General features: G+C 39.4%; 2 protein-coding genes and 1 long non-coding RNA gene across 13 annotated transcripts in view; 1 reads left to right on the forward strand and 2 right to left on the reverse strand.

Moving 5' to 3' along the window:
- The window catches only part of LOC125384355 (extensin-like), a 1128-nt gene extending 189 nt beyond the window's left edge, over window positions 1-939 (reverse strand). Inside the window, exon 1 of the mRNA XM_048403371.1 lies at window positions 1-939. This exon is cut by the window's left edge and continues 189 nt beyond it. Coding sequence (XP_048259328.1) covers window positions 1-939 — 939 coding nt within the window.
- A 23380-nt stretch (window positions 940-24319) lies between these two features.
- LOC124137071 (delta-like protein D) lies at window positions 24320-218980 on the reverse strand. Of its 10 annotated transcripts, none has more exons than XM_046503212.2 (15): window positions 218844-218980; window positions 154443-154487; window positions 147270-147313; window positions 106259-106398; window positions 78408-78468; window positions 40606-40789; window positions 40150-40449; window positions 39607-39667; window positions 32611-32868; window positions 30309-30369; window positions 29310-29440; window positions 28434-28603; window positions 28057-28270; window positions 26903-27914; window positions 24320-26625 (listed from the first exon to the last, which is right to left on the reverse strand). In XM_046503212.2, the coding sequence occupies exons 6-15, from the start codon at window positions 40672-40674 to the stop codon at window positions 26490-26492; spliced, it is 2412 nt and encodes an 803-aa protein (XP_046359168.1). In that variant the 5' UTR covers window positions 40675-40789; window positions 78408-78468; window positions 106259-106398; window positions 147270-147313; window positions 154443-154487; window positions 218844-218980; the 3' UTR covers window positions 24320-26489. The 10 variants fall into 10 exon arrangements, with proteins under 10 accessions (XP_046359168.1, XP_046359165.1, XP_046359169.1 ...); XM_046503209.2 differs by lacking the exon at window positions 218844-218980 and adding an exon at window positions 174943-175741; XM_046503213.2 differs by lacking the exon at window positions 147270-147313.
- LOC124137072 lies at window positions 175734-191383 on the forward strand. 2 transcript variants are annotated; one of them, XR_006861476.2, is made up of 5 exons: window positions 175734-175875; window positions 185929-185992; window positions 186502-186609; window positions 189851-189925; window positions 191327-191383. It is a non-coding gene; the product is annotated as an uncharacterized LOC124137072 (long non-coding RNA). The 2 variants fall into 2 exon arrangements; XR_006861477.2 differs by lacking the exon at window positions 191327-191383 and having other exon boundaries at window positions 175734-176045; window positions 189851-190818.
- Window positions 218981-277722: the final 58742 nt, after the last annotated feature.

Here is a 277722-nt window from a genome sequence, read left to right on the forward strand (position 1 = left end):
GGAAGGTAGATGGAAGGTGGGGTTAGGGAGGTCGTGGGAAGGTTGATGGAAGGTGGGGTTAGGGAGGTCATGGGAAGGTAGATGGAAGGTGTGGTTAGGGAGGTCGTGGGAAGGTAGATGGAAGGTGTGGTAATGGAGGTTGTGGGAAGGTAGATGGAAGGTGTGGTAATGGAGGTTGTGGGAAGGTAGATGGAAGGTGTGGTAATGGAGGTTTTGGGAAGGTGTGGTAATGGAGGCCATGGGAAGGTAGATGGAAGGTGTGGTAATGGAGGTTGTGGTAATGGAGGTTGTGGGAAGGTGTGGTAATGGAGGCCATGGGAAGGTAGATGGAAGGTGTGGTAATGGAGGTTGTGGGAAGGTGTGGTAATGGAGGCCATGGGAAGGTAGATGGAAGGTGTGGTAATGGAGGTTGTGGTAATGGAGGTTGTGGGAGAGTGTGGTAATGGAGGTTGTGGGAAGGTAGAGGGAAGGTGTGGTAATGGAGGTCACAGGAAGGTAGATGGAAGGTGTGGTAATGGAGGTCACAGGAAGGTAGATGGAAGGTGTGGTAATGGAGGCCGTGGGAAGGTAGATGGAAGGTGGGGTTAGGGAGGTCGTGGGAAGGTAGATGGAAGGTGGGGTTAGGGAGGTCGTGGGAAGGTAGATGGAAGGTGTGGTTAGGGAGGTCGTGGGAAGGTAGATGGAAGGTGTGGTAATGGAGGTTGTGGGAAGGTAGATGGAAGGTGTGGTAATGGAGGTTGTGGGAAGGTAGATGGAAGGTGTGGTAATGGAGGTTTTGGGAAGGTGTGGTAATGGAGGCCATGGGAAGGTAGATGGAAGGTGTGGTAATGGAGGTTGTGGTAATGGAGGTTGTGGGAAGGTGTGGTAATGGAGGCCATGGGAAGGTAGATGGAAGGTGTGGTAATGGAGGTTGTGGGAAGGTGTGGTAATGGAGGCCATGGGAAGGTAGATGGAAGGTGTGGTAATGGAGGTTGTGGTAATGGAGGTTGTGGGAGAGTGTGGTAATGGAGGTTGTGGGAAGGTAGAGGGAAGGTGTGGTAATGGAGGTCACAGGAAGGTAGATGGAAGGTGTGGTAATGGAGGTCACAGGAAGGTAGATGGAAGGTGTGGTAATGGAGGCCGTGGGAAGGTAGATGGAAGGAGTGGTAATGGAGGTTGTGGGAAGGTGTGGTAATGGAGGCTGTGGGAAGGTAGATGGAAGGTGTGGTAATGGAGGTTTTGGGAAGGTGTGGTAATGGAGGCCGTGGGAAGGTAGATGGAAGGTGTGGTAATGGAGGTTGTGGGAAGGTGTGGTAATGGAGGTTGTGGGAAGGTGTGGTAATGGAGGTTGTGGGAAGGTAGAGGGAAGGTGTGGTAATGGAGGTTGTGGGAAGGTGTGGTAATGGAGGTTGTGGGAAGGTAGATGGAAGGTGTGGTAATGGAGGTTGTGGGAAGGTGTGGTAATGGAGGTTGTGGGAAGGTGTGGTAATGGAGGTTGTGGGAAGGTGTGGTAATGGAGGTCACAGGAAGGTAGATGGAAGGTGTGGTAATGGAGGTCGCAGGAAGGTAGATAGAAGGGGTGGTTAGGGTGGTCACAGGAAGGTACATGGAAGGTGTGGTTAGGGAGGTCTCATTGGGAGGCTGATGGAAGAGAATGTTTAGGGAGGGTATTGGGAGTAAATGGAATGTGGATGTGATCATAAGGACAAAAGCAATTGTGTGACAGTGAAAGTTTGCTTGGGTTGGGACATTAGAAAGAAAGTTTGAGAGGAAAGATCAACGGAATTTGGATGATTTGTGAAGATTGAGAAAAGGGGAAGTGGCAGTGGGAAAACAAGAAAGAGATGAAGCAGGGAGCAGGGAGCAGGGATTATCTTTGACAATATTACTAAAATAGCATGCCATCTATTCATTGAAGAACATCATATTGCATGTTGGTTATCCTGACTGATGTTAATTGACTGACATGATATACCTATCAACCTGGTATAATTTGTGATAATTGGTGCCAAAATTCTGAAAGTCAGCAAGATGTCAAAACTTGCCTGTTTACAAATATGTACTCTCCATTTTTAATTTGCATGTAAGTTATTTTGGCATCCCCCTTGTACTCTGTAGCATCTAACAAGATGCACGGTAGGCACTGTATTGGTGGGTGTATGCGGAACTGCAGCATGCTGTGCATGTTGGTGCATTCAAAAGGCCAGTGGTACACTCTCACAACATTTTACGTGCACATGGATAATGTTAGCTGGTGTAGCAGTACTATCCAGGTATCTGGGGTATGCTTTGATGACAAGCCCGCTGTCATCTGAAAACACAAGCATAAGGAAGAAATCGTAACACTGGTTATACATAGAAAAATTCTTTAAATGCAAACAGAAAAGTCACATTCTGTGATAATCAACATGTTTGATACAGAAATGTCAAGTATAAACCAGCTGGTGATTGATGCCAAAATCATTCTTCTTAGAAGTCCTTGTAGTCTGTTTAGTATCAGGTTCTTTATTCTCCAGTATTGAGATGGTGTTGTAGGTTATAGAGGTAAGCAGCCATAATACAAGCAGATAGAATGTCCTGTGTTTTCTATTCTCTAGCAGCACTGGGAGTGACTGCACCCATTGGCCTAGCTTCTCAGTTCCCCTGAAGACACCAGGAAGTGGAGCCAGCCTAGGAAGTAGAGCCAGTTTAACTAGGACCAGACAAACTAAATCCATGGGGAGAGATTGGGGGCAGCAATTGGGAGAAAAGAATATGGAAAGGGCAAGTAAGAAAAAAAGAGGTAGAAAAATTAGAGAGATAATGAGAAGAAAGTAAAGTCTTATGTATCACAGAGAGGCAGCAGAACCAACCGTGACATGATGAGGAATGAAGGAAGGGGATGTTAGTAAAAAAGTAACAATGTGGAATGAAAGAAGGGGATGTTAATAAAAAAGTAACAATGTGGAATGAAGGAAGGGGATGTTAAAAAAAGTAACAATGTGGAATGAAAGAAGGGGATGTTAAAAAAAGTAACAATGTGGAATGAAAGAAGGGGATGTTAATAAAAAAGTAACAATGTGGAATGAAAGAAGGGGATGTTAATAAAAAAGTAACAATGTGGAATGAAGGAAGGGGATGTTAATAAAAAAGTAACAATGAGGAATGAAGGAAGGGGATGTTCATAAAAAAGTAACAATGTGGAATGAAAGAAGGGGATGTTAAAAAAAGTAACAATGTGGAATGAAGGAAGGGGATGTTCATAAAAAAGTAACAATGTGGAATGAAGGAAGGGGATGTTAAAAAAAGTAACAATGTGGAATGAAAGAAGGGGATGTTAATAAAAAAAGTAACAATGTGGAATGAAGGAAGGGGATTTTAATTAAAAAAGTAACAATGTGGAATGAAAGAAGGGGATGTTAAAAAAAGTAACAATGCGGAATGAAGGAAGGGGATGTTAATGAAAAAAGTAACAATGTGGAATGAAGGAAGGGGATGTTAATAAAAAAGTAACAATGTGGAATGAAAGAAAGGAATGTTAATGAAAGACTAACAATGTGGAATGAACAAAAGGAAGGAAAGAACTTGGAATTCAGATGCTTACGCATTCAGTCTTCAGATGAAAGGGAGAGGAATAAGGCATATACTAGGAGGATTACAGTCTTGTGAACTTCTTCTCAAATCATTCTTGGAAGGTTTCAGTCTCTGGGAGGACTGTAGAAGAGGAAGGATGCAGATATGAAGATGGTTTCAGTCTCTGGGAGGACTGTAGAGGAGGAAGGCGACAGATACAAAGATGGTGTCAGTCTCTGGGAGGACTGGAGGGGAGGAAGGCGACAGATACAAAGATGGTGTCAGTCTCTGGGAGGCCTGGAGAGGAGGAAGGCGACAGATACGGAGATGGTTTCAGTCTCTGGGAGGACTGGAGAGGAGGAAAGCGACAGATACAAAGATGGTTTCAGTCTCTGGGAGGACTGTAGAGGAGGAAGGCGACAGATACAAAGATGGTGTCAGTCTCTGGGAGGACTGTAGAGGAGGAAGGATGCAGATAAAAAGATGGTTTCAGTCTCTGGGAGGACTGTAGAGGAGGAAGGAAGCAGATACAAAGATGTTTCAGTCTCTGGGAGGACTGGAGAGGAGGAAGGCGACAGATACAAAGATGGTTTCAGTCTCTGGGAGGACTGTAGAGGAGGAAGGAAGCAGATACAAAGATGTTTCAGTCTCTGGGAGGACTGGAGAGGAGGAAGGAAGCAGATACAAAGATGGTTTCAGTCTCTGGGAGGACTGTAGAGGAGGAAGGCGACAGATACAAAGATGGTTTCAGTCTCTGGGAGGACTGGAGAGGAGGATGGAAGCAGATAAGAAGATGGTTTCAGTCTCTGGAAGGACTCGAGAGGAGGAAAGAGGGAGATATGCAGATGGTTTAAGGATGAGGTTTTAGGAGAGGTGAAATGAATTGAGAGAAGTAAGATGGCAGGCAACAGGAAACTGTTCGTCCTGTAAAGGTTGATAGGGGAGAAGAAATAATGCAAATTCATGAAATCGGCAAAAGGATGGAAGAGAATGAGTCAACTTGAGGGTAGTGCCTGTGAAACAGTTGGAGATGAAGTAAATATAGGGGGAGTAAGTAGATGAATGAAACAAGAGGGTGTCTTTCAGGACAGAACAATAACAGTATGTCAGATAAAGGAAAGACAAGGACATGGAGAGAAGATCATTTTTAGTACATGTCACGTTAGTTATTTCATATGGAACTGATTAAGCACCAAAATGTGACTCTTCACAACATTTCTTCAAAGGAGAATGAAAGCTATTTTCTGGAAAAAAATTCTGTTTGTTACCATGTAGGTGTGAATCAGCACCAACAGCTTTGACTTGTATTAAACCAGCTGGTTGATATTCTATGTGTGATGTATATTTTATAACTGGCTAAATAATTACTGTGATGAAAAAAATATATTTAAAATAGCAGGAAAACACTTAAAACGGCTGTGAGACAAATATTTTGGTGGCTGTGTATTAATCATGGTGAAATAGGAGGCAATGTCAAGTTATATGTCTGCAATACAGATGGCATCAATTTACGTAATGATAAATAATTTTTTTACCGCACCAAAAAAAATGAGAGAAAAAATTGCCCTTGAAGAAGATAATGCAAAATGGTAGTAAGAGTGATGCTTCGTTAATTAACTTGCTGCGGTGATGTCATGAAAAAACTCACCCCTTTCATTAGCTACGCTGGTGTTTTTTCATCAAGGCCAGAATGAGCATAGGAGGTTGAAAGCAGTTAACAGGTATCGGTGAGGATTTATGTTGTGAAGATGGACGGGCGTACGTGAAAATACTGTCAGAAGGAGAAGCGTCTAAATGAACAGACTTGCAGGAATATTAGCGTGGGAAAGACAGGAAGATGGAAAGTTGTTTGTTTCATGATGGAGTTGGGTAACACGTTGATAAGGATCAAATAAGGCAATTGTGTTGGTCTGTTTGATCATCAGTCATGAGGCTGGCAGAGAGAGTTCGCTTGTAATGGCGAAGAAGATATCAACGTTGATTGGATTTCAAGGAGTGTTAATTTCTACTGAACATCATTATTAGTTCTTTTCTGGGAATCTTTTGTGTCAAAAGCTGGATCAAACGGTAATTAGTCAATTTGAATGTAATTAGTTGACAGTGTGATTTTGTGCCCTGTATTTCAGTTGTGGAACACTTTCCTTGTGGTATTGCAATCTGGAACAAGTTTATAGCAGCAATCAAGACTACAGATGATTAGATGAATGATTAAAGGTGACACGCATTGCTACACAGAGTTGTCTTCCTTGGGCATGCCAGGAGCCTATGATCATGAGTTCAAATCCCAGATTTATCCTGATCCTCATCCTTGGTTTGTCTGCACCACACCGTGCTCATGGGTTTCACCAAAGTTGTAAATGTCTAAGACCTTCTCACATTATGGTGACTGTCTTGATGTCAATGAAATACTGTCCAAAGCAGCGTTAAGGCCAACTGACTTTACTGACTGACTGACAGCTGTCAGATAGCTAGAATGTTTCTGAGTGTGACCTTAATCAACAAACAAACAATAAACAATATAAATTCTGCTGGAATGATACTAAACTGAACTAGACTTATTTTAACTTAATCAAAGTCAACAGTTAACAACAAAGTCAGTTACAAACACAGCTGATGTGAAAATGCTTTTAGATGAAAGTTGTTAACTGAATATTGAAATGGAAACTGGTACATTAATGAAATTAGGATAATGTTTCATGCCAAATTTATTTCAGAATAAGTTGGTCACTTTAGAAAAATGACAGTGTACTACTTCAGGCTGTACTGTTGAAACAGGGCAGAATGTATGTCCATCATGAAGTATATATATATGGCCAACAATAACTATTCCTGTATCTGACTTTTCTCATCCACATGAAACCCCTCGATTCAGCAGGAACAAGGACAACCACAGCAGAACATCACACTCACTCATCCACATAAAGCCCAATTCAGCAGGAACAAGGACAACCACAGTAGGAGACCACACTCACTCATCCACATAAAGCCCCGATTCAGCAGGAACAAGGACAACCACAGTAGGAGACCACACTCACTCATCCACATAAAGCCCCGATTCAGCAGGAACAAGGACAACCACAGTGGAAGACCACACTCACTCATCCACATAAAGCCCTGATTCAGTAGAAACAAGGACAACCACAGCAAAAGACCACACTCACTCATCCACATAAAGCCCGATTCAGCAGGAACAAGGACAACCACAACAGAACATCACACTCACTCATCCACATAAAGCCTGATTCAGCAGGAACAAGGACAACCACAGTAGGAGACCACACTCACTCATCCACATAAAGCCCCGATTCAGCAGGAACAAGGACAACCACAGTGGAAGACCACACTCACTCATCCACATAAAGCCCCGATTCAGCAGGAACAAGGACAGCCACAGTGAAAGACCACACTCACTCATCCACATAAAGCCTGATTCAGCAGGAACAAGGACAACCACAGTAGGAGACCACACTCACTCATCCACATAAAGCCCCAATTCAGCAGGAACAAGGACAACCACAGTGAAAGACCACACTCACTTATCCACATAAAGCCCCGATTCAGCAGGAACAAGGACAGCCACAGTGAAAGACCACACTCACTCATCCACATAAAGCCCCGATTCAGCAGGAACAAGGACAACCACAGCAGAACATCACACTCACTCATCCACATAAAGCCCAATTCAGCAGGAACAAGGACAACCACAGTAGGAGACCACACTCACTCATCCACATTACGCCCTGTTTCAGCAGGAACAAGGACAACCACAGTGGAAGACCACACTCACTCATCCACATGAAGCCCCCGATTTAGCAGGAGCACGGACAGCAACTGTGGAAGCTCTATTCACCCAACAATTAATGATGGTATTCTGCTTGGAGAAATTTTCGACAAAAAATTATCCTTCGAAGATGCTTTGGACCTGATGTGCCATGTAATTGTTTCAGACATGGTTAATTCTATGGGTCACTTTGCTATTTATTTTGTCAATCACATAAAATTATTTGAAGTTAAATGATGATACACTTCTTCTGCACTTCTTCATATTCAGACAAGTTTCATTGATATCTGTATGCAATTCATTCACGGTGACAGAGTAATTCAGTGCCATCAATATTGCAGAATTAGTTGTGACAGTTTATGCATTAAGCTCTCTCAGTGCACATTAACCAAAGCTTTCTTATCAGAAAAACGCCTTGTGATATGCAGCATTGTTGCACAGTGATGTATTAGCGATGGTTTCAGCCATGCCAGGTGACATTTGCAGTATAGCAACTAAAGAAGCCCTAACAGTTCTATTTATCCATTATTGTGAGATTTGAGATATTGAGTTGTGTTATTAATTGCCTTGATCGTTGATAAAAGCAGGATACAACTCAGGTCCCTGCTTCTGTTTAGCAGCGCTAGGACTGCAGTAAATCCTTTTTTCTGTTATAAAAAGATTTTATGATAAGGTTAGCCGTTTTGTGTGTGTGCTTCACATAATCCTGGTGATAAGTTCTTATGGACAGCTGAAATTTTCTTTTTTCCAACCAGCGCAAACTGAGACTGGAGAGCTAGAAGCACTTAGTATTGGTGTTTCTCATATACGGTATTAGGAATATATTGTGTTTACTTGTATATCCTATCACACTTAATTAGTAGATACAAGACCCTCTGCTACACCTGTGGGGATTCTGGTTAGAATTGGTCTTTCGACAGCCTATGCTCATGATATGAGTCAATATGATAAGGGGCGGTCGGGTAGCCTAGTGGTAAAGCGTTCGCTCGTCACGCCGAAGACCCGGGTTCGATTCCCGACATGGGTACAATGTGTGAAGCCCATTTCTGGTGTCCCCCGCCGTGATATTGCTGGAATATTGCTAAAATCGGCGTAAAACCATACTCACTCACTCACTCAATATGATAATGATTAGCTGTCAGACTCTGTCACTTGGTTGAATGTGTGTCATCATACCCCAACAGATAGGGACATTGCTCATGATATCAATCACTGGTTTGTCAAGCCCAAACTTGATTATTTAGTTGTATGTCATATAGCTGGAATATTGATGAGTTAAACAACAAACTTCACCAAATTATCTATCAAATGCACAATAAAGAGATGCTTGTAATAAGAGGTGACTAACAGGATTGGGTGATCAGGCTCACTGACTTGGTTGATGCTTGTCATAGTATCCAAACTGCGTGGATCGATGCTCATTATGTCAATCACTGGATTGTCTGAGCCAGACTCGATTTTATACAGACTGCCATCATATAGGTGGAATATTGCAGAGTGTGCCGTTAAACAACAAACAAAAAAACGTCCAACTCAGGTGCAGTGGTAAAGCACAGTGGTCACAGTGTTCACTTGTCACCCAACCATTCTGGGTTTGATGCCTCACATGACATATCGCGAGACTGATTTCTTGTGTCCTTGGAAGTTGCTGATTAGCACCAAGGTTAAACTTCAGTGTGAACCAAATCCTACCAACTGAATGTTTTAATTATGCTACTTTTCAAAGTAAACAGACACCTTGAACAGGAATTCATTTGTAAGAAAACCATTACGTAACAGGAATCTGAAGACAGAGCCCTGTTGTAGGCTGTCAGTGATGCAAGTGTGAAAGATGACAACTGATAGACAATGTAACAAACTGAGGAAATATGTGTATCTATATATACAAGCATCCCTGCCTTTTGACGTTTGTGAAGGCATGGCGGAGGTGTTTATTGTGTGATTATGTACATCGCACATGTATTTGAGAAGGAAAAAACTGGCATGTTTCTTGAAGGATTGCTGGTGTTGTGGGAGGGTGTATGTAGCAACCAGGTACATGAGGCTCACCAGGAGGGGCTGCAGATGCAGGCAAATACAGACACTTCTTCATTATGCTGGGTCTGTTTCCGAGTTCATCGACATGTTGTTGAACCTTCTGTTTTCACCTACAACAGCTTAAGATGTGCTTTGCCAGATACGAACATCTCAATGTAAAGTAAGCCTCCACAACAAAAAAGATTCTTGGCAGCATTGTCATGGCCTTGAAGTTCTTTATAGTGTATTGACCTCATTGCTAGTTTTGATATTGGCTGCCTTGTTCATCAACATCGGATGTTGGTCAAGCTTTTGTCTTCATTGTGTTCTTTGATTTGTTTGCAAAGCTGGTTTCATTGTTCTGAGTAAAAATGACTTCTGGAACATCAACCAATGAAGTCTATAGTTATGTACACATTATGATTGGTGTTTTTCAGTGATTTGGAACCTATTTGAGTTAAGAACATTTGATTTTCTACAAGGCCAGACTTGATATATAAGTATGAAGTATATGTGCATAAAGACCATGTTTTGTTTTCTTGGTCAGTTAATATCTCAGATACAGTTACCTCTAATTCCATGAAGTGCCATAGACGAACTGTGTAGAATGAGAGATGATGGTAGGAGACCTGTCTTCTATATACTGGTATTAAGGACACGAGGACCTAAACATTCACATGTAAATCTTTACCGTTATAAGAGTTGTTTCAGCATAGTTACATATAGTGTTCAAGAAGCAACAAAGACCACTAGTGTTCATGTTTCACAGGCAATACATTTTTGACATACATGAATCAGTGTGATAGATTTCAATATCTTCCACCTATGACAGTGCTCTGAGTGTGTGCGTGGAGATGATTCATGAAAACATCAATTTGGAGGAAAGGTGTTTATCAAGGAAGCCATGGTAGATGCATTGCAGTGAGTGAGTATTTTGTAAGGAGTTGTTTTCTTCCCGTTGGTAGACCAGGCTGCGTGGATGATGAGATTAACAGACTCTGGAGGAGGAGTAGGAGGAGGAGGAGGGTGTGCAGGAGGGGGAGAAAGTAGGGAAGGACATTTTACTTACTGCCTCTTCCTGACTAGGTGGGTGCAGCAAGTATCTTCGATATCTCTTTTTCTTCTGAGACAGATATCAGTTATACGTAGATTGGCCTTGACAGGGCTGAGACTTGAATATGAGTCCTAGCTATCTCACAGAGGCCTCAACAGGGGAGCTGTTAGACCATTCTGTACTGGATGAATAGTCCTGCGACATGACTGTGGAATATATCTAATTTCTCTTTACTAAAAGCTTAGGCAAGTCTAGATCAAACTAAACCAAGTCTAGTTTCCTTGATTCCACATGAAAACAGCAGAAGAGAAAAGGTTCTTTCAAAGAAAAGAAAAAAATATTTGAAAGAAATGTTTTCACTTTCTAAGTGTTAGTCTACTGGACGGAGTACTAGTTGAGATGTGTGTGACAAACATACACACAGGGTGAATCTTGGACAAGATGGAACTAGATGTCCCTGCAATATCTGAGAAATTCTGTAGGATATGTAGATTGTTAAATTGTAGATTTTGTTTAATGAGTTCATATTTATTCTAATAAATGCACTAACATAGTACATTCAAACACACAGAAACTCTTGCTAACCCTTGCATCGGTTTTCTTCTCTAAAACATTATGGTATACAAAATATATATTTGAAATGATTGAGTGGGTTAAGGTACAAAATTGGTACCAAGGTAGTAGGTTTTTTTGCTAGTCCTGGGTACCCAAGTGACAGATCCCATCCTAACCGAATGAACATCAGAGAGTCAGATAGTTAACAGACTGAGGCAGATAGTAAGTGAAAGAAAAGGATTCATAAACTGCTGTAATTCTGAACTAAAAGGGGGCACAGGCGCTGCAATTCTCTGTGCAGTGTTGCATCTTTTGGGCAAGCAAGAAACCTATGATTGTGGGTTCGAATCCCGATTCACCTCGATTACGTTTCTAGGTTTGTCATCACCATACCCGTGCTCGTGGGTTTCACTGAAGTGGTAAATGTTTGAGACCTGCATCACTTCGGGCTTTCCTCCCACATTAAGCTGACATGCCGCAATATAACTGGAATACTGTTACAAGTGGCGTTAAACCCAACTCACTCACTCACTCACTCTAAACTGTAAAGAAACCATTCATATACTGCTGTGTCCCTTGTTTGATTCAGATGGAATCTATAATGCTTGAACAGACCTAGACTTGTCTGGGAAACATGATCTAGTCTCCTGCTGACTCTGTGTTTGTGTTGGTTGATTCAGAAAGCGACCAGATAGGTTGGTGTGTAGCTGATTTAATGGCCATAATCAATAACAGCATCACATTCTCTAGGGATCATTTAGATCCCTATCTTGTGACAAAAGTAACCTGATTTCTAGGAGTGTTCATGAAGTTAGTTGCTTGCCTCAATCATTTGGTTTGAATCGTTGACCATTTAAGAATAAGAATTGTGTATATCCTGCCTATTATAGGCCGACCTGAGAGGACCAGGGTATATAGTTATAGCAAGGAATTTTGACTGTCCGTTCACCCATCTGAGGACATTTTTTGTGCGACCTCTAACTTAAAAACTACGGACTAGAATCTTTACAAACTTGGTGAACACTTTCTATACCAATAGTTAAAAACTTGTGCTTCTTACATTTTTGAAAATAATCCATAAATCAACCTTGCTTTGTTATATTTTGTTCTCTGCTATTTGGCATGTTGACCAAGAAAATAGGAAAACAGCATAAAATGGATGGAACACTGAAAATCAGTGACGACACCAGGTGTTCATGATAAGGGTAAGCATGTCCTGCTCTACAGGTAGCACCCGCCACTCACACAATTTGCATGAAAAAGTAAGGGTTTGTTTGCTTGTTGCCTAAGGCTGGGGATGTTATTGATGACGTCTTTACTTCAGAAGGTTTTTTTTCTCATTGTATGAGTAGTGATTTGTGCTTTATTAAAATAGTAGCTCAGTATAAATCTTATCAGTTAGATCACGTTAAAGAAATCAAGGCACCTGCATTATGTACTGGAGATTTCATGTATACAGATTGCCCTTGAAGCTGATTGACATGAAAATTGCAGTCTTGCAAAAAGCTTGAGTTCTTGTTTATTGATTGTGCTTCTATTGCCCCTAATGTCATGTCATTACTGTAGAGGCAATTAGTTCAACCCTGATAGGTTTCCAGAGAACCACACCCACATCATTTACAAGAGGTGCTAGCGTTCTGGGAAAATATTCATTCGGATCCATACAGTTTCATTAATGACATCAATGATAAACCGTGAGTTCTATGTTACTGGGGTATTTCTGTGTAAACAGAGCTTGAAAAACAATCAGTTGTCTTATAGGCTGGAAGCAAATATTTGTACATCCTGGGTGTCTATGACTTTAGATGATAAGGCCGGTTGGTGTATACGTGATTATAGTCCTCACAGACATGCCCGGTGAGGATCTCCTCCAGGAACAAGGAAGTCCTTTACAGGGCAGATCAGATGGTACAGACCCTGAACTGATAGACATATTAGCTAATAGAGCTTTAAAGATTCTATGAAAAAAGTTCATACCCTTAAATAACACCTTTGATGAGCCCTACTGGGAGTCCAGGTTAGTATTGTTGCCCAGCAACGTATGCTTGTTGTACCGTGAGTAAAGGGTGAGTTAGTTCACTGGTCTCATCGTACCCAGCGTTGTGGATCAGTGCTCATACTATCAATCACTGGTTTGTCTGGTCCAGACTTGATTATATTCAGGTCGCTGTCATATGGATGAAGTATTGAAGAAGGCGTTGTCAAAAACAACAAACAGCATCTTTGATGATGAGATCTCTACTGTTTTTATTTAATTAAAAGTGTGAAGTGGTTGTCATACTGGGATCCGCCTTCCCTATTCCCATATACAACATTAATAAAGCCTTTGACGCTGTGTGTTTGAAGCACTGGAACATCCATTAGTTAGAAACAACATGTTTACTGATCTATAGTGCAAATTAGATAGCACTTGAGGAAATGTATATCATGAGGTGTATGCTCGCTCAGAAATTGATTGCATACGAGTGTGGGAAATTCTTCTGTGACAGGACAAATAGCTTGCCAGTAATCATGTGGACTGGTGCTGGGAATGTTTTTCTGTGTACCTGACAACCTCTTCACATGAAATCATTCAATGTTCGCTTATGTAAGTGTTATTTAGGGATGATGAAGCTGTCTGGGAGGAATCTTTCCACAGTTTGTGTGTGCATGTTAGTTTTCTTCATAGTTGGTGCTTTAAGAGTTTATCACTAACACTATCAATCACTATTTTCACATATTTTCACATTTCAGGACAAGTAAGGGATGGTTGGTCATGTGGTTGGGTGGTCACATCAAAGTTCAAATCCACATGGACACAAACAGTGAAACCCTGTCTTAGTGTCCTCAGCAGTGATGTGACTATACTAATGCTAAACATGGGGTAAAATCTTAGTGTCCTCAGCAGTGATGTGACTATACTAATGCTAAACATGGGGTAAAATCTTAGTGTCCCCTGCAGTGATGTGACTATACTAATGCTAAACATGGGGTAAAATCTTAGTGTCCCCTGCAGTGATGTGGCTGTACTAATGCTAAACATGGGGTAAAATCTTAGTGTCCCCTGCAGTGATGTGGCTGTACTAATGCTAAACATGGGGTAAAATCTTAGTGTCCCTTGCAGTGTTGTGGCTTTACTAATGCTAAACATGGGGTAAAATCTTAGTGTCCCCTGCAGTGATGTGGCTGTACTAATGCTAAACATGGGGTAAAATCTTAGTGTCCCCTGCAGTGATGTGGCTGTACTAATGCTAAACATGGGGTAAAATCTTAGTGTCCCCTGCAGTGATGTGGCTATACTAACGCTAAACATGGGGTAAAATCTTAGTGTCCCCTGCAGTGATGTGGCTGTACTATGCTAAACATGGGGTAAAATCTTAGTGTCCCCTGCAGTGATGTGGCTATACTAATGCTCAACATGGGGTAAAATCTTAGTGTCCCCTGCAGTGATGTGGCTGTACTATACTAAACAAGGGGTAAAATCAAATACACTCACTCACTTAGGACATATTAACAGTAAATTAATGTGACATTGATACTATTTTTTATGTTGATTATACATGTTCTATACACCTGCTGCTGCATGTACTGGTAACTCAGACATCCTGAATCATTGTGTTCACATAAGTACTTGATGAGCCAGCTGTAAGTTTCATGAATATTGCAACTTTCAGAATCAAATATGCAGCACATTCTGTTACTGGGATGGCTGTGAGTGTTTCAGGGAGGGAAACAATTCCAAGTCCTGAACATGTCTCTTCTCAATACAATTATTATTCCATATATAACTCTGTGAGAGAAAAAACAATTTTGAGAATTACCAAAATAAAAGGAATGCGGCCAAGGCAATTATCATCTGAGTGATAGTATTACTTGTATAACAAAGGACTTGATTCAGTGACAGTGTGAGGACAACAGGAAAAACAATCCCCTTGAGGACTGTACATCTATACTCTTGCTTCATTATACAAGTACTTTGTGTGAAGCTTGTCTTGCGATGCAGTAGGACTGATTGTCTTGTAAAGTCTTTTAATTATGTATGTGGGAATGGTAAAGAAGTTGAGTTGATCAGGGTGTGTGAGAAACTGTTGGGGATGTTAAGAGGACGTCCTCCAGCCAGTCGTGACAGGTGGGTCTGGCGCCAAGGTTTTACCATTAAGCCTTCCTCCTCCTGGTTGGTCTAACTAGGAGGTATGCCAGCAATGGGTTTTTGAATTGGTATTATGACTATATTGTCATGTCACACCATGTCACACCAACTTTATGTAAAATAAAGTGTCTCGAATGAAAACGTTTCCTTGTTGTGAATCAGTAATACTTGAGTGTATTATTTTATCACCGTGACGCCTTATACTTCTTTGTACTCGGCATCAGTCAAAAGAAAGATAAACTTAGAGGTGTATTCAATTATTAAAGACACTATCTTTTATGAAGGGAGGAGTCCATGGGATGTGGCTGGATAGTTCCCCAGGCGTGAAGCACTGGTTTGGAGGATTCCAGGCCATGGTCCAGCAGTAACTGGCATGGTTGTGATGGTACATGTTTTAGTTATGCTTCTGCCATCTTTCTACCATGATCTCGTCTACTTGTACAATTGCTCCTGATACTTATTTTTCACATCGCCATCGCCGCCATCATTATCAATTAAGACTGCCTCCATTGTCTAGTGGATAGTCTTCGCTGACAAAGGAAGTTAGTAGTTCAGTTTCCAGCTGTATCATACCCAAAGATGTGAAAAGATGATACTTTTTGTTACTCTTGACACTCGACATTAAGGGGCTAAAACAAGGACTGGTCAGCTCGGAGTCAGTATACTGTGTCTGAGTGGGGTATCCATGTTAAACTGCAGCATAGTACCGTATGTCAGTAGACATGCACTATGAAACCAAAATTAGCCCACCAAGTCCACACACACCACACCCCACCGGACACCACCACACCGCACCGCACCACACCACACCACACCACACCACACCACACCACGCCACGCATGCAAGTGCAATAATCCTGATAAATCCCATCGTTCATCAACACTATGACCTCACCAAACACCACCACTATCATCATCATCCCCACCCTCATCCATTAGCAGCATGACGAGGTAGTGTGGTCTGGCTTGCTGACTTGGTCGATGCATGTCATGGTATCCCAATTGCAAGGATCAATGCTCATGATGTCGGTCACTTGATTGCCTGGTTCAGACTTGATTATTTACAACTGCAAGCATGTAGCTGGAATATTGTTGAGTTTGGCATTAAACAACAAACTAAAACATTGTCATAAACAATGTTCATCATCATCATTCAGTACGGGTCTGTAACCTATTAGGTAAGGAACAGGCTTGTCACTGCAGCGTCCTTACAGTCACTACTGTAGATAGATTACGGTAGAATATTTCTAATATCAGTGTAAAACCATGCTCCCTCCCTCCCTCACTCACTCACATTTGCATTTCTAAAATAAACAAACACTCACATTGTTTCATTACACATGTTTTACATTTAATCAAATATATATAAAACTTCAACAGCAGTCTCGATTATCAGACAAAATAGATTCCATTGGGCGTTAAAGGCAAAATAGCTGAAAAAATAAATTTCTGGAAATCAGTGATGACTCCAGTTGTTCACAAAAAGGGTAAGCATGTCCTGACCTACCGGTATTACCCACAGCTAATATACCATTGTCCAATAAAGTTTTTAGCTAGATTGAGAAAATGTTAGAACTCCACAAGCTGCGGATGAGGCTTCTCTTCAAGGGTGTTGACAACTCGGAAGATGTCAGTAGTCTGATACACATGATGAATAAGTTATACCCTAATCAATATCACTTTATATCATCCACAAATAAAATGGGCAGTAAACACCTGATGTGTTGCACGATAGACTAACTAGATACTAAGTGCTAGAATCCAACTGGAGATGTTATTTATAATGTATACGGGGCCAGTTCCCACATTGATTAAGGAAGCATTGTCACACTGTGTTTGATACAACTAGACTTATTAGTTCCAGGTTTCAAGGAGTGTTTTCTTCAAGGCAATATCTGAGATTACTTTCATTTGCATATTTGTAGTGGTTGACCCTGTGATGTGAATTAATTTCCTGATCACTTGCAATAAAACGTTGATATGAATATGTTTAATAATATGGAGAGTTGGGTGGTGATCATGTTTGGAAATGGGTGAAGAATATGTCAACAAAATCGGCTCATCAGAGTCACTTTTCAAAACATCGACATCGTCTGGTTTATTTTGTACCCTCTTAAAATGGTTATTATAAAACAATTAGAGATATACTACTCAACAGAAGATAAAGAACACCCAATTCTTTCATATCACTAATAATATGAAAGAATCATGGCATGACAGCTTAACTATAGTATCATGAAAGAATCGGGTGTTCTTTAACTTATTTTGAGTAGTATACGTTTAAGTAAACTTATATATTTGTATATCATCATTGTATATCAGATTAATATTTTTTCAGATAAATATGGTATTTAATGACTAAACACACAAAACTGTAATTAAACCTACAGAGAGACCACTTTTGTGTGTTAAAGATAAGAAAATCAAGTGAAGATTCAGCCACCATTTCCTTGTCACCGGCAGCCTGCGTCACTGTTTTCACTTGCTGAATTCACAACGTTTGTTCATTAACTGTGTGTTGTCAAACATGGCTGGCTAACTGCAGAAATTAGAAAGTATTCATTATTAATTTTCCACAGAAATAGTTTCTATTGATTACTGGTTTGCACAAACATGTTCTCTTGGAGTCACTCCACTGAGTTTGAAAATCACCTTGTGGAAATCATTATACCGGTAGTATTGATATAGTTTTTGTGTGTTTGCTTCAAGTCATGGAAACTTGTATGAGTATGTGTGTATGATAGGTAGTTGTGGAAGGGTGATCACAAGAGGGTCGCAAACACACTTGATACATGGGGAGGTCTTTTGGGTTGGGTGTTGAAGAGATATGGACAATCTGTAAAATGAAATTTTAAAAAAGGACCAAACTGACCCAAAACTGATGGGGTTGTGGAGTCATTAAGGAAGACAAACGAGACAGAGTCATGATTGTTGAGTACACCCCAGAAGGGGACACAGTTATCCTGGTTGTCTAGAACACCGACATTCACTGTGCATGGTTGCATGCCTTGACCCTATGACATGAGTTTGAATCCCCGATTTTTTCTGATTATGATCAATAGTTTATCAGCACACTTCTTATGTTTGTGGGTTTCACCAAAATGTAAACGTTTACGACCTGCATCACTTTGGCTTTCGTCACACCTTAAGCTGACATGGTGATGTAACTGAAATATTGTTGAAAGGTCACTCACTCACTCAAAGTACACTCTGGGGATAGGACATACTGCCATCTCCTAATCTGGTTCTGTGCCTGATCCTCCTCAGTTTATAAACATCCAGTCAGTTTGGTATATTCATCAAAATACTGCTTTTCTTAAGTTTTGATGGCACCCAGTACTAATATAAAGAGTACAGAGATCTGACCACCATCAACTAGTGATAAGGTGTGTTTGATGGGATAAGGACCCATGGTATATATTCAACACCCAAGATAAATTTGTAAACATGCAATCTAAGATGAACATTACTGCAAGTTGGCAACTAGTGCTACAACCCTTTGCTTGAAATTCTGACACACACACATCAAAGCTGTGATCATTATTGATGCAGGATATCTTGTGTTGTGACATGTTATGATAGGGTGGCTGAGTACCAAGGTTGAAGTAAGTGTTCCTGATCTACATGCTGCACCTACATCCTACTGCAGCAGGTAAATCAAGACTGTTGTTTCACGCAACATGCACAAGCGTGGGCTGACATCCACCACTGCTTCCTGGTAATCAAGCTGAACACATTACACTGGGGGCTTGTCTGGGAACCACAGAAAGATCCCCCGCAGAGGAGGCCATTGCTGTTGTGTTGATCTTGGAGGAACTAGGCTGGACTGTGCATACACAGAAACATCCGTCTTGTTGTACACAGTCTAGCAGAGGGGAGGCCATTGCTGTTGTGTTGATCTTGGAGGAACTAGGCTGGACCATGCACATATAGAAACATCCCTCTTGTTCTACACAGCCTAGCAGAGGGGAGGCCATTGCTGTTGTGTTGATCTTGGAGGAACTAGGCTGGACCATGCACATATAGAAACATTCCTCTTGTTCTACACAGCCTAGCAGAGGGGAGGCCATTGCTGTTGTGTTGATCTTGGTGAAACTAGGCTGGACCATGCATACACAGAAACATCCGTCTTGTTGTACACAGCCTAGCAGAGGGGAGGCCATTGCTGTTGTGTTGATCTTGGAGGAACTAGGCTGGACTGTGCATACACAGAAACATCCGTCTTGTTGTACACAGCCTAGCAGAGGGGAGGCCATTGCTGTTGTGTTGATCTTGGAGGAACTAGGCTGGACCATGCACATATAGAAACATCCCTCTTGTTGTACACAGCCTAGCAGAGGGGAGGCCATTGCTGTTGTGTTGATCTTGGTGGAACTAGGCTGGACTATGCACATATAGAAACATCCCTCTTGTTCTACACAGCCTAGCAGAGGGGAGCCCTTTGCTGTTGTGTTGATCTTTGTGAAACTAGGCTGGACCATGCATACACAGAAACATCCGTCTTGTTCTACACAGCCTAGCAGAGGGGAGGCCATTGCTGTTGTGTTGATCTTGGAGGAACTAGGCTGGACCATGCACATATAGAAACATCCCTCTTGTTGTACACAGCCTAGCAGAGGGGAGGCCATTGCTGTTGTGTTGATCTTGGTGGAACTAGGCTGGACCATGCATTCACAGAAACATCCGTCTTGTTCTACACAGCCTAGCAGAGGGGAGGCCATTGCTGTTGTGTTGATCTTGGAGGAACTAGGCTGGACCATGCACATATAGAAACATCCCTCTTGTTGTACACAGCCTAGCAGAGGGGAGGCCATTGCTGTTGTGTTGATCTTGGTGAAACAAGATTGGACTGTGCATACACAGAAACATCCGTCTTGTTGTACACAGCCTAGCAGGGGGGAGGCCATTGCTGTTGTGTTGATCTTGGTGAAACTAGGCTGGACCATGCATACACAGAAACATCCGTCTTGTTCTACACAGCCTAGCAGAGGGGAGGCCATTGCTGTTCTGTTGATCTTGGTGAAACTAGATTGGACTGTGCATACACAGAAACATCCGTCTTGTTGTACATAGCCTAGCAGAGGGGAGGCCATTGCTGTTGTGTTGATCTTGGTGAAACTAGGCTGGACCATGCATACACAGAAACATCCGTCTTGTTGTACACAGCCTAGCAGAGGGGAGGCCATTGCTGTTGTGTTGATCTTGGAGGAACTAGGCTGGACCATGCACATATAGAAACATCCGTCTTGTTCTACACAGCCTAGCAGAGGGGAGGCCATTGCTGTTGTGTTGATCTTGGTGAAACTAGATTGGACTGTGCATACACAGAAACATCCGTCTTGTTGTATACAGCCCAGCAGTGGGGAGGCCATTGTGGTGTACAACAAGAGGGATGTTTCTGTGTGTACATGGTCCAGCCTAGTTTCACCAAGATCCACAAACAGCATCAACACTACAGCGATAAGGTCTGCTGGCTTGTGTCTATTCCTTATTAGTTTCATCAACAGAATCAACACAACTGCAATGCACACACAGAAACAATCCTCCTTAGACACAACCTAAGTGTGGAGGCCATCACTGTTGTTGATATTGGGTGAAGCTAGGGTGGACTGGATCATACACACATCACCCAAAAAGTGCTGTTCCATTCCCATTGATGTCCATGCTGCCCATGGGTGGTGGGGTAGCACAGTGGTTAAAGTTGAAAACTTTGGTTCAAATCCCAACAGCGTTGTGAAAGCAGTGTAAACCTAGACCCACTTACTCCCTATACTTCCACATGATGTTACTGTGTAGAAGAGCAAGAACACTTTGCATACATACAAACATTGTACACCATCTATTCCATTGGGCAAGTAGTATTTTTGGTGGGTTTTATTTTTTTATAGATCTCTTGCACTCAGTCCTTAATAAAAAACTGAAATAATTGCTTCCTGAGAAAATAATTAAAGTTATGTTTAACTAATCCAATTTCATTACAAATTGTAAACTCAAAATCTTCATTGAAAACATTCTTATTACGAACATTTTGTTCGTGGTTTTTAAAAGAAATTGTGTCTCAAATCAAGATTTGATCCGGGGTAGAATAGGTCATCAGCAACCCATGCTTGCCGTAAAAGCCGACCATGCTTGTCGTAAGAGGCGACTAATGGGATCGGGTGGTCAGGTTTTGCTGACTTAGTTGATGCATGTCATTGTATCCCAGTTGTGTGGATTGATCCTGCTGATGTCAATCACTAGATTACTGGTCCAGACTCGATTATTTACAGACTGCCATCATATAGCTGGAATATTGCTGAGTGCGGCATTAAACAACAAACAAACCAAACCAATCAAATACCCTGACATCATTTGAATATAGTTTAAGTAGCCTCATGCATCTTAGCATCTTTACCAAAGAATCCATAAATTCATGTGGTAGAAAAATAGCATAACCTCGAGGAGATCACATTGTGAAAAAAGAATTTGAGAACTTTTGACAAATATTTGTTGGCCAAGAAGATGTGTCACTACAATGGGGCTGAGTGTTACTGGACAGGCACCATGTCTGGCCTTGCACTCTGTATGGCTGATGTATCTATGTTTGAAGTGATTATATACAAGGTGTTGTAGGACAACAGCATTTACTAGAAAATGGCTGTAGCCTTGAAGAATCATAAATGGCTTATTGAAGACGTCTGGCAAAGATGTAAAAGGATTGGCACCTATGGAGTCCTGAGGATAACATGAAAGTAGAGCAGAAGTAGGCCAAAGTGATCTGAAGCCAGGTTCACTTTCACCAGAGGCTGCTGAACTCCTTAGTGCATAGCCAGGGCCAACAAAAAACACCACCCAGGAAAAAAGCCCCAAGATGCCGACTACAACAAAAAAGATAATTGTTTATGCCTCATCCCTGCCTCATCCCCACTACATTGCCCTACCCTCCGCCTACTGAAATAGAAGTTTGGCGAATTTCCTAGACAGGAGCTTGTAATCATAAACTCTGAATTGCAGCAGCAGCCGAAGCAGATTGGTCTTCTCATTGATGCTACAGGCCAACCCATCAACTGAGACCTGCCATCAGACCAGGTACCCACACCTGAATCAGTGGGTTGATTTCAGTGTGGGCTTCATTTCAGGGTTATTTTGGGACTAAATGAGAAGTTGATTGTCTGATGAGTGCAAGCAACTGTTTGGATTTCAAGATGAACAACTTCATAATTTGCACATACAGATGACAGTAAGAATGTCAGTGCTACAATATGGATTACTTTGTTTAGCATCCTTGTTCATCGATGAGGAATGTTGTTTTATAACAACAGTGCATATAATTGTTCAAAATTTCTAACCGATATGAATTATTTTGATATTCTGTGAAATATTGTACTTAAAGAATAGAACATAACAGAATGACAATGTTCTGTTACTGAATATCACATTGAAAGTACTGTGAGCAGTTGGTCACTGCACTGATTACACTGGTTTAAATGATGTAAAGCTTCAAAGCCAATACCGGTGTTTGTAATGCACGGTTTCTACATCATCAATCAGGTTAGAGAATCTTATTTCAGTGATGAATTTGTGTTGGTGAAATATTCCCACTCCTTCAAGAAGCCGAAGCTAATCTGGTATCTTACTCATACTATATTCAGGCACCAGCTATTAGGAAGCACTAAAAAGATTTGACAAATGAAAATTTGACATTAGTCCATCAATGGTGATTTAGAGTGTTAGTTGCCTCTCTTTATCACTGCTGGGTTGGCAGAAGAAACCACCCAAGACATTAGAAAAGCACTTGACATTGCTTCTAGTTGATTGATTTTGGGAGAAGGGTCGAAAAGCTGGCACAAGTTGAAAGTTGGCCTATCTGCTATTGGATCATTGATTTGATCACTTGGATAATGTGTCACATGCAATACATCCTTGTTTGGATTGGTCAATCAATGACCACCAGTAACACCAATACTGCGGTCATTGTACACCCTCCGCTTCAATCTGTGCCCCATCGTGTCAACAGTTACGAGAACGTTCAAAAAGATTTAATTTTACTTCTAAGTCATTGCCAGTCACTTTGCTAATTGAAACTGTAAAATAACTGTCACTTTCCATTTGATTGAACTCTTTCAAGTGAAAATGTTAGGAAATTGGAATTGGTGTTCAGACATTTTTAAAGGCTAATTTGATTATCTGAAAGGCTTTCAGTGGATTGTCTTGCTGTTTTCAAGTCTGAATCAGTCTGGGGGAACATCCCTCAGTAGCAGTTGACAGTCGCAATTCCTTCATATTGCTTTCATTCAATTAACTTTATAGATTGCATGTTAAGTTTGCAAATACAGCTATGATTCATTCTGAAAGCATTAACCACTCTTGCATCCCAGCCTGCAACCAAATGCAAACAGCAGCTTAAAATTCATTACATATTAAATAATAACCAATAAGATCAGCCAGCATGAATAAGTCCCAAAAGGCTAACTCTTCTTTGACACTGTCAGTGAAATAAATGGTGAAACCACAACATGTATGACAATAAAGCACTAAGTGTTACATTATTGTGTTTCTCCTTTGTTTCCTAAAGGTCTGGGAAGAGACTGTGTATGTGTAAGAGGGAATATTATCCTACCCTATTTTTTTATCCCGGGGATGAAATTCTATAGCGTCAGGATGATTCTCCCAAGTGAATTTGAGCCCATACCAGTGTGGCAATAAGGAGGATACTATTCTCTAGAGTAAAACTTCCCCCGGGATAATATTTAGGTAGGTTATAATCCTTGCTTACATACGTTATCTGTTGTATGATGGTTGCTTGTATGCAAGCCTCATCAAATGGATCAAATATTAATGCACAACTTGTCTTTACTACACCTACTGCTGAGGTTCTATGGTAGGTCATGATACTGGACCAAATACAGAACTATCACCCATGGCTTTGACTAGTTATTGACCTGACCTAATATACAACCAATGTGTGATCTCTTGTTTTTTGAGTGATATTAATGCAATGCTAACGAGGACTGATGTTCATATAAAAAAAAAAAAAGTCAATCATGCTCAAGGCGATTTTTTAAAATGTATATGTTTCCTAACTGCCTCCGTTTAGGGTTGTACCATTCAAATTATTGCACCTTGTTAGACTGAGATGTAGGTGATTTTACAGTGCCGTCTTCAGGTAACCATAGAAACAAGACATGGCTATAGCCATTCCATTCTGAATACCTGTCACCCGAGGTATTGTAGACTCCATGTAGTGATGATATTGAAAACAGACAACATTGACTTCAAATTTGAAAAAATAAGTGATTGTGACCTCTTTATTTAATGATATCGAGAAATACCAATAGTATTAATAGTATAGAAGTAATAACAGTCATATATACAATTTCATTTTTGCTATAAATATACATATTATGTACATACAGACATCACAGGCATACAGGAAAGCTGTGCAGACACAATGTGTAGATGATGCATGGCGAAAACGAACAGTGATAGATGAGTGAGTGAAAGATGGTCACATGACTCGTGGTCACATGGCATACTAGAGACATGTCACAAGACGCCCTTTTTTTGCATGAAAACTGACATTGTTAAAGCTCACAGTGGTGATGCTCATGGGGAGATCAAAACTTCCATTGTAATTCTTTTTGAAGGCATAACAAGTTGGATGTTGTTTTTTTCAGAAAGTCATAACAAAACCATTAATAACAAACACACACCAAAATAACATACTTTTTTCTTCCTTGGTTAACAGATTTTACAACTGGGAAGTTTTGACATCGAAAATCGAAACATGCCATGAGCATACCAGGGATTTGCCACCAGATGAGTCAATGGAATGATGGGAAGAATAAATAACTGCATCTTGGTATTAAAGGTTGGGGGCACCTGTACACCCCTACCTCCCCTATCTTTGTTACAGTGTATTTGTTCAGCCTACTGTAAAACTGTGTGGGGTATGCTTTGATTTCCATCCAATAAAATTAAATAGTTTCTATTTTCTATAGCTTGTATCAAAATTTGTAAGCATCACAACATTTCAGATATTTCAAAAATAGATTCTAATCATTTCATATTATCTTATATATAAATATCTTATTACATGAATTATTTTAAGCTTTCAGTACACTCAGTGAGAAACTCACTGAACATATTGAAGTTGTCTTCTTAAAGCAAAAGCAGTTCACATGCATTTTCCACAACTGTTATACTAATCCAAACTTTGAGACAAACTATAGTTAATTTCACAGTCATAACTGATTGGAGAACAGCAACAACTGACTACCGTGGGTGAGCAGACCTCACCGGTAATTTGTCAATAACTTAATCAACTTGGTCAATTATTACAATCAACACATCAGTTTCCATGAGAATTCTATACAGTAGTTTTTACACAAGCGGGTTGCTGTCAAAGTGCCATACTTAACAATCTACAGTGGTATTTATAGTGTGGGTATTATGACAAGCAATCAACTAATGGTATTCAAAAAAAAAGATCAGAAAACATTTCTGAACGCTTATTTTGTCATCGCGTCACAGAATCGTAAATTGTACCAACGACACTTGGACAGCGACCCTGGCAACTATTATAATTATCATCATCGTCATCATCATGATGCAACAATCTGTACAGTTCTCTGTGTGTAACGCAATTTAACAAGACTAGAAAACCACATAGAGCCAGATAGATAGGTCCGTGAGCTGGGACAACTCTGCCTTATTGGGCCATGTTACAGGCAAATACTTTTTATATTGGTTTGAACAGATTGCACAAAAATGTACCAAGTACTGGAAATAGCACACAAGAAACTGCTGTGAAGGACACACGGAACAAATCCACTGTTTGGTAGTGTCCAGTACAAGTCCATGGAAATGATGAGTCCTCCCAAGATGGTGAAGCAGTAATGTCCTCATGAATAGTCACATGATCAGTGTCAACCAATCAGACTCACACCCAACAAGTCTTAACCAATCATCAGTTGGCATGAAGCAATGCATTGTGGGAAGGAACGTTGTCCATGGGAAGTGGAAATGGCAGTGGCCCACAAGGTGTCGATGTCCACCTGTCGGTATTGGTCTCGGTATTGTCCTCACTGCACTGGTTTTATGGAATTATATTCCGATGTATATTGAAACTCCCAGTCCAATGAGATAATTTCTCATAAATATGCCCTCATATTCAATCGCAGAATGCAAGCACATTGGCTTTGTCCACGTCATTGTTCCACAAAGCTTTGCATAATATTGTACAAGGCTCCGAAGCCGTCTGTTAAACAACACATTATAAATAATCTCGTATAAACAACAGCATCCAGGCAGCTTCTTCAACTGTACAACGTTCATATTGCATCTCTATACAAAACAAAGGCACTTAAATAACACTGACAAATCATGCGGTGTGTATTTTACAGCAATGCACTGATGTATGCTGGAGTCACTGTCTCACACTGTTAGACCTCCGTGGCCAACACTTCCTCACAATGTGAATGGCGATTGGGGGGCTCTAACACTAAAATAGAGTTTCTGTTTGTCTCTGAATAGGAAGGTTTTGCAATATTTTCTTCTAAGTCCCGCGGACTGTAGTCACTGAAAACAGAGAGAAGAAATAATCAGCATCTGGTAAAACCCACATAAAAAATATAAACATTCAATTGCCTGCTCACAAACAACATACAATACTTCAAATGATTGACAAGAATTCAACAAAACACATTTACAGTGAAACTTTGCCAGATCTTGAACAATTAACAAGATAATTATTATTTCACCATTCTTATCAGGCATTGTCAACTTCTTTGTTAAACCAGCATGAAAACACTAACAGATTATTAATACAGTAAAGTTTGTAAAATGTCCAACTTACCTAATGGAACTAGAATCCACCGGAGAAGATGCTCCCAGGTCCAACCTCCTGGTAGGTTTTTCATAATCATAATCTAAGTCTTTTGGTAAGTATGTTGGTGACTGATCATGTGTATTTAAGTCTTTCGTAAATTGTCTGCTATTGGATTTTTCTAAAAGATGTTTTGAATTTTTTCTATTTAAGTCTTGTTCCTCATTGCTATTTTTAATACTTGAACTATTTGAAGTGCTCTGAGGGATTGTTGTAAAAATGTGAGAGTCCACACACTTGACACTTGAGTTGTTGATGTTGTTGACAATATTTTGTTGCCGTTCTATCTCCATATTTTCATGCATCATGTGATGACGCTTGCGACACAAGCACACTGTCACCAGAACAATGATGAGCACGAGAGGGACTCCAGATCCGACACAGATGATGATGAGGAGCTGTGTGGTGGTCAGTCCATCCTCCTGATGACCAGTGTGATGAGCCGACTCGACTGCAGTATGGTTGCCTTCTGTAGTCTCCTTCACAACAACCATCTGTGTAGTTTCAGCAGGAGCAGTTGTCTGAGTAGTCTGTTCGACTCTTGGTGTGGTCTCGCCTTCTACATATTGGCAGTTGTTGCCCCAAAATCCCTCCGTACATTTACAGATGTAGTCGCCAACATGGTCCTCACAACTTGCTCCATTCTGGCAAGGTCTCGACTCACATTCATCAATATTTATCTCACATGTTTTTCCAGTAAATCCAATAGCACAGGTACATGAAAAATCATTGATCCTATCATGGCAGGAACCACCATTAGCACATGGGCGCACGATGCAGTCATCAACATTGCTCTGACATAAGGGTCCAACAAAGCCTGGCACACAGCGACAAGTGAAGTCATTGAAACCATCCACACAGGTTCCGTTGTTGAGACAAGGGTTCTGGACGCAGTTGTCCTCGTTCTCTTCACACGTCCGACCACTGTATCCAGTATTGCAAACACAGCGGAATCCATTTAGCTGGTCAATACACCGACCTTCTGCAAAATAAATTAACCACATTATTATCATATGCTGGAATGGAAACACTCTAAATGTAATCATGCGTACAATCATGTAATAAACGAATGGCATAGAAATCCATAGAATGACCTTCAAATATTTAAATTAAATTAAACGTACCATTTTTGCATGGGTTGCCTGCACACTCATTTTTCTCATTATCGCAGTTGAAGCCTTCATATCCGAGGGGGCAGATGCACTTGTAGGAGTCCTTGTCTTCAACACAAGTTCCACCATTACTGCATGGCTTGGTCTCACAGGAGTTAGCTGTGTTCTCGCACTGTCTGCCATAGAAGCCTTGAGTACAATCGCACAGGAACCCAGTGCCAAAGTCCTGTAACAAACCAACAGTCAGTAAATGTGACTACTCAAAAGAAAAGCGTTTTCCTGAACAGTTACATCATATGGTGTATTTATTGGAAGTAAAACAATATTTTCATAAATTTTAGATACATGCCGATTTTAACTTTATCAGAAACACGTTTTACCAAACTTACCCTGCATGTGCCTCCGTTCTTACATGGCTGGCGCTCGCAGTCGTCAATTTCTATCTCACAGTTGGTGCCTGTGTACCCTGTGGGACAAGCACAGGTGTAGCTGCCCTGTCCGGTATTGGTACATGTGCCGCCATTCTTGCACGGCTTGTGATGTGTGCAGTAGTTGAGATCTACAAGGAAACAGCCGTTTGTTACAAACGCTCATGCATAAACAAGTTTTATTGGAACATAAACAGGAACTTGGTTATCGACTAGTCCATAAGTAACCCTGATTCTTGAGCAAGGTAATACTTCTGTCATGACAACTAATACGGAAAAACTACAGCACGTTACGTCAGATAATACTGTGTGTTGATAGTCGCGGCTCTATCGATCATTGTAACACACAGTTTGTCAATATAGCAATATGGGCGCTATGACGTATGGCCATGTTTCATGTCATGTCAAACCGCCTTAGTCAGCCAATGAAATGCGTCACCTAACTGCCAGGAGTATTTGCCATATTCGAGGCTAGTTCTAGTCGTTGAAACGAAGCCGATCATCACATCAAATTGGCCAACCATTATGCAAACTGTGGATATTTGCCACAATTTTACATCAGATTACATAATAATTTGATAATGTTCCAGCAATGACTAAGGCTTAAAATCGTTAGCCTGTCACGTAACTTAATATTGCAATGTCAAAACACAACCAAATCATGATCTCTAGTCTCTTTGAAAAATAGTCATTTGATGAAAATCAATAAAAACACAACCAACTGGCCTTAGCTAGCAAAGTGCTACGGTATTGTTTCAGAAAACCAATAACATACAGCATTAGAAGGGATAATTATTGTGGGGAGATTGTTGTGGGGAGATTGCTGTAGAAACACACCTTGGTTGCAGAAGAGGCCGCCCCAGCCCTCCTCACAGTTGCATTCCCATGGTTTCTTGCAGGAGCCGTGTTGGCACCCCGGGTAGGGGATGCACTGGTCACAAAACGTACCCTGGTAGCCCATGCGGCATCTGAAAACGAACAAATATTAAACTACTTGTATCATACTAAGCCTCTAACACTAAACATGTTCAGCTAATCCCCTTTTAACTTCCAATTTCGGCTGACTTAGATAATATAATATTTTAACAGCAGAACACACAGCTATGTTATGATGCCTCTGGCTAAATATTCACCTGTTTACTTATTTCGGTAAGGGGGTTTACCGGTAATCGTGCTGACACGATTCAATTGTGTTGCACTGAAGGATTACTTTATTACCGAATATAACATGGTCGCCCCTGTACTGTTAACAGAATGTTGAGGAGAACCCCTGCTTGAATATTTCCGTTTAGTTGGTTCATTTCCGAAAGACATTAAACACAAGATGTGCTCGGCTGGCTGGTCAAGATCGCTGGCAGATCATATAAATCACCGTAAAACAACCCAGCGAGGATACCCAGCCAGACAAGTTGCGTTAATGTTTGCACACAATTAATTAGTATACGCCTTGAAACTGAAACGATGCTGATTGGAATTTCATGCCACGAGTCCCTAGCGCATTTGAGAAGATGGTACACGAATTTTACTGGGTACAGACAGAAGAGATTGGAACTTGACGATGCAACTTCACACGCGGAGGATGCGCAGGCATAACGTCAGAGAGGATCAGATAATCTGTACAGCAACACGCAACTTTCCCACGCTGCCCCAACTGTTCCCCGACTTCAAGTCGCGTGCCTCCGTCCTCGCCGGCTGTTTCCTTAACCATATGTGATGCAACTTTTAAGGCTGGTAATATCCAGGCATTTATTTCGGGAACGCGATCCCGTTTCGATAGACCCGATAGCCACCACGGCGAGATAGCTCTTTTGCAGACAAACGAAGAAGAATACTCACTCGCATTCATTGGGCTGGTCGCAGAACCCGTTATCCTTGTGACAATCCGGCAGGCAGATAGCTGCAACAAATAGATATGATGTTACATTTCTGTATCATATGCGTTTTATAATAAAACATGGCGCAATGTGAAAAAAATATATTGCCTAAAGACTACACCATTCTGCACTGATGTGCCTGCCCCTCTTTTAATGTTTAAATATATCAAAAATTGCATTGGCGGCAACTTGTAAACTGTTGCATCTGCCCCCGTTCAAATTAGCAAGCGGCTGACAGTAGACGCCTCAAGGTCTTTTATTGTAGCAAAGCTTCCAAATTTAACCCGACCATGGACTAATTACTAGACATTATTTAGTTGCAGAAAATTATCATCTGCTGCCGAGTGGACCCGGGGATTGAACGATTGGGTTATGGCGGGAAGTGAGAACAAAAGATCAGCGAGTAGGGCTTTGTTGAGGCCCTGCTCCTATCAATTAGCGGCACTGAAAGAGCCGAGATCATCAAGTGTCACTCCCCTGGTCGGAGCGGACTCGCCGATGCTATTGTGGTTGACCAGCTGCCCGGTCCAGGTGGATGACCAACATCTGCATACTGATGGAATGTCCCTACCCAACTAGCCTTTATCCACCCTACCTATAATTTTGTTTAACAACCATATGCAATATGGGTATAGGTAAACCAAAGAAAATATATGTATTGCCTTTGCACCATCGGTTGCTACTTTTTCCCCTGGGCTGGAGCCGGCCAGGTGTAAAATCCCCCCCTCCCCCTCCCCGATAGACACACCTATCAATTGTCCATACTGACAACACTACGTCAGCTGTCCTAGATGCCTGCACCAGAAGCTCACGTCTTATGGTGGAGTAGTGTTACCTGCCCTGAGAGTCTTATCTTAGATCGTTTGCACCCATATCATGTCTTGTTATCTCTGATTACCAGCCTACCAGCGTAAGAATACATGAGACCTGTACAACAAGGTTAATATGTCAGCTAAGAAAAAAACAACGTCTTTTACGCTTCAGCGCGCGTTGAATATGCAACAATCACGTTCAGTTGTGTTTGATCAGCTATGAAACTGGCCGACAAGTTTGCATTTTCGGGCACCCAACCCCAATACGTGTGTTACAACTGGTAATACACTCGGCGACCGAGCGTGCGATTTCCCGGGACTATTGCCAAGAGAACGCGCCAATTTTTGTTATGATAATTCGGTCGGCACGCGACTTTTCTTTTGAAAAATTATGCCTATATCGACCGCAAAGACTGCAATGCAAACACTGACGGGATCAATAAACCTGACCTAGATATGGTTTGGGACCCCTGTCCTTCCATGCATACTGGGGTGCGGAGGGGTAGGGCCCCAGGCAAGATGGGGAGACTGCGCATGAGGTAGGGAGCGAACCCTGCCATGGAGGGAGGTATGCATGCCTAGCAATGTGAATGACGCCCTCTTCAATGGCAGGCTTATTGAATGCTGAGCTACTTTCAATACTAAAGCCCTTACTCTCATGCTGAAGTGAGCGTGATGTTCATTTGGTGCAACAGATGGCTTGGCAAATTAATGCATACTCACTAAGTCTCCCAGTTACACACAGAGAAAATTGTTTCGCCATCCCTACACAGGCATTTTGTGAAGGAAACGCAAAGCGAGCCTGTATCAGAGGCTGTCCATTATAAACATCTGAAAATCTTGCATCTTGGTGAAGTGTTTTAGATCATATCGTCTGCCCGTCGGGCGCATGTATCACAGAGTGCGAACTGCTTCATAAATTTATCTTTATGGAACCTGAAGGCAGTTGTGTTTGGTCGTCCTGTTTATCATAAACAACCATATAAAGGGATTGATTTGTAAACACGCTGGCGCTATTAACTATGCACCTAATTAGTATCTGTCTGCAATCAAGTCAGTCAACGAAGAATCCGGCTTTTTATAGCTAGGGTGCTAGTCACCCTGGGGTGTCGGGTATTGACGCAGCCAAGTCGTAATTAACTCGAACTGCAATTAGGGACTCAATAGCTGTGAATTGGATCAGCAGTGTTTGATTCAAGTTGAGAGACAAGTCCTAGTATACGATTGTTCTATCGGAGCGTCCCTTCCAGACTTTGTAATCCGATTGTTGTCAATTCTGCAGACACTTTGACTGACCCAAATGTCACATATACCTTTCAACGAAACCTGAGAAATAGACCAACCTTCTGACCCCCTGTCATCCAAGCCCCGGGGGCATTTTTGTCTAGCTAGAATTCAAACAGTTTGAAATATACCCAGAACACTTCATTGATGGTGTTATCTCATGCCTACCTTCATCGCAGTAGTCCCCCTTCCAGCCGTTGAGACAAACTTTCTCGCCCTTGTCATTGCACGTGAAGTGACCAAATTTGTCATCCCTGGGACGGCACATCGTTGAACAACCAGAGCCGTAGTAGTAGTCGTCGCAGATCCAACGGTAGCCGTAGCCGAGCTGGGTGTAATTTGTGGTCCGGTTAAACCGCCGCCATGTTTCGCCGACAGGAGTGGATCTCTGTATAGCTAACCTGTCTATCAGTTCGCGTGGGCTATCTGGAATTCGAATAAAGGATATTTGTAAAAATTATTCATTCATAAACGACAATCAATGAAAACAAATGACATATACGGGTCATCTGGGTTAACAACATGTTGCAGGGACCTTTTTGTTTTGTCATAATGATTTGGCTGATTTCTCTAATTGGTTTCATTCGATCAATCCAATCTAAACACCGAGCTTTACGTCATAATACGATAAACACCACGTGACCTGTCTCTATTTGTGCAAAGCAGACGACCATACTACATGAAGCAGACGACAATACCGTCTGCTTCCAAATGTCAGAAGGGAACTACCTTTCACTGAACACAAACAATGTCTGGCTCCCAAACTCAACACTCACCAATTCATTATCTCAACCCATGCTGAACAATTCATTCATTCAACTAAAGTGTGTCTTATACACTTATTAACGAATTCTATGAATGTTAAAGTAAAGTGATTCATATCTAACAAGGGTTCTATGTTGTTTGCTAATCTCCGAATCCCTTCAGGACCAGTTGAGATTGTTAGACTGCCCATAGTCCTTGGTGTCTGTTTGTTTTAATAAAACATGTACAAGTAAAGATGACAATAGTTCTGATCAATGGTCATCTCCCCTTGGTCTCAAGATAACCTACTACAGAAATCAATACTTGGAAAGTCTTGCCGGTTAATTACAGGTGGCTAGTTCAAGTAGGCACCGACATCAACCAACAGGCGATGCTGTCATGGACAATGGTCCATGTTTGAACCTGGTTGAAAGTGGCTTTCTCCGGTATTCAACGGTTTATGTTCAACGAATAGGGTCAATTTAAGCTCACATTCATCAATAACAGGTTACCCTACGTCAATATAACGCCAATATAAGCTTAGGAGATAACCATGTTTAAATCGCGTGATGTTTTCAATAAGCTAGCGTTTATGTAGCTTCTGTGATGCTTGTGAGAAAGGGAGCTTGGTATAATGGCGTACTGGGATCATGACAAGAGACAGGTCAGCGAGGACTTACAGCTAAAGTCAGGACTTATCAATAACCTCACTGAAGAGCATTGCCACCAGAAACACATAAGACTTGTCAATGATACCTCTAAAACAATCTGTGTAAACTATACCTAATAAAACTAGTCTCTTGAGGCTTAGTCGCGTGTTTATGGCACCGATAATACCAAAATAATCCATCTTACATTGCGTAATGGTTTGTTTGTTGTTTAACACCGCACTCCGCAATATTCCAGCCATATGACGGCGGTCTGTAAATAATCGAGTCTGGACCAGACAATCATGTGATTGACATCATGAGTATCTATCCACGCAATTGGGATTCGATAACATGCAATTCAGCTAGCCTGACCACCCGATCCCGTTAGTAGATTCTTGCGACAAGCATAGTCGACTTTTACAGCAAGCATGGGTTGCTGAAGACCTATTCTACCCCGGATCTTCACGGGCCATGTTGCGTTATGGAAATATACCAACTGTTGCAGTACTGTCAACGTGTTGGATGTAGTCCTGCTGTAAGTCAGGTAGGCATCATGCGATAAAACTGTACTCAGTGACTCGTGCAGATAGCAGTCAATACTACATCGACGTTGTAGTAGGGTTTAATGTCTTGCGCTCGTCATCTTTCCGTTTCTATACTTGCAGCACCATCACCTATACCAGCGAGGTATTTGCGACTTAACCTAGATCGTCCACAGATAGGACAGTTCGTCTCCTCATAATCTTCCACGAGAGTAGGGATGACAAACTGCTGTTTTGCCCCCCACCCTCATCTGATAAAGTGTTATATACGCTTGATCTACCACAGGCATACAGAGCCTGGCTACCACATTGGCTGAAGAAGTAGCTGCTGGTGTTATTTAACATCTTGCCAGCAAAAGTATGGAGATCCGTTTGGGCTGGGTCTAAGAGTAAGTAATACGGAAGGCTCAATGGATGGTGCAACATATGGTTGAACTACTTTCGTGAAGCACTGCGCAATATTCACAACATATTTATCAATAATTCTCATCGACGAAATAGCATTGAGAAAGGCAATATTGTTTCTAGCTTGGAACTATATCAGGCTGTGATTGTGTTGTGGTTGTGTCTCCTATGGTCTGTTGTATATGGTAGTTTTAGTTCCGCTGACCCTGTAGATCTACTGTCTGTCTACCTGTGTACTCAGGCACGTGTGCTGATGCCAGCCATATCCTGTTATTTCAAATCTAACTTTATTTAGAGTTGTCAGTTGACCTTCCTTCACCTAAAGAGCTCGCGTGAAAAGTGTATATAGCTGTCAGGTCTTTGGGCATAATAGCAAGTGTTTACATGTAGTTAATATGCATGGGGATTTTAAGGCGGTAAAAATTCTCATGAAAACGAATCCACCGAATTTCATTTTCCCCCATCAACAGCTGTTTGTTTGAAACGCTGTCATGCTGTTGTTCTCGTGGGTTTAAATTACTCCTCTCGAGTCCTGTAAACAGCGTGGTTTAAGACATTTGCAAAACCACCGAACTGGGACAAAACCCAGGTAATTAATGGAATGGCATGGCGAAGCGAAATCACCATTGTACAGGTAAAGCCACGAGGGGGACAAGGGGGCAGTGACAGCGAGATGGGGATATCATACTCGCGTTGGAGGGGGCTGTGGGAAAATTCTAACAAACGCTGGGAATAAGAGGGTCAGCTGACTGTCCATTGAAGGGGAAAGGGGACTGACGAACCGGCGTGATAAAACCGAATGATCTCTCGGCAAGGTATGGGGTGAAGCTATTGTAAGGCCGGGTCACGGGCCGCGGGCTTTGGGGGGAAGCGTGAGAAAGGCGAGTGTGCTCGCTACACACCCCAGGTAAGGAGTATCAGGTGTAAGCGGAATCAGTGCCCAACGAGATTGACGTTGTCACCTGCCAGTCAGATGAAGTGCCCCTACGCAAAACATTATTATTATAGGGATAACTGAGGATGAGAGCCCCCCCAACCCCCACCCCACCCTTCCAGGAACTCTGTCCCAGTCTATGACAAGGAAAACCAAACTTATTTCGAAGTCTAGTTCTACTCCCTTATCTGAACACATGACCTGCTTAGCTATCAACATAACCTACATTACAAAAATACAACATTGCCAACAATGATTTTCCCACCAAAATACATACTCTTTACGCGTAATGCTAGTGAAGGAATGAATTAATACAAGCCCCTATTATCATATTGGGGTATGCAGTACTGCAACCTGGACAATGCCCCACACCTGAGCTTTGTGTGCAGCCGAGTCGAGCTGCACCAAGTGGATGTTTACAAGAACAGCTATCGCACCTGTCGCGTCTCACGGTCAGCGGTGAGCCCATTCCCTCAACTCGGCCGCACACCGGCCTACCGACCGCCCAACCACCCGTCTATCGACAATAACAAAAAAAACGAGAAGCCCCCCCGAACAAAGAAACGTGTTCTTTATGATAGCAGATCAGCGGGCCTTAAATTTAACTCAGGTGTAAATGTATTCAATGTTTATATGTAATGGGATTCATTCTGATACGGGGAGGCTACACATGCTAGAGTTGTAAAAACGATGATGATGGCGGCGACCGGCCCCATGTCCGTCATCTAACTATTACTGAAAATATCTTAAGTGTTTACGTTTTGAATTAAAGGTCAATGGTAACAGCAACATGGTGGCGTTCTGGCGTGGCAGTGACATGATGTAGTAGCTGGTGCTGTTGCAGCTGACGGGCCTACGGAACTAGGGATAGCGAAGGGAATAACATAGTCGACTTCAACCTGTAATGGCATACAACAATAATGTCGTGCAGCTTTGAAGTAGCTAATCGCCTCGAGTGTTGGGGGAGGTGGTGAGCATGATGGTCGGTGATGACAGATGGCGAATAAGCCGCTCTGCCCCCCCCCCCCCGGTAGATTGCCGACTCATACCGGGTGGATTGCTGAATTTTTGCATCGCCACTGGGGTGTAGCCATGAAACCCATGAAATTTGAACACAAATAGATAACACAATGTTACTTGTGTCATAACAAAAGCTACTTCCACAACCAGCTTCAACCATTTGTGGAGTGTCCACAGTTGCAGCGTTGTATATACCACATGTGCAGTGTGTAGCCATAGTACTGAATCCCGACACATGTTGAACAGCAATATAGATAAATAACACTATAGTATACGCGCGGTATACTGTTTATATGATGTATAAATATACACACTGCGCCCAAACAACCAGATGTTACATGTAATGATCCAGTGACACTGAAGCCAACAATGATCACAGTTCTTCTATGCAGGTAACATATTCAGACAAGGAACAGGTGAGTCAGTGCCGTGCATCTCCCCAGGTGTACCAGCTACACACAAGCCCCACGGGAGGTGGCAGGCAACAAGGTCATGGAATCAATGGGTTTGGTAAAATCTGGTGCAGAGGTGCAATATGTTCTGATTCAGTGTCAGAGCTACAGAATATTGGTGGCAGGAGGGGGTGATGGCGAGCGGTGTTAGGAATGGGCGTGGTGCCTGTAGCGGTGGTGTCTGGTAGGGTAGGGTGGGGTGTCGAAAGAGCGGTGTCTGGGAGAGAGGACGGGGCGCGTGAGTCCCTGCATACCTGAAGACCTACACGTTTCCCGCTCCGCAGCTGACATAGTGCTAGCTAGCAACATCTGCCGACAGCAACAATAAGAGAGATATTTTTTTTCTCAATGTCAACAGCTGTTCTAGCTAAATATTTTGCCCTTTTCACTTCTCCTGCCGTACTAAAACATCAAGGATGATGCATTAATGTTGTAAGGTGCGGTTGTGCTACGACCATAACGAATACGATCAAGGTATTTGATCAACCACATTTGGCTGTCAGGGAGGGAGCCAGTTTGAATGTAACTGAATTTGACCGACTCTTAGACGGGATATTTGAATAGGGTGGGTGATGAGACTTCGTTGGCTCTACTTTGTGGGCCTGCTCTGTGGGCTGTGCTCTCGCACGTCTTCCAAAGCGTGCTGTTCATTAGATGCGCCACACACCCTATCACCATCTATCTGTTAATTAAGATACGATCCTGGCCCAGGAGATAAGTTGTGGCGATAATTGACGGAGAAAACATGAGATAAGCAACGTTGCCTGGATCAAAGCACCTTGCGGTCCTACCTCTCGCTGTAGTACCCAAACCCATAATACTACCTACATCTTCTGGACCCATGATAAATCAAACGTTATCTACTAAGTTAGTAATTTGTAACACTGAAGATATATGAATGCTGAAATATGTGTCTACAAGCTTAGACGTCAAGTTGGCGAGTGACGGAACGTACTGAGTCAACCCTAACCTTGCTACACCAGGGACACTTAGCATGTGGGGTCAGTTACAGGAATATCGTTTATTGGTTTGAAAAAGAGGCAATGCTTAGCAAGGAAATACCAGTGAGCCAGTATCTTAGCCTCTTGTCCGCGTGTCAAAAAGTCATTCATATTTGGCGACTGGGGACCGACCGGGCAGTCGAGCTGGCGTGTTAAGCTGAGTGAAACGAGGAAGTGAAAGAGAAATGATGATGCATAGCAGATGGCAGACATCTGCAGCAGACAGCTACGAGGGGACGAGTGTTGGGATGTCCTGGATCCCCCTGAGCGGAGACTCCCCTCTCTCCCCACTTCCCCTCACCAGCTAGCCACGTGCCTCGGCTGTCTGTCACGAGAAAGGGCCCCTCCTATATCCGCCGGTCGTCTGCTGAAGCGTGGAGGTCGCGAGCTGTGATGACAACCACCAACCTCCAAAACCTATCCAGCACGCTGTCGCTACAGACGCATTAACTCTAACATTAACGATGAATAACAGTGGAACGTTACTTCCTAATATAATCTTGGACAGAATCGTGTTCTTAACCCCTGTCTCATGCTGTGCCTTAACGACTAATTAACACTGACGCATTACGTGACTGTGAAGTTACGATAGTAATTTGTTGACAGACGTTACCAAGGTGAATAGTTAACGACGTTGACAACAACAATCATCGTTGTCATAAAGTCAATGCGATTATTTGCAAATGTTTCAAAGTCGGCAACATCAAGAGATGTTCTTTCTTGCCATTTCTCAATTCATCCATTGCCATAGCCTCATCATTAGCAGTTCTGCCCGATTAGGTTTGAATTGAAGGCTATTGGAACATCAGCGCACCGAGTGGTCTGCTCTCTTTGTTCTAACGACAGCCTCCCGTGCAGCCCCAGGCTGCATCTATCAACAGCCCATAAAACGGGTCCCATATTTTTTAAAGATGGTCTGATAAAATTTCAGTTTGGGGAAAAAACGTATGAGGGCACGCGCCTGGCAGCACTCCTGCTCGGTGTCGATCACAGCCTGACAAAGAAGGTCCCCTACAGCTAGGACGGAGGAAAATAGACCACAACAGACGATACCTGCAATCCACCACAGCCCGACACCCTACACAACCCGACACCCTACACAACCCATTAGTATGAACACTAACAGGAATAGCCGAATACCACTTTCAATCACACTTTGTAACGAAGTAAGGCTATCCACATAGTTGGGTATGGGGAGCTATGTGATGACATTTGTGTCTTGAACCTAGTGTCATGTTGAATTTTCTATTAGCTGTGTGATAGAGTAGGGGCTTTTTTCATCCGATGGAGAGAGCCGACAATAGGAGATGACCCCGAGATAGACACTCGAGGTCTGCTAGGATGGAGAGACAGTCATCCCTAGTAGGTTAACTCTGATATGGGAAATATACTCCCTAACATGTAAACATGACTTACCGGTAGCAGGACCAGTGAGGGTTGCATCATGCCAAGCCTCCACGATAAGGGAAAATGAACCCTGCAAACAGAAGGAAAACCTTTATAATACCTTAGCTTCATTTGACTTAAGACTCTCATATGCCTAGTACAGAACTACATGTATAACCTGTCCCAAACAAGACTAAGACTAAGACCGGCAAGCTGTTGCATTCTCTTTGACTTTCAAGTACAGATCAATATTAAGCTACGACTAACGCGCAAAATATGTGACAGATTTATATGGTCTTCATACGTGTTCAAAACAATGTAGTAAAAGGTTAGAAGATGAAATGGAGGTAATATAAGGTAGACACGAAGACCCTAAAGCTAGATGTGGCGTACAGTTGATGTGGTTGAACCAACTCTCTATGGAGATGCTGGTCCGTGTTTCTAGGCAGCAGAAGTGGAACACCTCTGTTATATCACTGGTAGCAGGAGCCTGCTGTACAGGGATGCCGTAACGATTCCAGGTACTCCCAACTATAAATAGATGGAAATGTAGTGAAGATATTTTTAACTTACCGGCCATGAATACCCGATGTGAAAACTGATAGGGTTCTTGAGCTTCTCTGCTATATCCGTCCGTTTGAAATCAATGGTATTATCCCCAAGAACAGGAGTTTCCTTTGATGCGAATGTACACTTATGATCCAATTCAATATTGGCTTGATAATGTGTAAGGCAAATCCTAAAGAACGTTCTACAGCTGGAGGTGCACATCCCTTCCGATCTATATCCATTGCAACAATTTCCAACATTGTTAAGTCCGTGGTCATTGCGGAACAGTCCAAGTTCCAACTGAAATTTACCGCTGGACAGTACCTGAAAACAAGACAAAAAGCAGATCCATACATGAAAACGTGTTATCAAGAGACAAATCACACTATTAGAAATTGGAAAAAATTCTCAGCCACTGGCATTCAATGTAGGTGATGTTAAACGAAGTAAATCAACTTGTAGTAAAATGTATAATCTCACCTGGGACACTAATGACAACAATTGTAAAGTCCAGAGTACGGCAAAGCTTGCCGCTTTCCGTGCCCGCATCGTTCTTGTTTACTGACCGCGCTTGCTACTTCTGTGTTTCTGATTATTGCTCCAGAACCTAGTAGCCTCGTTGTCGCTGACTGGCTCCGCCCACTATGGTTGATTGACAGGAGCACTAGAAGATATAGAGAAACAACTGATTAGCGCTCGACCACGTGGACGCGCTAACAATGGAGCGTGGCCGGCTAACTATGACACCTAGGTCCGAAAACTGACCAATGACCCTACCTCCTACCCAGGCCGTGGCGCCTATGGAGATGAGACTGGCGGGGGATGCGAGTATTGTAGTCTAAGCGTTTACTACGTGAAATTACTATGGTTGTAGTATAGAGTAAAATGCCCGGCGCAGCCACGCGACTGCAGCACACTGATAGGTTGGCTGTCGAGGGATTGAATGACCAAACAGTTCTGCGGCTGGCTTATAGTATGAGGGGATAGAAAGAATTACTCTGACCAATTAGCACCCTATGTGAGTGGAGAAAGATAAGCAATTGGTCGCCTTTGGAACAAAGCAGCACACTCGGCCACATGGATCCCGTGTGTAATTTCAGTCTGAGAGCCACGAGTACTTCTCCCCCTCGCCTGATATTCCATGGGTACGAACCTTCACCCCTGCCCCTCTCCCTTTGTCTGTCCCTCAAAAGGCAGCACATCTGTCCCCCAACAGGTAAACATCCTTAACGGTTACCGGTTGAATCTGGATGACATCATACAGGACAGTAAAGAGTATATACTTTTTTCTCCCCAATGCCCCTATCGTATGGAACCAGCGTAGTCTATTAGTAATGAAACACTTACAAAGTGAAGTTTTAAAAATCTACTCGATGATTTAAAGCAGTGTTATCGGAATACTTTATTCAAATTTCGGCACTGGCGCGTGCCCTTATCAAACCGGGAGCAATCTCCATTGTGGTTGATGAATAGGTACCCATAAAGGTGTCTTTGTACTGTCAGCTGCCCGGCAGTCTTGCACCTGCCTGTATTGTCCCCCCACACTAGCACGTGGACTGGACCTCCATATAAGGAAGATGGGCGCGTGCCACCTAGGCGACGTCCCCCTCCAGCCCACCTGGCCATGTGCAGTTATGTGGGGATCACTCACTTTTCTGACAATAGCTACGGTACACCACAAAGGCCCGCCATTCCTCTACACACATACCCTCACAATCCAACTGTGAACCTGTTCTCATACGATGGACGTATTCAGTCCTCAACTTTGGCCGTGTGACCCCGAATTTTGGCGCGCTTTTCACAGAACAGTTATCGTCATCACCTGCTAGCTGACAACCTGTCGGTGCCTTGTATTATATGTTCATAACCTACACCTGGCACGGAAAACTGTTAATAGGCTAAGTCAGGTTTTTTGCCTGCCCATTTACAAGTTTGGCGCGTAAATCAGAGAAAGACAGTTTTCACCGGTCCTCGACAAGAGAGGAGGGTACATGTTGGGTTGGAATGCATTATTAATGATGAAATACAAAGATATGATAATCAAGCTACAGGTGTATGGGTTGTGGCGCTCAGTGTTGAAATCACCGCACGTTGTGTGTCGCAGTATGTGACGCTTCACAGGTGATGGGTGATGGGCTTAATAAATGAGACTTTTAGAAACTGTTGAAATACATAGACACGCTAACATTGCTGTCTTCGTGACATTCGACAATCTTTACATCGATCATTTTTTCCTCTACTTTTCATTAACCATAATTGTTACCTTTACTTTCATCAGCCAATATAGTTTACCTGTACTCAAAAGTCATTTGTTCATCTCTAACATTAGTAATAATTGTCCCCTGTATTTTATACCTCTACTTAAGCAATATTTTCCATCTACTTCGCATAAGCCATATTTTATACCTCTACTTAAGCAATATTTTCCATCTACTTCGCATAAGCCATATTTTATACCTCTACTTAAGCAATATTTTACATCTACTTCGCATAAGCCATATTTTATACCTCTACTTAAGCAATATTTTACATCTACTTCGCATAAGCCATATTTTATACCTCTACTTAAGCAATATTTTACCTCAACTTCGCATAAGCCATATTTTATACCTCTACTCACGGACTTATATAGGTCCGTGCTCTACTTAAGCAATATTTTACCTCAACTTCGCATAAGCCATATTTTATACCTCTACTCACGGACTTATATAGGTCCGTGCTCTACTTAAGCAATATTTTACCTGACTTTGTATAAGCCATATGTTAGACCTCTACTCACGGACTTATATAGGTCCGTGCTCTACTTAAGCAATATTTTACCTGACTTTGTATAAGCCATATTTTAGACCTCTAAAGAAGATAAAGAACACAAGGATAAAGTAACAGACGAGGTCCAGGATGATCTAAGTTTGTCGAAAGGGTTGCACGAGGATCAGGTGGTCAAAATGTGTCGCCTCCAGGATGGTGTGTCATCGTACCCTGCCTGCGTGGATTTCGGCTCAGTCCACCAACTAGGGTTTGCCTGGTCCAGATTCGATAATTTCCAAGTCGTCGTGTCACATCAAATGTATTGCTGACTGGCGTAAAGTCCTACAAATACGGCCTTTACTAAATCATGTGTGGTAGTCCTGCACAATGACTGTGGTAAAATTTATTTTATGAAAACAAAATCAATCTAGATATATATACAAAAGCAAGTCTAGCCAGCTCTATTCCACAAATCAGCATCAGGAAAATTGTAAAAGATTTCATAGACTATATGATAGTCTAACACTGTTGGTGTAAAAAACTATATAGGTATAAAACAATATACTGTACAAAATAAGTTCCATACACACACTATCTCTTTCTTAAAGCTAACACACAAACGTTAGTTAGAAATAATTATTTAATTAACGATACACCTTCCAGGTTCGACATTACAGAAAGATCACATTCTCATAAAATTAACACAACAATGGGGCCTGTCGTTGATACCAGTGACGTCAAAACGGAGTGTATCAAACTTTCACGCGCACCCAATGAACGAAAAAAATATCTATCAATGGTCGGATAAAAATAGCCTCACATCATCTCCATGGTTACAAGGTATGCTATTGTGTCACTTTGTTATTGTGATGATACACTATTCTTGAACATCGCTTCTTTAAAAAACTGTTAATGAAATCAATGAACAAAACATTTATTAACTCAAATTACAAATGTCAATTATTTCAATTTCAAGATGGATGTAATATTCATTACATTATAAAAATCATAAACAAACAGAGATTAGTATTTATTACCTGACCTTTTCTCACCTCTTTTTCTAGTGCACATAAAAGCATTTTAGAACAAATTTGACACTAAGGCTTAAAAAAGTTCACAAGTGTTAACTCAAATATGATTGTATTATTCCACCTTGGTTCGCTGAACAAATCGTTGTGAAATAATAATCACTAGTTTTCAAACGCCTTCAACACCTGTTCAGGTGTTTCGACTTTAAAGTGGGAAAGTTCTCAAAATATTGGAGTCCATAAACTGACAAACAAAACAAACACCATCCCTCTGCATTGTTTTTTATGAACTCGCACATCATAATAAGCTTTCACCGAGTTGACACACCTGTAGCGCTAATGAGAAAATATTGAAGTAACAGGTGAAACGGTTGTCAGTGAGGGACGGGGGGAAAACCCTCGAGAGTTCGTTTATGAAAATATTGAACTTAGTTTGACACCTTGATCAGAAAGATTCATTAATGTTGAGGACAACATATAGACTTAGTGATTAAGCTTTGACAAGGTGATATAGCGAAAAGAGAGAAGTGTGACTGTCCGTATCCCATGTGTAAACACATTACACCTGCGGTGTTAAAGATGTCACCATTTGAAAAGAGTTTGGCGCGAAAGCATTTATATGGACGGCAAAATATTTGAATGATACCTCTAGATACTATACGAGAGCACAGGTGCATGACCATATACCGATTCATATGTGTCTTTATCCAGGTAGATACATAGATAATATTTATATACCTGTCACCTACCTTTAAAAAGCTGATATCCTTAATTTTGAGTAAGATTAATGTTTCCTAATTTGAAGTTTCTTAGGAACCTGCATGTGTTTAGGAATATGCTTGGTAATGTTTTAGTGGCAACGAGTGTCGCGTGCCGTTAATGTAATAATTTTTCGCGCCACCTCCGAGATTCTCATTTGCATATAGGTGCGACATGGTTAGCCACAGAGCGTAACATTGCTCAGTGTCGGGACCTGATATGTTTTTCAGGAAGGTCGTCCTATTCACTCGCGGCTGTTTCCGCACCTGTCTATGTTCAACCGTATTCACAGCCCTAACTGGGGGATGAGACGGGGGACACCAACAAAATTTGTAAAATTCGCAGATTCACTTCTAAAATTGAACTAGATACGCATGCGCAGTGCTATCGACTTTTTTTTTCACTAGAGGCAACCTAGGTTTAGTGCAAACTGGGTCAACCGTTTGTGAAGCAGGCTGATTGTGAATTGTATTCAAATACACCTACATGTACTTCAGAGAACATCTACGAGATTGCACATAATTACTTTCAGCTATCGTTTCTACTGGAGTGTTTTTTAAAATATTTCTTCGCCACTTGCTCGGAGAAGTCTTTTGTTCAAGATGTACATAGGCCCCGCAGTTTGCCACGCGCCAAGCTCGTGTCGCGTGTAGCATGTCATTTCGCTTGAGATATAATTCATCAGAGGCGGGATCCTTGGAGTTGTTTATCTTAGGGTGAGGGAGCGAATGGCTGCAGACCGGTCCGTGTAAGGCGGGATCGGCTCACTTCAGTTTAAACATCTGCTCCTGATGACAGTCTCGTACTGATAACAACTAGTTTTCAGTCTAAACCGTAATAGCGCACCTGGCGACTTCAAAGAGATTTTTACCCAAAAGCACAGGTACACACTGACAAGATAGATTTTCAGCTAACGGCGCATTGGTATGTCGCGTGGATTGGTAGTATCAAGATATTAAAAGAGTTGTCACTCAAAGGAATTATTTTCTAACCGAAACAAGTGCATGGGGGGAGTTCCTCAGAACAACTACCTCATCGTGAAGTAATTTCGTAAAAAAAATAAAGCGTCGTAAACTCGTCAAAGAAATACGTCTCCAGAAAATTTAAATTAACACCTTGCATTCTGCAACAACAGCAAGGGTTATGTATTACAATGCTGAGCGCGAGGGCGGGGACAATGATGTGTTCTTACACCGGGAACTTCTTCAATGACGGCTGAAAACACCTGTTCCGTAATTCGAGATGTTCTAGAGATTCTAGAGACAGGTAACGTTTTATGAAAGCAGCACAGAGCGGTAAATAAATGCCCAAGGTTATGTATTCATGTGTTAATGTGTGGAGGTTTTGTGATGGGACAAGGAGAATGCCTCTCAAAGTTAAAGTGCTCAAGAACAGAGACGTGGCGGGAAAACTCTGCCGCGAGAGCCAGCAAGCAATCTAGTGACGACCTTGGTGCGCGCACCTGCCGCATAACAGTAGACGCCAGGCTATTGTCATGCCGTCATCATTAAAAGATTGAAAACTATTAAAAATGTAGTCCTATGTTACGCGAGGCAATGACGTACTGAATATATACGAAGTGAAGTAAATACTGTATCACTGTTACATTAATAATATATAATAGGAATCTTTTAAACATGCTTTTGGGTTTGTATTACGGTGCCATATACTAAAGCCCTTAAGCTGCGATTGTTACTGTGTACACAAAAAACAGCCACAAACGACAGGGACATCAAGAATGGATCATGTTTATACTGTTACCCATAAAGGGAGTCGAACCCAGCTACGGTTCGACGAGCCATCGCTTCAGCAACTTGGCTACCCCACCGCTTCTCATTTCACAAACTCGTATAAAGTAAGATTCACATTTTAGGTTGAGCATTACGCAGATATATATCTTATCCCAGTAGATATTTAAAGAAAGCTGCCTAATCAATCTTGGGTAAGATCTTCCTACCGATGGCAATTTAATTAATAGCTCAAAAGGACATGTCAAAACCCAACAGGATATTCTTAAAAAAGGGAATTTACACAGGTGATATTGCAAGTAAAACTAGGAGTGTTCCCGTTTCTCGGCATCTGGTGGTAAGCGACTGACAGTCGTGTGTCCAGGCATGTTCTCCTGCAGAACAAAGGCAATCAGAAAAGGTGTACGCGTGTGTTCCATGTCGTTTTTAACCGGATTTGGGTTTTAGACGACAGAAACTGTTAGGCCGGACGTACAGCCATCTGTGATAAGAAGAGGGCAACAGATGTTTGGGGGACACGGAGGTCCCCCGGCGAACGCTTCCTCCTTCACCCTTAAGGCAGGCATTGGGTGTTCTCTACACAACCCATGTGCACGTTGTATGCTTATGTCTAATGCTGGCAGATGCCGGTCTATGTACAACCATTAATCACAACAACCGTTAACTCGTCCGTGCCGAAATAGCATCACACTAATCCATCGATTCATGAAAAGGATGTCCTCTTGATACGCCTTTAGCTCGAGACCTGGTACACATAGTAATGCCTTCTTTGTGAAGATCAGTTTACAACACATAACGGTAATATAGCTGGATGCCCGCAATGATTGATGTCTGACACTATTTCAGCACAACCCAACCCAATATGACGATGCTGAGGGTAATATCTATTGCATTGAAATAATTAAAATACCATTATGACTATCATGTATCAAATGGATCGCAGTGATGGCATTTTTTTAATTTTAAATGACTTTCCTTCATGAGCGAAACATCAATTAGTGGCATACTTCTAATTCGTCCAGCACATACACTACTCAAAAAAAGTAGCCCGATTCTATCATAGTACTATAAGGGGCGGTCGGGTAGCCTAGTGGTTAAAGCGTTCGCTCGTCACGCCGAAGACCCGGGTTCGATTCCCGACATGGGTACATTGTGTGAAGCCCATTTCTGGTGTCCCCCGCCGTGATATTGCTGGAATATTGCTAAAAGCGGCGTAAAACCATACTCACTCACTCACTCACTCATAGTACTATAGGTAGATAATCCGTCATAGTAATACGAAATAATCGTGTGTTCTTTAACCGAGTAATTTAGTAGTGTATATCTGAGTCGTGAATATATCATCCTATGTCCGAACTAATATCGTTATGTTCTCCTTAATAGGTTACCTACTATTGCAGCATCTGTCGTGTGCTTGATAATCCTATCACAATCATTGACCCAAATTCCCCCACAAAGACATACTTTATTCCCCCAAATGTAAACACCGCCGACTAAGTGGAATACCCTGGATGGTTATTATCCACCCTCGTTAAAGTTAAACTACCGACACGCGGCGCCTTTTGTTCTTCAATGGGCTGGCGACTTCCAATGACAAATTCACCTGCCGAAACATCGCTGACTATACTCAACAATTTGAACGGATTTGAAAATGATTGCATACATCATCATTTGCTTTCTCGCCACTTGAGCGGTTAAACATTGAAAAGAAGGTAACCCAACCCCATTAAAACCATTGTCCAATGTCGTATTAACGCCGTGCGGCGCCTTTGATGTTTTACAGGACGATATTAACATCGGGCAGTGGTGTCTGCCACGCGTCTCGCGACATGGAGAGTGTCTCTGTAAGTCATCGTTTCCAATTACCCAAGTTTATTTCAAAAGATACAATGAGCCCGCTATAGCCATCTATATCGAGTTAATTTCTATCTACACAAATTGTGTCTCTTACAAAAAGCTTTCATTTACAACCTCCCTGCTGTCTGGTTTATGACCTCGCGGTCTAGCACCATCGATAACCAAGCTGGCTTTAATTAAATCGTTTCTTTCTATCGGGGATTAACGCCTTGAAATATCCTAATTTCGTATATTCTGTAGACAGTTTATAGGATTAATCAACGTTGTAGACGCACGGTCGGGATTACTGGTACTCGCCAGTCATAAATATGTGTATCTTTTGTTGATCTATCTGTGATGCTAGACAAACAAGTATTGTCTTTAAAAAGATTGCCTCCACTCGCCAACACAGAAGGTGTGTGTTTATGCCTATATAGGAGTAATTAGATTGTCGATAGGACAATTAAATGCAATTAAGCTTACCATATGCTCAATTTAAGTGATTTATTGTATAAACATATTCATTGACGTGTCTGTCTCGAAAGTCCGGAGTCAAGAAGAAATTGCATTTTTTCTTACTTGTTTACATCCACAAATTCTTAATATTCATTATTTCATTACAAACAATTCAGTCTCACTTAAATCTTCTAGACTATAATCTTCACAGGCGCAAGACCTTATTTTCTGCCTAACAGAATGGCTAATAAATAATCCAGCGTCAGAAAAAGACTGATTTAACTCACGAAGACATAAGTCTCCGAACATTTAGTAATTTCTACCCTTCTTATATTAAATGTTTACTCAGCATTTTCCTTGAGATATAGAATTTTGCTTAAGATAATAATTCATGCATTCTTTATTGAGCATGTGAGAAAACATGAGCTATTATTAATACATCGCGATGAAGGGAACGCTTGGGAGAAACAATTCTCGAAATATTCACTTGCGTCTGAAACGGAGTTACCTCCCTTGCACAATACCGCTCTTAAGATAATTCGCTTAATTCCATACTCTGAACAGTAAACGCAAGATCTTTTTCACAAAGGGAAAAACTTACTCCATCTACGTAAAATAATAATCTGTGTTTGCTTCTTTTTGTGTTTCCATCACAGCTGAACTTTCCGCTACTAATTATTATTGAGAGCCTCTTAGTCCCTTATCTAAAGGAAAGATAAGATATTAGACTGAAAAAAGAATAGAGTTTTATTCGCTATGATTATTTTTTAATCTATACATACATTATTGTTATCGATAAATGCTCTTATCTAAAAGAGTAAAAGCTCCGCCTTATCTCAATCCGGGCACTCCGGGTAAGAATTTGCTTATCTGTGTAATATTAACCGGCTGTTCTGTCAGAATGGAGCTGAAGGTGTGAGCAAAAACTATCACAATAATCTAGTCCCATCTATATATACTTCAAAAACACCGTGCATGTACTATCGTCCACCCACAAAATCCTCACCCCCAGGGAGATCGTTACGGAAGGATGTGATGCTAGGTTATTGCTTGCCCACCCCAGGGGGTAATTTGACGGGTGGAGAAGTAGGCCGCGGCAGAACATGACCAGTTGGTGGGTCTAGCCCAGAGCTAGTTAGTTCATCACATCGCCAGTTGGTAGGTCTAGCCCACAGCTAGCTTGTTCATCACATCGCCACAGGCTCCTTCCACACTACTTTACCAGTATATTAACAGCGGTGACGACACCAGCTAATATGGTAATCCTTCCAAACGTCAATACTCCACTTTAGAATCCCACCTGTATGTATATAAGTAATGACGTGGCTAGTACCTGTGGCTAGTATACGTGCGGTCAGTACTTATTTCTCGGGATGAAATTATACGTATCAACTAAACCTATTCGATGTACGTGAATATATAAAGCTGTCCGAATTAAAACAGTAATTGGAAAATTATGAGTATCAGATACTGACAGATCCCTATGGGCTTGCATGCACTATTGAAATGTCACGTTTGGTTCTCATAACTTTTGTGCATTCGTTGCCACAGCTTAGGCAAACACGACACGTCCTCAACCTAAAGTAGCAAATGCAAATGAGACACGCGTAACACAGCGAATCAACTTTCAGGAAGATGTGCACCATAACCAACTTTCTATGACATAAAACGCAATAACAACCAATTTTCCGTGATACATAATGTAATATCACAACAAACATTCTACGATGGAATACGTAATACCGTAACAAACTTTCTGTGAAAAAAAAGTAATATACCACATCCAACTTTCTGTAATATAAAATCTAATTCTACAACCAACTTTCTGTGATATACAGGTAATATCCCAATATTGCAACCAAAATTTTGCGATGGAAGATGTCATACCTCAACCAACTTTCTGTGACATAAAACAATATCACAACCAACTTTCTGCGACGGATTACGTTACCAAAACCAACTTTCTGCGACGGAACATCTAACCACAACAAACTTTCTGTGAAGAAAGATGCAACCACAACCAACTTTCTGCGATATAAAACGTAATACCACAATACCACAACCAACTTTCTGCGATATAAAACGTAATACCACAATACCACAACCAACTTTCTGCGATATAAAACGTAATACCACAATACCACAACCAACTTTCTGCGATATGAAACGTAATACCACAATATCACAACCAACTACTGCAATGGAAGACGTGAACTTCATCTAAATCTTGTGTACAGGAACATTGGGCACCGCGAGTCAATCTACTACAACGGCAATAGTGTGATATGCAATGAAATGTGGGTCATAGTACAGTGTCTGGCGAAGTACGGTATACGCTGACTCTAGTAATATTCCTGGAATATCACGGCACGGGACATTATGAATGGGCTTCACACTTTGTACCAATGTAGAGGATAGCTAAACAAGCGCTTAGCCACCCCGCCATCCAGTGCTAGCAGTCAATCATTTGGATGTCACTGATTTGGACCAACCGGAAACCACACTGATAAATCTCACCATGGAGAATGGATCTACACACACTAAGCCAGCCATTCGAGGCAACAACAATTCACACAATGAAAAACACATACTTAGCTGTTGGTTGCGTTGTCAACACCCGCCACACCTTCATGTACGACAATAAATGAACCAAAACATGGCCAATTCAATTTCGCTTCCTAAAGTCAGGCATGTAGCAATGTTATTAAAGCAAGTCAGCGAAATCATCGGAATTAACCCATGCATGTCACGCTGGTTCTTTGTCTATCGGCTTCTAAACGATTTCATCGATCTTCTCGCCGCCTGGAACAAGTGCGTCGGAAATCAGCATTATTGGTTAATCGATGACGTTGGGAGGATGCTTGTCGCCCATTGTTACAGAGCGGCCATACTGCTGCGAGATAAACCCCGAGTGCGTGGGAACCCGATTGCAGAGAGCCGAGCCAGGGTAGATGAGGTAGATTCACTTTGTATATGGCGATGATAACGATTTAATACAACTGTCAATAGAGGCACACAATAGTCACGACACTGCTGTACGAAGTAACACGGCTCTTATAAGCTTGATTGAAGCCATAACTGAACTGCCAATACCATCGGGTTCTCTCCGGAGAGGAGTTGTACAATAAACGTGTTTGGGTTGTGTGATTTTATATACCACGAGGGTGCAATTAATTTAGCACGGAGCATGATCCTAGCATACCAATACGTTTCCTTTTAATTATAATGTTTAACGCATGCCCGACATTATTAATTGTTCATGACGATACAGTTTTCGTCTCCATCAACGCGCTGCATAGGTTGTCACGATTCCTGGAAACACATTTGCGTAATGGAAGTTACCTGGAGTCGCATTAGGATTTGCTTCCAGAACATCACTCAGCTAACAAAGGAAACCTTCAATTAGTTCCTATGCGCGTTAAAAAGTTACATAATCCAACTTATGGATGGCAGATTTTAGTTGTTTCTGATATTACTTTGGATAACACACTTCATACTTGACTTGATTGCTCGACAGATATTGACCCGAGTTTTACGGCGTATTTGTAAGATTATACGAGTGCTGCCTTTACTTAAGCTAATTCGCTACTCGACACACCTCACTAATTCCAGCGTGTTCTTTTCCAGGTGGATAAGGCGATTAGAGTTATCTCCCTTATACTGTTATCCGGGGTGGACAGTCGTCAGAAAAGTAGGAGCGTTTAATATGTATAACTGAACTTGTCTTAAGATGTATTCATCCATAGGGCATAATAACACGTAATCCGCCCTGAACACACGATGTCACATAAACTGTATAATACACGAACTAGATGAGCAAAGACGCGAAACACATGACACAGGCTCAACCATAAAGTTAGGAGGAATATTTCTACTGCTACTCTTCACAGAATCATCGCAATTTGATGAGAAACAGCCCATGTGTTGAAATGACACATTGACTGAAATAATCTCACAATATGTCTGCTTCATATGTGATTTATGTAAACAAAGTTTTAATTTAGCAAATATAAAATGTGCAAACATTACGTATAATAAATATGGAAGATTAATGCAAGATTAGATCAAGGCAAGGGGCTCGCCTTGTGTTACCCGGGAAACAAGGAAACAAACGCTCGACGCTCAAGCGAAATTTTCTCACGTTGAGGAACATCTGGGAAAAATTGAGTTGAACACATGGGCTCGTGGCACGCGACTCCTAACCTCGCCACGACAGCAGCATACTAAAGTTATTATAAAGACATATATAGCTTGTATTAATATCCGGCCATGGGACATTAGGCTCGTTTAAACACCAGATATAGTTTCAAAACAACAACACTTTGCGGATTACCTTTGCTGTACCCTTTTTGGATATTCTACTGGCCATTTTAGGTGTGAAATAACAAAAAACAATACTGGACCACGCCATCAGGTCAGAGAAGCGTCGTGTACAATGATTGGTCAGAACTCTTACTGTCATCACATATACCAAGAACAAAGATTATTTTTTAAACATTATCGTTGATAGTATAAAGTAGTTTATTGTTCGTAATATATACATATTTTTAAGTATGCTTTACAGATTTAACCTTGTCACTCTAGGTACAAGTTACAAAGGGTTTGTCGATCATTTCACAATTTCGAATCCGGGAGAAGATGTTTATTGCCATAATTGAGCAATAACATTTCTGGGGTTTATTGCATTCATATCAGTATTGTCACCGGCTGATGGCGAAATAGCAGCCAGAGGCCCATATTTAACAGATGAAATCAAGATATGTCCACATTACAATACTCATTATCATTAAGTGACTGCGCCCTATAGTGCATCTGTTTCACGATTGTACAACTGGATCTTCTCAGCTGTGGGTAGGCCATGTCTCTCGCTAGTGACTGTTAGCAAATACAGCCGGGCCCCAAACAAAAACACACATTCGACAGGGGAGCTGTCAATTTCCCTATTGTGAACACAAACCGTTGCTTCATTACAAACGGATGTTTACAAATATTTACATGTATATTGTACATAGCATGGAGGCAGAGGCTGCCGGCGGGGGACGTTGCCATGGCGTTGCTTGTGCCGGGGGCGATGTAACGTCAACGCTACTGATCACAATAGTTAAGTCGCACAATATTTCCCCATCTGTGCGGGGACAGTGACGGAGTGGGCATGAAGTCATTGCTATCACCGTTGGGTATGTGTAAATACCCGACGTTGAAACTTATCAAACAGTTAGCTATTTACTTTTGCTTTTTTTTCTAATATTTCTTTTCTCGGAAATGGCACGGTTTTTAAAATGTCCTGCGATTTGAACTATGTAATTTTGATATTTTGATGAGTAGACTATTGAAGTTAAATCTTACGCATAACATGTAATTGTCAATAACAATCCTCGGTAATTCATGCAATTAAGAAAATCGACTTAATTTTATGCAGCTTCGGTCAAAGATTTTTTGTGCACCAGAAAAATGTCACTTTTTCAGAAATAACAGCATAAAAATGACAAGCAGATAATACTATCTGTCAGCAGGTCACTATGAAATTGTCATAAACACTCCAGAAACAACACGAGAAATGGTGCCTGGGTTTGCTCAACTTCACCATGGCGCACCAGGTGCAGACCGTTACCCGCAGCGCCAGATGTCTGGCGAGCCCCCCTGACCTGTGACCCCAGCGCGTGGCTGGCGCGCGTGTGTGCTCGCTACCTCCACACGTGGGAACTTTCTCGGGTGATGCCTTGACTGATTTCAGTCTCTTGTCTCAGTTTCAAAAAATACCAATATACTGGGACTGTACCTCATTTCTTTTGAGAAATGAGGCTTTATTCAATCCAAATTCTATTCATACATATTACAAACGTTATAAACAGATTTCAGCGTCTAGGACAACGCTTTATTTTTTGGTAATTTAAAAAAATATATATATATATTTTTCGCAGAGGTCGACGTTTATTGATTGTTAACAAGCCAATTTACTTCACAATAAATCTACAGTTAGCATTTATCGGACATGCGATACAATACTCGTTATGGAATCGAAAGAATCCAGGAAAGGCATTTCAAGTATTTAACCGTCTGTAACTTTAATCTCTGCGTCAGCACAAGGGGTTCATTTTGGAAAAAAAAGAGTAAACGCGCCAAACCCTTTATCAAGGCTAGCTAGAGAACATTCCTTTATGGAATATCTCACAACCTTATTGAAACCGTTTTGTACGGCATGCAATTCTGTATTTGTTAACAGTTAACCTTATACAACGCGGGTCATCGTGTTCAAAGCAGATCTCACATGTCCACGTATACGTTGATCGTGAAATGGCGGAAATTCGAGAACATGGGACAGGATATGATAGTCCAGTAAATCTTAGAGTCTCGTATAAAACCGTCATCTGTGGCACTTGATGCACTGATAGTGTCAGTCATGACCACCCACAACAAGGCTGCTGCCCAAGTCTGCACAAGCTCACGTTGCTGGTGGCGGTAGTCAAGGAGATTCCACTCCTCTACAAGACCCAGTGCGTTACGTAAAACCAACGAAGAAACAACTTCACACATTTTAAATTTATAACACTCAAAACCAAACTATAAGTCTTTGATAGTATGTTAATTTAATTATTGATGAATACAGTACATTGTGTATGTTGCAACAGCTGTCTGATTATCAGAAATTATGAACGCGTGAAATATAGTTGATGTCAAACTAAGCAGAATGTAGACACATACGACATACACAATGGCATAATGGCATACATCTAATTCAAGCGGGACATCTCTATTTAGTACAAGATATGAAAAATCAATTCGTCACTATAGTAAGTGCCAGCTAATATGTAGAACGTCAACCGTTACAAGCGTGTTTCCACGTTAAAATGACCGTGAAGCGTATTTGTGACGTTACATGTTTCTTCTATGTAACCCTATTCTGCCCTGTAGGATCAAGGGTATCCCCTTGCTAGAGGGCGCTCTGGTGCAACGTGCCGGGACATTAAGTATCCTAGAGAGCTGAAGATGGGACCCATTACTGAAAATCGTGTTTAATCAACTTGTGACCATCAGAAAACATTCATGATCAAACCGTTCCCAACCCATCAACTTCCGCCCAGCACTTCCACGGCTGAGGTCACCTGGAAACAAGTGACACCTTTACACCCACAACAGTACCAACAAGTGACACCTTTACACCCACAACAGTACCAACAAGTGACACCATACACATAACAGTATTCCTAAAACTCTCGACTGCCACACGGTAAAAGTTAAATGGATTTCTATACATCATATCAGATCTTAAATGCAAAAGGGGATAACGGAACGATACAAAGCTGTATTAACCAGATATGTGGTTATAGTAGACAACATTGAAGATAATTAAGTTTATACGTAAAACGCCCGTGAAGAAAGTAAAAATGACAACGGCAGTAAATGGCGGACAACCTTCAGTCAGATGCAGTGTAAACCTACCAAACAGTGATCCAGGTGAGTTAGGTAAATCCAGTAAGCACGTTAGGTCCACACAGCATACATGTAATCAGCGAAATATCCACACTACACATTGTACTTGTCGTTGGTTCGGAGTACGTTAACCCACACTATTCAACGCCAAGAGCAAGTGGTGAGAGGCCGCTCGGACGATGTAGCACTGCGCCAGGCCATGGCATCTCGACGCTGCTATCGTTTGTATTGACAATCTCCGACCCGATGTTGGAAATACTATTCCAATATGGCTGAGAAACTTTTTGATGTCACGTGATGCGCACAATGCCTCTATTGTTGTAGAAAAAAAATTGGCAGTTCCGCACACCTTTCAGCGACCTTGGTGCAGAGGTTGCAAGGGCCAATAGAAATGCAAAGACAAATTTTTTCCCTGTTCTCTCGACAAAATGATTCAGTAAGGAAGGCGTGGATACATGCCACATTGGTTTAGGTCGACACATACTCCAGGTAGAGAAGTCGACCACCGGTCCACCGACCCCCAGCATGCACCAGGAGCAAATGCGCCCTTTTCATTTTATTGTACAGGATAATTGCAATATATGATCGATCATGGCAAAACCCATGACGTCACGTTCGATAATGCCCATTGTTGAACATTGATTATCATTTCATAGGTATAATACAATTCGGTTGGCAGATGTTTCCATCAATGGATAATGCCTTCATGTCGCTTGGTTCTGGCATAAGTATCAGCTATGTAGTGTATCAATGTATCGTATATAACTTTCATTCCCTTCAAGGTTTCTTAACACCATGTCACGCTTTGGGAGACCGGTTTCTCTTCTATATAAACAAGAATGTCTACTTTAGCTAGATGGATGCCAAACACAAACCAAACCTACAAAACGTTGGAGAAATTAGCCACTGGTTTCAGACCGACGGCTGACCAATACAATCGGTCAACTGACCAAGAGTAAGCACTGGCCACGTGCCGTGAGCAGACGACAGTCGCCCCTCAGCAGAAGTCAACTGCCAGGCTAGTGTGTGGACACTGCCTTTTGCCCCGAGGGCTAGGCAGCACAATCGCCGTGCTCAAACATGCTTCTGTTTGCGTGATAAATTTAACAGACATTTGCATGCGTCTCCGAGGCTGTGGACATGGCGATTGTTTCAAGTCTGGATGCAAACAAGCTAATTTTTATGGTACACTCATCTGATTCCCCAAATTGAAAACGTCTACAGTCACAGCACCTTGGTGCCCAGATCGCGGGCGATCTTCTTCGCCCATGAATCGAGTGCGCAATAAGGCCACATCGTGCATGCCAGAAAACAACTGTCAAATTATTCCCTTGTGTTGGTCACGAAAAAATTGTCAACCTTGATAACCTCTACATTTCCGAATGAATGATACATTCTTAGATTATCCATGACTGTCTTGAAAGAAATGTCAGTCTTGAGAACCTCTACATTTCCCAACGAGTGCTATAGTTATGGATTATTCCATGTCGGTCTTGAAAGAAATGTAAGTCTTCATAACATCTATATTTCCCCGACCAGAAAAAAAATGTCAGTCTTAACCTCTACATTTCTCAATTATTGATTGAATCTTGAATTATTCCATAACGTTTTGGTCTTATTAATCTTAATCTGGATTATCAAACACTGTCCCAACGAGTTCCCACATTTTCGATCTTGATGTTTACTTTAATAATAGCGTCAAATACATTATACTAGTACTAACTGAAAATAACTGTTCGTTTTATGAGACTTCGTATCATCCGTTTATACTTTCCATATATATACACACACACTTGTTGGTTTATAATTAGTTTTTATCATGGGGTCGAATATTCCTTTGCGCTGGTGCATGTGACAATGTAGAATGGCGTAACTATTTCTTAACAAACCATAGAATCGAGAACAGCAGACATAACATCTAATATATCACGGATGTTTGAGTGCTAAAGCTCCATGCAACAATATTGGTTCATCTCAGCTTACAGGTGCTTGCTAATTACAAATGGAGGGGTGCACGGGAGCCGCGTTCCTGGGGGAGCATTTGGGTCGGTATGTGGGAACCTCGGTATACTGTTGGGGTGCAGGTGTTGGTCAGTTCCAACCCCAATGGAGATCCACGGTACAGCTGTTTACCGGTAAGCATCCGTGTGCTACTGTTTTGTACGCACAGTCATCCCAACAATGCTTCATAGGGGCCAATTATCACAATGCCATCCTTTGATCTGCGTCAGTAACCCCATGTTCTGTCTCGTAACCACCCCAATGTTTTACACACCTATGGGCAGATGTCCGAATGTTGCATTTCTGTACCTTCCTGACAGAATATACATCATCACATTGATGTACAATTGTCATGTACATTTAGGATCATATCACGAAGTGCCTTTATGCTTTAATAGTGAGTAAGTTTGGTTTCACACCCCTTTAAATATCACGGGGTGTCAGTTTAATGAGGAAGGAACGCCCGAAGTGATGCAGGTCTTAGACGAGTACCACTTTGCTAAAGAGTGAATGACTGAGTGAGGTTTTACGCCGCTTTTAGCAATATTCCAGCAATATCACGGCACCAGAAATGGGCTTCACACATTGTACTCATGTCGGGAATCGAACCTGGGTGTTCGGCGTGACGAGCGAACGCTTTAACCACTAGGCTACCCGACCGCCCCCATTACTGTAAGTGAGTGAGTGAGTATGGTTTTACGCCGCTTTTAGCAATATTCCAGCAATATCACGGCGGGGGACACCAGAAATGGGCTTCACACATTGTACCCATGTCGGGAATCGAACCCGGGTCTTCGGCGTGACGAGCTAACGCTTTCACCCATAGGCTACCCGACCGCCCCCCGTTACTGTAAGATACTTGGGCGAAAATATCTGAACATAATAAAACACTCATCATTATCCTGTTTGTGAAAGAGACTTTCCACTTGGACCTGGAGATGCTGAGACGTTTGGAATAGTTCATGGTTCGACGTGTATTAACGTCATTTTGGAAGACTACTTGTAAGACAGGCTTGAGTCTCTGATGACAGACAGTGGTGATGAAACTCGTCTCAAGTTTAATCAAGGGACGACATATATTTCATCACAACCACGACATGAATGTGAACTAGCCGGCCAGATGTTCCAGCAATGACGTCACCGCCAGGTAGAATCAACATGGAGGTTGTTCGGTAACTCCCGTGGAGCGATTTCCCGAGCTTCCTCCGTGGCTGCTGCCACAGACAACGCCCTCGCTCAGATTGCAATGCGTCTTCATCAATGTTTCAAGCGACCGCCAGTGGCGAGATTTGCTGTAGTACGCTCCGTGTTTTATCTATACCTACAGAGGGACGGGGTTTCTTACTCGACGTGATCTTAATTACAGATATATGTATTATGCATTGTCTGAAATGTAAAGGAGAGTAAAGTGTTAATGCGATTCCGTGACGATTACAATCAGTACAATCATCTCATTATATCTTCTCTGGACATTACCCCCCTTACGGAAATGACTGTACATGCGTATCCTTAATTCTGAACAGCCTAACAATGGCGTCGTGAAATGTTCAACATTTTCAAGATTGTTTCAAAACATTTTGCTCTTTCCATAGACGTGTTTATAACAATGGGCAGAACTTTACTGTGTCAATACAATGGCAATTTCGACCTGACTGTCGCTAGGAATGAGTGATGATATGGGATCTATATGTAGTCAATATCAGTCATTACTTAAGATATCGGACCTTAGATAACCATTAAACTTAATTTAAGAGTTCGCAGGACATGAGTAGGAATATATCATACAGTAGCATTGTGATGCGTGTTGCAACCGACAACTGCACCCCCTGCCCTTACAAGCCTCGCCTTGTACCTAAAAGTCTTCGCATCTCTTTGATGCTAGACAGACAACACGTGCGAACATCAAGGGGGGCACGAACTAAAGGAACGCGCGTGCGTGCTGCCTGGGGGTCCCTCGTAGTGGACAATGATCCCCTTTTCTCACGCCTCCCCCACCTCCTTTCAATATTTACCAGGTGGTCATCCGTCGTTATCGCCAAACAACAAAACCACTGCAGCTTAGCAATCGTCTCGGTCAGTCGGAACATAGCCTGCTTTGTTGGGTACGATGCGGAGTCAAGAGTTCCCGCCAGAATACGACAGGACAAACACAGACCAGCTATCTGCGTGGACCTTTGCTGTAAAGCCAGTTTATACAGTTACATAATAGTCTGATACGACACGAGCTGAAATGATGACAGAACTGAGGGCTCTCAAGATGGTCGCGCTGAGGGACCATATGGTGATCTGTTTGCAGCTACCCGCTTCACTAATCAAAGCCAGCAGTAATGACAAGAGCAGACGATAACGGCTCTACCGTAAATTAACTGTAGGGGTTACATTGGAGTAAATTACCCCCCGGCTGCAGTAAATGATACTGCAATTTAAGGGTAATAAGGGTTATCGGGATAGAAACAATGTTTGTCGTACTGCTGGTAATTATGGTCAGTATGTGTGTATGAGGTCATAAACATTACCATCAGGGCGAGGACCATCAACAAACACGAACAATGAGATAGTATTAGAAGCCCCCTTGAACGTTTACTGCCTAACATCCCTCTGAAACTGCAACAACCAATACAAGTCTTCGTCACAAACATTACAATACAATAATACGTCTTGGTTTTCAATTTGAAGTGTCTTTGCATTATTTCAGTGGTAGATGACAGAATTTTCCCTAACATGTCTTTGCGTCAAGGTGTAACACCTATTTGTGTCGAGGTTTAACTGTTTAAAAACGAAGGCGTTCGATAGTCATTTAGAATTCGGCCACTCTAAATATACTACTCTAAATATACTACTCTAAATATACTACTCAAAACAAGGTAAAGAACACTAACAATTGGACGGTTGTTTGTCGCAATACCCATCAGCCACGACAGGTTAACTGTAGTCATATCGGGTGTTTTTAACTTCTTTTGAGCAGTAAATATGGGCATCATTGGACTGAACTGAACTTGAAATCAAGATGACGCGAATTGGTAGAATATGTCATCAATGCGACAATCTCATGCACAGTGGAACCTCGTTATCCCGGTATGTAAATGTACCACCAAAGATTCCGGATTAACAGAACGACAGGCGGATGAATTAAGCTAACTTCTGACAGTTGACGCGTCCTGAGTTATAGGTTTACACCCTACACTTGTCACGTCGCTGTTCTCCAGGAAATAGAGCAAGACAACATGGTTCGGACCATATCTTTTCTTGCCCAGGCGCATCGCCTTCTACAGGAACTCATCTGTGCTTTAGCTGGAGAACCAGCGCTTCTTACATCACACAACGTTTTCACGTCCTTTCCAACCGGAAATATATGCTGTTCTCTGCGCAAGAACTCGTGGGAACCGGAAATAACGGTAAATATGCCAGAAATCTGACTGAATGAACATGTGGGGAACGGCATCTGATTCTGTGTGCTTACCCAAGAAGGGTTTGTTATTAAAGAGTACTGTTTGTTTACATAAACTTTGCCGTTTCTAAATAAACAAATAAGCATTGTCAGTCTGACCAATATACATATACAGACCAATGTATAATAGCGGGTACTATTCAAATATGTCGTATACAAATGTTCAGATAAAGTGCTCAGTATCAATGGTCCACTCTCTATAGATCGTATACATGTTTGCCTCCAGTATAAACTACCTACACCCCCATACCCCCCACCCCCCCCCACCCCCCCCCCCACCCCACCCCCCCCCACCCCCCCCACCCCCACCCCCACCACCACTCCCAAAGCTCTGAAGGATCAGCCGCAAGAATGCTTCAAAATTTGACCTGTCGCAGTACAACTGACGATGTTAAACGTATCGATTTCCCTAGTCCTGTAGACTAAATATTGAGAGAGTAAATGACATCAACTAGGCAGCAAGTCAAACAGACAATTCCCGCAAGGATCCTCCGCCATACAACAGTGACCACGTGGCCAGTCGCACCGGTAGCAGCAGCAGACGACATCTTTGTCCGCAGACGATACCGTTCCAGGGAAGACAGGTTTCTGTTCTCGCGCAACCCCACAACCAGGCTGTCGATCAGGTGATCACCTAAAGGCGATTGACCATCAAACTGTATTAGTGCCATCTTCACCACAGGCCGACATTACTGACACGGGGCAAGCATGTAGGAGATGGGGCAATTAATAAGACTTACTAGGCTGTCAGTACAACAGGTTTACTAGAGGCATTGATCCCGTTTCGCCCCACTTGTGGTAGCAGAGGCCAAACACAATCTCGCTGCAGCTCTCGTCCCAAGGCTACAGTGTGCCGATATTGGTAGTCAAGGATGCTAAAGACGATTGGTGAATGGCACTAAACGCTCTTGGTATTATTAGAACCAGATCCTTTCTAAGAGACGAGTAAAGTATATTATTTCTCCTTAACGAATACTATAGATGAACTGATGAAGATATCTCAGACTGAATGGGAGGTTAAACGACCAGAAATGTTATCTTTACATTAAGATGAAACATGATGCTTTCCTTACCATCAAACTCCTTTAATATGATGGGGATTCTCTTTGCTTCATCGGATGATTAAATTTGCGAGTGCTCTCTTATCTTAATTCGATTAATCATTGCTTAATGGTCTTCAAACTGAAGCTGGGACACCCTTAAAGATCCCTCGTTTGATGTGACAATTAAAGCCGGTAATTTGACAGATTTTGGTGTCCAAGAATATACGGTTACGGGTACTTAACACAAGGCACGAGACCCTCTCTCAATTCATAAAGGGGCAAGATCGTCCACTCCGGTTGAATACTGGCGGACCCAGCATCTGTTTCTAATAGTCTTGAGTGTCCCAGTGTTGAAGCCTACTCCCTATACAATTACACCAGTCATAAGCGAGAATGATTAAATACCACGGGGATACCAATCTAATTTGGTGGCGGTAGGGGGCAACACTTAGATGTCAGCTCGCGTGACTTTCCCTCCGAGGTGCCACGTGACTCTCAAGTAAGACTCAGTGGGATTCCACGAGATAATTGGAAGAAACGCACCTTAAAGAGATAGGTATGAAATACGAGTCTAGGTCCTTATTTGGCGAACGCATTAAATTCTCAGTTCATAGATTATAATTAAATGAAATTAATGAGGCTGGTTTTACTTTAAATACAATGTATACATTAATAACGAGTTGGCAAACGAGTATGCTAATTCTATGTCTTATGAACACACTACAAAACATAACATTCAACATGTTGAACTATCCATCTATAGTTACCATCTTATTGCAAACACGGCTACCATGCGCAGGTCTCACTGCTCACCGCTCTGCAGAAGGCGACAATGATCGCCCTCTGTGTATGTGCAATATTGTATTTATTAAGTGCTCCGTACAATCAATGCATCTGTTTAATCAAGCAAAGCAATTATGTCCACGGGTGTTCTCAAATATTTGAAATGAAATCTGCCTCTTCAATATTTAAAGATGTAGCCAATGAAAATATAATTAAGCAGTTTGAAACTTTGATCAAGCTGACCGACGAAGTTGCACAATGTTGAGTTATCGGTCTGTGTTTGCCTCATAAATCTTGCATAGTTAGCAGTTTCTCATTCAGGGATTGGTCCGGGTGATTGGTCCTGCTGCGTGGACAGGAAACCTTCAGGAAGCAGGACGGCACGGCCGTGTTAACACTGTGCGGAGTATCAATAAAACCCGGAGAATTGTTAATAAAATATTTAACATGTTTTGTCACCAATTATGTCGGCAATAGTCATCGATATAATCAGACTTATTAGTATCAGATCTCCAGTATGTCACTGTTTAGGACACGACGACCTCATGTCGACATCCTGTAGCTAGTATTATCGAATCCACAAAACCCAAGGAAAAGTTAAATATTAACTACGAGTGAGTGAGTGAGTGAGTGAGTTGGGTTTAACACCGCTTATAACATTATTCTAGTTATATCACGGCGTGTCAGCTTAATGTGGGAGAAAGTCTGAAGTGATGAAGGTCACAGACGTTTACCACTTTCGTGAAACCCACGAGCACGGGTATGGAAACATAATCGGGGCGAAGCGGGATTCGAACCACAATCATAGGTTTCCTTGCGTGCCCAAGGGACGCAGCAACTCTGCACAGCGAATCGCGGTGCCTTTGACGACTGGGCTACCCGTGCCCGCTATTAACTACGAAAGTATGCAGTGTGTTTGTCTTCATTTGGGCCAAGTATAATCATATGTATACGTAAATGATCAGTCTTCTCTACATATGGAGGTGTGGACAAGGCACTTAGAAATAAACAGGAGTTAATATTCCTTTTTTCTTTGTTCAAATTTATTTAGATATTAGTAAGAATATCCCTATACGGCGCTCAGTTGACAATTGTCATGGTCAACTTAACAGTGAAGGTGTAATGCATATTTTTTTTATGGCACGGTCAGCAATTTTCCAGCCATATCACGTAGGTCAGTATACAATCAAATGTGAGCTTGTCAAACCACTGAGTGACAGTATGGGCATCGATCCACGCCACGCCAAGTCACAGAGACTGATCCCCCATTCTAATAGCTCTTACGACAAGCATGGGGTACTGGGGCACTATAAGGACCCGGGGTCGTTACAGGGTCGGTATCGTTATAAGTACTTGCCGTCGCGAAAAGAGCATCAGCCAATACTCCTCCCGGTATAACGATGTGCCGATTATCATTAACGATTTGCTTCCACGCTGAAGACTTTATAATGGACTGTAAACACTAAATAATCAAGTGTGGAATATCCTATTTGGAGATAGTTACTTCGGTGTAGAATTAATGTAAATACTGTTTGACACTTTCGTGCAGTATACTAGAATTAATGCATACTAATCGATAAACCAGTATTTTTATCCAAACCTTTAAACCTTACTTGTAAGAGAAAATGGTTGACTGTACAACTCACAAACTGCCAACAAGTTGATGAGAAAAGGGGGTTTATTCAAGCTTTATTGTTCTTCTTTGTGGCCCCGGCAGTAACATTAAGGGAACAAGGGTGTTACCTTTAATCGATAAATACCACATCACCACATCCGTAATCCAACAAGGGTCGGCTGTTAATAGGGGAAGGAACTCCATAACGTCTATATCAAATATATCCTACAAACTCAGAGCCGTCTTTAGAAGACAAGATCGAAATTCGTGTGAGATGGTTCTAGCTTCAGATTGGATGATGATGATGATGATGATGATGATGATGTTGTTGTTGTTTGTTGTTTAACGCCGCCCCAGCAATATTCCAGCTACATGACGTCGGTAAATAATCGAGTCTGGATCAGACAATCAAGTGATTGACATCATAAGCATCGATCCACTCACTTGACATGAAACAACTAAGTCAGCGAGACTGACCACCCGATCCCGTTAGTGGCCTCTTACGACAAGCAGAGTCGCCATTTACGGCAAGCATGGGTTGCTGAAGATCTATTCTGCCCACTCCTGTACCACTCCTGCCCCCTCGAAATCCAAACTCCAAACGCGTCTGTCTATCCGGAAAGACGCTATTAATATATATTACGTACACGTTCTCACAGTAACCAAACAATCTCATCACTCAATGATACCAAAAAGCGAATCACTTTGGTAAATGATCATTTACAATATAAAAATGTACAAACAGTCCACTTAAACCACGCTATCAACGCGACCAGAAGACCGCGTCCCTAGATCCACCTTGTCCAGTTGTTGCGTGGGCGCTATTTCCGCCACTTGACGGCCGGGGTCTAAGTGGCCCCTGTCGGGAGCGTCCCCTTCAGCCTCGGCCAGCGCCGCAGTGATCCCCAACAGACAAACATGGGGCTTATGGTGTAAACTGGGCGAGATTAGGACGTGGACCGTGTGAGATACTGCTACTATGGAAGAGGAACGATTTTCAAGAATCTCAAACTTACTACTTAGATACGATCTTCTCGAGGTAGAATCTATCATTTAAAGGGGTTATTCCAAAGATGCCATTTAAAACGTAGCTTGTCTGAAATGTTTATCCTTATAACCCCTACAAAGGAAGAGGAGGGATTTTAGAAAACCTAAAACCTAGTTCTTGGAGGCAATCTTCATGAGGTAGCATCTATCATTTAAAGGGGTTATTCGAAAGATGCCATTCATCTTTTAGCTTCCCGACTTGACTGAAATGTGTAGCCGCGTGCTTTGCGGCTAGGCACAGTGACCCGCGATTCAGGTTAGATATTCACAGTTTATCAGTTCCCACCAAAGATGTCTGCGTAGTTATGGTAACTTATTGTTGAAATCAACCTAACCCTAAAACAAAAGTAAGCACAGGAGTAACCCTAATGACCTGTTAAGCTTGCAAGGCCTAAGTCAAAGGCTAGTCACGTTAGATATACAGTTATCATTTCGCCCATAACCAATCTCTGTGTAGGTACGGTAACGGTTTACTGGTGAATCCAGTCCTACCCAAAAACAAGGAGTAAACTGAATGACCCTTTCCTTGTGTGCTAGGCATGTAACTGTCGTCGGATTGAGTGAGTCATCGAGTTGTTTTACGCCGGTTTTACGCCGCCTTTTCGAAATATTTCAGCAATATCAGGTCGGGGACACCAGAAAAGGGCTTCACACATTTTACCCAGCCGAGGAATCGAACCCTGGCCTTCAGCGTGACGAGCGAACGCTTAAACCACTAGCCTACCCCACCGCGTCCTTTTGACGCATAAGACCACAGTGAGGCAACTACATAATTTAAGACCTACAGATAAATCTCATACAAATATTACTTTTAGGGAACATCCGGTGAATGACCGTTCTTGCAAGACCTGAGACGATTTTGTTCAGTTTTTTCAGGAACAAATTAAATCGTTTAAGGGCTAAAACATCGTCGGTCGCTGGGATAACGGACTAACGACGGTCATTACACGAAGGTGCCTGACTGAGTATAACGTATCCTCATCATTACAGCTTATCTGGCGGTGTGTGCGCGGACGCTGCGAGGCGGAGCAGTGCACTGAGGTAGGTAGAAGGCTAATGAAGCAATTACTGTCACCAAACTATTCTGCCTGGTAGTTGTACGACGGGTAGGAATGGGGAATGATGATATAATGTTCTACCAGAAGGCAATGTCATGTTGGCTTGTCCTGGGTCTTGTCAAAAGTACTGAGGCAAAAACAGTTTGAGACCCACACATACATCTTCCACTTAGCCGAAATATCCCAGAGGTCATTGTGCGCAGCTGAAAGGATGCTGAGGCAACACTGTTTCCATTCAGGTTGAAATATTTCAAATTGATTACTATTATCTAAAAACATGCAACTCCATTTCTATAATTAACTTAGTATTCACCTTTGACAAGATGTTAAGGAAACAAGCATAACCTTATTTCTGCAGAAAACCAGACATCCAATTTTAATAGGTCAACTGTGGTGGGTTCTTTTGCCCTGAATTAAGCTTAAACATGAAGTTCATCTTGCTAGCGCAGTCATGTTGCCATGTGTACAAATAACAAAGACGACATAACACCCCCTTGTCACACCCCAAGATGCCCTTACGATCTCTCGGACGGTCTTTGCCCATACTCTCAGACGTCGTGTTGGTTCTACATGTTAGCGCGTTTACCTTCACACATGTAATAGAAAGTTGTCACCCAAGTATGATCTAATTGGGTAAATGCACAACTTGTAATGGAAAGCGAAGCGGAATAGGAGTTGAGGTTCAAAAAGCGCGTTTCTTATACAGGTGATTCACAATACAAGACTTCCAAACATGCTTGTCAATTTTAAGAATAAACAAGTTTTTTTCTTCCCCCTTTTGACCAACAATGTTTTGTGAACAAAGTCAATATTAAAAGAATGCAGGAGTACACAAACCCTGGGAGGAAAGCTACTGCCTGCGTGAAATCTAAGTAATGTGCTTCTCGGTAAATCGAGTTTACATCCAAATCGTAACATTTTGTGGTGGAGATAAGTGTTGCCATCTTCACTTGATAATTATACGTCGTCACATTATTAAACGATACGGAGGGTCTTTATCTGTATGACTAACATCATAGCAATGCGGCATATACAAGCAAGACGTTGCCTCGCGATACGTGCAACAACTCTCCACTGTGAGACGGGTTTAGAAACCTCAAATTACAATAATCACTGATCATATACCACAATTAACAGTTTAGTCACTGGAGACTTTATGGATTTTTGAAATCGTACGACTGCGAATATTGCCAAGAATAAAGGCAGAACAAAACAACTCTTAAAAAAGTAGTTCAAAGGAAGAATATGAAAGCCGGGTACGAACAAACTGGGACATATTTGTAGGACGTTGTGGATCACGTGATCTGTCTACGCGCATTGTTTCGGCTAACTCAGCAATGCAGCCTTGAGTCGCGCCCAAATCGGCACACTTTGCAAATCTCCATCTCAAATTGAAGTTAATGCCGGTGTTATCCTAACTAATCTTCATGAATACTCTCGCCAACACAATGGTAGCAGCCATGCCACGGTGCACACGCATCTTCTGCTCGTGGAACAAGATGGCGACCTACTGCCAAGGAGGGTGCAAAGAGACTGCGCGTAAACACAACGCGCTTTTTGGCCGAGTAATTTTTGTAAACGACGTAGGAACAACCCTGATGAACAGAAGTAGATGCACATTCGTGACAGAAGTGAATCGGTAAAGCAGCATTGACATCATGAAATACACCATGTACCAGTCCAACAGTCATGCTTCATGGGAACCACATCCGTCGATAGTTCATTTATCAAGATGTCGCGAACGGTACTTTAATAATATCTATAATACTCAAATAGTAAAAAGTAAAATACCTATATATAAACAGTAAAATACCTATATATAAACAATAAAATACCTCAAGGAAACAATAAAATACCTCAAGGGTAAAAATATGATTAATTCACTGTGGCCTTACAGAATCAACTCAATCTCATTAAAATCAGATCTAAGTTCTCGCTGCCGCTAAACAAAGCTTTAGCTGATTTTAATGAGTGAGTGAGTGACTGAGTATGGTTTTACGCCGCTTTTAGCAATATTCCAGCAATATCACGGCGGGGGACACCAGAAATGGGCTTCACACATTGTACCCATGATTTCAATGAGATTGAGAATCAACTGAAAATAAAATGCAATGTTCATATGGGGATAGGTGTTGAACTATTTTAATATACATTTATTTTAGTAAGGTGTTCGGTAAGGTTGGTCGTCTCGTTTGACAGTGTGAATATGCTATGCATTGTTATGTACATCTGATGTGCAACACTTATTATTTTCTCCATCTCTGTGTGTGACGGAACCGTTACGCAATGGGATAAACAGCGCTACCCTTGAAGGCAAACATCGTCGGACAAACCAACGAACTATGTTTAGCACCTGTTGTCAATTGTTGTTCCCAGGTGAGATGTCTACAAGCAGACATTCCCCTCATGACTGCCTCCACCAACATACCCAGAATAGCACCTCCGTCTGGGCTGTTGGTCCTATAGCTGCTGTGTGACAGGGGCTGTTCCTGTCGTAGCTTTACATTCTATACAAAACTACCTGGTCTATACTATGTAAAGGTGGGAAAAAAATGTTGTGTACCCACCTGAATACCACGGGTTAGATTAATTGTTTTAAATTTTAATTATAAATAGTGTTTTACTGTGCACTGTGATGCCTGTTATAATTCATATTTCATTATTATTCATAAGTGTTATATTGTTTTTTCGGGGGATAATAATGTTCATGATATTTTATTTTTATAGTTCACTCTTCGGTCACGTCATGTTGGCGTAACGTCACTTATGCTGACGTCATAAGCAGAACGGCGAACACTTTACGAGGACAGAGGGAAGTATGCGCGCCCGTGATGGTGCAAATCGGAACCTATTTCTAATACACATGGCATATTTATCGCCTTTCTACCTACGTTAGAAATACAAAGTGGTAATTCCGGAACTTAAACAGTCACATTTTGTCATATGTTTGTTCAAACCCATACAGACAAGCCCGAGGCCTAATAATAAGCAGGTAAATATTCACTCAAGGTAATTAGTCTAGCGTTATGATGAGCCAGTTCCGATGCTTCTGCTGTTACTGTCCTCACATATATTTGCACATGCGCAGTACATGCCGATTGCACCAGATTCTCTGTACCGCTCGTCTGGGATGGTCATCGCTAGAAATATTCCCTCTTTTTGCCATTTTTTCTCATGCCGTTTTTGATGTTGTATTGCAAGAGATTTCCCAGCGTCAAAGGTTGGCCAAGTTTAAACAACGTGGCAGCGGCTCATCTCCCTATGTGTGGGCTCCTTGCAAATTGTTGTCACATTAAACTTTATTGTACTTTTTCCCTCCGTCCCATGAAAAGTGTTATTGTAGCGAAGCCCGTAGTCGGTAAACACGCAACTCGGGATGAAACAAAGTGGAATTCTAAACATCGGCGCGCTCTAAAGCAGCAGTTGTCAAACACAGCATGTATAGCAAACACGAGCGTGTATCATTTCACCTATTGTTTCACCTTAAACAAATAGCTCTCCACAGAAGGGGATGTGATCTCGTAGCGCCGTTTGCTCGGGTCCCCGGCTCAGCACTAACGGTATGTCAGCCATCTCTATCGCTAATAGGGACTTTCTGTGACAATGTCGACTTTTTATACCCTTGTTTTTAACGCGTGTGAAATTCAAATTTGAAATGTATCCAATTTTTAAAAATATGGAACCAGATCGGTTCCAAAGAGCTTCAATATTTACCTCGTACCAGAAACAATGCCCTCATTCGACTCATTGTCATTGCAACATTTCAAATTTTAAGTCGCCAATTAAATATAATTCATAGAAAATATAATATGTGGTTACCCATAATAGATGCAAATGAGCCAGTTCAAATGGTTACTTTGGAAAACTGGATCACTATGCAAAATGTTTGATTGTTTGGCAAATCAAAGACACGCTATATAAGATGTGAATTTCAGAGTTTATATTTTCCGCAAAGAAATCGTACCTGAACTTGAACCTTGTAATATTCCTTATCAGAGACCGCGTGACACAGGACATGAACAGTACAATGATAATGGACCTCCACAACAACAAGTGTAAGTTTCACAAGAAAACAGGGCGAGCAATTCAAGGTATTTGTGACAGTAAATCATAGATCTCTCAACATCTCTCAGTTGTCAAAACGCCGCCAGGATAAAAGAATGGTCATCAAGATTTAATCGACTCCCTTGCATCATTAACAAAGGCAATGCATGTTTAAAGCTGGAAGCTGTACGCGAGTGTAGAGTCGGAAGACTACTGCATGTCTGTTCCAGAAAGTCTTGACTATTGTCCTTGATCATGGCCAGGCATTGCTGGATACCGTTACCATATAACCGTCAATGGAGCCGAGTCCGACCTGCTTGTGGTAGACTCAGGCGACGAACTATTGATCATCATGTTGTCTCATGGGAAGTTTTTCTAATTGATCTCCAATAGCAGTTCGATGCTATCTACCGCGCCTTACTGCAGATCTCACAGGAATATTATCGCTCGTTCACTTCGTTTCGGTTTCTCTCGTAACTTCGGAGTTGCATAAATGTTCAAAGAATTTATAAATATTTTTATTATTACCACGTACACCGTCGCCTGGTAACTGATTAAACAAATGTAGTTCTAAGGAAGATAGTTTATGGATGTCAACTTCTTTATAATGAGGAACACAACGTTTCGGAGTATATGCTTCCTCCTTCATCAGGTGTCCTTCCGTATATGATCACTTCTAAATGACTTTCAAAGAATAAAGTTCTGTTTGGGATGTTTTCCGTATGTTTCTTTACAAGTCACTTAACAAATTACACGCGAAGCCATCTTCAGGGAATCATTTATTATTGGAGTGGGTTAGTCAGATGAACTCAGGGAATGTCACCTAATAGGTGACAGTTTCTAGGGGAGGATCGTGACAAATGTACATTTCATGATAAATTTCAAGTGTTTTTGCATTATATTTTTTTTCGGGGAGGGTCATTAAAACACGTGCATGGATGTGAGTGAGTGTGGTTTTACGCCGCCGCTTTGAGCAATATTCCAGCAACATCACGGCGGGGACACCACAAATGGGCTTCACACATTGTACCCATGTCGGGAATCGAACCCGGGTCTTTGGCGTGACGAGCGAACGCTTTAACCACTAGGCTACCCGACCGCCCCAACACGTACATGGTGAGGGAGTGTGTGACCGACCAACGAACCCACCCCTGTAATAAATGACCGGTCCCTCGTGTCCTCAACACGATTTGCGTAGAATTTTGAACAATGCATCCATCCCATGATCCACATAATAGATGGTGTAAATCAAACGGAGTTGTCCCCCTTCGTAACGATGGCGCTGCCATAAACCGGTTCCTAACATACAAGCCAAAGTTCTTACCACATAATGTTTAGTTATAATCATTAACTACAAACTCTTCTGTTTACACGCCCCAGTACACTGATGTTATACACACGTACCCTGCCTTAATCAGCAGAAATTGATCATCTGACTTTGACATAAAACAGTAATTGAATTACGCCCCTTTGTTGGTACTTTCCCACGCAGGAGGTAGGTTCTGTTTAGAAGAATGGCTGCCGTTGCCATGCGCATGCAATCAACTTATCGATAAACGTCAAGGTCTCTCCAAGCTAATTTAAATTTAGAAATAACTATTATTCTCTCTGTATTTTGTGTGGAATGTTTTTTGTATTTATGGAAAACAGTTCTCGCAGATTTTGAAGATGTAACTGAAACGAAAGCGGAGTAGTCGACATACGTGGTAGAAAATGGCGGTTATATTGTTGTTGGTTGAATGGAACCTTTGTCGGCTCTTGGATATAGAAAATAATAGACATGGGAGTCATTCATGGATTCTTTTTCCGTGTTGCGAAAACAATGAAACGTTTGTAAGTAGCCGTCAATTATACTATGGTTGCAGCGTAAGTGGTAGAATGTGTGGGAGGATGAATCGTCACAACATCATTCAAACTCTATTGGGAACAGTTTTTTGTATTCAGAGATTCTAGGAAACATTTGTGCCGCGGTGCGTATCGTGCTGCTCCTAAATTGGACCCATTATAACAGATTACTTAGTCTCTCAAATAGAGTAATGAATCCGGTTAAACAAAAATAATTCAATATCAGAACACTCGAGTATAAAGGGAACCTCAATATCTGATTTCAGGGAGCTAAAAGTGTAGGATGCTTGGTTAATAATTTGCTACTCAAAAAGAAGTTAAAGAACACTCTATTTTGTCTAATTACTACAGTCAATCTGTCATGGCATCACGAATTAACTACTGTATATAATGAAGAATCGGTTGTACAGTAACGTCTTTTGAGAAGAATATAGATATGCTCTATGGGTCTGTAAGATGGACCACGGATTATTTCATGGACGTTGGTTCTTTAAACTGAATATAAGTCTTTCAACCAATTATTTTAGACGTTTATCACCACCATACGTGTACGTATAAAATACATTTCGGTCAGCGTTACTTCGACGTCCCGAGGACCATAGTGCTATTTCCGGTCATGTTGATGACATCAGTCAAGAAAAACAGTACAGGCTCGAGATAATTGAACAGACAACTCTTGACTCTAAAACAACAATTCGGAGCAATCAGCTTGGTCAATAATTCATCCAGGTCGTCCATTAGTTTAAACAGACATGATTTGTGAAAGATAGCTTTCGTTTCATCTCGAAGGACAAGCTCATAAACAACATGGCGGCGTGGCGGATGAAAGGGTTACACGAGCGGCACGTGCATATAGGACAGTGGTCGTCGAAAAACACATAGTGGACGCCATTAAATGAGCGCACGTGGCAAAGTCGTAAATGTGACTGAGCCGGGGTGGTCAAAAACAAACCAGGCACATCTAGAAGTGATGACCCCGACTATTCAGATTCCCTGTCTTTTTACGAATTCTAATTCTGTTTTTTCAGCTGTCTAATCGGATTTACAATGACTGGACGCCAATTAGGATGGACATCGTTAATTGACAAATGGCCAATTAGGATGGGCATCCACAGAGTTTGAATCGACACTTCTTTGAAAAGGAAAGAACAAAGTGTTTAATATGTGGTTTATTGTATACCTTTAACCAACTTAAACAAAATCAAATATCTTAAACACATGGGAAAGTGATAAGACACGTGTAAGTAAAAGTACCCAAAGTAGGTCTGGTAAAAGTAAGAGCCAGTATAGAAACAACCAATACCTGGGATATATCAACAGTGGCTTTTACAAGTTGTACCTATTGGCGGGGGATCAAACCCATGTCTAGGCGCCACAAGCGAACAAAGTTGTTTTATCCCACCGCCCTACTGTAACTATTCCTTACACGGTGTAGGTCTCTGAGAATCAATAACGATGGTATCTATTTTCCGCCTTTATGGGAAGCAAATATCTTGTTATCACATACAAGTCAAACTTCTTTTGATCGTTATGCCCTCGTTGCCTCATGTTTGGAGGTTAATCCACCGTGCCTTCCCTTTATACATCATACACCATCCCTGAACACCACGCTGCCTTAACCCTTCAGCCAGAAAAGAGGCTTGAATAGTGTACTAAACTCACATAAAACATCTATATATACACTATCTTCTCGAGTGATACAATGTTTCCTCTTAATGGGTACCTACATGCACGCATCATGAAAAATGAAAGCCCTTTTTAGAAATCCATGTCATTGTAGAGATCTACCTGTACCAATTATTCAATGTAGAAACCACAGGTGCTTCTGACGTACGCATTAAGTGATGCGTTTAGGAATAATAGGTCAAAGTTAAGTAACACTTAAGAATACTTGTTCAGGTACGTTCCCACGCTGCGGTGGAAGGTTGCAGTCAAACGTCTGGCGTTCCCCTTCAAGGCTATGCTACTCGCCGGTTACACCCAATAGCGAGTTAAACGAGGTGGAACTCGGGGGCGGAACTGAGACGCATATCTATACACAAGGCCCGCTCTACAACCAGATCGCAGCGCTATGAGTGTCGTAAGTCTATGTTTAAGTAAAGAGTTAAGACCGTCTTAGCGCTAAGATCGCTTTTTTGGTAACGGGCGCTGTGACGTCCTATGATTTTGCATATATAAGGTTACTGAACACTGAGTGAGTGAATATTGTTTACGCCGCAGTCGATAATGTAACAGCTATAGCAAGACGGCCAGGACCAGGTAAGCCAATAGTTGACATAACATGACCAGCGTCCCACCCCAAAAACGTTACAAAGAGTAGTTTCCCTTGTTTTGACCATTTCTATAAATACCATTAGCATCATCGACCTGAATATGTGATGCAAGTTTTCACAAACATCACAATGGTGTGACAAAACTTATTGTAACAGATGGATCTTATGAACACACACAAAGGTGAATTTAATGTAATGTTATGTGTTAGGACTTAATCGCGTGACTTATGCCATTAAATAATGTACAAATACCTACATGCCGATGACAATGTTCCCTGTCCGCAGCAGGTGATATGCTACTCAAAAGAAGTTAAGAACCACCCGATTCTTTCATATTACTGTAGTTAACCTGTTATAGTATGACAGATGACCTATAGTAGGCACACGTTTAAGTGAGTGAGTGAATGAGTTTAACGCCGCTTTGAACAGTATTCCAGTAAAATCACGGCGCGTCATGTGGGAGGAAAGCCGGAAGTGATGCACGTTATTTTGATGAAAACATAGAAACATCAGGGCTAACCGTGATTCGAACCCAGTCATAGGTTTCTGGCGTGCCCAAGGGATGCAACTGTGCACGGTGAAGTGCGGCGCCTGAGACGACTGTGCCACCCGTAATCCCCACGTTTAAGTAAAAGTATCAAAAATAGATCTGGTAAAAGTAAGAACAAGTGATAGAAACATCTAACATCGAACAATGTTATTATTTCCCACCGACCTATACTAACTATGTACCGTCCGCATTGGCGGTCTCCACGAACCAATAACATGGCATAAGGTTATCTATCTTTTCGTGGGAAGCAACTACTTCGTTATAACATACTTGTCAAGTTTCGTATGTTAATTGTGCCCTTGATGCCTCGTATGACGGTAATCCACAGTGCCTTCCCTTCGTACATAACACAATATCCCTGAACACAAAGCTGCCTTAACCCCTCAGCCAGAAGACTTGAACAGTGTACCCACTCGAGAAGTTTGTATGTATGTATGTATGTATGTATGTATGTATGTATGTATGTATGTATGTGTGCGTGCGTACAACATACATACACACTATCTTCCTCTTAAAGGGCACCTACATGCACGCATCATAAAAAATGAAGGCCCTTTACAGAAAAAATGCTGTGAAAAATCAAATGAATACTAGTTTAAAGCTGTATTCCCGAGGTAAACCCATACCGCGTTGTGTCCTCCAGAAGTAGAGAGGAGCAGCACACATCTAGTATCTCCCCCAAGATTTCCGTATTCTCCGTACATGCAGTGCCATTGTGTCATTCTCAAGTATGAGTGTGCCCCTCTATTCCCCCTATACTACGCACCGCGCCTTTGGTTCACAGTGTAGAGAGCATAGAATAGAGCCAGTATCTAGCTATTCCCTATATTGCCTTGTACTACATACAGTGCCTTGGCTCATAGCATAGCTCATAGTATAGTTCATGTATAGTACAGTAAGATATAGTACAGTAGTGTACGACACGACACTTTAGTATAGTACTGTACTGTATAGTATGGTATCGTATAGTATAGTATAGCCTATAGTATTGTATTGCCTATAGTATTGTATTGCATATATATAGTATATAGCCTCCAGGGCTTTAACGGACGTAAACTATGGCGTCCTACATGCAATCTAATTGTGAATGGACGCAAATTATTTAAACAGAGGTTGAAAAATGTATGGCTGCTTGAATATTTAAATTTATCAAATTTATCGATTGTAGATATTATATAACTAACATTTGTTTCGGTTAAGTTATTCTCCAGTTTAGTGAGTGAGTTAGATTTTACGCCGCTTTTAGCAATATTCCAGCAACATCACGGCGGGGGACACCAGAAATTGGCTTCACACATTGTACCCATGTGGGGAATCGAACTCGGGCCTTCAGCGGGACGAGCGAACGCTTCAACCACTAGACTACCCCACGCCCCTTCTCCAGTTCAGGTGTCAATGGGTAGGTTTTATCACTTTAACATCAGTTTCCTTAGCATGATACCATTCTTCGAAATCAAGTGAAGCGTGCCGAATGTTGTCAGCCAAGGACCTCCCTATTCATGTCTTGGACCCCACCAAATCTATAACTGAAAGTCTCCTGGACTCGAAAATAGATGGACATAGGTACATCTCTTAAAGCCAGTATATACGCCCCTCTCATGCCTCTAGACCCGAGAAACACAAATATTATCATAATTGGACCTATTATTAAGTAGTATAGAGCCAGTACAGCCTTCTACTCCTTTCACAGATGACATCGATCAGGCGCTGGAGGGGAGGAACTTGCCAATTAGGAGTGCAAACATTTGGCGGAATTACTGTCTACACCGCCTTCATCACAACAGACGACTCGGGTGCTCTGTGTATTTTCATAGTCATTGAATCAGGTGATAAAATGGCCCAGTACGTTGATAGAGGCCGAGATTAACCATTAGACGAGGCTAAGTTTGGTCAAACACTTCCGCTATACTTGGGATGAACCTATCCAATTAGATCCATCCTCGCTTTTTGATTCGAGCATCCTGTAGTTCATACTCCTGTTGGCGGTTAGCATCCCCGTAATCAGACCTTTACCTCGTCAAAGAGGAGGCACACGTCCCATTCGGCCAAACAGAGGATGCGTTGTTAGGTTACGGTCAAGACGCTGACCAGGTCGACAACTTAGTAAATATTTAAACTGACCATACAAAGAAAGGAAAACTCAGTTACTTCATTGTAAAACAGGGTTCAACACAGAGGCCACTTCGGAAACAAACGGCTTAGGTGGGAAAGGCTGGTTTTGGTCAGTACATAAACAGCTTGTTCAGCTTTGTTGATTTCTATTACGAGCTTTAATCATACACCAATTAATATACGGCGATGATACAAATATCGCCATGCTGATAGTAACCGACCCATTAACCTGAGCACCAAAATTATAACTTAAAAAACTACTAACATTATTTTCTTTATAAATATCTTAGCATATTCGCGTCAATTCAATTTTTATGTCATTAAGCCTGCCTAAAAAGTAATCAATGGTTTCCCATTAACGTTTTATAAGGTGATAAAAGCATTCAATGAGGTAGAAATAAATCCACCAATTAAAACAAGCAATGTGGGGGTGGAGACAATAAGAGGAAAAACTCACCAATTGATTAGGTTATCGATCAGTCCCCAGCCCCGGAGGGGTGCTTCCGGCAGTGTATCCACTGGAAAAGAGACAAGTCACCGTCAGTTTTAAGGAAACAAGACCGTATGTGTCCGATTCACACTTATCAATCTTTGTCCTGCCCAGGAATAAACCTGTCCTCGTTCAGCGCTGCATGGTAATTGCTGTAGTTACCTGGCCGACGACCAAATTTGAGGGGGACACCCTACAGCGAGCTTTCTTTCACATTCCACATCTGTCATAGAGAGTCAATCAAACACAATGAAGAATACATCCAAACTATGTACGCGATCCCACTCGTCAAAACAGTTGAAGAGCTAGACAATGAATGATAACGGGAAATAAGAAAGAAACCCGTTTTGAGCGTCAATCAGAGAAACGGTATATTCCCACGCCACCAGAGCTCTATGAAGAGAATGCTAACAGTACACCGAAATTTCCCTTCAAGTCGGGAGGGGGCGCTGAGCTCGCATCCGAAGCACAAGCAAGCGAGATTGGAGCCAGAGCGGCACAAACACGAGCCGGGGACACAGACGAGTTCTTTAAACATGGGAGCTTTGTCTACAATAGCAGCAACACAAATCAGGGATCGTGTGCACCACTGTGTCCAACAAGCTACTTGTAGGTCCAAGTTTTATTTAACGCAATCAGATACTGGAAATTATCCTCCATAACAAATGCCTTGAGCTCCCCGGAGACAAGATCTGAACGGTATTGGCCGTCTAACAGTTTTCGTCTGCTCTCCTATCTACTGGGCCCGGGGATCATTCGCCGCACGCGACTTGAGCAACAGGATCCCCCAGAAAACTGTTTACCTGATAACAACACGCCACATATACCATCATTTTCTGATATCTGCGTGTCCCATTGGGTGTCGTCTGCCCGACCGCCCACTACAGCTTAGGATCGCCATCATGGCAGTAGTCAGATTAATAATTGATGTCCAGAGAGAGAAGTCAACCTGATGCACAGCTTACGTCAAGACACTTACAGGTGCTGAAGCACCAACAGAAGGCAGGACGCCAGCCACCACATGTGTCGTGAAACAATGCCTTGTAATTCAGATGCGCTAAACATTACGATAACTACACTAATCTTTCAAATATTACAAAGATCTTTCAAATATTATTTCTGTTAAACTCGGTGATGTAACTGAAATAATGTTCATAGCGGCGTAAATTGGTACTGAAAAAATATACATTAGCGTATTTTACTTAGACCTTGTTTGTCACAAGCCTGGTCTGTTGTCATCAGTATCTTAATAGCGTTTTAATGCAAAACGACCCCTACAACCTACTGAAATCGAACAGGTTCGTTTGAGTTTGGGTGATGGGACATGGGGTTTAACGCCGCGTTCAAAATAATTGCTCTTATATTGCGGCGTGCGTGCGTGCGTTTGTGCGTGCGTGCGTGAGAGAGAGACTGAGTGAGTGAGTGAAAGTGTGTGTGCGCGCTTGCTTGTACTAGTCTGGGTTAATGTCGAATTTATATTGCTATCCCACTGATGTACCATGCCGCAGTTTTAATTTGTTTGTATAAGCAATATTCCAGCTGTATGACGGCGGGTCTGTAAATAATCGAGCCTGGACCAGACAATCTAATGATTGACATCATGAGCATCGATCCACGCACTTTGAATACGATGACATGCATCAACCAAGTCAGCGAGTCTGACCTCCCGATCCCCTTTTACGACAAGCATGCAGCAGTTGTAACATGGATACCCCACTCAGACACAGTATACTTATTCATAGCCGACCAGTCCTTGTTTTATCCCCTTAGTACCGAGCGTCAGGCAGGGTAACAAGAAGTACCATCTTTTAACGTCTATTGGTATTACGTGGCCGGCGGTCGAATCTCTGTCCGGGCAGACGCATTACCAGAAGAGAGAAGTGTCAGCCCGGAATCTAATCATCGTTGATCCCTAATGTCCCGTTTTCCGGGCGGTCAGTTCCACAATGTGTGAGCTTTTAACAGTATTCTGGTTATATCGGGAGGAAAGCCCGAAGTGATGCAGGTCTCAGACGTTTACCACTTCGGTTAAACCCACGAGCACGGGTATGGTGCAGACAAACCTATAAACATAATTGGGGCGAACCGGGATTCGAACCCACAATCATAGGTTTCTGGCGTGCCCAAGGGACGCAACTCTGCAGAGCGAATCGCGGCGCCTTAGACGACTGGGCCACCCGTGCCCCCGTCAGTTCCACAGACAACCATCATGCCAATAACAGCGAATCTATCTATACTACTTAAAACAAGTTAAAGAACACATAATTGGAAGGATGTGTGTTGCAAAACCCACCAGCCACGCCAGATTAACTATAGCCATCTAAAAATCAAGACTAACGCTAAGTCTCCTGAAATATATAATTTTGATAAAAACAAACAACTCCATTTTAATTGAAAAGGAGCCCCAGTGAGATGGGAGATTCAGAACCTGATCCCGAGGACAATCTAGACATGCTTCTTTTAGGGCTCTTGCATTACAGAAAGGACTGGGCAGAAGGGAAAATAATATTGGTCACGGACTGAGACAGACTAGAAAACATCGGATGCTCCTTAACTTATTTGGAGTAGTATATATGGTTGAACATGTAATAATGTTGGCATTCATCTATCAAGATTCAGGAACACACATAACGATCACACAGACTGTCTCAAATTCAGACCTCCTTGCTTTCTAAACAAGATGTTGGACTGGGAGGTAAAACAGGTGAACAATTACTTCAGCGTTAAATCTGAGGCAAGGGCAGATAACTGCACGGGACAACACACATAACAGCCATAATATAACGACATTGATAATGTATCGAAGAATCTGCTACCAAAGACACTAACGGTTGACAGCTCTGTGGGTATAAGGGTAAGGGGCGGCATTGGGGTCGTTTTTCGACTAGCTGGTCGCATTGAGAGTCGATGGTGCAGTGAGAAGTTTCTGAATACCGCTGCTTAGGTGATTGTTGTTGCAAAACAAAGTGGGCCATGCAAAACAACGCTCAATGGATTTATCACGCTATTTATTATCCTTCTTGTCACAGTGTTCTTCGTGGGTGTAGGTCCCGGGGCAGATTTATCTTGTATCTTACTCGTATAATACTGTCCCATGGGTACACCTCTGGAGTCTGAACCTTGGTTTTCTAAGCCGTTGAATAGAAACAATCGCTGACAACCATGGTCCGCTGTGAAACTGGCAAGTGAATGAACAGACACGCTCATACTTTGAGTAAAAATTGCTCCCAATCATACGAAAAGTCAACCTCTACGTTGATCTCAGTAGGAAGGAGACATTTGTAAAATATATAACATGATAGATAAGTTGAATAATCACAATAGGACACTTCCAGCACTCATTAAACTAACTATAAGTCCCAGAAATAAAGTTCGTTATCAAATTGAATTGTATCTACAAAATGAAAAATAAATCAAATTCGAAACCCGAACAATGGTTAGTTTAAGAGCTGGGGCAATCGGGACTTGCCAACTCATTCTAGACTTGCCAACTCATTCTAGACTTCAGTTGGACTTCTTTTTTAATTGATGCTTAAGGAGATAAATACTTTTCATATTGACCATGTTGCTTCAATTGCACAAATAAGACGACACGGGTTTTAAAAATCAACCATTCTGTGGACAAACTTACAATATATATATATATATATATATATATATATAGTTCTAATTGACATTACTTCGAATAACGTTTATTAATAATTCGAACAATTTATGAAGTCACCATGTTCTGCGAGCTGCCTAACGGTGTCACACGTGTGGGAGTTCAAATGTAGCGTCAAGTCTGCCATGTTTCTGCTACATTTTGACGAGGTGCCGCGTACAGTGTACACACATAATGCATCAGATCAGTTTGCCCAAAGTCTATGCCCCATACACAATGCCAGTCGCTGTCAATGACGAGCGACACACAAAACTGTAACACTACATAAGGGAGTGGCGAGAATGGGCTTTAAATGCTTGATCACGGACATCAGCAAGAGCACTCGAGTCAAAATCATTACACAAGTTTGTGCAATTTACAAGTTAACGAACACTGTAACATAAAACCACGCTTCATTCCGTGACCTTTACAAGTCACGAAGGGTCATGGCGGCAACGTGAGCCAGCATTCTACATGCGCGTAAGTCACGCTTAGCTCTCGCACGAAATCCTGGATCAACGAGATTTTATTGCCTCGTGATTTCTTAAAGAGGGTTATTAATGATGCATTGTCTAGGGGGAAACTCTTCCAATCGAACGCTAGACCACCGCTGATAGTCCAAGGGAGGATTGACGTTTTTTACAAAAGATTCTTGCTGACGAATCAGCACATGGGATTAGAGGTCAAAGGTCCCACGTCACATGCAAGGATTTGGTACGCGGTGGTACTTGGAAATTAATGATTTAGCAGATAGATTGGACGAATGCAATGGGTAGGGAAACAATTCATTTGAAAATCATTACCAAAGGGAGAATTATCTGGTGATTTAGTTGGCTGTGAACAAAGGGACACGACGGACCTTTGACATACACGTCTCCTTTTTATGAAAATATAACTGATTATTTTTAAATACCTACATGTATGTTAAAATGTTTATAAACGTTCAATATCACTAAACACTATTCCATATACAGCTACCACATGACCGATGTTGAGCTTATTGAATTCAAACGAGCGAGTGAATACGGGATACGGCAACAGTTTTTCAGTTGTGTCATGGCGTTTCAGCTTTATGGGGGAGGAAAGCCCGAAGAGACACGGGCCAACGTGGACCAAGTTGGTGCAACCTACGAGCACCGCACAAGAACCGAGAACCATAACCCACGAGAATATAGAACTCAAAGCCAAGTCCTACAGATTCTCACAATTCATGTATTTTGTAACCATGTTATATTTAATTATTAACGATGTTAAACAATAAATCACCAATATAAACAATACACCACCTACCGCTTGGCTTGCATGTACAAGAAACGCCAGTCCGAGCGTTAAATCAGGAATGTCCCTCGTATTCTTATCACTAGGGGCACATTCCCCTTCCCCATCGCGGTTCCTCACGGGGATAGTATTACATACCCTCATGTGACGGATACGTATTTTTGGAAGTGATGCAAAAATCCAGGTCGCAACCATAACAAGACTAAAACAAACAAACTTACATTATAACAGACGTACTCGCTTCTTCGCCATGGCAGAACCAATTCAATACCATGTCCTATCTAAGCGATTATTATCATAATAGTTTTCTTCTTATTTGAAAGGGCATTGTGGAACACAAAGGGGCAATTCTGTAAGATTTATCGGTTCTTAGCGTGCAATATTTATGTGGGTTCTGTTTTATGGCTTTATGGTTTTAGGTTTCAAAGGTAAAGACATAAAACCTATCAATATTTCAGCGCTATATCGATAAAGGGAAAGAAAGAAAATGAAAATTTCTCCAAATTCGATCCGTCATTTTAACATATATTTTTAGTCAGATCATCGTCATAAACGTCGGTTAGTTGCTTTATGACGAATGGTAAAAGTAAAGCATTAACTATTCCGAACAATGTACATACGTGAGTGCACATTGGGTCATTGTCCCGACATTAGATGGGTAATCTTCAGTCTCAAAATCACATTACATTGTTCATGCAGACAGTCAACTTATGTTGCACTGATAAGTTATTAAATGCAGCTGTTAATTGCATAGAGGCCAATGGTTTCAAATTAATTAAATTGAATACGTCTTGTTAAAATTCAGCTACGTAAATGTTTCGAATATATTCAAGTTAATGACTTACGTGTAGTTAAATTCAGTTACGTAAATGTTTCTTATATATTCAAGGTAATGACTTACGTGTAGTTAACTTCAGTTACGTAAATGTTTCGTATATATTCAAGTTAATGACTTACATGTTGTTCAATTCAGTTAAGTAAATGTTTCGTATATATTCAAGTTAATGACTTACGTGTAGTTAAATTCAGTTACGTCAATTTCTCGAAGATTCAAGTTTATTATTTACAGGTGGTCACGTTCACTTACGTCAATGTTTCGCAGATTCAATTTAATGATTTACATGAGGTCAGTTTCATTTTCGTCGATGTTGAATAATGTACACAAAAAGATATCAATCAATATCGAAATCGAAAGAGATTTAGTAATTCAGGTGGGTATTGAACATATTGTTTCTTAATAATGAAGGAACATATCTCAAATTTAAGAACGTTTAATAGGAATGTCTGCAGATAATAGAAAATATACATTCGATCAAATCAGCTTTTTGTGTTCTTTTGAAATAGAGCTTCGTGGCTTAAAAACTAAATAAATTACTGTGAAGACCGTGATTTCAATACCCAGGTAAAATGAACATCACATGTGTTCCCAGTAGTCTTCTGATCACCTCGCCTCGCGGGAAGTGATTCACGGGTATTATTTACTCAATGGGGACAAATCCTACTTAGACTATATTAAGTATATTTTGATAGCTTTTGGTTTTCACGTGAACCTATTTGACACATTTACTTGATCAAACATAGTCATTGTAATGCAACTTTAATATGACAACAACCATAACGAATTTCACATCGCGCTGGTCCAGTGGTTTCAAGTGAAATTATATCGTACTATTTGGAAGAACAGGTATCAGATTTCACACAATGAATCATAAAAAAAATATGAAACTTTACCTTCTGGCAAATAATCACACGTAAAGGCGTTGTTTATGCGAAGTATTTACCTGTTAATAACAGGTAGAACATTCAACTGACTTCATTTACAGCCAACAGCTCAGCCTACTTTGAAGTGCACGAGATGAACGGGAAGCACGGGAAACACGTGCGGGACATTCACATGTCAATCAATGTCAATCAGTCTCTTAATGTTATTTTACCGAAGCAGTTTTCAACGAAGACATTGTAAAGGTACATATGATATAAAATGTCCTCTTTATTTGTCGTTTTGTAAATTACCAATAGCATTACGGTGCCATTATCTAACATTAAACATAATTAGCATATTATGTTGTCTAAACGAGTTTTCCTTGAAGCAATATATAGATGTTATTAACCTCTTAGTATGGTTCGGTGGGTTTTTTATATACTTCTGAAGCTCAGTCCGCTCGTGCTTCACTCCAAGGGAGCTAACTCTATCAAGATAACTTGAAAGACATGAAGGTTATCGTCAGCAGATTTCAAGTGCGTCTTGTCGATCGAAATCCGAAAACAAATGTTTTCTGTGTATGATATGTTTTTGTGATTATATCTACGCTTTAAGCCCTGAAATCAGTTAAAACGATTTCGAAGTACGTTCGCGATTGTTTAAGAAGCATGTAAAAAGTTCTTTAGAGGCGACAAATGGTGATTTCCTAGGCAGATAGAACAAGGTAGTATACGGCCCCGCGTCTCAGATCATACAACATACATAAGATAAATCTACTGTTATAGGGTATTGTTTAAAGTTTGACTGACCTATTCATGAAATCTATTGTTATAGGTTATTGTAAAATATCAAAGCATATTCCAACGCTGAATGATTGTATTAAGACGGAAGAAATAGCTGTGATTTGGACAGAGCTGCCAAATAATTCGTGTGCATGCTTCCTTTGAATCTGGTTAAGTAAGTGATTTTATCTGCATATTTGAATGATTACATTTCATTCACAACATAATTGGCATTTGGCCTTCTCCTGGTCTCTGCGTGTGAGATACGTATCTCAGTACTACACTTCTCTGTGGGAACCAACTCGCGTACAGGCATACAGCAATTCCGTTGTTTTATTAGTACAAGACAGTTTTTCTCCATTTTATTCACGTTACAAGTCCTGTTGTCTGTTCTAATTGTGGTCTCACCTGTGACGTCAGTATCAGTTAAGACATGCCTCCTATGAAGTTTATCTGTGCACGCCTGTCAACTGGACACGAAGAGTGTGCATAGATGCAGGTTGTCTGCATAGTACATGCACAATTTCACACGCACTAAGCGATCAAAATGTTTATCGCATGTGCTTCATATCAATTTGTCACCTTTAAGGGCTCATGTATTTCTTCTTCTTCACATGTGGACGGACAGACGTGTCATTATTTATGCTTTTGGGGGACATTGTTTGAGAGTCACGTTGCTTTGGACAGTATTCTACTCATGTCACGGCGTGTCAGCTTTTAAAATGTGGGAGGAAAGCCCGAAGTAATGCATGTCTCAGACTTTTACCACTTTGGTTAAACCTGCCCACATAATTGGTTAATATACTGAAAGTAACGGGGTGTTTTTTGTTGTTAATGAATGGGTTAAGGCTACAATAAATTTGTATCCAAAGTTTCAAAAACGTTAACAACAGTTATTACATGATATTTTTGTAAGAAGACTGTACATGTATCCGTGGACATTAACTGTCGTTATGTAATGTACACGACGAATGAATGTCTGGTTGGACTATGTGTAATGGGAAGTCAACACGTACACTAAGAAGGGGACACATCGTGAGTTTCCCCCGTCTGTAGGAGTATGAAGACAACAAATGATGTCAGGTGGGGGTGTTTGGTTGCGAGGAGGGCGGAGTTGAAAATCTAATAATTTATTTATTGTGACCTAACACGTTTATTCTAATGGAGCAGCATAACGGTCTGTGCAGTGTACTAACCTATATGGGGGCGGTCGGGTAGCCTAGTGGTTAAAGCGTTCGCTCGTCACGCCGAAGCCCCGTTTACGATTCCCGACATGGGTACAATGTGTGAAGCCCATTTCTGGTGTCCCGCGCCGTGATATTGCTGGAATATTGCTAAAAGCGGCGTAAAACCATACTCACTCACTCACTCACTCACTAACCTATATGAGAGGACAAACAGTTCACAGGCAAAACACTGAGTCTTGACGAGACAGTCCAATGATTGATATCATGAGCATTGATCCACGCAACTGGGATACGATGACATGAATCAACCAAGTCAGCGGGCCCGACCACCCGATCCCTCTTACGACAAGCATAGTCGCCTCTAAGGACAAACATGGGTTGCTGAAGGTCCATCTTCACGGGCCTTATGGACAAGTGAATACGTAAAATTGGGGTTAAGCTGTTGTATTTGATTTATCACGTCACGGCGTGTCATCTAAAATGGATCGGGTGGGCAGGCTCGGCTACTTGTCTCATTGCATGTCATCGTTTCCCAATTACGTGGATCGATGCTCATGATATCAATCACTGGATTGTCTAGATTCGATTATTTACAGAATATTGCTGAATGTGGCGTTTACAACCAACAATAACGTGTGCAAGCCTGTGCCCCTGTCGACAACGATAAAGGTGAATATGACAATTAGTAGATTTATTTATTATCTTTATTGGTTGAATATCACGTGTTAGTTCGTTCACACTAAAAACATAAATACATTATGTCACCGAAGCATGCAGCCCATGCCTGCCCATTAGATGAGTAACGTTAGAGAAGAAGCCTAATTTTGTATCATTATCAGAGTGCATTGTCGCATACCATGATCTACCTGTCATGCGTTCCGGTTCGTCCAAACAAACATACGTGACGGCACAGAAGCAATAAATATCAAACATTGAAATAAAACGAATAATTGCGGAAATATGTAATTCACCCAAGGGTATCCACAGCCGCCAATCCTATTGACAGAACCCATGCATGACTGGACTTGCTGTCTCGGGTTAAGTGAAGCTTGGAGATTGTATCTTGGATTACAGTAAACAGCCCATGGGCTTCCCGCAGTCTTTTTTATTCGAAATATTTGCGGATAAGATGCTTTAACTCGCCATCAGCATGAGACATTATAACATATCAGAAATGTACCTATAGCACAGGTAACGTAACAGTTGTTACGGGGGCGTTCAATAAGTTTTGCAACTTCAATATAAGACCAAGTCGCAGAATATCTTTTGCACTTATATTTTTCAATATAATCTCCATTCACCTCAATACATCTATTCCATTTTTGTCCTCCAAGCTTTTAATACCACTTCTATAGAAATCCGCAGATTGGCCCTCTAACCGCGCCTCTCTGGCAGCCTATATGTCCTCGTCATCATGGAAGCGTCTTCCAAGTAGGGCAGTTTTCATTTGCCGGAACAGGAAATAGTCACTGGGGCTAAGTCTGGACTGTACAGTTAAATCACCCACCCTGCAGCCCGGAGTAACTTTTAATTTCTAGAACTTTCACTTCCATCCCTTTGCTATTTTGTAGACATCTTCTAAGTTTAAATCATAATTCAGTCGAATTAAAATTCTCACAAAACAGTTTATATTCCCGAAATATCACTTCTGTGGCGAATATTATTGAGAAAAAAATGTAATAATGTGAAAGTAAGTATACTATAACATGCCAAATATGCATAAACGTGTTCTTTCATTTGAAGGTTTTGACAACTCTTGTACACCATTATGTAAAACGGTGTGGGTGACCCCGCCGGTCATGTTGTGTTTTTGAAGAAGTTGACGATGTAAAAGGTGTCACCTATCACCCTGCGAGATACAGGGGAGTTTGTACATACAGATGACTTCATCAATGTCACCGTGCCCCGCGACCGCCGTCAGACCAGAGTGGTCATCCCTGGCCGATTATGATAGGACACCCATGAAAACTGTCCACTACAACTCTGATCGATGCATTATCGCTCAATCAGCTGGACGAAGATTTGTCATGTGCCATGTTAAGATGTGACTGATTGTCATATTCGTGAAATACCTCACTAATAGATCGGTCATAATCCCTATTTCCCAGAGTTACGGTGGTGTTAGTCCGGGGTTTGGGGGTCAGACAGGCCTAGCAGTGGACAGCTGCGGTGGGTGATAGACAAGTGTCAAAACAGTTCTTACAAGAAACAAAGAAAACGTCAATCAAGCGTTGATTTCTCGTCATATGTCAGTACTATGATTCACAAAGCTATTTATATATATAAAATCAAGGTATTATAACGTTTTCTGATGACATCACTATATTTTGAAGCGAATGAAAAAAACCGTTCTAGTATATCGTCATTCCATTTTACGTATTCAATATTTTAATTGATTAATTACAGAGGGTTGGGCTAGAGACGAGAATTTTTAAAAGAAATAATTTAGATTGGTTTTAGGTGGTTTTGGTGGTGGTTTAGGTTGTGTGTGTGTGTGTGTGTGTGTGTGTGTGTGTGTGTGGTGGTGGATGGGTGCACTGTTTGTCGTGATACCCCCTTCACGGTAACCATGAAATAGGATCCAATAGACTCTCGAACAATCTCTTCACTTACACCACACGGAGATATGTATGTAAATAACGTATATTTAATTGAAATAGAATAAGTCTTATACGAATAAATATCATAAAGTCTTTTATAGTTTTTGTTTTTTTTATATGATACGTTAATATTTAAATCACCAGTCATGTTAGTCCAATAAGACTACAGAGCCATTCCCGATACACATATAGATACACGTAACCTTCCCAGCAAACTTTAAATAGTATTTTGACATTCTGTCTGACCTTAAGCTAACACTTAGTGTTGACATTATCCGGATTATTTTATCTGTTGGCCAGCCCCGACAAACCCCCCAGCGTTGGGATGCACATCAAACACAGACACACTATCAAGCGACACACTTTCTAATCATATGTTTCTTTGGACTGACTTCATTGGACAATTCTCCACATGGGTACAAGGTGTGAAGCCCATTTCTGGTGTCCCCCACAGTGACATTGTTGTTAAAAGCGGTGTAAAACTGTATTCACTCACACAAACACTCCGGATCTTTATTATTTGCAACGTCTATACCTTGTTAAAGGGACAATACTATGAACGTCTATACCTAGTTAAAGGGACAATACTATGAACGTCTATATCTAGCTAAAGGGACAATACTTTGAACGTCTATACCTAGTTAAAGGGACAATACTATGAACGTCAGTTGGTCGCCTGTTACGACCAGCGTAGGCTGCGTGGATCTATTCTAACCCGGAATCCGCACCAGGATTTTATCATATGAGTGAGTGAGTATGGTTTTACGCCGCTTTTAGCAATATTCCAGCAATATCACGGCGGGGGACACCAGAAATGGGCTTCACACATTGTACCCATGACGGAAATCGAACCCGGGTCTTCGGCGTGACGAGCGAACGCTTTAACCACTAGGCTACCCGACCGCCCCTTTTATCATATGAAGGACATAACGCTTAGTTATACATACAGACTGATATATCAGTTCGAAACAAATCACTAGGTAGGTGTAGCAATTTATACATTAGATATGCACTTTAGGTTGGTTGGTTGGTTTGTTGTTTTACGCCGCACTCAGCAATATTCCAGCTATTTGACGGCGGTCTGTAAATAATCGAGTCTGGACCAGACAATCCAGTGCGTGATATCATGAGCATCGATCCACGCAATTGGTATGGATTAGATGCTTCAACCAAGTCAGCGAGCCTGACCACCCGATCCTGTTAGTCGCCTTTTACGACATGCACTTCTGGGTGTTTCCCAAGGACAGACTTTGAGAAGTAACAGTGGCAAGGTTTCCGCTGTGATATCACCAGCATCACTGATGACCAAACTATCAAGCGATAAAACTTAAGGAGTTTGGTACAATTAAATAAATAGTATCTATGTGTGTATTATTCATTATATCCAGGGGGCACTGGTGGCCCAGTTGTCTAAGGTGCCGCGATTCGCTGTGCAGAGTTGCGTCCTTTGGGCACGCCAGAAACCTGTGATTGTGGGTTCGAATCCCGGTTCGACCCGATTATGTTTCTAGGTTTGTAAGCACCATACCCGTGCTCGTGGGTTTCACCGAAATGGTAAACGTCTGAGACCTGCATCTCTTCAGGCTTTCCTCCCACATGAAGCTGTCATGCCACGGTATAACTGGAATACTGGTTAAAGCGGCGTTAAACCCAACTCACTCACCCACTCACTCTTTATATCGAATATATAGACGCCCATACCTGAGTCAGATCAACTACCATAGCTAGTTAAATGAAGTGTACGGGCTATTCAATATACATTTATCTTCCGTTGTTATGTCAATAAACGTAACTACACCGTAAGAAATTAAATCATGAACGCTTGGCCGTTGACATTCTCAATTACAGAAATGCCTTAAGTCTCATTTGTGCCCGTGCCCTCCCATGGCGCCGACATAATATCCACACAGAAGCACTGTCCCTCCCCACCCCGTCCGGGTGTGGGAACCTGGCAGCAACACTGACATCCACCCTGAACACAACCTCTGTCCGTGTACACTCCCTTCACCACACAAAGCAAGGGCTTCACTTACCATAGCTAACATTAGGGTTTATCATCTACAAAATCAGACCAGTTATCCCCGATTCACCAAGTACAAAAGTATCCCAACAATATATAGCCAGCCATAGGCAGAAGTTGTCTCCTTAAACCTTCATACACCATAGCTGCCAGCTGAGCGCGGCGTTGAACAACAAACAAAATCATATACAGGATATGGTCTTTAAAATTGCTTGCCCTTTTCGTTCATGATATCATGTTTCTTTCTGCATACATTTATCCCTTATTATTTAAACTCTTCGTTTTTGTGTTTCAGTATATTTAACATTTCCTGTTTATATCATATATCATTTCCATTGGTATACGTTAGGTGTAAGATATCCGACAGCTGGGTGGTCAAAATGACTGTAGTAAGATCTACCAGTACGTCTGTAAAAATGACACTAATGACATCCGGACACCCTCTCTCTGGAAGCTGGCTGCTGGAAACTAACCCACCCTCCAATCCTACCCGCACCCCAAGACAGCTTTTTAGTGGAAAGAGCGTCTGCCAGGGGAGCGGAAGGTCGATGGTTCGATCCCCGACGAGTTATACCAAAAAAAAACGTTAAAAGATTGGCATAAGTGGGATAAAACGAGAACTGGTCGACTCGGAGTAAACTGCTGCATGGTATCTCAGTGAGCTAGCACACTAAAACAGGCGTTAGTCCGGACTAGTTCAAGCAGATGGCTACTACAAGCACACACACACACAAGGATTTTGAACGCGACGTTAAACCCCACTTTACCGAGCACGAACAGAAGCATAACTTGTTGTATAAGCAGTAATGTACCACATGCTTGCGCAGGTGCTCATACTGTTGACCGATGGTTTGCTTGGCCCGGACTCGACGTTCACCTCATTGACTCACTTCTGTACACAATGTGATGATATGATGATGACAACACGCATCTGTTAATACTACTCAAAAGAAGTTAAAGAAAACCCCATTTTTATTCATATGACTCTATTTAATCGGTCATGGCATGACTCAAATCAATTTGATTGATATTTAAATTAGACATCTATCAATTGACATACCAGAACACGTAGATAACGAGCACCCATGTGTAACCCTGCCTTAGTTCCGGGTCAATATATATACAATAATTGTCGTTCTCCAATACCCTCATAAAAGACATTACTCTCTGGAAATTAGATGTAATACGTATCGAGAAGTATAACTCCATAACCATCATTTCCGTTCAAATATACACAAGAAACTCCTTACAATATGATATTTATCCAAATAAATTATATATACGAAATTGAATCATTAATGTAACATCGGATTTGAAGGAGCCTTCACACGGGGCAATAGCTACAGAGAGGCTCGCTATATCTGCAGTAACCTCGCCGCTCACCCAGGCTTCTTCTGTTTGTTGATGCAGAACTAAACATGCTTGCTACGCAAAAAACGTCATACAGCTTTGCTCAAGTGCGTGAGAAACCTTGGGACTCTTTACCAGGGTATATTAAAATAGATAAAAATCAAAGAAACTCCATTTCGCGTATTCGACCGATGGAGCTAACAATACACTTGAAAGTATATTTGTCAAAATAAGTATGTCTATTATCAAGTGTTCTTTTTTTCAAAAGCCTAAAGCTCCCTTTCTTTACCTTTTATGAAATATTAACTGTATATGAACACGGAGCCGGACATCTGCCTTTGGTATAGTATCTAAATACTTTCATGTAACATAATTAACAACCATCAACCTCCCAAGCAGATCATCCTACTCCTCACTCGGTTCAAAGCATGTGACCCGAAACGGGGGCTTAAACAAAAATGTCACCACAGGATTCTTTAAGGTTTTAAGGAAGTTTAAGGCTCGGATAACGCAAATCGTTTCACAAAATAATTCTTTGATAAATCACATTTCTGTTTTGTTGATATTAGTTTTTCACCCAATCACGGCTTCTGCTTTAGAACACGAAAACAATGCGAATAATTTCTAAATGACTGTCCTGGCTCTGCAAGTAACAGGTGTATTAGTTTTGATATTAAGCGGACAAAAATACCAAGTGTTGTGAAATGTACACTATGTGAAAAGAAGAAATATAAGCGCCTACCTTTGTAACTGACCAGGTATTGTTGTGGCCAGGTAAAATATCCCATTGTTACATAAGAGAAGGAAAGAGTCCGTGTAGGGAGCTGTCACAAGTAACATATCTATTGAGACACAGCTTGGAATCACAGCTCTGCTTCTTTGAACTTTCTCACGGTATACGAACCTGTATACGTCTGGGCTAACAGGTGAGGGTTCACTGACCCTATGTTAAGGTAACAACCAAGGGAGGTAACTGAGATCATGTAACAACACGATTTAGATCATTGCTCAATGTAAAATTAGCCCTCCTAGTGCAAACTGTGTCTCGTGTGTCCCACATCACGCTTCTCATATGATTTGTCTCGTAATTTCCTTGTATCAGACCTCAACCTTTAAGTTTATAAAGGTGGCGTGTTTATGTGAGAGCGACACCGCTAGATATGTTTAAAGTCAGTCTCGATATAGCCCTGATGTAAAACGGGGGATACCCTCCACCAAGTAGGCTATCACCACATGATAAATTTACTTACCCCTTTGTCCGTGAACAATCAAACACAAATATTGACATTTCTTACAAGCACGCAATAAAATATGCCAAAGATTTCGCTCGTCAAACCTATTTATATACATTATCGTAGCCTAAGTTCCTAACAGTAATAAGATAGACTCGCTGTTTCCCATGGGCTATAAGTAGTGCATTCGTCAATCGCTCTATAGCCACGTATATCACAATCGGGCTATCGCAAAGACTTTAATATACTTATAGACCTTACGCCATGTTGTATCTATGTGACCATGCGACTGGGTATCTGTATGCATAAATAACCCTTTAACTCAAAAGTACTGCAGCGTGCGAGATCTATACGTCAGCGTCGCCACCAATGACAACTATATATTTCTATACATTAATACCAAACAACTAGGGAAGCGATTGTTGTAGGGCTGTGGTAACTGGACTGATCGCTACAGAGTGCGCCTCTTTTCTGCTATTCGAACTGGGTTCCGTAGACCGTGGATCGAACACGAACATTCTTTCTTTGTTATTTGTCTGTCTTATGATATTGGTCTGAATTGGAAATGTTTTATTTCCATAAGTTTGAACACAGGTAAAAATCGCAAGTTACATTTTTAGTGTCAAATTTTGTGTACTGTTATATATAAGGGGCAGTGTGTGGTGGTTCGTGGTCAGAAATCGCATTATAGGGGTTTGGGGTTCGGTCACGCAATACAAACTCACTTTTGTAAATGAGTGTCTGAACGTTTCGCGTCTTGAGCCAATATGTCCGTCCAAAGTTGAACCAGCAAGGAAGTAGTATAACCATGTGATGATTTAGATGAACCATATGCTAGGTTACTTTTTCCCCGACTTATCACAGGTTACATCGAGTGAATGGTCTTTTTTGGCAAGAACTAAAATGAGAGATTATGCCATAAGAACATCTGGTAGAGAGAGAGAGAGAGAGAGAGAGAGAGAGAGAGAGAGAGAGAGAGAGAGAGAGAGAGAGTTTCGCATGAATTTACTGAGGCAGTGCAGTTTCCCAGAGTTAATTTCAGCTGAATGAAAGCCGCGAAAGTTCGTTCCACGAAGCGCTCATAAATGAAGGAATTCCAGGAGCTACATGGCATTTGGCCACGATGGCTTGTCCTCGGCAGGCGATACTGAAACTGGCATCTGACGGGACATTAAAAAGCCCAGTGAATAATATGTTGTTCACATAACCTCGTTATGTGTTGTCTATCTATTTTATTACAAGTCCTAGATACGGATTTTTCTTATTACAAAATATGTGGGCGAAGTTGGTTCGACGCCGGTATTCCTGAATCCACATCAAGATGGCTTAAAAAAGAATGAAATAAACACATCATACCTATATGTTGACAACCGAACTCCGGTCTTCCGTGTGAAGGACGGGCCCACTCTCCGTTAGGCTAACCTAGTACCGTGCGATCCACTGAGCATCTCTTAGTGCTGCCAGAATCCTCTACTTGCGGGTTCGAATCCCTGATTCGCACTGATTGTTTCTAGGTTTGTCAGCACCATTCCTTTGCTTGTGGGCTTTCCTAACGTGGTAAACGTCTAAGACCTGCACCACTTCGGGCTTTCCTCCAAAAAGATACGCTGACACAATGGTATATAACCGTGAGTGATTCTTGGTTAAATGAACTGTATGCGACAGTCAGTGGCAACGAGGCCGACCTGAGTTGAATCAAGAATTACACTGGTTCAGCTTAGGTCTGCAGTGTGATTATTCTACCTGAACCGTGTTCCAGTAAATGGAACTCCACGATATATCCTATCAGCTGAGATTTGTATTACTGGAAATATTCAAGTAAGATCACAAATCATCACTGGGTGTCATCACTGAGAAGTGATGAATAACAGACAACACATATCTCATGAAAATGATCATTAAAATCTAACTTTCTGTCGTGTATAGCTAAAGCCTAATATAACCATCCCCACATTGCTCAGTATTGAGCAACTCGTGAAGATCCGGGTTAGAATAGATCTTCAGCAACCCATGCTTGCCGTAACATGCAACTATGCTTGTCGTCAGAGGCGACTAACGGGATCAGGTGGTCAGGCTCGCTGACATGGTTGAGGCATGTCATCGTACCCAATTGCGTAGTCATTAGGCTGGAATATTGCTGAGTGCGGCGTTAAACAATAAACAAACATAACAAACAGTATTGAGCAAACGCACTACAGCCGTTCGGATTCCATGTCCTTCAGTACCTAGTGTATTAAAGTATGGGCGATACGCCGATAGTGATGTACGTGGTTACAGACTAAATGGATCGGTGTTCTGCGGGATCGGTTTGGTTGATTGTATGTCATCGAACCCCGACGGCGTGGGACGTTGCTATCAAATCAATCATTGGTTTGTCTGGTCCAGTCTTGATCATTTACAGGCCATTGGACATAGCTAGAACAGTTCAGACTGCGGCGTAAAACGCAAACTTGGCAAGTACAGGATTCCTACAGTAAGGGAATTATGTGTTAATATTGTGTTTCTTTGTTTGTTGTTTAACGCCGCTCTCAGCAATATTCCAGCTATATGAGGGTGGTCTGTAAATAATATAGTCTGGACCACACATTTCAGTGATTGACATCATGAGCATCGATCTACGCAACTGGAATACGATGACATGCATCAACCAAGTCAGCGAGCCTGACCACCCGATCCCGCTAGTCGCCTCTTATGACAAACATGGATTGCTGAAGACCTATTCTAACCCGGATCTTCACGAGTCACGTGTTAATAGAGTTTAGATGTATTAGCCTGTCAAACTTTTGTACTTTTTGTAGATAAGTTTGAAATATCCCATTGTCAAACAAGAGGACCAGGTTTTCTGTTTGGGGCGAGAACGCACTAGAAATCATAGACTAGTCCATATCGTTTGTCCCTCGTCTTGGCTTCAATTATTACAAAATATGGATACGCGCGCAAAATGGCTGTTGAATTCAAAGGACTCCCCCGGATAACAAGCGCCATGGCATGTATCTTGAACGTTAGAAATTTACATGCAGTCGTCGTTTGTAGATAATCTCCTAATCACCATAACCCCAAGTCTCCGTTTCACACATTCAATGTGAAACTTATCTTTTGAACTTAACATCGGTGATTCATTCTATGGTAATGCTCTAATCCGGGTATCCTAGTCTTCATTGATTCATTCAAAAACTATAACAATGTCCAGGAATGCGGTGGCTGGCGTCGCTCTGCCCACGATGTTGACCGTTCCTATAGTCACCCATGTCCCTGAAATGCCGATATTACCCGACCCGGCGGTGTAGAAATTCCGATATTACCCGACCTGACGGTATAGAAATTCCTGTATTGCTCCGCCCTCCGGTGCTATTTGGGCATGAGAGGTGCCTTGTTCACGCCAGGGTCTAATTACGCCATAATAATGAGTTCTTATGAATCGGCTTTTAGAATGTGTACATTTGACAAACGAGTAGAAAATGGTATTTGTAGCTAATCCTACAATAAATCAGAACGATCGAACACAGCCCGTGTACCCCCATTGATAACCTCACAGAAGTTGGGAATTTGAACCCTGTACGCCGTTTATAAATGACGCACGGCCTCCGGAAATAAACGCCAGGCCACACCTAAAACCACTTTGTGTTTTTTAAACAAAAATATTGATCGAAATATTTTTGGACATTTGTTGTTTTAATGCGCATATCGCCACCAGTGTCTTATTACTGGCGAGATTTCGCCGCCACAGCAAACAGGGACATCTCTCTGAATGTTTTCTTTTGATTTAACCGTATTTATTGATTCCATTTTTAGAGAGGTGGGAAGATTGTGATGAATGGCCCGAAACAACCAGCTAAAATGACTAACAATATAATATTGTTGAAAAGAAAGAAACCTTAATTCATCTAGTGCAATGACAGGATGGCCACGAAGCCGTACATATAATTAGGAACGTGAACAATTACAAGAGTAACCTCCCCTACCTTCCTTTGCACGTGCAGATTGCACCCATAAGTCAATAACGGAAGTGCTTCAGCAGACGAACAGGTGCACATATTCTACTGCTTTGTCAAATACGTTTCAAATGGAAATCATTAAAGTTAATCTAACATTCCTTGCAATTTTGTACCTGCATAAATCTCATAAAGTGAAAACGAAAGCTAAGTACGGGTGCACCGGATGTGAGAAGTTTGGATAGTGTGGGTTTGTCAAGGTAGGAAGATAATGTATTAATGTACAACCATATAATTAGCTGATTATTCAAAAATGACTTTGGTATGATACTATATATTTTTGCACTGCAGTTTCCAAATTTACCAGGTATCACGTAGCCTTCCAAACAAAAGTACGAATTGTATCAAAAATATATCCAGTGAGGTACGAAAGGGATATGTTCCCACAAAAAAACGCCTCAGAAACTGCGAGATCTGTTGAAGCCTCCGTATGAGGTCGCGTCTTGTGAACTTTCTTACATGCGGTGAGGCCTCAACATTCCCTGTAGGAGCTAGCATATGTGATTTTTTATTTATTTAAAAAACGAAGTCAACCGAGTAGTTCTGAATGCAAAATTACAAAGGCACTCTAATATCTTCTTGTGGATGTGTACTGTCGAGGGTATATATATGTTCTGTGGCAGTTTTCCTTTCTAAGATAAAAAAAAGGCACAATGTGTGAAGCCCATTTCAGGTGTCCCCCACAGTGATATTGCTGGAATATTGCTGAAAGTGGTGTAAAACCAAACTCACTCACTCACCCTAAGATCGAAATGTCGGAATTGAGGAGTTTAAGAAAAAAGGTGTTAAGAAGGTTCTGCTTCTAGTTATTTTAAATAGGCTGGTTTCCGGACAGCATTTAGTGTTTTCTTCATTTTACCTCAGTGAATTCAGTGATCATATTGTGACCCTATTGATGAACTACTGATATTGCTGTAATTCATATGCAACATGTGTAAATGTACTAGGTGAGGGTTGGGGACATAGGTGCAGTGCATATGAGCCATTGTTAAAATTGATTGAAATCAACAGATGTGCAGCCTCAGCACAAAAACGTTCCCCCCATTATCACAGATGTCAAGCAAAACAATCAAATACAAATCAAAGCTTATCAGAGCAGCAATTCTGAAATATTGACATTACAAAATGACTATGACAAATGAAATTCTAGTTGCCATGTTTGCTGAAATAAGAGAGAAGGGTACATGCAAACATTGATATCAATGGCATGGCAACAGGAGGGGGTCTGGTAGTTTCTAGGTAACAAGAGACAATGGTATTTGTAGGAGCAGAACATTAAAACATAGGGGTTGTCTCAAGACTGAAATGTATTATTTGCTTATGTTAAAGGGACTCTATGTTCCACAGTCTGGTGCCATATTCTGCAAAGGCCTATATATTACAAGTAATACCATGTGTGAAACTAACTGTTTCTGTGTAATAAGTGTTATCATTTAATGCTAAATAGATACACATAATAAAATTTGAACAAGAAGACCAATAAACTGTCACTTAAATCACTAATTAGTCAAGCCTAGTCCTCCTTGAATTAACTTGAAGAAAATTATGATAAAACAATGTGAAATGAGAAGGTAAAGGCTGAAGTTGATATTTTGTGGAAATGTTGTGTATGGACACTTAAATTGAGATACATTGTTTTTTTTAGAATATCAACATTCAGATACATTGTTTTAGAATATCAACATTCCGATACATTGTTATAATATTTCAACATTTGGATATATTGCTATAGAACAGTACTGTAGTACTTGCAGATGCATTGTTACAGAATTTTAACATTCAGATACAATGTTGTAGAATGCATGTATCATCTATGTTAAACTGTACTGAGGTAGCTTATGATTTCTACATTCAGATAAATTGTAACGGAATTTTAACATTCAGATCCATTGTAGATACATGTATCAACTATTTTTAACTGTACTGAGGTAGCTAGCTTATCATTTCAACATTCAGATACATTGTTATATTATTTGAACATTCAGATCATGTGATTCATTTGTGGTAGAATATCAATTATTAACAACTGCTCTGTAGTAGATTATGATTTCAACATTCAAATTTGTACATTGTTATTGCATTTATGTTCATAGTCAACCACTAGAAGTAATTTGATAGCCTGGGTGTGTGGTTGAGAGCTCCATTAATCTAAATCTGTTCATGTTTCTGAGCTCCTAATTCCACAAATACATTTAGTTCTAACTTCTTTTGACACAAAATATGATGACAATATATACACACTACAAGTAAATATGTGTGGTAAATTCCAGGTTATTTTTTAAATCTAGAGAATGATTGTGAGATTTTGAGACAGTCCGAAAGTATAATCAGATAATTAATGTATAATAGCAGACTGACCCCTCCTAGATAACATTTATGGATGCTCTTGTACACATTCTATGGGCCCCTGGATTGGTCCATTAAATGTCTTATAGGATGAAAACGTATAAGCTTCTAATAATTTTACATACTTATAGCTCTTTTGATGTTTATACACTCACTCACTCACTCACTCACTCACTCACTCATGTATTAACCAGTTTAGACAATAAAGCCAGGAAACTATCTGTGGCACTATTTTGTATCGTGAAAGTTATAACCACATATGTTTCTTATGTAAGTGACACATCCCAGCAACTGCAATTATCCCCATTCAGCATCATACCCACGCTTTTTTGAAAGGTATGAGTATTATCTCTTGCCGCAGTAATTCCACAACTGATGGTACTCCACGAACCTTGCCAAATGATTGAAGATATAGAGTAGTTTTTCTGGGCTTTTTTGCAGAGAATCCTGTTTCTTCATCCAAGCAGAACAAATAATGTGAGCTAATTGAATACCTGGGGAAGTAGACGGGGTATTGGAGACAACATAAGGTGACTGTCCTCATGCATACCCATCAGCAGCTGTGGAAGAGGTGAGACATGCAAAAATTCAGAGCTACAGATAAGCTGCATTTTTGCGTAAAATATGCAAAATAAATCACCACTACCCAATTAATTTTGAGTTGCTTCAAACCTTTAATAGCATAACAACACAGCATAATAACGCAATGTTTTCTTTTCACCTTGCATACATCTATTTCTTTTGAGATCTGTATTTACTGATCGACGCAGGCATCACACATACACAAATTCTACTGCAGTGATAAGGCATAAAAAAGGCCCTATGCTTTGCTCATTATTAATTAGACATGCATATTGCTGTTGTGAGTTTTTGCAACATGTTACACACTTGGGGCAGCACACTATACACAGTAGAAGTCACCATAACAGCATTTTAAACAGGATCATTTCCGGAAAGATATGGGTGTAAAAATACCTAATAAACTGGACCCAGAAGGAGTAAAAATATATTGAATGCCCAAAGAAAACTAAAAATGTCCAATGTGAATGACAACTTGTGAAAAAATACTCAATAGCTGAAAAAATCTTTTTAAAATTATGAACAGTTGGTAGGTAATATAGCCAAGTCATTTTTTGTTATCACCGCAGTCAGGAATATTCAGCTATACTATAGCTGCCTGTAAAACCAGTGGTTAATATTATGAGCAGCATCTGACACCGTTGGTGTATTATGACATGCAACAACCCAGTCGCGGAGCCTGACCAGCTGATCCATTGCATCTCCTCTAAGCATAGGTAACTGTTGACCTGAAATCCCAAAGGGCTCTAAAGTAATATTGCCAAAATTCACTTGCACACATGAACAAAAGGGACCCAGTTTACATTTTTGTGCTTCAAAACTCTATGCTGTAATTGCAGTTATGAAAACTAAAAATTATTTTAAACCAACAAACTCTGACTCAGAATGTACTTGACCTAAGGATTTGACCTTTTTTGTTGATATTTCTTGGGAGAAAGGTGGAATTCTGTACCAAACAGTGATCGACATTGAGAGCATCTATCCATGCCATGAGGGTACAATTACAAGCAATCAACCCAGTAAACGAGTCTGACCACCCGATCCAGTGATCACATCTTACAACCAGCATAGGTTGCTAGGGACATTTTATTCTCTAACCTAGAATCACCATGGTCAGTTCTAAAGAACACGTAATTAATTTGTTGAACTTTATCTTAGAACTCTATCAGTAATTATAATTCTGAAGTTAATTCTCTTGAAATAAATTGTCCTATATAGTCTTGAGTCATTGAACATATTAAATTGTTAATATAATAAAATAGTTTAAGTTATCAAATATTCATGTCAAATAAACTTTACAAGGCACCTGTGCATATTAACTGTAAACGGATGTGATTCAAAGGAATATGTATGTGGTGTTTTTTGTCATGGAAGGAAACAATAGAACAGCGGTTTTCTTTGTCTAAGGTACTTGGAAACAGTAAGATTGTGTCAGGTGAGGTGTTTGGTTGTGAGGCATGCGGGGGTGAAATCTAATAAATAATGTGTCATGGTCTTCCAGTAGAAGTATTGATCAACTTAAGCTTGGAGTAAGTGAACAGTGAATTTTTCTCCATTAAAATATATTTCCGTGGGAACAACTCTCTCTGGAGCTACATGTTTTATGAATGAAGTGCTTTGTGACTTATTCCGATGTACACTGATAAACACAAGTTTCATCTATATCAAAGGATCAACATGACACAAACGTGACCCTATAAAATTTCAGGACAGGATTTGGAATAGTGAAGAGAATCAGAACAAAAACTCTCAGATTTATACAGCTACAAGTGATGGCAAACAACCCATGCAGGTGCTTGTTATCCACGAGAACTCTTAATATGTATTTATGTTACCTATTTATATGAATATTCACACTCGGTGATGTGGGTGTGTCGTGTGAAGTGGTTGCTACAACTTTCTCAAGTCTATATAAAAATACACTAAACTGGATAAACAGCCTGGTTATTATATCTCATTAAAGTAATGATCTTTTCATGTAATGTTATCAACAAATGTGTTGGTACCCTCAGAAACTATAATTGTGAACTGAGTAGATTTATGTGAAATATACATATACATAAACATTTTTCCAGTAATTCAAGTTTGTAAGGGTAAAACATTACTTATAAGCAAAAGTATCTCAATATTAATAATAATGATGATGTTTTGGACTAGATGGCTTCTGCAGATCAATCAATCTTTTAACTCTGTACAAATCCAAACCAATTAACCAGTATGTTTAATTATTTGGGTCCCAAATTAATACACACCTCATGCCATCTTAAGCCAATGAAACACCAGCTTCTGAACAAATCAGAATATGATAAATAACAACATGGTCATAGAATTTTGCCTTTGAGTATAATAATCGTAAACTAATATTCAAATACTAATTTAGTATCGCTAGTGAACTTTCACATTATATTAAATGTCATATTAAATGTCAGTTGTTTTGGTCTAAATCCATGCTTGTATGGATACAAACATATACACTTATCTCTAAGTTGAAGCGAAGTTATATATGTTTCTTTTCTCATAAGCATGACAACACATCAAGCACCTGTTAGATGCACTACATCAAATGTGATCCTTCCTTCAAATAAGATATTCCCTCTTTAATCCTTTTAAAAATCTGCCGTTCAGTTGATCAAAGAAAGTTTTCCTCTGATGCCATTGTAACCAATAACCATTCACTCCCAAGTGGTTTGTCCAGGGTATGCAGGCCAACAATTCAGACCCTTGTCGGTTAGAATCATGTCCTATCAGTGTCGTGAGTTGCCAGAAGTAAACAGCATTCCTGGTCATATCTTCTCATCTATATCGCTTGTTGATTACTAATATCTTACGGAATTCCTTCTATTTAATAGCTGGAGTGGGCACATGCAGAAAATAGAGTTTGAAAGATTAATTCACAGTAGGGCAGTCATTTCTACCTCCTATTAAGTTGGTCATGATAATCTGAGTCACTTATAGACAATACACAATGTTATCAGCTTGGCAATTTATTCTTTTACCATCTCAATGTCCTCTATTTTAATCCCTACTTTTCACCGGGTACTGACATGAACAAGGAATATAAAACATGATATCTAACAGACAGTTTTAGTATTGGAAAAAATTGAGAGAATCTTGTTTCTCAGGCACCATGCATATCAACAAAAACACAAGCATGTATGCATTATGGTTCTCTTGTATGAAGAAGAAAATACTTGGGTAGGAAAACACACTAGGAAAATAGAAGTCAATCCGCCTGCGACATAAGTTAAAAATTGTTTTGCCCCAAACCAAATGTTTTGGTGATGATATAAATGGAATCATACAATGGACAATGGAGATTTCTTATGATCATGGCAAGGATTTTGTCACTTCTATATATTCCAACCAAGTAGACCAATGAAAATAATATGTGTGATGTTGTACTTGCCATGAAGTTCTTTTATAATAAAGCTTTTTCATTGGTCAGTAGACTTGCACAAGTCCCTAAGGCAATAATTATTAGTTTAAATCATAAGTTCTAGATTATGTAAATAATAAGAACAAGTTGTCCCTATAAGAGACTGGAGTCCACATATCTAGACTTGCCAATAAGAAAGATAGAATTACCACACATCCATGGACTTTTCGTTCAGTACAGCCTTGGAGCAAGGCTAATTTGTCAGCTGCTATATTGTAAACATCCATAAATGTTGTCAGGATGGCCTGTATGGTTATTATGATGTCATAGTGATTATTATGATGTCACTTATTTACCATGTCATATGGACGTATTTCACACTTTTCCACAATTTCCTCTCTACTGAGCATCTTTTGTAATTTTTTAGAAAACACAAAACAATCATGTTTAAATAGTAAGTGCACATGTGAATATAAAATAAGATACACAAACATATTTTGTTACTTTTTACTCATTAGTAATATATAAAGAAGAAATTAACTACAGGGGACACAAGGACACATATTTGATTCTGTCCAATTTCTTGACAGTGCTTGCTCATTAAGGCAAAGAAGTGTGTACCTTGATTTACTAATATTGTATCAGTTTATGCCATGTCAATGATTACAATTCAATACATGTATCGGGACAAACAGAGGTGTCACTTCAGTGACTGGGGCGGTCGGGTAGCCTAGTGGTTAAAGCATTCGCTCGTCACACAGAAGACCCGGGTTCGATTCCCGACATGGGTACAATGTGCGAAGCCCATTTCTGGTGTCCCCCGCCGTGATATGGTTGGAATATTGCTAAAAGCAGCGTAAAACCACACTCACTCACTCACTTCAATGACTTGTTTCAGCCCTAACTTCATCGTATTTATTCAGGTAGTGTTTTATTCATTGAGGCTTAATTTCAATATCACACTCAAAATTGGATCATGATGATGATCTTGATAGACAGACGTAAGCCTCATGGATACATACTTTTACACAATTTGATAAACTCTAATTACAAAAGAAACTGTAATTATAAAACGTATAACTAATCTTGATTATCCGCCCAAACAGATTCCAGTCGGCATAAAAGGCAAATTAGTGAAGGATCAAACTAATCAGTGCAATCACTTTCATTCCTACAGTTCTTTCATTTGAGAAAAAACCACATTCAATTTGCATAATAATTTTAGAAAAGTTGTATTCAAATGCACTTCAATACACAAGTAATACAATCACCTCCAGGAGTTTTAACAGTTGTTGCCCTAGATGGTGAGTACCTTCGATCGGCTCAGTTTAATCCACAGAGTTTTGGTACGAAATGTGAACTTAGATGATAGGTGTATGAAGACAATGGGAAAATGTTGCTAATGGAAGTCAGTCGAGTGCACATGATTCAGGGGGTCAGACAAACAACTCTCTTCATCTCAACTAGTGACTTCCTTTCAAGCTGACATATTAAACATGGTCATTGCTCTACACAGCATTATCCCTGTCACCTTCAAAGCATAGCTGTATAGAGGGAGAGCTTTCAAGAAGCATGTTTAACAAACACAGTCCCATTTTGTGATGACACAAAATATGAAAAATGTTGACATGTAATTCAAAAGTTACATGATAGAAATTCAGTTTGGGACAAACAATCCAATACTACTTTGAATGATCAAAGAGAGTATGTGAGTGTTAATAGTGATCTCACCTATATTCGAGATTAGTCGGAGGGGTCCTGACCCAAGGGACTTGATGACCAGGAGTAAACTGTGGGATACATGGTGGCAGTGTGGGCCTACATAGCAGCATCAGTTGATTCTTGTAGTGTCTCAGCAGCCAACCACACACCTGCAAATACATACATAGTTACAATTGTTGTACCTTGAAACAGTGTTGCTAAGGTTTGTCGCTTAAAATCAATGATGGCTTCCAGGAAAGTCTCGAAGAGTTCAGTATTGCTTTATCAATATGGTTCCTGATAATATAACCAAGAGATGAATCTACAGTGGAAACTGTGTTTACTCGTACAAGTCGATTGATCACTAGATTTTTTCCCCATATTTGATGTTTGTTGTGGAGACAGTCTCAGCAAATAAGAAGTGTCATAGATGTGAGAAGTTATCAATACTAACCCCATGAAATGTTCAATATTTAACCTGATTTATTGAATGGAGTATTGATAGTATTTATTATTATGTCAAATAATGATTGTCATGGTCGCTCATTTCCTTTTATTAAGGCCCCTAGATATGAAATTGATAATTGTCAGAAAAATATATTTTTGCATTAGGATGATTTTCTTTTACATTTATGATACATAACATTGGTCCTATTTAATTAGAAGGCAGTTGAGGTACAAAACTATAAGCAACAATTTAAACAGAACCAAACAAATTTAACTAATGGAATACAACATCTTAACTGAATATGTGCAAGGATATGTGTTGAGGTTGTTGTAAATACTTGTAAATTTTGAATTCTTCTTTTTTGCTTACAAAATAAACCAATTGGTACAAACTCTATGTTTTTGTGTTACTCTAATTCAAACAAATCAATCTTGATGTGTATGTTCTTCTATTCTCAAAATGTTAATATACACCTGGAGATATTCCCTTATGATGTTACAACATAGTATACCAATCCCTTACATATTGATTTCGAATGCGGACTATCCTTATTGCAACACATGGCAAAACCATACTTCATTATTTCTCTTTTACGCTGTGAACTGTAAGTCAGTGGCTTCAGGGCTATTTTAAGTCACAGACATTCAAAATTGAGGAGAGTTGTATCTCTGTCAGCAAGATAACAGGGTATCACTGCAGGAAAAAAACATGAGTTCAAAGCAATTCTTGTAATCCAAGTTTTTTTCAGAATGTATGGGAAGGTTTACTCAGATTTTGATAAAGTTACAAAAAACGTTAACCACTTTCAACACACTGAATAACCTTTAGTATACATCCATTAGTGTTGCCTTTGATTCATTGTATCCATGGGTGGTTTCAAAAGCAAATATTTGTCCTATCAGATTGTAATACATTTTCTTGAACTTCACAAACTACAGAAGAGGTCTGAAATTCTTTGATATGTGTGTTATAAAGTTATCGTGGGAATACAAACAAATGTTATATTTTCCGATTGTGCTATGTTACATTTGAAATAAATGAATTCATGTTCTCCCGGGGAGTGGAGAGTTGTTTCCCTTGAATTGGTGACATTTACAGTGGAAGGCCATGGAGAACTACCATTGGTTGTAAGATGTTAGTATGATGAAAAGTGTTTAATCATCAAATTGACTTCAGATTACTATGTGTTTTTAGGAAGGTTGGAATGCCTTTTATTTCAGCTAAACAATAACATGTGATTTTGATTATCATGTTAAGAACGTGGTGATTTGAAATGCTTATACATGCTACTTATCATTTAAGTACTTCTTACCATATGTGCATAATACTGTTTCATTTTTTGATATAATGTACCCAAGTTCAGACATTCACGTGCCAAATAAACATACTGAGATGAGAAAGTAAACAAAGACATATTGACAGTGTGAGGTGCCTCATTCACATATCATCAGGGGGCGGTCGGGTAGCCTAGTGGTTAAAGCGTTCGCTCGTCACGCCGAAGACCCGGGTTCGATTCCCGACATGGGTACAATGTGTGAAGCCCATTTCTGGTGTCCCCCGCCGTGATATTGCTGGAATATTGCTAAAAACGGCGTAAAACCATACTCACTCACTCACTCACATATCATCTCTACTTGGAATAGAACATTTGAAACAGGTGACATAGTATGAGTAGGTATGAATATTGATGATCATTTGAAATAAAAGTACCTAGATACATAATAATACATTCCAACAGGTGCCCTTTGATCCAGGATCCCCATTGTATGGCTATCACAGTAATGCTGGGGATCATGAACAAACAAAATGGTTCACTGTTTTCAGTATGTCCACCATGAATCCATTAGACCTGCTTAGGCCTCAGTTGTACTGTGTACACATGCTGCAAAGTTCTTGTTTCTTTTAATCATATTGGCAAAGAAAAGATGTTGTAGTTGCAATAACCCAAGTATTGTTATTTCCAACTTGTATCCACATGATGAACTTTAATGTCCAAAGCAATCTTAGCCCTTACAGGAGATCTCTACTCCCATACTTTAACATAGGCTTACAATCATCATAGCACTAAGATCACTTTGTGGAATGGGACCCTGAATCGAACCCCAAAGGGACAAGATATGATTAGGTTCTTTCTTGGTCTATTGGAAAGTGGGGGCACGAGTGGCCCATTCATCTAAGGCGCTGCGATTCGCTGTGCAGAGTTGCTTCCCTTGAGCACACCAGAAACCTATGACTGTTGGTCGCCCCAATTATGTGTCTAGGATTGTCAGCACCATACCCCTGCTCTTGGGTTTCACTGAAGTGGTAAACGTCTGAGACATGCATCACTTCGGGCTTTCCTCCGACATTAAGCTGTCACGCCACGATATGACTAATACTGTTAAAAGCGGCGTTAAACCCAACTCACTCACACTCACTCACTATTGGAAAGTACCAAGAGACATAACTGTTAATTGCCCTTTTTTGTTTCTGTCACTCCAAAGTTTGGATATCATACAATGATAATGTACAGAAATATACCTAGAACGATAAAGGTCAATTTTCAAAGTCTAAGTATGAGTAAGACTGTTATCCAAGAGGAATGTTTCAACTTTTGTTGGTACTGTCTTTACATTCATCCCTCACATAACTAAGCTTAGCTCAAAGATTTTAAGGTTTAGATATTTGACAAAATGCTTCTTTACAACCTCAAATGTTGGCCTTTCTTCTGCATCTGGTGGTGTTAAAAGTCAAATTACATTCTAGTGATAAAAAGAGTGAAGTTAAATCGCTTTCACATGAACAATTCTAATAATTTCAAACTTTTCAATACTTTTTGTATTTTGGTGATTATGAAACAAAATACTTTCATATTATCTTGGACCCAGTGGTCAAAGCTGCAGAAACCGGCTCTGCAGAGTTGTGTCCCTTAGCTGCTGTGGACGGTGATTGGTGATTGAACCTTCAGTTTCCGTTTCACAAAGCAATCTTAGTGCTAACACTATCGGGAGCCTATGTTAAATATAGGAGATATGACCATCATAGAGCCCAGGAGTTTTTTGTCTTTCTCCATCACATCACACTCACACAGCATGACGTGACTGATAACTGTTCATTGCAGTGTTAAATTATCATTTTCACTTGGACTAAATATTTACACACTACTTCAATGATAGCTTATGCTTCTTTGCAGCTGTGTGTGAGACATTATTATGAGGTATTGTATTGTTAGTATCAACATCTTCCAGTTACAAATTATTTTACATTCATTTTCACCCTAATGGTGAACTTATGTAAACATTGCTATATCCAAGGTATAGAATCATAACTTTGAAGCGACTCATTATTAGTTTAGTGAATAAGCAATATCCTTAGGCAACATTGGAGCGTTATACCATTATGAAGAGTTTTATGTCAGGGGTGTATTGCTAATTTAGTCATCAAAAGATGTTTAACACCCTGAGATGGGCAGTCTAGTGAGTCCTATCATTAAGAGATCAGTATCTGTTTAGAGAGGTGATTCCTATTGTATGGGGAACTTGCATAGGTATATTAGATTTCTCAATAGACTTGTCACCAGCCTTGCTACCTGTGGGAGCTTGCACAGATCATATCACACCTACATTCACCTGCTGTCTTTGTGGGGAACTGATGGAAAATCAGGGGGAGGGGCTGTGTCAAAAGTGGCAATATCAGATTGCGCCAACCTTCATCCTGCATGCAATCTAAGGTGGGTTTTTTCTGTGTCTAGACAGGGTTGGAAAAAGTGTAGATAAAGACAAAAAATGTAAAAAAGTTGTGTGTTTTCTTATGTTTTTGAATTGTTATTTGTAGTTTCATTGAAAGGCATAAAGACATGATCTGTTAATGTTGTTGAAGCAGTAATGAATTGTAATCTGAAGAACTAATTATGTGTAAGACCCTTTTCATGATTTCCTGCCCTTAACTATAGGAGCAATTACTTTTTCAATTAATTTCATAGTTATTATTTTTGAATATTTTAGACCAACAAAGACAGGATTTAGTTAGAAACCTCTACTTCTTATTAGTCCTTTCAATAACAGTTGCTTGATAAAGGTCCTACCATCCATACCAAAATGTTGCAATGTTGAATAAAGATGAACTCCAAGTCAATCCTGTCTTCATTAATATTTTGAGCAAATGCCACATAAAGAAAGGTGAATAAACTGTCTAATAATATGATATTGTCTAATACTCTAAAAATCAAGATTTCTATTGCCATTCAATATTTGCTGAGGCTATATTTTCTAAAAAACACTTATTGTCTTCCTGTACAATGCTGGATACAATGTTGTAACATAGAACAATGCAGATACATTGTCAGGATCATAAGGTTAGGTAATAATAAATCATATTTGACTGGGCCGCCCAGATTCATATTTGTGTATGATATATTATCCTTTGGTCTTTAACTGCTGACAGTTAATACCGAATCAATGTGTGTGGGCAGTGTCACAAAGTTTCAGTATTTTATTTGTCCAGAACAACAGAGGTTTGTGTGTTCAGAATTATTTGTTTAAGTGATTTATGTCACCCCTGTGTTCATCTGTGTATCATTATAGTCATTTTGAGTATAAATTATTTTCAAATTTTATTTTTGCCTTGCAAATGTAGTTTCTGCCTTAAGTTGATAATCCTAGTGATTGAAAGGCATCAAACTACATAAACAAAATATCCATCTGATCTAAATGTTGGTTTTCTTCTACAACATATATGAATTCTATTTAATGCTGGAACTGGACTGGAGCAATTTTCAGTCTAGGTCTAGACTTTTTAAACTCTTAAGTGTCTGGAACTGAGACATTGGTAATTAGGAATATCTTTAACTGCCTGACTGATATACATCACAGATAACCAAAATGGTGTTTGAAGGACTTTCTGTGTCTGCCTTTTTGCTGTTTGTCAAGACATATACCCCTTTAAGATTATCTTGTAGAATGTTACAAAGAAAAGACGTTTGTTTGATTCTTGTGATGTATCAATCATTTCTTTCAATAATACCAATAGATATGATCTCAGTGTATTATAAAGGTGTGCTTGTGAGTTTACTTTTACCTCCTATATAATTTGTATGTGTATTGGATCAGAACTGTCTGTTATCATTCTTCGACTGTAGCCTGAATCATCAGAACAAATCATCAAATAAATGCCCTTACACACATCATTCTCATCAAATAAATGCCCTTACACACATCATTCTCATCAAATAAATGCCCTTACACACATCATTCTCATCAAATAAATGCCCTTACACACATCATTCTCATCAAATAAATGCCCTTACACACATCATTCTCATCAAATAAATGCCCTTACACACATCATTCTCATCAAATAAATGCCCTTACACACATCATTCTTATCAAATAAATGCATCATGGGACATCTGTAACCTATACAGGATCCATTATTTTTTGTAAATTACAAGAATTCTTAAAGACACAGAGTACCATATTGAATTTTCCTTCAGCTAAATGAAGACTATAGACAATCATGAAATCTCACCAACTATGTAAGTGGGTGGTTAGTGCAGCAAATCACGCCCTGACACTGACAGCAATGAAAGGTTGATCTGCGTGAAGTTATGTGAAAGATTTTGTCTCCTGCTCATCTCGTGTGTCAATTTAGCTTGGTTTGGCCACAAACAAGTCACCTTCAAATCAGCAATATCTCCCATTAGCACGATAAGGTAGCCGAGATTTACCTGCTCCATTGCTCTTCAATGCAAGGGACATACTCATGGTAGAGCTAGGCTGCAGGTTTGGTGTGCCATGCACGGACAATACTGCTCATGTGGTATTTTAGATAATAGGAGGCATCCCATATGAGCATTAGGAGGTAAAATATATTGAAATACGCTTGTCAAGATTATCTTGAGCTGACTGGATCGTCAGGTGGGATCTTGGCTTGGTTCTAATGAGATTAAAAAGATTGCTGCACTTGTCCTATAAATGCTTCTAAGGTAGAGTGGGTTCAGTCAGTTTAGTAGCCTGTCTGTATGTATCGCAGAGGTAGGCCTCTATTGTGGACAGCTGAGTTTTGGGGGGAAATTATACAAATTAGTGTTTACAATCATTTTTTACTTTGGATTTCAGTCTTTGCCATTCTGTTACATGATAGGTTATCATATTCTGAGAGAACAAGATTTTATATGTTTAATCACTTTCATGCTTTTTTTTATCTCTCAAGGTGTTTACCGTATTCGACGTAGTAAGCGCCCCGCTCTAATAAGCGCCCATGGCGATATTTGCTAATTTATTTGCTAGTGATCAATCCCAATTAGCACCACTTACGATTGATCAATGTACACAAGATTTACGTATATAATATTTACGTGTATAATACTCACTCGTGTGTTACATGCATCCTTAATTGTGGGCAATTAAATTCTGGAAAATATATCTGTCGTGTATGATACGTACAGACTTTTCTTTTGTATCATGTCGGACTGTCAGCATAAACTACGAAATTTACAATTTTTCAACTCTGTTTTTGTTCTCACCAAAATTATATTTTAATAAGAGCCCACTATTCCAATTTTGAGAGCGCCCCGGGCGCTTATTACGTCGAATACGGTATATCAATAACATCTATCTTTCATCTTATACCAGGTAATGAGCAAGTATGGTTTCACGCTGCTTTTAGCAATATTCAAGCAATATTACGGTGGGGGACACAAGAAATGGGCTTCACACATTGTACCCATGTGGGAAATCAAACCTGAGTCTTAGGAGTGACGAGCGAACGCTTTAACCACTAGGCTACCCCACCACCCCCAATACATTTGGAGTTGATACATATAATAGGTGGTCACATTATTCTTTGTGCAGGACTGCTTCTTGTAACCAATAATGACATAAAGGATTTCCTTTTTACATTATATGTGTATTAAGTGCATACTGACTGATTCTTCAGGGACAATGTTACATTCAGTTAAATGGTAAAAAATACTCTAGTATTACAGACATATGTGTTAAGGCATGACAATTGTGTTCTAACAACTCATTATGGATCAAAAGTGATATGTACTTGTCTTATAGAAGGCTTATCAAGATTACTATGAGACGAAAAGTCTCATTGATGTTTGTTATGGATAAAGCAAATGGTATGCTACAAAATGAAATAAATCCATTTCATAACATGTAACTTTTCAAGTACTATATTTATCAATGGGTTTATTTGTGTGAAGTGCTGACAGCTAATGATTAATGTTGGTGTTTTTATACCACAACGTACAACCTTCCATGTTGATATAATACTCTGTTTTTTATAGGTGTGTTTTTGTGATATGTTCAATATCCCATTTTAAACAATAAATAACACATTACTGTTATAAGACAGTAGTCACTGTATGACCAACTCATGTTTTTAAGTTTATCTTATGTGGAGTAACATTATGCATGAGAGTTAACTGATCCCTGTTTGTTCCTCCTTTTTCTTGTCTAATATAATACGAAAGGGTGTCATAAATTTGTTAAACCCTGACACCCTGATAACGTTTGTATACTATCCTCAGCAGATCATAGGGAATATAGTGTTATTATGCAGCACCAAGTGGTAAATACCACAATCTGTGGCACAGAAACTTATGGTTGTTGATGGCCAATAGAAAAGATAAAATTTAGGGAAGATCTTTTTGATGATCATAACAGATTTTTTACCCAGAGATTACCCCCCTTGCTTATAGAAATAACTTGTGTCACATTTCATCAAAGGGTTGGTGTACGAGTGCACTCAAACATGTTCTAGGGGTGTAGATTTATGTTGTTGTACTGTGTATTACACACAGTGTGACTGTTGGGGGTTGTCCTAGATCATTACTAAAGCCATCGCTACACACAGGTATGTACAACATGATTGTTTACCTGTTATGCCCAAAGACATCAAAGCACATTGAGATATTTTCCACTTGTAGTTTTTTGTCTGGATTTCTCACTTTCAACTTACAGCATTTTTGTCTGATGCATCATGAATAAGGCTTTGTTTGATAGATCATCCTGAAGATCAAATGATTAAAGGTTAAATAGTTGTGGTGGTCTTGTTTAACTTTTAAATTGAAGTTCAAATATATCTTTCAGATGTATTTGACTGCTAACACAAGTTTTGAATAAATTTCCTCTTTCTTGGGGCATTTTCATTTTGTGATGTTTTTACATATTAAGCACAACATACGATAAACAAAGTTGGAACGGCTTACATGTTGTTCCTGCAGGGTAGGATCATTTATCATACTTATGATATTCAAATGTGCATGTATAAGATAGATACATAAATGAACATCCTAGTTAAATAGCACCACTTTCAAATTTACGTTCTCTGTCGTTCACTTACTGTAAGGGGAGACAATCAACACATTGGTGTTGCAGTAACATGCAATATTCATTAAGATTCAGTGAAGCTTTTATTTGTAGCCCTGATTCCTGGGCGTAAAAGCATAATCACCAGTGTCCTGGCTGTCTTTAAAGGTAATTAATATGAAGATTATAATCACTATATATTCTGTTTCACAGTCTTTGAACCATATTATTATCCCTTCACCCAGCCTTTACTGTAATGCTATGGCCAGCAAGTCCAGATTTCAGCAGTTTCCATATCACTTGGGCTCCTTTTCACTTTAAATCTAGTTTCTTTTTTCTTTGAAAATTATATATTTTCAGAGACCAAGCTAGTCAAAACTTTCAGCTGTAACAGGGCTGATTGAATTTATCCTGAATACCAAGCCATAATCACATGTTCAACTGTGATAATGACTGCAGAGTAAGACCCACTTAACTATTTTACTCAAATGAATTTTTATATCGTATAAGATTACAATGTAGGTGTTTACTATGTCATGAGAAAACTTATACCACTCCCCAAAACCATGTACCCAATCGTTATTATTCAATTTAACAAAACTTGGGTATGATCCTATACATAACATGCTCATTTAAGTATTAATATCAGGCTTTTTCATTGCTTACTGAAAATATTGAACTAAATATCTAAAATATGTAATTTCAAGCCCTGGTAGATACATATACAGCAACACGTAATAAAAGCCACAATAAATTCATATAAATGTTGATCTTTTGTTGTGTATTTACAAAAAAACATCTCGAAATATGTGTATTGTCATTTCAACCAGCAGAATGGTAGAGAAAAATTAGATCTAAATCTGTTTTTACACAAAAGTGTATCTGCTTGGTCAGTCCCACTTGAAGGTGTACATCACAAAACATTTGTATCGTAGTTACTTGAAGAAGTATGAGTGCAAAGATGTTTCATACACATACACACATTATATGGTAATTTATTGGATGTAATGTTCATGACTCATATCACTGTATTGAAATTATGAGAAATAACTGCGGGAAAGGATGAAGTAAGTGGAGTAATATTTCTCTTGTACCTATTCTCACGATGTTTCAAATATATATTTCCTGGTGCAAGTTCTGGGTAGAATCTAGCTTCCATTACAGGTTTCGTTATTGTGGCACTATTTGAACGTAGAGACTAGTGAAATAGCACAAGACTAGTCAATGTTCTCTCTGAAACAGTTCTTAAAGTATTTCATTAATGGCAATATCAGGTAATATCATTTTGCTGTCAGGTAGATAAAAAGTTTTAACCCTGCGGAAATTGTAGGACAGCCACCATTTCTGAGTGAGTGAGTATGGTGTTACGCTGCTTTTAGCAATATTCCAGCAATATCACAGCGGGGGACACCAGAAATGGGCTTCACACATTGTACCCATGTCGGGAATCGAACCCGGGTCTTCGGCGTGACAATCAAACGCTTTAACCACTAGGCTACCCAACCGCCCCCATTTCTGAAGATGCTCAGTTCTCAGGTCATGATGAATGATATATACTACTCAACTGTTGATAGGGATGATCAGATATGTCATTCTATTTAGAAACACTTTACGTATCATAAGATTAGTTTAAGTGTATCTTGGAAAGACAAAAATATCCCTATCACAAGTGGAATATTAATATAATTATGAACAACAATATAAATATGCTGTAACAGGGACAGAACCAATCATATATAGTAAGTGAGAGTTTTACACTGGTTTTAGTAATATTGCAGCTGTATCACTTTGAGGACCACCAATATTGGACTTTATACTTTGTACCCACATAAGTAGGGAATCTGAACCAGTACTTCTTTGTAGAGAGCTGACGTTTTGACCTCTGGGCTAGCCTCACCACCCCAAATGATATGTAACATCTTCTCAACATTGTATTGAATAAGAAATATAGTGAGTGAGTGAGTGAGTGTTGTTTTACACAGCTTTTAACAATATTCCAGCAATATCATGACGGGGGACACCAGAAATGGGCTTCACACATTGTACCCAGCGACTAATGAGATTAGGTGGTAAGGCTCGCTGACTTGGTTGATGCATGTCAATGTATCCAAATTGTGTAGATTGATGCTCATGATATGAATCGCTGGATTGTCTGGTCATGACTTTATTACTTACAGACGGAGGTCATATAGCTGGAATATTGTTGAGAGTGGCGTTAAACAACAAACAAACAATCTGATTATACGATTACAATTGAGCAACTTGACCTTACCATTCAAGTACTGGCGTAAGCAACCATGCATGTATTCTGTCCGATCATAACCCCGAGGTATGACAGAAGTGCAGTAAAGAGTATTACGGAAGAGGATATGACAATACTGTTCGCTATTTCAATTTCCCATACATCTTACCGTGACACCCATGCAGACAGGGTCCGGACTGACTAGACAGAGTGACATGGCGTCCTTCTGTGTTTAGTGCCGGACTACCTCAGGATGCAGTCCAGTTTGGTTACATTGTCAGGACCCATTCCCACGCTCCCCAGACATTTATGAAGACTTTATTACTCTTTTATGTACCTTTAACAGCATAAATGCATAGGGAGGTATAGGGCACAGCATCAATTTTCACCTTTGTCAGGTAAACCCTGTGTTAGTCTTACATCAGCCTGGAAAGGGCCTGTAATGGGACACGCGTACAAAACGGACAGACTTAACAAAACATTATATCATTATTATTCAAGTATTTTGTCATCCTATCTTGTCAGTGGGTTACCATTTGCATTTTCTTGAAGTCTGAAAGTATAATTTTGGTGACACACAGACAGATATGTCATAAGTGTGGTTAGCTATGTTTCTTCAGGGGGTGGGGAGAGAAGCGTCATGACCCTTTAACAAGTAAGATGCACAACTATGTAACTGTCTCAGCATTTGTGACTTTTGTTATGTCATTTATGTCACCATTAACAATATTGCAACAAGTCTAAAAAAATTAAAAAAAGCTTTTTTTCAGTCTAATCTAAATACATGTATTTGTTTTTCTGAAACCAGGGACTTGTCAGAGGCTTATAATCGGCACCAAGACTGCAGCAAATATTCCCAAACTGGAAATTACAAATTTCACAATGCATGTTATGTAGTAATAACTAATGTTATGGCTTTGTTCACGTGACTTGAAAATCACTGACCAATTTGAGCAAAATCTTGATTTGTTTCCCCCCCAAATTGCCTTCCAAGGGCACTTAGTTTGGAATCCTGTATAAATGCCTGAAAACAGTGCTGCGGACATTTAGTGATGATACTTTTAAATTCAATTGTTTTTTTAATATATAGGTGTAGTTGTGGTCTTTAAATATACTGTAAATGTTTTGTTCTTATATCTTAAGGAAAAACAATATTTATAGTTCTATATTTATGCAACAGTATAATGTCATACATATTTTCAGTAAATACTGAGCTTTATTCAAAGCAAAGAAAGAAATCATAAAGTATGCCCCAAGTAAAAATTCCTGAAACCTTTTATTGTATTGAGTTACACATAAAAGACATGTTATCTCTAAGTTAGCTGAAGACTTGATATTATCTGTATAGCTTTGAGATAGTTACATTTTCCTATGGTTTGTAATGAGACAGTGTCTAGTCAAGGATAATTAAGTCATTCATATTGTCATGGAATATTGAAGTAATAATGGAGCTATCATTCTCTAGGATTCATTATTAATATTTTCACATTATGTGGCACTAGCAGCAGCACGACTAGCATGGAGCTGCAGCAAGCTGATGTCCTGTCAGTGAAGTCATGTGAATCATATTTTACAGCCTCAAACTTGACTGATATTTGCCTGAACTGGTTATACCATGGCATTTGGCTGATATCCGTTATCTGTAGCTCTTTAAGGTCATTTGGAAGCATTGATGTGTCCATATCTCCTCAGAAACCACAAGGTCTTTGAAATTGAAACTTTGCATGGATGGCTAGACTAACATTTAGTCTCTGAAATGAACATATCGTAAAGAAAAAACAGTTGTTCAGTTATCTTAATAAAAATATAATAAAAGGGAGCCCAGTGACTCTCTTCATTTTCCTGATACTGCAGTAATCTAGACTTGCCAAACATTATAGACTTGCATGGGCTGTATTTGATATATATTTGTATCAGGGTCTGTAAGACAGACTAATGGATGGCCTCAACATGATGTTATTGAACTCCACAGATTATAACCATGCATCCATATTAAAAATGGCATATTGTCCATTAATTCCATTATGCATGCATATATCAGTATATGGTATATACTCTACGAGCATTATGTATTCCCTTGTATCTAATGCTAGTAGTGGCTGTTGGCAGCCTGTCATCAAAGACACTAAAATTAGCTGACTATAGTTGTGTCCCCTTTGTGAAGGGTCTGCTAAACCTGATCTCAGCATTCCAATTTAGAACCTTTTATTTCATTATTATGTACTGTCCATGGAAATGTTATGAAATATTACTGAACAGCAGGGTTAATCAGTCACATCACTGGGCAGACCTAAAAAAATAATGTTATTGACATTTTGTATTGCATAGGTGGACTAGTAATATGTGTTCATTATACATCAATAAGTAGTAGAGACTAATTGTCTACATGATACATGTTTTGCCTTGATAGTCAAGGTTACTGTTTAAAAGTAGGCTTGAAAACAGTGTTGGACATAGGTAGTATTGCCTTTAATATTTACGATTTAATAGATTTGGGTGTTAGGGAGGTATAAACGTAAAACACGGTGTGCGTAGTGTACTTATGCAAGGAGTGCATAAAGAGTACTTATTTGATCATAAACAAAAAACTGTAGACAATACAAAGAGAGTGACATCGTTCAGCATGGTCATGCAACACAAGTCCCCCTCCTCTATTATCAGCCATCAGGAAAGAGTACTCCACTTGTGGGCATGACTTCTTCTTTCTTTTAAAATTAGGTTTATGGAAACAAAAATAGAAAAGAAAAGTGCTTGGTTAGACAATGAAATGCCATAGAATCACTTGCAGTTTATGTATATAGTTCTTAATGAGAAGGGTATTGTTGTTTTCAGTACGTAGCATGTACATGTTCACAAGGATATTAATTTGGTAGATCTTTCAGTCATTTCAGTTTTAAGTTCATTGTGCACATCATATCCAATGTATTTCTTGTTGTTCAGCTTTTGTGAAATTAAGATTCACTTTTAATTTGAATAAGAAAACGGAAATGGAAATTTAAGATATACACTTAGAGTAGATATACCCAGAACTGAGCATACTGGTTTAGCTGTTTGAATTTAATGTGTATTTTTAAAAATGTTATTGTCTAGAGAATAACCAGTCTCAATTCAATTTCATTTGGTATAAAAGGCCAAAAAGCATATAATAGCATGTTGTCATAAAAAATACCTGTTTTTGCTGATGAAATATCACCAGAAAAAAAAAGGATTCCTATTCAAACATTACATTGGAGATTTGCATGACTGCTTCCTTTCAGTTAGAGAAGATTGGTATCGTATTGATTAATTGAATAATTAATAATGAATGGTGCCTGTGAATAAGGTGTTATGAGACAGAAACTGATGGCCACAACAAGTCTTCTGATTTCCTCTGAGACCTACAGGAAGAAGCTTCACAGATTTTCCAACATACCTGTCAATCATTAATTCATATTTACTGTAAAAGCATATTACATAATATCTTATATTTTATCAACTGAGATCAAAATCAAAACATGCTGAGTCTAACAGTAACTAGTCAACTCATTTGTGCAAAGATCCAGACCGACACATGACCAAGACACAAAAATGTTTGACCAGTGCATAAATTTTCATTCGCCATAAAAAAGGCTTACTAATATTACACTAAAGTACACAAAGGTGGCAAACATACAAAGTTTCCATACATAAGTTAGAAGTAAGTTTGAAGTGCTGAAACGGTTACCGATCAGGCCCCTGTTCCGAAAAGCGATTGTGCCGCTAAGGTGGCCGTAACTCCAATATGCATACTTTAACATAGATGACGTACGACAGTCATATATCTATGATCACTTTGTGGAAGGGGCCCTAATGTGTCTGCAATACAACAGACAGTGCCAACATGTAAAGCTGGGATGGGTGGGTCCTGAGTAGGACCTGTGTACCCACAGGACTACACAGACCCGTTGTTAGTTATTTGTTATATTGTTTAATGACAATAAAAAAAGTGCAACTTCATGGTTACATTCCAAGTTGCTAATGTTCACTTTACATTCTGACTTATATGTTTAAGTAAAGATATATATTTAGTTGGTTTCAGTGTACCGATATGCTTGCATGTTCAAATAATTTTATACGTGCCTCTAAATAGTTGTTGCCAGGGCCCTGGTAAAACAAATTCCAATTCCCATTTGGTACCCAACCCTTGAGACCTTCAACAGGTACCTGGGTAGGGTTGGGTAATAAGGGGTCAGGTACCGGGATTGCAAGTTTGGACTCGTCCCAGCCTCACCAACATAGATGCCCTATTTGAAGTTTGAACTGGCAAATTGTATCATCCCCAGAAGATGTAAAAATTTTAGCATACTTTTGACCACAGTGTTTTTCTGGCACTGATTCAATATTATTTACAGGTCGCCTTGTTGTAACAGTAGCATTGTGACTGTGACACTCACTCACTGCTGTTGTAAAAACCTGGTATACCATGGTCCTGTTTCTAGCATGGTAATAAAGTGCAACTAAGTAAGTATTTCAGTTGTATTTTGTGTTGTCTCATTCAAATACTAATACAGTAAACTACGGTTATAACGAACTAAAAGGGACCACTAATTTTAGTTCATTATAACCGTAGTTCGTTATAGGCACATATACAGCATATATGCAGCAAATGGACGGGACCCCAAAACAGTTTGTAATATCTGTCAGTTCGGTATAAGCATGCTCGTTTTAAACGTAGTTTACTGTATTGCTTCAAGAATACTTCAAATACTGCCAATATTGCTTCATGATGATCAGATTGGAGCAATTTTCAATAAAAGTCAGTTTACCGACATTTCCATACATTTTTTACAAACACCTAATGTCAAAATTTTCACTGCTAGTTTGCCTTTTACACCCAGTGAAATTTGTTTTGACAGAAAATCCTCGTGAGATTCTCGCAATATTTATAAATTGGTGCATGATATCTACTCTCAGTGGGACAAGGGGTGCATTCATGAAGATGGGTTTACTAAATGTAGTTATGGGAGTCACTATCTGTCTCAAAAACAGTTTACATCACTCAAGACAGCTTCTTCTATTATTGAATGTAACCGCAAGTTATGTTAGCGATACACAAAATGTGTTGCATTGCTCACCACGGTGTCAAACTGAGTAAAGGTAGAAAAATGGATAAATTTGCTGCGTATACACGAAAGTCAGTATTTATCTGCATTTGTTCCTTGTTTTGGTAAGGCTTTTTATATATGGGTCTCCATTTGTATAATATGGTTATATCATTTATCAGTATCTGTTAAATTCGGTTTAAATGTTGAAAAATATCATTTGGCAGAGTAATCTTGACCTCACAAATATGATTTGCACTCATAATGATAACTTTGGCTTTGACATCACAAATCAATTCAACTATATAGTTCACCTCATCATGCATGCATTTCGTACAAATGGAAGCCACAATCCCTTTCCATAATCATAAAAAGTCTGTTGTATGATTCCGATTATATCAAAAGCATGTGTTTATGATTCACTATCACGATGATACCAGGTGTTTCAGAAATGTGAGCATATCCTGCCCCACAGGAAATATTTCAAGAGCTGTGGATCCTGTTGAGTAACCTCCGTGTGATATATGTTTTCTGTAAAATACAGCAAATTAAATCATTTGTCCAAGAATTTGAAAACCCCAAATGAAAAGGTACTTAAATTGTTTAAAATCACAAGCCTGTGAAATTTGTCATGAAGACACTGCTCTTTGAAGTGCAGCCATGACATTGAGCGATATGTCAAGCCTAGGGACTAATCCATTCCTGACTTCTTACAAGACAGTTTTTATGTTGTTAGAAGTTGTAAACAAAAGCTACATTTTTTCTTAATGTTGATGGATGAAAACTTCTTCTTCGGAATCTTCAATGTTTTTTCCTTGAAATTTAAAATATATTTCCTCAAGGATACTTACTGATGATCATAGTTTTAGTTTTCATCATAATAAAATTAAAATTAAAAAAAAAAATGTTTGTCACTATTTCTGACACGCATATCTCCTTAACACAGAACAAATGATACAGTTTGTATTTTAAATCCTTGATAAACTTCTTACCATTCATGTAGAGCCTGGTCACTAAGCAGTATGCAGATGCCATCGTGTAATAACCAACGCTTCTTTTCACCTTTCCCACAGGGAATTTAAGTAGCTCCCTCGGAATCAAACCTAGACCATATTATTGTCAGAATGACAAGTCTTAATGGTTGGCTTTCAGGTCACATGACCCTAGCAGGCACTTCTGAGGCCTATGAATGAAAATTTGACTGATATTGTGACAATTTGAATGTGTATAAAAATGCTGTTATTGATGTTTGTTAGAAGGTGTGACAAATGTCAATAGGAGTGAGTCTAGTTTTGTTAAAGTTGTGTTGAGTAGTGGATGTATTGATGGTGTCAGGCTCTGGTGAAAGACCATGGAAATCATTTGTTCATTAGAGAAAGCAGGCAAGAGCAACATTGTGTATTATTGATTAAAGTGTTAATGTCATTTAGTTTAGGTCAATAAGACGCCTTCAAGTCACTTGCTCCAGAAGAATAGACTTCTAGAACAGCTTGTTCATGCCATGAAGTAACCTAATTTGATAATGTGCCATTTCATTTTCAGGAGATTATATCCTGTTAAAACATGCCATTTCAGTTAGTTTCTTTATAATTGAACGAATATAAAGAATTAAATGATAAACAATTTATTGTATACAAAGGATTTTATCCTTGGTATGACTCAGTATCATCTTTGTACTCGTACAACAGACCTGTATACTTAATTGTATGTGGACAGAAGAATACTACAAAAAAATGACAATTACATATGATTTATAAGTAACATAATTTTGGGCTGACTTTCACAGCAATGTTTTATCTTGATGTGACTGATTTCAGTAAAAAATAAGTGATTGGTATTTGACATTGACCCTATATATACTACTCAAAAGAAGTAAAATGAAAACCGATTCTTTCATGTTACTATTGTTAATCTATCGTGGCAGATTAACTGTGGTAATATGAAAGATTTGGGTGTTCTTTAACTTCTTTTGAGTAGTATATATACAAGAACTAGACCCAAATGGAATTTCTCAACTTTGGGCATAAAAACCATAAACTGCCATCTGTAGAAACATAAGCAATCTTCATCACTTATATAACTGAATCAGTTTATCAATGACTTCAACATAGATTAAGGGCAAAAGAGTATAGTTTCTTTTAATGATATTCTTTTGACAATTATGAATGTAATCATTGCTGTTGGTTGTTTGTGTTCTTCTTCTTTTTAAATTTGCTTTTATGACATTTCCATTGATCCATGTATTATCAAGACGGAGCCATTACCCATTGTAAGGTAAATGACAATATCAGTGAATAAAGTAAAATATTATGTTCAAGACTTGAAGAGGCAGGTTAATTTAGATGGGATCACATTAGTATATCATGTCAGTCACAAAAAGAGAACTTCCGAGATTATTTAAAAAGTTATTTAATTGATAAGATTTAGGAATGTGGAGATCATTAAGTGCTATGACTGTCATAACTCTCCGATTGCAACATTTATAATACATGTAGTTATAACCTGACAATTGCTTTGTAAAACCAGGCCTATTATATTAATAATATAATATATCTGTCTGTTTCAACAGATGAAAGAGACTGGTTATTCCCTAGCTTTGACGTTTTATACTTATGAATGAATGATACATGAATTATTATATGAGGTAAGTTCTTTTGTGTGGACATCTGGTTCTGAAAACAGAAGATAATTTCAGAAAAAAGTTTATACTCAATGTATTCCTGAGGAGCTGATACACGTCAAATAGGGATGATCTCACAGGTGTAATCCTTGCACTAGCTGCTGTGATGCCTTGCTGTAACAGTGCCCTTTAAACTTTGTATCAAGTGCACAAGGCAAATAGTATTGAAGTAGTGGTACTTGTTAAGTACTTGCAAACTAGTTAATCAGATGAAAATATGCATCACCTTAGGGCTAAAATCCTGGTACATTTGCTGTGCATGTGTTATCTGAAGTGCATTGTCTAAATAGATACTGCAAAAAGTAAGAAAAAGCTCTGAAACATCTGTGCAAGTGATGACATGCTTGAACGTTTGATGTTATGCTACAGTTACTTACAAATGGAAAAAGAAAATGTATTTCTTTGTTTAAATATTTATATGAATATGTAAGTTAAGATGCTTATAAGTATTACATTAATGATAATTTTCAAACATTAAAGACAACAGAACAACTCAAAAGCAGATCTTCAGCAACTGTCTATACTTGTCTAGACTCTTCTACGCGTTAGAAATTATGTTGAGATAATCTTTTTAAAAAGGATTAAAATATGGAAAATATGCCTGCAATGCACAGCACAGAATGTGAGAAAACCAAATACTTACAAATTATGTAATTATATAGTGATTAGGTAGAGAATATGTAAAACAACCCAAACATAGCATCCTAACACTGATGCATAGGCAGACAAACCTCACTAGTACCATTCCCAGTGAAATATACTGTATTAATAAATGTGTGGAGTATGGAGCAAAGTTCCTTTGGTTATATATAGACATTCCCCACAAAATCATCAGATTAACAGGGTCCGGACTAAACAGGTTCCACTGAAATCAGGTCCAGCTTCACCATCATTCCAATGAATAATTCTTTTTAAAAAGATACTTGCTGAAAATTTGTCTTTGAATAATAAGAGACAGGTGAACACACCTCACAGGTGCAATTGTTTCACAAGTGTAATATATATATATATATATATATAGATATAGATATAGATATAGATATGCAGCATCCATACACAAAATGCTAGATTAGTTGACCTACCAGAAAATAGCAGAAGACTGCCACAATTGCAACAGGTAAAATCCCAGCACTGCGGTTTTGCTACTTTCAAGTCAGCTGGTTTAAACAGTTGGCTACTGCAGTGGACAGTGAGAATGAGGTGATGCTATTCATTGACAGAACTTTATCCTTATCTGTGTGTTTACCTCCATAGTCAAAGTTCAATCAGGTAAGCGACACCGCCGTCTGGCATATGTGTAATGAGAAATGTAATACCGAGTCACATCTTGATACATCTCAGTTTGACTCAATGCCTGGATACTCGGGAAAGTAGAACGCTATTGTATGCATAAGGCTAAATAGTGTCTGTGCCGTCATGCATAGTGTTTGTGCCGTCATGAATAGTGTCTGTGCTGTCATGAGTGTCTGTGCCATCATGAATAGTGTCTGTGTCATCATGAATAGTGTCTGTGCTATCGTGAATAGTGTCTGTGCCATCATGAATAGTGTCTGTGCCATCATGAATAGTGTCTGTGCCATCATGAATAGTGTCTGTGCCATCATGAATAGTGTCTGTGCCATCATGAATAGTGTCTGTGCCGTCATGAATAGTGTCTGTGCCGTCATGAAGTGTCTGTGCCATCATGAATAGTGTCTGTGCCATCATGAATAGTGTCTGTGCCGTCATGAATAGTGTCTGTGCCGTCATGAATAGTGTCTGTGCTGTCATGAATAGTTCAGAAGGGAAGTTTGAAATTATGTACTCTTCGTTAGTTAATTACTAATAGTTCATATCTTTTCATGTATTTCATGCTTACAGGAATCAGATTTTGTAAATACAACATGACTATTTTAGTATTTAAAGGTCCACTACACACACTGTAAATTAATTTGCTTATGTTGAAAGTACCCTGAATGGAATGAATGATGTGTGGGATGTCTACACTGTATAAAAATAAGAAATGAGTTTTTAAAACGATTTTGTACGTATGTACTGTAGATGAAGGTGAAACTTATAAAAAGGATGATTTTAAATTTTAAATTTTGGAAAAGTGAGTAAACATAGGAAAGACTGATATGGAAGTACCCAGTCAGGGCTTTATATGTTGTTTATGCTTCTCAAGGATATACATAGCAAAATGGGGACTGGGACAGAATAAGCCACAATTCTTGTTACAAATACTAATTCATAATGATGTGTGAACTGACTGATTGTGTGTCATCATGCCCCAACAGCATGGACCGTTGCTCCAGCTGTCAACCTCTGGTTTGCCGGGCCCTGACTCGAATAACAACAAGCAGGCTGGATTATTGCTGATACATCAAGAATCAACATTCATTCCATTACAGGGCCTGTTACTTTGCCTTTAAAGGCCCCTGTCACTTTGCCTTTAAAGGCCCCTGTCACATGGGTGTCTGGCGGCAGGCAACAAACACTTACTTTTTATGCAGGACACCTGTTTCATAACTGATTTTCAGTGATCCATTCATATCATTTTCACCTCTATTTTGTCTTTTATACCCAGTGGAATCTGTTTAGGAAACTGGGTATTCCCTGGCATTGACAGTTTAGTTTTACACCACATTATCACACATGTCACTAACAGGTATATATCCAATTAGTCAACTAATGCATGTATTCCAGCTGTGTTCAAACAAGGAAGTAATTTTTTGCTGATTAATAATTCATACCACCATAAATTTCTGTGCCAATGTTGTATTGGAATTATGTTACTGTTTAATGTTCTATCATTCTATGCTTAGATGAAGGTAATACTCAACATAAATATGAAAATCAATAACGCTGTGTGAGGATATTGTATAAGAATTTGGAAAATTAGACTTTAATAATTATTAAACTCTACATGTCAGAGAATTTGTATGGAATGGTCATTATACAAATGTATACTACTAAAACAAAGTTAAGGACAACCTGATCCTTGCATATTACCATAGTTAGTCCTGATCTGCCATGACCGATTAACTATGTAATATGAAAGAATCATCTGGTTCTTAACCCGGTTCTTAACCTTTTGTAGACATAAGTATAAAAACTTGATAATGTGGAATATTTTGACATACCCCTTCAAAAACTAAACAGAATAATAGAAAGTATCCTTAACTATGCTTGGATCTGTCGAAGTGGGTTTGAATCCCAGATTGACTCTGATTATGATCCTTGGTTTGTCAGTGCCATCTCTGAGTTTCACCTAAGTGGTATATGTCTGAAACCTGTATCTATAACTGAACTACTATTCAATGAGGCGTCAAACATACCTCACTCACTCACTCACTCACTGAAAGTATCTATCAAATGGGTCATACTGACCTTGCATTTTTGCAACATGTCTTATTAAATTTCAGAAAGTTGATCCAATACATATTAGCAGGAAATGAATTTGAATAGACCATGTTGATGTCTTGAAGCAATGAGATCTCTGATGCAGAGACTTCTAAAGACTCATATGTGTTGGTTATTGGGATTGTTCCATATGTATCATATTGTATAACATGTAAAGACATATCTTGTTCTTATTTGGTTATGTCATCTTGAGCATTATTGTTTCAGTGACAACAAAATATACTGTTTTCCTCACAGATATACAGTGATCTCTCGCTACAATGCTACCTTTGGGGTCCAAATAATTGATGAGTCTTGTGGATGAACATCCATTTACTCGAGTTGGAGTTGTAGGGGTAGATGACCAACACACCAGTACATGCTCGGCCTACCTTACAAATTCCCCCCCCATAGATTTTATTGAGATGGAAAAAAAAGAGATACACCGTATATCGCTGTATATAGGTTTTTCATACCTCGAAATAAAGGGCTTTCAAGGGAGGTCATCTTTTCCCCAACAAAGACATAACTGTGAGCACGTAACACCGGAAATACCATGTCAACAATCAATGAAGTAATGACGTACCAATCAATGAAGTAATGACGTACGCAAACTAATCATGTAATGACACTGTCTGATTATAAAAAAAGTTCATTATATATCTGGACTTACCTTTGAAATCTATTTTATTAATTTTATTCAAAATTTCATTTAATATTGTTTATTTTCATTTCCGAAAAAATTATTTTCAAAATGCGTTATTTGATACTCTTGTTTCATTTATTTCAAAATAAATGCCAATAACTGTATCCTTTACCCCTAGTCAATGAAAACATGCCTTTAAAATATTTATTTTTTCTTCAAAAGAACCTTTCCTCTTCCGCTGTTAATCAAGCAAACTAGACTTGGTTAGTTTGATCTAGACTTGCCTAGGCTTTCGGTAAAACAAATACCTAAAAAACATAAATTCCACAATCATGGCGCAGGATGACTCTTGTACATATATCCATGGTATCCCATCTGCTCTGATGTTGTTATATGAAATATGAATATGATACTGAATGATATTATAAACTCTTCACCGAGCTCTTCAGTGAGTCAGATTATGACTTCTTCCTGCCTGCTAAAAGCATCCCTTGCATCTCTCAAACAGTAGGTATCATGTGTAGATAGAGCTTAGATAGGCTCAAAGTAGTAAGTCCCCCTTCAAAACCAGCAGGCTTTAAATCTCTTTGAAATCTAGTCATAGTTAATGAAACCAGTGCAGTCATCTGGATAATATAATGTTGTAATGTTTTGTACATTACAATATTTGAATAGAATAACTTCCAAAGATTCTCAATAAATTACATGTGCAAAAGCAATTTTAATAGAAATTTGTCATAGGAAACTCAAAGAATGAGTGAAAATGCAAATGTATGAAGTTCTTATTTTGAAGTTATTTTGGTTTGTAGAAACTTTTATGGTCCTGAACCATGGATGTGGAATAAATGTATAACAAATCTATATTTATGTAAAAGCAAGTCTAGTCAGCTCTGCTCCACATAAAATCATCAAAATCAGGAATTTATTTTCTTTAAGAATTTTAAAGGAGAGATATGTATTGTGTAATTTGAATGATAAACAGATAATCAGGGCCCCAGAAAAATGTAATTGTTAGATTGATATAGAAATATAATGATATATTTATGTTATACCTTTGCATATATCCCATCTATAGGATATAAAACTTCAATGCCAGAGAATAATCTCGATTCCATTCGGCATAAGAGGCAAAATACATGTAAGTAATCGCTTAAATTTTGCTGTTTTTATTAAAATAGTTGGGATCTGGTTTTGTCATCATGAAATATGATTCAAGTACAATGCATTGGTTAATATAAGCCTTTTTTTAAAAAAAGTAACAAACATACTGAAGCCTTTTGAATCCATTGAGGAATGCTAATAGAACAATGTGTTAAGTCATGAAGACACTCATGTCCATCACGATTCAGTGATCAAGACATTAACATATATCTCAAATATATATACCAATCAAAACAATGTAAAGGCTGTGTGCTGCACAACCCACTAGCCATGACAGATTAACTGTAGTCATGAAAAACTTCCTTTGTATAGTATATAGATTCATTGCCATGGCTGTTGTGATAGTCAAATTGGCTCTAAACTGGTACATCCTTACTGGTGCTGGAAATAAATGGGCATTCTGAATTACGATGAGATGTTTTAGTGAGTTGAAGAGATGTATTTTAGTGCTGTTATCACAGATTGTTGCGGGAATGCTATTCTAGGGGACACAAGTGAGTGAGTGAGTTTTTAAAGCCGCTTTGAATAGTATTTCATTAACATCACAGCATGTCAGCTTCATTTGGGAGGAAAACCTGAAAACCTCTTTAACATTTACCACTTGGTGAAACACACAAGCAAGGGTGCTGGCAAACCTAGAAACATAATCAGAGAGAACGGGTATTTGAACCCAAGGTCATAGGTTTCTGGTATGCCTATGGGACACGACTCTAATTCCAGCATGTTAGATGACTGGGGCACCCCTGCACGACAGGACACCAAGAATTGACTTCACAAAGTGTTCCCATGTTGAGAGTGGAACCTGAACAATGTGATGATTGAATAAATTAAATCTGGGCTACCCTACTGTCCTGAAATCCACAGTTACTTAAGTCTATGTAGTTTGTCATGGTGTTAGATGCAAGAACAAAAATAACACTCATATTGCATCACTAAGCAGCAAACCATTGCATCATTCTGAAAACATATACATTCCATATATCCAGTAGAAGATATTGATTCGTATACACCAGCCATATAGCGTAATATTCAACTTAACATACCTTCTTCACCTCTTTGTAATCCCACCACAAAGCCGAAAACAGATATCACATCCACAAAATGATCTTTTTGAAGAATGATGTTGCTTGGTATTCATTTTATGAAGCCTTTCCTTCACAGTGTGTGAGCGCGAAGTTGTTAGTTATGATGCAGATGTCTTTGAGCAGCACCGAATGATGTTACTCACCAGCGAGTCAGATTGTAGATGCTGTAAGTACCCTCAACAACTGGCAGGTATAAATGTTCAATATTTACCGCTGCAAATAAACAATGTAACAGGATCTGCACGTTCCTGTACTGGTTTAATCAGCATGCCTTTAGATTGATTGATGCTGTACTCTTTTCCTGGTTGTTTACATCATTATATCTAGACTGCCAGACATACATATTTAGAGCAAAAACAGCGTTAATTGGGTAAAAAAAAGTCAATCGTACCCCATTCCAGAAATCATCATGTTCAATACGAAGGAAGAGGTATAGTTTTTTAGCTTTCTCATTCACTATAGTATGTTGGATGAACCAATGATGAAGTTGACATCTTTTTACTGATAGTCCTGAAATTTGATATGTTTGATAAACTAGGACAGAGGGGAATTACAATGAAAATAATTTATTGTAATTTCATAATCTAATCTCATTGATCTAATGTTTATCTTATGTTGGTACTATTTGATGATAAGATTTTTATGAGCTTTCCTTTAAAAAATAACGTGTGCATTTTATTTTGGGTATCGATAATGATAACAATATTTTATAAATATATAACAGTAAAGTTAATACCATCGTGGAAAATGTTCGAACTGAATGAGACAGTCACACTGTTTAGTTTATTAGTATGCAACCAACCCACATTATGTGACAGGTGCAATAAGGTTGCATTCTAGTTCTCATCTCATCCTACTTGATACCCATCCATTACCAGATGGCAGTTAATTTTGTTGGTGAAGTAAGTTATGTTTTTGTATTTAAATATTTTAGAGTTTTATTTTGGGATATAAGGAGATTGCACATATGTTTAGGAAAGTACGACAAACATGTCTTAAAACTGTAGAAAAATATCATCCTCGATTATCCAGATTATCTCCATTCTGTTATAATACCCTTGACCCATTCTCTACAATAGCTTTTCAGCCTAATTTGAATAGCATGACGCTTAAAATAGCCAAGCAATATATAACTTTGAGCAAGATAAATTCTTATTTTTGAAAGGGGACAAAGTTATAGTAAATGCGGATGGGGAAAGTTTAATTGAGGTGTACTAAACTGGATCACCAAGGATGATAAAAAGTTTACCCTCTCCATATGTTCACCATTAGTTTGGTTACTCTCCTTTATGCTTGTCCAGTTCATTGATGACCCTCCCTCCTTCCTTCATGATTACTGGCACCCTGTGAAGATCTGGGTTAGAACTGGTCTTCAGCTACCCGCGCTTGTTCTGAGAGGCAGGATTGGGTGGTCAGACTCACTGACTTGGTTCATGCATGTAATCGTATCCCAATTGTGTAGATTGCTACTCATGATATCAACCACTGGATTGTCTGGTCCGGACATGATTATATACAGACCACCGTCATATATATGGAATATTGCATTCAAACAAACAAACAAAAAAACCTGACATGTGACAGCTTCCTATTACCGGTAATAAATCTTCGGGGACACATAAACTATTAGCTCTGCGTTTGTAACAGTTGTATTGAAAAGTGTAAATTACACATGGTTTTATTGGGTAAGATAATATTTTTGAGGGACTGATGTTTTGGATGTTTACGGTTGTTGCCATGCTGCGTGTACAGTTAGGTGTGCTGCAGCCCGTACAAGTGGTGGCAGCCTGTATTGATGCAGCATCTGCCGCCTACCTACTGGATGTCCTCACCATCTCAGGTTCTCTACTCAGTATCAAATGTCAAAGACTTGATACCACTTCTTACACCATAATCAATGTTCATATTATAAGCCTTTGTGAATATTCAATACTATTATATTAGCCTGGATGTTACCAGCTGAAACACCTTGGTTAACTGTGGATAATTGTTTTAGGCTTAATTATTGAAATTTGGTATAAAAACGCTGGTTCATGAAGTGGAAGTTTAATGGTGTTCTTTGATAGGAAAACTACTGGCTTTGCTAAATATGGTATCGGTTGACTCATTGCTAGCACATCAAGTTGTAACATCTGTGTGTGGAAATTAAGCAGAGTTTCAATTATTCTGATGTGTTATGATAATAATAGATGCAAGTGAACAGAGAGTCACGTTTTACGGTAACACTTTGCAGTTTTGAGAGTACATGGCTACCGTTTGTGGTACAGAATGGGGAAGTCACCATGACTAGGGGGTTAAAAGTATGACATAACAATACATACTGTTATAGAAGGGGAGGGGCACCAGGTCCCCTTGGGGCCTTAGGTAAAATATGGGGGACAGGATACATACTGTTATACAAGAGGTAGGGGCACATGCCCCCCTTGTTGGTATTAGGTATATATATATAGGGTACAGGATACATACTGTTATACAAGAGGTAGGGGCACCTGCCCTCTTTTGGGTATTAGGTATATATAGGGGACAGGATACATACTGTTATACAAGAGGTAGGGGCACATGCCCCCCTTGTTGGTATTAGGTATATATATAGGGTACAGGATACATACTGTTATACAAGGGGTAGGGGTACCTGCCCCCCTTTGGGTATTAGGTATATATAGGGGACAGGATACATACTGTTATACAAGAGGTAGGGGCACATGCCCCCCTTGTTGGTATTAGGTATATATATAGGGTACAGGATACATACTGTTATACAAGGGGTAGGGGTACCTGCCCCCCTTTGGGTATTAGGTATAATATGGGGGACAGGATACATATAAGAGGTAGGGGCACCCCTTTGGGTGTTAGTCATGATATGCAGGTCACAATACTTACTGTTATATAAGGGAAAAGGGCACAAAGCCCCCTTTGGGTGTTAGGCATGATACCCTGAGTCAGGATAAGTTGTAGCAGGATCACTCAGGGTACATGGGGTTTTATGCATCCTTCATTAGGGTTTATACAGCCTAACGAGGGACACATAAAACCTCATGTACCCCGAGTGATCCTGCTACAACAAATTTATCTTACCGACATGTTTTAATATGACATTTAAAAAGAATGAACACAAATTCAAATAGATAGAAAACAGCTGTTCGATTGAGTTGAGGTTAACTTGTGCTATGTTACGTGACTTCCATTAACTCGCAAAAAGTATGCGGGTTTTTGCTTTGAAGCGGGGTATTATACCTCTCAGATTCCACGTGCAGCCTGTATTGCTCGTGATGGGGTATAAGTGATTTAATCCCCCGCTGAGAAATATATTACCACAAAAGACGGGTTACACAGTATTTTATCAAGATCACGTGGACCAATGAGATCTCATCATTTTGATATGGAGGTATAATCAACTTTTACACCCGGGGAAGGGACAACAGTGTCCAAAGTGATTGAAGACTTGACATAGTGGTTGCTGTCATTGGCTGTGTGAGATGTAATATGGGGTCGACAGTACAATAATTACTGAGTAGCAAGGGGATGAGACACCATGGAAGATCTGATAATGGGGTCAGAAAATTACACACACAAGACACCAAGGCTACAGAACTATATGCCAACTCTATAGTAATGTACGTGTCCATTTTGGACTCTGTATCAGAATAAAATACTATACACCTCTTATGTTAACCACAACCCTATCTATTTTTATCTTTAATGTGAACAGTAAAATATCATGAACTGACATAGTGAGTGAGTATGGTTTTACACCGCTTTTAGGAATATTTCAGCAATATCAGAGGACACCAGAAATGGGCTTCACACATTGTAATCTACCCCGGGTCTTCGGCGTGACGAGCGAACACTTTAACCACTAGGGTACCTGAGCTTCAGTAACTTAATATGCTCTGACTAAACTTAAGACAATGTCAGTTAATGGTCCCTGGCCATGTGAGGATTCTGGGTACCAAGCTCCGTAAGAGGCAACTGGAAGGCGAATAGGGTGGTTAACTCTGTCACCTGGCTGATTGAGTGTCTTTGCATCCCTAGGGTATGGAATTTTACTCATGCTATTGAAATATGGTTTGTATGACCCAGATTGGGTTACTTATAGCCTGTTATGAAATATTTCAGACTGTTATATATTACTGACTTGGACATATTGTTGACTGGGATATATTGCTGATTGAGACATATTGCTGACTGGGACATGTTGCTGACTGACACTTGTTGCTGATTAAGATATGTTGCTGATTGGGATATATTGCTGACTGGGACATGCTGCTGACTGGGACATGTTGCTTATTGGGACATATTGCTGACTGGGACATATTGCTGACTGGGACATGTTGCTGACTGGACCATGTTGCTGACTGGCACCTTTTGCTGATTAAGGCATGTTGCTGATTTGGAGATGTTGCTGAATTGGAAATGTTGCTGACTGGGACACATTGCTGATTGGGACATATTGCTGTTTCGGATATATTGCTCATTGGGATATACTTTTTGCTGACTGGAACATGTTGCTGACTGGGACATGTTGCTGATTGAGAGATGTTGCTAACTGGGACATGTTGCTGCCTGAGACATGTTGCTGATTTGGATATATTACTGATTGAGGCTGTGACATATTTTTGACTGATATGTTGCTGACTGTGATAAATTGCTGTGAAATATTGCTGACTGTTACATGTTGCTGATTGGGACATGTTGCTGACTGGGACATGTTGTTGACTGTAATATATATATATATATATATATATATATATATATATATATATATATATATATTTATATACATATAGACTGAGTATCATTTTACTCAATATTCCAGCAATATCACGGCAGGGGACACCAGAAAATGGTACACATTGTACCCATTTGGGGAATCGAACATGCATCTTCGGCATGACAAGCAAACACTTTAACCACAAGGCTACCCCACCGCCCTTTGAACTGTAGAGGTAAGATAGGGTTTGAATGTTGGATGTTGGACAGCAAAATGACATTACACAGGTCTCCAGTAAGTTATTCTGGAAGGATGTTTAATTTATGTGCACTTGCTTCAGCTAAAAGGCCTCCAAGGATTGAAATGATCTTCATAGTAATTGAAGTGTCATAAAATCAATGCATTCTTTGAATGCAAGGGAAACATGACTACCAAAGGTTACATTAAAGGCATTGCCATATTATATACCCTCAAGTTAGTTGTCTCCTTGTCAACTTCACTAAACTAGTAAATGTCAGTTCATCTGAGGAATTAAATACTTCACATTGTTAGTCTTAGTTTAATTCACATCTTTAATGTAAGTTTGTGAGTTAAGATTTAATACTTTGTTACTCTAGTTTGTGCTGAGTAATCAACTATTCGTACATGGTAACATACACACGAACCTGAACAATAAGCCTACCATGTTTTACTTGTCACCAACGCAAGAGCTTTGTATTTCCAAATTGTGGTACATGCTACTTCTTAAATAAGAACTTGTTCCTGCTCTACCAAATTAACCGCTTGAGTTATAAATTGGAGTTATCATGCTATTCCACAGATTTATTTTGTGATAAATAATGTTGATACAAATCTACAAGGTCATGCTCTGTTCCAAGAAAACAATGGACACAATGTAATCCACCTTCTGTGGAAAGGTTTTATCAGCCTTTTGTCTTACTAGATTCGTCTTCCAGAACAATGGGACTCCCTGATATGAAATTGCCACTGAATGTAATGCAGGGTATTCTGTGTGAGGGAAACATATGGCCATATTGTGACTAGATATAGATTCATGATACTATTTTGATAGGTACATATACATAGGGGATATGCAAAGTGTATGTAAGTATGTATGTGTAAACAGTGTTAGATATTAATGGGTGTCCTGTTCTTAAGGTTCATTGCTATTGCATTGGAACATAAGGACCTCCTAAATGTTATGACTTAACTTAAGCTTCATGTCAAGGATCCTTAGATTTTCATTCCAAGATTTCTAACACTGACATATATATTTAGCACATCCAATTATCAGAAGAACTTTCATTTCCAGATGCATAGCTAATTGATACTGACATTATAGGAAAGAAAACAAAAACAACAGCTATATACAGTACCGGTAAACTAAGGTGATAACGAACTTAAAGGGAGGACTAATTCTAGTTCATTATAACCGAAGTTCATTTTTACAGCATATAAAAAGCAAATGTCAGGGATAAAAGAAAAAGTTTGTTATGTCCGTCAGTTTGTTATGAGCGTGTTCCTTACAAACGTAGTTTACTGTATACTGTATATGGTAGCTTCATTAGAAGACACATGAGTGAGTATTGCTTATGGCATCAGAACTTTTGTAGGTATTTTAAACTTTACTATCTGAAAAGTAAAGTAAATAACTCTGTTGAAGATACATGTAGTTAAATTTCAGTCCTCAGACAAAAGAAAAAACTGACCTTTCACAACAAATAAACAATAATAATTACATGAAACAGAATATCTCGATAAGATGTTAGTGTGCATGGCATCAGCTTATCGATAGCAATTTTTATAGATTAATGTTTATTATGATCATTGTCATTAGGCCATGGGAAGAACGTCTCCAATTTCTTATATTGAATTTTTTTGTTTTGTAAATTTTGTTCAGAAGCAAGTTATATCAACCATTACCAGAATTCAGAAGAAAAAATATGTTGGAAATATATATGAAATGAAGACATACCTTACCTTGAAATGAGCAAACATCATGAAAGAAGACATTATTTAAACTCATTAGAGTCTGATAGACATGGGTATTCTAATTAAGCAGGTGTTTATTGTCTTGAGAAACTAGTGATATGCACAACAATATCAATATGCATTTTTACCACAAGGTATATGAAATAAATTTTATGACATACTTTTTTATGCATATTATTTTCTTAAGAGTTAAAATGTCAGACATGTGTTACATGCATCACACAATGGGACAACATGTCCGAAATACTGACAGCCGTTGTTTCTGATGTGCTACATATGCATTACAGAAATATGTACACAAAGGATGCATTGATTGTGTAAACAGGGAAACAAGAAGTATTTGTTACTTTATGTACAACATGATATTTTATGGCAGTAAAAGGTTGTTATACAGGGAAATGCACTGTCTGTTTACAACAATGTATTCATGATGCATTGGATAACAAACGTATAGTGCACATAATCTGAATATGATGTAGCAGGCTTTCAAATATCAGTCCACACCTATATAGTCCTACCTAGTAACATGAAAATCTGTTCATTACTTCAAATATCATTGCTCAATCTTGCACTGTTGACACAGCTATCATGATAAGTTGATATTTATTGTGAAAGTTATTCAGTGTTTATTTTTCCCATGGCAAATTGTTGATATTTTTTAGTAATTGCCATGTTGATCATGAAGGTCATGAGTTTATGACTGCAGCAGGCACTGGCCGTGGGGAGTGGGGTGATAAAACAATGCATTGATTATTACCCTGTTAATCAGCAGTATGCTTGGTAACCATTACATGTCATTTGTCATCTGGATAGCCCTGGGAAAATCCATACAGTATTTCTTCTAAAAAATTGATTATAATTTATTATTTTTATTCACTTATTTCCATATTTACATGTCTGCCTGTCCCAAAGGTTTTGTCTGTCAATTATATTATTTTTGACAATATCAAATGATTTTTCATTTTGAGAGACAATTTGAGTATTTAGGATATGTTGTCTCAAGTTCATTCTGCTAGAATACCTCCCAGTCATGCAAATAGTGTTGTTATTCCAAGTAATTATGCCCCATGTTGTGTTAAATCAATGCAGTGTAATTTGACAGTGATTCAATGTTATTTAATGCAGCAGTAACCATACAGTAAACACCCGTGAAGATCTTGGGTAGAATAGGTCTTCAGCAACCCATGCTTGCCGTAAAAGGCGACTCTGCTTGTCTTAAGAGGCGACTGACTGGATCGGGTGATCAGGCTCGCTGACTTGGTTGATGCATGTCATCGATCCCAAATGCGTGGATCGATGCTCATGATATTAATCACTGAAAGGTCTGGTCCAGACTCGATTATTCACAGACCGCCGTCATATAGCTGGAATATTGCTGAGTGCGGCGTTTAACAAGAAACCAACCAACCAACCAACCAACCAACAAATACAGTAAACCACGTTTATAACAAACACACATATTACGAACTGATCGATATAACAAACTTATTTTTTAGTCCCAGCTACTTGCTGTATATATGCTGTATAAATGCTTATAAAGAACTACAATTATTACGAACTAAAATTAGTGGTCCCTTTGAGTTGGTTATAACCGTAGTTAACTCTGTAACTGTTATGACATGATGTCCCCCAAATGATCAGTTCTTGGCCATACAAACTAGTGGTTGATATCATCAGTGCTGTTCCACACTTGTTTAAATACCATCATGCAGTTCATCAGCAATCTTATTTTGTGTCCATATAAAGTTATTTGGAAAACATCATTAAATATTGAATAATTATCAATTATATTTTGGTTGGATAACTTGGTATTGACAGAAAATAATTATCTTAGGAAATGAACCATACATAATCATACACTGAAAAGAAAATATTAATAATAATGGAGAAATTGTCATGAATTTATGCGCTCCTAATAAGTGGTTGTCCTTAGAAAATTGCCTATTATTTTAATAATTGCCCATTTTCAAGATCAATTTACACATATTGTTGGTGGTTTTATGCATTACTGAACACCAGGAGAATGCGATTTAGTTTATACTCTTTTACCATGTGAAAGAAAATCTGGGGGACCATGTTTAAAAGTCCTGAGATTTTGTAAGAGGATATTATGCCATGTGGGTAATATTCATGAGATCAAGGTTATACCGACCAGTTAATGCACAAAGTAAAGGAAAGTGCTGACTCAATAAACATGCAAATCTATTAACAAACTATGTTTGATTGTTATTGTTGTTGTAATTATTATTTACAAAATTAAGCTTTTCTATAATGTGAGAAATAATTGTAAAAGTCATTTGTACACAAACTCAGTATTCTGTACAGTTTTGTTCAGCATGTTGAGTTCTAATGCTATGCTTTGACCTCAAACGTGCCACTATTCACCTAACAAAGACCGTTGTCAGTTCAACAGGTCAGTTGAGGCTAATCCCTCTGATACATCAAGCGTAAATTGGAAGTATTTTCACACCTATCAGTGATATGGATTATTATTTAAGAGCAATGAAACATATTGTTCACCTCACCTGTTGTAGACTGTAAAAAAGGTAGATGATATTATCTCACCTGAAATCAGTTCATTCAACATAACACAGAGAGGTCGGTTGTAGAAAACAGCCCTAGGCAAACTCCATGTGCCTCAAGCAGAGGCTGTCATGTATCCAGTCGTTCTCCATTGCATAATGTACAGATTATCCTTAAATGATTTTCTAGCCTGCTAATTCCTCCACTATCCAAAATTGGCTGATAGGTATTTACATGTCTTAGCAGACAGTATATCAGATTACCAATTTTTTTCAAGGCAATGAGATGTTAGTGTTTGACCTGCCGTTGGACTCTACCTCATAACTCAGAGACCAAAAATAGCTGCTCGTGTGGCAGACCGTGGGAAAGTTGTTAGCACAAATATTGATATACGAATTACTTGATCAACCAATCAGATAACAATTGTAGACGTGATCTGCCTGAAGAGTGTCATTTTTCACCCGACAAGCTCTTACCTTCATGTCATTATGACTGTTGAATCCTCACCCTCCCTCCCTCTGCACTCCCACATTGTCCATTGTTTGTCATACTTCTAGATGTAATTCTCCTGAATCCCTTCTGTACACCTTGATCTTACTCAACAATAATGATCTACCCTCGTGTCGCTACAGGCCCATCTCTTCCCCCTATCCATGCACGCCCTGGATACACCTGAACACACCCTGAATACACCCATACACACCCTGAATACACCCAAATACACCCTGAATACACCCATACACACCCTGAATACACCCAAACACACCCTGAATAGACATGAACACACCTTGAATACACCCAAACACACCCAGAATATACCTGACCACACCCTGAATACACCCAAACACCCCCCGAATACACCTGAATATACCCTGAATACACCAAAACACACGCTGAATACACATGAACACACCCTGAATACACCCAAACACACCCAGAATACACCCAAACACACCCAGAATACATCACACCCAAAATCACACCCCACACCCCACACACCACACACCCCTGCTTTTTCTTTTAGCTTTAATTTTCTCATCATGAATTTTCATACTAGGTACCATATGTGTCTATAGCTATATGACACCTAACACCAATTGGCCCACCAAACTATTAGAAGAACATCTAACCCACTTTCAGAAATACAAAGTTATGAAAAATGAGAAATTTATATTCTGCGGCCTAATGTTGCAAATTCTAAAGGGACTGGTTTATATATCCTGTCCATGACAATAGGGGTAAGTGGGAGGTGGAGGATGTAGGTGAACAGTAGAGCGACTGATGGGGGGTAGGGGTATTCAAGTGAAACGGAGTGAGAGGGTACAGGAAGATGAGTACGAGGGCTTGAAGCGAAGGCATTGGGTTTGAAAGAGGGTAGAAAGGGAAGTTAGAAGGGAAGGGAGGAGGGTTGAAGAAGAAGGGAAAGGCATGATGGGAGAAGGGGAAGGGAGGAGGGAAGGCATGAAGGAAGGAGAAGGCATGGTGGGAGAAGGGAGGAGGGAAGGCATAAAGGAAGTAGAAGGCATGGTGGGAGAAGGGGAAGGGAGGAGGGAAGGCATAAAGGAAGGAGAAGGCATGGTGGGAGAAGGGGAAGGGAGGAGGGAAGGCATAAAGGAAGTAGAAGGCTAATTGGTAAAAGGCATGAGGGAAGAAAGGTAAGGGAGGAGGAAAGGCATGAAAGAAAAAGGACAGCATGTGGGAAGAAGGGGAAGACATGACATGTATATAAACAGTAAGGATTTGTGGGGGTAAAGGTTTATGGGTGAAGTAGATTTGTGTACTTTGAATTCATTACTGATACACACATATTGTGTATGTATAACTCTTAGGGCAGAAAAACAATGTCACCACCAAAAAAGAGTGGCAAAGAAAATATCTGTAATTACCACAAGCTTATAGTAGGGCTGGAAGCAGGCAGTAATGAATTTTAGTCAGGTAATTTTCATACCTGAAATTGACACATCAATCTTGACTGGCGATTAATCCTTGTCAGAATATGATTTCTCCCAGTTAAAAATTGAATTTTGCTAAAATTTTCCCAGGCTCCGAAAGCCTGAACTTCACAAGATTTGCCTCAGGGGACATGGGACTGTCATACAGAGAACCAGCCTGATTGCCGCGATGAATTAGGCTTCTAATATACTGCTTATGATAACGGAGATGGCCAAGGAACTACTAGAGCGTGTAATGTTAAACTACTATACCATAACATAGCTATCGTAGTTGCATACCCTAGAATAGGGAAGGATTTGTTGGAACAAGATTTTTGACACACTTATGTCAATGTGCATATATTTTTATTATGAAACTGTTTAGGGTAGCGCTATGAAGTATGACTGCATTAACGTTTCTGTCAGAATTGCCTAAAGCCTGAGGCATTTCCTTCTCTTGAAAGGTGCAGAATGTATATTGGCACTAAGGAATATCTTCCATGGGCTTCTTCTACATGGGCCTGGGGAAGTCTTTTTAGATATGTGGTGAGAAGGCAAGAGGTCAAGGTCATGAGATAATATGTAAAATTAGAAGCATTTGTCACTTCACTTATTCAAAAACAATGGATGTATTTTTTATCCTTTTTCCTTTTCCATGGAAACAATTCTGACTTAGCTGAAAAAACAAAGATGTCTAAATTTGGTCTGACACAGGATTCCAGGTGAATACTTTATTAAGTACTGATGGATTAAAACCAGATATAGATCATCTAGATAATCTAAACAAGATATTTAAGGTTTGAGAACCAGAAAAATTGATAAACAAATTCATATTTTCAGACAATTCATAGGTCATAAGCCAATGACAGCTTGGGGCAAGATCTAAACAAAAAGTTAAAAATATAATAATGGTTTTAAAGCAATTTCAATGTGTATCCAAAATTTGTAATTTGTTATATGTGACAGGTGAAATTTATACATAATCATGGTCAGATTTATGGTGGTCAGAAGACCCTCACTGTTTAGCACAATTTCAAAATGATTCCTGGTTTGTGTTTTGAATCTTTGTCCTGGCATTCAGTGTGCATGGGGCGGTCAGGTAGCCTAGTGGTTAAAGCGTTTGCTCGTCACGTCGATGACCCGGGTTCAATTCCCGACATTGGTTAATTGTGTGAAGCCAATTTCTGGTGTCCCCTGCCGTGATATTGCTGGAATATTGCTAAAAGCTGTGAAAAACATACTCACTCACTCACTCACTCAGTGTGCACGTGTTAAGGAAACCAGGTGCAAAATCAATGTTTGATAAAATCATACAGAGTTATTTATTTTTCTGTCATTTTCATGTTTTATTGCTCGTAGTAAATGGCTGATTTTGACAAATAATTTATTTCTCTTTGCCAAGCATTCCTGTGTGTTTACCTACACAGAATATTAATGTAGTCACTGATGTGCTGGAAATGATAAGGGCGCCGTCAGCTGCATCACCTAACTGATTCACAAACATGGCATGCAGCAAGCTACATGACATTCTATATTTGACTTACTACCACGAGTCATGTGAAAACTTCAGTTGTGATCAGTTTATCCACAGTGTGATGCGTGCATGCTTCATTGATGATATATGCATTCAATTTCTATTGTGTACACACTCCACAGATATTTCAAAACATTTATTGGAGTGTCTCAGTCTCCGCTTGTTCCCAGTGTGTGACTTCAGACCACATAAAAACAGCTGTAGGTGTTTAAGTTGGAGGGAAAGTGTCTACATCCATTTCCCATATGCGTAATTGCTATTATAATCATAGGCTCGGGGCCAGATCGGGACTTATGTCTCAGCACCCTTTAAACCCACATTAACTTTGTCATCACATGAACGTTTCAAACTATGGAAAAATAGAAACAATGTCATGTGAAATATAAGGTTGAAGACGAAACATTGGAAGGGGCAATTAGGAGATTTGTCACGACTGTAGGCAGAATGAAGGTGTTGAGATGCTGGTTTGCCTACACTAGGCTCTGGTTAATTAGGCTGTCAGTGCTTGGTTTAAGTTTAAATGTTAGTCATTAGTGAATGTGATAACTTGAAATTTCCCACAAGGATTGAAAAATTGCGCATACAGGTAATACCTTCCAATATTTCACATGTGCAGAACAGCAACTCTCAAAGCTGATTGGTCAGTTAATGGAATATGACAAGACCTTATACTGGATTGGAGAGAACAATATAATATTGTGTGATCTATTGTTTATGATGTCCAAAGTTTATACTCGTCCACTTTTAGAACAATACGTTGGGATGTATATGAAATAACCTAGCTGGGCTATTGATGTCTGCCATTGATGTCGCTCACTCACTTCCTCACTCCTTCACACATGCACTCACTCACTCACTCACTCACTCACACATGCACTCTCACTCACTCACTCACTCACTCCTTCACTCACTCACTCACTCCTTCACACATGCAGTCTCACTCACTCACTCACTCACTCACTCCTTCACTCACTCACTCACTCACTCCTTCACACATGCACTCACTCACTCACTCACACATGCACCCAGAAAAAAAGACTAAAAGATAATAGTATTACCTACTCGTAACTCTGAAATAGAGATATCTGTCCCCAAGGCTCCAATCTTACAAAATCAATTCATGAAGTACAGATAATACATAATTCTGAGTTGTTTGGCAGTTATTCTCTAATTATGATAGTCTTATATACAGTTTATGTGCTTCCTATACGTGTTTTGTACAGGCAAAGTTAAGGAAATTGTAATATACTTATGAATAAAGTGAATGCCGCTTAAACCTTTAAACTTTGTGTATAAGATCATACGGGTATGAGGATTTCACTCAAATCCTTATATCGGTAATGTCTCATATTGATATCTCCAAGTATGTGTGATATACCTTGAGTGACTGATTTATAACAGCCTGTTTGTAATGCATATCATTTAATGCCTTTGAATCCTGCATATGCCAGATATTTCATGTCAGAAATGACAATATTGGATAATTTAGATTGATGAAAATGGATGATATCTTGATTTAATAAAGACTTAGCACTTATTTCTTGATAGCATGATACAGATTGCATAGATACAAGGCCACTTTATATGTTCTGTGGTGAACAGCTTGGAGTAGGGAGATATAACAAGATATTCCTCAAAGGCGCTATAACTGTCATAACTCTCTGCTTTATTGTACTGATAGACTTCTGATAGTCACAGTGTGAAGATCACTTTGTAGAATCTGGGTGAAAATGTTATTCAAATAAATAATTCTTTTTTCAAGCATGTCATGGGATGAAATGGACTCCAGCAAACAGCTCTTTCCAGAAAAATGCATTCTGTTCTTAGATGAAGTCGTATAAGGTCCATAGGAAGATAGCTTTTATATCAGTGCAAGAGCTATCATTATGGCATTATTTCTTTTGCATACTCACCTCTACATATCTTTTTAATCATTATCATTTGAAAACTCTTAACTTTTCGGACTAAACTGTCATAATAATTTGCAGATAGTTCCCACACAATAAACATCTGACATGATAATGTATCAGCTTGAGTAAGAACATATGTACTAAGTTGCATTTTATAATAATACAGGTACAGTTGTGGGTATTAACAGAAGTGGAGTGAGTGTGTGACATGTACACAATGTAGGTGATACTGTGCCTGTCAGTCACAGCTGATGTACTCTCCTCGCAGATCTCTCACTTGAAATGTCAGTATTTAGTGCGGGGCATTACAAGTGGCATGGGGTGTGTGAGATCTACACTGTTAATTTAGCATAATAAATTCACTGATGATTTAACCAACAGAATCAACTGATGACTCATGATTTTCCTCGGTGAAAAACAGGCATGAGAAAGTCGGCAGGAGTTACATTATATACACATTTAAATCAGTTCACCTCTTCAGCGGGTTCAGACAGTTTGTAGCCCTTGGGAATACTTCACTTGTCGTCTGGAAATTATCTATTTAACCCCACAAAGCCTCCACTATATTCAGCCACATTTATTGCAATGTTGTTGATTGTATGACTTCTGACATGTTTCCATGTACTTATACAAAATGAGTTGTGAAGAATAGCTACAAGAACATTAAATTATTTACCTTTCCCTTGAAAGTTACATATATTTGTGACATGAAATGAAAGAAACTTGATGGTGTCTACCTTATAGCGGATTTCTCAGCCAACCATCAATGCATTTTTATGTATCATGCATGACATGTGCACCCTTCTAAGTCTATTTATGTGTATTGAATCAGATTGTATTGAAATAGAGACTGTGGGAACAGCTGTTAATCTGAACTCTTCGGTTCTCATGATAGAAACTAGATGCCATCTACAGTCTCAGTATTATGCTTGTGTTTGTGTTATGGCATAAATAAAAGCGACGAAACCTGTTCCATAATCAAAAGAAATCGGTGCTAAAAGCAGAGTCCATTGTACGATTACTACTTTATAATAAGCATGTGTTTATTATTCACGATCAAATAGTGAAGACACCAGGCGAAAAGGTGAAAGATGCGTCCTTTTCTTTCTTGTTTTCAGGAAGCCTTAGGCATCATGTTAGAAAGATAATGCGGTCTACATGCAGTTCGGTATAATGCAGAGTTCAAAAGTAAAAGTATAACCGTAACCAAAAATGAACAACATTTGGGGGTATGTAATGATGTGACTCAAAGGTCTGAATGTGTTATCTTTTAAGTTGGTGACCTTGCCTGTGAAAGATCGTGGCATCCTTTTCTAAAGTTTGGGCAAGACTATTTTGCATATTTTGTACTAAAAGAACTTTCAAGCTGTGACTTAATTGCACTATGTACTCCTTATAGATACATTATCAGAAAAATAATTGAAAAATATAGGTACTGACCCCCAAACTGGCATGACAGTTGATGTTCACCTCTTGTGTGAGATCTGTAACACAATATTTGTGAGTGAGTGAGTGAGTTGGTTTTATGCTGCTTTGAATGACACTTCAACGGTATCATGGCATGTCGGCTTATTGTGGGATAGAAAGCTCAAAGTGATGCAGGTCTTAGACATTTAGCACTGTAGTAAGACCCACATGAAAGGGAATGGTGCTGACAAACCTAGAAACATAATCAGGACGAACTGGGATTCAAACCCACGATCATAGGTTTCAGGCACACCTATGGGACACACCTCTACACAGCAAATTGTGGCACCTTAGACAACTAGGCAATCCATACCCCTGTTATACAATATTAATAATGGGAACTTGTGAAGAAAGGTGAAATAAATCTGTATTTCTCTAGTCTATAAATATTTACTTTCTCTGCGGTGCTATCTCTCTTAATCCTATAGTCGTTGTTTATGCAGTACCACTGTATTTGCAGATATTACTTGTAATACATTGCCAAAGGTAACAAATCAGATGAAAGTTTCATTAAGTTGGAGCGTATCTTAACAATATTTTCACAACAAGTCATAAAGACAAGCAAGACATCCTCACTGTTATCTATATTCATGTACAGTTCAGTCTTTCAGTACTTATCAAGTCTCTACCACCAACAGTGTGTTTATGTTTCTAGATGAGAAACTTTTGAAGGGATTCTCTCCAGTATTGTGTGTATCATTTCTTGTATCTTTAATGGTTATCGTTTTATATTTTTTATGTTTGAAACCATTACCATTTCATGACAATGTGGGTAATAGATACAGCCAAACAGTGCCAACAGGGCAAGAAGAAATTATGTGACTTCTTTCATATTATTGTCTACAGTCTTTTTGTGTCAGTGATTAAATACACAGGCTGTGTTGTTATTATTGTTGACATATTTGTGACCCAACATGAGAAATGGGACCTTATACATACTTGGATACAATTGTACTGTGACGTTTGACGTCAACTTACGTCAGTGAAGATCACCATGTTTGCGGACTGTGCAAAAATATCTTATTTTTCTCTTGTTAGTTCATAATGTAATAAAAACATTATCACAAAACCTTTCAGCATACATATCTGCTTCCAATTCATCAGAAATTATGCATAAAAACAGTAATTATTGCATAAATAGTTTTAAGTCAGAAAATGAGTCCAAATGTTTGATGTCATGTATCTCTGTAATAGATATGAATTGAAGCTTGTGATTTTTTTATTTTGGTGTTGAAGATACTGTAGTTTTATAATATAATGAAAAGTCAAAATGTGATTTTTTACCCATAAAGTCCCTAATCTCCTGGAGGGTCACATTTATTTATGTAATTGACTTCAGTATGCTATATGGTTTTACACAGTGTGCACACCACTTTTTACATGAAAAAAATGGGGGTTTGGGTTGCATTATTGCGCTGATCGATGTCACAGATTTCGTGTTATTGTCTACAGTTTATTAATGATTACAAAAGCAGTCTGTGACATAAATGATAACTTATTTACTAAAAAGAATTGTCATCATCATGCAATTCAGATGCACACAGTCAATTCTTAAATGTACAATTGCTACTCCTGTAGTCAATGTGTATATTCTTTAACTTAAACAAGAGGATGTTCTTTTCCTATAGTCATTGTATGATATTCTTTAAGACGACGAGAGGCTTATAAACATGTAGAAGCTCTTTTGGCCATTGTATGATATACTTCAAGATGACAAGAGGCTAACATGTAGAAGCTCTTTTGGCCATTGTATGACATTCTTCACGATGACAAGAGGCTGACATGTAGAATCTCTTGTGACCATTGTATGACATTCTTCACGATGACAAGAGGCAAACATGTAGAATCTCTTTTGGCCATTGTATGACATTCTTCACGATGACAAGAGGCTAACATGTAGAAGCTTTTTGGGCCATTGTAAGACATTCTTCAAGATGACAAGAGGCTAACATGTAGAAGCTCTTGTGGCCATTGTATGACATTCTTCACGATGACAAGAGGCTAACATGTAGAATCTCTTGTAGCCATTGTATGACATTCTTCACGATGACAAGAGGCTAACATGTAGAAGCTCTTGTGGCCATTGTATATACTTCAAGATGACAAGAGGCTAACATGTAAAAGCTCTAGTTGCCATTGTATGACATTCTTCAAGATGACAAGAGGCTGACATGTAGCCATTGTATGATATGCTTGAAGATGACAAACATGTAGAAGCTCTTGTAGCCATTGTATATGCTTGAAGATGACAAGAGGCTAACATGTAGAAGCTCTTTTGGCCATTGTATGACATTCTTCAAGATGACAAGAGGCTAACATGTAGAAGCCCTTGTGACCATTGTATGACATTCTTCACGATGACAAGAGGCTGACATGTAGAATCTCTTGTGGCCATTGTATGACATTCTTCACGATGACAAGAGATTGACATGTAGAATCTCTTGTGGCCATTGTATGACATTCCTCACGATGACAAGAGGCTAACATGTAGAAGCTCTTGTAGCCATTGTATATGCTTGAAGATGACAAGAGGCTAACATGTAGAAGCTCTTGTGGCCATTGTATGATATACTTCAAGATGACCAGCGGCTAACATGAAGCCTTCGTATGATATACTTCAAGATGACAAAAGGCTGACATGTAGAAGCTGTTGTGGCTATTGTATATGCTTCAAGATGACCAGAGGCTAGCATGCAGAAAGTCTTGAAGAAGTAGAAGAAATTTGATGATATACTTCAGGAGAAATAAAGAGGCTAACAACTATAATAAGGCAATGCTATTGGATTTGGATACAATAGTCCCAACACTAACATTGATTCATGCACACAGGCATTCTGTGTGGAATGTGATTAATTTGTTATGTCTTAACAGGTTTCAGATCACTGCCGGACATCAGAAGACAGGGAATGTAAAGGTCATCTTTAATGCACCAGACTCCAGGCTGGCCATCTAAAAAGTACTGTATTTGACACATTTTGCACTCTGGGCCCCATACCACTATGAGATTTTAGCACAAAGATCATTGTAACTCCCATCCTTTAACATAGCCTTAAGATAGTCATAGCTCTAAGATCGATTTGTGAAACACAATAAGAGCATGTGTATGCCATTTCTGTTTGATATTTTCATATTGAAGCATATGGATACAGACACTTGAGATGGGGGACACATCTTTTATTCGTATAAGAACATTGGGACATAGTTCCAGTGGCCTATGACTGGGTAATAAATTGCCCATGAAAAGTTGTACCCCTAAGCTGAGCCAGTGGATTTCCATCCATTCATCTGTCCATCCTAACAAGACCTTCCAATTCTTCTCAAAAACTAATGATCATATTGGTATCGTATTCTCACACCCTTATCTAAATAGCCCTGAATATAATCTACAAAGTACAGTTTTCTGTTTGAAAAATTTGAAATGGGACAATTTTCTGTTCTATAAATTGTTACTTATGAATTAAATATTTGAAAAAAGAAATCACTGGAGACTTCATGGTGTGGCTTTATCTGACTTCATGATCTTCAGGATTGGGTCTCTCTGACATTCACATCAGCTCTGTCTAAGGTTAAGGTTACAAAGGTAACAGAATCAAAGACAGTATTAACCTTAGGATTATTTATTTCAGTTGTCATGATAAACAAGGGACCCGTGAAGATCCGGGGTAGAATAGGTCTTCAGCAACCCATGCTTGCCATAAAAGGCGATAATGCTGTAAGAGGCGACTAACGGGGTCAGGTGGTCAGGCTCGCTGTCTTGATTGATGCATGTCATCGATCCCAAGTGCGTGGATCGATGCTAATGATGTCAATCACTGGATTGTCTGGTCCAGACTTGATTATTTATAGACCGTCGTCGTATAGCTGAACTATTGCTGAGTGCGGCGTTAAACAACAAACAAACGAACAAAATAACAAGGTCAATAAATTACTTGTATTTTTTCATCTTATCTCTGGTTTCTCTAGCATCACTGTTAAGAACTGTCACTCATCAAAGGTTTGTGATCACAATATTTCAAAATCATGCATGCAATAATTTGAGGGCAGGAAATATTTATTGTTTATAATGAGTGCCTGTGTTCACATGGTGTTTCATCATGAATAGAAGAACCATAATGATATAGTCCTTAATATTTGTAACCTCATTAAGATTCAAGTAAAGAATAGGATGTATCAAAAACTGTGGAAAGGGTCCCCAGTGACTCATGCACTATCATAAAATATGCATTGGATTGTTGCTCATATTATCATCAATTGATTTGTCTATAGACTTGAATTTACACAGTGATCTGTACTGTAACTGTCATTTTGCTGGTTGTATTTGTAAAAATGCGAGAAATAACAGGAAAGCCCAAAGTGATGCAGGTTTCTTGGTGAAACCCACAAGCATGGGTATGGTGGCGACAAACCTTGAAACATAATTGGGGCGAACTGAGATTCACAGCCATGATCAGAGGTTTCTGACATGCACAGGGGAAGCAACTCAGAACAGCAAATTACGATGCCTTAGACGACAGAGCCACCCATGCCCCCACTTGCAAATGTAAGCAGTGATACGCATTATATAATGCCAAATTAATTTATTGTCACTTCTCTGAAATACAAAAACACAATGTCCCCCCTCTGTATCCTGTAGATAACATCGTGGGTCAAAAGCTTTTAAATAAACATCTCCAGAATTTAATGTCATGAGTGCCTAGCGTAAGCCTGAAATGTATCAAATAAGGTAATGATGATAACTACTGCACATGATGGTCTTTGCCTCAGGGCTATGTTTATCCTGTGAGTAATATTTCGCTCTTTCTTACCACCTAGGTGAATTTACTGGCTTCCCTTCTTATCTTCACCAAGCAAATTTGAAGTGACAGTATTTGTGCCAAGAATTGCCATCTTTACAGATTAGTGGTAACTAGAACCAAGAATGCTATGCCCAATGGAACATGGTCTCTGATCTATGAGGAAAAACATATTCTAAGTACTATGCATGACTGGATGTTGCAGATGGTTTTTCAAATGGTTTTATGAATTGAAATTTATAGTACCAGTAGGCATATGTGTTTAGTTTTAATCATCATGCAACCTAAAATAATTGCAGATGTTTTGAAAGTTAAATGCAAGTCAAGTGACAGCCTAGTGATTGAAAAGCTACATGTCTGAATACAAAATGACAGCATTTGGACCATTAGATTATTTGGGCTTGTAGAATGGCTATTTTGTTTTACTGGTGGAAGAAAAACCTTGAAATGTAAGGATTGCATGCCTATCTTGTGAGAAGTGGTTTAGCCTTGTGTTTCCCCATGTTGTTTCAAGTGAACAATTGACATGCCCTTGCATGTGTTTGTGAGGGTACCACTGGTGGGGCAGGATGTGCTCACCTTTTACTGAACACCAGGTATCACTATTGGGTAGTGGCTCAAAAACACATACACATGATATAGTGGGTATCGTACAATGGACTACAATGGATTTCTTATGAATATGAATCAGTTTTGTCACTTTTGTTTAACACAAGTGCTCATCATGCTGCAACGCCCTGGTTGTGAAGCCCATTGTTGGTGTCACCTGCTGTAATATTGCAGGATGACTATAACATACTCACTTCCCCATTTTGTACTGATAAGGGTCTGACTCACTTACCCATCTTGTACTCATAATGGCCTGACTCACTTACCCATCTTGTACTGATAAGGGTCTGACTCACTTACCCATCTTGTACTGACAAGGGTCTGACTCACTTATCCATCTTGTACTGATAAGGGTCTGACTCACTTACCCATCTTGTACTGACAAGGGTCTGACTCACTTAACCATCTTGTACTGATAAGGGTCTGACTCACTTATCCATCTTGTACTGATAAGGGTCTGACTCACTTACCCATCTTGTACTGACAAGGGTCTGACTCACTTAAACATCTTGTACTGATAAGGGTCTGACTCACTTACCCATCTTGTACTGATAAGGGTCTGACTCACTTACCCATCTTGTACTGACAAGTGTCTGACTCACTTACCCATTTTGTACTGATAAGGGCCTGACTAACTTCCCCATCTTGTACTGACAAGGGTCTGACTCACTTACCCATTTTGTACTGATAAGGGTCTGACTCAATTATCCACCTTGTACTGATAAGGTTGGTTGGTTGCTTTGTTGTTTAACGCCGCACTCAGCAATATTCCAGCTATATGACGGCGGTCTGTAAATAATCAAGTCTGGACCAGACAATCCAGTGATTGATATCTTGAGCATCGATCCATGCAATTGAGATCAATGACATGCATCAACCAAGTCAGCGAGCCTGACCACCCGATCCCATTAGTCGCCTTTTACGACAAGCATAGTCACCTTTTACGGCAAGCATGGGTTGCTGAAGACCTGCTCTATCCCGGAATCTTCACGGGTTGTACTGATAAGGGCCTGACTCACTTCCCCATCTTGTACTGACAAGGGTCTGACTCACTTAACCACCTTGTACTGATAAGGGTCTGACTCACTTACCCATCTTGTACTGACAAGGGCCTGTTAATTGAATATGACAGGTCACCAATGATGATGGAAAATTCAGGGGCAGTTAAGAAAAAACACAATTTTAAGGAAATCTTTAAAAAATTGACATGCATTTGGGAAGGGTTGACAACAATAATTTGGGGAATGCACATATTTTAGTGCCTAAATATCTTTGCCAATATTACCGCCTCCAACAACATTCAATATTAAGTAAAACAGATATTAATAGACATGATATCAGTGTAATGATGTGTCAGACCATCTGCCTGGAGAGAGGAAGGTCATTGCTTCAATCCCCTGGTAGCATCATACTAAAAGGTGGTACTTGTTGTTACCCTACTTGGTATGAATAGGGGAATAAAACAAGGATTGGTCAGCTCGGAGTCAATATACTGTGTCCGAGTGGAGTATCCATGTTAAACTGCAAAATTGTATCTCAATGTGAAAGCACCATACAACCAGTTACCAGCAGCCACACACACAAACATGCATGCCCGTAACTGTATAAGTGAAATAATCTTGAATAGGACGTTAAACCCCGTATCACCTCATCTTAACTAGACATGTAGTAATGAATCCTTAGAATGGCCTGCTGACAACCATGTCCTGACAGGTGTGTACTTCAAGCATGACAAAATACTTACCTATCGGGTATGATGGTCTTCGGGGATTTCAACACCAGCAGTCACCTGGAAACAGCACAAAGATTTACTTAGCAAGTCTAATTTAATTGCCAATTGAGTATATCATCTTTTATCTTCCTTATTAGCGTTGTCTATGAGCTGCATTTCGAGTCATGCATGATAGAACACCATGCAGGAAGAAGATACAGCACACACAAACACCAGATTATAGTGCTTAATGATGGTATTTGATGCCATTTAAGAGTTATTTTGACTTTCTTATTTAACAAATTTATATTATTTATAAACTATCACCTTTAGTTTCAACTTGACACATAAACAAATATCAGTTTTCTAGGTCAGTTAACCAATAGTTTGATCTTGTATTGGGATACTGTGGCATAGACAACATATATAATAGTATTTTTGTAACACTGGGAAAAACAATTTGGACATTTATGTTTTTGAACACACAATGCCATTTAGAAAGTGGTCAGATGTAACAAATGTTATATTTGGGATAACACTTTCTTTGTAAAGTACAGATTCTCATACTTTTATGAGACTCAACGAGAATCTGCACTTTACAAAGAAAGTGTTATCCCAAATATAACATTTGTTACATTTGTGTCATATTTTATTCATTTATGACATTAAATGACAGTAAATTAATGGCCCTGAAAATAAGATGAGGAAGCATTTGTAGTCTAGGTACTGTCAATCATCTTAAAGAAGCAGTGCATCTGTGTTATTCTCCACAAGGATTAATGTTCAACTATTTGTGAACACCTGGTGTAATCAGTGATCTTTCATATAATTTACACCACTGTCGTGCCTTTTATGCCCAATGGAATCTGTTTCAGCAGAGACCAGTGAAGATTCCGGGGTAGAATAGGTCTTCAGCAACCCATACTTGCCGTAAAAGGCGACTATACTTGTCGTCAAAGGCGACTAACGGGATCGGGTGGTCAGACTCACTGACTTGGTTGATACATGTCATCGATCCCAATTGCGTGGATCGATGCTCATGATGTCAATCACTGGATTGTCTGGACCAGACTCGATTATGTTACAGACCGCCGTCAAATAGCTGGAATATTGCTGAGTATGGCGTTAAACAACAAACAAACAAAAACAAAAATGTTTCGAGACTGATTATTCTGTGGCATTAGGGGTGTCACGATAAATCAAAATATCGATATATTGCTGTTTTTTTGGGGGTAAGCACAAAAAGTCAATAAATCGATTGTTAAATCAGTTTCCGATCAATAGTATCGATTTCAGTTAGAAATATCAATAGTTTCAATTGTATTTACCATATCATGCGATTGAGTCACCGAAACACACTCGTGTACACAGCTGAGTGAGGATTAGAGTTAACTGCCCTTGATGCTTAGCAACTGGTCTTTCTTTAAGTAAAATGTCAGAGGGTGACAGTCAAGTGGAGTTTGTGACAAACCTTGGTGGAAATTTGAGTGTTTGGAAGTATTTTGGCTATGTTAAAGAAAATCAAATCTATCTTAAATGATACACTGAAAACTATCGCAATAGTTGCTTGCAATATCAATAGTTATCGCAATAGTTTCTTTTAATATCAATAGTAATCGCAATAGTGATTTACAGACCAATAGTCACCCTTATGTGGCGTTGACATTTTTTATTAATAAATTGTTACTTAACCCTTGTCATGTAAATTTGGCTGTGTAATCTTTGATCCAGAGAAGAGAATAAGAGGAAGTGACATTCTTAGCCTAGCTAGGGTTAGGCTAGGCATCTCAGTTATGTGTAGATTTGATAGAGATGTACTATCAAAATACATGAAGATGTGCTTACTGGATGTGTATAGAGTAGATTGACGTATAATTTTATGTATGATATATGACAATTTTGCCTGGAGTGGCAAGAAGTGACCCATGTCCGCATGATTGATAAGGGTTGGGGTCGGCCCTACAGAATGTTATTGTGGGCTGTGGGAAAATACACTGTTTTCAAGCTGTACCTCTTCACATACAAGAGGATTCAGGGTTCATCTGTCATTGATTGGAATATTTGTAGTACCTAGAATCTAGACAACTGACATGCATTCTGTAATGGGCCAGCTGGGCAGCCTAATGATGTGTGCTCCCATCTCAGTGGAGGCTTTCCTTTCTATTGTCCACATGGGTACAATTTGCCAAGTCGACATCTACTTGGACAAAATTTGTGAAGGCTACTTGAGTGTTATGGATACTGCTACAAAGTTGTCATGTAGAAAGTAAAATCCTATTGATTCCTTCTGTGATTGAATTCAGAGAGTTAGTGACACTTTCCTGTAGTTCATCGAGTTCATGTGATCTCATGTTTTGTCTTTGTTAACCTGAAGCCAACTTATGTAAAGCGGGAACATTGCATAGGCGATCACAGCAGTGGTGTCCTAAACATTGGCTTATATACCTTTGTTTGGAAGTAATGAAATATCGTCATGGCAACCATTTTGGCAAAGTTATTTTTGCTCATTGCAGCTTCTATTCACAAGTGTTTGTGTGTGTAATTGCTAGGTATTTAACAATTCATCAAATTGTCGATGCAGCACAGTTGTCCAATGCCCAGTGGCAGCACATCGATGAAACACTATCAGAGTTCATTCTAGGCTGCACCATGGCACCATTGGCGCTTTCAATTTTTTCCAAATGGCATAAATTGAAGGGCCATGATGGTGATGGCGACTAACAGGATCGGGTGGTCAGACTCGCTGACTTGGTTGATGCATGTCATCGATTCCAATTTGATACCTACACACTCACTCACTCTTAGGGCTCATCATTGGCATTTGGAAATTATGTATCATGTATAGTATCAACAAAGGCCCTTCAGATAAAGGGACTGAAAAAGGCTTGTATGAGTTTATTGAAGAAGTCAACTTGAACAGTTGGAAAGGATGACAGGTGCACTAAATAAAGTTTTTTGAAGCCATGGGAATTTCTGAATTTGAAGGTGAGCAGTATTCTTTCAGAATAAAGAACATCTTTGCCTTAGATTAATCTATATCATAATCAATTTGAAATATAAATGTTATCAGAAATATTCTGACTACTAGAATTTCACCTTTTAGCATTATGTCAAAATAAGACGTTTCTTTGGACATCAACCTATCAGAAGTATTCACGAGGCAGGTCCTTTGAAATGGACAGAAGCACAAGATACACCTACAACGGGTGTGCCTGTGTAGAAATACCGTATTCGACGTAATAAGCGCCCCGCTCTAATAAGCGCCCACGGCGATATTTGCTAATATATTGGATAGTGAACAATCCCAATCAGCACCCCTTCCGATTGATCAATGTACACAAGACTTATTTATTTGTGTATAACACGCACTTGTGTGTTATATGCACCCTTAATTATGGGAAATTAAATTCTGGAAAAATATATCTGTCGTATGTCAACATTTCAGGCTGTCAGCATAAACCACGAAATTTACGATCTTTCAGCTGTTTTTTTTCACCAAAATAATATTCTAATAAGAGCCCTCTATTTCTAATTTTGAGAGCGCCCTGGGCGCTTGTTACGTCGAATACGGTAGTACCAATTATCGAAGGGAATCATATGCATGTGTTCTTGAATCCAGGCCAGAATTAAGTACCCTCTTATATATAACCTTGAAGCTAACCTTTCCCGAGATAGTCATAAATATCTTAGTAATATGAACACACTATGTGAAGGTAGTTGGCATCAGAGGTGTGTTCAGGAGGGTGGGCAATCACACGAGCGTACAGCGAAGCAATATGATTCGTTCCTGAATGGAAGGCGCATACTCTCACGGCACAGCATCCAAAATGGCATCGACTGGGATCAAAACAGCCCTATGCACAAGTCTTATAGGTTCACAAACATTATTGTTTCATCTACAAGTGTCAAAGATTATTCCATTTAATTTCATCACAAGTATGATTGGTTCATACTTTGATTTTCATGATAACAAAGTGTATATTTTTAAAATTGTAAATAGATGTAATGGTAGTCTAAAAGATTATTCTTTAGCCATCGGTTCGATTTTGGTCAATGGCAAACATTTGATTGATGTGCGATGCCATCTTGGATGACTAGCCAACTACCTCCCTGGCTTGGCTGCGAGTAAACGTGTGCGATCTTGTAGTCAGCCATGTTCAACAGCATGTATGTGTAATATATCATAATCACCCACCCTCATGAACAGGCCTCAAATTTTAAAGATGAATCTCTTAACTGTTTTTAGGCCTAGGGAGACTTATTTTTGTTGATCTGATCCAAATTTATTGTAATATTAGTCCAAAGATATGTTTATTCATTTTAAGCTCTTTATGAAAAAAGTAACCAAATCTAGTTCATAATTGTGTCTCATTGTTGCAAGACCTACAATTCTGAAAAAAATATACATTATATTTGGTTGTTCTGGTTAATGAGATAGTTTGGTAATGTCTACCCTAGTCCTTGTTATATGTTTAAAAAATTTAAGCTGTATATGAATAGAGAACATCATACCTAGTTCACACCTCTTTTTCGCAGTACCTACAATTTGTGTACTATTCACAGAATCGTTTTCTTGTTCATGTTAATGAAATAGGTACAGTCATGACTACCATGGTGGGCTCCTAGTCATCCTAATTGGTTATCAGACCCCATCCTTCCTCTCTGTCTGTCAGCAGGTGCCCTGTAACTGATATAAGCCATGCAGACACTCCTCTTCATTTAAACCTCTTCCAGGTAGGACCCTGCATTTCCACATGAACAATGCCAACCTTACTTTCAGATGGTTTTTACTGTTCCTTGATAGTCTGTTAATGTATCTTGTCATTTGTATGCTGTATTGTAATCTTTCTGACCCTAACATTACAAAGATATAAATAAACTGACAGTATAATCTGGGGCTACTTGCATAAAATAACTTTTAAATGCATGAATGAATGATACAATTTGTGTGTGTGTGTGTGTGTGTGTGTGTGTGTGTGTGTGTGTGTGTGTGTGTGTGTGTGTGTGTGTGTGTGTGTGTGTGTGTGTGTGTGTGTGTGTGTGTGTTAACTTCTTTTGAGTAGTATATATATATAAAAGGTGTTCTTTAATTTGAGTAGTATATATATATATATATATGTCTGTGTGTGTGTGTATGTGTGTTTATATATATATACTACTCAAAAGAAGTTAACACACACACACACACACACACACACAATTATATCATTCATTCATGCATTTAAAAGTTATTTTGACAATAACTAATATATATATACCACTCAAAAGAAATTAAAGAACATCTGATGTATTCATTCTACAGTTAACCTGTCGCGCCATGACATAGTAACTATAATGATATTTAAGAATTGAGTGTTCTTGAACTCTTCTTGATTAGTGGGGCGGTGGGGTAGCCTTGTGGATAAAGCGTTTTCTCATCCCACCAAACACCAAGTTCGATTCTGCACATGGGAGCAATGTGTAAAGCCCATTTCTAGTGTCCCCTCGCTGTGATATTGTTGAAATATTGCTAAAAGCAACGTAAAATCATACTCACTCACTCACTCTTTGGAGTGGTATATTCTTTGTGATGTGAGGGTTAAAGTTGTGTCTGTCAATTAACCTCTTCGCACTCAATTTTGATAAATGATGTGTGATTTAAAATATTTAACGTGTCCAAAACAGTTATCTGTACACCAGCTACACATTTCCACTATTGTCATTTGACCTCATTGTTTATTAATATTTCATCTCTAATTGAGGCTGAAGATTCTAACATTAGAATAAAACAAGAAATATGTGACTATGTCAAAACCGGTTGTTATATTTGCAAGGTCTATTAAATCCAGATCCTGATTTACCTATTTAAGATTGCAGAGGCATTAGTCATTTTGATTGCCTAGCTTAGATGTTGATGCTATGCAGATAACAATAGGCTTACTTTATCATAGGTATACAGTCATAATGTACCCTAGTCCTGTTCATATACCATCACCTGTTGCATGGCTTAATTATACCCATTGGTTCAGAAATGCAGTCACATGTTCTTGTGTGCATGTTAACAAACTTGTGTAAAGGTCAAATCAATTTTCAACTCAATTTTGAGTTGTGTGGTGAATAGCATGTCTACAGATTAGATTCATATGTGAGATAATTTCCTTGCAATTGACTAGGAAGATAACTTGCTTGATTTGAATGCTGTATGGCACAGAATGTGTTTGTGTTTCTGTGTGTATTGGTGATTGATTGGATCTGATTGATTAGGATTACTGGTCTTTTTCTACAAACCAAATTCATTATTTAAGATAAAACCTACAACTGTCATGGATATTATCAAACTTCTTATAGTAAGCTTTTGTCTAGTCCAGACTTGATTGTTTACAGGCTGCTGCCATATGGCAGGAGTAATCCTGGGTGCAGTGTTAGGCAACAAACACTTTTTTAGGAAAACTGTGTGAGGTGCAGGTGCTACGGGTAGAGCAGGACATCCTTACCCTTTGCAGGAACACCTCGTGTCATCACTGATTTTCAATGATCCATCCATATTATTTTCAACTCTATTTTGCATTTTACACCCTATGGGATCTGTTTCAGCAGATAATAAAGACCGATTGTTCTCTGGCATTGATGTTTTGAATTTAAGTGTTATGTTGAATACGATAGGTTATATCCCGGATCCTGTTCCACCTGTTTTTGTATTGTTATGACTATAATGTACCGGGTAAGTCAAGGAATATGTGTTTGCGCTGTTAAAAATCTCTCTGTAGTATTTGGCTCAGAAAGATATTTCCACTGTGAAGGACTTCGCTTATAAATGTTTATTGGTGTCACACCTGTATGATTGATCGTTACCAGATTTACATGGTCTTGTTACAAACAAGATGATACCTGTAAAAGGGTGAACCAAATAAAACCATGCCTTCGACTGAACAGGACAATGCACATAACATGTCTACACATCTGTCTCAGCACTGTTAGGCCTTTATTTATTGTTTGTTAGCAGGTTTTCAAACATATTGGCATAAAATTCAATTTTGGTGGTTGGAAATTAAAAAATAAAATTAAAGCTTCCAGATTAGTACTGATGCTAGTGAATGGAAAACTAACATGTTTTAACATGGCAAGGTTCTGAAAGATTATTTGCTTTTATTAGAATAAAAATTCTTTCTTTGTTGTTCAATCTTGTAAACCAACTGAAAAACATTTAAGGCCTAAACAAGAAGTTTTTACATTTACAAGTTGACAAAGCTATTTGCCCCATGCCTGATCATGCGATTGGTGCAGTTACTGATTAAGGCATTGAAGAGTTTGAAGGTGGTATATGCTTCAGGTTCTGGGAAATCAGAAAGGCATTGAAGAGTTTAAAGGTGGTATATGCTTCAGGTTCTGGGAAATCAGAATGGCATTAAAGAGTTTGAAAGTGGTATATGCTTCAGGTTCTGGGAAATCAGAAAGGCATTAAAGAGTTTGAAAGTGGTATATGCTTCAGGTTCTGGGAAATCAGAAAGGCATTGAAGAGTTTAAAGGTGGTATATGCTTCAGGTTCTGGGAAATCAGAAAGGCATTGATGAGAGGTAAAGTATGTCAGTATCGGGTAGCTTACAAGCTGTGTTGTTGTGTCAGCATATCAAAACAAATACATTAGAGTGTTTAGGTCACTGAAGTACACTAGGTATGCTGTTTATGTTAGTGAAGACATCCTATCAGAGAGATTACTGATGGTTCCCTGTCTATAGCTGTGTCCGGTCCGCATCAGGAATAACACCCAGGTCCACAGGTCCACATGTGCATGGTTCAGTGCTTGGAGGAAAAGTACTCATGTGTCTCATTCCATGTATTGATACTAATTACTTTGACATTTAGAACCATGTTGCATGTCATGCCATGACAAATTAACTATAGTAATATGAAAGAATTAGGTGTTCTTTAACTTCTTTTGCCTAGTGGTTAAAGACTCGCTTATCACGCCGAAGACGAAGGTTTGATTACCCACATGGGTTTAATTAGTCCTGCACCATGACCGTGGAATATATTTATTTTATGAAAAATAATAATCTGGAAATACATACAAAAGCAAGTCTAGCCAGTTCAAGCTAGCTCTATTCAATAAATCAGCAAAGGGAATTTTTTTTTTTAGATTCAAGAAGGATATTGTGTAATATAAGATTTCAGGGACTAAATGTTAGTCTAGGGTTTAATGTGTGAAGCCCTTATCTGCTGTCCCCCGCCGTGACATTGCTCGAATATTGCTAAAAGCAGTGTAAAACCTCACTCACTCACTCATTCACTCACTCACTCACTCACTCACTCACTCACTCACTCACTCACTCACTCACTCACTCACTCACTCACTCACTCACTCACTCACTCACTCACTCACTCTTGAAGTTATTTTTCATTGCCTCTGTTTTCTTATCCCAGATCCCAGTGTTTGATATATCAGAGAATTGTTATCAATGGCTTAGCATTTTTGCAGCACCGTTGTTCCTGTAGTGATTTACAGGAAGCAGTGTCTGTCTCACCTGTAGCAGTTGCAGACAATTTATCAGCCTCTGATAAGACCATGCTGTTATCACATGGTTAAGAAAAGTTGCTCTGTCATCCTTTATGAGTGTGCAAATTGTTCCACATGTATGATGGGTCTGGTTATAGGGTGTTTTTCAACACAGATCTATTATCAGTTCTCTGCATGGATCCCCACACTGCAAACCCTTTTTTTTGTGTCCTTTGCCATGTATAAGTAAAGCATATATTTGAAACATAATTTATGAAGAGTGATACCAAAATATACAATAGGGCTGGGACGAGTCCAAATATGGTACCAGAGTACCTGAAACGTTAATACCCAGCCCTACCCGGGCACCTGCTACAGGTCTCAAGAGTTGGGTACAAAATGTCCGAATTGGAATTGTTTTACTGCAACCCTGGCAAAATCTATTCATATACACATATAAAACGATCTGATCATGCATACACTGAAACTGATTGATGCTTTATCCTTACTCAAACATATAATGTGAACATTAGTGAATTGTAGTGTAACCATGGAGTTTTATTGTTAATGTCATTAAACAGTATATCACATGACCCAGGGTAGGGGAAAGATTGATACAGTTGGAAAGAAGTAACTAAAGACTTTTTTTCAAAGGTTAAAGGTTACCTGTGTCAAGGTATCCTGAGATGGGCATCCCTGTAACTATGTCTTCACAATTATACCCGCCACAAGAAATTTCATCCTTTTCCATCCACACAGCAGAGGCCCCACCAGACCTGTTTCAGAGTTACATTGCACAGTGTACTATCCTCAATCCCCACCCACCAAACAGGGCCCCACTTTGCATCTGCAGTGCATGTAATACACTACCTAGGTTTGTTTCAGGTCAGATTACAGTCTTGCTTCAGTCAGAACAATTATTTTGGTACCATGTTTACTGTTAAAACAGCAGCATTTGCAGTCCCGCATTGCCTTCAGATGTAGTTGCAGATTCTCAAGTATTAAGTCCCCCCTTATGCTTGTTTGCCATTTTTGTCCTCCCCATTCTGTCATCTCCCCTTTATCGCTGTAAGCAACATGTGTTTCAAGAGCACACCCCTCTAATGAAATCATTACACATAATACTTCCGGCCTTCCACCACCACTATAGTCTTCAGTCAGTTCAGCTGTCATGTGACTGGACTATTAATTGTTCATATTATTCAGTGTTAGTACCCATGATAAATGTTCCTGGCAAACATTCAGTCTTAGCTGAACTTGTTGCTGTATCAATGGCTTGCAATGCCTGTTCTGGTGGACAAAATGCTGTATTAAATATGTAAAGATTCTTTATGCACTGTGTGGTTATAGTTGTGTTAAAGATATGAAGATCGCCTCCATGATATAGTGGATAGAGCATCTGCTCACAGGATGGAAGGATGGGGGTTCAATCCCGGCCGGGCCATACCAAAAGACATTAAAAGATGGTAGTTGTTGTTACCCTGCCTGGTGCTCAGCATAAAGGGGATAAAACAAGGACTGGTTGGCTCGGAGTCAGTATAAGCAGCCCCCTACACCTCCACACACACACATGTATGCATGCAAGATGCTATATACCCCAGTAAGTGCAATAATCTTGAACATGATGTTAAACCTTGGGATTGCCTGGATGCTAGGTGTGGCACTGAACCAAGACATCATGGATTATTTCACAAGCTACGAGGTTTGTCTTGTTATTTACAACCCATCTTGGTGTATTTGTCATATCACTATCCCTCCCTCCTTCCCTCCCTCCCTCTCTCCATCCTCTCCCTCTCCCATGAAGATTCCAGGGTAGAATAGGTCTTCAGCAACCCATGCCTGCCGTAAAAGGTGACTATGCTTGTCGTAAAAGGCGACTAACGGGATCGGGTGGTCAGGCTCGCTGACTTGGTTGATGCATGGCATTGATCCCAATTGCATGGATTGATGTTCATGATATTAATCTCTGGATTGTCTGGTCCAGACTCGATTATATACAGATCGCCGTCATATAGCTGGAATATTGCTGAGTGCGGCGTTAAACAACAAACCAACCAACCAACCATCCCTCTCCTCCATCTTCTCCCTCACTCACTCACTTGCTTGGTGGCCCACAGATGTTGACCACCCACCCAAACTTATAACAAACGAATGAGATACGCCCATAGATGTACCTTAGATACTACGACATCTGCTTTTGTATTGGAAATGTTTCTGCAGCCACAGTAGTATACAATCATCATGAGACCAATGTCTTTGACTTTGGGACCCCTTTAGATTATGATGATTCTACATGTAATGTTGATTCAAAACAATGAAGAAAATCAACCCTTGGAAAACAACACTAAAATAGCCACCATGGGAAGAATATCAGCAACCATTTCTCCAATACATAGAAGAGTATTGGTGCCCCTTCCAAGATAAGCTCTGACACTATTAACAACATTATCCTTTCCGAAGTTCATTATTGCTCCACATTAGGCATATTGGTATCGTTTGGAAATGCATGCCAAAGGTGTTGGAGAAACAAATGTTTATGGACTGGATGGAAGCAGAGCAGAAGCACCAGCCAGTGATCTCGACTGACTCCTTGGGGAGTCTGACTAGAGTGCCAATACATGATATATGGATAAACAAGTCTTTCATACCAGGCTCAGCCCTAAAGGTTACATGCTCACCAACAGGAGTATTGTTACTGTTATAGGAATAACAAAGGTTAAGTTTCAAAATCGAAAACTGGGTACGAACTTATTGGTACTGAATCACAAAAGGGTGTGTACAGGTTTATGTTGGAATTATTAAGAATTTAGGCTTAGAATTCAAAACATCAACCCGAGAGAATAATCAGTGTCTGTTGACTGCCAAAACAGATTCCATAGGGCCTAAAAGGCAAAATAGTGATGACACATTATATGAATAGCTCACTGAAAATCAGAGACCAAGCAGTTTGTGAAAAGGGTAAGCATGTGCTGCACTATGTGTAAGAAGACAGACATACATATTCATATGACCTGTGAAGAACCGGGGTAGAATAGGTCTTTAGCAACCCATGCTTGCCGTAAAATGTGACTATGCTTGTAAGAGGTGACTAACGGAATTGGGTGGTCAGGCATCTTATCCCAATTGTCTAGGATCGATGCTCATGATGTCAATGACTGAATTGTCTGGTCCAGACTTGATTAGTTACAGCTGTCATATAGCTGGAATATTGCAGAGTACGGTGTTAAACAACAAACAAAAAACATATTCATATTGCCCAAAGGGACAGATGTTATGATCCTTTCTGATGAAGCAACACTACACCATTCGTTATAATGGCTTGGACTGTGAAACACAACTTTTACTGTCAGATTCCTGCTAATCTCTGATTTAATGTCACAAAACAGTGAAACCTGTAAATGTGCTGCGTGCTATGATATTCTCTTTGAACCCTTCTTCTCTTTGTATTTATTGCTGTGATATCTTATGATCCAGTGCTAATGATTCCCAACCAACACATTATGCTAGATAGTGTGATGCTATGTCAGGTATTGATGAGGAATTACTATTGCAGCTGAAGAAAGGCCCTTCACCAAAGTAGGTGGCAAACCTTTGCTCACACCCTTGTGCTGAGGAACATATACTACAAGAAAAGACTGTTTACCTTTCTGCTTTTTCTGGCAGACTTTGTAAATATGTAGACAAAGGCAAAATATACAGCATTTTATGTTGCAGACAGATGCCATCTTGCTGCTGTAGTGTTCCAACTAGTTACTGCCATCTGCCGTGGTGAAACCACCTGCTGAAAGTCCCTGGAGGGGCATGCCTATGGAACCACCTTCCAGCCAGAAGTAGATGGTGAAAGATGTGGTCCATACTATACTGATAATGGTTGCTTTGTACCTTAATTCCCCATTCTTGATTGAAAACTTGGGAGTTTCCAAGACCAGAAATATCACATTGGTCATTGAGTGAGGAACTAATTTTAAGGGTCTGTGGCTTCTTACTATTGTATGAATATAAAACAGGAATGCCGGAGAATAATCCTTCTTGATTATCCTTTCTGCTGAAAAAGATTTCATAAAAGGCAATATAGTGGTGAAAACCTTGCCTCATATGACACCTCGGAATCCTCCTGGAAGATTTTAGCTTGGACATTTATTGGGTAATGCACCTTTAGAGGATTAAAAATGGGGAAACTCATCAACATGATGCATGACTCTGATGCATCTATGAAAGATCGCTACTGCTTACAAATATTGCCTTGATTGAAGAACAAATTCAAATGAAAGAAATTCCTAAAGCACAGTCATCCCTCCTTCATTTATGTACATGAATGGCTTCATGAACATGAAAAGGACATGTAAGCATGCTGTGAGAAATAAGCTTCAATGGAAACTACAACAAAAAGGTTTTACATGTGACAGTTACATCATCAAAGAATTTGGTTCAGAGGATGAGCGAGCAGATCAAGACCAGGCCTGACTGTCTTCCTCTTTGACTCAGCAAGGCAGCAACCCCAGTCCCATCCCTCCCATGCCAACCAAGACACCTGTCACAGATACAAATTGCATACTGACGATGGTAGATGGACTTGCCACGACTAACAAGGGATTTTGTAAGGTCAATCTGTCTTTATCCTTTCATCGTTGTCATGTCGCACCCTTCCGGGGGTGTTGTCCGTCAAAACGTGTCCCCACCAGAACGAGGATGCTTTGAAGCATGACAGTCCCACTCATGTCGGAACATCCTACCCTGAGGTAATATGCAGTGATAGAATGTCCGAGATTCCCCTGCTTTCGTCCTACATCCCATGAGAAGATTTAGTGGAGATTCCTTAAGTTGAAAGCCAGACTAATTTGTTAAAGTGTGTCTACTTGAGAAATTTCCTGTTATCATATGATGGTGAATTTGCAGTGGGATGATTCACTAAATATTTGTGTAGGGCTTCAGTTTCAAAGTGTCTGACGTGACATATAGCTTGATTAATTTCTAAGTGATTGTTGTAATTACCTCTTAAGTTGCAAGCTATTCGAGAAAGATTGTTTTTCTCATTTAACATTATGCCAGTGCATTCATGTAATCTTTTGAATAGTTCAAAAAAGAAAATGAATTCAACCAGTAAGCTGTTTATTCCCTTTACCAGAACTGGTAGATGTTCAACCATTGTTTAGCAATTAAGTTTAGATAGTAGATGTTGGTAACTATACTAAATTGTCAAAGGTCTATTTTTTCAATATCACACAGAAAAGTACTTGAAGATGCAGCACAAGTGGAATACAGGAATTGAGAAGATTTTGGTTTTTGATGTTGGTAGAAATCTAAAAGTTAAACTTGTTGAATTTCGACTTCCTTCGCTCCACATTCCTGAAAGAAATTGTGGGACAGAGGACCAATCCATCATGTAATTGACGCTTTGCAATTCGGGTTAACTTTTCACATATCATGTAAGCTATTCTCATCAATAAGATGCCCTATATTATGGGGTATTGCTCAAATGACAATGTATTAACACAATACTTGAAACCATTACAATTGTTGATGGTTGACCTGACCTGTCTCATTCAAATATACCCTATTTGGCATGTCCTGCCATTGGCTTCCTGGATGGCGATCACATGTCAAGTTGTTGAACTTATATTTGCAAGAAAGGCAAAAGCCATCATTACTTCAAAACTGATAATTCAGCATAAATAATTAGCCCTCAGCAACAAGCATGTCTGAGTGCTTATTTTCAATTGTGTAAAAACATTTGCAATTTAGAAAATATCTCAAATTATTGATTCGCCAAACTTAAGTTAAGAAGAATGGATTAGATGTTTAATGGAAGGTTTGTAAAGATTCAGTTAATGTAATATTGTAGATACAAGAAAATGCCTTGTAATAAATAATATTTAATTAATAGTGTCTTGCATTTTTTTATGTCATGACAGAAAGGAATGCAACTCTTGCTAAAGTCTTATAATGTCTAGCCCCAGACAGGAAGTGGGCACCAGAGCATACGGTCCCCCTTTGAGTGTGAGGTGGCTTAATCTAACAAAGACATAAGTACATTGTATGGCCTGTACACATTAAGGATAAACTGGTGTAAACGTTGTAGAGTTGTGATATCAGAGGTGGCATTACTTCAGAGGTCATATCAGAGGTGGCATTACTTCAGAGAGGTGATATCAGATGGGACATTGCTTCAAGGTGGTGATATCAGATGGGGCAATACTTCAGAGTGGTGATATCAAATATGGCAATACTTCAGAGTGGTGATATCAGATGGGGCAATACTTAAGAGTGGTGATATCAGATGGGACAACACTTCAGAAATGATACCATCAGCTGTAGACAACATGATATCATATGTTGCCAAGAGCAACAAGTTGTGTTGGGTTATTAACTCAAATAACTTTTTTCTGTCAGATGTTGCTAAGATAGAGTGAATAAAAATAGAATAATTTCACTGTCTTGCCAAATACCTTGTATAGCTATACTACACCATTTTTTATAGGGATATGTTTTATTTTTCCTAATGATACATGAAACTGATTCTCATAATGTATCAAGTGTACATAGAAAGACATGTCTGATTACCCCTATCAAAAGTTGAGTAGTATATAATCTTGTGAATGAGAGAAGGTAATGTTATTCATAAATTGTTGCACCAATCAAGCATATATAGAGTTTTCTCACTGTGATCGCATAGCATTTGAGGAGTATAGATAACCTTGACATCCTATGTACAACTAAAAGTTGCTTTGTTTAAGGTAATATGTTTTGTAGTCTCATCAGCATTCTATTGTGTAAAATGGCCCTGTTTATATATGCAAACCACATTTAATAGTAATGGAATTATTAATATTGAGTTTGTGGACAATGGAATGCATATGCATGTGTATTGATGTGTGGTGGGAAGTGGGACAGAACTAACTATGTCCTGATAAGACGGCAAAGAATATGATCAGTTTTATCAAGTTTGCAGTTGTGATATATACCTTTTTGTGCATTGTGTCCAATTGCAAACACATCAAATGATATTCGAACCCATACAACAAATAGTAGTGTTTGATTATCTCATTCCTAAATACCCAGGAAAAAAACTATTTTTGTGGCCATGTTGTCAAATATTATACTAAATCAATACCAATTCGAATATTCATGGTATTGTAGTATATATTTTATGTATTTATAATATGAAATGTCACTCATCTATCATACCACAACTATTTCAACAATGAATGAAACTATACTGATGCTATGTTAGTTTAACTTAAACATATTTTATTCACAAATGGAAAAGGATTAGAAACAGACAAATAGTTTTTATTAGGAGGGCGGTCCGGTAGTCTAGTGGTTAAAGTGTTTGCTCATCATACCTAAGACCCAGGTTCAATTCCTGACATGGGTTCAATGTGTGAAGCCAGCTGTGATATTGCTGGAATATTAATATTGCTAAAAGCGGCGTAAAACCATACTCACTCATTCACTCAATTTTATTAACACCTTGATTGTAAAGAGCATATAATTCATTTGAGAGTAAATATTGAAATACTTATTCCATCACAGTGACGGGCCTTACCATTCAACCCAATATGTATACAGATTAAAGAAATAGGTGAAAAATCACAATTATCAAAATGTTTTTCTGGTCTACGATAATGGGAATGAGCATACCATTCAGTGTTGGATAAAGAGTTGTGAGGAAAGCAGTCTGAGGGAAAAGAAATCATCATCATAATTACTTTAAGTCTAACACACAATTGATGGACTTAAAAATGAATGAGGTACTTGTAGAATAATTTCTGTTAAAACACTATGAGTATTGTTGAAAATGGCGTTACAGTTTACCTTCAACTAAGTTTATGTAGATGAATTATCTGAACCTAAAGAAGGTGCTACAGTGAAATAGACTTCTGATGAGGTGATAATTTCAAATGAAAATTACAGGCTAATACACTTGCAATGAGCCATAGATGAAAGACATTTTTTTTTCAAACCTCTTTTCAAGTCTACCCTTTCCAGGTTTAGCAACAGTACTAAATAATGATTTTCACACTGTTAAAAATAATAGGATAGACTCTCAAACATAGACATTTGCAGGTGTTCATTTGCAGTGGCTGCCTGTGCTAATTGCCTCCAACTTTTGGTTAATGGAGTGTAATAGTCATTAGCATGTAATGCATGAATTTGTTGGTGTTTAAGCATCGTGAAACTATATTAAGAATTAGTACTTCAGTTGCTTCATTCTGTAGTTGTCTATTTGTACTTTCATGTAGTTTCTTAACAAATGTTTCACAAATCTTAGCTTCTGTAACAAAGATACATAATTTGGTTTTCATCCGAATCTGGATCTGTTCATCACCAAACCCAATCACATATTGCTCTGTCACTCCAACCCTTTAGATTGTGTGATGATGCATGTAACCTAACAGTAATTTCTGGGGGGTTGAAATTGATGGTTTCATTATTTTGGACTCTCTTCCTTGTCCAATGACAATGATATGTCATGCCCCAAGACACTGTTTTTTGTTAAATTAGATTTGAAAGGAATATTGTTACCAGTTTACTTTCTCGAGTACTTGTGAAGACACAGTCGAGTCACCTGGGCTTTGGGAAGATATACCCATAGTGTAGGATGAAGTAACTCAACCGGCTTCTGGATTTGTTGCAACAATCCATGTGTCCTTGACCTTCACTCCCAGAGATTGTCAAGTATGCTGTCCAAAAGCAACGTTTTCTAGCAGGGTTGCTTCCTATATCTCTTCGGCCTGATTCTGCTCTACTAAGAGTGAATGAGTGAGTATGGTTTTACGCCGCTTTTAGCACTATTCCAGCAATATCACGGCGGGGGACATCAGAAATGGGCTTCACACATTGTACCCATGTTGGGAATCGAACCCGGGTCTTCGGCGTGACAACCGAACGCTTTAACCACTAGGCTACCCGACCGCCCCAGGTCTACTGAGAAAAGCAGAAGGTGGACTGGATGGAGCCAGGTGGATTACCTTCACCAAAGGTAAAGAACTGGAAACATTATTTCCATCACTGCTTGACTCAGGCAATATGCTCCATTTGACTATCTGCTCGATAATGAGACCATGGCCTTGTTTTCAAAAGAATCTCTGAGGAGTGATTGGCTTCTGGTTTTCAATTTCAGAAGAAGCAGAGCAAAGTACTTCCAGCAAATGTATTTCCTCCCTAGCCCCCACCCTTGATGAGGAGTATCTTGGCAATATGGTGTGACCTGTATGTACACTGACTGACTCTTCTTTCATATGGGATGCTTTGAGATCTCCCAACATTGATTCTGTTCCACCTTTACCTTTGTTAGAAAAGGTGACAGGTGCAAATTCTCGATGTCTCATTCTCCACTAATATATCAGAGCCCATGGCATTAGGGTCATGTCAGTATTACATGCCTTGTCTTCATCAAATTTGGTAGATACTATTATCCTTCTCAGCTTTTGCTAAGGATCAAATACCGGGTAGTCATGTTTTGGTATAGGTCTGACTGGCTCATGGTCATTATACTGAGTCTGAGTGGGGTATCCATGTTAACTGGAGCATGGTATTTCATTGGGCTAGCACTAAAAATAACGGCATTAGTCCTGACTAGTACAGTCACACACAGTGCATATATGTTGCTACATAAGTGCTGGAGAAGATGGCTCAGGTCATATTTGTTCTAGTTAGTGTTTTACCAATTCTGACAATGCTGATTGAAGTTCCATGGTCTTACTATTGTTTCTGTATTCTCACCCCATAGAACAAGTCACTCCCAAGTGTTTGTTTTTTTGCTATCCTCTTCTAACATATTTGTGGTTTGCTAGAACCATGTATGACACATTCTACTCTGGACCAAGAAGCACCTCACACTTGCCTACTTCATGCTATTTGTTGACCAGGGTGCCATTGAACAAAACAACCTTAGTGCTACGACGGTTGTAAGCCTATGTTAAAGTATGAGAGTTACGATCACCTTAGCGCTAAGATCCTTTGTTTAACAGCACCCTGAGACTGAACAGAACTTAAGAAGGTTCAACTTCTCCAGAAGTTGTTAACTTGCATTTGCAGATAGCATAGGAATTAAAACAAGGAATGCACCAAATTCCTTTTTTATGATATGGTGCAAAAATACAATGCCACCCAGCCTCATTTCAGATAATTAGGATGATGCTCAGGGTGTGTTATCATGATTTGCTCAGATGACTCCACTTGTCCAGTTCGACACCACGATTGGTGCACAAGCAGGAGCACAATGAATCAGTTTCCAAACTGTAGGGATATATGTTTTCTAGCACATGATATACCTACATCAATCTGAACTGCCCTATTTCCCATAGTTGCCAGTTTATCTATCTCGGGTATCTTTGTGTTTACAACTGAGGAAGTCATTTTGTGTACCACTTCACCTCTGTCTATATTTATTTGCAATTGACTTGACAACTTAAGACACCTAAGATAGCCAGTGGGAAAGAATTGCTTGCTAGGATAAGCGTACTTTAACATATAGACCCTTTATGGGATTTCCAAACTTGATTCAAACATGGTATTTTTATTATTCCCTCATTCATTATTTGGAGTCCTGATTGTTACTGCTTTTGACAAACTTCTAATAAATAAGTGAGTATGGTTTTATGCCACATTTAGCAACATGTCAGCAATATCATTGTGGGGGACACCAGAAATGGGCTTCACACGCTGTACCCTTGAGAAATTGAACCCGGGTCTTCTCCCACATTTTTAAAACCAAAAGTAGTATCTTGTAAGCATTGAAATTGAGAGGATTTGGATATTTTGGACACCACCCATTTAAAAATGCTGGCTCCGCCCTTGCTACATAAAGTTTTTTAAAGTTCTCATTTTGAATAATTTTATTGAAAATGTAATGTACTAGGACTGATTTATCCTACATGATTATGTTTACGAGGTTAAAATGATAAAAACACATGAAAACGTTCCTTTTTATCTCACCTTCAAATAATATATAAAAGTGTATAAAGGTTATAGAATCAAAATTCATGCTTTCTATAACAACATAATAAATATTTGTAATTGCATGATAATATTGATGTGGAAAACTATATAACAGATTATAACATGCTTCACATGATATGAAATTGTGCTGATATGAGCCTTTAGTCATAGTTATCATAATTTGTAGGGTCATCCTGAATGATTAAATGTTCATTTAGCGAATTATTTATCATCAATTGAGATTCCTTTCTGTTTTATGGGACAGATTTTATTAAGATAGTCCCTTTTTACACACTAATCATACTCTTGAAATTTTCTCAAGCCATAAAAAAACTTTTATGTTTTCTCTGCTTTAAATCAATTCATCAGCGTGAAACCTATAGTATTGTCAGTTTCCAGACTACCTAATGCTCTTTTCAAGTTTAATGGAGAATACTGATATGTTTATTATGTATACCTTTTTCAAGCTGCTATTCAGAATGCCAGTGTAGGTTTACTTGATGTATGTGAGTAGCAGCGGACAAGAAGCAGGGTGTTGAGGCTTGAATTGAGAACAGGTTATACCAGAGTCGAGAGAGACCAGCTGAGGCAGGGGAGGGCACAAAGCGTGAGAAAGCTCATAGGTGTCTGTGCTTACACCTTTCCTTAATGTCATTGCATAATTCATTATTTTGTAGACCCTCTCCAGACTGTTTATTTGCTAATTGAAGGAAAAGCATAGGCCTTGTCAGCCCACAAGGTGTTTTCTGGAGTATATTTACTTATGTGTCTCCTATTTCCTTCTGCCCTTATCCTGTAAGCTACACCGGTGTCTTCTTCCTCCGTACCATGTTTCATTTCCACGACACAACATCTCATTAATCGTAACCCCTGTTCTTTGTACTGGTCATGATTTCTGCTCTCAAGACTGTGTGCATACTAAATAAAACCTATAGGGCTCTGAAGTCTCGCTTTCCCAACAGCCTTCTCAGGTAAAACGTTGATAAATACACTTTTGATAAGCAGTGATAAGTGATATGAAAGAGATTTACAGCCTATGTTTGGCTACCTGTCCACTGCCTGTTGACTTCTTTACATAGGTGCCCCTTGGCAGTGCTTGTCGTAATTTCTACTTACCTCGCTGGCAAGTAGATGGGACCAGAGAGCGTGGGAAAGCGTGCGCTGTAGAGCAATCACCTAGCGTGACAAACTGCACACCGACGACACTGTACTTCCTTCAATCTATTGTACGCTGTTGTTAGCTTTTGTTTCTCCAATTAACAATACTGTTTACATTACATCACATAAAATTCAATTCTCATTTGTTTGTCAGGTAGTTTTATAATTCAGTTTGAATTGATGTCTTGAGGTGAACTCGCTACTTCACCAATAATGGATAACAATCCGTTCAAGAAAGATTCCTCGCCTGCAAACAGTCCGCAGTTTTGGACAAGTGGTAAACCTCAATTTATGGTGCAGTTTGTTAAAATAGTCAGCAGAAGAAATGATATTGTTCCACACAGTTAGGACACACATAAAATCCACAAATAATCCATAGAAGAAATTCACAGTTCACACTCACCAGAATCCAAAGGGTTATAAACCCATCTATTCATACAATCCTCTTCAGTGACAAAGCTGTAAGTACATGCAAGTCGTGACCACAATGCAGACGTTCACATTTCAATCGTCAAAGAAATAAGATCTTAATGCTGAAACTACACAATCCACTCAAATTATGCTTTCCTTAAGGTTTATTCACAGAACTAATCACTGTTTGGATAAGAAATCGAGACAAGTACATACATATCGACTCTCTCTAGCAATGTGTATCTTGCAAAAGTAATTACATCCGTCTCGTCATGAGATAAATCCTTATATTCCCAGGATGGCGTAAGGAGGAGTCTGCTGGTCGTTAGTGTATATAACTTCTATCCCTACAAAGTTTCCCAGTGTAGATAAAAGTGTTGTGAAGCTTGCCCGCTGTGAGTAAGGGCCGCCTTCAGCTGTCTGCGTGGAACAGGTAGATAACTCACGTCAACCAGCAGAGCTAGGCGCCCAGTACTCCAGGTGAGCGATGCCAGGACTTCATCAAACACTTGACTGGGCTTACATGGAGCCCAATAACAGATCCATTGCTTGGACTATGCACCTGAGGTGAAGCCACTGAGGCACATCAACCTCTAGTATGAAGCGTGTATGAACTGGACACTGACTGGGATTGTTGAATAGCCAGTGGTGTATGTAGCTTCAGTTGGTGAAACCAGCTATCACCCTGCACACATATTCCATGCTTAGAATATATCCAACGCATTAGTAATTCCAGCAGCATTTTCATATTCATGTCTTCATTAATTATTCTATTGGTGTTGTACTATTCTACTCCAGTGGTAGCTTGAAATAATGGTCCTGTTTTGTGTGTATGTATGGTCTTTGATACAGGTATTGATTACAGTTATTTTTATCTATCTTACAAACTCGTTTAGTGTTTCACACCTGCTCTTTGTATCATCAGTAAGTAATTCACCTGAGGAAGTCATATGCTTGATTAAGCAGAGGTGTGCTTTTCATATCAGGGTTGGTTTATGGTCTTGATAATGTACAATTAGGAAGGAATCCTGTACCTAGGTCTACCTCAGTTCATACACATGCATGTTTGCATGAATATTTTATTCTGTTACAGTGATTTTGAGGAGGTATTATTTTTCAGCGTTTCGGGTGGTATGAATAAGGCACTGCTTTGTTTTTGTCTGGCACATGTAACATATCTATACAGTGTCTATCACTGAATGTACTGTTAAAGTCAACTCTGATCCCTTAATTACCAGAACACTCCACTCAAATGTCATTTACAATATGAATGTGGTAATACTGACAAAAAGGTTTAGTGTTAAGTCACATCTTATCCTTTAGATTTATGCAATTTCAAGCAATCATACTATCTACGTGTGTTTAGATTATTCTTGATTCATACCAAAAAGTTGAGTTTGTTTATAGGTTGAAATTGTGGATTATGGAGACATTTCGGATGCAGCTATTAACATCACTCACTCACTCACTCACTCACTCACTCACTCACTCACTCACTCACTCGATCTCATTTATAAATCTTTGCCAGCTTGGATTACACAGGATCAGGTGGTTAGAATCCGTGAATTGTTTGATGCATGTCATTGTATCCCAATTGCATATATCGATGCTCATGATGTCCATCACTGGATTGTCTCATCCAGACTCGACTATTTACAGACTGCCACCATATAGATAGAATATTGCTGAGTGTGGCGTTAAAGAACAAACAAACAAACAAAACATACCAATAACGTCATAGCATTTCATGCTACAAATAAGTATTATAATGCTTCTAGTGATAAGTTTGTTGAAAGCATTTACTGTAATCAGTTTTAGTTACCTCTGATACTATTTTATATCCTTAAACGACAACAATTTCAGATTCATTATCATAGTTTGACCGAAGCATTATGTACTTTAAGAGATAAACATCAGGTTTGTGGGTGTTACGCACAATTGTATAATTGTTTTATGTTTTCTTTCCGATCCAAATGTGGTTAAAATATTGTATACTACAAATACTATTAAAACAATACTTTCATGCATAACTGTTAAAGTGCATTATTTCCCTGTATGCCTCTGTAGTAAAGTGTGACTTTGGCATGGTAGTTGATAAGTTCATGTGGAACAATAGAGTGAGTGAGTGAGTTGGGTTTGATGCTGCTTTGAATGGTATTCCAGTTATATCCAACTTAATGTGAGAGGAAAGCCGGAAGTGATGCAGGTCTCAGACGTTTACCACGTTTGTGAACCAATGATCACAGGCATGACAAACTTAGAAACAAAATGAGGGCGAACTGGGATTTGACCCCATAATTATAGGTTTCTCATGTCGCCAAGGGAGGCACCTCTGCACAGAGAATTGATCTGCCTCAGATGACTGGGCGACCACAATCAAATGCTCAACACACCCTCCTTTATTTGGACAGTACAATTGAAACATTTAGACTATGAAATACCCATCTTAGAAAAGTTAACTACTCTTAACAAAGACCAGCAAAACATTCTTCAGTCCACGACCGCCTCCATGATCTAGTGGTAGAGCATCTGCCTTGAGAGCGGGAGGTTGGGGGTTCGATCCCCGGCCGCGTCATACCAAAAGATGTTAAAAGCTGGTCTTGTTGTTACCCTGCCTGGCACTCGCCATTAAGGGGCTAAAACAAGGACAGTATACTGTATCTGAGTGGGGTAATAATGTTAAACTGTGGTAGAGCATCTGCCTTGAGAGCGGGAGGTTGGGGGTTCGATCCCTGGCCGCGTCATACCAAAAGATGTTAAAAGCTGGTCTTGTTGTTACGCTGCCTGGCACTCGCCATTAAGGGGCTAAAACAAGGACAGTATACTGTATCTGAGTGGGGTATTAATGTTAAACTGCGGCATGGTATCTCAGTTGGCTAGCACTATAAAATCGGCAATAGTCTGGACTAGTACAAGCACCCGCATGCACATCGCTATATATGTGGAATAATCTTGAATGTGATGTTAACCCCTATTTTACCTCACCTCACCTCACCTCACCTCACCTCACCTCACCTCAGCTCCTTAAGTCCACACATTCTTAATTATTATTTTATCCAACCACTCTAACTTCGATGAATATAAAATAAAAGATATACAAGTACAAAAATCTAACAAATTATAGCTTAACTTTTTGAGCAATATGTAATAAAATGCTTTCCATGTATATGCCCTAGCCAATAAATAATATACCTAATATATAAAGTCTTTTTTGGCAGATGTAAACATATATATAAGTGACTGTAAGTATAGTTTATATAGTGCAATGCACTTTAAACAGATTTAGGTATTTATTTTTCCACAAAATGATGACAACTTTATGACAAATGAAAAATATGTAATTTTGAACTACAATATTTATTTTTATTGTTGCGAACTTGAGGGTCAGCAAAAAATCTGGAAACTATAAAATGATAAAGTGTGACCTCAGTGAATTGAAGCAACTGTGAAATACCCAGATTAACATGGTTGAGGCTTACATGTTTTTCTGTGTACTTTGTTATTCTGTATCTGTATCTATCCTGAATGGTTTCATTAATCAATGTATCAACAGCCCCAGTACACTGGCACACACCTCTTGTCTGTGTCAATCTCTCAAGTTTCTGTTCTCTTTACAAAATGCTGGATCTCCTTCTGAAGTATATATAGGAACAAATGGTGCATTATCTGGGGCTAAAAGAGGAAATGTTTCTTGGACAATGCTTGAGAACTGACATTGTTCTAAAGAGCCAAGTTGTATGTGTGCCCAGTTGTGTTTGTTGGTAATCTTGGTGGCATGAAAATAAAACATGTTCCTCCATTATAACTCTTCTTTTGATTAAAAATATATAAAAGATCTCGCTTTTGAGAAAATGTGTCCAAGAAACATTTATTTTATGCAGACTTACGGCAACAAAGTCATCCCATTCAGTAGTACACCCCAGTGAAATGATTGATAGGTTTGTGGAGTAACTACCGTATTCGACGTAATAAGCGCTCAGGGCGCTCTCAAAATTAGAAATAGGGGGCTCTTATTAGAATATTATTTTGGTGAAAAAACAGAGTTGAAAGATACATTTCGTGGTTTATGCTGACAGCCTGAAATGTTTATGTACGACAGATATATTGTTCCAGAATTTAATTGCCCATGATTAAGGGTGCATATAACACACGATTGCTTATTATACGCGAATAAGTCTTGTGTACATTGATCAATCGGAAGGGGTGCCAATTGGGATTGTTCACTAGCCAATATATTAGCAAATATCGCTGTGGGCGCTTATTACGTCGAATACGGTAATGTATGAGTTCATTAGCACAGACAATTTACAAAGTGATATCTACACGAAGACACTGAGGGTTTCACCTAGCCTATGAAAACTGATTCTCAGAATTTCTTTGGAGAGTTTTGAGCACAATTCTGATGGTCATTCATGAGGTTCATTGTAGCCTGCTATTTTAGATATTGATAACACAAATAACATCATGAACATTTTAGTTGATGAAAATATTGAAAAAATGAAATGATAGTTCCTTGAGTGATTATTGGATCAAGTACTGACTTATTAGAAATGTTGCAATCCATAGGACTCGAAGAAACATGCAAGATTGATGCATCATGTGAACCCTCTACATCTATCTACTTTGGTTGCTGAAGTGAAACAGCTTTCTTCCCATTTGGCCTCACCTGGTTAAGGTCGTAGACTTCTCACCTGGATAATCTGTTCTTCTCGTTTTCTTAACCCAGCAACACCTCTCACACCCAATCAGCCATAATATCTACGTGTTACCACAGCAACCAACAGAAACACCCCTGTGGTGATGCAAAGAAGACGATGAATGAAAGAGACAGAAAACAGCAGTTTGTGGTTTTGTTACAGGGGTCACGGTCAAAGGCCCCTGATTTGCTCTCCAGACAGTAAGTTTTTTCCTGGACTGTTGATAGGCACTGAGATACTTCTCCAAAAGTAAAGGTGTCAGACAGATGAACTTCTTCTTATAGCATTTCTGTAATACTCCACCATCCAAATTTCACGATTCAAAGACGAACTCAGCAGGACCATACCAACCTCCCAGAGAGAAAGAACCAATGGGGCCTCCATTCCATTTGCATTCAGTAATATTCCCAGTATGAAAACATCGCATTAGAAAGAAAAGAAATCTCATAACCACCTCCACCATCAAGAACCAAATGTATGTTAAACGCTGGGTTTGGCAGCAGTGTTCATGGTATTGGGAGATTAACATGGAGAGTGAGGTGTTCACCTTCATACAGACAACAAGCTCTGTGAGGGGCCTCCATGTGGGGGACAGTGACTCATCCCGCCTGTATACTCATCTCCGTGAAAACAGAGAACTAGCTTGATAAAAGACAACCTTCTTAGACAAATAGATGGCTGCTATAGTTAGAGGTTGATACTCCTGAGAATGATTCCACTCACTTGTAGGAATCTACACAAACACCAGCAAGGATGATGACTGACAGAACACTGAGTAGACCTCTAGTGGTTCCAGGCCTGCAGGGCAGGTAGAGGAAAGGTGAACTTAAACCTGGCTTTAAACATTTGGTCATTGAAACTCCCTTTTCTAAATAACAACTTGAGAAGGATAGGCTGTTATTGGAGGATGTTTGATGTCTTACTCAACAAATTTGTTATGAAGATTTCTACGGCATGTTACAGTGTTTGTTGTCTGATAAAGAGTATTGTCATTTAGGTTGGGAAAGGGCGGTGGGGTAGCCTTGTGGTTAAAGTGTTTGCTCATCATGCCAAAGGCCCAGATCTGATTCCTCACATGGGTGCAATGTGTGGACCCCATTTCTGGTGTTGCCCTCCATGATATTGCTAGAATTTTGCGAAGAGCAGTGTAAAATCCTACTCACTCACTTATAAGGATTGGGACACACAATTACATGTTGTCATCTGAATCAAAGTTTTTTTAAGTAATGATTGAAGAGAAATTTAATGCCAGTTTATCTTTACTTCTACATGACATCTTGAAAGAGAACTTCTAAAACATTTTGTGGCATGTATAGCCATCGATCTACACAGGCATATTGTCTGCATCTCACGTAAGGCCAGATTCACACTTTTCTATTTCTTGAAGAATTATTAAATAAAAAAGACATTTCCAAATATGTTTTTGTTCTTTAAAAAGATATCTTATGTTGTTATGTTGTCTTATTTTTCATAAGGTTTGTTGTGTGGTTGAACTTATTTATATTTATTGTTGTACAGTTTTAGCTCACCTGACATATCGTTCAAGAGATTCAAATCTCATTTTTTTAATATGGCCTCCACAGCAGCCATATTGAAATAAACTGTTTGTGGTCATAACTCCATCATTTTTGTTTTAAAATGTATTTCAATTTGGTGCATGCGTAGTTAGTAGTGGCACTCAATATATATATGTTCCATATATTTAAGATATTTGAAAATTGGGCCTTGAATAGAAAAGCTGAAACTTCCTATGGCATGACACCATCACTTTTGTTAAATATGTTGTGCATTTTGGTACATGTGGAGTTAGTAGTGGGACACAGTATGTATGTTCTATTGTTTTGCAATATTTCAAATTTTGACCTATATTTGACCTTTGCACTTTGACCTAAATAATCTCAAACTCCGTATTTTCTTGAGTATAATGCGCACCCCCTCTAGCGGATTCAGTATTTTGGAAAAAAAGAAATATTTGAATATTTTGCGCAGAAAAAAATTACACCGTACCCCTTCAGCAAATTCCAGTAAACGAACGGGTGATGAGAAACTTGGTCAGTACAAATTTGTGTTACGTGCTCACGGTAATGTCTCCATTGGGGGGAAAAACCATCAAAACTCATTATTGCGTGTATAATGCACACACCCTTCTACACGGCTGGTTTTTTTTTAAAAAGTGTGCACTATACTCAAGAAAATACGGTACGTTGCCTTACGCAAACAAAATATTCTGTGAATCCGCTGAACCATTGAAGCTGAAACTTCACATACTTGTTTGCACCAATGATGACATCCGAAATCGTTCAACAGCTTTGCCGTTTGCATCTGATTTACAGTATGGCTGCCATGAGCTGAAACTTTGTGTAAAGTAAATTTAACTGTTGTGTAGTCAGTCCAACATATGTTCTTCAATATTACATTCATTATTGGACATTTAGAAATATTTTGTTACTTACTTTAAATTTGTTAATACTTTTGTCCTCTGTATTTATCAAATAAATATAAGAATAGCAATGCAGTCAATCTTAAACCATTGACTACCTAACAAGGAGGGCTACAGTGACATAGTACTATTTTTGACCTATCACACCACTGCATTAAGTGGATTAAAATATTAACTGCTTTTCCGATTTTAAAGAGAGATAGATTTATGGTTGGCGTAAGCTGTAAACCAAATTTTGGAAAGCCTGATGTATTTTTGCCATTGACTTGTCATATTTGAAAAATATCTAAACAAATCTGATAAATGACCATTTAATACTTTTTAATCCGACTTGATCCCAATAAAAACTTGCACAAAAGAATTGTCTTTTCTATAATATCTTAATCCAGTATTTCACAATGGACATAGCAACTAAGCTCATCTTTGTTAGATTTTAAACACATCCAGATGTATGTGAGGAGATAATCGAGTACTGAACATTTATCCATCTTTTCTTCTTCTCCCTGTTTTGTGTGTGATCCCACCTTGAGCTCTGATGAGAATTACTTCTGCAACCACTTGTAGCACGCTAATTGAACGTATGATTGATCATGTAAACCAAACCCTCACAATCTCTGACAGGTGTTAAAAACAACTAAATGTACGTCAAAGCCACATGGGCATTCTTAGCTCTCTAATGTCTAGACCGCCCTCCAATATGTTTATTTTCACACAAATTCTGAATTTGCAACAACATTATTTTGCAAACAAGGTGTACATCAAGTGCACCACTCAGTCACGATACCATGGAAAAAGTGGACTGGAACCTTTCCAGCTGTCTCTCAGCTGATAATGAAGACACTGTCTGTTCGAGGTGTTCTAATGTCAGCTGATTGGTTGATACACTGACTAGATGCTCTCGAATAACTTCAAACGATATGCCTCACTGAGTACTTGTATGTTCTACAAAAGAAATGCACTTGAGCTGTTTATCACTACTAATGCAAAAATACTCCAAAGGCTTACATTCATCTCTTTCGTACCCGTCTGTCGTCACTGTTTCTCCTGGGATATCCACTTCTTATATCTGCTATCAGGAGGTCATGATAGGTGTGGATTGAATTAAAAATGCATTAAACTTAATAGATCTGTGTTTGAGTTTAAAGGTGAATGAGTTTTTGTTGTTGTATTTTTACGAGCTGTTAAAATTCTCTCTTATTACATTGAAATCTCACTTTGAATCTTTATGAGGGTATGCTTAACGTCTTTCCTCTTTCCTGCCTCCCTTCTTTATGAGGAGGTGGGGTAGCCTATTGACTAAAAGTGATTGCTTGTCACGCCGAAGACCCGGGTTCGATTCCCCACCTGGGTAAAATGAGTGAAGCCGATTTCTGGTGTCCCCTGCGGTGGTAATGCTGGAATATTGCTAAAAGCGGCTTAAAACTCACTCACTTCTTTATTAGTCAAGAAACAAGTCTACCTGGTAGTTTCACGTGATCAAGAGTGAGAATTGAGTTAACACAAGTTTGATCCGTTTTTAAATTTATATCACAGTGTGTCAGCTTCAGGTGTTAGACCTTGACTACTTTGGCGTAACCCACGGGCATGGGTATGGTGTTGACAAGCCTCGAAACATAATCAGGGTAAATCTGGGATTTGAACCAAACTTTGTATGCACAGTGCAATACAGTGCCTTAGATTTCTGCCTGCCAATTCCCATAATGCCAGAGGATTCATGCTTTAATCAAATAATGACATGAACAGAATGTCAGCCATCATACTCATCTTGATTCTCTTGAGCAGAAGTACAATACATCATACAAAAGTACGGGAAATATTAACTTCATTAATAGTTAGTAATAAATATACTATACCCTGTGTGACTAAAAGAGAAGTAATGGTAGCCTAGTGGTTAAAGTGTTTCCTCATCATGCCAAAGACCCAGGTTTGATTCCCCAGAAGGGCCAGTAGCTGAAGTCTTTTCTTGGTATCTCAAGAGACTTGTACACGCATATTACCAAAGTAGTATCATATAAAGTTTTTGGATACCATGGCTGGGGTCAGTGAGAACAACTTCATTAGAAATCAATAAAGGATAGGAGAAGTACACATATATATGGTGCTTCAGTAAATCAAGGACAAATAAGACCGCTTGTGTTGGGACTTCCTCCATTATCAGACCATGGATACCAGTATATTCATTAGCAAATTTATGCAAATTCATGAATGCTCAAGTAGTCAAAGATTGTATTTAGTCCCAGATCATCAGTTTTGTTTGTTTTGTTGTTTAGTTGTTTAATGCAACCCACCACAATATTGCAGTTATATGATGGTGGTCTGTAAATAGTCAAATCTTGACCCAAAAATTCAGCAATTGACATCATGATCATCATTGACTTTAAGAATATGCTTAATTACTGATCTCATAGTAAATGTAATACTGTTATCTTGACTGTAAATCTTTAATGCATGTGTACACTGTATGTAACATAAATGAACTCCAGGCCATGTGGACTTTATTACACTTAATACACGTTTTCTTCTTCATCCAGAAGCCTTAAGGTACAGCTATATTTTATTGGCATCCTGCAATCCTTGCCTGACAGACTAACACTATACATCAGAGTACATAAAACAAGAACAGAGTTAAAGCATGGGAATATTCTAGACAGTGTGTGTGATACTTAATTCATGAATTCATCAGCGAGACAGTTCATGAAACAGATGCTGGGCATAGTCACAACAGGAACTTGCCATATACCCCACATCACTTCAAAGGCAATGCTTATTACAAGATGTGGAACATCTTTCATGCTGCTTCAGCAATGTGTCTTCCCGTGCCATCATTACTACCAGTTTGTCAGGCTTATGTGATTGTCTTGGTCCTAACATTGTTGATTTACCATTCCTGACATTCAGTACCGAGAAGGAAATTTGTTTAGCATATCTATGCACAATTGTTTGGGTAAATTTGTGTAGGAGCACACATTTGTTAACCTGATGTTAATCTGGTGCAAAGAGCATACACTTAGTGCTTGTATATATACTACTATTACTGTGTAAACACACAGAACTGGCTCTACTTTCCTTCCGCCTTTTGACTGCGTACGCCTTCATGTTGGTTCTGGCACGATTTCTATAGACAGGATTATACAGTAGGTTTTATTTCTTCTTACACAACCTTAATGAAAACATGCAAAGCAGTACAAATCTGATTCCTTTTTTTAACATCAACCTGCCACAGCCTAAGTGTTGTCAAGGAGTCTGTGTGAGATGTTAAGGCTCACTTACAGTACAATGAAACCTGTTAAGCTCGGCAGTACATTTCCAAGTGAATTTGTCAGGATTATCAAATAACCAGATGAACAAATTATTGTTATAAAGTAATTTGTCTGCATTAAGGAATTGTTGTTTCAGAATGATATCATTTCAACACATGGAGACATCTCCAAATGAATTGTCCGGTGAGCAGCGATTCTATGTAAGCATGATTTTATTCCGCCCAAATTTAGTTCCAACACCGTATAAATATCAGGATTAAATGCAAAAAGCTGCAAGGGAAATGTTCCGACCCTGTAGGGAAAAGCTCCATTATTGAGGAACCAATGTTGGGGAATGTTTATAAGGGCTGTTCCTGTACATGAAAACATGATACATACATATGATTAGATACATTGTACAAGAAGAATGTAATGAAAGGAAAGGATGAAACGTAAAGTACCGTTAGTTAATGAAGGATAAACTAAAATGTGAAAAAGTGTAATTGAGACAGAAACAGATAAAATACAGATCCCAATACACAACACTGGAAGTGATGTTGCATGAGAATTCCATGAAATGGCTATGTTTATGTCAAGTAAATTATGACTACTGCATTAATGAATATTGTCAAAGGTTTTAATTTATGTTTAATTCTGAAATAAAATAATGCATGTTTCCATATATTCAAGAAGACATCTCGACTTTTAGGTCATAATTCAAAATTTGCAGGTGCAGTTCATGCCTGGTGCACAATTTGGATGTTTGTGAAAGGAAGCAGAAAGGAAAGACCTCAAAATACATTGGAGTCCTGACATCAACCTGACTACGAATAACATGGTAAGAGCTGAAGGAGTCCCAAACCTAGAAGTTGGAGTGAGCTCTGATTCTGACTTCAAAAGTCATACCAAACTATCCAGTCGTTTCTGATCCTATCAACCTGGCTTTATCTATGGACTCCCGATCTACATCTACCATCTTTCAACATAGTGCTGACTATGGGTCCAGTCGGAGGGTGTCTTTTTTTATACGCCAAATATTGGAAGCTGACCACTGGGTTCTCAACATCTCTAACGGGGATACAAGCTACATTTCCGTCACCATCTTGTACTTGTATCCAAGCCAGTGGGCCAACGATTCCATCTGGAGGGTACCAAACTAGAGGAAGCCAGCCTGGCCATTGGAAGACTACCAGAAAAGTATGCCACCTAGGAACTCCAAGAAACCGACGACAGCAAGGGTTTTTACTCTAGTTTTGTGAGTCCCTAAGCAGAGCTCCCTGGACATGAGGATGATTATAGATTTCAAGGACCTTAAGAAATCTTTTCTCGCCCCTCCTCCCAAGTTCCAGGAGGAATCAAGCCTTAGAACGGTAGATTGGCTCATCTACAAGATGTTTATCTCCAAGCACCCAACCATCAAGCCTGACACAAATATCTACGCTTTGCAGTCAACGGGAGATGGTACTTATTCCAATTTCTTGGGGAGGGGTTGGGGGAGAACAGTGACAATGGAGTGGTCACTTCATCCAGAAGTATTTGCCTGGATAACATCAGTATGGGACACCCCACATCTGGATCTCTTTGCAACAATCAACTTTATCTATGTCATCCTTGTACCAGACCTGATGGCCCTCCAAGTGAATGCCCTATCGATGGATTGGACAGGCCTTTTTCCTTATGGATATCCTCTATGGACTGTTTTAGACAAGATGATCTGAAAGATAAGCTGACAGACTGTATGATCATCCTGATAGCTCCAATATGGCCAAGCAGATCATGGTTCCCATGACTATTACCTCTGGTTATGGAAGATCCTTTCGATCTACCTATTTGTCGAGATGTTCTACATCAACCCAGGTCAGACCTTTTCTAAAACAATCTTGCTAAAGATGCAGGCCTTGGCTTCTCTGGATCTGACTATGCTTGTCATAAGAGGCGACTGATGGGAATGGGTGCTCAGGCTCGCTTACTTGGTTGATGCATATCATTGTATCCCAATTGGGTGGATTGATGCTCATGATGTCAATCACTGGATTGTCTGGTCCAGACTCGATTATTTACAGACCGCCGTTATACGCCTGGAAAATTGCTGAGTGGGGGCATTAAACAACCAACCAACCAACCAACCTTTTCCAAAACGGTCTTTCAAACCTTCATCTAACTGGTTGGAAGCTATCTTGCTAAAGATGCAGGCCTCGGTTTCTCTGGATCTATCTAAATAGCTGTTGCTAGGTCCTTGAGACCATCTTCCTCCCTCCTCTTTTACAATCGATGGTCCAAGTTCGTCCAGTGGAGACAATGACAAGATCTGGGAGATAGAACAATAACTTTGCCCATGGTGGCAAACTTTCTGTTCCACTTAAGCCAAGATAACAAGTTTGCCATGGCAAAATAGAGGGTGACAGATCGGCTCTACACATGTATCAAAGATCATCCAACTATAAATAAACTCATGCGATCGTTTCTCATTGAAGATGATCGATCACCTAAGATCTTCCAAAAATGAAACCTGTAAGTGATACTATCAGCCCTCACAGCAGAACCGATCGAACCTCTTGCTATGGACACAATAATCCAGAAATCAAGAAAAGCTGCATTCCTTCTTGCAATAGCTACCGAGGCTAGAGTCCCAGAGCTCCACATCCTAGACTATTCAAGTCAGACTCATGCTGGAAAGCACAATTACCCTGAGATCATGAGAGGATCTGACATCAGCAGCTTCCGAAGGTAGGTACACCTTTGCTCATCTTACTGACTGTAGGATACATGAAGGGTAGTAGCTGAATCAAACCTGGTCACAAGCTTGATTCAGATTGACTGGAGGTGACATAATAACCCAAGAGGAAATTGGAAGTAACGATGAGGACTTGACATCATAGAATGATGTCATATCAGACAGGAAATGAGGTCATGGTGATGAAATTAGACCAGAAGTGATGTTACAAACTGAAAATCCAGGAAGTGACACCATAAAGAACCACAACTGATGTTCGGCAAGAGAGATAATGAGAGGAAGTGACATCAGAACCAGAGGTACGGTTAGACCAGAAATGACATCACAAACCGGAAATGACGGTCTGAGAGATGGTTTTAGAACATCTTATTATGTCATTAACATGAAGAACAGCAAAAATAATGGTAATTCTAGTTTATGTTACTAGGTTTGTCAGCACCATACCCATGCTCATGGGTTTCACCAAAGTGGTAATTGTCTGAGACCTGCATCATTTGGGCTTTCCTCCCACAGTGATCTTGACACACTATGATACAACTCTATGCTGCTGAAAGAGGCGTTAACCCAAACTCACTCAATCACAATTACTTAATGACCCTTCAATGCGTGTGTAGCTGTCAGCAGCAACAACTGCACACACAAAATCTGAATACAGTCACTATGATTCCACCTTGTATTTCAGTATTTTGGTAATGGAAGTAGTATATTCGAGGGGAGCTTGTCACAATGTTTCTATATTTGTTATTGTTAACTAGATGTGTCTCCTGATCCATGAAGACCAGGGGTAGAATAGGTCTTCAGCAACCCATGCTTGCTGTAAAAGAAGACTATGCTTGTCATAAGAGGCAGCTAACGGGATCGGGTGGTCATGCTTGCTGACATGGTTGATGCATTTCATCATATCCCAATTGTGTGGATTGATGCTCATTGTATCAGTCACTCTATTGTCTGGTCCAGACTTGATTATTTACAGACTGTCAGCATATAGCTTGAATATTGCTGAGTGCAGCGTACAAAATACAAAAGATGTATCTTCTACATCTCAACTTATATTCAAGTTTCTTTTGGTCCTTGTGGGTTGGTGAGTTAGTCTAGGGGTTAAAGCAGTTTCTGTTCACACCAAGGATTTGGGTTTGATCCCTCAGATAGATACATGTTGATGTTTATTTCTGGTGTCCACTGCCATGGTATGGCATGAATATTGTGAAAAACGACATAAAACCAAACTCACTCACGCCCTTAATCTTAGGGAGGAAACTTAGTAAAAACAAATTATTTCCAGCTACATGAAGCAATATTATTAATTTAGTTTATATTATGAAGAATTATGGATTCTGTATTTCAGGTTACCCTGTAACAAGAAACCAGTTGTAGAAGAGTCGGACAGTCCATTTTGGTACAAAGCCCCCTTCTGATTATGGTATGTAGCAGTGGGAGTATGCTGTTAATCATTGTCAGTTTAAGCCCACCTTAAACTGTTATCTAAATTCACTTAGCCTTCTGGGCTTCCCCAACAAAGATTACACCAGTGTGCAGCAGTATCCTGAGACTCGTCAAGGAGACAGTATGGAAGTGAGAGTGATGTTGATTCTCTGGTTTATCAAGTTTACCTGAGTTTATTTTGAGGAGCAGATTGAATGTTGTACTACAGACAGTATCAGTAGTTATCAGGGAGGTATGTCAGCCTGTAGCCTGGCCCTGATAAACCATTGCCAGGCAGTAATATGTGTCTTCATTGTTAGACGCTGAACCAGCATTCTCAAGATACTAGATGCAGTGGATATTTTTTTCAAAATTTCATCTAATTTTTTTTTTTACTACAGTACTCGGGGAGGAGCAACCATCTTAGAAAGACTACATGTAACAAATATTGATAGTGAAGTTTGTATTATGTTAAGAATGTGTATCTCAAAATATGACTTTGTATGTACACAAGAGTGTTCCAGCAGTAATCCAGAATCGTGCTCCCCTTCTTGCGGATCTGTTTCTCTATGCATATGAATCGGAATTACTGTTCGTATTGGCGAAGTCAAAACAAGGTAATTTGGCCAAAAAGTTTAACTTAAGCTTCAGGTATATCGATGATCTTATATCGTTTAATAACAGATAGCCAATTCCCTTCCACTGATTTACCCAGCTGAACTAGAGACAAAGGACACCAGTGAGACTGCCTCACCTGTTTTATATTTAGATCAATGCATAAAGATTCAGAGTGACATAACACTCTCTGCAAGACTGTATGATAAGAGGGATGACTTCAACTTTCCAATAGTCAACTAGAAACAAAGGAGACCAGTGAGACTGCCTCACCTGTTTTATATTTAGATCAATGCATAAAGATTCAGAGTGACAAAACACTCTCTGCAAGACTGTATGAAAAGAGGGATGACTTCAACTTTCCAATAGTCAACTAGAAACAAAGGAGACCAGTGAGACTGCCTCACCTGTTTTATATTTAGATCAATGCATAAAGATTCAGAGTGACAAAACACTCTCCACAAGACTGTATGATAACTTCAACTTTCCAATAGTCAACTTTCCCTTCATGTCGAGCAATATTCCAGCAGCTCCAGCCTTTGGTGTTTACATTTCGCATCTTTTGAGATACAATCGAGCATACTCTTTCTACCAAGATTTTATAGAGTGTTATACGACTCTTGCTCAGAAGTTGTTTGATCAAGGTTACAACTTTCAAGGCCTCAGTAAAGCAAAAGTTTTATGGTAGACATGTGGAGGACATTTCCAAATTTGATGCATCAGTAACAAGAATGATGTCTGATGCCATTCCCACTTTTGACCATATTTTCCCATGTTTTTTCAGGTGAACAATTGACTTGCCTTTGCATGAGTTTGTGATGGGTGCCACCGGTTGGGCAGGATATGCTCACCTTTTCAAGAACATCTGGTATCATTACTATTTGATAGTGATTAATAAACACATGCTCATGATATAGTCGTTTTGTCAGAATTGTACAATCGACGCTGCTTTATACAGAGATTTCTGTTGGATGTGGAAAGGGTTTTGTCACTTTATTTACTCTCCGCAGAGTTTGTTTCAAGGCATCTGTGCCCTAATCCCTTGCCACATGGATTTGTTATTTGAAATATTAAACAAAGAAACAATTGCTTTTTTTGCTCGGAACTATACTATTCAAAAAAAAATTAAGGACCACTCGATTCTTTCATATTACTTTAGTTATCTGTCATAGCATGGCATGAAAAAGTTAAGGACCACTCGATTCTTTCATATTACTTTAGTTATCTGTCATGGCATGGCATGAAAAAGTTAAGGACCACTCGATTCTTTCATATTACTTTAGTTATCTGTCATGGCATGGCATGAAAAAGTTAAGGACCACTCGATTCTTTCATATTACTTTAGTTATCTGTCATGGCATGGCATGAAAAAATTAAGGACCACTCGATTCTTTCATATTACTTTAGTTATCTGTCATGGCATGGCATGAAAAAGTTAAGGACCACTCGATTCTTTCATATTACTTTAGTTATCTGTCATGGCATGGCATGAAAAAATTAAGGACCACTCGATTCTTTCATATTACTTTAGTTATCTGTCATGGCATGGCATGAAAAAGTTAAGGACCACTCGATTCTTTCATATTACTTTAGTTATCTGTCATGGCATGGCATGAAAAAGTTAAGGACCACTCGATTCTTTCATATTACTTTAGTTATCTGTCATGGCATGGCATGAAAAAGTTAAGGACCACTCGATTCTTTCATATTACTTTAGTTATCTGTCATGGCATGGCATGAAAAAATTAAGGACCACTCGATTCTTTCATATTTCTTCAGTTATCTGTCATGGCATGACAGATCATCTATAGTAATATGAAAGAATCGGATGGTCTGTGATGTTTCTAGTAGTAAATTTCATATGATACCAAGTTCTGTTCCAGAGGTTTGTTTTCAGCTGGTCCATGCCAGTGTATTTGTGTGTGTCATGGTTTACAGTTGGTTTTATAACATAATACCATAACATAAGAGATTCTCAGTTTTGTTTATACTCTTCAAACATGTTACTGAAGCTACTGCCATGTTTGTCAGTCAAGTCTTGAATGTATGTATTGTATGCACATGGTTAATTATCAACACGTTACTTAGGCCTTTTGTTTTTGGTCAGTTAGTTGGTTTATTTGTTCTGGAAGTTGAAAAAAGAAAAGAAATAATTTCTTTTCAAGTGTATTATTTGCCTTTTGTGTAAACATATGGTCGGTAGGCATTTCCCAAAAAATAAAATTATAATTCATTGTCATAAATCCCGAACAATTATTTAGAATTGCTGTCGTGGTGAGTTTAATATCTTGTCTCGAGATATGTATGAAAACAATTTGTGATATATTTTTTTTCTAAATGGGGTTTTCAGACTTGGCAGTAGTAAAAAAACACCTCAGCACTCATTAGAGTGAAATAATAGAGCCTGGCTTTTCAAATTTTTCCACTTCTCATTTTTGTATTCTTGAGCTAATATATTTTTAGATTAAACCTCAGATTAAACATACCTTGTACTCATATAAAGATAGGAGTACTGCTGGACCATTAGTATGAAGTGCTATTATTCACTGAAGTTGCATCCCTTAGCTGTGCCTGGATCAGCTGATAACTAAATGCTGGCCAGTTTCTTTTAAAAAATGGGAAATATGGTCTCTATGTAAGGTATTTGTGTAAATGTAATATTTACAGTGTCAGTAGGGTCTTCATATAAAACTGACCCCATACACTTACAGACGTAAACAAGCAACCCAAAGAGGTAGACCTATGGATACCAGCATGTGTATGACTAAATGATGGACTTGTATACTCTGTGAGGGCGGCAGGTCTACAAGAAGATATATACAACGGTGGCAATGTTATCAATCTGGTAAACAGAGACTGGTCAGATCTGTCATTTCCTCTGACTAACTGCATTGCCAGTGATAAAACCAACAAGGACAATATTTTAAATATGGTGATTAAGTCGGATTGTGTGAGGTTGGACAGCAACTATGACTGCTGTCTGGAATTCTTAGTTGGCCTGTGAAACAGGCCAGACGTTTTTGTGTGCCTGAACGTTAACTCTATCAAGACTGAATATTCATACCCTGAAATAGTTAACCCTTTATTATATAGGTGAGGTGAGGTGAAATTGGGTTTAACGTCGCATCCAAGATTATTGCACTTATATAGCGACGTGCATGCACGTGTATGTGTGTGTGTGGCTGCTTGTACTAGTCCGGACCTGATGCCGATTTATAGTGCTAGCTCACTGAGATACCATGCCGCAGTTTAACATGAATACCCCACTCAGACACAGTATACTGACTCCGAGCCGACCAGTCCTTGTTTTAGCCCCTTAATGCCGAGCGCCAGACAGGGTAACAACAAGTACAATCTTTTAACGTCTTTTTGTATGACGCGGCCCGGGATCGAACCCTGGACCTTCCGCTCTCCGGGCGGACGCTCTACCACAAGACCACGGAGGCGGTTTTATTATATAGATTGTGCCCATTCAGTATACCTTCCAATCAACAAGACATTGGTGATCATGATCAGCTGCATTAAGAAATAACTTCTCAGTCGTAGGCATTTTTGCACTGATAATGTTTTTAACACTCAAACAAGATATATATTTATTCTGCATGAATGTTTTGTTTGGGTGGAATGCATTATGTGCATTCAAATGTGAAGTTGTTTTTTAATTAAATTCATTTGAACCAAACTGAAATATGTTCAGTAACATTTTCTTCCTGTGTGACTGCCGAGAAAATATTTGCACTGGAATGCGATGGTGACAAGATTAAATCATTGTTGATGTCATCTGCTTTCAAGGCAATTGAACCTCCTGATTCGATAATATGTTCAGAAAAATTTAGGTGTGTTCTATGCAGATAGGTATTTAGAGAACTGCCCTGTTTCATTTATGATATTTTGCACAATGCAAGGAACTTGAAGCCCTATTACATGCAAAAGGCCTGTTGTTATGAGTGGGAGGCCACACAGATGACTGAATGCACCCAAACTACCGTCCTCTGGGGATCTGTTAGAGACATATATGTCATGGAATGTGTCGTCATTTAGTTTACTATCAACCTGACTGGATCCCAAGGCAAAACAGGTCCCCAGTGCTACATGCTAGATGAAAGAGCAAACTGACGTGGGAGTCATGCTAGCCACCACAGATTTGCCTGGTCCAGACTTGGTAATTAGTAGCCGGAATAAAACTGACTGCAGCATTAACGACACGTTCACTCACTATAGTCTCCTTAAGAATAAGGGAAAGGATGCATGCTTGTTGGATGATACACATACATGATATATTTTTTATTATTAGATAAAACACAACATGTTTATCACGATTCTCCAATGACAAAATTAAACGAGAACTCTTTGATGTCAGTGGTGGCACGAAACAGGTTAGGTTTTAAGCAATGTCATTCACAGAGAGTAGTTGGATGAGTGACTGTGTTCGGCAGCTTTACTTTCTAAGTTTTCGGTCCTGCCCTTCAGTCAGTGAGTGAGTGAGTATGGTTTTATGCTGCTTTTAGCAATATTCCAGCAATATAACGGCAGGGGAGACCAGAAATGGGCTTCACTCATTTGGAGTGATAAGCAAATGCTTTAACCACTTGGTTTCCCCACCACCCATGCCCCACAATGAGTGAGTGAGTGAGTGAGTTTGGTTTAACGCCGCTTTTAACAGTGTTCCAGTTATATCACGGCATGTCAGCTTAATGTGGGAGGAAAGCCCAAAGTGATGCAAGTTTATTTCTGTTTTCTATCAGTTATGATAGCTTAATTGGTTAAGGAGGTATCAAATCTGCTTTCTAGAATTTCCACAAATTATGTATTACATATAACAACAGCAATATACGATATTAAATAATTGTTATGGTTAGGATGTTTATATAATTTCCTGGGTTTGAATGTTATGTTTCATTTTTTGATGATGTGCCAATTTTACATCAACCTTAATAAGAAGGGAGTTAAGCACAGATTGGTGTGGTCATGTCACCATGTGCTTTAGCAGCATGCATGAGGAAGTCATGCTAGGAGCCAGTGAGGTCTAAAGTAATAGTAAGGCACATTTAGTCACTCATTCGAAAATTCATAAATAGGAATTTGTTTATAAATGCATCTTCTTAATTTCTACCATACACAGTATCTTAATTCTTCATAATTGAGGGGGGCACGGGCCAGAAACCTATGATTGTGGGTTCGAATCCCGGTTCGCCCCGATTATGTTTCTAGGTTTGTCAGCACCATACCCGTGCTCGTGGGTTTCACCAAAGTGGTAAACGTCTTAGACCTGCATCACTTCGGGCTTTCCTCACACATTAAGCTGGCACGCCGTGATATAACTGGAATACTGTTAAAAGCGGCGTTAAACCCAACTCACTCACTCACTCACTCATAATTGAGGGTTTGTGGCTGGTTTAGACTTGGCTCATGGAAATACACCCTAGACTTTAACTTTGTTCATGAATATTCTCATGGCCTAAAGTTATGAAAGGTATATGAAATATTAAGCTTCCTGTTTTTTGAGTGCAGTTAAGGCATTGTTTCTGTACATTTTATTGGACTATTATGTACTTAGTGCAATTTCCAGGTTTGTGTTGTAATTTACCTTATTGTTAAATGTTCGTGCCTTTGTAAAGTAAACAAGCCCAACCTAGTATTACTGCTGTATTATGAAGTTAATGTGTAAATTTAGGAAAATTCAAAAGCCATATACTCAATGAAATCCTTTCTATTTGTTACAGTCAATCTAATGTTTGTACATGAGAGTTGAGACACAAGAATAAGAAAAGAATAAAGAATCAAGATTGTTTGGAACTTCATGTTGTAATCAACAACCACTTCGGTGAAACCCACGAGCATGGGTATGGTGCTGACAAGCCTAGAAACATAATCAGGGCCACAATCATAGGTTTCTGGCGTGCCCAAGGGACACAACTTTGCACAGTGAATTGCGGTGCCTTAGACAACTGGGCCACCCGTGCCCCCGCCCCACAATGAAGCACATGGCAAGTGACTTTGTTCGATATATGCCTCTGCTCACCTAGCAGTATAAATAAGTACCTCATAGGATGAGATTGTAATGTGACTTCGCCTGACAAGCCAGTTTGGATAGTATACTCCCCATGGAGCTGAGAACAAAAACTGAGTGCACTCTGATCCATGGACCAGGGTAATAATGATAACGCTTTGAGCATGCAACAAGAGTATAGAGGCTAGTGCAATATAAGTACACAAATTTGTATTAAGATATTGAGTGAAGCGGCATTGGTGGGGTTGATTTGTTAGAGTGGGTTTTCAATCTGAATTCAGGAAGCACAGATGCTAGCCTATAACCAAGTATGGCACTGTATATGCTCAAACTCTGTTGTTCTACATCATTGTACTTTACTCATATATATTCTAGGCATTGAAAGTGTATGGCATGCTACTTAGCACCCCTAAAGAAAATGAAGTAAGCCTCGCAAGGTTTAGTATTCACCGCACATCGCTATTATGATGTTACACTGCTCACTGATGCAAAGGATATGCCATCACAGTCGGATATAGAAAGGAGCCAAATTTCACGCTCATTTTTGACCCCATGACTGGAAATACACTCCCTCTGTAGATTTCTATCATGTTTACTTTCCAACATCTGTTGCCACACATACTGATACTTTGTATATTTGTGGTAACCAAAACTAAGGTTTGTAACCTATTATTGTACATATCATTATTTCAAAATGCCCACAACAATGATTGAGATAGAAGATCTTTTTTTCTGTAAATATTTGCTTCCGTGGCAAAGCCTTCAAGGAATCAACTGTTTCAATCAATTTCAGTTCAATTCAATTCTTTATTGTATGAAAGGCCACAGGCCTGGTGGTTAAAGCATTTGCTCGTCACGCCGAAGACCCGGTTCGATTCCCGACATGGGTAAATGCCTGAAGCCCATTTCTGGTGTCCCCCGCCGTGATATTGCTGGAATATTGCTAAAAGCGGCGTAAAACCATACTCACTCACTCACATAACATATTTTTTAAGATACAAAGTCAAGGTAACAATTTGCTTTGTAACACAAATCAGAGGTGGTTATTATGATTTGAAACCTCTCATAGACCAATCAAAATCAAGTAATTTCGAAATTCATGGTAAAATAAGTTGTACTGATGCATATGTTTTATGTTGAAGAAAACTATATACATTCACATAGTTTCTCCACTGCATCGTTTTTTACATGAGTAAATAACTTGAAAATGAAGTTGTTTTCTGAACAAATATTACCTATGTATGCCCACCTTTGATTAAATAGATATTCCTATTACTTTGACGTTTGCATGGAGGTAAAACATGTATCTCTTTCACCACACCATTCAGAGGGATACTTACTTACGCAGCAAGCCAGTTTAAACAGCAATAGAAATTGAATTTTGTTGCCTGAAAATTGAAGATAAACCCATCCTTTGAGTAGTTTATTTTGAAATATAGGTGTAACTTAAAATCCACTTCAATAAGATGCATGAGATAGTATGGGCCCTGACCCAGGATAACGTGTATCGCAGGAGACATTCCATCATCGTAACCCCCCAATGCAAGCTAATGTGACTGGCAGAATTTATCAGATCTTTTTGCTGCAAGCAATTAGTCTCAGATATATTAAAGTCCTTTTCAGATAAGTTTGTAATGATACACCCTGCTGATATGTATCTGTTTTGCAATTTGATACAGTTTACAAAAAATGCAGAGAAAATTTACTGTGCAAGTGTATTATGCGCACCCCTCCTACATGGATTTTTGGAGAAAAAAGGTTTTCACTATACTCGAGAAAATATGGTCCTGTCACTGGGAATTAAATATCATCTGTTTATTTATTAACTTTAATGGACGATGGCACTTTTTAGGGAAATTTCTTTTGAATTTGGGGGAGCCAAGGGGTGCCCTGTGCAGAATCCCAAGGTAGCACTACGTGGAAGGGAGTTGTATCAAGGGATATTGGGAAGGTTATGCTGTGCTGATGTGTATTGGGATTATGCTGTGCTGATAAGATTGCATGCTATTATATTACTGAGCTATTAATCTGGATCCTAGGGCTTTCTAAAATGGCACCAAACGTAAGAAATATATAATTAAACTCTTTAAGATGTTGATAGAACAAACAACACAGTGAGATTAAGACAATATTATATATTTTATGTACCATTATCAACATTATTGGCATCTCTCCTATAGCAGGGGCGGTCGGGTAGCCTAGTGGTTAAAGCGTTCGCTCGTCACGCCGAAGACCCGGGTTCGATTCCCGACACGGGTACAATGTGTGAAGCCCATTTGTGGTGTCCCCCGCCGTGATATTGCTGGAATATTGCTAAAAGCGGCGTAAAACCATATTCACTCACTCTCCTATAGCAAATGGCCCTTTCACAACAATACTGATGGTGGTGACAGTTTTTTGTTTTTTTGGGGTATTTTGGGTCAAGGATTTGATCAAAACAGTATAAAATTATTTTTATTTGTCTGACCGATCTATCTTTGATGGATTAGAAAAGTGATAATGTTCAACAACAATAATCAAGCATTTAAGTAACTGTTAAAATTGTAATGCTAATTGATAAATTGTACAGCACTGTGGTATATGGTCTCTAGTTACTGCGACACCTAGCACAGAGAAAGCTTATCCCACAGAAGTAATGCTACAGATTAACTATACTTATAGGAAAGAATGGGGTGTTCTTTAGATTAACTATACTTGTAGGAAAGAATCCGGTGTTCTTTAGATTAACTATAGTAATAGGAAAGAATCTGGTGTTCTTTAGATTAACAATAGTAATAGGAAAGAATCAGGTGTTCTTTAGATTAACTATAGTAATAGGAAAGAATCGGGTGTTCTTTAGATTAACTATAGTAATAGGAAAGAATTGGGTGTTCTTTAGATTAACTATTGTAATAGGAAAGAATCGGGTGTTCTTTAGATTAACTATTGTAATAGGAAAGAATCGGGTGTTCTTTAGATTAAATATAGTAATAGGAAAGAATCGGGTGTTCTTTAGATTAACTATTGTAATAGGAAAGAATCGGGTGTTCTTTAGATTAACTATAGTAATAGGAAAGAATCGGATGTTCTTTAGATTAACTATAGTAATAGGAAAGAATCAGGTGTTCTTTAGATTAACTATAGTAATAGGAAAGAATCTGGTGTTCTTTAGATTAACTATAGTAATAGGAAAGAACCTGGTGTTCTTTAGATTAACTATAGCAATAGGAAAGAATCTGGTGTTCTTTAGATTAACTATAGTAATAGGAAAGAATCTGGTGTTCTTTAGATTAACTATAGTAATAGGAAAGAATCAGGTTTTCTTTAGATTAACTATAGTAATAGGAAAGAATCAGGTTTTCTTTAGATTAACTATAGTAATAGGAAAGAATCGGGTGTTCTTTAGATTAACTATAGTAATAGGAAAGAATTGGGTGTTCTTTAGATTAACTATAGTAATAGGAAAGAATCGGGTGTTTTTTAGGTTAACTATACTTGTAGGAAAGAATCAGGTGTTCTTTAGATTAACTATAGTAATAGGAAAGAATCGGGTGTTCTTTAGATTAACTATAGTAATAGGAAAGAATCGGGTGTTCTTTAGATTAACTATACTTGTAGGAAATAATCAGGTGTTCTTTAGATTAACTATACTTGTAGGAAATAATCAGGTGTTCTTTAGATTAACTATAGTAATAGGAAAGAATCGGGTGTTCTTTAGATTAACTATACTTGTAGGAAATAATCAGGTGTTCTTTAGATTAACTATAGTAATAGGAAAGAATCGGGTGTTCTTTAGATTAACTATAGTAATAGGAAAGAATCAGGTGTTCTTTAGATTAACTTTAGTAATAGGAAAGAATCGGGTGTTCTTTAGATTAACTATAGTAATAGGAAAGAATTGGGTGTTCTTTAGATTAACTATAGTAATAGGAAAGAATTGGGTGTTCTTTAGATTAACTATAGTAATAGGAAAGAATTGGGTGTTCTTTAGATTAACTATAGTAATAGGAAAGAATCAGGTGTTCTTTAGATTAACTTTAGTAATAGGAAAGAATCGGGTGTTCTTTAACTTCTTTTGAGTAGTATACATAACCATGTTATTATAAAAAGTCCTGCATTTTAGACAGCATCAGCATTTTGTTCTTCCCACTCAATCACCTGAACCAACGTCATCAAAAATAAAACCCAATTTGTTTTGGTTTGATTTGACCAACCCAAGCTAGCTGGTTATCATAATGTCTGTAAAATATGTAGCGTAACATGTATGGCGAATATAAAGAGTGCCCCGCTCCTTATCTTGTATCCTGCATCTTTGCTCACAGAATACCTTTGAGGTTTTTTTATTGAGTGCTGCATGAGTCCACATGCACTTAAATTGTATTTTTAAATATCTGAATAATTTCAGGTTACTTGAAGTCACCTTTTGAATCCATTTTTACGAAGTGGTTGGTTTTGGTGTAATAGATATGCACTGATTTGGTTTGTTCACTTAGAAAAGGGAAACTTCAGCTTTTCTTTCTAAAATGTTAGAAATGATCTATGATGACTGATTTATGAGCAAAGGAGCACATTAATGAACATCAGCCCATACGTTTTCAGTTTTCATACCCAGCAGTTTGCACACTTGACTTTACTGTGCTTCAGTGATGTTAAGGGAACCCAAGTGGCCCATTGGTCAAAGGTGCCACGTGGTCCAGTGTCCCCACCCAACCAGGATCCCTGAACTCTGGACCCGTGAAGATTCGGGGTAGAATAGGTCTTCAGCAACCCATGCTTGCTGTAAAAGGCAACTATGCTTGTCATAACAGGCGACTAACGAAATCGGGAGGTCAGACTCGCTGACTTTGTTGATGCATGTCATCGATCCCAATTGCATGGATCGATGCTTATGATATTAATCACAGGAATGTCTCACTCACTATAGCTGAAATACTGACTTAAACCAAACTCACTCACTTACTCACGCAAAACTTTTAACCCACACACACTCACTCACTATAGCTGAAATACTGTTCAAAGCTAAACCAAACTCACTCACTCACTCATAAAAAAACTGTTGACACTCATTCACTCACTATGGCTCAAATACTGTTCAAAGCTAAACAAGACTCACTCACTCATACAAAACTGTTGATACTCACTCACTATATATAGTTGAAAAACTGTTCAAAGCTAAACCCAAACTCACTCACTCACTCACTATAGTTGAAATACTGTTCAAAGCTAAACCAAACTCACTCACTCACTATCGTTGAAATACTCTTCAAAGCTAAACCAAACTCACTCACTCACTATCGTTGGAATACTGTTCAAAGCTAAACCAAACTCACTCACTCACTATCGTTGAAATACTCTTCAAAGCTAAACCAAACTCACTCACTCACTATCGTTGAAATACTGTTCAAAGCTAAACCAAACTCACTCACTCACTATTGTTGAAATACTCTTCAAAGCTAAACCAAACTCACTCACTCACTGTAGTTGGAAACTGTTCAAAGCTTAACCAAATTCACTCACTATCGTTGAAATACTGTTCAAAGCTTAATCAAACTCACTCACTCACTATTGTTGAAATACTGTTCAAAGCTAAACCAAACTCACTCACTCACTGTAGTTGGAATACTGTTCAAAGCTAAACCAAACTCACACACTCACTATTGTTGAAATACTCTTCAAAGCTAAACCAAACTCACTCACTCACTGTAGTTGGAAACTGTTCAAAGCTTAACCAAATTCACTCACTATTGTTGAAATACTGTTCAAAGCTTAATCAAACTCACTCACTCACTGTAGTTGGAATACTGTTCAAAGCTAAACCAAACTCACTCACTCACTATTGTTGAAATACTCTTCAAAGCTAAACCAAACTCACTCACTCACTGTAGTTGGAAACTGTTCAAAGCTTAACCAAATTCACTCACTATTGTTGAAATACTGTTCAAAGCTAAACCAAACTCACTCACTCACTGTAGTTGGAATACTGTTCAAAGCTTAACCAAACTCACTCACTCACTATCGTTGAAATACTGTTCAAAGCTAAACCAAACTCACTCACTGTAGTTGAAATACTGTTCAAAGCTAAACCAAACTCACTCACTCGCTCATAAAAAACTATTGATACTCATTCACTCACTATAGCTGAAATACTGTTCAAAGCTAAACTAAGCTCACTCACTCACCCACTCACTCACTCACTCACTCACTATAGTTGAACTATTGTTCAAAGGTAAATCAAAATTACTCACTCACTCAAATCTGCTATGTTAATAACCAGAACCAGAACAATAAAGAAGTGTCCATCATTACAATGCTTTCCCCTGCTGACCCTGAATCACCCTTCCTGTGACAGGCAATCATCTGCGGTCTATCAGAGGAACATAGTTATGAAGACATCTTGCCATAAAATATAAATGGGTCGGTATGTTGTGAAAATACTTCTTAGGGTTTTATCACTAGTAAAATTAATTAAAATCTTCCTGGTACAGCTAATCTCAGATGAATAATATTTCTTTTACGCTCTGCTATTTGTCACTGTGTTAATGCGCTTGATCAAGGTGTACTATGGTTACAAATGTCTGTTGTGCCTCTCCACTAGAGATAGTTCCCAATGCTTGAAAAACATGGGACATATGAAAACAACATATGGCTCTATTTTGGTCAAGAAAAGGGTGGTTCGAATGTAGAAGAAAACACAGCAGTATCTTAATGGCAATATATTGCAATACGTACCATAACACAAACCTAAGTATCGCAATATTTAAGAAATAAACATAGAGTGGGAGTTGTTTATTGTACAATAAAACACTGCAGGGAGAATAAACCACTCGGAGGGGCAAATCCCACTTGTCGTTTATTTCTTATATGAAATATCAATATTATGTACTGCCTATTTAAGGATGCTAATAAAATGTACAAGCTTTAAAAATATTTACCCATATTTATATAATGATGACTCCCTGAATAGAATCCGACCTCGGCAATGTTGGATATGTTCATTTTATGAACAGGGGGGGGGCGGGGGGTAATTTTGGTCTTTCCCACATATTCTCACAATTTGCACATCGATTATCTGTACCGTTTCTCCCCAAACCGATTGTCATGTCTCTCATTTTTGGATGCGATTGTTTGGCTATTGCATTTATCTACCTTACCCAGCTACATCTATGGGGAACAACTCACCAGACACTTCCCTCTCAAAAATAAAGTTGCTCAATTTATGACGTCATCAAGTTGCAAACACATGTTTGAATCTTCAGAAAAGAAGTCATGATGGAGCAATGTTTTATCGTGAAATAAACCACGCTTCATTCTTCATTGTCCTTTATCGTGTAGCTATCTTATGTATTGCAATACAAAATGCCAGGCAATACACAGCCCCTATATTTATATAGAATGAGACCAAGGGCGACACTTATTGGGGACAAAACATGGTTTCAACAGTGAGGAGAAGACTTGCCACTTATAAAGCAGAGCAGAAACTGCATTAACTGTACATTACCATATTTATGTGGCAGAAGAAAAACAGACCTCTGACTGGAAAAGAAACTTTTTCCCTGGCATCTGGGTTTGTTGGTTCTTAATGCCACAATAAACGTTTCAGATGCACTTGTCTAGAAGATTAGGAACTTTGGGGGGAAAAAGGGGTTTCCACTGATTAAAGTATACCTTGTGTCATGGACCTTTTAGTGACACTGATGAATCTTGGACACGTTCTCCCCACCCAACCACCAACTCTCACTGACTCACTCACACTCGGACGTAGCTTTGGCTCCTTTAAGATCAGATGTGTTTGGTTTGTGGTTTACAGATTTAAATAGTAAAAGATTTGGTCAGGTCGGTTGAAATACAACATTTAAAAATGCATTGTTCAGGATTTTCTTGGATTGATTTGGATCGGAACTTGATATTAAAAAAAGCCTAGACCTGGTTTGTATCTAACTAATAATGATACTTTATCATCAGAAAATATTTATTTTTTTATTGTTAAAGCAATCTGTACCAGTGTGTGAACTCACTCACTCACTCACTCACTCACTCACTTTCATGAATGATAAACCAATACCCTAGGGTTCCTCAAATGATTTTAATTAAGGCCTGTGTAATTAATACATCCTGCACAATGAATTGGATGGTTGAGGCTACCACTAAATATGATAATACATGGTGATATTTTGATTGAAGATGCCTATAGTCTGGTCAACAGTGCCAGTCTAGTCTGCAAGAACTCCAAGGGGTATGAAACTTGAGCCTGTAGACATTCCAGCACTATCAGTCTCGACAGCAGGAATGAACATTGTTATATAGTGGTTTCGTGCTGCCTTTCATCAGTGGCGGGGATCTGCTGGGCGATAACCCTCTACCTGACTTCCCTGCCCAGCTCTGGGGGAACCACCTGTTCCGCTGCCCATAGCGCCAGCCTCTCATAACTTGGTAACACAGCAGTCAACATACTGTAATGCTTGCTTACCATTTCTTCCTAGTCTAACGCCAAGCATGGAGCCCTCTGTGAACGACTACCAAAGAGGTGCTGTGAAATGGTAATTTATAGGCTTTAACCTCTCTCATCCTTGGGTCGCATAGGGCTTGTGGTGGCAGTGCCCTTTGCTTGGGTGTTGGTACAGGGAAAGAAATGGAAACCCATTAAGATATCAAGATGCATTTGGTACGATGGATTAGATCGATGCTGACACTATCATCCACTGGTTTGGAAGATCCCTGACACAAAATTGTATTTGCATCCTACCAGTGATATATATATGATTGTATTATAGTGCAAGTTACTGTGGATGTCCTCATTCATTGACTCATATTGTTTTTAATAAGGCAGTTCTTTCTTAGTTTTGAAGCAGTCACTTTATTTTGATGGAAACGTTTTACTGATGTTTTGACAAGTGAGCACCATTGGATCAATGATTCCACTTTTGTTATTTCTGGTCTGGTCAATAAATTAACTGAATTTCATTTTATTATGTTCATGTAGCCATTTATGTATGAGTCTATGTGTAAATTGGTATGCATTGGGTTTGAACATGTCTTTTTTTTTTAAATTTTGACTATGAACTTTGATTACACTCATAAATCTAGTAATATCACAACATTTATCAGCTCTGAATTGCTGCTGATTGCTGAATGGTCTCACACAGATTTCTGTTTCAATTTTAGTACTGAAAATCATTTTGCAGACCCTGTCCCGGTGCTTGTCCTTTTTACATGATTCTTCCAATTTAGTAGTAAAGCCTGCAAAGTTTATAAAAAGCAATAGATAGTTCAATAAAGAAGAAAATGCCCATTTATTTCCTGACCCTAACCTATGTTCAATTATATTGTCCACAATTCTTCCCTTACAGAAGTAAGTCCTATGAAGTTTAAAAAAAGAAATGAAGAATTCATTATTGTAGAAATACTGTTGATGTGACTTTAAATTTGAACTCTCACTCACCCAAGAATACAGGTTCATCACAATTTCTACATGAATAAATCCTGCATTCAGTTTTCTTTCTTTCTATGCCATCATACACCCAGTTCATCTGAGCACTGCTTCATATTCCATTGGACTACCACGCAGGTAGGCTATATATTTGTTATTCAATGCCTTGCAGGCCCTTTAACTGCAGTATCAGCACCTTCCTACCACCTCACACCCTGATATGTTAGATATAGTACACAACTTAGATGGTCACAGACTTGATCATCACGGAAGTTCTACTGTTGTGTTTAAAACCTGAGCTAATGTTGTTTTACTGTACAGATCTGTGACCTATAGACATGAATTGGCACCAAACATTTGTATCATTCAGTCTAGGATGGCACATGTGCACAGCTTGGCTTAATATTCAGCTTGGATTAAAGCCAGGGGTGGTCTAACCAAGTGCATACAAGGCGTTAGCTTGTCATGCTGAAGACAGTGGTTTGATTCCCTTTGGGTATGATCTGTGAAGCACAATTGTTGGTGTCCTGTCAATTTATGGATGGAATAATCCTAAAAGTCTTTATGATTATTTTTTTTAATTGTCTTTTAATATATAATAAGAGAAGCCCAGAGAATCTCTTATTTCAATTTAAGAAGTGTAGAAATCTAGACTGGACAAAGTACTTGCTTTACATTTTTCATGTAATTATATTTCATCACTCATAGACACCAGCCATTTTGATATTCAGGGCCCCGTTCTTCAAAGAAGTTTTACCGCTGAGATGATCGTAACATATTTTTACATAGACTTACGATAGTCGTAGCGCTATGATCGCATTGTGGAACGAGTCCTACGAGGGGCGTTCAATAAGTTTTGCAACTTCAATATAAGACCAAGTCGCAGAATAACTTTTGCACTTTTATTTTCCAATATAATCTCCATTCACCTCAATACATTCTGGAAGCGTCTTCCATGTAGGGCAGATTTCATTTGCCGGAACATGAAATAGCCACTGGGGGCTAAGTCTGGGCTGTAGGGTGGGTGATTTAACTGTGAAGCCCATTTCTTGTGTCCCCTGCTGTTATATTGCTGGAATATTGCTAAAAGCAGCCGTGGAAGACGCTTCCAGGATGACGAGGACATAAAGGCTGCCACAGAGGCGTGGTTAGAGGGCCAATCTGTGGATTTCTATAAAAGTGGTATTAAAAGCTTAGAGGACAAATGGAATAAGTTTTTTAAAGGTGAATGGAAATTATATTGAAAAATAAAAGTGCAAAAGATATTCTTCAACTTGGTCTTATATTGAAGTTGCAAAACTTATTGAACGCCCCTCGTAGGTCAGTTGGCCACTATTCATGCCCTGATAAATCCAGACAAGAATAACACCATGATCCAAGCATGATAACTTATTCAAGTGGGCACTAACTGGCATTCAGCCTGTCATATATAAAACGTGGTAAGTGACCAACAAATTTCATTATGTGTTGATTATTACTTCTGTCTGTATCAGTTCTGTCTGTCTGTTCTTCTGCCCTGAAGCCTTGTAATTTTCACATGTCCACATAATATCTAGTAACTGACCTAAAAATGGATCATTATACAGAGAAGAGTATATTTACCTGGCAAATTGTACCATGTTGTATCTACACACCTGTGGCTGTGCTTATTACAGGAGGTGCAGTCCAGATTTGGTGGTCACGGGGTCCAGGATGCGTTTGTATGATATGCATCCTATCCTTCTATAGCTTCAGCTGCTGTAGGTGTGCACGCTCAACTTGTGCAGAAAGTAGGAACATCACCTTCACATTTGTATACATCTTGTTTTCCTTTAATTATTCAAGCTTGAAGGCCTGTAGACTAAACACTATAGCATTCACTTTGAAAGGTGAATATCTCTTATGCTTCACTTGCAGGTTTTTTGTGGCTGCTATTTTTGCTTGTTTCCTTGTGATTTTTTGTTTATTTATTGTCTTTTAATGATGATTTACTTCGGAAAAAAATAGTACTGTAGAAGACGATAGTGCTGAACACAGAGTATCGTATGTAAGGGGAACAAGTCACTGATACTGCAGGGTTACACGGCCAAAGAATTATCAGTATTTGTACTGCTTTTGGAGATTATTTTTTTCTGTTCATTCCCATAGTTCGTGAATATTATCATGTTATGTTGTACACCAGGAACATGTTACATCTTTAATTTTTCATTTAGGAAGGGGTGATGTTTGGCATATTGATTAGAGGAATAAAGGTATTTCAAGCTGAGGGAGATCTTCAGGGTTTGGTGTACTGATTCTAAGACATCAACAGTGTTTGGTGTACTGATTCTAAGACATCACCAGGTTTTGGTGTACTGATTCTAAGACATCACCAGTGTTTGGTGTACTGATTCTAAGACATCACCAGTGTTTGGTGTACTGATTTTAAGGGAGTACCAGGGCCTGGTGTACTGATTCTAAGACATCACCAGTGTTTGGTGTACTGATTCTAAGACATCACCAGGTTGTGGCATACTGATTCTAAGACATCAACAGTGTTTGGTGTACTGATTCTAAGACATCACCCGGGTTTGGTGTACTGATTCTAAGACATCACCCGGGTTTGGTGTACTGATTCTTAGACATCACCAGGGTTTGGTGTACTAATTCTAAGACATCACCCGGGTTTGGTGTACTGATTCTAAGACATCACCAGTGTTTGGTGTACTGATTCTAAGACATCACCAGTGTTTGGTGTACTGATTCTAAGACATCACCAGGGTTTGGTGTACTGATTCCAAGACATCAACAGTGTTTGGTGTACTGATTCCAAGACATCACCTGGGTTTGATGTACTGATTCTAAGACATCAGGGGCGGTCGGGTAGCCTAGTGGTTAAAGCGTTCGCTCATCACGCCGAAGACCCAGGTTCGATTCCCGACATGGGTACAATGTGTGAAGCCCATTTCTGGTGTCCCCCGCCGTTATATTGCTGGAATATTGCTAAAAGGGGCGTAAAACCTCACTCACTCACTCTAAGACATCACCAGGGTTTGGTGTACTGATTCCAAGACATCAACAGTGTTTGGTGTACTGATTCTAAGACATCACCCGGGTTTGGTGTACTGATTCTAAGACATCACCTGGGTTTGGTGTACTGATTCTTAGACATCACCAGGGTTTGGTGTACTGATTCTAAGACATCACCCGGGTTTGGTGTACTGATTCTTAGACATCACCAGGGTTTGGTGTACTAATTCTAAGACATCACCCGGGTTTGGTGTACTGATTCTAAGACATCACCAGGGTTTGGTGTACTGATTCCAAGACATCAACAGTGTTTGGTGTACTGATTCCAAGACATCACCTGGGTTTGATGTACTGATTCTAAGACATCAGGGGCGGTCGGGTAGCCTAGTGGTTAAAGCGTTCGCTCATCACGCCGAAGACCCAGGTTCGATTCCCGACACGGGTACAATGTGTGAAGCCCATTTCTGGTGTCCCCCGCCGTTATATTGCTGGAATATTGCTAAAAGGGGCGTAAAACCTCACTCACTCACTCACTCACTCTAAGACATCACCAGGGTTTGGTGTACTGATTCCAAGACATCAACAGTGTTTGGTGTACTGATTCCAAGACATCAACAGTGTTTGATGTACTGATTCCAAGATATCACCTGGGTTTGGTGTACTGATTCTAAGACATCAACAGTGTTTGGTGTACTGATTCTAAGACATCACCCGGGTTTGGTGTACTGATTCTAAGACATCACCAGGGTTTGGTGTACTAATTCTAAGACATCACCAGGGTTTGGTGTACTGATTCTAAGACATCAACAGTGTTTGGTGTACTGATTCTAAGACATCACCAGGGTTTGGTGTACTGATTCCAAGACATCACCAGGGTTTGGTGTACTGATTCTAACACATCACCAGGGTTTGATGTACTGATTCTATAACTGCACTAAGGTTCAAGATAGTGAAAGAGAGGAAATAGCTTTGGCATAATGATTGATGACATAGGTTTTGGCATACTGATTGAGCACAAACATTTGGCATCATGATTGAGAGAGAACACAAGGCTGGACATAATAAGAGCAGAATTAAATGTCTGACATGCTAATTCAAAGAGTGCACAAATATTTGGTACTAAAGCAGAAAGCAGAATAGTTTATGTGCAGTTGAGAGTGCATTGGTTTAGTATTCTGACAGAGAGCACAAACAAACATCAGAGATAATTTTTCAAACTGAACACCAACATATCATGCCTTTTTTTTATAACAAGAACCTGCAAAACAAATATTTTCCTAGTTTCTAAAAACTTTTTGAAAATAGAATATGTGCTATATTTTTAACCTTTCTAGTAAAAAGTGTACTATTTGAGTGAGCTGACAAGCATATGCAGATCTCTCAACAGAAGCATACAGGACATTGATTTCATCCTTATCTGAATGCACTGATGGTATACTTGCCTTCCATCAGTGCTAATACACTCACTCAAAACACCTAGCCAGCTTAAAGTACAGCAGACAGATAATGGCAGGTGCCCCTTAAGATAGTAGGAACACTAAAAACTGTTCTCTTACGTAACTTTCTCCGAATGTTCAAACAAAATGAAGCAACTTATCACATTGTACTTGTCAGTGGTAATTTATGAGACAAACAAAACAGGCAGATGGGAACAGACCAATTAAGTTTTCCAATTTCATATTTGTGAAGTTTAAGGATATGTCAGAATTTGAATTTTTTAAGTTTTTGGGATTGTTTTTCAAATACCGGTTGGCGTTAATTGGAATGTGTAGCAAGTTGTGCATGGAGGTAAGCAGTACATGATATTTATTGACGTTTACACGTGCGGAAATAGCTGTTTATGTTTGGGAAAAAGTATTGTTTTCCGTATTGAATCAAATGTCAAGTTTTTCAATTCATATTTTTTGGACAGTTTTAAACTAACTTGACTGTGCATTATGCACTGCATGTGGTAATGTCATTTAAAACTAATCTTAGCTGAGTTTTGGTGAATGTTTATAAGGGTTTGTATCCCTAGATGTAAACTGTGTGTGACAAGCAAATTATGCTTGATGAGAATGTTAAGATATTATATCAAGGGAACAGAATAGAAAATCTTTTTTTTTTCTGTTTAAAACTAATAAGATAATTGAAATGTGCCATATTATCAACCAGAATATATTTTGTTTGTTATTTTGAGCTGTAATGGTGTAATTGGTTTAAACTGAAAGTTTTATTTCTTTAAGGTTGCCTTAAGCAACTATTTCAATTTCTTTGGGGTCAGGAAGGATGGGAGATTTCAGTGTCATTTTAGTAAAGGTGTCACTCTGGGTTGGGTTATCCTTGTCTGTCATAGAAGGCGTCATAAAATGGATCTGATGATCAGTCTCCGTGACTTGGATTATTGTGTGCCATTATACCCCAATGATGTGGGATGTTGCTCATAATATCAACCACTGGTTTGTCTGGTCCAAACTCGATTATATACAGGCCAACAACATGATAAAGCTGAAATATTCCTGAGTGTGGTGTAAGGACAAAATTCACTCTCACTATCAAGAGTTATATTTTGTATGGATGGTATCGATAACATTTGCTTGATTTAAAATACATGTTTGAATGAAATTTGTCCAGCTCAAAGTTAGAAACCTCAATCATAGGCGTAAGATTTGACTGGTTTTATACACCTGTTCAGTGTTCTAATTTAGTCTCCCAATTAATCCTGCCCATTCAAGAGCACAATTTCCATTTCTACAGTAATCAGCTCCAGACAGTCTTAACATTACAACAGTAATCAGCCCCAGACAGTCTTAACATTACTACAGTAATCAGCTCCAGACAGTCTCAACATTACTACAGTAATCAGCTCCAGACAGTCTCAACATTACTACAGTAATCAGCTCCAGACAGTCTCAACATTACTACAGTAATCAGCTCCAGACAGTCTCAACATTACAACAGTAATCAGCTCCAGACAGTCTCAACATTACTACAGTAATCAGCTCCAGACAGTCTCAACATTACTACAGTAATCAGCTCCAGACAGTCTCAACATTACTACAGTAATCAGCTCCAGACAGTCTCAACATTACTACAGTAATCAGCACCAGACAGTCTCAACATTACTACAGTAATCAGCCCCAGACAGTCTCAACATTACTACAGTAATAAGCTCCAGACAGTCTCAACATTACTACAGTAATCAGCTCCAGACAGTCTCAACATTACTACAGTAATCAGCTCCAGACAGTCTCAACATTACTACAGTAATCAGCTCCAGACAGTCTCAACATTACTACAGTAATCAGCTCCAGACAGTCTCAACATTACTACAGTAATCAGCTCCAGACAGTCTCAACATTACTACAGTAATCAGCTCCAGACAGTCTCAACATTACTACAGTAATCAGCTCCAGACAGTCTCAACATTACTACAGTAATCAGCTCCAGACAGTCTCAACATTACTACAGTAATCAGCTCCAGACAGTCTCAACATTACTACAGTAATCAGCTCCAGACAGTCTCAACATTACTACAGTAATCAGCTCCAGACAGTCTCAACATTACTACAGTAATCAGCTCCAGACAGTCTCAACATTACTACAGTAATCAGCTCCAGACAGTCTCAACATTACTACAGTAATCAGCTCCAGACAGTCTCAACATTACAACAGTAATCAGCTCCAGACAGTCTCAACATTACTACAGTAATCAGCTCCAGACAGTCTCAACATTACTACAGTAATCAGCTCCCGACAGTCTCAACATTACTACAGTAATCAGCTCCAGACAGTCTCAACATTACTACAGTAATCAGCCCCAGACAGTCTCAACATTACTACAGTAATCAGCTCCAGACAGTCTCAACATTACAACAGTAATCGGCCCCAGACAGTCTCAACATTACTTCAGTAATCAGCCCCAGACAGTCTCAACATTACAACAGTAATCAGCTCCAGTCTCAACATTACTACAGTAATCAGCCCCAGACAGTCTCAACATTACTACAGTAATCAGCTCCAGACAGTCTCAACATTACTACAGTAATCAGCCCCAGACAGTCTCAACATTACTACAGTAATCAGCTCCAGACAGTCTCAACATTACAACAGTAATCGGCCCGAGACAGTCTCAACATTACTTCAGTAATCAGCCCCAGACAGTCTCAACATTACAACAGTAATCAGCTCCAGTCTCAACATTACTACAGTAATCAGCCCCAGACAGTCTCAACATTACTACAGTAATCAGCCCCAGACAGTCTCAACATTACTTCAGTAATCAGCTCCAGACAGTCTCAACATTACTACAGTAATCAGCTCCAGACAGTCTCAACATTATTACAGTAATCGGCCCCAGACAGTCTCAACATTACTTCAGTAATCAGCCCCAGACAGTCTCAACATTACAACAGTAATCAGCTCCAGTCTCAACATTACTACAGTAATCAGCCCCAGACAGTCTCAACATTACTACAGTAATCAGCCCCAGACAGTCTCAACATTACTTCAGTAATCAGCTCCAGACAGTCTCAACATTACTACAGTAATCAGCTCCAGACAGTCTCAACATTATTACAGTAATCAGCTCCAGACAGTCTCAACATTACTACAGTAATCAGCTCCAGACAGTCTCAACATTACAACAGTAATCGGCCCCAGACAGTCTCAACATTACTTCAGTAATCAGCCCCAGACAGTCTCAACATTACAACAGTAATCAGCTCCAGCCTCAACATTACTACAGTAATCAGCCCCAGACAGTCTCAACATTACTTCAGTAATCAGCCCCAGACAGTCTCAACATTACTTCAGTAATCAGCCCCAGACAGTCTCAACATTACAACAGTAATCAGCTCCAGTCTCAACATTACTTCAGTAATCAGCCCCAGACAGTCTCAACATTACTACAGTAATCAGCCCCAGACAGTCTCAACATTACTACAGTAATAAGCTCCAGACAGTCTCAACATTACTACAGTAATCAGCTCCAGACAGTCTCAACATTACTACAGTAATCAGCTCCAGACAGTCTCAACATTACTACAGTAATCAGCTCCAGACAGTCTCAACATTACTACAGTAATCAGCTCCAGACAGTCTCAACATTACTACAGTAATCAGCCCCAGACAGTCTCAACACTACTACAGTAATCAGCCCCAGACAGTCTCAACATTACTACAGTAATCAGCCCCAAACAGTCTCAACATTACAACAGTTATCGGCTCGAGTTTCAACATTACTACAGTAATCAGCTCCAGACAGTCTCAACATTACAACAGTAATCAGCCCCAGACAGTCTGGACATTACTACAGTAATCAGCCCCAGACAGTCTCAACATTACAACAGTAATAAGCCCCAGACAGTCTCAACATTACTACAGTAATCAGCCCCAGACAGTCTCAGCATTACTACAGTAATCAGTAATCAGTGCAAACATTGTAACCACCTGATCCTCAGTTTAGTTCAGCTCTTAGTGCAAACATTGCAACCTTACAATAATAAGTTTAGTTCAGCTCTAGGGCAAACATTGCAACCACCCAATCCTCCGTTTAGTTCAGCTCTAGGGCAAACATTGCAACCACCCAATCCTCAGTTTAGTTCAGCTCTAGGGCAAACATTGCAACCACCCAATCCTCAGTTTAGTTCAGCTCTAGGGCAAACATTTCAACCTCCCAATAATAAGTTTAGTTCACCTCTAGTGCAAACATTGCAGCCACCTGATCCTCAGTTTAGTTCAGCTGTAAACACAATCGGGGGCTTCTGGGATCCTATTTAGCCATGAAATCCTAACAGGAATGCACCTTAAAAAGTTGCCATCTATTCCTAAAACACTTCTGGCTTATTTAACCAAATATGTTTCTTGCAAATAAGTATATTTCAACATGTGTTTATCTAATGTGTTGCCTAGACAAGGATAGCTGTAACTTCACACATATCGTGGCTGTTTCTGGTGATCAATATGGTTGTAACCTCCTGATCTGAAGATCAGCTACAAGAGTGCTGTGTGAATGGTGCACCCTACTATAACAATACTACACATTTCTGTGGCCATGCTGGGAGGAATGTAACTGGTCATAAACACATTATCATACACCCCTTTGTTATCCCTGTCTGATGATTAGCAATTAAAAAATGATTAAACAAAATCAGGAGTCGCTAACATATGCTTAAAAATAATTTACCTTCTATGTTTCTACAATAAAAAAAAATAGATATGTATGTTCATTCATAACTTCACCAAGGATTGACAAGCCCTTATCAGACAGTGAATTAAGAGTTATATCTGGTAAGTTTATCGACCTGTTGAGGATATTTTAGCACATTTTTTGTTACATTTGTCCCCTACAGGGAATTAATCATCTAGATAGATGGAAGTTTAAAGATCAACCAGTATTAATTCCCCACCTACCTCAGCCAATGGGACAAAAATTCCATTGATGGAATTCTGACATGACATAACAATTGCTTTGCCCCTTGCCTCCCTTCATGACATAGGAGTATTTCCCTGTCATTTCATTAATTACCCAGCTCTTGAAGGACCTCCCAGAGTATGTAGGTGCGGTGGGAGCGACAGACAGGATCAGCGGTGTCACAACATACTCCCCATGCCACGGACATGCCCAACGGATAGGAGAGAATCCATGGCCCTCCAGATATTATATAGGATTCCATTGACAGCTTCTCAATAGAAGCTATGACACGTATTGACATTAGGTTGGAGATTGTTTCACATTGTTACGGGTTTCAACAAAATTTGAACTGACTAAATAACATATAGCCTTGTCGTGGGATTAAGTTGTAAAACATTTATGCCAATATTACTTGTATTTCATGGATATGATCACAGGGATCAATTATGGTAATCTCTGATTATTATTCTTGTAGAGAAATATTTATCAATGTAATTTGTTTGTATTTAATACATACAGTTCTTCATATGAATTGTTTTCTCCAATAAATGTGGAGGCACAGATGATGAAAGTTGTGTTATTAAACCCTGCTTACTCACTCGACTACTCTCACTCTCACTCACTCACTCACTCACTCACTCACTCACTCACTCACTCACTCACTCACTCACTCACTCACTCACTCACTCACTCACTCATCTCTAGACTATGCAGACAATGAAAAGGAGTTTACAGACATACTTCAACATCCATGCAAAGGTCAGCCATTTAATTCTGATCTAATCAGGTCTAGTGTATTGTCTGGACCCACCCCTCATCAACCTAGGCAATGCACTCGCAGCCACATTGTGTGTGTAGTGTGTTCCTTGACTTTGTTTGAGTAGTATACATGTATTTGTAAATTTGGAGACACCAGTACATGTATTGGATAACATTGTGCAAGAGTTGTCATTTAAACAAACATTCATCGATAATGATGCACATTTGAAATACCTCTCAATGGAAATATGCAATCTCATTAAAATCTGATCTTGGTTCTCGCTATCGCTAATCAAAGATCTGAGGACATCCCATTATGGGTCATGTCAGAACGACCTTTCATCCAATCAATCAGAGCATCGCTTACCAGATCATGAAAGTGATCATGCAACCGCGAAATATTTAACACGGGGTATTCCGAACGACAATTACAGGTTTTATGATTATATCCATACAATCTAGGCCATCTATAAGCCATTCCAGAATGATGTTCTTATCAGTTTAAATTTGTTTAATCGAGAATACGTCAAGATATGTTTCGAAGCGTAGTCGCCAGTTTGAAACTAGTGTCGTAAAGCTTGAGAAAGCTGCCTTCTGATTGGCTAATGTCGATTTCTTGTCAGTCATTTCATTGGTCGGTTAAAATTCGCGAAAGGTCATTCTGACGTGACCCGTAATGGGATGTCCTCAGATCTTTGTTTAGCGGTAGCGAAAACTAAGATCTGATTTTAATAGATTGTGGAAATATGCTACATATGTGAAATCATACAGTTAATATCTTTAGAAATCATATTATATTAAAATATGCAACATAGCATGTTCTCTTGGTAAATCTAGTCTATCAACTCCTCAAATGGATTTGTTGCTAAACAGCAGAATGAAATTGTACCTAAACAGCAGAGCAATAACAAAAATGTGTCATTGTGTCACCAATTTGGTCTATTAGTCCGCCATTATCATTCTTTCTTTTTAGTAGTGATGAAAGTAACTACCAATATTTTAACAAATCTGTTAAGATATGAATTATTTATGTATTTTGTATAAAGTAGCAGGATGTTGAATTTTCTTTATTTCATGACTTTTATCACCAGATACTTTCTTGAAAAAAATATATCAGCTAAACATTTCATGACATCAGTTGACTGTGATCAAAGTCTCTTATGCAACAGGCTAGCCATTTGAAATACCTTGTGCTTGGCACATCAAGGGTTAAGTTAGTTTGCCAAGTTTTAATTGATTCCTGTGCATGTGTGTCTTTAGCATATTTTAACTACTCTCTATTTCCAGTTATGTTGTCATGGTTTCATGCAGAAAGGAGATAAATCAGTTTCTTTAGATATTTGAAAATGAATTTTCATTTATTTAAATATTATGCAAAAAAATCTGGTCGAAGAATCAGATTTATTAACAGGGCATAATTGGAAATGGCAAACAGATGACTTCAAATATTCCTCTAGTGGGAAACTGTTCAATCAATATTAATCTCAACCTTAAGTTAAATCATGCAAAAACTAAGGGGAAATAACTCTTTAACGGAACTTTGTGGGATAAATCAGCAATAAACGTTTGTTTACAGTTTTGGCTCATTTTTATGTTTTTATCTTTGTCTACATATCATGTTTCATAAGGACAATATTGGTATATGTGAATACTACCATCACCGCCTCATTTAACAGACTGATAGCTGCATGTATTCCACTGAACAGAGATGTATGCATGCAAGGGATCCCATGGCATTTCATTGGCTAACCAAGCTTTTTTTGGCATATATGTCATGTTTCCATAAATTGGAAAAAATTAGGCCACACCCACTGATGGACTACAGTTTCCTGATTGGCAAGGCTTGTGTTTCATCATTGCGCTGAATGATGTCACTGTTCTCAAAGTTTTATTTACATTTTTTTTGTAAATAATTAAATAAGCAGACAAATGTGAAGTTATTGTTGAGGTTAAAGAAAACCCAACTTTTTCATATGACAATAGTTACGATAGTTAATCTGTCATGCTATGTAATAAATATGAAAGAATTAGGTGTTCTTTGATTATGTGCAGTATATCAAAACTATTAAATGTTAATGATCTTCATAGACGTATTGATTATTGTTGAATCAACTATATATTATAGTTGAATCAGTCATTACACCCTTATACATACAAGTATTTTTACACATTTGGTAATGAATCCATTTTCTGAAAAACTGGCATCACAAGGCACTTCATCACAATCATCATATTAGATGTATTCATACAAAAAAATCCAGCTGTATACTGTATACATAAGACCATTATAATATTCATTTCTAATATAAGAGGAAACAGAATATGCTTAATGTCACTAGCCGCAAACAACTGAAACAATCCATTCATAAGAACAACAGGAAATGGACTTGTCACCTTTATAGTGTGTGGGTAATATACTTATGTTTGAGAAGAAAGAGCATATAAAAAATAGGTGACAAGATTTATGTCATATTATGCGATATACAGTCATGAAATGTTCAACATAATTGGATTTGTGAACCATTCATAATCCCTGATTTAAAGCCAGCAAGCTCCCAGTTTGGTGGCAGAGACACTACCTCTCATCCGTTTACTGCTGGGCTATCCGGCCTAACACTGGGCCCCACTTAAGTACAACAATAGTATCACTCACTGCTGGCCGGGCTGTCATAACCTCCACTTATTGTTATAACCCCGAGATCATATCCCCGCTTGTCCATATATGTATGAAAGTATTTACCTACCTTGATGTCTTGTGAGATGTTGTGATATTTACCATGGAGCCCTTGTTACAGAGAAGGCGAGGGATAGCAGCCGTATTTGCTTTTCCCATGAAGTTTCACTTCTTTTTTATTGTGCTCCTTGTGAGGAGCTTCCTATGCCTTGTTTCTGCTATTGTGGCCAAGCTAGCACACAATGGTGGGAGAACAAGGAGGTGTTATTCAGATAGATAATGGCGTACACTTACTGACTGTACAATATATCTCACAAATAGTAAGAGTACTGTTGGTATAGCTGTTAATAAAATACTTCTGCCTCTAGGAAATTGTTCTAGATCAACATATGAAAAGGTAACACTGAAGTTAGTTTTTAAATTTTGTATCAGAAGAAAGGTGGAGAAGTTCTTTCATCAATTTGATGATGGAGAAAGATACTTATGCTGTTGATAAAGAGTTTTGCTTGTGTTTGTGAGCGTGAGGTATTCGGAGAATGCACATTCTTGTGTCAATGAAGTGAATATTGTGTGACTGATATAATTGAATGTTTCAGGTGCATTTCAATTGAGACTGACCAACACAAAAGGGTAAATATTATTACAAGCTATTTGTCATATATATGAATATATATACTACTCTAAAGAAGTCAAAGAGCACCCACTTTTCTCGTATGACTATAGTTAATCTGTCATGCCTTGTTGATACTGCATATGTCAATATAAAAAGGATCTTACGGGCTGTGATATTATCCTAAGACTACTACAAATACCTACATAACGTATGGATATTTGTCTTTTGACACAATAAAACTAAATGGTCTGTGAAAATAGACTGTTTTAATGTAGACAGGGAAGTGCATCTATCATATTATTATTGAAAATCTTTTGATGTGTTTATGGATTTCGTTATGTCATTTGTTTCAGTTGAATGTTAAAGAATGTTTGGAAGTGAAGAAAATATTTATTCCATTTTGATTCAGCTTTATGCGACCTCTGTACCTCATCTCAACCAGGGAACTAATTATGCAAATTACTCCCTGTTACAATCTGCATCCCATTATAACAGTATGATGTGTAGTAACATATGAAATGCCTTTATTGCTGTTTTTTATGAAGTTATCGGAACCATAAATGTATAAAAGGAAGCGATAATGAAGACAAAAATATGATGCCGCCCTCGCTGCAGCCTGGCAGTGCAGCTACAACACCTGTGTTGTGGAGGGTTAACTACATGATCAATAGGGATATTTAGGTTGCCGTGTCTACCCCCACTTCCTCATTTCTCCTGGCTCCCACGGTCAACCCGACCCTTGCTGCCGCTGGCAACTCCCTCCCTCCCTCCCTCCCTCCCAGACAGATAACAGACAGGTAGTGTATGTGGGAGTGTGCCACGATATCACAGTAGAGAGATGACACCACCACCCTTCTCCACCACCACCCCCCACCCCTTTGTGCAACCCTTCCCTCAGACAGGTTGTGTATGTGGGAGTGTGCCACAATATCACAACTGAGAGATGACGCCACCACCCTACGCCACCGACCCCCCCCCCCCCCCCCTTTGTGCACCCCTCCCCTCAGACAGGTAGTGTATGTGGGAGTGTGTGCCACGATATCACAGTAGAGATGACACCACCACCCTTTGCCACCACCCCCCGCACCCCTCCCCTCAGACAGGTAGTGTATGTGGGAGTGTGCCACGATATTACTGTAGAGAGATGACACCCTCACTGCACCCCACCACTCAGCTCCACCCCACCCCTCAGACAGGTAGTGTATGTGGGGGTGTTCCACCACACTATCACAGTAGACAGATGACACCTCACTGCTCCATATCCCTCAGACAGGTAGTGAACGTGGGAGTGTTCAACCACTATGACAGTAGATAGATGAGCCCTCACAGCTCCACCCCACCCCTAAGACAGGTGGTGTATGTGGGGGTGTTCCACCACACTATCACAGTAGACAGATGACCCCCTCACTGCACCACACCCCTCAGACAGGTAGTGTATGTGGGAGTGTTCCTCCACTATAACTGAAGACAGATAACCCCCTCACTGCACCACACCCCTCTGACAGGTAGTGTATGTGGGGGTGTTCCTCCACTATAACTGAAGACAGATGACCCCCTCACTGCACTACACCCCTCAGACAGGTAGTGAATGTGGGAGTGTTCAACCACTATGACAGTAGATAGATGAGCCCTCACAGCTCCACCCCACCCCTAAGACAGGTAGTGTATGTGGGGGTGTTCCTCCACTATAACTGAAGACAGATGACCCCCTCACTGCACCACACCCCTCTGACAGGTAGTGTATGTGGGGGTGTTCCTCCACTATAACTGAAGACAGATAACCCCCTCACTGCACCACACCCCTCTGACAGGTAGTGTATGTGGGGGTGTTCCACCACACTATCACAGTAGACAGATGACCCCCTCACTGCACCACACCCCTCAGATAGGTAGTGTATGTGGGAGTGTTCCTCCACTATAACTGAAGACAGATGACCCCCCTCACTGCACCACACCCCTCAGACAGGTAGTGTATGTGGGAGTGTTCCTCCACTATAACAGCAGACAGATGACCCCATCACTGCACTACACCCCTCAGACAGGTAGTGTATGTGGGGGTGTTCCTCCACTATAACAGCAGACAGATGACCCCCTCACTGCACCACACCCCTCAGACAGGTAGTGTATGTGGGAGTATTCCTCCACTATAACTGAAGACAGATGACCCCCTCACTGCACCACACCCCTCAGACGGGTAGTGTATGTGGGCGTGTTCCTCCACTATAACAGCAGACAGATGACCCCCTCACTGCACTACACCCCTCAGACAGGTGGTGTATGTGGGCGTGTTCCTCCACTTTAACTGAAGACAGATAACCCCCTCACTGCACCACACCCCTCAGACAGGTAGTGTATGTGGGAGTGTTCCTCCACTATAACTGAAGACAGATGACCCCCCTCACTGCACTACACCCCTCAGACAGGTAGTGTATGTGGGCGTGTTCCTCCACTATAACTGAAGACAGATGACCCCCCTCACTGCACCACACCCCTCAGACAGGTAGTGTATGTGGGCGTGTTCCTCCACTATAACTGAAGACAGATGACCCCCTCACTGCACCACACCCCTCAGACAGGTAGTGTATGTGGGAGTGTTCCTCCACTTTAACAGCAGACAGATGACCCCCTCACTGCACCACACCCCTCAGACAGGTAGTGTATGTGGGAGTGTTCCTCCACTATAACAGCAGACAGATGACCCCATCACTGCACTACACCCCTCAGACAGGTAGTGTATGTGGGAGTGTTCCTCCAATATAACTGAAGACAGATGACCCCCTCACTGCAATCCCACCCCTCAGACAGGTAGTGTATGTGCGAGTGTTCCTCCACTATAACAGCAGACAGATGACCCCCCTCACTGCACCACACCCCTCAGACAGGTAGTGTATGTGGGGGTGTTCCTCCACTATAACAGCAGACAGATGACCCCCTCACTGCACCACACCCCTCAGACAGGTAGTGTATGTGGGAGTATTCCTCCACTATAACTGAAGACAGATGACCCCCTCACTGCACCACACCCCTCAGACGGGTAGTGTATGTGGGCGTGTTCCTCCACTATAACAGCAGACAGATGACCCCCTCACTGCACTACACCCCTCAGACAGGTGGTGTATGTGGGCGTGTTCCTCCACTTTAACTGAAGACAGATAACCCCCTCACTGCACCACACCCCTCAGACAGGTAGTGTATGTGGGAGTGTTCCTCCACTATAACTGAAGACAGATGACCCCCCTCACTGCACTACACCCCTCAGACAGGTAGTGTATGTGGGCGTGTTCCTCCACTATAACTGAAGACAGATGACCCCCCTCACTGCACCACACCCCTCAGACAGGTAGTGTATGTGGGAGTGTTCCTCCACTATAACAGCAGACAGATGACCCCCTCACTGCACCACACCCCTCAGACAGGTAGTGTATGTGGGAGTGTTCCTCCACTATAACAGCAGACAGATGACCCCCTCACTGCACCACACCCCTCAGACAGGTAGTGTATGTGGGCGTGTTCCTCCACTATAACTGAAGACAGATGACCCCCTCACTGCACCACACCCCTCAGACAGGTGGTGTATGTGGGAGTGTTCCTCCACTTTAACTGAAGACAGATAACCCCCTCACTGCACCACACCCCTCAGACAGGTAGTGTATGTGGGAGTGTTCCTCCACTATAACTGAAGACAGATGACCCCCCTCACTGCACTACACCCCTCAGACAGGTAGTGTATGTGGGCGTGTTCCTCCACTATAACTGAAGACAGATGACCCCCTCACTGCACCACACCCCTCAGACAGGTAGTGTATGTGGGAGTGTTCCTCCACTTTAACAGCAGACAGATGACCCCCTCACTGCACTACACCCCTCAGACAGGTAGTGTATGTGGGAGTGTTCCTCCACTATAACAGCAGACAGAAGACCCCCTCACTGCACCACACCCCTCAGACAGGTAGTGTCTTGGGCGTGTTCCTCCACCATAACTGAAGACAGATGACCCCCTCACTGCACTACACCCCTCAGACAGGTGGTGTATGTGGGCGTGTTCCTCCACTTTAACTGAAGACAGATAACCCCCTCACTGCACCACACCCCTCAGACAGGTAGTGTATGTGGGAGTGTTCCTCCACTATAACTGAAGACAGATGACCCCCCTCACTGCACTACACCCCTCAGACAGGTAGTGTATGTGGGAGTGTTCCTCCACTTTAACAGCAGACAGATGACCCCCTCACTGCACCACACCCCTAAGACAGGTAGTGTATGTGGGAGTGTTCCTCCACTATAACAGCAGACAGATGACCCCCCTCACTGCACCACACCCCTCACTGCCCCCCCTCAGACAGATGGTGTATGTGGCAGTGATGCACCATTATCCCAGCTGACAGATGACCCCCTCACTGCACCCCACCCCACCCCTCAGACAGGTAGTGTATGTGGCAGTGATCCACCTCAGTACGACAGTAGACAGATGACCCCCTCACTGCACCACACCCCTCAGACAGGTGGTGTATGTAGCAGTGATCCACCTCAGTACAACAGCAGACAGATGACCCCCTCACTGCACCACACCCCTCAGACAGTTAGTGTATGTGGCAGTGATCCACCTCAGTACGACAGCAGACAGATGACGCCCTCACTGCACCACACCCTTCAGATAGGTTTATGTATGTGGGGGTGTTCCACCACACTATCACAGTAGACAGATGACCCCCTCACTGCACCACACCCCTCACTGCACCACACCCCTCACTGCACCCACAGACCTATACAAGTTATACAAGTCTGTGCTGCACCACACCCTTCACTGCACCACACCCCTCACTGCACCACACCCCTCACTGCACCACACCCCTCACTGCACCACACACCCCTCACTGCACCACACCCCTCACTGCACCACACCCCTCAGACAGGTGGTGTCTCACTGCTGCATGCGCCTCTCGCTCCCTGCCATGGAGGGGGGACCTGTATTACCTGTTTGATGATAGTGAAAAGTTTACTGGAAGCAGATAACAGACTGACACTGTGTGTAGAAGTGTGTCCTTCTGAATTTACACCACAGTGTTCGTGTTGATAGCAGTCCACAACTGCAAATAACAGCAGATTATGTGGGGACTCAAGCGTCAGAGCAACAGGGAACAAAGACAATTGAGAAATCTTTACAACATAAGGTCGGCTCCCTCATCAACAATGGGATCCTCCCAGGCTATTTGATATAATTAGAAGTTGAGCTTATATCACAAATTGAATTATCATGTCCTGTTTTCACAAGTAGATGCAGTCAAGTTGAGAAGCCACAGTTTTGAAGTAAGCAAGTTATGTTTGCAGACATTAACCCAAATGCACTGTTTTGAAAGTGTTATTCCACACTTTCATCTGTAAAGTGGAATCTTTAGATATTTTCACAAGCTATCTAGCCATGTTTTAATCATATTATGAATTGAAAAAGGTTAGCGTGGGTGGCAATGGGATATTGTCTTGATGAGGAAAACTTTCACATGTCTTATCAACAAGGAAAATGGTTCAACTTTCTCAGGCCCCATCAAAAGAGAGAAATTTGAATAATCAACACATGCGTCAACAACATCATCAACAACGGGGCCAGGAAGGCAGCCGGACACGCTAGTGTGCACATTGTTGCTGGGCCAGATACGATCTTGCTCCACTAATGCCAAACAAGAGAAGCATACCTCATAGTCATTTAATCAGTTAGGCTTCAAGAATGCTGCATTGAAGACGGATAAAGACTCTTTACCTTTGCTTATTGGAATATGATATGCGAGCTAGAGATGATTGTATATGTGATAAAACTATGTTTATCTGATAGACATGGACCTTTCAACTTGGACTATTTCATAGGAATGCATGTATGAGAATAATTATGAGATTATTCAGCAGAATTAAAAATATCTTTTAAAAGATCACTTATTGGATGTCCCCGAGGAAGTCTATTCTCATACCTGTAACAGTTTGCTGTAGATTTTAATCAATTCATACGATGATTACTTATCAGGGTATTATGTAGAATGGGACTTGGGGAGCAAGGAATTTAGAGACATTAATTTTTTATATGGGAATGAAAATATATTTTAAAAATTCAGTTATTTATTAGAAGTAGAAATAAACTTTTTTGTGAGTTAGTCTACCTTTGTTGACTGTCTGCATTGAGTGTAAATTCAAATCACTGACTTGTCAAGTAAAAATGAATGGATAGAAAAAAGCTGGGACTAGTTTAGATCTAACCTTGATTTCTTGACCTTTTGGATTTGTTTTAGCATTGTTTCAGTGAATTCCATCTTCACACTTAATGAGGTGAATAAAATTACTTTTTACAAATCAGATTCTCATAAACTGAGTCATTTGCTTGAATCTTAGGGTACCAGGGTAGTTGTCATTATATAAACACATCACACGTATCAAGAGAACTTCCCTACCTTCGTATCACGTCTCTCACGATGTTCTGATGAAAGTATCACTCATGAAACATCCAACTCTCCCACTCCAAAAGGGAGTGCTGTAGATGGGTACCAGTAAGTATTTGTGATGCTTGTTCGTGTCTTAAGTCCTCTGAAAGTATCCTTTAGAATCGTGTCTCTAAAATTCCACAGTCTAAAAACATGTCACTTTCCACATTTCCACATTTCCACATCCCACGCGGTTCCTTCACCAGTCATTCCAACTCAGCATCACTACAGTGATCCATGCTCTGTCCAACCACCTACACAGAGATCATCTTAACAAACACCAACATGGATTCCTCTGGCATGTGGGACGAGATATTTGACAACTTAATCAGATTGTTAACATAAATGTATAATTAGGCCATTCATTAAGTGTTTGGCACCTATGATGTACACTGCCACAAGAGGCAGATGGCCAAATAAACAGGACCGTGAAGAACATCCATTTGTTTCTAGCATCTTAAGTTGCCAGCAAACAGTTTGAATTTACTTGTATTGATTCTGGTGGGGGTATGTCATGGTTACTGGTGGACACAGGGAGAACAGAGAGACAGTGTTCTCATGTGTCTTCTGCTATTTAAATTCTATTCATTGCATCAGAAGTTGAGCTTCCAACCTATAGCAAATATGATGGTTATGTAATCTTCCCCCGAAGGAATTGCGCCCCCTCCTATAGTCTGTTCCAGAAGGCTTGCCTCTTCATGGCAATTTCACACGAGAAGGTTTACCTCAACTCTTTTTCAAATGGATTTTGGATGTTAGCTTTGAATGTTTTTGCTCGGCCGCGACATTGGATACATATCCCAAATCATATGAATGAGACTTGATAAGGGCCCTTTGTGACATTTTAGGCGCAGAACAGAAAAAAGAGTTTGATTTTAATTTGGTGACTGTAAACAGGTAAAGGGTAAAGATTTTTATTTCTTTATGTAAGGAATAAAAAGTGTGTTACCATTGTACTTCTGTAATATTATAAATTAAAATTGTTGCAGTTGATATTGATATTTAGAAGAGTTTGTAAACATTTCTTTTGTATGGTGCTTAATTTGCAAACAACAGTAACAACTTCATGTATATCAAGCCTGTATGTTTATTGACAGACTCTTACATTTTCAATTGTTTGCCCTACGATAGTACTATATCGATAGGAATCGGTCAAGTTTCATGAAGGGTCATTCTGACAGGTTGAGTAATGGGATGTCCTCAGATCTTTGTTTAAGGGTAGCGAGAACTAAGATCTGATTTTAATGAGATTATGAGAATGTCACCAACACTTTATTCATTTCTATTACACTGATTAATATAATTATCAAGCCTTAAAGTTGGTTTACTACTTTAACAATTTTGGTACAATGTTGTGGCCTACTATTGCAATACAATCGCAATACTGAAAATAGGCCCAATAGTCACCCATAATACATGATCAATATGATCAATATGACCACCATCTCTTTCAAGGAATTCTACATGGTGTTAGATGCTACAATGACAGAATTTTTAAGAGTGTTAAATTTACATTTACATTTATTTTTTATTTCCATTTTTTGTCAGCATAGTTTAATCAATTATAAGAGTGAGTGAGTATGGTTTTACGCCGCTTTTAGCAATATTGCAGCAAAATCACGGCGGGGGACACCAGAAATGGGCTTCACACATTGTACCAATGTCGGGAACTGAACCCGGTTCTTCGGCGTGACGAGCGAACGCTTTAACCACTAGGCTACCCGACCGCCCCTAATCAATTATAAGATATCATTTAGTGATAGTGTATGTTTATTATGACGGGCATGTGTCAAGGTGATTATTCCTGTTGTAAAATACTCACTAGTGATCAACTGGTTGTCATGGCCATAATTGATACATTTCTTACCCACTACTAAATTATTCTTGATAGTAAATTGACAGGTAATTGGAAGGGCCTAAACCCCTGGCTTAGAGTGTGTCACAGTTTGCAGATTTAGACTTGCTAGTGTTGCCCCAGTCAATGAGAAGGATTGGCATAATGACATTTTGACTTGATGGTCAATGACAGACAATGAGACTGCTGATAGAGAGTAACGCTGTTGTACACACATACAGATAGCTACAGCATAATGAAAGGATGAAAGAAATTTATTTGATTTGAGCCTTTTCTGTCTTTGACGATTTTGGAAATAGACTGTTCTAAACAATTTATGAATATGACATTATTTTTATCTTTAGAATTATATTGTAATGCTTTTTATATTGGGCATAGGTTTGTCCACATTTTGAGTTTAAACTGATTTTTCTTCTGCAATAAGGCCAAACAAGTCAAAATTTATTTATTTATTTTTTATATTTATCTAATCACCTCTGATTCAATAGTTGTTGTACCTAATAGATTATCCTTGTGAGGAGTAAAGTGCCACATTGATTATGAAGAGATAGATTCTAATACTGGCTCATTAATAACCAGATTGTCTGGTCCTGACTTGTATATTTGCAGATTGAAATCATATAGCTGGAGTTTGGGGGTAAATAAACAACAAACAAACAATAATAACCAGATTATGACTTATATTCCAAAACCATTTTGTCGCAAAACCTACATATTATTGCAAGTCTGCATTTGGTGACCATACTTCAAGTTCATTCCATTAGCCAAATACAGGTCACAAATGCAGGTCACATTTTTTAGGCCAGTGCAGGATTTTGAGAAAACTGGGGTGCACACTACCAAAATCTCCATACAAAGAAAAACAAGGGACCGACATAGGTTGACTCTCAAGATGTCAGAAAAATGAGGGGATATGCATTCACCCTGCACCCAACCTCTGGATCCGACAGTGCATTAACAAGAATGAGGCGCAACTTTGAGCCCAGATCGTGGCAGTATCTTCAGTCCAAGCAACAAGCATCAAATCCCTCTCAGCCCAGACAGGTGTGCACCTTCAGCTGATTCTATTACACATTGTCAACAAATGTTTCTGCCACATGATTGCAGCATTTCACTAGTTAAAGAATGGGCAACTATCCATTAAGCCATTACCAGACAAGGGTCAGCTACCACTGTGTTATTGGGGGTGACCGTAGCGTGATGTGTAAGATACACACAAAACACTGCTCGTGATCTTTCACTAAAAGTCCTTTATTTGAATGTTGAGTATAATGCCAGAAAATTGTGGGAGTTAGTTGGTATTAGTCGTTTGGCTCACAGTGACAATTTCACTAGACAGGAGAAAAGATTTATGTGAGAAAATTGGGTTTGGGGATTAACTGTGGAATTTATACTTGGTCATAGATTTTCTTTCATTTCTGTAATTAAGGAAGAGAATTTATGGATGTCAACTTCTTTATTATGAGGAACACAACGTATCAGAGTATATACTTACTCCTTTTATCAGGTGAATAAATGCTATGAAGCAGAGAACATATATATGTACCTGTGAGAACAACAAAAGTAATGAGATAACAAAGGTGGAACTAACAAGGGAAGCCAACAGATAATTAGTGCTGATAGGTGATTAGCAATAGACAAATGGAAGCCAGCACTTTACAGTTAATTAGCGGTAATAGATGATAGCGATGGACAACTGGAAGCCAGGACTTAAATTATCACTGATTGAAATGCCATTCAAAGACTTGATTTCTGTGATAGTAGCGATGTTTTACTTATCTTTTAGTTTTGCACAGATTGCTTGACAGAAATGTATTCAAAATATTTTTTAATTATGTTAGATGTTTAAAGTACCTGGACTCATTGAAAAACATGGAACTCAATACTTGTTATACAACTCCAATAAAAGATTAACTATAGTGATATAAAAGAATGGGGTGGTCCTTTACCTTTTTCGAGTGGTATATGTTATCGAAGACAATGTAAATTTTTAGTTTATAAGTATTGGGATCTAATATCAATAAGCCACTGGTCTTACACTGTGGATAAACTTGATTTATCATATAAAAGCTTGTGTTATTGATGCAATAAACCAATCTGATAAACTTGGTATCACAATCCGATAAATATGCAAATGAGGTCACCTGGCAGGAACTTCTTTCAAACTCCATACCTCAATATGATGCCTTCTTTCTTAATAAACTGTTGACTAACGTTCCCAATATGTCTAGAAAGGGGTTTCCCAATGGTAACAAACATGGCAGCAAGTCATCTGGCACAACATGTGGTTTCCTTAGCTTCTTCATTGACTAAAATTATGTTGGAAATGTCCATAATTTTACGGACACCATTATACGATTAAGAGATTATTACTTCTGTGTGTTTCCTTTTCTTAAACCTCCAGTGACGTCATCCTTTTGTTCTCCAGTAGGGTTAAATCTCATAAACTGGGAGGGGGCATGGGTTGCCCAGTCGTCTAAGGCGATGCGATTCGCTGTGCAGAGTTGCGTCCCTTGGGCACGCCAGAAACCTATGATTGTGGGTTCGAATCCCGGTTCGCCCCAATTATGTTTCTAGGTTTGTCAGCACCATATCCGTGCTCGTGGGTTTCACCGAAGTGGTAAACGTCTGAAACCTGCATCACTTCGGGCTGTCCTCCAACATTAATCTGACACGCCGTGATATAATACTGTTAAAAGCGGCGTTAAACCCAACACACTCACTCACTCATAAACTGGGATCTTGTTCTGTCCACAGGATTTTATATAATATCCCCAGGATTTGATAGGATATTCGAGGCATATTTGCTATATAATGTGTTATAATGTCCCGGGTATTTTATTAATGCAACTTCCATTCAGATTGTAACATGTAATGAAATGTAAAATCAAATGACTAATGTTTTCTTTATATTCCCCAGGATCGAACACGCAGCCTCCATATCTGTAGCCCAGTACCACTAGGCTACAGAGGCGCTGATATATCGTAATGCTTTTTAGAATGTCTTTTTCAAGAACCGTACGCCAGCAACGGATATTTTACGCCCGTTTCCTAAGGTTCAGAGAAAGTATGTTTGAAACATAAAAATGTTGATAAATGTTGTTTTAAGTTTCTTTTTACAATTTATAAATTAGATAAAACACTTCCCCTCGCTGACGCCCCTCGGTTTTATCCACCGTATGCAGGTTTTAAATATACAAAAAAAACTCGGACGTACTTTATCCTACATGTAAATATCATAAAATACAGAGGAATAAAAAGTATGTATTATGCAATCCTTTAGTAAGCGTAATGCAATGTTTATTCCTAATATATTTAAACTGATGGAACTGAATAAAGGGACACTTAGTTTTAGACACAGTAAAATGATAAGCTATCATGGGTTCCCAGCCTTATCTACCAAATAGGCATTGGAAACAATGCACACAAACACGTTTCCACATTTGATTCTGACATGTGTTGAATTTTTATGCACGCTATTTCAAACGTACTGGCAGTAAAGCTAATTTTCATATATTTTTCTTTGTTACCTTGTTTGTCTCCATCAGTATATGAACAATTTGGAAACACTTGAGTAATAATCTCCATATATTTTTTGTGCTTGTCAGGACTTCAAAGAGTCAAGGAGGCTTTATCGTAATATTGTTGTATAATGTAAATACTTTCATGTTGTCACAACAAGCTGAGATTTTTGTTGAAGACAGTATTATTGTGTGGTCACTGCTTCAAAACACACAATTGTTTATTTATTTAAGTAAAAACTCCTGTATTTCTCGGTAAAAAGATCTCCATCTAAACTCTGTATAGAAGAACAAGGTTATAACAAACATATATATCTTATAATGACCTATTTTGAAAGTACCAACGTCCTCAGAATATGTTTTTCATGCAAATTCAGTCTCATAGTATACAAGCCCGTAAAATCCCACACATCCCGGAGTGACACATGTAACTCATAATCCAAGACTCCAGATGCCAGATAACAAAATGTCTGCCATTGAATACATCTGCATTGTGATGTGTTTCTTTTCAATACAGACAGGCTCCACAATTCCTGCCTACCAAACATATTCAATGCGTGAACAGTACGCCACGTGTGCAACTTTGTTGGAGTAAACAAATTACCAGTTACTAGCCCCCTTGTTTACAGTTAGATCTTACAATGATGTATGGGCAAAACTGAAATATTTATCATAGAAGGACCATCTGCCTGGGGGCTTATCCCTCCACGAGGACCTCTGATGATGACAAGCTGTACCAACAGACTATGTGCAGAAAAAAGTGAGAGAATGAGTGAGTTGGGTTCAGAAGTACCAGTATTTCAGTTTTATCAGTATGTTTCAGCTTGGAGGAAAACCAGCGTTGGGTGTTGGACACCTTGGTGAAAACCAGAAGGTCATGGACAATTGGAAGGGGATGGTTGCTGGTGCCAAACATTGCCATTCATTGGCCCCAAATATGATCTTGCTTCAAAACAAAAGGAATCCTAGAAAAAAGTCAGTAAGGTCAGTTATTTAGTTATTTTGTAAGTTACGTTAAACTGTGTTTTAGTTTTATCATGGTGTGTCCATCTGATGTTAGAAGAAAGCCCCAAGTGACACAGGTGGTAGATATCATTGATCAAACCCGTGAGCACAGGTATGATGCTAATAAACCAAGAATCATAATCAGGACAAGTCTGATCGAGATACAAACCCATGATCATAGGATCCTGGCCTGCTAAGGGGACACAACTCCACAGCAAATTGCTGTGCCCACTCTAAGACTAGGCCACTCATGTGCCCGTTAGGTGCAGAGAAAATAGACCTGCTTTAAGGCTACTATAGTTGGTCACAAAGACTGTCCTACTTTAAGGAATGATTCAGAAACATCCCATCAGTGCCCACACACCATTGTTCCATGGAGATCTTTCACCTCAGCATTCATGACTAGTCTGTCTAGTCCCTTCCGCCCAGCCCTTACTATAGCCTTGCTATAGCTCGATCTAAATGAAGCAAGTCTAGATCTTCCACAGGTCTCTCATTCTCACTGGGGCTCCTTTTCAGTTTAAATGGAGTTGTCTCTTTCTATCAAAATTGTATCTTTAAAAGACTAAGCATTAACGTAGTCTCTATTCATGACTTGGATGTCATTGTTTGCTCTGTCTTCTGATAAAGTTAAATTCCACTGTGCCATCATCTTACTAAAGTATAGCATAGAACCTCGTTCTTCATCATTAGATCAACAGACTCTTAAAAAAATAAATTGGGAGGCTATTCCATGTAGCCCATGACAATTACATCACAAAATCAAAGTGTTGACATTAGTTCTGCAGCTGATATAGCCTACTGGTGTAATACAGTGTCAGCAGCCCTAGAGATATTTGTGGGCCCATACTTTCCCACATGCAGTGCAAACCCACACTTTACAAAATCAACATTTCTCAAATGCCTCAAGTGTGATTCAGAAAACAAAAACAAAACCAGAAATTTTAAAAATATATTAACAAGCTCCTATTTCCTGTATGTATAATAAATATATGCGAAATGTGCATGATAAGACACATGGCTATCTCGTGTACCTGGGTCAGTGTTCAGTGTCTCTGGCCGGGGGGAGGAAGTGTCTATCTCCGATCGTACGATCCGTTTCAGAGGATTAATGGGCAGATCATTACCCAGATAGTATTACGATATCTGTTTGAAATGTTACTCAATGTTTTTAATACTCAGAAATATTTAATCATTTGGATACTTGTTTTGTATAGTGTGAATTTTGACATTTCAGCCTGAGTAAAATATATTACTCAAAAGAAGTTAAAGAACATTCTTTTATGTTACTGTTGTAAAACGAATTTGTGTTACTTAAAATGTTTTGAATTTATTTTTGGTTGTTGGTGCAGGCGTTTGAGTTGGAAGAATTAAATGCTGATGCTGTCTAAAATGCAGGATATTTATTAACATGGTTATGTATATTACTCAGAAGAAGTTAAAGAACACCCTATTCTTTCCTATTACTAAAGTTAATCTAAAGAACACCGGATTCTTTCATGTTACTATAGTAAATCTGTCATGCCATGAGAGATTGACTGTAGTAATATGAAAGAATTGGGTGTTCTGAACTTCTCTTGAATAGGATATGTTAGCTGTTGTTCAAGTAAGACTATGGGAATGACTATTTATCATCAGTAGTATTCACATGGGGGAGTTCAGCTAGCACTAGGGCAGATGTATCTATTGACATATGATTGTGAAGATTAGTTGATATTCTGAGAAGATGCATTGTTTTGTCGATTTTGTCAAGTTTTCATAAAAGTGTGAATGACATCAAAGACATATCAACGTCTCTATACATCTTTGATGACATGAAGACGATCCAAATCTTGCATAGGAAAATGATAACAATGGATAAATGAGGCTAGTTGGACATATATCAGTCCTCTTGCTCGCAAAATCAAAATGACCTTACTAGTTTAACGTATCCTCCTACTCTGATAGTTCAATTCTTGCAAATTAGGCAATAGGTTTACACCCTCCAGTCTGAAGTGTTGTACTGTATTCTGCTGTTGAAGCAGGATGCCATGGCTGTACAACTACAGGAGTCCTCTGTGGGAAGACATCACACTGTACAGACCTGATTACGCCTACGGTTTCTCTGCAGTTCCTACACATTCTGAATGAGTGAGTGAGTGAGTGAGTTGGCTTTAACACAGCTTTTAACAGCATTCCAGTTATATCACGGCATGTCAGCTTAATGTGGGAGGAAAGACGAATTAATGCAGGTCTCAGACGTTTACCACTTCGGTGAAACCCACGAGCACGGGTATGGTGCTGACAAACCTAGAAACATAATCAGGACAAACCAGGATTCGAACCCACAATCAAAGGTTTCTGGCATGCCCAAGGGACGCAACTCTGCATAGCGAATCGCAGCACCTTAGACGACTGGGTCATCCGTGCCCCCATTCTGAATGAAAAACACGGACTGCGAATAAGGTGAAAAGATTACCAATTTTAAGAATATCATATAAATCAAGTTCTTAACTGATGAATTAATATTACTTCTAAAATGGAACAAGAGACTTTAGATTCCTGTGTACAAATGCATACAAAACTTTATCTTGTCTTACTGCCTCAAAGAGGGCAAGGTCATTCATTCATTGGAACGTGTGTGATGTTAACTTCATCTGCTCGCATGCTGGGAAACATGACTACTAACAAAGAGTTGAAACTACGGACAGCTCCTTTACTGAGTGAGCTACTGGATTGGCAAGTTAGGGGTAAACAGGTCTGCTCACAATAAGGACAACATACATCAGGCAAGAATGTTTCATATTGCTTTACAGAATCTGCTGTCTCTGAATAGGGAAAAGGGAAACATAAAAAATCTGAAAAGCACTATTGTTTTTATTTCTGCCACACCCATACTTATGTGTTCCCTGCCAAAGCTTTGTGCATACATTAATATAAAGGAATTCAATAGGTTAAATGTCAAGGCAAGCTTAAACAACGATACACACAAGGACAGCCTCTAAATAAAAAATCTTTAATGTTTCATTGCATAAGTGTCAGCTTTTTCCATTACATAAGGTCGTCTCATGACATTAGTGTCAGTGCATTACATATGTGTCGGTCCGTTTCATATGTGTCATTGCATTACATAAGTGTCAGGGCATTACCTAAGTGTCAGGGCATTACCTAAGTGTCAGGGCATTACCTGAGTGTCAGTGCATTACATTAGTGTCAGTGCATTAAATAAGTATCAGTGCATTAAATAAGTGTCAGTGCATTACATAAGTGTCAGGGCATTACATAAGTGTCGGGGCATTACATAAGTGTCAGGGCATTACATTAGTGTCAGGGCATTACATAAGTGTCATTGCATTACATTAGTGTCAGTGCATTACCTAAGTGTCAGTGCATTACCTGAGTGTCAGAGCATTACATTAGTGTCAGTGCATTAAATAAGTATCAGTGCATTAAATAAGTGTCAGTGCATTACATAAGTGTCAGGGCATTACATAAGTGTCAGGGCATTACATAAGTGTCAGGGCATTACATAAGTGTCGGGGCATTACATAAGTGTCAGGGCATTACATAAGTGTCAGGGCATTACATTAGTGTCAGGGCATTACATAAGTGTCATTGCATTACATTAGTGTCAGTGCATTACATAAGTGTCAGTGTATTACCTAAGTGTCAGTGCATTACCTAAGTGTCAGTGCATTACCTAAGTGTCAGTGCATTACATAAGTGTCAGTGCATTACCTAAGTGTCAGTGCATTACCTAAGTGTCAGTGCATTACCTAAGTGTCAGTGCATTACATAAGTGTCAGTGCATTACATAAGTGTCAGTGCATTACATAAGTGCCATTGCATTACATTAGTGTCAGTGCATTATATAAGTGTCAGGGTTTTACATAAGTGTCAGTGCATTATATAAGTGTCATGCATTACATAAGGGTCAGTGCATTATATCAGTATCAGTGCATTACATAAGTGTCAGTGCATTATATAAGTGTCAGTGCATTACATTAGTGTCAGTGCATTATATAAGTGTCAGTGCATTACCTAAGTGTCAGTGCATTATATAAGTGTCAGTGCATTACCTAAGTGTCAGTACATTACCTAAGTGTCAGTGCATTATATAAGTGTCAGTGCATTACATAAGTGTCAGGGCATTACCAAAGTGTTGGAGCATAATAAAGTGTCAGTGCATTACATTAGCATCAGTGCATTACCTAAGTGTCAGTGCATTACCAAAGTGTCATTGCATTACATTAGTGTCAGTGTATTACCTAAGTGTCAGTGTATTACCTAAGTGTCAGTGCATTACATAAGTGTCAGTGCATTACCTAAGTGTCAGTGCATTACCTAAGTGTCAGTGCATTATATAAGTGTCAGTGCATTACATAAGTGTCAGTGCATTACATAAGTGTCAGTGTATTACCTAAGTGTCAGTGCATTATATAAGTATCAGTGCATTACATAAGTGTCAGTGTATTACCTAAGTGTCAGTGCATTACATAAGTGTCAGTGCATTACCTAAGTGTCAGTGCATTACATAAGTGTCAGCTCAAGTATCAGCTTATTTCATTATTGTCAGCTGATATTCGTGGACAAATTATTCTGCATACTTTTGTGTATATGTCTCCTATCTTTTTCTGTTGTGTATACCTCACTCTAATGTACTCGTGTCAATGATGACATGACACAAACAGGAATCGATCATTGATGTCTGCTGCTGGTGAAGGGACTGGCAGCTCCACTGCCCCGAGCACTGATTCAAAATCGATGTCACGTTTGCTTTACCTGTCTTCATGAAACTTTGAAAACTGTTTTTTCACGCATTGATAGCCAATAAAAAGTGGTGTGTTTACGTTGTCATGGCAACAACAGGTAAGTGTGCTTTAGTTGCCGGGAACTGATGCACCAACTAAAATATTAAAGATGTCTGTCAACAAGATGCCGTTTTGGTAATCACCTGTTTCTTAAGGCGTGACAATCAATAGCACCGATGTGTAGGGTGGGGGTGATTGAAATCATTGATCTATTGATCAGCCCCAGAATAATTTCTGCTGGTTCTGCAACTTTTTTAAGGTAGATGTTCAATTGCACTCACAGGAATTTGTCTTTGATTAAGTCTCCTCGAAGAGAATTTCTAAGATAGAAAAATCTTGACAAGCCACTTCTGCACAGTAGTGACTCAATTTCCGATATAGTGATGTGGTACTCCAATGGTATTTGCTGTATGTGTTTGCATATTGTTAACATTATTGTCATAATTGCAGTATATTATTTGTTTATGACAATTGACATTACAAGTAGAACCAATTTCATTGATTCCTGATGATAGATAGCTGCTTTTCATTTTTCAATATTGGATACCATTGCTTTTCATTTTGCAATATTTTAATATTTTATATGATTGCTTTTCATACTGTTATATTGCATATCATTGCCTTTCAGTTAACAATATTTCATATCGTTGCTTTTCATTTTGTTATAGTCGATATCATTGCTTTTCATTTTGCTATAGTCGATATGGTTGCTTTTCATTTTGCTATAGTCGATATGGTTGCTTTTCATTTTGCTATAGTCGATATCATTGCTTTTCATTTTGCTATAGTCGATATCATTGCTTTTCATTTTACTATAGTCGAAATGGTTGCTTTTCATTTTGCTTTAGTCGATATGGTTGCTTTTCATTTTGCTATAGTCGATATGGTTGCTTTTCAATTTGCTATATTTCATATCGTTGCTTTTCATTTTGCTTTATTTCATATCGTTGCTTTTCATTTTTCAATATTTCATATCGTTGCTTTTCATTTTGCTTAACTGGATTTCATACTGATATCTATTCCACTTTAGTTCATCACCCATGGGAACTAAATTAACTTTATATTTTTTAATATTAAATTATGATATTTGTGTCCAAAATACCTTGGTGTAGGCCTATATTTTTATACTTGAAATCTATTTTTGAATTTTTTGGAATTGATAGAATATGAGTTTTGGCAATCATTCTTGATTTGACCATCCTTTATGTTAATTATGTTAAGCTGGCCCTTATAAGATCAAGGTTCTGTGGTTCATCATTCATGAACTCAGCCATCCCAGGAACCAGGGGGTCAAGATGATACTGGCCAACTAGTTCGGGACAACATCATACATATCGAAGCCTATGCAGGCAAGCTAGCTGCTCAAATATCTCGCATTGCTTCGCTAGGGGTTAGCTAGCACACATTCAAAGTTTGTCTTGCATTGCCCTGGCGCTTGTTTAAGGAACTAATACAGATGTTTTCGCTTTTGTTTTCCGATAGCCTTCCCTTGAAAGTCCACACACAGATTAATGAACAAATACACTAATGTTTGCCCAAATTGAAACGCATGAATTTTATTTGGATAGCTCATTTTCTCCAAATTCTTAAGTGTTACAAATTAATAATGTGGTCTTTTCTCTGGCCATCCAACACCCACCCACCTTTTGTGTTTGTTTTGCTGCCCTAGACGATTGATAAGCGATCCAATCAAAACGATGCATATGATCAGCCATCTTGAATAGTTGCATTATACCAATATTTGTTAATTCAGTTTGCTCCTTATAGAGAGAATATTTTGTTCAACATGCTTCAGCTTTTGTTTTTGAATTCCAATACATTGTTTGTGTGAGAGCAGAAAATGTCATAGCTCAACTCATCTCACTTCCTGGGAGTGGTCGCTTTCATTTGGAGTTTGAAATCTGTGAAAAATGTGTAGTCAGAATATTTGGCACTGTTCATGGTCTGAAATGTGTAAGAATGAGAATTGGAGTGATCTATCCCATGATTATTGACTTCAATTTATAAATAAATGTAGGATAATATTGATCTTAAATTCAGGGCTGTTCATATAATCTATTATTAAATTGAAAAGATATGAGGAGAGCTAACTTTATTTCTTTTTACATTCTATTTATATTTCAGTTAAGGACATTAATGATATTATCATACAAAATTTTCTCCCTAAGTTTCTTTATAATTATTTAGTTAAAGGTTTTTATTATATTTGCAATGCAATTTATATATGCTGATCGTGAATATCTTTCTGTTGTACAAATGTAAAAATAAAAAATCATCAAATGTAAAAATATAAAATCATCAATCGGTCCCACCTGAAGTATATCCATCCATACCTGAAGCAACAATCTTTCTCAGACAAAATATTATACCTGTGAAATAATGTAAATTTTAATGCTTCTGTGTGAATTGTATCATCATTGAAAACTGTTTGCCAACCAATAAATGGACATTGATACAGATGAAAGAGGAATTCTATTTGATAGTTGATGTTTGATCTTAGTTTTTACAGCATATTTAAGATTGCCTGATCTCCACACAGGAAACAACCAGGTGAGGCTACAGAATGAAGCAATTGTCTCAGCAGTTACCATATTGAACTTGATTAACCTTGCGGCTTGAAGAATTAGGATGAGACATGAGGAGCTCTTGTCACGTTTACAGTGTATTGCCTATTGGGATGGTCATGGCTAGGGTGGCAATGACCCACCACTCGGTACGTTCATAATCTTTAAGTGGCATTTCAAAGCTGTAGTATGAATAACAGACAAAGATAACTTATGGACTTCAACTGCTTTATTCTGGATAAAGGTACTACCGAAAATACTGGATAAAGGTACTATCACCTTACCGAAATTACTGGATAAAGGTACCAGAAAGGTACTAGCGTCTGTACTGAAACATACTTCATAAAGGTACTACCATCTGTACTGAAACATACTGGACAAAGGTATTATCATCTGTACTGAAACATACTTCATAAAGGTACTACCATCTGTACTGAAACATACTGGACAAAGGTATTAGCATCTGTACTGAAACATACTTCATAAAGGTACTACCATCTGTACTGAAACATACTTGATAAAGGTATTAGCATCTGTACTGAAACATACTTAATAAAGGTATTAGCATCTGTACTGAAACATACTTGATAGAGGTACTAGCATCTGTACTGAAACACTGGACAAAGGTATTAGCATCTGTACTGAAACATACTGGACAAAGGTATTATCATCTGTACTGAAACATACTTCATAAAGGTACTACCATCTGTACTGAAACATACTGGACAAAGGTACTAGCATCTGTACTGAAACATACTTCATAAAGGTACTACCATCTGTACTGAAACATACATTGTACTTGATAAAGGTATTAGCATCTGTACTGAAACATACTTAATAAAGGTATTAGCATCTGTACTGAAACATACTGGACAAAGGTATTAGCATCTGTACTGAAACATACTTCATAAAGGTACTACCATCTGTACTGAAACATACTGGACAAAGGTACTAGCATCTGTACTGAAACATACTTCATAAAGGTACTACCATCTGCACTGAAACATACTGGATAAAGGTACTACCATCTGTACTGAAACATACTTCATAAAGGTACTACAATCTGTACTGTAACATACTTCATAAAGGTACTACAATCTGTACTAAAACATACTTCATAAAGGTACTACCATCTGTACTGAAACATACTGGATAAAGGTACTACCATCTGTACTGAAACATACTTCATAAAGGTACTACCATCTGTACTGAAACATACTTCATAAAGGTACTACCATCTGTACTGAAACATACTTCATAAAGGTACTACTATCTGTACTGAAACATACTTCATAAAGGTACTACCATCTGTACTGAAACATACTTCATAAAGGTACTACCATCTGTACTGAAACATACTGGATAAAGGTACTACTATCTGTACTGAAACATACTGGATAAAGGTACTAGCATCTGTACTGAAGAATCACATTGAAAGAATAAAGAAGTTGAAATATGTCCACTCTGAGTTCACATGATATGCTAATGTTGTGTGATATTAAACTGCAAAATGAACTGTTTGACAAGCATCGTCTGCTGTCAAATACAACCATATGTACAGCGTGATGTATGGTTACATCCAAGACAACAATGGGACTTTGCCAGAAGCTGCAATATGGAAAGGTAGACTTTTGTGAAAAAAGTCTACAATTGTTAAAGAATTATTTTTGTTTTGTTTTCTGAGGCATATATCATGGGATAACATTTATACTAAGTTATCTTATAATAATTAGATCTACATCAAGTGCTTTTATGAGTTATCATGGCGTAATATTTATACATCCTTTCATATAATTATAGTTTAGCAAGTAATAATTATCATTAGGTAAAATGCATATATAAAATATCAGTAGTTTCAGTTAAAGCTTTTTAGATGGTTGCTAGCCTAAGGTAATGGGAGCGCGTCTTCTAGACATACTATTCAATAAGACAAGAGTTACGTCTACATAGTTTAATTGATTTGAAGCTTTTAGATAAATGCTAGCCAAAGGTATCAAGATCCCATCTCCCAGACAAAGGATATTTATTTTAGTATATCTGTCATCACCTACCGGGGTATATTAGAATAACATTACTTCAATTAAGACTCATTAAGGATTAGCCCCCATACAAGCTCGTCTATAGTGCATTAAGGATTAGCCCCCATACAAGCTCATCTATAGTGACACCCTAATTTCTTTCAAAGCATCCAGTAAATATGTCAACAAGATTAGTGCCAGTCCAACAGGATAAACAGGATTTAGTATTCCCCTCTGTCTAGCCATCCATTTAGCTTAGGACACAACCAATCGTGTATCATCCAATCACATTCCATTTTATTGTTTAAATTTTTGTTAAATACATACTGTAGGCAGAGAAGGGGTTTGACTCTCTTACCAAGCAGACCTCTCTCCCACAGCCCAGAGTGTGTACCGACTCTCTGTGGCACCCTAAGTTATATTCTAAGATATTGTAAAAAGTTTAATTGTTCTTGAAAATAAAATTGTGATTAGTCTCCTGTGACTCTGGCTCTTTGCTGACTAATTCCCCAAGAAAACCAGCACGTCATTTTGAAGGTATTGTTCACCCAGAACAGTTCCGTGATAATTTGGCGGAGAATCATCGTTTTCGGAACCACAGAGTCCAGGAACTAACTACGACCAGCTACAAGAACCCATTGGAGGACATGTCCAACTGTGATCATCTGATGGAATAACAAGCAAGCTGCATCAACCTCTGACCTCAACACTGGATTAAAGACAACCAACTCCTCCAAAGACACCAACAAAGGAAGAAAAAGTCTTCAAATATTGTAAGTAATACATTGTTGATTTCTTGTCATCCTTTAATTTAGTACGGTACATACTAATAGGTGTCATGGCAAATATGGAGTCTGGTATGGAAAGTAACTTTGAAAGTGAAATTCCAACAGTGTCTTTAGTTACGCCCCTTGCCAAAAGTGTAATTCAGGCAAAATTTGGCACAACAACAACAAATTGTTTAGTAGACACAGGGGCATCCATTTGTTGTATTTCGTCTGCTTTTCTGAGCACAGCTTTTGAAAACCTTACTCTTGGAAACTCACCCTTTCCACAGGTAAAAGGTGTTGGCGGCGAATTGCATAAAGTGTTAGGTTCAGTTGTGTTAGATTTTGTCATTGAGGATCAGGAATTTTCTCAAAGATTCTATGTACTGCCTACACTGCCGAAGGCAGTGATACTAGGTGAGAACTTCCTTGATGACAATGATGCAGTCTTAGATTATAGCTGTCATTCCTTGATACTCAACAACAGCACCTCAGATAGGCAATATATCAATTTCATAGCCAATTCAGTGCGTGAGATTAGTGGATTAGCAAAAACAATAGATCAGATTTACATCCCCCCTCAGAGTGAAATTCATTTCAAGGTCAGACTATCAGAGACCAAAGAGGATTCCCTCATCCTCATTGAACCCATTGCTTCCCTCACTGCTCATTCTAATGTAGCAGGCGGTAGAACTCTTTCTAAATCAAAAAGCAAGACTGCTACATTTAGGCTTATGAATCCCTCCCAAGAAGAAAAGGTTCTTGACAAGGGTACAGTTGTAGGCAAATTTAGTTACATTGACAAAGACTCTGTTTTTGAAATCGGCTCTGACCAACCATTCATCAGTACCATTAACACCGACAATGAGAAGAGAGACAATGACACCAGGGATTATGTCAAAATTGCACAGGAGTTGGGATTTGATTTGACCAATACACAACTGACTCCAGACCAACGACACAGACTACTTAGATTTTTGGGACAAAATAGAAACATGTTTTCAACAAGTCTTGCAGATTTAGGTAAGACTGACCTGCACCATCATACCATTAACACTGGCAACCACCCACCCGTTAAGAGTAGACCATATCGTCAATCTCCTCATCTCCAAAAAGTCACTCAAGAACTTATAGATGATTTTCTGAAGTATGATTTGATCGAGGAGTCAACTTCTATGTATTCAGCTCCAATTATCCTAGTCAAGAAACGTGATGGCTCATATAGATTTGTTTGTGACTACAGAAAGTTGAATTCTGTCACTTTACCAATGTCATGGCCTCTTCCTGTTTTTGATGATGTTGTTGATAACATCGCCAATGCACAAGCTAAGATCTTCTCAACTTTAGACCTTGCTAATGGCTTCTTCCAAGTGCCATTACATGAAGATTCAAAGCATAAAACTGCTTTCGTCACCCATCAAGGCCTTTATCAATTCAAACGATTGCCCCAAGGTTTGACAAATTCTCCACTTTGTTTTCAACAGCTCATGAGCAAAGTGCTACGAAAATTGCTTTTTAAGGTTGCGCTGATCTACATTGATGATTTGATAATTTACAGCAAAAACTTTGAAGAGCATCTTCAACATTTGGAGCAAGTATTTTACTATCTGAAACAGGCAAAATTAACACTAAAGCCATCCAAATGCAATTTTGCAACGGACAAAGTATCTTTTCTGGGTCATGTTTTATCATGTGGAGGTGTTCAAGTTGATGACAAAAAGATTGAAGCAATTAGAACCTTTCCAGTGCCCAAGTCACAAAAGCAGATTCGCTCCTTCTTAGGTCTCACAAACTTCTACAGGAAGTATGTGAAAAATTACGCTCACATAGCGCTTCCACTGAATGCCTTGCTAAAGAAGCATTCAGAGGCAGAAGTAGGAAAGAAACCAAAGTTCCAATGGTCACTTGAGTGTGATCAGGCATTCAACACACTCAAACATGCTATGAGCAATACACCTGTTCTGGTTTATCCAAATTTTGACAAAGAATTTCTTCTCGCAACTGATGCCAGTGATATGAGCATAGGTTTTGTTTTGAGTCAAAAAGACGAGAAGAATAATGAACATCCAATAGCTTTTGGTGGTAGAGCTCTTCATGGCAGCGAAAAGAACTGGAGCATTACAGAAAAGGAAGGCTTAGCTCTAGTTGAAGCCATTAGATCCTTTCGTCCATACCTTGCAAATTCCAAATTCACAGTCTACACTGATCATATAGCATTGAAGTGGCTGAAATCCATCAAGGATGCCACAGGTAGGTTAGGACGATGGTCTTTGGAACTTTCTACCTACACTTTTGACATTGTTCACCGCAGCGGCAAAGCCAATGGGAATGCCGATGCTCTCTCACGTAGGGAATATGAGGAAAATATTAACTGTAATGATCAGACAGAAGAAGATGCTGAGAAAACAGTCTTCTCAGTAACTTCAACTCAGCAAAGCAAATCAACTAGCAGTACCACAATCTTGCCAAACACCCATTCATCCACACAAGTCACACAGACAACTCAGACTGAGGATATTTGCACACCTATTGTCAATCACTTAGAATCAGACACACAGACAACACATTGGTCAGTCACCTTTGAATATGAAGAGGATTATCAGTCAGTACCAGTTAATGTTGTCGCAGCATTACATGCTACAAATGCTGATGTTACCCAAGACACATTGGTTGAAGTAAGTATAAAAGAACATCCAAATTTACGTCACCTACAAAGGATTTGTCCAGATTTCATCCAAATCTTTGACTACAAAGAGGATGAAGTCCTTCCACAAAATGAAAAGGATCGTCAAAAGATTCTTATTGAAGCCAATACTTTTGAAATTGATGAAGGCATCCTATACCGATTCGTTCCACAAAGACAGAAAGGCCACGCAGACAAGTTCATTAAACAGCTGGCAGTCCCAAGAACCCTCAGAAATCAAGTCCTGCAATCCTATCATGACTCAGAGTTTGGTGGTTGCCATCATGGGAAAGAAAGGATGCACAACACCATGAGACCTAAGTACTACTGGCCCAAAATGTACAGCGATATTGCTACTTATGTCCAGACATGTGAGGTATGTCAACAGACCAAGAGGCACTACCATGGCAAGAAGGCACCACTTCGTCCACTACCTGTAGAAGAGGTCTTCACCCGATGGCACGTTGACATTCTCGGTCCCCTGCCAACAACACCAGATAAGTACAAATACATTTTGGTCATCACAGATGCATCATCTAGATGGTGTGAAGCCTTTCCACTTCGGACCCAAGAAGCCAAAGAAGTAGCAGATGTTCTCGTCAGAGAAATATTTTGTCGGTATGGCGCTCCAAGGACCTTAATTTCAGACAGAGGTCAGAACTTCATGTCCAAACTTATCAAAGCAATTTGTGAACTTTTGGCAATTAAATTTACCCATACCAGCCCATACCATCCTCAAACTAACAGCTGTGTAGAAAGGCTCAACTCTTATATCAATCAATCACTAAGAGCCTACTGTAACAAGTCTCAAAATGATTGGCCCCGTTTCATTCCTGGCATCATGATGGCCTATCGGATGGCTCCAAATTCATCAACTCAAAAATCCCCATATGTTATGCTTTTCGGCCGGGAAATGAGAGCTCCACAAGATGTATCATTAATTCCAAAAGAAAATTTAGGCCACAATAACAAAAGTTATCTTTCCAATTTGCTTGAGGAGCTTGAAATCACTAGAACAATCGCAGCTGAAAACACTGCTCGGGCTAAGGAGGTGTATTCAGAACAATATAATAGAAATGCTAAAGAACCAGAATTCGCCCCAGGTCAAAGAGTTTGGCTTTACTGTCAAAAAGTTGAAAAAGGCCTTTCCAACAAATTAACCAAAAAGTGGTATGGTAGCTATTATATCATCCATACAGGTCCAAATTATACCTACAAACTGCGCCGAAGTTCTGATGACAAAATACACAAACCACTGGTCCATGCCAACCGTCTGAAGCCATATTTTGATCCTGCTGATCGTCCACAGTATCCTCCAGAACCATACCTCAATAACCCCAGTGACATAGATTCAGGAGTCATGGATGACAACGAGGAACCAGTCAATGATACTCAGTTTGACAGCAACAATTCCCCATCAACAAGTTCAACTTACCAGGCTACTGATCAATCACCTCCACAACAGAAAGGTAAGAAGGTCAATTCCAAAACAAAGGCAGGTACTTCCAGCAACAAGAGTCAGAAGCAAAAGACCCCAACAAAGAAGAAAAACCCTGCTTCAAGTACAACAGAAAAACCTACCAGTCCCACGGCAACCATGAAGGAAAATCATGCCACACCAGGTCCTAGTGCTCCAACCAAGGTAAATGAAAAGGTAAATAAAGGGAAAAGAGGAGTGAATAGTAAGCATCACCAGCCCAAATCCAGAAAACAACCCGACGACAGCCAGGTACAACCTCCAAGTCCAACATCAGGTTATCAAACCAAGGACATCCCTCAGGTCTTCAATCCAGAGGACATCCACTCAATTGTTAGTTCCAAGAGAGCTAATGGCAAAATCTACTACAGAGTAAAATGGAAGGATCCAGAAAGAGGAAACACATGGGAGTATGGCAGCAGCATTCCAGACTCCATTCGGAGAGAATTTCACCTCAAAAGAAGTATGTCAGGAAAACGACGAAAACGTCCACTGAAGAATCATAAGTTTTTCGACCAAAAGGAATCAGCACTAGACAATAAATCAGTCAATGTTCTGTCAGGGAATACAATGTCAGGAAATGTCAAGCAAGACAACACCAAACCATGCATAGAATTAAATGTCAAACCACATCCGTTTTTTCCCAAACACCTACGAAGAGTAGAACATAAAATAGAAAGAGTTCTGGGCATTGAAATTATTCAAGGAGACTGCTATGTCAAGGTCTCATATAAAGAACATCCTGATACTGTCCACACATGCTATTTTGAAAGTGTTCCTCCCCACCTCATACAGTGCTACCTTGATGATAGCTGGCAGGATCTCCGAAATTGGTCCTGTCTAGAAGATAATCCTCCATACGATCCAGAGGAAGCACCAATTTATAAATCCAAAAGGGGTATTTTTCCACATAAAGACTTTGGAAATATCAACACCTTTTTCTACCGTGAATCATATCTGAATTACACAGAATGTGGTACCACTCAACCATACGGTGATCTACTCCCCATATATTCTGATATCTGCCAATTGCACATATTCTTGATCAAAATACAAAATCTCCTGAATAAACGGTGCAAATCACGAAACAGCTATTAGCTGTATCTTGTTATGTTTTCTTGTGTCCAGTCTTTTCACTATGGGTCGCCAGTTGAGAACAAATGGCATCAGCCTGATCATCTGAGTTATTTGTATCACAACAAATTTTGAGCATTGACCTGATCAACCAATCTCAAAAGCGAAGTGAAATGACACAAACCAAACCATACTGGGAATCGAACCCAAACCGTACCTAAGCGAACCCAAACCGTACCGAAGTGAAATGACACAAACCAAACCATACTGGGAATCGAACCCAAACCGTACCGAAGCGAACCCAAACCGTACCGAAGTGAAATGACACGAACCCAAACCGTACCGAAGCGAACCAAACCATACCGAAGCGAACCAAACCATACTGGGAAGCGAACCCAAACCGTACCGAAGCGAACCAAACCATACTGGGAAGCGAACCCAAACCGTACCGAAGCGAACCAAACCATACTGGGAATCGAACCCAAACCGTACCGAAGCGAACCAAACCATACTGGGAATCGAACCCAAACCATACCGAAGCAAAATAAACCAAACCCTATCGCATTGAACCGAAGGAAAATCAAAGCGAAACAAACCAAATTCAAATAAAGCAAACTTAACAACCGAAATGAACCAAAACAAAGAAAAGGCAAACCAAATAGTTACGAAAACTAACAATGATATACACCTTTTGTATACCGTATTAATGTAACAAATCAATGCACTTGTTATATGCACATGCACATATAATGTGTCTAATGATTGTATCCAAAAGTAGAAAGATATTACTATTTTTTTCATGATAAACCTTTGTAATTTGCCGCCAATACATTCTTCCTGGTCATGACACCGTTTAGTAATAATTATGCACTGATCTTTTACATCATAATTATCATATTTGTTTTATTTTCTAGTTATTACAGACAAACTGAGGAAGTATTTATATATGACATATTATTTGAACATGCTAACTCTCTTTTCTTTGTTTCCATGTAAAACCTCCATGGACACAGCCTAGTACCTTACAACCCCAATCCAGGATGTGGAACTCAAGGCCTCCTACATCACCCATAAAACCACCAGTACAGAGTGCCAAGACAAGCCAGCTCCACATCCAGAACCCCTTATGACAGCATTTTTATATTATGTTTCCTTATATCAAAGAGACTCTATAATAATTATTATTCACTACTACCAGTTTAACTTTATACATTGTCCATCTAAGCCTTAATTATTTTTATTTTTACACGTTTGGGGTCCAAACTTTTTCAGACGGAGGGGAAGTTATCATGGGATAACATTTATACTAAGTTATCTTATAATAATTAGATCTACATCAAGTGCTTTTATGAGTTATCATGGCGTAATATTTATACATCCTTTCATATAATTATAGTTTAGCAAGTAATAATTATCATTAGGTAAAATGCATATATAAAATATCAGTAGTTTCAGTTAAAGCTTTTTAGATGGTTGCTAGCCTAAGGTAATGGGAGCGCGTCTTCTAGACATACTATTCAATAAGACAAGAGTTACGTCTACATAGTTTAATTGATTTGAAGCTTTTAGATAAATGCTAGCCAAAGGTATCAAGATCCCATCTCCCAGACAAAGGATATTTATTTTAGTATATCTGTCATCACCTACCGGGGTATATTAGAATAACATTACTTCAATTAAGACTCATTAAGGATTAGCCCCCATACAAGCTCGTCTATAGTGCATTAAGGATTAGCCCCCATACAAGCTCATCTATAGTGACACCCTAATTTCTTTCAAAGCATCCAGTAAATATGTCAACAAGATTAGTGCCAGTCCAACAGGATAAACAGGATTTAGTATTCCCCTCTGTCTAGCCATCCATTTAGCTTAGGACACAACCAATCGTGTATCATCCAATCACATTCCATTTTATTGTTTAAATTTTTGTTAAATACATACTGTAGGCAGGTTTTAGGCAGAGAAGGGGTTTGACTCTCTTACCAAGCAGACCTCTCTCCCACAGCCCAGAGTGTGTACCGACTCTCTGTGGCACCCTAAGTTATATTCTAAGATATTGTAAAAAGTTTAATTGTTCTTGAAAATAAAATTGTGATTAGTCTCCTGTGACTCTGGCTCTTTGCTGACTAATTCCCCAAGAAAACCAGCACGTCATTTTGAAGGTATTGTTCACCCAGAACAGTTCCGTGATACATATATACCCCTCTTGGTGTTCTAGGTCAGAATGGGTTCCTATCATCACAAGCTTGTAGTGGGGGGTGACTAGAATGGTCAGACTTTGACCTGGCAGAATGTGTGTCATCATACCCCAATTCTCAATAAGCCAACCACTGGTTTGTCTGTCCTGGACTTGACTGTGTACAGGCGCCATGATACAGCAAAATACTTCACCCTAGTTATTGGAACAGCCTGTTCATCCATTGAAAGGACAAAGAAACCATTCATTGTATCTAATATCATGGTATTGTGGCGAATAGTTCCAGAGGTGGGTCAAGAAAACCCGTAACAGGCTGACATGCATGTTTAAAAATGGGGGATGCACCTGTCTGCACCTCCCATATAGATAAGCCAGTGTGTTCCTTCCCTGCCTAAATATGATCCTTGGCCTGTCAGCACCAAACCTGTACTCATGGGTTTCACAGAAGTGGTAAACATCTTTGACCTGAATCACTTCTGACTTTCCTCCCACATTCAGCTGACACTCTCCACTCACTAACTCATGCACACCTGCTCCACTCCACTCCACTCCACTCCACTTACTCATGCACACCTGCTCCACTCCACTCCGATCCTCTCCACTCACTAACTCATGCACACCTGCTCCGCTCCACTCCGCTCCTCTCCACTCACTAACTCATGCACACCTGCTCCACTCCACTCCTCTCCTCTCCACTCACTAACTCATGCACACCTGCTCCACTCCACTCTTCTCCACTCCTCTCCTCTCCACTCACTAACTCATGCACACCTGCTCCACTCCACTCCACTCAACTCCACTTACTCATGCACACCTGCTCCACTCCACTCCACTCCACTTACTCATGCACACCTGCTCCACTCCACTCCTCTCCAATCCACTCACTAACTCATGCACACCTGCTCCGCTCCGCTCCTCTCCAATCCACTCACTAACTCATGCACACCTGCTCCGCTCCACTCCTCTCCTCTCCAATCCACTAACTCATGCACACCTGCTCCACTCCACTCCTCTCCAATCCACTCACTCATGCACACCTGCTCCACTCCACTCTACTCCACTCCACTCCACTCCACTCCACTCCACTCCACTCACTCATGCACACCTGCTCCACTCCACTCTACTCCACTCCACTCCACTCCACTCCACTCCACTCCACTCCACTCCACTCCACTCCACTCCACTTACTCACGCACACCTGCTCCACTCCACTCCACTCCACTCCACTTACTCATGCACACCTGCTCCGCTCCACTCCACTCCACTCCACTTACTCACGCGCACCTGCTCCACTCCTCTCCTCTCCAATCCACTAACTCATGCACACCTGCTCCACTCCACTCCTCTCCAATCCACTCACTCATGCACACCTGCTCCGCTCCACTCCTCTCCTCTCCAATCCACTAACTCATGCACACCTGCTCCACTCCACTCCACTCCAATCCACTCACTCATGCACACCTGCTCCTCTCCACTCCACTCCTCTCCAATCCACTAACTCATGCACACCTGCTCCGCTCCACTCCTCTCCTCTCCAATCCACTAACTCATGCACACCTGCTCCGCTCCACTCCTCTCCAATCCACTCACTCATGCACACCTGCTCCGCTCCACTCCTCTCCTCTCCAATCCACTAACTCATGCACACCTGCTCCGCTCCACTCCTCTCCTCTCCAATCCACTAACTCATGCACACCTGCTCCACTCCACTCCTCTCCAATCCACTCACTCATGCACACCTGCTCCGCTCCACTCCACTCCTCTCCAATCCACTAACTCATGCACACCTGCTCCGCTCCACTCCTCTCCTCTCCAATCCACTAACTCATGCACACCTGCTCCGCTCCACTCCTCTCCAATCCACTCACTCATGCACACCTGCTCCGCTCCACTCCTCTCCTCTCCAATCCACTAACTCATGCACACCTGCTCCGCTCCACTCCTCTCCTCTCCAATCCACTAACTCATGCACACCTGCTCCACTCCACTCCTCTCCAATCCACTCACTCATGCACACCTGCTCCACTCCACTCCACTCCACTAACTCATGCACACCTGCTCCACTCCACTCCACTCCACTCCGCTCCGCTCCACTCCGCTCCACTCCGCTCCTCTCCACTCCACTCCACTCCACTCCACTCCACTCCACTCCACTCCACTCCACTCCACTCCACTCCACTCCACTCCACTCCACTAACTCATGCACACCTGCTCCGCTCCACTCCTAATGCAAGAATAGGAGCAGGCCCTGTGGCACTTACTACATTTTATATATGTAATATGTGTGACACAAATTCATCCTACCAGGTAATCTTAATTCCAGTGTTTCTTTTCAGTCATTAAAATGAAGCCGTCCAAGGAATATTAAAGGAAAAAAACCTGAGATTATATTGACACAAAATGTGGCTGTATCATCAGTCATGCTTCTTGAACACAGGTATTCATTCAATCTGAATCAGTACATACCACAATACATGACATTCACTGGAGGATATCGTTCCGCCCTGTTACATTAAACTACCTCTACCAACCGTTTGTATGAAGGTTCTCCATTCTAGTAAGGAAATATTATGAATTTTGTTAATGATCTGATTAGAGTAAGTGAGTGAATGTTGTTATATTTCACAGTCAGCAATATTCCAGCTGTGTCACAGCAACCTCTCTGAATAAAATCTGAGCCAGACAATGGTCATCAGCATTAGGAAAGGTCAACATTGTCTGGGCTCAATGACACACAAATCAGCTGGTAAGACATTGTCCCCAGCCCCAGCCACTACTCAGTGATCTGTGGGGATTGCGTGTGAGAATACAGGTCCCCAACTACCCATGCTTGTTATAAGAGGCAGCTAAGAGTATTGGGTGGACAGGCTAGATGACTTGGTTCATGCATGTCATCATTTTCAAATAGTGTGGATCGATGCTCATGCTGTCAATCACTGGATTGTCTGGACCAGACTCTATCATTTACAGACTGCGAAATATATCTGGATACACATCTAAACTCCGTCCAGCATAGGATATTGTGGATTCATTCTCACATGGAATCCCCACTAGGTAATCAAGACAAAAATATTCAGTAAGAATGACAAAATCTTTAATGAACACTTAATATTGGGAATTCACGGGTATCCCTTTTTAAAGAGGCACTGGCAAGCCCCGAGTCCCAGAGTTACATAACCAGATTTCAAAGAATCTGTATTTGTCAAATCCTTATAAAAAGTTGACAATCAGTTATTGCAAATTTCATTTATTTCAAAGCTGGATTATATTGGCAGTGAACTAATGGCCATGTTTCTCATGAATAACCCTTCCCTACCATTTGTCCTAGTGAAAGAAACAGGCCATTAATCCGATCCATGGGAGGTCCAGGCTGAATATCAGCATGAATAAAACCACAACATTACCCTCCCATCTCCTCATTGATTTTTGCATTTCATTCATAATATGATTGAAATATTATGTTCCCCCCTAATCTTTTATAATTCCCAAATAAGCCTGATTTACTAACATGTGACAGGCAACGTCATAGGATTTCAGATTCCAGACACAATTGTACCTGACATCTGTCATATGCCCACCACCAATCTCATTGGTCAATCAAATGTAATGATAGACCCTGATGTATTGGTATGTTACGTATTGATAGTCCTTTGCATGTGTGACACAGTGAAATGGTAGTTAAGTGTGTGTGGTAGGTGTTACTGGTAGAGCTGGGCCCCGTTCCTCGAAGTGATCTTAGCGCTACGGTGATCGTAAGTCCAATACTTTAACATAGGCTTACGATCATCGTAAGATCGCTTTGAGGAACGGGGCCCAGGACTTGCCCTGACACCTGGTGTCATCACTGATTATCAGTGATCCATTCATATAATTTCCACCATTATCCCAGGTGTTGACATTTTATTTATATTTGGTAAAGGGCCAGTTTAAGGTGTGTTTTGGTTTTATTTCCTTGGGTTGTTTCGGGTTGGGGGAATGAGTTTACAAAAATGATAAAATATTTTATTTATTTTAAAGTACTGTAAGTAACCTCACTAACAAATAGATGGATGTTTAAATGTTCTTATTATGCCTCAAAGTGAGATTGACCAATGAGAGAGCAGAACTACTGACCCCACATGAGCCCGTATACCGTCAGTAAAAATCCAAGATGGTTGTTACTGACCTAATATGAGACGTATACCATCAGTAACAGCCATTTTGAATTTTCCAACACCCACCTCACATATTTCACATGGAAATTCTGGTGCAGAAATTCGTTATTCGACACTGTTTTGTGTTTTAATATCATTAATTGTGATGAGCAAAGACATTATTCATTAAAGAAACCACATTTGTGACTTTATTTATAAAAAATTATAGAGAGAAAAAGCTTACAACGGAGGTCACTGAGTTACAAATAGCAACGTCATAGAACATACTATAGGATGACGTCGACCCGTGAAGATTCCGGGGTAGAATAGGTCTTCAGCAACATATACTTGCCATAAAAGGCGACTATGCTTGTCGTAAAAGGCAACTAACGGGATCGGGTGGTCAGGCTTGCTGACTTGGTTGATACATGTCATCGATCCCAATACCGTGGATCGATGCTCGTGATGTCAATCACTGGATTGTCTGGTCCAGACTCGATTATTTAACAGACCGCCGTCATATAACTGGAATATTGCTGAGTGCAAACAAACAAACAAACAAACAAAAGGATGACGTCACAAACAAGAAACGTGACGCCAATGATGTCACATGGCAATAAAATAGATAGAAGCCCGTTGTCAGGGGAAAGCAGACTGCTATCAAGTTACAGTGGCCCGCAGATTTCTGTTAACATGCGGGCATTTTTATGATAATTCTATCCATTTTAGCTATGTGAACTTTAAACATTCACATTTAGTGCATTATATATTCCATTGTCAACGTTTATGTTTACATTAATGCATTGTATCGGAAACATATGTACTTGTCCTGTCATTTATACCGGTTGTAAGTGTCAAGTTTTCATTTTGACATGACATGTGCGACGCAGATACCAAATAGTGTAAACTTTTCGGCATGATAAATTTGTTATGGTGTCTTTAGTTGCCGTATATGGTGTCATATTAGGTAGTTCTTTCAGAAGAAAGTTGGTAACAGTGTCAGTCCCAGAACTTGAAATGAATAACTTGTATAATTACTTTAAGCCTGGACATGCAAAGAATCACATAAAGCTCTATACTTCATCCCCACTTTCTACAGTGTTCAATATCAGAAACGGCTGATTAGTGATGGGGCAAAAAGATTTGAAAAAATGACGTTTTAAACCCTCTGTTAAATTAAGTCACCATATTGTGTCTAGAAATTCTTCCTTAATCAAGGATTCTTTTATCTTTATGATGTCTTTAAAATTTTCATAAAAAAGCTGTCAGAAGTTTTTACCACGTAGGTTATTTGATATTAATCTTCATGCTAAGATTCACATGGCCCAACATACGGCATTGAAATATATCCAAATAATTTATTGAAAATTGAGGATCTTCTGTGTATAACATGTGCCTACTCATATAGGTACAGGGGCGGTCGGGTAGCCTAGTGGTTAAAGCGTTCGCTCGCCACGCCGAAGACCCGAGTTCGATTCCCGACATGGGTACATTGTGATAGGCTCATTTCTGGTGTCCCCCGCCATGATATTGCTGGAATATTGCTAAAAGCGGCTTACTCACTCACTCACTCATATAGGTACGCTAATAAGATAAAAGATAATTAATACTACAGCTGATATGGTAAGGAATAATTAATCAAGGGATATCAAGACAATTATCCATCAAGGTAACGAAAAAAAACAGAAGACATTTATAAACCTTTACACCAACCAACCAATCATATACAAATACCACCAGGTAAGACCATTTATTTTTTATCTTATTGGCCTCATTTTTGTTTCTCAAAAGTCTTTTTTATTTTTTTTTATCTCATTTCTTTATGTCAGACAGTTTTGCAAACAAGCTAGTTACAAATAAAAGGCCTACCGTATTCAACGTAATAAGCACCCAGGGCACTCTCAAAATTAGAAATAAGGGGCTCTCATAAGAATAATATTTTGGTGGAAAAAAAAACAGTTGAAAGATAAATTTCATGGTTTATGCTGACGACCTGAAATGTTTATGTACGACAGATAGATACTGTTTTTTGCCAGAATTGTATTACCCATAATTAAGGGTGCATATAACACACGAGTGAGTATTATACGCGAATAAATAAATCTTGTGTACATTAATCAATCGGAAGGAGTGCTAATCGGGATTTTCACTAGCCAATATCTTTGCAAATGTCGCCGTGGGCGCTTATCAGAGCGGGGCGCTTATTACGTCGAATATGGTAATATGTGTTTAAGAGCAGGTATCATCCCTTTGCATGCGCTCACTGCATGCTCAGCTTCAACCCTGTATGGGAGATGTGGAATCATGTTGTCCATGTTAAAGTTGATGTCAGGGAAACCTGTCTAATGTAGTCAGTTGGGTATAACGCCACTTTAACTGGTAATCCAGTCATATCACAGTGTGTCAGCTCAATGTGTGGGAGGAAAATCCAAAGTGATTCAGTCTCAGACGTTTCCACTTTGGTAAATACCTCACGCATGGGTATGGTGCTGACAAACCTAGGAACGTAATCGGGGCGAACCAAGATTGTGTCTAATGTAGGATGAACAAATTATTAAATGATGAGTTGTGTATTATTTGGAGGTATTTGAGAGTTTACTGAAAAGTATATGCTATAAATGAAACGTTTGTGAGATATTGGAGGTGTATGAGAATTATAATTAACATATGTGTATACTCCAGCAGCTATGAAACTAAACATTTGTGCAATATTAAAGGTGCAATATTAAAGGATGATAATATTTGTGTATCCTGAAGCAGGTATGATGTAAATAAAACAGAAATAATGTAGTGAGTGAGGTTTTACTCCGCTTTGTAGCAATATTCCAGCAATATCATGGCGGGGGACACCAGAAATGGGCTTCACATATTGCACCCATGTCAGGAATCGAACCCGGTTATTCGGCGTGACGAGCGAATGTTTTACCACTAGGCTTCCCGCCTCCAGAAATAATGTAATACATATGAGTGATGAGGGAGGTTTTACGCCGCTTTTAGCAATATTTCAGCAATATCACTGCAGGGCTCACCAGAAATAGTCTTCACAAAATGTACCCATGTGGGGATCGAACCCATGTGTTTGGTGTGAGAAGCAAACGCTTTAACAAATAGGCTACCCCACAGCCCCTGAGACATGATTGAGTATGATATTGATAATGTATGTATAGAAGAATGAAACATAGCTGTAAAATCAAACATTTGTGCAATATAAGAGGTACATGTAGATGATAATATTTGTGTATACTGAAACATATAAGTTGTAAAATGAAACATATAAGAGGTGCATGAGATGATATTGTGTGATAACTGTACGAGGTGTTAAGACAGACCACAGCAAGGTGTTCCTTACCTCCACTGATCTCTGCAGGCTGAGATCTCAGGATCACACTGCTGATACAATGATTGCTCACACAGATATTCAATAATCAAGTGGAATGTTAATCTCCCAGTGTCTGCCACTACAGGTCATGCATTGATCAGTATTGTATGGTGGGATCAGCCTGTCTCGCACCACCGAGGAGGAGTGTATCTCATCTGCATATTGCTAAGGGCAGGGCTTTGTCTTTTGAAACTTGTAATTGTCCCCACACCGGTGTGGAGGAACAAGTTCCGACGACTTTAAGATTAGCATATTTTGTCAGAAGTGGGTCAGTTTATGCACTGGATTCAGGGTAGAATATAATATGGAAGAGATTAGATATGATGAAAGGACAAGATGTGATAAGGGCTCAGAATAATTTAAGAATAATTTAAAAAATGAGGAAAACCTTTACAAATCATTGAAAAACATTTAGGAAGGTAATGAATTAATTCAATTCAGTTGGATTTGTTCACTGCATAATGTTACCTGAATTTGCTGCAGGGTTTGAAATTGCTTGCATACTGCTTAATAGTTTTGCGAGAAGTTTATGAAGAACTTGCTTTTATGTTTAGGTAAATTACTTGCTTACGGTACATTAATGTTTAGAGTATTATAACATAAAGCAATTTTTGCTTTTAAGTATAGATATAAATGTAAGTGGACCATTATATACTTTCAAAAAGCCAGTGATGTTGACCGATTGATACAAGATGAATATGGTTCGGGTTAAGATTTGGAAAGTGAAAGTTCATAATGTGTTGAGTATAAAATGAGAATGTAATAGGATTGAGTGAAGGATTCTGTTATGAACAAAATCAAATAAAGTTATAGTTAGCTAAACATTACTATTTTCCATAATGTATAAACTTGCAAACAAACATAAGGAATGGTTCCAGAGGATGCCACTGAGAAAAAAATATGAAAATGTTTGCAGCTGTTAAAAAAAGGTACAACATAGATGAGACGAAACTAAAAACTGACACATTCAGTTGTACAGACACTAGTATGAGGGTCACAGTAGTTGTATAGACACTAGTATGAACAATAGTTGTACAAACAATAGTATGATTCTCACAGAAGGTGTGCAGACAATAATACAAGGGTAACAGTAGTTGTATAGACAATAGTATGAGGGTCACAATAGTTGTATAGACAATAGTATGAGGGTCACAATAGTTGTATATACAATAGTATGAGGGTCACAGTAGTTGTGTAGACAATAGTATGAGGGTCACAGTAGTTGTACAAACAATAGTATGAGGGTCACAGTAGTTGTGTAGACAATAGTATGAGGGTCACAGTAGTTGTACAAACAATAGTATGAGGGTCACAGTAGTTGTGTAGACAATAGTATGAGGGTCACAGTAGTTGTATAGACAATAGTATGAGGGTCACAGTAGTTGTGTAGACAATAGTATGAGGGCCACAGTAGTTGTATAGACAATAGTATGAGGGTCACAGTAGTTGTGTAGACAATAGTATGAGCGTAACAGTAGTTGTGTAGACAATAGTATGAGGGTCACAGTATTGGGTAGACAATAGTATGAGGGTCACAGCAGTTGTACAGACAAAAGTATGAGGGTCACAGTAGTTGTGTAGACAATAGTATGAGGGTCACTGTAGTTGTATAGACAATAGTATGAGGGTCACTGTAGTTGTGTAGACAATAGTATGAGGGTCACAGTAGTTGTATAGACAATAGTATGAGGGTCACAGTAGTTGTGTAGACAATAGTATGAGGGTAACAGTAGTTGTACAAACACCAGTATGAGGATCACAATAGTTGTATAGACAATAGTATGAGGGTCACAGTAGTTGTATAGACAATAGTATGAGGGTCACCGTATTGGGTAGACAATAGTATGAGGGTCACAGCAGTTGTACAGACAAAAGTATGAGGGTCACAGTAGTTGTGTAGACAATAGTATGAGGGTCACAGTAGTTGTACAGACAAAAGTATGAGGGTCACAGTAGTTGTATAGACAATAGTATGAGGGTCACTGTAGTTGTATAGACAATAGTATGAGGGTCACAGTAGTTGTATAGACAATAGTATGAGGGTCACGGTATTGGGTAGACAATAGTATGAGGGTCACAGTAGTTGTACAGACAAAAGTATGAGGGTCACAGTAGTTGTGTAGACAATAGTATGAGGGTCACAGTATTGGGTAGACAATAGTATGAGGGTCACAGCAGTTGTACAGACAAAAGTATGAGGGTCACAGTAGTTGTGTAGACAATAGTATGAGGGTCACTGTAGTTGTATAGACAATAGTATGAGGGTAACAGTAGTTGTACAAACACTAGTATGAGGGTCACAGTAGTTGTGTAGACAATAGTATGAGGGTCACAGTATTGGGTAGACAATAGTATGAGGGTCACAATAGTTGTATAGACAATAGTATGAGGGTCACAATAGTTGTATAGACAATAGTATGAAGGTCACTGTAGTTGTATAGACAATAGTATGAGGGTCACTGTAGTTGTATAGACAATAGTATGAGGGTCACAGTAGTTGTATAGACAATAGTATGAGGGTCACTGTAGTTGTATAGACAATAGTATGAGGGTAACAGTAGTTGTACAAACACTAGTATGAGGGTCACAGTAGTTGTGTAGACAATAGTATGAGGGTCACAGTATTGGGTAGACAATAGTATGAGGGTCACAATAGTTGTATAGACAATAGTATGAGGGTCACAATAGTTGTATAGACAATAGTATGAGGGTCACTGTAGTTGTATAGACAATAGTATGAGGGTCACTGTAGTTGTATAGACAATAGTATGAGGGTCACAGTAGTTGTATAGACAATAGTATGAGGGTCACTGTAGTTGTGTAGACAATAGTATGAGGGTAACAGTAGTTGTACAAACACCAGTATGAGGGTCACAGTAGTTGTACATACAACAGTACGAGGATCACAATAGTTGTATAGACAATAGTATGAGGGTCACAGTAGTTGTATAGACAATAGTATGAGGGTCACAGTAGTTGTGGAGACAATAGTATTAGGCTCACAGTACTTTGCAGAGAATAGTATAAGTATACAAGTAGATTGGTCACAGGCCACTGGGTTGATGTGTGTGCGAGTGGACCTGTCGATAGTTGAAGACACCAAGGTGGTTGTGGCATACCCTGATTGTCTTGTCCTCTGTATCTACCTAATAGATCAACTCGGAACAGGGACAAAGCCACAACGGTTGGCTGACTGACACAATAGCAAATGATCAAGGACAATATTGCCTACTGTTAACATGGTAAAAGTATGAGATGTCTTGGATATAAGTTTTAACCCATTAATCAACTGAGTATTCATTAGTTGTAAATAAAGATAAGTAACATACAAGAGGTGGCTGAAAGTGCTGATCCAAACTACAAAGAATGTATAGTACACCCTTAACAGTTTGCATGCATTAAGTGACAAGTGAAGGACTGGGGTAGAATAGGTCTTCAGCAACCCATTCTTGCCGTAAAAGGCGACTATGCTTGTCATAAGAGGCAACTAAGGGGATCAGGTGGTCAGGCTCACTGACATGGTTGATGCATGTCATTGTATCCCAATTTCGTGGATCGATGCTCATGCTGTCAATCACTGGATTGTTTGGTCCAGACTCGATTTTTTTCAGACGATCGCCATATAGCTGGAATATTGCTGAGTGCAGCGTAAAACAACAAACAAATAAGGCGTTACATTAAGTACAATACTTTCCATGCTTACAGACTATTTGAACCAAATACACAAGCAGGCAGTATATTTCTGAAGGGACAAAGTATTCTCTGCTGATGAAAATGGACAAAATTGACTACTGCACTGTCATCAAGTAAGTATCTCCAACTGAAAGGGCTAACTCCACTGACTATTAGAGGTGGGCAGCAGAGAGAAACTTATTGATCATTCAGGATCAGGAAGACCTTCAACTCCCAGCACAGAGGAAAACAAAAATAAAATAAAACACATGATCTGATTATTGATGATCAACGACTCTCCACACATCACACTGGCATCTCTGAGAGAGAGACTTGAGAACATTCTGAGGAATGAATGCTGGGTTCCAAGACTTCTGACTCCTGATTAAAAATGCTCCAGGTTCACCATCTCGTGAGAATTTACATCATTTTGAAGCAGACACAGGTGATTTTGTTGAATTGTAACCTTGGATGAATCTTGAGTTCACCACTATCACCCAGAGACTAAACAACGCTCAAAGCAGTGGAAACATCTAACGTCTCCTCTGGGAAGGCAAACTCTGTTCCATCAGCTGGCAAGATGATGGCTTCGATTTTCTACAGTTCCAAAGGAATCCTACTGGGGGACTACCAGTACCTACTGAAAATTCAAGCCCTTAATGGACAATATTATGCAAATCTGCTTAGGCAACCATGGGAGAATATCAAGGCAAAATGTCGTTGTAAACTCACTAGATCTGTGTTGTCCTGGCCGGCCACCAGGACAATGCACTTGTGCACAAGTCTGAAGGCGCCTTGGCTGCAGTGTATGACTGTGGCTTTGAACTCATTGAACATCCCTGCAATCACCAGGTTTGGCATCGTCAGAATTCCACCTCTTCCCAAACTTGAAGAAAGAACTGTCTGGCAAGCATTATGCATAACGATGATGTCATTTCTGTGTGGAAGACTCTCTACACCGCCAGGAGGATTGTTTAGCCTTCTACACAAGTAGGATCCAGGCAGCCTTCTACACCAGTAGGATCCAGGCAGCCTTCTACACCAGTAGGATCCAGGCAGCCTTTCTACACCAGTAGGATCCAGGCAGCCTTCTACACCAGTAGGATCCAGGCAGCCTTCTACACCAGTAGGATCCAAGCAGCCTTCTACACCAGTAGGATCCAGGCAGCCTTTCTACACCAGTAGGATCCAGGCAGCCTTCTACACCAGTAGGATCCAGGCAGCCTTCTACTCCAGTAGGATCCAGGCAGCCTTCTACACCAGTAGGATCCAGGCAGCCTTCTTCACCAGTAGGATCCAAGCAGCCTTCTACACCAGTAGGATCCAGGCAGCCTTCTACACAAGTAGGATCCAAGCAGCCTTCTACACCAGTAGGATCCAGGCAGCCTTCTACACAAGTAGGATCCAAGCAGCCTTCTACACCAGTAGGATCCAAGCAGCCTTCTACACCAGTAGGATCCAGGCAGCCTTCTACACAAGTAGGATCCAAGCAGCCTTCTACACCAGTAGGATCCAGGCAGCCTTCTACACCAGTAGGATCCAGGCAGCCTTCTACACCAGTAGGATCCAGGCAGCCTTCTACACCAGTAGGATCCAGGCAGCCTTCTACACCAGTAGGATCCAGGCAGCCTTCTACACAAGTAGGATCCAGGCAGCCTTCTACACAAGTAGGATCCAGGCAGCCTTCTACACAAGTAGGATCCAGGCAGCCTTCTACACAAGTAGGATCCAGGCAGCCTTCTACACAAGTAGGATCCAAGCAGCCTTCTACACCAGTAGGATCCAGGCAGCCTTCTACACCAGTAGGATCCAGGCAGCCTTCTACACAAGTAGGATCCAGGCAGCCTTCTACACCAGTAGGATCCAGGCAGCCTTCTACACCAGTAGGATCCAGGCAGCCTTCTACACCAGTAGGATCCAAGCAGCCTTCTACACAAGTAGGATCCAAGCAGCCTTCTACACCAGTAGGATCCAGGCAGCCTTCTACACCAGTAGGATCCAGGCAGCCTTCTACACCAGTAGGATCCAAGCAGCCTTCTACACAAGTAGGATCCAAGCAGCCTTCTACACCAGTAGGATCCAGGCAGCCTTCTACACCAGTAGGATCCAAGCAGCCTTCTACACAAGTAGGATCCAAGCAGCCTTCTACACCAGTAGGATCCAGGCAGCCTTCTTCACCAGTAGGATCCAAGCAGCCTTCTACACAAGTAGGATCCAAGCAGCCTTCTACACCAGTAGGATCCAGGCAGCCTTCTACACCAGTAGGATCCAGGCAGCCTTCTACACAAGTAGGATCCAGGCAGCCTTCTACACAAGTAGGATCCAGGCAGCCTTCTACACAAGTAGGATCCAGGCAGCCTTCTACACAAGTAGGATCCAGGCAGCCTTCTACACAAGTAGGATCCAAGCAGCCTTCTACACCAGTAGGATCCAGGCAGCCTTCTACACCAGTAGGATCCAGGCAGCCTTCTACACAAGTAGGATCCAGGCAGCCTTCTACACCAGTAGGATCCAGGCAGCCTTCTACACCAGTAGGATCCAGGCAGCCTTCTACACCAGTAGGATCCAAGCAGCCTTCTACACAAGTAGGATCCAAGCAGCCTTCTACACCAGTAGGATCCAGGCAGCCTTCTACACCAGTAGGATCCAGGCAGCCTTCTACACCAGTAGGATCCAAGCAGCCTTCTACACAAGTAGGATCCAAGCAGCCTTCTACACCAGTAGGATCCAGGCAGCCTTCTACACCAGTAGGATCCAAGCAGCCTTCTACACAAGTAGGATCCAAGCAGCCTTCTACACCAGTAGGATCCAGGCAGCCTTCTTCACCAGTAGGATCCAAGCAGCCTTCTACACAAGTAGGATCCAAGCAGCCTTCTACACCAGTAGGATCCAGGCAGCCTTCTACACCAGTAGGATCCAGGCAGCCTTCTACACCAGTAGGATCCAGGCAGCCTTCTACACCAGTAGGATCCAGGCAGCCTTCTACACAAGTAGGATCCAGGCAGCCTTCTACACCAGTAGGATCCAAGCAGCCTTCTACACCAGTAGGATCCAGGCAGCCTTCTACACCAGTAGGATCCAGGCAGCCTTCTACACCAGTAGGATCCAGGCAGCCTTCTACACAAGTAGGATCCAAGCAGCCTTCTACACCAGTAGGATCCAGGCAGCCTTCTTCACCAGTAGGATCCAAGCAGCCTTCTACACCAGTAGGATCCAGGCAGCCTTCTACACCAGTAGGATCCAGGCAGCCTTCTACACCAGTAGGATCCAGGCAGCCTTCTACACAAGTAGGATCCAAGCAGCCTTCTACACCAGTAGGATCCAGGCAGCCTTCTACACCAGTAGGATCCAGGCAGCCTTCTACACCAGTAGGATCCAGGCAGCCTTCTACACAAGTAGGATCCAAGCAGCCTTCTACACCAGTAGGATCCAGGCAGCCTTCTACACCAGTAGGATCCAGGCAGCCTTCTACACAAGTAGGATCCAGGCAGCCTTCTACACAAGTAGGATCCAGGCAGCCTTCTACACCAGTAGGATCCAGGCAGCCTTCTACACCAGTAGGATCCAGGCAGCCTTCTACACAAGTAGGATCCAAGCAGCCTTCTACACCAGTAGGATCCAGGCAGCCTTCTACACCAGTAGGATCCAGGCAGCCTTCTACACCAGTAGGATCCAGGCAGCCTTCTACACAAGTAGGATCCAGGCAGCCTTCTACACCAGTAGGATCCAGGCAGCCTTCTACACCAGTAGGATCCAGGCAGCCTTCTACACAAGTAGGATCCAAGCAGCCTTCTACACCAGTAGGATCCAGGCAGCCTTCTACACAAGTAGGATCCAAGCAGCCTTCTACACCAGTAGGATCCAGGCAGCCTTCTACACAAGTAGGATCCAGGCAGCCTTCTACACCAGTAGGATCCAAGCAGCCTTCTTCACCAGTAGGATCCAAGCAGCCTTCTTCACCAGTAGGATCCAAGCAGCCTTCTACACCAGTAGGATCCAGGCAGCCTTCTTCACCAGTAGGATCCAGGCAGCCTTCTACACCAGTAGGATCCAGGCAGCCTTCTTCACCAGTAGGATCCAAGCAGCCTTCTTCACCAGTAGGATCCAAGCAGCCTTCTACACCAGTAGGATCCAGGCAGCCTTCTACACCAGTAGGATCCAGGCAGCCTTCTACACAAGTAGGATCCAGGCAGCCTTCTACACCAGTAGGATCCAGGCAGCCTTCTACACCAGTAGGATCCAGGCAGCCTTCTACACAAGTAGGATCCAAGCAGCCTTCTACACCAGTAGGATCCAGGCAGCCTTCTACACCAGTAGGATCCAGGCAGCCTTCTACACAAGAAGGATCCAGGCAGCCTTCTACACCAGTAGGATCCAGGCAGCCTTCTACACAAGAAGGATCCAGGCAGCCTTCTACACCAGTAGGATCCAAGCAGAAGGTGCGGACCTCGGTGGGCAATAATAATTACAGGCCTTCCTATCTTTAAGAGTGAAATGAAGAAAAAGTGGTCTCATTAACACTCATATTGTGTGAGGAATTTCTACGTGAAAACGAAAAATATAGATAATAAAACTGTATACCTTGCAAACAAAGCCATTTGTAATGGATGTGGGTGCATCTTCTAGTGGAACACTTCATTCGTTTCCGTCATAAAAGCGCTTATAATTATGAATTTGCACTACTTCTGGAATTTGATGCGTGAGAGAAAATGGCGGACATACGCAAAGGTTGAGAGCAGGCAAAACTTCTAATATGTCATAAATATAGAATTACAATCATGTCTAAAAACACTGACTGACAATGATAACTTTGATGAATGTCCTAAACATTCATAGCCATATTCCTGTACAGGGTGTAGATCTAGTGGCGAGTGCGAGTTGCTTTTAATGTCTAATTTCACCTTGGGCCCCTCAGAATATTTATTGTGGGGCAATTGAGTATTATGACATGAATGAAATCGAAAAATATACATTATATTCCATACTTAAGAAACTAAACATTGTGGGTTGGAATTGGGAAACAGTTTGGGGAATCACTTGGAGTCAAATAACTTGCCACACTACATTCACACTCTTGTCTTTACTGAAAACACAAAACCTGGTTGGCCATTGTACATATTAATACTTGGACTTGCTTGAATCACATTAACATGAAAGATAGTTACAAATAGACATAGAAGATGGGAAAATGAAAATGTAACGTTGGCTGAAATTATTGTTGTCGGCCATTTTCTTCTCTTAATGATTCCGGAAATGGTGTCGTAGCTCAGAGATGGGTTTTTTTAACGGATATGAGCAAAGTGATTCATTGCAATCGTATCACTGATCCGTTATTAGTTGTGTATGTGTTCCGCTGCACTATACTATTTCATTGTGTTCACTTTTCTACAACTTTCTAATCAAATAATGCAGCCTTATAACAAATGCATCGGTAATTAGTGCCAATTTTCTTCATTTCACCCCTTGTAATAGGATGCTTGTATTGCACCCAAAACATCTTTGTGGAAAAATAATGATTTTCTCCATTGTCTAAGTATCATGTAGCTCACCTGAACTTAAGTCTGTGTGAGCTCCTGTCAGTGTATGTGCCTACAACATGAGCTACATGAATGTTCAGTTATTTTCGGCATCGTGAATATGTGTATATTTGTGACTAGTTTCATTGTTGGTTCAAGTGGGATCTTTGGTAAAATAAGTGTACATTCCAGACATATTTGCAAAAGGATGGCATGGCTTTGTGAAAACAGATGAGGTCTTTGATCTTTGAAAGAAGCATATTTTGATCGGTTATAGAAGTCAGGAATGAAGAGTCATGGCTTAATTCTTCTCCTGGTACACCATCCACATTGACCCCTGAGCAAGAAATGTCCACAGTAGCCCAGCGTACCCCAATGAATGAAGATTGCACGGTAACAATTAATGTTCTGATAGTGTGTCGTCATGCCCCTATAGAATGGATCGTTGCTCAAGCCATCAACCACTAACATATTTGTCTCGAATATTCGCAAGGTTTCATTTTATCTGTAAAATTTTCTTGCGATGGCGTAAAATGGCATTCATTCATCAATCATCTTATGTTATTCACTCATTCGCTCACTCATAAACCAAAACCTGGAAATTCTTCTTGCCTAGAACAAAGGCACAAACAAAGCTGCCTGTATAGAGAGGCCTGCACAATCCCCTCTGTGAGCATTACTTCACTGTCCAAAGAGGCTCTATAGTGCACAAGAAAATCCTATGATTGGCTTGATCTCTCGATGTCAACAGTTAGACCTGCACTACACAAGGTTGCAGGGGAAGGTTCGGGGCATGTGATTCTTCAGTTCAAGTTTCCTCCATAATCACCCTGAAATGTTTGTTTCCCTCCATTTACCTACAGTCTCAATCATGTAAACATGATCTTTGGTAGATTTTTCTGAACTGATAATTATGAAACTCAAGTGTTTCCTAAGGAAAAACATTTACCAAGTGTTTTTGGTTATGATGTTTGAGAATTTACAAAAAAAATCATTTCAAATCAAATGTTTATTGCGAAAATATATTTTCAAAGTAAAACACAATTAACTAGAACCGAGCAGATGACCCTCAGTGCAAACATGCAGATAAACAATCTATGAAAAATATTAACACAATAACATGTTTACTGGTGCAGCAAGTTATCCAAAATGTGAAAAATATATAAAACAAATGTTTACAAAATCATTTAGAATCCTTTTTCGATGATGTTTATTGTACTCGGTACCTCGTCTCCGAGAAAAAAAATCTCTTCAAAATCTGCTGACTTTCATTTTTTTTTTCTATACATAACCACGTACCAGAAGGTGTGGTAAGTGCAACTCGTTCCAATGCATTAACAAGTCATCTGAATGGAAGCTTATGTGTTCTTGATCTTTCATCTGAATACAATATACATTTACTGTGCCTCATGCAAATATTAATCGCCATGGAGGCAATTGTTCTTCACTCTTGTGAAGTATCTTTCAAGGCAGTTGAAGCAGAAGGTCTATACTGTCTGATTAATGATGTTCAAAGCATCTTTCATGTGCTTTCCACCTACATGCAACCTATGTCATGGTCACCAGGTGCGTAGTGAAGATCAACAATTATATATCTATGTCCCGGTCCTTGACAAGTGCAGGATGTGTTAAAAGGTATATTGATTATCTTCCTCATTTGATAATTGCAGATACTCTCACATCAAACATCACTAAAACATATGCCCATTTTCTGCGCACCCAGTATATTCTGCGAACATACCCTTTGTCTGCTAGGATTTCATGACTGATTTGGTATTCCTCAGGTATCACAGTAAACCTCGAGACAAAGGTGATACTTTCAAAGATTTGAAACTTTATGCACAGATTGGATCATTATTGTCATGTAAACACAGCAACTCCTTGCAATAATCAACAAGCCATTTTTAGAACTATGATCAGTCACCTACATAGGTTCTTTGAAGACAAAGTGTTACATGCAATAGTCTAGTTACATGTAACCTTAAGTGCATTTTGTCTGACATATTGATATTCATGTTGATTTAGTAATATATATATATATGCAAGTAGTTGTCATGATATTGTTGTATAGAAGTAGCTGTAGGTAAGTAGCTTTTCTCCCACCGACATAATATATTATTGATTCACAGAGGCTGAATAAATATAATTATGTTTATTATAGTTTTAATGACAATAGTTGCATTACTTAAACATAAGTGGATGTTGAAGAGTAAACTTGGTTCAAGAACAGATTAATATAAGTCTGTTGGAATGAGTGTATACGCAGAATGGTGGTATATGATACCGGTACTATGAAATAGTATTGATAATTTAAAGTGGCCATATTGTGTATCCAAAATATTTGAATATCGTGTTCTGTTCTAAAAATGGCTGTGAAATAACAATATTTAACAATAAACATCATGCTATATGTACATGGTATAAGAAGCCTACTTTCTGATAATTTCCAATAATCATCAGGTTATGTAGAACAATTATAAGATTATACTGAACAGTTTATTGAACTGACAATTGTATGATGTCATTTAAACTTGTTTGATCCATTCATTTATCTTTCACCGCTATTTTGCATTTTACGCCCAATGGAACTCTTTCATCGGTAAATTGATGCTGGTTATTCTCCGGTTTTGACGTTATATATAGTATGACAATAAATACAAGTGGATGGTCTAATTTGGAATTTGCATTATCACATGTATAATATGGGAAGAAGACATTTTTAATATAGTAGTGAGTGAGTGAGTGAGTATGGTTTTACGCCGCTTTTAGCAATATTCCAGTAATATCACGGCGGGGGACACGAGAAATGGGCTTCACACATTGTACCCATGTCGGGAATCGAACCCGGGTCTTCGGCATGACGAGCCAACGCTTTAACCACTAGGCTACCCGACCGCCCCATTTAATATAGTAAATATTTCAAACATTCCAATACCCATACCAATAAATGGATATGTGAGTTTTCTTGTATCACTGTGATGAATAGGTTTCATAATATTATTCTTGATCGTCTTGAAAATATTTACAAGTGACCAGTCCTGTAAGTATGTCTTGGAATAGCCATACTAAAAAATGAATTTCCGCATGTGTAAAAAAAGCACAGACAAGCTCTTAACAGTTAGTATTAGCGCCAATACAATATACATTTAAACCACACACCTTTAAAAGAATGGTAAGCCTTCAGACAACATTATTGTTGACATACACCGTTCCGTAGTTCCCTTTAGGTAACTGTTAACGCAGGTTTTCAACAGTTTGAGGAATTTCAAACAGTCAGACTCTGGTTACAAGCCAATAAAGTTTAAAAGAGGAGGTTTTTCTAAAATCAATGTTGTTCCAATGAGATGCAAGCAATGAGACTGCACTTCCTGTAAGTCATCAGACGGGGATGCACTGCGGTGCCAACGCCATTGCATTCTTGCTTCTGTCATTGTATGCTCCACGTTTTCAATGTCAATATTAGGCAGTTAAAAATCATATGCATGGACTTAGTAGCCTACAGTTCACACAGCAGGGGAATCTCTGACGATACTTGTGTGTGAAAATTACGGTTTTCGTATAATCATTTAGTTAAGATATTTATAATAATGTGTTCAATTATATGTTCATAAAATCCAAAAAAGGATATGTGAAAGCATGGTAACATATTTAAAATGGGATATGTGACTCTAAGTTTAGAAATAAAAAATCAATTTACACACAGAAGCTTAAAAAAATCTTTGACATACCAAATTTCACAAGAGGAAGTGGGATATGCTTCCACAAGTTTACCATGTTCTTCCAAAAACTAATTTACAAAACATAAATGTGTTAATTATCCATGGGAACAAACTCCCCCACCGACATTTGTGGTGAAAAAACAAAGTTGTGTATGCTCTCAATATTTACAACAACCCCACTCAATAAATACATCAACCTGATTCCTTGAAAATTTACATTTATTTTAGGAGTTACCTCCCTTCAGGAAGTCTGCATGTCTATGATTCTTTAAAAGTTTGCTTATTAATATATACAAGAAAACAACTATGATAACAAAAACATGTTTTAGTGAACATTTGGATGTGTGAATTATAACAGCATCAATCCTTAAAACACATCTGTAAAGACAAAATGTTTTTGAAATTCACACAAACTAATTGAAACATTCAAAAAATTGACAATGATTTAAAGTTGCCCTACCTGTATAAATCAGCCTGATTACTCCGTCAGATGGTGTCAGAAATGCCGAAGTTTAAGATTTAGAAAGAGGAGGGCCCTCTCTGACATGTATTCCGTGTGAGGGTCACAACATTGTCGGTGTTGGCGTTGGCGGAGGTTATGTGCAACACACAGTGCATCACAATTCACAGCAGCCATGGGAAAGTCATACACTTGTTCTGCAAAGCAAATTTATCTCGCGTATTGTTGAGCCTGCTATTGATTGCAGCGATAGGACCTCCTAGCAAGCCATCTTTGTCAGGACCTAAACTGCAAGTTTTTATTGCGAGTTTTCAGTTCCTGACATTCCCCTATTAGGGCACCCTCAAAGTGGCCATCTTTGTTTCCCTCCAGGCGCAGTGTGTCAATTCAGAGGTTTCTATTTTGGAACTAAAACTTCTGAACCTAGCTTGGCTTATTGTTTTAATATTTGGGATGCACTCTGCTGAGAAGTGAAAGTTGTAACAAGGGTTAATGTTGAAGGGACACTTGTCAAAAGAAATATTTATTTTGTCTTCTAGATTTGTTAGTGAGATACAATTAAGGTAGTTTATAAAGAAATAAAGAATGCCTGTGACACATTAGGCCTTATAATAAATGTTCAGTTGGTTTATAAGACCGACCAACCCCCAAAAGCCTAAATAATAAAATAAATATAATGGTTTCAACAAAAACGATTTAGGCTGACTCTGAATTACAATTAGATAAAATACTGGTATTAAAAAAATACAAGATTTTATCATGTTAAAACTTTGTTTGCTTTTCATTAATTTATAATCTGGAAGTAGAAATAAAAAAATATATATTGAACCACCTTACATTAAATTTAATTCAAGTAAATTTGTAAACGTAATTAATATTAAAAAAATACACACAGCCTTATTTATTGTCTTTTCCAGCTATTAGGCTGTTTATTATTTTTTTAAATCAGATTTTGATTTATTGATCTGTTTATGAAAACAAGAAAGAAATTTCTGATTATATTTTTTGTTCTTTTAGCATTTATCTGAATATGTTACCCTGTGTGCTGTGTGCTTGTCATTGTTTAACCTGATGTAACCTATTGTCTTGAAGTTTATCAAATTTATCTTACCTCATTGGTCAGTATTTTTAGATCTTATGATCTAGATAAAATTCTTGGTATACTATATCCCACTTGAGAGGAAATAAACATTTCTGAGTGGGTGAATAAATGCCTTATACCCCACCTTGAAGAAAACAGGCTACACATGGATTTCTGAGCATGAAAATATCTTATATCCACTACGAAGAAAAAAGCTGCATGTTCCTTCTTTCATTAACAGAGGAATCTGTAAGTCAATTTAGAAAAAAAAGAATCTTGACTAGTAATTTATTTTATACTGTGTAAGCAATTGCTGTTCAGTATGGACAATAATATTTGATTTTGTCTTGTAAAATATCTCATATTAATATCAGTTTTATGAATATCCTGTTGGTCCAGATTGTAATCAAAGAGTTATCGTTCCTTGCATGCTATGCATGCTACCATGGTTGCAAACAAACTTTCTGCCCATTGAAAAAAAACAGAAGCCTGCTGACCTTTTCATTTTAATAATAATCATCTTTTTTCATGTCTTTCTACATCTTGAATCAAGGAATTATAGATTTATGTTGAATGTCAAACATCCTGTAAATTGTTGTCCTTTTTATCTTTGTTAACACATAAATATCCAGCACTACAAGAATATCAAGTTAACTGTTCAGTCAATGTGGAGAAAGTTCATGTATTTTATCATGGTTTTGTATTCATGTACTTTTTGTCACCATTTTTGCATCAATTTTTGTTCATAATAGGTCGTGAGTATTTATGCAGATAATATTGGATTGTCAATGCTGACTATGTGGCTGTCTTTGTTGACATCTTTGACTGTTTACTACATATCCAGATGTCAGCTACAGTGACATGGCACTCTTTTTCAAAATTGGGATTGAGATTTGAAAAGGTTACTTATATTGAAAAGTACTGGTATGCAGTAAAAACTATTCTGGCATCAAATCCCATTTAACATCATTTTTCAACTTCAGATGAAGCACTAACATCACTGACATGGAACAGACATGAATTAATTTCTTTTCAGTGGAGCATTTCTCTTCAAAATATCAGGTAAGACAAACAATAGCCATCCCATTCTCCTATGAGGCAGAAATACTGTCAACATTCTACTCAGACAGAAAGACAGACAATTTTAGTCAGTAAAAGGCCTTGATCATGCATGGGCATATTACCGTATTTGACATAATAAGCGCCATGCTCTAATAAGCCTCCAGGGCAATATTTGCTAATATATTGGCTAGTGAAAATCCCAATTAGCACAAATTTATTTGTGTATAATACGCACTCGTGTGTTATATGCACCCTAAATTAAGGGCAATTATATTCTGGAAAAATATATCTGTCATATATAAACATTTCAGGCTGTCAGCATAAACCACAAAATTTACGATCTTTCAACTCTTTCACCAAAATATTATTGTAATAAGAGCCCCTTATTTCTAATTTTGAGAGCGCCCTGGGCACTTATTATGTCGAATACGGTAATATCAATGCTCTTATTCTGCACAATAGAAATCACATTATTAATTGTAGGCTATTATAAAAATATTACATATATTTCATCACATAGATGAAGTGGATACAGATGAGATGGTTATTTTTTTCTAAGTTTGAATTTTTTTTGAAAACATAATAAAAAAATATTTTACTAATCATGAGTATTTTTTCTAATGGCAGCAGCAGCAACAGCATCCCTACCCCATCTGTAATCAATACACATGGACATTATACACACAGAAAAAGATAACCATCACTTTGATGGAGGAAATTCTGTAGTTAGGCACAGCGGAAATATCATGGAAAAGCTTTTTGTGAAAATTAACTTGAATCACTTTTGTTGGAGAAATAATCACCTGAATGCAGTTAATAGCACTTAAGTTGACACATGTGAAACATTTGCAGCCGTTATGAGGATTTGACGAACTGTTACATCAGCCATGCGTTAGTTAAGGTATTAACATTAGGTGTTTTCATATTGGTGGGTGTTATTGAGTATTCATGCATCAAATCCCGATAACACCCACAGATCTTCTATTACGTAATGGTTATCGACCTTGTAAATACAAAATGTTGAAGGTTATTTTCCGATGGCACTCTCTTACTCTGCATACGCCATTGCCGTGTTAAATGCATGACGTCACTCTAGAATACTCTGATGTCATGAAACAATGAAAGAATGCTGTGAAAAGTCAACTAAATCTAAGTTTTTCTGATAGATATTAATCAAACACAATATATGCTACTCCCGATTCATTCATGTTCATTTCCTTCTTTTGGTGTGGTGTATGTTCTGTATGTTCTGTGTCCAACCATGTTAGATTACCGGGGTAACTATGATAATATGAAAGAATCGGGTGATCTTTTAACTTCTTTTGAGTAGTATATTGTGAATGTTATATTCATGTCGTCATGCTGATTGTCATGTTCTTCAAGTTGTAAACATAATAGTTGTCAAGAACTCATACCCAGTGAAATGTTGGGGAGATTTCTGGGCTTTGAACACAAGTTACTGGTACTGTTTTTCAACCAACCACTGTGAGTGGTACATTCAACGTAATTTATCCAGCAGTGGAGTGTGTGGCATTGAGGGTAAAGGCCTCGATCTCACCTTCCATGTGAAATATGTTAAATTCATTGGTCAGTGACATTTTGATAAAATATTGTGTATCCCTCATCTCTCCTTGCAGCAAACTGGTGTTGCATGATATGTATTAAGTGACTTTGATCTATGTGTCATATGCTTCACAAATGCTTCACCTGTGGTGAATGACAAACATAGCGGTAAGATAAATTTGTTGTGTACCCATCCCTGGGGGAATAACAAACCATATTTCCCTCATGACAAACCTGCAGCTGACAAAACTACACTTCAAATTGTGGTAAATCTCAAACATGGTGGTAGGATATATTTGTTGTGTGCTTATTCTTGGGGTATATAAACCATAGTTCCCTCATGACAAACCTACAATTCACAAATGCTTCACTTCAAATTGTAGTAACGGTATTTAAAATAACAAACATGGTAGGATATATTTGTTGTGTGCTTATTCTTGGGGTATATCAACCATAGTTCCCTCATGACCAACCTACAATTCACAAATGCTTCACTTCAAATTGTAGTATTTAAAATATAAAACGTGGTGGTTTGTTGTATGCTTTTTCTTGGGGGAATAGAAAAGGTACTGCCCACCCAGTGGCTCAGGAACTATTCTAACCCAAATCCTACGTCAAGGTCATCGGTATTTTCTGATTTGTTGAAACAGACAAATAAATGCATTATGGATTTGTACATATGTTAACTCCACCCATGAAGATCCAGAGTAGAATAGGTCTTCAGCAACTAACAGGATTGGGTGGTCAGGCTCACTGACTTGGTTCATCACATAATCCCAATTGCGTGGATTGTTGCTCATGATGTCAATCACTGGATTGTCCGGTCAAGACTCGATTATTTACAGACTGCCATCATATTGCTGGAATATTGCTGAGTGCGGCATTAAACAACAAACAAACTAGTCAGCTCGATATATTACATAAGACAGGTGGACATATATTACAAGATAGGTGGACATATTTTACTAGACATTTGGGCATATTTTACAGGACAGTTGGACATATTTTACTGGACAGTTGGACATATTTTACTAGTCAGTTAGACATATTTTACCAGTCAGTTGGACATATTTTACTAGTCAGTTGGACATATTTTACCAGTCAGTTGGACATATGTTACTAGTCAGTTGGACATATTTTACTAGTCAGTTAGACATATTTTACCAGTCAGTTGGACATATTTTACTAGTCAGTTGGACATATTTTACCAGTCAGTTGGACATATGTTACTAGTCAGTTGGACATATTTTACTGGACAGTTGGACATATTTTACTGGACAGTTGGACATATTTTACCAGTTAGTTGGACATATTTTACTAGTCAGCTGGACATATTTTACTAGTCAGTTGGACATATTTTACTAGTCAGTTGGACATATTTTATTAGTCAGTTGGGCAGATATTACCAGACAGGTGGACATATTTTACTAGATATTTGGGCATATATTACTAGACGGTTGGACATATGTTACTGGTCAGTTGGACATATTTTACTAGAAAGTTTGACACATATTACAAGACAGTTAGACGTAAATGACCAGACTGACAGGTTAGGAATGTTGAATGATGACTAATCCAACTAAACCAACTGGCAGCAAGTTGATACTGATACAGTCAAATGTTGCAGGTGGACACCCAACCATGTATGATCAACACCATGTCTCCGCCAAATGAATCCTGTCTTTGGCACCTTTCACAAATAAGCATGGAGTAAACTATGGAGTGTTCAGCTCATAGCTTGCTGGGGCGGTCGGGTAGCCTAGTGGTTAAAGCATTCGCTCGTCACGCCTAAGACCCGGGTTCGATTCCCGACATGGGTACAATGTGTGAAGCCCATTTCTGGTGTCCCCCGCCGTGATATTGCTGGAATATTGCTAAAAGCGGCGTAAAACCATACTCACGCACTCCCTCACTCATAGCTTGCTGATCGTGGCACTAGAGTAGTGGATGTTTAGCATGTATGTTACCAACAATGAGGTGGGGTGAGGTGAAATGGGGTTTAACGTCGCGTCCGAAATTATTGCACTTGTGTGTGTGTGTGGTTGCTTGTACTAGACAGGAATGGTGCCGATATAAAGATTTATAGTGCTAGCCCACTGAGATACCATGCCGCAGTTTTACATGAATACCCCACTCAGACACAGTATACTGACTCCGAGCCGACCAGTCCTTGTTTTAGACCCTCAATGCCGAGCGCCAGACAGGGTAACAACAAGTACCATCTTTTAACGTCTTTTGGTATGACGCAGCCAGGAATTGAACCCCGGACGGACACTCCACCACTAGACCACCGAGCCGGTCTTCCCAATGATGGGGGGCACGGGTGGCCCAGTCGTCTAAGGCGCCCGATTCGCTGTGCAGAGTTGCGTCCCTTGGGTACGCCAGAAACCTATGATTGTGGGTTGGAATCCCGATTATGTTTCTAGGTTTGTCAGCACCATACCCGTGCTCGTGGGTTTCACCGAAGTGGTAAACGTCTGAGACCTGCATCATTTCGGGCTCTCCTCCCACATTAAGCTGACACGCCGCGATATAACTGGAATACTGTTAAAAGCGGCGTTGAACCGAACTCACTCACTCACTCACTTCCCAATGATGAAGAGACTAAAATGTGTGCCAGAGGTTCTGATCATGGGCCCTGTTCCAGAACATGATCTTAGCACTAGGATGATCTTAACTTCCATACTTCAACATAGACTTATGACAGTCGTAGCGCTGAGGTCGTTTTGTGGAACAGGGCCCTGTCCTTAAAATGGCCACCACAATGGACAACTTATCAGAGTGAGTGAGTATGGTTTTACACTGCATTTAGCAATATTCCAGCAATATCACAGCGGGGGACACCAGAAATGAGCTTCACACATTGTAGCCATGTTGGGAATCGAACCTGGGTCTTCAGCATGATGAGCAAACATTTTAATCACTAGACTACCCCACTGCCCCTGACAACTTATCAGACATTTTGGCAGCCAATAACTTGAAATTGGCTTTATGAAGTGGAGCTTACATGTGTGTCCACTCTTTGGGTGCTCCTTAACATTCTATTCTTTTGTGATCTCTTATGCCTTTTTAAGGTACAGTATATTAGTTTGTTCCGTATCATTTGACTCACTTGGGGCTTTCCTCCCACATTAAGCTGACATGCCGCGATATGACTGGAATACTGTTAAAAGCGGCGTTAAACCCAACTCACTCACTCACTCACTCACGTATCATTTGACAGTTGTTTTAATAAATATATTATCCACAAAATAATTGTTGTTGCTTAACACTATCTGAGGAGTATATATTTCTGTATATTTGAAAAAAAACAACTATATTTCTACATGTGTATTG

Source organism: Haliotis rufescens, unplaced genomic scaffold (assembly GCF_023055435.1).
Source record: "Haliotis rufescens isolate VD_foot unplaced genomic scaffold, xgHalRufe1.0.p SCAF_3, whole genome shotgun sequence".
Lineage (NCBI taxonomy): Eukaryota > Metazoa > Mollusca > Gastropoda > Lepetellida > Haliotidae > Haliotis > Haliotis rufescens.

Excerpts from the sequence above, each read along its gene's own strand:
- LOC124137071 (XM_046503213.2), bottom strand. The coding sequence starts at position 40,674 with ATGCGGGCACGGAAAGCGGCAAGCTTTGCCGTACTCTGGACTTTACAA. Across the intron at positions 32,869-39,606 it reads CCTCACTGGTCCTGCTACCG|ATAGCCCACGCGAACTGATA; the intron begins GTAAGTCATGTT and ends TTCGAATTCCAG. Across the intron at positions 29,441-30,308 it reads GACCAGCCCAATGAATGCGA|ATGCCGCATGGGCTACCAGG; the intron begins GTGAGTATTCTT and ends GTTCGTTTTCAG.